We start from the raw sequence: 252262 nt of genomic DNA, 5'->3' as shown, positions 1-252262 counted from the left end.
CAGCCCCCTTACCTCTTCTTTCAATTACATCATTTATTATTGTTTACCATTTATGACTTAGTCTGAGCACAAAACCAATTAGCTTTGAATACGGACTTCAGACTTAAAAATGTCTTGACAAGAATACACCAAAGTTCACCTAGGAAAGAGAAAACAGGGAATCTTCTAGACTTTTCTTTGCTTCAAAGATTGCAGTGGTGGACTTCCCTGGTGGCGCAGTAGTTGAGAATCCACCTGCCAATGCAGGGGACATGGATTCGAGCCCTGGTCCGGGAAGATCCCACATGCTGCGGAGCAACTAAGCCCGTGCATCACAACTACTGAGCCTGAGCTCTAGAGCCCCTGAGCCACAACTACTGAGCCTGCGAGCCACAACTACTGAGCTCGCATGCCACGCGTGCCACAACTATTGAAGCCCGCACACCTAGACCCCGTGCTCTGCAACAAGAGAAGCTACTGCAATGAGAATCCCGTGCACCGCAACGAAGAGTAACCCCCGCTCGCCACAACTAGAGAGAGCCCGCGTGCAACAACGAAGACCCAACACAGCCAAAAAAAAAAAACTTGTTGCAGTGGTAAAGAGAGGCTTTGGTACATCAGAAAACAGTTCTTCACCCTTAACATGTGTGGAGAGATCGTTTATTAGATAGTAGACATGGTATTAGATTTCAAAGCACTTTATTTCTCTTACCCACCCCGTCTTGCAACATGTCTCTGACATCAGAGCCCTCACCTTTTCTGTCTCCTGGAAATAGTACAGTAATTAGAACACGGACTCCCATATTAGCCTGTGTCTAATCCTGGCTCCACTTATGAGCTTGGAAGTTACTTCAGGTCTGTCTGCCTCAATTTTCTCATCTGTAAACGGAAATAATAATAGATTCAATCACAAAGTTTTAGTACCTGCCGCCTGGTACATTCTTGGTCAGTTTCTTCACGTTTAAGAATTTTGTCACTTAGGCATTCACGTTGTTCCAGTTGAGGTTAAATTAGTCCTAATGATTTGCTGAATTAATCTTCAACAGTTATTGACTGCCAACTATGTGCCAAAGACCATGCGAAGAACTATGAAGACAACACTGAAGCAAAGAGATAAAAATCCCAGTCGTCATTTGGGTAGGGACCAGAGGAAGACACACCAGACATAAACAAGTAAAACACCTGCTAAAAGATAAGATGTGGTACATACATACGATGGGATATTACTCAGCCATAAAAAGGAACGAAATTGGGTCATTTGCAGAGACGTGGATGGACCTAGAGATTGTCGTACAGAGTGAAGTAAGTCAGAAAGAGAAAAACAAATATTGTATATTAACACATATATGTGGAATCTAGAAAAATGGTACAGATGAACTGGTTTGCAAGGCAGAAATAGAGACACAGATGTAGAGAGCAAATGTATGGACACCAAGGGGGGAAAGAGGGGGCGGGGTGGTGGTGGTGGGATGAATTGGGAGATTGGGATTGACATAGATACACTAATATGTATAAAATAGATAACTAATAAGAACCTGCTGAATAAAAAAATAAAATAAAATTCAAAAAAATAAACACGTGATAAGTTATATGCTAATAAATTCTAAAGAGGAGAAAGGACAGATTTGCAGGGATAGAGCGCTAAGTTTGCAGGTTGCTATATTAGATATTATAGCATTGAGTAAACTATATAATTTTGTTTATTATTTAAAGATATATAAAATTGTGGTTTTAATTGGAACAGTGAACTAGTCGTTGCTAATATAACAAGGTTACCTGCTCACAAATTAAAAACATTTGCACAAACATTGTTTTCTTTAGCTATTTGTATTTAGTAAAAAGATTTCTCAATCTCTTTCACATACTTTCAACAAGAGCACTTGGGCCACCTACAAGTAAAGATCACGGCTGAGAGCAAAGTGCTTTCTTTCAATAGCTCTTATTGCTATTGTGATGATAGACACACTGTTTAAACTCAGAGAGGATGAAGAACTAGGAAACCATGACTTCAGCCTTAGCAAGTTTCTCTATTTCTTTATCAGATCACCTGATCTGCATTTGCAAATATTGCAACATATACATCAGACAAAGGTTCCTATTGAATCCTTCGCTAGAAAGAAATTTTATGACACAAAATTGTTACAAAGCCCCTCTAAGATGGGGGTTTATAATAATATAATTTTGTATTTTAAATAATTGACATTTATTTAAATATTATTAATATATTTATACCTTTAAATATTTTAAGGATATTTTAAATTTTAATTAAATATTTTAAATATAAGTAATATAATGTATTATTGATTATAATATAATTAAATATTATTAAATAATGTAATTTAGTATCACTAAAAATATATTTAACAATGTAATTTAAAATAATATATTCTCTTTTTTATTTCAAAGACTGGGCTTGGAGAAGGAGGCTGGTTCAAACCACAGGCATCCAGACATTAATAGCCAACACCCTAGAGAGTGGAGATCAGTGTCAAGCTGCCATATCATCAGGAAAGTGTGAGTGCCCATTATCTCTCTGTCATGAGTGAGGTAAATTGCTTTGGGGGTCTCAATCAGGGTTCCCATTTAAAAGGTAATCATTAAGGGCTTCCCTGGTGGCGCAGTGGTTGAGAGTCCGCCTGCCGATCAGGGGACGCGGGTTCGTGCCCCGGTCCGGGAAGATCCCACATGCAGCGGAGCGGCTGGGCCCGTGAGCCATGGCCGCTGAGCCTGCGCGTCTGGAGCCTGTGCTCCGCAACGGGAGAGGCCACAACAGTGAGAGGTCTGCGTACCGCAAAAAAAAAAAAAAAAAAGTAATCATTAAGAAAAAAGGATTGGAGTTTTGAAGGTATGTTATTTGAATGTTTATATTTATGTGTCCAAGTTTAATTTCCCTGTTTTGAAATACACACATGATTCAGAATGGTTCTGGTGGTTTTCTTCTACCATGAGTTTTGTATCAACATACAAATATAGCTGTTGTGATTAACTCACACTGAATGAGCAATGTCTGTGTACTGCACACTGAGAAATGGTTTATGTGTATTATCTCCTTCCAGTCTAAGACTCAATAAAATAATTATTAGCATATCCACTTTACAGTTGAGAAAACTGAGGCCTGAGAAGATTAACAAAGTTTCTTAGGTTCACACAGATAGGAAGTAGCAGAATTGGGACTGAAATCCATATTTATCTGACCTTAAACTCCATAACCTTAATTTTAATCTTAAAATCAACCTTGACATTAAACTGCATTTAGCCAGGTAATGTTTTCAGTGGGTCATCAGCATTCTTTTCATCTCTCTGAACTGGAATATCTAATTAGAATGGTCCTGCTCCTTTTAAAGAGGAAATGTATTTTATTCAGCACTATCGATTTAAAGTTTCGAGTAGTAACCACTCCCCACTCCTGTCCCAAAATTTAAAATAATAATAATAATAATAACAGGAGAGAACTATAAGATATTGCATTCTGACTGTTGCAATAACTAATCATTTCTCAGTTTTTAGATTTGAATAAAGTTCTTGGCGGGAACGGCAACAGTTTAAGTGTATTATTATCTTTTGTAATAGTAACATTCCTTATATAATACTTACATTATACTAGATATCTCTCAGAATATATGAAATATACTACCTAATTTTCAAAGGAGTTACCAAGGCAAAGAACTAAGACTGAATAGGGTTTGGACAGTAGACGAAGCTTTGGTTTATTGGGAACTAAAAATGTCCTCATGAACTTAACATGTCATTAGGTCAATCAGTTTGACTAATCAGACTGTTCCCTGGTCTCTAGAATTGTGAAAAGTTAATCCAACTAAATCCCTTTGACATGTGTAAAATAGCTGGACTTCACTGGTCTGTTCTAATCATGAACACCACTATGTTCACAAGATCACAGTGCCCTGTGCTTTTGAATCTTCTCCGTGGGAGAACCCTGACAGCAAAGGAGAATTAATGAGTTAAGTGGGGATGATGTCCATCTCTGGAATTGGGTATGAGTTTTGAGCTTTGAGCTGCTCATGAGCTCAAATTTTCTTTGTATCTCTAGTTTCGGTTTTAAAATTCATACAAATTTAGCATTTTACTCCATAACATGTTTTAATATAAAAATCAATGAAAAACTGAATTAACACTGGGCCCACCTACTTCCAGACTTCTTTAAATGAGATCATGTTTGTGTTGTTTAAGACATTTTCAACTTGATACTCTGATTCTTACTCAAGAGCTTCTAAAGTGATACATAACAATAAAAACAAAAAGAATATAAAATGATAACAGATAACGATGAAGCCCAGCACCTTGCAGGTGGTACAAAAATGTTTATGGGTGATGAATATCGGTATCAAATAAGAAAAGACTTAACATCAAAAATTCAAAATAAGAACTTCAGTTTTTTTTCCGGTAGCTTATCCCAATCACATGGGAAGGATGGGTCCTAATTAAGCTTCAGGAGCACAGGGCTGTTATCTACTCGTAAGGTTTGTTCCAGATATTAAACAGTCTTACCGTACATTGTGCACTACCTACAGCCAACAGGGCTGTGTGTTCCAATATTGTAAGCAGATCAGCTACTGTAGTCATTATTGTACTTTTTCAGTTGCTTTTTTACCTACCTTGAATTTTCACTGAAATAGTCACTTCAAAACCCTGCTCCATTATTTTGAAGGGACTCCCCAGCAGCGGATCCACCCCAAGCCATTTATTTCAAGTGTAAAAGAGAACTATGATGTCTTTCTATGTCACCTCCTTTCTGAATCTTTACTTCCATCTGTTCCTCTGGAAACTGAATAGTCACAGTTTCCCAGAGGAACAAGAAAGCCTGTAAATGAATCTCAAGCGACCCAGCTGTGAGAGCTGTGGTGAGATAGCTCCCTCGCTGCTCCCCAGGACAAGCACTGCCCTCATCACAAGTGGACACTGTCTAGAGGGACAGGTGCACAGATTTGGCACTCCTAAGACTTGGGTTGCTGGACACCAATTCAGACTTTGGATGCTCCATTCTGTTCAGATTTGGAAATGTCAACTAGACAGTCTCTGAGACTAATTCTATACCAACACAAGGTGTAAAAATCAGCTGCTCCCCTGCCTAAAACACTTTGTCGCCTTCCCACTTCCCTTTGGACTGTTAAACTAATTAAACAAGGAACGCATTAGACTGAGTTGGCTCTAATGCTGTGGGGGTCTAGGTAAGCAAACCAAAACTTAAGCCTGTAAATGCCTCGAGGTTGAGAAATCGAAACCTGAGGACAATCCATCACGAACAGCCAGCTAGGCTTTTCCCAAATGAGGCAACTGCTTAATCAAATAATTTCCTTGCTTTGCTCCTCTCTCGCCTTCTCTGTGTAAGTCTTTCTCCTAGCTCCTGTTGACAGAGCACTCCTAAACACTTCACTCCAAATGGATTCTGATTTGGCACTGCCCAATTAGAGCCTATATTTGCTCAAATAAACTTTAAATTGTTAATGTGCCTCGGTTTACCCTTTAACAGTTCAACATCTAAAATCCCTAAAACAGATGTGGTTTACAAGGCTCTCCTCAGCCTACCTGCTCAGCTTCTCTCCCTCTGATCTCCTCCTACATCACCTCCAACTGGCCAGAACTCCTTCTGGTTCTTTCCTTCACCAATGGGCCTTCCCTCATCAGTCTCCACTGCCTGGAAGGCCCACCCCTTTCTCCATCTGACTCATCCTACCTATCCCTCACACCACTTTCCCAGTGACCCACCCCCTCCAAGACTAGCTTTGGTTCCCTCATTGCAGCGTCCCCTGGGTCCCTCTTTCTGCTCATAGTTGGCACACTTGTAATTATTTGCTGATTAATTACTCTTTAGTTATTCGTATAAAGGCTGTATTCCACACTAGATTATCAATCCCTTGCGAGTAGGAGAGTTTTCACTGATGAAATCTTGAACAACTACTTTAGCCAGTAGGTTCAAGCATGTGAAATGGCTGATATCTGAACATCAATTTCACATGCTTCAACCTAACACCTGTTCAACAAATACTTATTAAGCAAATACATTAAAAAGCCTTTCACTATGGTTTTAGGATCTCTCCCTCTCTCTCTGTGTGTGTGTGTGTGTGTGTGAGGGATCATCTATTAGTGTTAATTGTTATTAAAAGAATCTCTTAAGTTATGCTAATTTTGAAATTTTTAATTGGGTTTCATGGAAATTTTTTTCAAAATTAAATACAATAATAAATTCTAAAAAATGGTTCCTGTTTGAAATACAACATTAGTAGTTTCCCTCTGCTGCTTTAATCTTAGGTCAGTTCTCTATTCACCCAAGTTTTCTTCATTCTTCTCTGAGATTTAGCTCAAAAGGTCACCCCTTGAGGCCTTGCAGGTGAGTTCTGCATGATTTCTTGCCGACCGACAGAAGGAGGAACCAGGACGGGATCTAGATTTGGCACTGTCACCCTCCCACTCCACCCGAAGCATCAGACACCTTTCTTCACTTTCCTTCCCTGAGTTGGATTTAACTGTTTATAACCAAGACCAGTTCTCTCAGCCAGGAGCTGCTCTCCAGGAATGCCTCACCCAAACTCCCCTAATGTTTATAACTCCATAGAACTCCTCTGATTCAAGCACAGCCAAAACTTATAGTGATGCCAAGTCTATGGCACCTGAGTTAAGGCCATTCAATTTTATTCCTCTCATAGATTCTCCACCTAAGAGACTTTGGATGAGTGGAATATTGAGGGAAGAAACCATTCGGGAGAGTGGGGAAAGGGAGTATACAGGGATATGACAAATACTGCATAGAATTCTCTCCCTCAGCCCCACTCATTGTTATAAATTAACTGGTTTGCTCACCTCACATAAGCATTCAGCAGGCACGTCCTGTGTACCAGCCCCCTGAGCTCCGGTGCCTGACAGGCACTGGCCCCCTACCTTGTGAAGCCCAAGTCTAGCAAAGCCAGGAAAAGAAGAGGTGATTTAATCATACTGAGAAAAATAGTCAACTGAAACACCTTGTTAGTAAAACTTAAAATCTTTTATAATTGCCCAAGCTTTGGAGCACTAGAGAAACTATTGTATTTTATATACAAGGCAAAAGATAGTAGTATGAATCATAAAACAAAATAATGCCTAGTGACTGGCCAGGAGGAAAGCAAGATGAAGGAAGAACAAGTGGTCTAAGAAGATAGGAACAGGTCCTTCGGGAAGCAGATTCTTGAGACTATCACACCCTGTCCATCATCCAGCCTCCAGAGCTGCTTGAGGTCCAACGCACCCTGGAGCCCTGACTCTCTCATAGAGCTTGGAATGAAAAGCTCTCCCAGTCACGATCTGCTGACTTGACTTTCTGATGAATGGCAGCTCTGAGGAGCTCATCAACATACTCAGATCACAGCCACCTCCCAAAGGACAAAAGCCCTACGTGGCCTAAGAGGGGAGGCATTCCCTCCTTCACCCAGAATGGCAATTCACCCAACCCAGCACTTAGTCAGTACCTGGGGTGACAACAACAGGAAAAGTAGGATGTGCATGAACAGCCACGACAATCCTGCCTCAGAAGGCCAACCAGATCACTCAAGACCTGCACGCCTTCAGTCCTTACAGCAACTCAACTAACTCAGTGAAGATGGTATCAAACCCATTTTACAGGTGGGGAAACTGAGGCTTGAGCAGTTAGGTGCTTGAGCCAGGAGTCAAACCCAGATAGATGTATTTGACACTAAATCTCCAAATCTCTATATAGGCAAAGTTGCATCTGAAATTGATGGCTTCTTTACTCTCTCAAGTCATTTAGAAGTTAATTGATTCCATAGCTTATAGACCTGAAAGGGGTTAATCATGGAAACTTTTACACATACATTAATTTTTCCTATGTTCCTATATGATTCATCATCCTGTTTGCTGACAGTCTGCTATAGTGGAAGCATGACGCCAAGGGGCTATTTTCTTTTGTAAAGAGCTTTATTGAAATATGATTCACATGCCACACAATTCACCCATTTAAAGTGTGCTATTCAATGGCTTTTAGTATATTTACAGAGTTGTGCAATCATTACCACTATCTAATCTAGGAACATTTCATCATCCAGAGAAGAAACCCATTGCCCACTAACAATCTTCATTCCACCTCCCTCCAGCCCCTGGCAACCACTAATCTACTTTCTGTCTCTATGGATTTGCCTATTCTGGACATTTCATGTAAAAGGAATCATACATGTGGCCTTTTGTGCCTGGCTTCTTTTACTTAGCATAGTGTCTTCAAGGGTTATCCATGTTGCACCCTGTATCAATACTTCATTCCTTTTTATTGCTGAATAATATCCATTGTATGAATACAGCACATTTCATTTATCTGCTCAACAGATGACAAACTGGGATTGCTTCCACTTTGGGGCTATTATGAATTATGCTACTCATGACATTGGCTCCATTTACTTTTAGTTCATCATACTCTCCTTTTACTCTATAGAGATTACAGTGAGCTCCCCTAGGTCTGTGACAAATTACTAGAAACAAGGCTAAAATCCCTGGGCAAGACAGTAATATGTGAGTCATACTTAGGGGGAATCAATTCTTCCTGGTTTGCCTAGAACTTTCCCAGTTTTAGCATGGAAATTCCTGTATCCTAAGAAAATTTTAGTTCCAGGCAAACCAGGACAGTTGGCCAGCCTCGACTGGAACTTGGCTCAGAAGAGAAGCCCACTTTCCTGGGATGAGTTTTGTGGTTTCTGGTGATGGTATAGTTATATTTTTAAAAACTGGCTTATGTAGCAACTATCCTTTTACATAGTTTCATTTGAGCAGAAAACAATTATTCTTTTAATTCCTGCATGGTGAACAATGCCCCAAAATTTCACAGCTTCACATATACTAATTTTAAAGTTATTACATATCTATCTATTAGGTAGACAGATTGATAAATAGATGCTATTTGCCCTGCATTTTTTTTTAAAGATTTTTTTGATGTGGACCACTTTTAAAGTCTTTATTGAATTTGTTAACAACATTGCATCTGCTTTATGTTTTGGTTTTTTGGCCACGAGGCATGAGGGATCTTAGCTCCCTGACATGGGATCAAACCCACGCCGCCTGCATTGGAAAGCGAAGTCTTAACCACTGGACCGCCAGGAAAGTCCCTGCCCTGCGTTTTTTTTTTTTTCTCATGTGATTTTTTTTTTTTTTAAGACTTTTTTTTTGGAGCAGTTTTAGGATCATAGTAAAATTAAGAGGAAGGTACAGAGATTTCCCATATATCCCCGGTCCTCACACACGCATAGCCTCCTCCATAATCAAAATCTCCCGCCAGCGTGGTATGTTTGTTACAGTTGATAGCCCTGCATATTTTTAGGCAGAGTACTGGTTAGTAATTAAAAGACCTCTCTAAAAGCTGAAAAGCCTCATGTCCACAGGGTGGCAGTGTGTCACCCCATAAACCCAAATAGAATTTAAGTAAAAGCTATGTTAATAAAACCTAATCTCTGTCTTTATGGGGAAATGCTAATGCCCATCAACTCCTTGTGAGATCAATGGCTTTGTTTTACACTGGTAAACAGACACGGATGGTTAACGATTGATGTTTCCAAACCTCCCTGGAGCCCTGACAAGAAATACAAATTTTTTTTTTTACATCTTTATTGGAGTATAATTGCTTTACAATGGTGTGTTAGTTTCTGCTTTACAACAAAGTGAATCAGTTATACATACACATATGTGCCCATATCTCTTCCCTCTTGCGTCTCCCTCCCTCCCACCCTCCCTATCCCACCCCTCTAGGTGGTCACAAACCACCTAGCTGATCTACCTGTGCTATGCGGCTGCTTCCCACTAGCTATCTACCTTACGTTTAGTAGTGTATATATGTCCATGCCACTCACTCACTTTGTCACAGCTTACCCATCCCCCTCCCCATATCCTCAAGTCCATTCTGTAATAGGTCTGTGTCTTTATTCCTGTCTTACCCCTAGGTTCTTCATGACATTTTTTTCCCCTTAAATTCCATATATATGTGTTAACATACGGTATTTGTCTTTCTCCTTCTGACTTACTTCACTCTGTATGACAGACTCTAGGTCCATCCACCTCATTACAAATAGCTCAATTTCGTTTCTTTTTATGGCTGAGTAATATTCCATTGTATATATGTGCCACATCTTCTTTATCCATTCATCCGATGATGGACACTTAGGCTGTTTCCATCTCCTGGCTATTGTAAATAGAGCTGCAATGAACATTTTGGTACATGACTCTTTTTGAATTCTGGTTTTCTCAGGATAGATGCCTGGTACTGGGATTGCTGGGTCATATGGTAGTTCTATTTGTAGTTTTTTAAGGAACCTCCATACTGTTCTCCATAGTGGCTGAACCAATTCACATTCCCACCAGCAGTGCAAGAGTGTTCTCTTTTCTCCACACCCTCCCCAGCATTTATTGTTTCTAGATTTTTTGATGATGGCCATTCTGACTGGTGGGAGATGATATCTCATTGTAGTTTTGATTTGCATTTCTCTAATGATTAATGATGTTGAGCATTCTTTCATGTATTTGTTGGCAGTCTGTATATCTTCTTTGGAGAAATGTCTATTTAGGTCTTCTGCCCATTTTTGGATTGGGTTGTTTGTTTTTTTGTTATTGAGCTGCATGAGCTGCTTGTAAATTTTGGAGATTAATCCTTTGTCAGTTGTTTCATTTGCAAATATTTTCTCCCATTCTGAAGGTTGTCTTTTGGTCTTGTTTTTGGTTTCCTTTGCTGTGCAAAAGCTTTGAAGTTTCATTAGGTCCCATTTTTTAATTTTTATTTCCATTTCTCTAGGAGGTGGGTCAAAAAGAATCTTGCTGTGATTTATGTCATAGAGTGTTCTGCCTATGTTTTCCTCTAAGAGTTTGATAGTTTCTGGCCTTACATTTAGGTCTTTAATCCATTTTGAGCTTATTTTTGTGTATGGTGTTAGGGAGTGATCTAATCTCATACTTTTACATGTAGCTGTCCAGTTTTCCCAACACCACTTATTGAAGGGGCTGTCCTTTCTACACTGTACATTCCTGCCTCCTTTATCAAAGATAAGGTTACCATATGTGTGTGGGTTTATCTCTGGGCTTTCTATCCTGTTCCATTGATCTATATTTCTGTTTTTGTGCCAGTACCATACTGTCTTGATTACTGTAGCTTTGTAGTATAGTCTGAAGTCCAGGAGCCTGATTCCTCCAGCTCCGTTTTTCATTCTCAAGATTGCTTTGGCTATTCGGGGTCTTTTGTGAAGAAATACAAATTTAATCAAACAGTTCAAAGGCTATCAATGCATGCCTTTTTTAAGGCTTTTTTTTTTCTTTTTGCAAAATCGTAGAATATTAGGGGACTTAGAAACCACAAAATTCAATGTTTTCCACCAAAAAACACAAAACACATATTCAGACACTATAAATGCCCATGACATTTCATGGATTGTAACTTCACTCCTTTTCCTCAACTTAAGAAAGAATTTTGAAATTCAGGTGCGTGACAGGGATATTATAAGGATAATCTTGGATCTTCTCTATTTTTTAAGTTAATCATTCACTAGCTTCAATACTTGAGTCTTAGAAATAAATTACTTTTACATGCTTAACACCAAATCTGGACACATGAGTGTGTTAAAATTCTTAAACTGAGAAAACGTAATTCTAGTCTGGCCTTTCACTGAATGCCGAACCCCCTTCTTGAACATTCTTAACAATTATCTATCTGGGAAATGGGCACCAAAACAATGACCTTCAATTTGCCTTGGCTCCATTAGCATAAATCCAATGTTGCAGACAAGATATTTACAAATTATTTATATTTCCTTATTTTCATTAAAGAAGGAATCTAGAAGAAAATGTATACTTTTTATTACAAACAACAACAGACCTGGAATTTGGAAACTGTTCACATCATTAAAGTGGGGTAAAGGGAAGTATGGGCTACTTTCTTTTGCATGACAAAAAGACAACACTGAAATTACTGAGAAATTACTGAGCAGTTCCCTGTTATAGTTTCTAAGTGATGCACCACGCCAATGTTCACCTCCTGTTAATTAAGCAGTGCTATAGACTCAACAGCTGAGTAAAAGTAATTAGCAAAGGAGGGGAAAAAAACAGACTAAATATGAATCTAGTGACATATATTCTCTCTCTCTCTCTCTCTCTTTTTTTAATGTCAGGTCACAATGTCCATGGAATAAAAAGCAATCTGATCTCTGAGGGCTCTTCATGCTGGACTTTCTTTTCTTCTAGGAGTCTTCGGTCCTAATCTTCCTTGTTTGTCTTTTGTTTGCCCATGTTGACTCAGATATTTATCATGGCATTGCTGAAATTTGAATAGGTAAACAGTGACTTTTCTCTCTATCTATTTGAAATTTGAATAGGTAAACAGTGACAATTCTCTCTAATTCTATCTAAGTCTCTAAGAGAGAAGGTATCATATGTTTCAATTCTTATCCTGCTCTGTCTGTGAACTTCCGTTTTGAGATTCTTAATGCCCACTTCTACAATTCTTGTAAAAATAACCACTAAATAACTATAATTAGATTGATTAAACAGAGTCATTTTTGTTTTTAATGTTGTTTTTAATATTAACAAGAGACGTAGAGAATTAATATTAACGTAGACATAGAGAACAGACATGTGGACACAGTGGGAGCAAGGAAGGGTGGGACTAATTGGGAGATTAGGTTTGACATAAATACACTACCATGTGTAAAACAGATAGCTAGTGGGAACCTGCTGTATAGCACAGGGAGTTCAGTTCAGTGCTCTGTGACGACCTACATTGGGGGTGGGGGGTGGGGTAGGAGGGAGGTCCAAGAGGGAGGGGATATATGTATACATATAGCTGATTCACTTCACTGTACAGCAGAAACTAACACAACATTGTAAAGCAATTTTACTCCAATAAAAAAAAGAAGAAAAAATAGTAATATTAATGAGAGCCCTCCAGGACTGCAATCCACTTGTGGCAGAGGATCCTTGAGGCGTAAAATATATATCTAGGGCTATGAAAGCTGCTTTCCTTAAAAACTGGATATATTGTCTGGGTTAAATAATACATTCTCTAAATCGTATTGCCTAATACGTGGGGGGGATCGGTCACTAATTAGTTAATGCCATTTACTGTCATCCACAGAAGGCCAGGCACGTCCCACTTACAGTTTCTCAATAGATCCTGAAGTTTACATAATAACTTCGTGTTTGATAGACTAGGCAGTACAAGCACTCTTCTGATATGAATGATGATTTTGAAAGCTGTGTCTCTGACATTTCTTTTAGGGATGGTTGCTTACCTTTATTATAACAGATTTCAAAGGTCCATTCAGATAACTTTCCTGTTGTTGGTTGCTCTGGCATTGCATTCCAGAATTACATTGCTCTGGAACACAATGCCACCCTTCTGAGCTCATTAAGGTTTGTACCCAGGAGCTTGCCCCGGCATTGCCGGTTCGGAGTACTGAGAATCTGGGTTGCTGACACAGAGGCCCTGAAAATCAAACTAGAAAGGCCTGAAGGTGGCAGTCAAAAAGAAACGAAATTGAGCTATTTGTAATGAGGTGGATAGACCTAGAGTCTGTCATACAGAGTGAAGTAAGTCAGAAAGAGAAAGACGAATACCGTATGCTAACACATATATATGGAATTTAAGGAAAAAAAAATGTCATGAAGAACCTAGGGGTAAGACAGGAATAAAGACACAGACCTACTAGAGAATGGACTTGAGGATATGGGGAGGGGGAAGGGTGAGCTGTGACAGGGCGAGAGAGAGGCATGGACATATATATACTAACAAACGTAAGGTAGATAGCTAGTGGGAAGCAGCTGCATGGCACAGGGATATCGGCTCGGTGCTTTGTGACCACCTGGAGGGGTGGGATAGGGAGGGTGGGAGGGAGGGAGACGCAAGAGGGAAGAGATATGGGAACATGTGTGTATGTATAACTGATTCACTTTGTTATAAAGCAGAAACTAACACACCATTGTAAAGCAATTATACCCCAATAAAGATGTTAAAGAAAAAAAAAGCTACAATGCTTTGCTAGCAAGGCTCAACGGTTAATCCTCACTACAGAGCAAAATAGATTTTTATGCACAGGTGTAGACTAGGAAATCGAGGCTGGGAGATTCAGTGACCTACCCAGTGCAGAGAGTAGTCTGAGCTCGGGGCTGATTCCCCTGCAGCACTCTGCTGTCCTGGGGCTCCTCACAGGGATGACGGGGCTTGTCTGGGAAACATCTGTATCCCTAGCCCAAGAGAAATCGTGGCAGAGTGACACAGATCTGATCTCACAAGTTAGAAAGCTGGAGAACTGTAGTCCCAGCCCCAGAGCTACTAAGACAGAACAGTTGACCCCGATCGAAATATAATCACTGGGGTTTGTTTGTTTTAAGACATCTGGGTTCTATTTTTTTATTGTGGTGTAAAAAAAAAAAAAGCACATAACATAAAATTTACCATCTTAACCGTTTTTACGTGCTAACTATGTGCACACTGTTGTGCAACAGATCTGTAGAAAATTTTCGTCTTGCAAAACTCGAACTCCATAAAACGACGACTCTCCTTTTCCCCTTCCCCACTAACCGCTGGCAACAAGCATTCTACTCTCTGCTTCTCAGAGTTTGACTACTTTAGATACCTCATTTAAGTGAAATCATGCAGTATTTGTCCTTTTGCGACCGTCTTACGTCACTAAGCATAATGTCCTCAAGTTTCATACATTCTGTGGCATATGACAGAATTTCCTTCTTTTTAAGAACTAAACATTATTTTATTATATGTACAATATATACCACGTTTTCCCTTTTGTTTTTTTTTGCGGTACTCACTGTTGTGGCCTCTTCCGTTGCGGAGCACAGGCTCCGGACGCGCAGGCTCAGCGGCCATGGCTCACGGGCCCAGCCGCTCCGCGGCATGTGGGATCTTCTCGGGCCGGGGCACGAACCCGTGTCCCCTGCATCGGCAGGCGGACTCTCAACCACTGCGCCACCAGGGAAGCCCTTCCCTTTTTTAATGGAGATATAATTGACATATAACATTGTGGTGAGTTTAAGGTATACAATGTGTTGATTTTATTGATACATTTATATCTTACACTATGATTTCCACTGTAGCATTACCACCTCTATCATGTCACGTTTTATTTACTTACCTGTAGATGGACACTTCTGTTGCTTCCATCTCTTGGCTATTGTGAATAATGCTATAATGAACATGGATGTGCAAATATTCTTCAAGATCCTATTTTCAATTCTTTTGGATACATACCCAGAAGTGGGATTGCTGGAACATATGGTAATTCTAGTTTTGTTTTGTTTTTTAAGAAACTCCATACTTCTTTTCATAGCAGCTGCACCATTTTGCATTCTTAATAACAGTGCAAAAGAGTTCCAATTTCTCCACATCCTCACCAAAACTTGTTTTCTGTTGTTTTTTTTTATAGTGGCCACATTATTTTTTATTACAGATATCCCTGACTCTTATCCTTCCCTAACCATGCCCCATTTCAAGGCTCTTTCTGCTTTATTTCTATTTGTCTGGATTTTTTTATACATCTATTATTTTTATAATCATTAAGGCAGTGAAGATACATTTTTTAAAAATCTGTTCTCTGCAAAAAGTTTGGCCAAAACCAACATTATAGAGGCATTTGATAGCTTTGAGTATAACATATGTGTTACTGAGTACTGAAAGAAATGATAAAAATTGAATTGTGGATTTTTCTGGACAGTGTGGAATGGAGACTAGGGTATCACACTATGGTCCAAATATGCCTCCCATCGTCACCTGTCTTCTCTATACCCACTCAAGTAAGGTTAGCATTGTTAGAAAACCTATAGTCAACTAAGCCATGCACTAGAATGTCAAGTGAAAATTAGTTTCCTTTGTTAAGCAGATAAATATATTCATTAATTTAAAGTAAATAAAAATAAATCAAGTAAGAACAAATAGAAGTTCAATAATTTATGTTTTAGAATTCTAAAATGACCCCATATCAAATCAGCTCATGTCAAATTATCACGTGTCCCTGCCACTAACTAGCTGTGTGACTTTGACCAAGTCACTTAACCTCTCTAGATGGATAGATAGATGGATGGATGGCTGGATATACTAACCAAACAACAAATGAGTGAATAAATTAATGAATGGACTTAGAACCATTTGGCTATTCAATTATGAGAAAATATTACCACATCTTTGTTAAAGCCAAGTATTCATCCATTAATTTAAAAGCAATTTATCAATTTATTTAATAAGTATTTTGTCTCTTTCATTAAGCATTAATAATTGGAAACATAAAATTGAGAATTACTCTCCTACTTATATTCACCCATTTGATATGCCAAGAATTTTGGTTGCAAATCAACAGAGATCAATTATCTACCTCTTTAATATACCGTACAGTGTAAAATTACAGATTGTTAAGCTTTTGTATCTATCCAGGATGCAAAGACCTTGGTATTAACTGTCCCAAAAGCCTTTCTTTTTTTTTTTTTTTTTTTTTAAACATCTTTATTGGGGTATAATTGCTTTACAATGGTGTGTTAGTTTCTGCTTTATAACAAAGTGAATCAGCTATACATATACATATGTTCCCATATGTCTTCCCTCTTGTGTCTCCCTCCCTCCCACTCTCCCCATCCCACCCTTCCAGGCTGTCACAAAGCACCGAGCTAATATCCCTGTGCCTTGCGGCTGCTTCCCCCCAGCTATCTACCTTACTACGCCAAAAGCCTTTCTTGCTTTGACAGAGGCAGCTATTGCTTTCAGCAGAGTTTAAGCTACTAGTGCCTATACCAGCTGACTTTTATCCTACAAAGAAAATAAGCAAAAATGTAATTTATCCAAGAACTATTAAAAGTAAAATATACTAATAGTGTGAAAGCAAGTTTTTACTGGGTATATAACAATTTGAGATAAAGTTGGATTGGGCCAGGAAAAGATTGTGGGAGCCAAGAGAAACAGGCCTAACCAGCTCTTCCTGTTCTAAAGAATGGAATCTAAAATGAATCACACCTAACACTGTGAAGTGATTCCTCAAAGTTCCTATAATAAGTTTACATATAGTAAACCAAATTTTATCTGCATTGAAAAATTTTATTCACGTGATGTCAATATAGTCACAAAATAATAATTGTACTTAAACAGTGATGTTCTTGTGGCAAAATCAAAGCTCAATTTTGGAAATTCTTGAGGAACTCACACAAAAACATAACAGTAGTTTTCTGGTGTGGGTGAGGAAAAGGAATTAGGAAGACAAAAAACCTTAATTCCTTTACTTCTGGAATGTTTTACGTTTTTACAATAATCATATACTGTATTTTAAGCAGAAAAAATAATTTAAAGTTTTATGTTTAGCTTCTGGAGTTTATGTGATAGATAAATAATTCCCAGCAAATTTCTACTCTGCTTTATAAAGATGTCTTCTCATATTCATATTGATTCCTTCTAATTCAGTGCACATGAAGATTTAAGCATCTGAGTGAATATGAGGACAGACATCAGAGATCAGAGTACAGACACTGGAAAATGTGTGTTTCTACCCTTGTTGGAAACGTTATTGCCAGCCCAAGTTGTCAAACATAGTCACAGTTTCCTCAAAACGGAACTGAAGAAATCAAGAGTCATTATTATCATTCTAAGTTGGACAGAGAATCTGCAAACCCAGCTACATATGTAATATAAATTTATTACAGGTTACTATTTAACTGTGCAGTTTTTGTGTGTGTGTGTGTGGACCATTTCTAAAGTCTTTATTGAATTTGTTACAATATTGCTTCTGTTTTATGTTTTGGTTTTTTGGCCATGAGGCATGTGGGATATTAGCTCCCCGACCAGGGATCGAACCTGCACACCCTGCACTGGAAGGCCAAGTCTTAACCACTGGACTGCCAGGGAAGTCTCTAACTTGTGTGTTTCTGATCAAAGTCTACTATTACGTAACACAAAATATACACTTGCAAATTCACAACATTCTGTAAAGCAATAGAGCACTCAAAATAATGGTTTAAATTACAGATACTTCTTTTGTTTAAAATTCTTACATGTTTCATTGGCTTTAGAAAAGGACTTGGGGGGGAGACCTTCAAGATGGTGGAAGAGTAAGACATGGAGATCACCTCCCTCCCCACAAATACATCAGAAATACATCTACATCTGGAACAACTCCTACAGAACACCTACTGAACACTGGCAGAAGACCTCAGACCTCCCCAAAGGCAAGAAACTCCCCACGTACCTGGGTAGGGCAAAAGAAAAAGGAAACAACAGAGACAAAAGAATAGGGACTGGGCCTGCACCTCTGGGAGGGAGCTTTGAAGGAGGAAAGGTTTCCACACACTAGGAAGCCCCTTCGCGGGTGGAGACTGTGGGTGGCGGAGGGGGGAGCTTCAATGCCACAGAGGAGAGCGCAGCCACAGGGGTGCGGAGGGAAAAGCGGAGAGATTCCCGCACAGAGGATCGGTGCCAACCAGCACTCACCAGCCCGAGAGGCTTGTCTGCTCACCGGCCGGGGCGGGCGGGGCTGGGAACTGAGGCTCGGGCTTCGGTCGGATTGCAGGGAGAGGACTGTGGTTGGCTGCGTGAACACAGCCTGAAGGGGGCTAGTGCGCCACGGCTAGCCGGGAGCAAGTGCAGGAAAATTTCTGGAGCTGCCGAAGAGACAAGAGACCATTGTTTCGGGGTGTGTGAGGAGAGGGGATTCAGAGCACCACCTAAATGAGCTCCAGAGATGGGCATGAGCCGCGACTATCAGCGCGGACCTCAGAGATGGGCATGAGACGCTAAGGCTGCTGCTGCAGCCACCAAGAAGCCTGTGAGCAAGCACAGGTCACTATCCACACCCCGCTTCTGGGGAGCCTGTGCAGCCCGCCACTGCCAGGGTCCCGGGATCCAGGGACAGCTCCCCCGGGAGAACACACGGCACGCCTCAAGCTGGTGCAACGTCATGCCAGTCTCTGCCGCCGCAGGCTCGCCCAGCGTTCCATACCCCTCCCTCCCCGTGGCCTGATTGAGCCAGAGCCCCCGAATCAGCAGATACTTTAACCTCGTCCTGTCTGAGCAAAGAACAGACTCCCTCAGGTGACCTACACGCAGAGGAGGGTCCAAATCCAGAGCTGAATCCCAGGAGCTGTGCGAACAAAGAGAAAGGGAAATCTCTCCCAGCAGCCTCAGGAGCAGCAGATTAAATCTCCACAATCAACTTGATGTACCCTGCATCTGTGGAATGCCTGAATAGAAAACGAAACATCCCAAAATTGAGATGGTGGACTTTGGGAGCAGCAATATATATGTATTTTTCCTTTTTCTCTTTTTGTGAGTGTGTATGTGTATGCTTCTGTGTGTGATTTTCTCTGTATAGCTTTGTTTCACCATTTGTCCTAGAGTTCTGTCTGCCCGTTTTTGTTGTTGTTGTTGTTTCTTTCTTTTTTTGTATAGTTTTTAGCGCTTATTATCATTGGTCGATTTGTATTTTGGTTTGGTTGCTCTCTTCTTTCTTTTTTTTTTCCTTTTTTATTACCTTTTAATTTTTTAATTTTTAATAATTCTTTTTTATTTTAATAACTTTATTTTATTTATTTTCTTTCCTTTCTTTCTTTCTTTTTCTCTCCCTTTTCCTCTGAGCTGTGTGGCTGACAGGGTCTTGGTGCTCTGGCCAGGTGTCAGGCCTGTGCTGCTGAGGTGGGAGACCAGAGTTCAGGACATTGGTCCACAAGAGACCTCCCAGCTCCACATAATATCAAATGGCAAAAGCTCTCCCAGAGATCTCCATCTCAATGCCAAGATGCAGCTCCACGCAATGACCAGCAAGCTACAGTGCTGGACACCCTATGCCCAACAACTAGCAAGACAGGAACACAACACCACCCATTAGCAGAGAGACTGCCTAAAATCATAATAAGGTCACAGACACCCCAAAACACACCACCAGACACGGTCCTGCCCACTAGAAAGACAAAATACAGCCTCATCCACCAGAACACAGGCACCAGTCTCCTTCATCAGGAGGCCTACACAACCCACTGAACCAACCTTACCCACTGGGGGCAGACACCAAAAATAACGGGAACTGCGAACCGCAGCCTATGAAAAGGAGACTCCAAACACAGTAAAATAAGCAAAATGAGAAGACAAAGAAATACACAGCAGATGAAAGAGCAAGGTAAAGACCCACCAGACCTAACAAATGAAGAGGTAATAGGCAGTCTACCTGAAAAAGAATTCAGAGTAATGATAGTAAAGATGATCCAAAATCTTGGAAATAGAATGGAGAAAATTCAAGAACCATATAACAAGGACCTAGAAGAACTAAAGAGCAAACAATCAATGATGAACAACACAATAAATTAAATTAAAAATTCTCTAGAACGAATCAATAGCAGAATAACAGGCAGAAGAACGGATAAGTGACCTGGAAGATAAAATAATGGAAATAACTACTGCAGAGCAGAATAAAGAAAAAAGAATGAAAAGAATTGAGGACAGTCTCAGAGACCTCGGGGACAACATTAAACGAACCAATATTCGAAATATAGGGGTTCCATAAGAAGAAGAGAAAAAAGGGGACTGAGAAAATATTTGAAGAAATTATAGTTGAAACTTCCCTAATATGGGAAAGGAAATAATCAAGTCCAGGAACACAGTCCCATACAGGATAAATCCAAAGAAAAACACGCCAAGACATATATTAATCAAACTAGCAAAAATTAAAGAAAAACTATCAAAAGCAGCAAGGGAAAAACAACAAATAACATACAAGGGAATCCCCATAAGGTTAACAGCTGATCTTTCAGCAGAAACTTTGCAAGCCAGAAGGGAGTGGCAGGACATAATTAAAGTGATGAAAGGGAAAAACCTACAACCAAGATTACTCTACCCAGCAAGGATCTCATTCAGATTCGACAGGGAAATTAAAACCTTTACAGACAAGCAAAAGCTAAGAGAATTCAGCACCACCAAACCAGCTCACAACAAATGCTGAAGGAGCTTCTCTAGACTGGAAACACAAGAGAAGGAAAAGACCTACAATAACAAACCCAAAACAATTAAGAAAATAATAATAGGAACATACATATCAATGACTACCTTAAATGGAAATGGATTAAATCCTCCAACCAAAAGACATAGACTGGCTGAATGGATAAAAAAACAAGACCCATATATATGCTGTCTGCAAGAGACCTACTTCAGACCCAGGGACACATACAAACTGAAAGTGATGGGATGGAAAAAGATATTCCATGCAAATGGAAATCAAAAGAAACCTGGAGTAACAATTCTCATATCAGACAAAATAGACTTTAAAATAAAGATTATTACAAGAGACAAAAAAGGACACTACATAATGATCAAGGGATGAATCCAAGAAGAAGATATAACAATTGTAAATATTTATGCACCCAACATAGGAGCACCTCAATACATAAGGCAAATGCTAACAGCCATAAAAGGGGGAACTGACAGGAGCACAATCATAGTAGGGGACTTTAAAACCCCACTTTCACCAATAGACAGATAATCCAAAATGAAAATTAATAAGGAAAGACAAGCTTTAAATGATACATTAAACAAGATGAACTTAATTGATATTTATAAGACATTCCGTCCAAAAACAATAGAATACAGTTTCTTCTCAGGTGTTCATGGAATATTCTCCAGGATAGATCATATCTTGGGTCACAAATCAAGCCTTAGTAAATTTAAGAAAATTGAAATCGTATCAAGTACCTTTTCCAACAACAAAGCTATGAGACTAGATATCAATTACAGGAAAAAAACTGTAAAAAATACAAATAAATGGAGGTTAAACAGTACACTACTAAATAACTAAGAGATCACTGAAGAAATCAAAGGGGAAATCAAAAAATACCTAGAAACAAATGACAATGAAAATATGATGGCCCAAAACCTATGGGATGTAGCAAAAGCAGTTCTAAGAGGGAAGTTTATAGCAATACAATCTTACCTCAAGAAACAAGGAACATCTCAAATAAACAACCGAACCTTACACCTAAAGCAATTAGAGAAAGAACAAAAAAAAAAAAACCCAACGTTAGCAGAATGAAAGATATCATAAAGAACACATCAGAAATAAGTGAAAAAGAAATGAAGGAAACAATAGCAAAACCAATAAAACTAAAAGCTGGTTCTTTGAAAAGATAAACAAAATTGATGAACCATTAGCCAGACTCATCAAGAAAAAAAGGGAGAAGACTCAAATCAATAGAATTAGAAATGTAAAAGGAGTAGTAATAACTGACACTGCAGAAATACAAAAGATCATGAGAGATTACTACAAGCAACTATATGCCAATAAAATGGACAACCTGGAAGAAACAGACAAATTCTTAGAAAAGCACAACCTTCTGAGACTGATCCAGGAAGAAACAGAAAATATAAACAGACCAATCACAAGCACTGATATTGAGACTGTGATTAAAAATCTTCCAACAAACAAAAGCCCAGGACCAGATGGCTTCACAGGCGAATTCTATCAAACATTTAGAGAAGAGCTAACACCTATCCTTCTCAAACTCTTCCAAAATGTAGCAGAGGGAGGAACACTCCCATACCCATTCTATGAGGCCACCATCACCCTGATACCAAAACTAGACAAAGTTGTCACAAAGAAAGAAAACTACAGGCCAATATCACTGATGAACATAGATGCAAAAATCCTCAACAAAATACTAGGAAACAGAATCCAGCAGCACATTAAAAGGATCATACACCATGATCAAGTGGGGTTTATCCCAGGAATGCAAGGATTCTTCACTATATGCAAATCAATCAATGTGATACACCATATAAACAAATTGAAGGAGAAAAACCATATATTTATCTCAATAGACGCAGAAAAAGCTTTTGACAAAATTCAACACCCATTTATGATAAAACCCGTGCAGAAAGTAGGCATAGAGGGAACTTACCTCAACATAATAAAGGCCATATATGACAAACCAACAGCCAACATCATTCTCAATGGTGAAAAACTGAAACCATTTCCACTAAGATCAGGAACAAGACAAGGTTGCCCACTCTGACCACTATTATTCAACATAATTTTGGAAGGTTTAGCCATAGCAATCAGAGAAGAAAAATAAATAAAAGGAATTCAAATCAGAAAAGAAGAAGTAAATCTGTCACTTTTTACAGCTGACATGATACTATACATACAGTATCCTAAAGACTCTACCAGAAAAATACTAGAGCTAATCAATGAATTTGATAAAGTAGCAGGATACAAAATTAATGCACAGAAATCTCTTGCACTCCTATACACTAATGATGAAAAATATGAAAGAGAAATTAAGGAAACACTCCCATTTACCATTGCAACAAAAAGAATAAAATACCTAGGTATAAACCTACCTAAAACCTGTATGCAGAAAACTATAAGACAGTGATGAAAGAAATTAAAGATGATACAAACATATGGAGAGATATACCATGTTCTTGGATTGGAAGTATCAACATTGTGAAAATGACTATACTACCCAAAGCAATCTACACATTCAACGCAATCCCTATCAAACTACCACTGGCATTTTTCACAGAACTAGAACAAAATATTTCACAATTTGTATGGAAACATAAAAGAGCCTGAATAGCCAAAGCAATCTTGAGAATGAAAAACGGAGCTGGAGGAATCAGGCTCCCGGACTTCAGACTATACTACAAAGCTACAGTAATCAAGACAGTATGGTACTGGCACAAAAACAGAAATATAGATCAATGGCACAGGAGAGAAAGCCCAGAGATAAACCCACGTACATATGATCACCTTATTCTTGATAAAGGGGGGGGCAAGAATATACAATGGAGAAAAGACAGCCCCTTCAATAAGTGGTGCTGGGAAAATTGGACAGCGACATGTAAAAGAATGAAATTAGAACACTCCCTAACAGCATACACAAAAATAAACTCAAAATGGATTAAAGACCTAAATGTAGGACCAGACACTATAAAACTCTTAGAGGAAAACACAGGCAGAACACTCTATGACATAAATCACAGCAAGATCCTTTTTGACCCTCTTCCTAGAGAAATGGAAATAAAAACAAAATTAAACAAATGAACCTAATGAAACTTAAAAGCTTTCGCACAGCAAAGGAAACCATGAAGAAGACAAAAAGACAACCTTCAGAATGGGAGAAAATATTTGCAAATGAAGCAACTGACAGAGTATTAACCTCCAAAATTTACCAGCAGCTCATGCAGCTCAATATCAGAAAAACAAACAACCAAATCCAAAAATGAGCAGAATGCCTAAATAGACATTTCTCCAAAGAAGATACAGATTGCCAACAAACACAGGAAAGAATGCTCAACCTCACTAATCATTAGAGAAATGCAAATCAAAACTACAATGAGGTATCACCTTATACCAGTCAGAATGGCCATCATCAAAAAATCTAGAAACAATAAATGCTGGAGAGGGTGTGGAGAAAATGGAACCCTCTTGCACTATTGGTGGGAATGTAAATTAATACAACCACTATAGAGAACAGTATGGAGGTTCCTTAAAAAACTAAAGATAGAACCACCATACGACCCAGCAATCCCAGTACCAGGCATATATCCTGAGAAAACCATAATTCAAAAAGAGTCATGTACCAGAATGTTCATTGCAGCTCTATTTACAATAACCAGGACATGGAAGCAACCTAAGTGTCCATTGACAGATGAATGGATAAAGATGTGGCACATATATACCATGGAATATTACTCAGCCATAAAAAGGAATGAAATTGAGTTATTTGTAGTGAGGTGGTTGGACCTAGAGTCTGTCATACGGAGTGAAGTAAGTCATAAAGAGAGAAAAACAAATACCATATGCTACAACATATATATGGAATCTTAAAAAAAAAATGGTTATGAAGAACCTAGGGGCAGGCCAGGAATAAAGGTGCAGATGTAGAGAATGGACTTGAGGACTCTGGGAGGTGGAAAGGTAAGCTGGGATGAAGTGAGAGAGTGGCACTGACATATATATATATATATATATACTACCGAATGTAAAATAGACAGCTAGTGGGAAGTGGCCGCATAGCACAGGGAGATCAGCTCAGTGCTTTGTGACCACCAGAGGGGTGGGATAGGGAGGGTGGGAGGGAGATGCAAGAGGGAGGAGATACGGGGGTATATGTATATGTATAGCTGATTCACTTTGTTAAAAAGCAGAAACTAACACACCATTGTAAAGCAATTATACTCCAATAAAGATGTTTAAAAAAAAGTAAATAAACATCACAAAAATAAAAGGAAAGGACTTGGAACTCATAATAGTGAACTTGGGTTTATTACTTAGATAAGTGCAGAGAGGATAAGATATACCTTTTTAGAAAAGTACCAAAAGTAGACTCAGTAAATATAACAATTATTTTAAAATAGTAATATCAAGTCATAATTCATTTATCAAACAAGATTGGAGAATTAGGTGTGGTACATGAGCAATTTTTAAGAAAGCCAAAGTTAACCATTTTTAAATGTCTTTTTATTTTTAACAGCAATCTATTAAAGTTTTATCAGATATTTTCTTGTGTAATTGAACACAATATATTGAGGAAAACATCACCTTTGTCCTAAGGTTCAGGGACATCAGGGATTGTGCTGCACAACGCACTCCATGATGACTAAGGTTTTTATATGCTGCTCGGCTCCCTTGCTACCTCCTTTGCTGCCTGTTGTTCCCAGCATGCCACAGCCCCCTTTTCATTTTTCCTTTCTAGTACACCACACCCTAGGGACACAGTAATAATTGAAAGTAGCCAGCAAAAGCCTGATAAGCAAGCTTGGTTAAATTTACAGGCAGATGTGAGTCAACAAGCTCTGATCTTGAGGTAGGAGATATATAGGCCCTAGTCTGATCAGCTGCAGCTGGTCTCCTGCTGATGCTTCCAGATGGGATACCAGCCTTGGCCCCTGATTGGGTGCATTCTTGTGGATTTCCTGACCCAACACATGCACAGAAAAGACCCTCAGTCTAGGGGAAGGACAAAAGGAGGGAGAAGATACCAGCTGGAATCCATCTTGGCTGAGAGATGTGTGCCCACACCAGGACCAAATATGGAGATGATTGGCCAGAGACAACCCAAAAAACTGCCCCTATATAAGCAACCTAAGCTGCCCCTATTGCAGGCAATTCACTCTGAGCTCACCTGTGTGCCCTCCACACGGGTACTTTGCTTCTAGTAAATGATTTTATCTTTTTCACCAACTTGGTCTCTCTGCTGAATTCTTTCTTCAAAGAAGACAAGAACTAAGGTCCTTCTTCCAGCTTTTCACTGCCGGAATCAATGTCAAGCTCTGTTAATGGCTTCACTCTTCTCCAGTAAGTGGTGAGACCATGACCTTTACTACTTAACTCAGTAAGATGCTTTTTGCCAAGTCCATGCTGTATGTTGATATGGGTGGGTAAGATGGTAGAAAAATTAGTTGCCAAATAATAAAAGCAACACAACCCAGGTTATTCAAGTGCCTGTGACAGCTGCAGTCTCTGGTGAGCTCCCAATAATTAGTACCCCTCTCCCCCATCCCATTATAAACAATTTAAGTAATAAAGTAAAAATGGAAGCCATTACCACTGATCCTTGGTTGAAAGTGTGAGACCCCACTAGGCCTACTGACTAAGCTACAAAATTATGAAAACTTGCCCACCCAGTCCTAGATAGCCCTGGACCTAAGCAGGCCTATGCAATGGAGGCCACCTCCCAAGAAAAAAGGAAAGAACTGAGCTGTGCATGCCTAATGTGTCTTTCCCAATTTATCAACTCCACTTAGCTGATGTAACATGAAATCATCTCAGCTTTCAGTTTCCTATACAACCAGTCTTCCATTACTCCTTCATCTTTTCTTCCTTAATTACCTCAGATTCAGAGAATTTAGCTAATCATACTCATTCCAAGTCACAGCATCATCAATGTCACGAGTCCATATAAAGCCCCTTTTGCTTAGTTATATATACACTACCCTTGTTTTCTTCCCCACTACAGGCAACAAAAGTAATGTAGTTTATGTGTTGTCTTGAGTTTAGATGAAAGTTTGTAAAAAGCATTGTTGTTTGTGTGTTTTAAACCTTTATATAAATTTGCACACACAAGGTCCCATCTGAGTCTTTGTGACTCCATACCATGTTTTTAACATCTATCTATACTGTTATATGCACATGAAGTTCATTTCTTCTAAATGTTGCATGGTGCTCCAAGGTGTGCAAACCATATTTCACTTGCTCATTTCCCCAAGTGATGGACATCCTGACTCCTCTACATCCTCATGCATGTCCCATTATGGTCCTGGCTGGATCATAGAGCTGTGGGTACCTAATTTGATTGAGCACTGCCAAATCACTGTCCAGAATGGTGCCACCTGTCTACATTCTCTCCAGCAGTGTAGGAGGGTCCCTATTATCCAACATCCCCACCAAATTTTATATTATCTAACTTTCTATTTTTGCCATTCTCACAGAGTGTAAACTGACATTTCATTGCATTGAAAATTCAATAGTAAGTTATGGCCATCATCAAAAAATCTACAAACAATAAATGCTGGAGAGGGTGTGGAGAAAATGGAACCCTCTTGCACTGTTGGTGGGAATATAAATTGATACAGCCACTATGGAGGACAGTGTGGATTTTTCTTAAAAAACTAAAAATAGAACTACCATAGGACCAGCAATCCCACTACTGGGCATATACCCTGAGACAACCATAATTCAAAGAGTCATGTGCCACTGTGTTCACTGCAGCTCTATTTACAATAGCCAGGACATGGAAGCAACCTAAGTGTCCATTGACAGGTGAATGGATAAAGAAGATGTGGCACATATATACAGTGGAATATTAACCATGAAAAGAAACGAAATTGAGTTATTTGTAGTGAGGTGGATGGACCTAGAGTCTGTCATACAGAGTGAAGTACGTCAGAAAGAGAAAAAAAAATACCGTATGCTAACACATATATATGGAATCTAAAAAAAACAAAAAAAACAGTCGTTCTGAAGAACCTAGGAGCAGGACAGGAATAAAGACGCAGATGTAGAGAATGGACTTGAGGACACAGGGAGGGGGAAGGGTAAGCTGTGACAAAGTGAGAGAGTGGCATGGACATATATACACTACCAAATGTAAAATAGCTACTGGGAAGCAGCCGCATAGCACAGGGAAATCAGCTCGGTGCTTTGTGACCACCTAGAGGGGTGGGATAGGGAGGGTGGGAGGGAGATGCAAGAGGTAGGAAATATGGGGAAATATGTATATGTATAGCGGATTCACTTTGTTATAAGCAGCAACTAACACAACATTGTAAAGCAATTATACTCCAATAAAGATGTTTAAAAAATAATAATAAAATCACTAGTAAGTTTGGACAAGCTGTCTATACATGTGTTAGGCATTTAGGTTTCTGTAAATGGTATGTCATATACTTTGCCTATTTTCTGAAACATGGCCTGGATTTTTCTGGATGATTTAAACATATGAATGTATTCCAAATGTTGGCTCCATGTCTGTTTAGGAGTCGCAAATGTCTTTCCCCAGTCTTTCATCTACCTATAAATTTTGTTCAGTATGTCCTTTGTGAAATAGAAATCCTTATTTTTTTTCAAACTCCTAAATTATTTTTGCTTTATGGTTGTACTTTTGTTCTTTCTGAAACCTAAATGAGCCCATATTTCTTCTTATGACAGTTTAGGCTAGGCTACTCACATGTGTTGTTCCCCGCACAATCAAGGTGAAAAGATTCATACGACTTATTTTAGCTACATAAAAATAGTAGCTTTTTGCTTTCAATAGAAAAGTTGTTTTGTTTTAGTCTGGGCAGACAGACTTGTTAACTACAGAATATGAGTTGAATGAAAATAACTCCCAAATCCTACAGTGAATACAAACCAAATTACTCCGGGCAGTAGATTAATAAATGGGAAGAGAGAAAGCAGGCTGTCTGGACCTGCCCAGAAACTCACAAATCAAGCCACTCCTTGCTAAACTCACCTATGTGTTCTAGGAAAGTCTTGGTAGATTCCTTGGGGTTTTCTACATGGACAATCATGTCTTCAGCAAACAAAGGTAGTTGTTTTTTTTTTTAACAATTTTTTTTTTATAAGCAGATATTTATTTTTAATTATTTATTTATTTATTTTTGGCTGTGTTGGGTCTTCGTTTCTGTGCGAGGGCTTTCTCCAGTTGCGTCAAGCGGGGGCCACTCTTCATCGCGGTGCGCGGGCCTCTCACTATCATGGCCTCTGTTGTTGCGGAGCACAGGCTCCAGACGCGCAGGCTCAGTAGTTGTGGCTCACAGGCCTAGTTGCTCTGCAGCATGTGGGATCTTCCCAGATCAGGGCTCGAAACCATGTCCCCCGCATCGGCAGGCAGACTCTCAATCACTGTGCCACGAGGGAAGCCCCTAAAGGTAGTTTTATTTCTTTTTTTCTGATCTGTATGTCCTTTATTTCCTTTTTTCTTTCGGTATTATTGAACTGACTAGAGTTTCTAGCTCTACGTTGAATAAGAGTGGTGAGGACAGACATTCTTACCTTGTTCCCAATCTTAGTGGGAAAGCATCAGGCTTTCACATTAAATGTGATGTTAGCTGGAGGGTTTTGGGTAGATGTTCTTTGTGAAGTTGAGGGATTTTTTTCTTTTTTTTTTTTTTGTGTGTGTGAGTGAATGCTGAATTTTATCAAATATTTTCCCTGCATCAATTGATATGAGCATGTAAATTTTCTTGTTTAGCCTCCTAATATGGTGGATTACAGTTATTTTCAAATATTGAACCAGCCTTGCAAATCTGGCATAAGCCCCACTTGGTTATGGAATATAATTCTTTTTATATATTACTAATTTTATATGTATGGATTTTAGAATATGTAGTGTTGAGGAATATTGGTCTGTATGTTTCTGAGGTGTTTTTTTATTTGTTTGCTGTCTGTTTTGGTGTCAGGGTAAAATTAGCTTTATAAAATGAATTAGAAAGTGTTCCCTCCTTTTCTATTTTCTGGAAAGTTTGTATATAATTGATATTAATTTTTCAAATGTTTGGTAGATTTCTCTGGTGAAAGCATCTGGGCCTACAGATTTCTTTTTGGAGGATTTTTACTTATGAAATCAATTTCCTTAATAGTTACAGGGCTCTTCAAATTACTTATTTCATATTGGGTAAATTGTAGTATTTCATGTCTTTCAAAAAAAGTGGTCTATTTCATCTAAGTTGTCAAATTATGTATGTAGAGTTGTTTGTAGTATAAATGTTCCCTTGGTGATCCTTTTCATGTCTGTAGAGCCTGTGGTGTTATCTCTATTTTCATTCCTAATATTGGTAGTTTGTATCTTCTCTCTGTATTATCAGTTTTGCTAGAGGTATGTCAAATTTTGTTAGTTTTTTCAAAAATCCAACTCTCTATTTTATTGATTTTCTCTACTGTTTTTTGATTTTTAATTTCATTGATTTCTGTTCTCATCTTTATTATTTCCTTCTTTCTTCTTGCTGTGGGTTTAGCTTGTATTTATTTTTCTAAGTCCTTGAGGTATTTCCATTATTTATTTCTAGTTTGATTCAACTGTGGTCAAGGAACACATTGTGTATTATTTCAATTATTTTAAATTTGTATGATTAGTTTTATAGCCAAGGATATGGTCTAACTTTTGTGGGCACTTGAAAAGAATGTGTGTTCTGCTGTTGTTGGGTGGAGTGTTATTTAAATGTCACATAGATCCTGTTGAGTGATGGTGGGGTTGACTTCTATGTAATTGCTGATGTTCTGCATAGTTGTTCTATCAACTGTTGAAAAAGGGGTGTTGAAGTCTCTAATTATAGTTATGAATTTGTCTATTTCTTCTTTCACTTCTATTAGTTTTTGCTTAAAACATTTTACATATGTGGTTGGTTTTTGCACAATTAGAATTGTGTGTCATCTTGATGGATTGACCTTTTTATCATTATAGAATGCTCCTCTCTGTCTCTGTCTCTGTCTTCTTAGCTCTCAAGTCACTTTTTTAACCACATCAGACGGTGTTAAAAATTTTGCCTCAGCCAACAAACATAATTTAGAACACTCAAGATGAAAAGAAAAGTCTGTTGTATTTACCCATATTTTTGGTTACTGTTTTCTTTCTTCCCTCCTGATGTTCCAAGGTTTCTTCCTTTAATGTTTCCTTTTTGTTTAAAGAACTTCTTTAGCCATCCTTCAGGTGCATCTGCTGGTGATAAGCTCTAATTTTTCCTTCTTCTAAGAACGTGTTGACTTCCTTTTCATTCTTAAAAGACATTTTCTCTGGGTGTAGGATTCTGGTTGACCTCTTTCAGTACTTGAAAATATTGTGCAACTTCCTTCTGGTCTCCATGATTTCTTATGAGAAATCTCCCATCATTCTGTTTCTTCCCCCCACCGTAGTAAGTTGTTATTTTCTCTGGCTATTTTCTCAAGATTTTTTTTCTTTGTATTTAGTTTTTAGAAGTTTAATTATGATGTGCCTTTCCGTGATTTCTCTGGGTTTATACTCTTCGAGATTCATTCACCTTCTTGAATCTTACGGCTTATGTCTCTTGCCAAATTTGGAAGTTTTTAGTTATTATTTCTTCAGGTACTTTTTTCAGGGCTGGCCTCTCTCTCTTCTCCTGCTGGGATTCCAATGACAATATTATTCGATTCTTTGCTATTACCTCAAAGGTTCCCTGAGGCTCTGTTCCTGGTTTTCTGTCTATTTTCTCTCTATTGTTCAGATAAGGTAGTTCTATTGTTCTATCTTTCCAGTTCCTGATTCTTTCCTCTTTTCCCTCCGCTACTCTGTTTCAGCCCATCCTGAGCTTTTAATTTCTGTTATTGTATTTCAGTTCCACAATTTCTATTTTGATTCTGCCTTATGTCTTTTATTGCTGAGGCTTTCTATTTTGTGGTGGTTCTTTGAAGCATATTCACAATTGCTCCTCGAAGCAACTTTATTATGACTGCTTTAAAATATTTGTCTGGTAATTCTAAAAAAACCCTGTCACCTCGGCATTGGCATCTACTTTGTTTTTTCAGTTTGAGATCCTCTTTGTTCTGATATGGTGAGTGAGTTTTGATTGAAAGTTGATATGTTTTCACATTATGTTACGAGACTCTGGATCTCCTTTAAACCTGTTAGCTGGGTTTCTTTGACACACCTCCAGCAGGGGAAGAGTGGTGTGCTGCCTGATCGCTTCCCAATGGAGGGAGAAGTCCAGGTTCCCCACTTGGCCTCCAGTGACACCCAAGGTGTGTGTGTGTGCGGGGGCGGGGGGGGGAGTTCCCGTTACTCCTGGGTGGAGATGGGAATTTTGACTCGCCATGTGGTCTCCACTGACATTATAGGTGCAGCAGGTGGACCTCCTTAGTGACCAATGGAGAGGAAAGTCCCAGATCCCTACTTGGTCTTCTAACACCACCCCAGAGTGGGTGTTGGCAGCCATCATTACAGTTTCATGAGGACAGAAGTCTAGGCTCCCCCCTCTACCTTTGCTGGTGTGGGTATGGATGAGGCTATAGTTTTATCTGTGATGTTTGGCTAGAGTAGAGAAGTGATTGTCTAAAAGTTTTCTGTCTTCCTATGCTGCCCCTTCTCAGGTCCTCTGGCTAGAGAGAACAGGCTTTGGTTGTTTTGTGTGTGTGTGTGTGTGTGTGTGTGTGTGTGTGTGTGTGTGTGTGTGTGTTCTTTGGTCTGTACCCATTGGTGTTTCCTGGTTGCAGCCTTCTGAAGTTCCAAGTCTGTGATGGGTAACACAAAAAGAAACTCACCACCAAGTTGTTCCTTGGGTCCCAATGTTTCTAGGCGTCTCCTTACTCCATAGTCTTCTTATATTTGTATTATATGCAATTTCCAGGTTTTTAGCTGTACTTAGCAAGAAGAATAAGAAAAAGTATGTCCAATCCATCTTCCCAGAAGCAGAAGTCCAATTGCTTCTTTTTATTTTTTTAAAGTATTTATTTATTTATTTAGCTATGTTGGGTCTTAGATGCAGCATGCAGGATCTTTTCTTTTTTTTTTTTTTAAGTTGTGGCATGTGGGATCTCTAGTTGCAGCATGCATATGGGATTTAGTTCCCTGACCAGGGATCGAACTGGGCCCCCTGCATTTGGAACATGGAGTCTTAGCCACTGGACCACAAGGGAAGTATCCAATTGCTTCTTTTTAAATAACACATTTGGATAACACAGCACATAGTACATTCTAGAGCAGATTTTCTGCAGAGTGAATTAAGAGGCTTATGGAATTTCTGTGATATTTGAACATGCAGAAGAACAAGGGATAAATAAACCTTACTGTCATGAAAGCCAAACCGGTGGAAGGGAAACAGTTTTCTTCAGGGTAATAATCCGGTCAATGGTGTACACTAACTGAAGTGAGCCACTGACCTAAAATACTGTGCAGAGTACACGGCTGAGACCCCAACAAAAACTTCAGTTCCTCAGCCTGTCATATCCACTTTGTACTTTTATTCTTTGGGCATTGAAGCCTGTTTTTCACACCTCAGTCAGACAGGCATGAAGAGCATGATGGAACCTTGCCATGCCCTCATAAGTAGACCTTGTCCTCAAACCAGGCTGTTTTGTTGGCTTGGCTCTGAGACCCTCATCCTGACAGTACTTCTGACTTGTACTCTTGACCTTTTGCTTGGTCTCAGTGATCCCAACATCGTTCTCTTTTTGTCTTTGATAGTACCTTGTCATGTCTCTAGCAGGAAATCAGGTATACTTGCCTCCTTCCAATGAAAAGTAGGACCAACTTGGCTTCCCAGGGAAAGTTTGATGACTCCAGGCTGGTGCTTTGAATCCCAGTTACATTCAACAGAAGAGAAAACTTAAGAATGTGGGTGTAAAGATGTGATTAGTCACCAGCCCCCAAATTTGATAAGTGGAACATAATATCAAGTTCCATTGTTGAGTGTGTTTCAGTCCTCAAGAGATGCCTTAGGGATAAAGCCAACTGGGTTCACCTTCAAGTAGGGACAGAAAACATTGGCCCAGGAAGCTGAATTTGATATTGTTGTTTTTCAATAGCTCCTCTGCTACGGACTGAATGTTTGTGTCCCCCCACCCCCCCCCCCCCCTCCCCCCCCCCCCCCCCCCCCCCCCCCCCCCCCCCCCCCCCCCCCCCCCCCCCCCCCCCCCCCCCCCCCCCCCCCCCCCCCCGCCAAATTCATTTGTTGAAACCCCAATCACCAATGTGATGGTATTAGGAGGTGGGACCTTTAGGAGGTAATTAGGTCATGAGGGTGGAGCCTTAATGAATGAGATTAGTATCTTTATAAGAAGAGACATGAGAGAGATAATCTCTTTCTCTCTCTCTCCACCATGTGAGGATATAACAAGAAGCCATCCATCTACAAACCAGGAATAGGGTTCTCACCAGGAACCGAATCTGTCAGCACCTTGATCTTGAACTTCCTAGGCTGCAGAACTAAGAGAAATAAATTTCTATTGTTTAAACCACCCAGTCTAGGGTACCTGCTACAGCAGCCTGAGCTGTTTAAGCTATCCTCTTAAAAAATACAGATCTTCCTTAACTTATGATGGGGTTATGTCCTGATAAACCTATTGTAAGTTGAAAATATCATACGTTGAAATGTATTTACTACATCTAACTGAACATCATAGCTTAGCCTAGTCTACCTTAAACGTGCTCAGGACACTTACATTAGCCTACAGTTGGGCAAAATCATCTAACACAAAGCCTATATTATAATAAAGTGTTGAATATCTCATGTTATTTATTGAATACTGTACTGAAAGTGAAAAAGAGAATGGTCCTATGGGTACAGAATGGTTGTAAGTATATCAGTTGTTTACCCTCCTGATCGTGTGGTTGACGGGGAGCTCTGACTAGCTGCCACTTCCCAGCAACACAAGAGAGCATGGTACCGCATATTGCTAGCCCGGGAAAAGAACAAAATTCAAAATTTGAAGTACAGTTCCTACAGAATGTGTATCGCTTTCTGATCATAAAGTCAAAAGATCATAAGTAGGACCATCATAAGTTGGGGACCATCTGTAACTGTTAAAACGTGATCAGTTAACATCCCCAAAGACACCTCTGGGCTACAGGAAGAGAGTAAAGTTTTGCAAAAATGATTCATAGAAGTATGGAAGACCCTTGAAAGCTGCAAAGGGGGAAAGGATAGAAGGAGTGAAAGAGAAACTGTTTAGCTCATTTTTTTTTCTTTTTTAAACAGCTTTATTGAGATACAATTAACATACTATACAATTCACTAATTTGAAGTGTACAATTCAATGGTTCTTTAGTATAGTCACAACCAGATAGGTCCAACCATCACCGGTCAATTTTTTAGAACATTTTCTTTTTTTTTTTTCTGATTTGAATTTTATTTTACTTATTTATTTTTTATACAGCAGGTTCTTATCTATTTTATACATATCAGTGTATATATGTCAATCCCAATCTTAGCTCATATGTTAACCATGGACTGCCAACCCTGTATCCTTAAAGATCTCATTTGGTGAGTTTAAGAAGCTGGCACAGAGTAGCCAAGTGCTGGGAGGGGGCGAGGAGAGACTGGTGTCAGACTGTCTGGCTTCCCATAGTGGCTCTGTTCACAGACTATCAAGCCTTCTGAAGTCCTTATAACCTGCCTCTCAATCTCCTAATTCTGTGTTTCTATTCAAACAAGAATTCCATTAACCAAGAGAATTGTTGTCTAAATGAAGATTTCAGAATCAAACCCATAAAGTGCTCTCTGTTTATTTAGGAACCTCTACGCTAATTACTCAAACTTCTTGATTTTAAGATTTTTATCTCTCCGTTTTCTGACCTATGATCATCTCCATGTGGTATGGAGACACGACTTTTTTAAAGTCATATGGCACAAACATTAAGATTTTTAGAGAAAATGGAAAACATCCTCTTTGAAAAGGCAAAGCTGTTTGACAAACAAGCTGAAATTCAATCCTTCACATATTTACTAAATGAGGATCTTTCCTGAGATAAAGCATGTGAAGGTAGGAGATATAAGGCTTTAGAAAAAAAAGGTGGACAATAGTTTTTAATAGGAATAGTCCAATTTCTTACCCATCACTAGGACTTTTTATTTTAAACCTCATTGAGTTTCTGCATTCAAGACGTTTATCAGGATAAGAATTGGTAATTTGCATGGAAATTACAAACTGCTGTGTGGGGACAGGGCAGAAGGGATCTTCAGAAAGACCAGACACCGCTGCTGAGGTCTTCCTGCTGGAACGTTCATCCTTTTGCTTAAAAGAAATGCATCTCCGGGCTTCCCTGGTGGACACAGCGGTTGAGAGTCCGTCTGCCGATGCAGGGGACACGGCTTCGTGCCCCGGTCCGGGAAGATCCCACATGCCGCGGAGTGGCTGGGCCCGTGAGCCATGGCCGCTGAGCCTGCGCGTCCGGAGCCTGTGCTCCGCAATCGGAGAGACCACAACAGTGAGAGGCCCGTGTACGGCAAAAAAAAAAAAAAAAGAGAGAAATGCATCTCCTGTTTAAATGGACTGGTGGCTACTAATGGTCTTTGTAGGGAGAAGGAAAAAAAGAAATCAGAACCCAATCTCTTAGCAGAAGTTGATAGAAATGGCCCAGGCTTTTGAACGGAGAGCCCTCATTTGTCCCCAGCTTCATGATTTCTCTCGCTGTAGGCACTGCGAGGTGATCAGGCATGTTTTCATAGATGTTCTGCTCTCACCCCCTCCACACCAGATACCTGTTCTTTGAAACCCTCAGTCCTCAGGTCTGAATATCTGAGAGTCACAGGGGGGAGGCCAGAGGATGGGAACCACCTCTCCTTGAAAGTTTTCATTTGCTGTTCAATGTTTTAAGCTTCCAACTATGCCTTCCAGAGATCACAAAGGATCACCTTCACTTCCCCAGTGGCTCACATTAGCATCAGGACAGCATCCCGGATGTCCAAGTAGGAAGTATCACAGATTCTCCAGTCAATCCAGCCTTCTCCTTGTAGACATGAGACCCCAAGATGGGGAGAGACTTGCACAGGTCACAGAGTTCGTGGAGCCAGGACTAGACCCAGTTCTCCCTGACTCCTTGTCTAGAGCCTTTCCCTTGCCCCCTGTATCACAAGAGCATAAGAGCAGCGGGCAGGGGTGGGGCTGTGCTAGGGGTTGCTCTGTCCCCCTAGCCCTTCCTCTTACTTCCCCAGCTCTGAGCACGTTGGATTTAATCTCAGAGGTCACAGTCTAAAGGTCTAAAAGTCAGTTTCAGCTTCAGAATTCGGATACCCTAGAGTCCCACACCCAGGGCTCCCCAGTTTGGTACCCTCTGCTTCCTGCTGTCGTCTCCCTGTTAAGCCCTTGCTTCCCAAGCTTCCTCTCCAGTTCTTCCTCCCTGGGTTCTAGGCTCAGATGGAGGGGCCAGAGGAGAAAGGGGAAGCACTGGCGCCTGTTAGCTGAGCCGGACACTCAGCTCCCAGGCCCAATCCCAACACTCATATCAACAGTTTGTGGCTGTTACGAGTGAAGTGGAGGGCTCTCCTTTACCTTGGGGGTTCTGAATGACAGCTGTTAAAGACATGTGTAATTCCAGGAGTATGAGGACCCTGGCTCCGCCTGCTTGCAGAGCCTCAAAGTTCCTCCTCCCTCCTCTCATCACCCAGGCAAACGGCCCAGGTCTCTGGACTGAAGGTGGCAACTGTGAAGACAGCAGAGCCTAGAACTCTCCTCCAGCAATCCACACTGGTCTGTCCCCTCCATCTCAATCTCCCATGAGAGAGTGGGAATGAGCCACTGGTTAGTGATGGGCTCTTTTAAGCCTGGGGATGAAGCTGCCCACTGTGCCTCTTCTGGATGTGTTTGGCAAAAGACAAAACAAAATAGAAACTGTGCAGTTACCCTAAATCCCACCCAACACACCACAGAAAACAAAAACGAAATTTCAGATCCATTTGGGAAACAATAGTTTCAATAAATAAGTTTCTTGGCTTCACAGCTTTTCCAGCCTCAGTGGGCTCTGGGAGCATCCTGCAATTAGATAACAACCACCCCAGAGCTAAGAACCCATTCAGATCAAGTATATGAATGTTCTTCAAAAACTATATTTTAAAATTACACAACTGTAAATAAGTACTAGGGATGTAATGTACAACATGATGGCTGTAGTTAACACTGCTGTGTGATATATAGAAAAGTTGTTAAGAGGGTAAATCTTAAGGGTTCTCATCACAAGGAGAAAAATTCTTTAGTTTTTTTTTCCTTTCTTTGCTTTATATTGTATCTGTATGAAATGATGGATGTTAGCTGGACCTATTGTGATAATCATTCTACATTAGTATATGTAAGTCAAATCATCACGCTGTATGCCTCAAACTTATACAATGATGTAGGCAATTCTTTCTCAATAAAACTGGAAAACCAAATTAAAAATAAATAAAATTACACAAATGTATTGCAGGCAACTAGAACTTGAAAACAGGGTTATTCCTTGAAAGTGAACACCATAAATCAATAGATAGTGCACTGGAAACGGAATGAGGGAACATGGGAGAAAGTCTAGGCAGGAGAAAGCCTGACCCACGTTAATATCTAAAGAAGAAACGGAAATTAGAGAAAGGTCAGTTCTCTGTTAAGCTCTGCAGTGGGAGAGGGTTTGACCTGCTTATTCTAGCTGTTTAGTGCCGGTGGCAGAAATCCACACACATGTGTAACGAAGACTCTCCTTGACCAAAATAAAGTCAAGCTCCTCCGAGCCCCCTTTGTGATTAGGCCTCATCTTTGGGCCCTCTCTGGCCTGCATAGTTAGGTTTTAGTAAGATTCCTGTTAAGTCAGTTTAGAGAGACTATCCCACCCTTGATATCTGATTACCATTGATAGCTGATCAAGTTCCTCATTCCCCACTGTTGATATATAAATCCTTGACCTGCCTTCAGCAGGGATCCTGCTGAAGTGGGTTAAGTGGGTTTAACAAGAATCCTCCTACCCTTCATGTCTCCTCTTACTCGTGTCCCATCCACTCCCCTGTCACTCTGCTCCCTGGCTGGAAATCCCCAGCTGTCTTTGCCATATTCAGAGGTAAACCTGATCTCTCCCTTTATTGGCATAGTCTTAACCCCTACTGGGATAGCCCTGAACAAAGTATTCCTTAATTTTAATAAGTGTCAGAATAAGTTTTAATAAGTGTCAGAATAAGTTTTTACTTTAATAGAGGTGAGAGGTGCGAAGGATAAGTATTCTTATGGTGTTGCCTTCAAACCTTAGAACCCCTCAAATAATCAGCCTTGCTTTTCTTTTATGTTCACCTAACAACCTCTGATGGAGTCTAGCTTCCAAAGTTGTTTTCAGGCTGAAGAAAATGTCCCTCACCATTTTATAGTTCTCACCGTTAATTAATAAATTGGCACTGATGCTGGTTTGTATACTTCTGTGACTAAGTTAATCATGGAGCAGTATCCCCAAGGTCAAGCACACTGACAGAAATCAAGTTTCTGGGCCCACAAAAGAGAGGACCAGAAGGTGAGACTTGGCCACCGTGAGCTACAGCATTTAAGAATTCTTGCTGGATCTTAGATGACACAGCTACCTAGTGAACATCGGCAACAAAAGTTTTTGAAAAGTCAATAGGGAGGGACTTCCCTCATGGCACAGTGGTTAAGAATCCGCCTGCTAATGCAGGGAACACGGGTTCGAGCCCTGGTCTGGGAAGATCCCACATGCCACAGAGCAACTAAGCCCGTGAGCCACAACTACTGAGCCTGTGCTCTAGAGCCCACGAGCCACAAATACCAAGCCCGCGTGCCACAGCTACTGAAGTCCATGCATCTAGAGCCCGTGCTCCGCAACAAGAGAAGCCACTGCCATGAGAAGCCTGCGCACCGCAACAGAGTAGCCTCCGCTCACCACAACTAGAGAAAGCCTGTGCCCAGCAACGAAGACCTAATGCAGCCAAAATAAATAAAATAAATAAATTAAACAATAAAAAAATCAATAGGGAGTTACAGATGAGGAAAAAATGTGGGTGATACAAATTATTTTGGCCACTGCATTCAAAATTTAATCTTTCTTCTTTCTCACTGTTTACATTCTAAGACTCAATATGTGTCTTGTGTCTTTATCCTTTATTGCTCAGATTTGCCCATGGCTTTATCCTGACCTGGGGATATTATTAAAATGCAGATTCTGGTTCAGAGTTCCTGGTGGGAGTGGGGACAGGAGTCTGCCTTTCTAGAAAGCTCCCAAGTGTTGCAGGTGCTGGTGGTCTGGGGGACACCCCCTTTGAGCACAGGAGGTGAGGTGTCGTCATCTCTAGTCTGGAGTATTGCCACAAACTCCTAATAGGTCTCCCTGCCTCCCTTTCCAATCCATTCCCCACCCTGCAGCTAGTATGGTCTTTCAAAAATGCAAATCTGAACAAGTTCTGCCAGTTGCCCTGCTTCCCATTGCCCTTAGAGCCCTCAGATCCTGCCTCCTACCCCACCTTCAGGCTCTCCCTCCTGTCTCAATCCCACTGTTCCAGCCCCAATGAATTAGGCTTGATTCCTATAAGCAACTCTCATCTCTACTCTGCTTTCTCACAAGTTCTTCTCATCTGACAAACATTTTTCTTCTATTTCCCATCTTCACCCCTCCCACGCCCTCCCAGCCTTTTGAAATCCATTTATGTACCTCTCCTCTGTGATTCTATAACACCCTGAGCCTCTTGCATTTATTGTACTTGTCAACCTATATCATTACTTTTCTTAAATTCCTATCATTAGATCATGAATGAGGGAGAGAGGTACCTGTATTTGTTTTCATTGTATCTCCATCACATTGTCTCACATATAGAAAATGTTTAAAATATGTTTATTGAGTTGAACCAGAAAAGGGAGAGTGTTGAGGAAGCAGAAGCCTGTAAGGGTTTCTCTCTTCATAGAGTCACTATCGGGGTAACCAAATGTTAAGGACAAAATTGATTAGGTTGTCAGATTGAACTACAATCTGAAGCTTTGTAACTACTTTAGAATAATACTAGGCTTGCAGTTCTGTTTAACTTCTGTCTTGCCTAAGCAATACAGAATACATATTTTATATATAAAACAAGGCAGCCCTGACCAGCTGTTCTCTATTTTTACAGAACCGCTACAGATGTAAGCATAAATTGTAGTTAGATATGCAAAATACAGAAAGACTAAATGGTAAGTAGGGGTTGGGGTTAGATAGCCTTGTGAGAGCCCCTTCCGAGAGATGTTTCATATGATAAGCAGTTTTTAAATCTTAGTTTGTGAGATGTTGCAGATGGATTCTAACAATTATAATTTTTAATGGAATCTTGGAACTTTACATTAACTTCTGAGATTCCCTTGGAACTTTACATTAACTTCTGAGATTCCACAGTGCATTATTTTGAAAAAAGATCAAAATGGTATCAACTCAAGAATAAAACAGGTACACATGCCTAACACCAAAGTCTGTGTGGTTGAAGTATATCAATTCAATGAGGCTTATTTATTGTATTATATACAAAAGTATAATTGATAATCTGTTGTATTTTCACATTTTTCTTTCACTATGCTTTTCTTGACTAGAGATTTATTTTGCAAGGAAGGAATGGCATATGAAGCACTAGGATCCACCTGGCCTTTTGGTTTTCCCATTGTTACCAGATCCTAAATCTCTCTCCTGATCTGGCTCAGGATTCTGGTGTAGAATAAACTACTGGATTCCCATCAAGGTACTACCTGAGTTGGAAAAGGTCGCCCCGGGAGCTCACCTGCCCCACCCTACGAATTCCTCACCGTGAACAATGCTCCCATTGTCTTTCTTCGTTCATTGCTCACAGAGCCACACCTGTTAGAGGCCCGCAGCTGCCAATACTCACCTTCTTAGAAAGAATGAAAAGAAGAAATAGGGCAAGCTGGAGTTAGGAAATGATTCAGTGTGTCAAAGTATCTTTTTATGTTTTGTGTCAGAATATTTAATATTTTCATGGGTGTGACCTTTGCTTTCAATACAAATATGCTAAACCTGTTATTTATTGATTACCTCTTACATGCTATAACTTCTTATACATATTTTATTTTGTCTCTGTGACAGCCAGGAAAGTTAGGTATTATACTCCCCAACGAAGAGAGTCCCAGAGAGAATCAGTCCCAGTGAGTGGTTGACCCTAGATTCAGAGTTGGATCAGCCTCATTTCTAAAGCCCAAGTTCTTTCCTCTAACTTCTGCCGCCTTCGAGAAAGCAAAGCCCCAAAGATATCTCATTGGAAGTTTCAACAGCGTTTGTATTTAGTTAAAAAAATACAGAGGAAAAAAGGAATGTATGTGTGAACAGAGTCTATCGCGGTATCTAAAGAGCACGTGACGGGCCAATATTGGCCCTTGGAGTGGCTGTTATTTCCTCCCGCCTCTAACACTTCCCCTTCTCGGCGTCTGCAGGTGTTAACTGTCGCTGCGTGTTACCCAGGAAAACTGCAGGGCGCCAAACGGTAGCGCGAAGGTTATGGCAGTGAGCGGAGGACTAGCGATCTGGAGACGTCAGAGTCTTTAAAATATGTATCTAATCTGTCCTCATTTATTTCCACTGCCACTTCCCCATCCAGCTACTCGCTAATAGCCTTGTAATTCTCCCCTCCCCCAAGCCCTTCTCCACCCCACCCCCCAGATAATCGGATCGTGTCATTCCTCCGTTTGAACAACTTCTTGGCTGCTCCTAGCTCCGAGGATAAAGTTTAAAAACATCCTTTACGCGACCTTCCAGGCCCTCCACGTTCCGGACCCTGCTCAGCGCTCCGGCTTCCACCTCCGGCCATGAACCCACCTGTTCGCCTAACTCCCCACACCCTGGCCCTTTCCTCCCTCAGCTCTTTTGCACACCTTGTCCGTTCTCTTGTCCCCCGCCTTCCGCTTTCCCAAGTCCCATTCACTCTCCGAGTCTCAGCTTAGATGCCACTATTTAAGTGCGGCCTTTCCTGTCTGATTCCTACCTGCAGTCTCGTCACCCGCCATCTAATTAGATCTTCCTGAATGGGCTCCGCTAGCACTATTCGTCGCCGACTGCGATTTGCGTTTGCATACTTGCCTTATTATTTTTAATGTCTGCAAGTGTCACAAGGGTTTAGCACTGTGGCCGGGAGGCACACTTTTGGAACCTAGTAACTTTTGAATGAATGAAAAAGAACTTGAACTGGATGTTGTCACCACCATCATCCTACCGTGACAATATTTCGAGTCCCCCAGTGCTACTGTCAATGGTATGCCCACCCCTGTAGGGTTGGCAAAGCCCTGGAGGAGAGTAGGCTTTCTGGCGCTCCCACCACTCTCTCAGGTACTCCGGGGACGACCCGGGCACAGCGCGGCTGGGGGTAGGTCTCAAGGCCAGGAGTCCTCCGGGCTCCCAGGTTCACGTGCACTGGGAGAGGAGGGGCAGAGGAAAAGGAGAGCGTGAGCGGGGAGCGCAGGGTATCTAGAGGGGAGCGCGGGCCACGCCCGGTACGCCTACACCCCCGCGGCCAGCCACCGCCCGGGAGAGACTTCCTCCTCGGGGGCCGGCGCGCAGGGCGGGGCGGGGCGGGGCGGGGCGGGAGACGCCCCCGCCGGGCTGGGCCCCGGGCCGCCCCAATGAGATTCGGTGCCGGGCCGCTGCTTTTCCCAGTCCCTTCGCCGCGCTCGGCCGTGGAGGAGGCGGCCGGCCGGGGCGGCGGCGGCGGCGCTGCGCGGGCCAAGGGGGAGCCGAGCCTGCCAAGCTGGCGCCCGGCGGGGCCATGGTGGCCGGCGCCCGCGGCGGCTGCGCGCAGGCGGGGGCTGCTCGGCGCGGCCTCCTGGCCCTGCTGCTCGCTGTCTCCGCGCCGCTCTGGCTGCAGGCGGAGGAGCTGGGTGAGTGGAGCGCGTCCGGCGGGCGGTGCACTGGGCCTGGAGGGGACCGCGCGCGGGAGGAGGTCGGGGTTGCAGCCTGCGCCCGGCGGAGTCCGGCTCTCTCTGGCCGATGGCGGCTCGAGTGTAAAATAAGTTAACTGCGTTCCGTTCGCTCCCCACCAGACTCCTTCCTTCGCCCCCAAACAAGAGGACCAGCTTGGCGCCTCCCCACTTTCTCCGCAGCCCGGCTCACTTAGTTTCCAGACTTCCTTCCTGAAGTGACATGGTCCAAGGGTCGCGAGCTGACAACCCCAGCCTTAGGGGAGAGATCTATGCGGGGAGGCCCCTCTCAAGCCTCATTTTGACAGAGCTGCCCGGCATTTGGCCGGCCGGGCCCTCCCGGTCGCCTCGCTTCCCTGCGCGGCTGGAATCGTAGCGTGTGAGTTTGTGGCTTGCACGGATGGTCGGGAAGGGTTTCCCTGAGGTCCCCCTGGGAAACCGGCAGTCCCACCGCGCCTCCCGTCACGAGTGAGCTGCTTGCGCCCCGACTTGGAACCCTGTGGCTCGGCTTCTTCTTGGGTGTTGGAGCGAGTCGACTCCCGACCAGGCGGATCTTTCTCTGCACCTGGTCCTTGGCTTCAAGTTGGACCTAATTAGCCCACAACCGAATTTACTGCGGCATAGCCACCAGATGAGAGCAGTAAGCCGTTTTACCAGCTGTAGGCAAATCGTTGTAATTTAGTTCTTTATGGATCGCAAGGGGCAGCTTTCTGCGGATTTTTTCAGTTCTTGTTTCCCTCCTCCCTTACTTTTGCCCCTCTACGACTGAGGTTACTTAATGGCAGTGCATCTAGCCAGAATATTTTGACTGCCCCCGTGCCCCCGCCCCGTGTTTTCTAATGAGACAAGAATCAAAACTAAGCCAAATGCTGGCATTTTTTTTTTCACTGAACCATGTATTCCCAGTCTGAAACATTGATATTCAAGATGTGTTGGTAGTGGTTCCTAAGTTTGCATACATACCGATTTGTTAGGAAGGAAAAAAAAGCTAAAGTTTAGACGGACTGTATCTTGGCACTGTAGCAGAATGCTAGGAATATCGTAAAATATAAATATGTATGCTTTTATTTAAAACGTACGATTTTGATCACGGGTGTTTTAAGCACTTAAATGTTTCTCAGGTCACTGTTTGAAGAGGCACCTTCAATACTGTACATCTATGAATAGATCCAACAATGTGTCCCTGTACTAATCTGGCTAAAGCTGTCACCCATGTTTCCAAATGAAGTTTTAGATGTTATATGGCATCCAGGCTGTTAACTTTATAGAGCAGTTCTCTGGGAAGACGTGTGATTGCTTAGATTCTTAGAGCTTCAAATTTGAGACTTTACTGCACATGATTGATGGAAGAAGATGTCATGTTTCGGTGAAGCATCCTATATATTTAGGATGTTAAAAGAACCAATCGCAAAAGAAGTAAAACTTAGATTTGGCACATTTACTGAAAAAAATCTACGAACTCGAGTTCTGATACCTCATGAGTGAAGAGGCATAATCAGTGTTTTTTGAGTATTTCTCACGTCTGTCATTTTCCTAATTAGCCCTTGGTCACTTATTTTTCAAGTTTTCATAAATTTAAACATGCAAACCCATTTTAGGTTTTGAAATATGCTACTGGATATACAGTTGGATGGTGGTCATCAGTGATATTAGTGCTCTCAATGTTTAGAAGGTAAGAGGGTAGCCTTAGCATAACAGTCTTGTTTTGGTGAGAAGACAGCATTTACTACATTTTACCTCCATTGTCCTTGTCAACTTAGTCAGCTGCTTCGTGGCTCCCCAGCCTACCTGCTCACCAGTCTCTCCAGGAGCTTTATAAAGCCCCAGACCCATACTGTGAATCACACCATCCAATGGGTGGGGCCTGGGAACATGCGATTTTAAAAAGTTCCCACAGGTAATTCTGATTCAAATCAGCTTTGAGATGGTGGAAACATCTGATAATGTTAGGGTTATGGTAAAGTGCTACTGCTGTCTGTGTCATAGACAATTTAATATTAGAGTTTTATTCATTGTGTTATGTTTCAGGAAGCAAATATGATACATTAATCTGAATATTTGTAAGCCTAGTCAATGAAATTAATCAAAATTTTAAAGTCAGAGTCTGATGACCACTGAAGCTATACTAGTTCCTTTTTAAGGCTGCTACTTGCCTATGTGGTGTTTTTTTTGTGTTTTTTTTTTTTTTTTTTTGCGGTATGCGGGCCTCTCACTGTTGTGGCCTCTCCCGTTGCGGAGCACAGGCTCCGGACGCGCAGGCTCAGCGGCCATGGCTCACAGGCCCAGCCGCTCCGCGGCATGCAGGATCTTCCCGGACCAGGGCACGAACCCGCGTCCCCTGCATCGGCAGGCGGACTCTCAACCACTGCGCCACCAGGGACGCCCGCCTATGTGGTATTTTTGCTCAATTTATTATTTTTTTTTAAAAGTCCATTCTTCCTGTATTCATAGGCGGCCAGGCCCCAGGCATTAGGGCATGATGAGCAGAATATGGGCTGATTTTAGCTCCTTCTTGCGCCTCTGGATCCACTTAACTAAAGTTAGATATTTACACAGATTGTTTCACATGATTTTGACTTTACATAATGTCACATGTAAATTGATCATTAGCATTGATTCGATTTGTATAAATCCATAGGCTTGGGCTTACGTCTTATTCCCTTGATTATAAGTTTTGTGGAATAAAATACCCTTAATTCATGTGAGGAATTTGTGCTGACTAAAAATACCTGATTCTCTCTTCACCAAAATATTTGGAAATGGATATTAAAAATTTCCTCCTTCTGATTTAAGTATTAGAAGAATAAAAATAAGCAGTTAATCTCTGAGGAAACTTCTAAGCGTAGAATTAGATACAGAAAAATGGATTAAAAAATTCTGCCCACCTCTAACTTTTTACTTTCGGAAGTTCTGTTTTTAAGCCATCACTCCTTTATATTTGGTTCAGCAGGGGACAGCTGATGTCTGGTGTTTGGCGTGAGTGGCTTTTTAAAAAGTAGTCACAAGTTTGTTCTCGCACCTTCTGCATCAGTGCTTGCCCTCACCCCAGATTTTCCTTCATCTTGAAGGCCTGTGATTCGGTCAGCCTGGGAGACTGTAAGTTCTGAGGGCAGCCACTGGATTGTCTTTATCTTCATAGCACCTGACCAATAAATGTTTCTTGAGTTGAACTGAACAATCTTTTCCTATTAGGAGATATTTTCAAATTATGTCCTAATTAGTGGAAACTAAGACTGAAGTTCTTTATAAAGGTACATCTGGTACTTCCACTAATTAACTTTGTTTAGCAAGCCCAGCTGTCTTGGCATGCTTATTTCTATATGTCAGGATGCCTTTTAAAGGCAAGTGCAGCAGAAAGAAGGGAACATGGCCAGCAGAACAATATGTACCATGTCTTTTGGCTTTATTAGATGTAATTTGTAACTAACACTCTGAAACATGAAGTTATACCATATACAGTATTACAGGGGAAAAAAAAAGTTGTGCTAAAGGATTCATTAAACACATCAAAGGATGTTATTAAAGCAGGATTTGAATAGTGTCTCAAATTGTACTTACTAACTTTTCATAAGTTGAACCCTTTCACCTTCAGGTACTGGAACAGACTTGAAAATCATATAAAAAACCACAACTTGGGAATAAGCAAGACATTTGACATTTATAAGAAACTATGTTTTTATTTTTAAGATGCACGGGGGAGATTAATTGCAGAGTTTAGCGAAGGTTTTAGTCATGTTAAGGCAGGGGTAGGGTGAGGGCTTGTTAAGGGAAATACTTCCTATAGAGAGTTTTGCACTTACTGCCATGCGCGTCCTAAAGCATAAAGGCAACTCTGTGCCTATTAGAGCGACCAGTTGCTTTGAATTTGTAAGGAGATAATACACGGTGCCTATTTGGAATTGCATTTAGCACAAAGAACTCAATAAATTCCAGCTCTCTTCCTAATTATTACTGCTATTACTCTTAATTTGACAAATACGGGGACCCCTTTGTTCTGCCTCCCCGACTGCCTCTCAGACCTTGTTCTCTACCACACTTCCCCGCATCCCCAGGCATACTGACTTTCTTGCTGTTTCTCGGTGGTATCAGGAACCCTTCTACCTCAGAGCCTTCGCAGGTGCTGTTCCCTCTGCCTGGAACAGGCTTGCCCCAGATGTCCACGTGACTCCCTTCTCCTTTGATCTTTGTTCAAATATTGCCTTCACAGGGAGAATGGCCCTAACCGCCTGGAACCCTCTCGCCTTCCCCAGAACTCCACATTCCCCCTCCCTGCTTGCAGTTTTCTCTAGGGCATTTACCACCTTCCAACAGAGTCTATAATTTATACTTTTCTTTCTTGTCTGTCTCCCCACTGTGAGAAGTTAAGATCCATGAGAAGCTATGTGCCTTGAACAGTGGCCAGCACATGATGGGTGCTCAGTAGGGAATGGGTGCTCAGTGAGGATGGGGGGAGAAGACAGTGAAAACACAGCTCCTGCCCTGTTGTTAAAGACTCAGCGCTGACTCTAGTTGAGAATCACAACTGGAACAAGACAAAGTAATGAAGTTGTATGTCTAGTCCAAGTGTTGTTTGTAAACAAAAAGTCTGAAAATATGGATTTAAAATAGAGGAACTCATTCTGGTATATTCAAAGTCTGGCATTGAAGATGAAAGGAAAAATATCGCCAGACTTTCAGATTCTGTTTCGTTAGACTATGGAGTAATTTTGCCTTTTTGCAACTGAAGAGTCGTGTTGATGTCATCTTCCAGATGTTCATTCTCTGCTTTGTATATAAAATTTTAAAAATCGTTGTTTGTCCTGGGGGTGCAGGAATGGGAGAGACTTAACTGATGAGGAAAAGAAAACACATGGTGATTTTTAACCCAATGTGGAAATGAATTCTAACTATGACCCCTAGTATGCTGGATCCGGAACCAACTGCCAAACTTGCCTTTCAGTGGGAGTTGAAGAGGATAGGGGTTTTTTTTGCCGGGGGGGGTGTGGGGAACGGGAGGCAAATAGAAGGAAAGGCTAAGCTTTGTGAGAGCAAAATGAAACAGAGCTTTTTTATTCACCACCAGCACCGGTTATAGTACCTGGCTGATAACAAGCTCCAGATAACTATTTCCTGAGTCGGTGCATGAATGCTTACGGCTGAGGTTTGAGCGAATGAGGTGAAGGGTAGTAGTCACTAAAGTGTTTTAAACAGAAATTGCATACATGACTATTGTGATGTCTTTAGACACACCGTACATGTATTCGAGAAAATAGCTAAATTCAACTCTGAAAAGAGTTGGGAATCTCAGAGACTCCTTTCCAGGTAATACCAGCAAAGCTGCCATAAGTTAGGTGCAGGCCATCTTGAAAATAGAGGAGCAGGTGGTCTTTGGTCCCCTAAGATCTGTAGGTGCTTATACATTGAGGGCATCAGGGCCCTGCTTTACCTTGAAGATCACTTGAGGACAGTGTTTAGGCATTTGTGACATTAGCACTGTGTTAAGCCATATAGTCCTGTATGCCTTGACTGTTTAATGCCATTTCTGTTTAATCTGTTAATCTAGTTTTCATAAACTATCTCCTTGGGTGTTCTAATACCCCATATTTGCAGAAATGTCTTTGTCTTATATTGATATATGCTTACATATGGTCATTTTCATTTTATATGGCTCCATTTCATGACTGAGAGTGTTTAGTGGATGTTCCTAGAGGTTATGTGTAAATGATTTTTATGGAGCACTCTATTCTTTTTTTTTTTAATTTTTTTATTTTTGGCTGCGTTGGGTCTTTGTTGCGCACGGGCTTTCTCTAGTTGCAGCGAGCGGGGGCTACTCTCCGTTGCGGTGCGCGGACTTCTCATTGCGGTGGCTTGTCTTGTTGAGGAGCACTGGGCTCTAGGCGCGTGGGCTTCAGTAGTTGTGGCACATGGGCTCAGTAGTTGTGGCTCGTGGGCTCTAGAGCGGAGGCTCAGTAGTTGTGGCACACGGGCTTTGTTGCTCCGCGGCATGTGGGATCTTCCCGGACGAGGGCTCGAACCCATGTCTCCCGCATTGGCAGGCAGATTCTTAACCACTGCGCCACCAGGGAAGCCCAGCACCCTATTCTTGAAAAAAGAAAAAGGGAAAAAAAAAAACTTTATTTCACTATTATTTCTGACAGAGATCAGAAGTCCAGTTAAATTCAAAGTGCCAGTGCATAAACTTTCCTACAGGGAAGGTGGCAAACATCTTCGTGGGTCTCACTTAAATTTTTAACAGGCTGAGTGGATTTAATTCAGCTTTTTTTTTTTTTTTGCGGTACGTGGGCCTCTCACTGTTGTGGCCTCTCCCGTTGCGGAGCACAGGCTCCGGACGCGCAGGCTCAGCGGCCATGGCTCACGGGCCCAGCCGCTCCACGGCATGCGGGATCCTCCCGGACCGGGGCACGAACCCGTGTCCCCTACATCGAGCAGGCGGACTCTCAGCCACTGCGCCACCAGGGAAGCCCCAGCTTTTTTTTATTGCTTTACAAAAGCAGATTGAAATGTGGTTGATTTCAGTCCAAAGGAGGAAACTTTTGAGACTTAATAGCCCATGGGCCCGCTGGGACTTGAGAGCTGTTTATTGAATTGCTCCCACTCCGAGGAGTTTAGAATGGAGGCTGCTGATTGTGAGAATTACGTGGACCAAGATTTGCCTTTTTTTCCCCCTAGAAAGCCCCTGCTTTGCCAAGAGTCTAAAATAGAAGATAGCCAACTCTACAGATAGGGAAATGGTGCCGTACCTGCTGTTAGTGCTAGCTCAAAAGGGTCTAAAAATCTTTGAGACCCTCTTGCCTTTTGGGTAGGAAATTCTTTTTCCACCCATCTTTCTTCTTCCTTTTCCTTTTTTTATCCTCTTTGCTACAGTTGCTGTGCTATATTATTAAGATCTTAACAAACACACTGCTTTTCCCCTGAGGTATTTAAAGTATATTGAAGACTTCATGGCATTTCTCCCCTAATATCTAACACTCAAGTCATATTTCCCCGTTAACCTAAACATGTCTTTTGGCTACTGGTTTGTTCAAACAAAGTCCACACATGGCAGTTATTACGTCTCTTTAAGTCGCTTTTGATCTACCACTGATCCCCACCCACATACATTTTATTTTCCTGCAAGGAAGTCAAATTCAATTGTCTGGTGACACAGCTCACATCCTAAATTGACTTACTGCTTCTGAGTGGTGTGTCTTTCTTTTACGTGCACCATCCCCTAAAGTATAAACCTGAATTAGACCTACAGGTTTGATTAGATTCAGGCTAAGGCTTTTGGGTAAAAGTACCTCGAGGTGCCATGTACTGCTAATTGTATCACAGCAAGATGCATATGTTATTATTGTGATGATTATTGCCCCCCATTTCAGTGATGTTGAGAGTGATCAGTGACTTCAGGAAGTGACAACTCAATCCATCCTTTATAAAGTTGCCCTTTCCTATATGACCTGGAAGTGGTCTGTGGGATAATAGTCTCTCGCTCACTCAGACTACTCTTTTCCATCGACATTTCACTCAATGGTTTAAGCATCTGTTGATCATTGTTGTTTGCCCAATCAGATACTTTTTATGTGAATAACATTTTAAAACCTTACCTTCAAATATATATTTTTTATCAGGTGGTTTTTTGGCTTTTTTTTTTTTTTCTGCATCTAATTGAATTGCATTGAATCCCAACAATTCTGAGAGCTATTGAAGGAACTGAGATTCAGAGAGATTGAATCATTTACCCCAGGCGCATTCACTTTATGTGCCTAAAGAGGGGGTCAGGTGCATGTCCTACAATTCTAAATGCCTTATGGTGGTCTTCTGCCCCTCATCTTCAAGGGACGTTCATCCAGGTGAGATCAAGTTCAAGAAAAGAAGCCTTGGAGGAACACAATTTCAGGGGGTTATTTATGCAATAAAGTTTTAAATTAATAGCCTTTGGCTTCTCTTAGAGATGATTACACTTGCTACAGAAATATTAAGACTTTGAAAACTCCCAATTAGTAGCTATTGTGCTTTAATCCACTGTGATACATTTAGCAGTGCAGAATACAGAATGTGCAAAGGCTATATTTTCAGGACCATGCAACGTGATATGAATTTCATGATTTATTTATTTTTCTCTCAATTCTTATGTTTCGTACCTCATTCGATGAATGATAAAATGCCATCTCTTTCCCAACTGAGATTTGCTATTTTCTGGTTAGTCAACATTGATTGCTTTTTCCTTACATGTGGTATGTACATGTATGTTCCCGCAAACCTCATCCTATTTCTTTGTGTATTTTTCATTCTGTGCTCAGATAATTCCTAAATTGACGCTCTTGTCCAGGTGTTAGAAACGTCACTCTGGCTTAAATATAGATCCTGAAATTTATTACTTTCTGTCCTGGATGTATAAATGAAATCGAGAGTAAAAATGTGTCAGAGAATTGAAAATACAGATGTGTTCCAATTTTAGGAACAGATATTAAAGGAAAACCATACAAAACTGGTATCTCAAGGATTTTTCATTTTTAAGAAAATTCACTTCAAGATCCCTCCTAATAATGAGGGCCCTTTAGTCTCCTGCTACTCAGGGTATATCTTAAAAAGACTAGCAGAAGAGTCATTACCAAGAGACTTTTGGACATGCAGAAATCTCAGACCCTGCACATTAGCAAGATCCCCGGGTGGTTGCTGTACCCACTGAAGTTTGAGAAGCAGCACTTGAGTCTACTGACCCTTCATTTACAGAGCAGCTTTTAGGAGCTCCATTGGTGCGAAGCAGAGAACAGCCTTTGTGGGAAGTAAACTAGCCGCCTCTCAGACTATTCCTTTAACAGGCTAGTAAAAAGCACTTACTTAAATGATTCAAAACAGAGAGTGGTGGAATTCCTCATACGTTTTACAAGAAACCCTGAATTAAATATGGCTCTCTTCCTCATGTTAATTTCAAGACCAAAAGAGTAGGGCTATAAATAAATAATCGTAATGTGGGTTTTAATGCCGGTTGTGCTGGCATTAAAACCCTGGTAGTGTGATCTTGGGCAGTTCCTGAAATCTCTCTGCTCAGTGTTCTCACTTCTGAAATGGGTGACTTCAGCAATTGCCACCTCAGTGCTTGAGGTTCATGGGGTCTGGAGTCAGGTGAGGTTCAGATGCCCGCTCCGCCACCAGGGCTGATTACTAAGCTTCTCAGAGCCTCAACTTCACACATAGAGCAAGGACAATAGGAAGGACATGTGGTAAAGAAAGGGTGCTGTGGGCTTCTTGGGCTGTATTGGAAATGTCCTGTCTTTAAGCTATGGGGTATGTTCTTGGATGTTTGAGACAGTACTCTTTATACACAGCTATCTGTGTGTCCGCATGTGTGTATGAAATGTTTCATAATTTTTAAAAAGGAAACTAATAATATCCATCAAATATGATTGTCCTGAAGGTTAAATAAGATAATATAAAGTCCCTTAGAACACTCAGTATCTGTCACCTTTTACAATAAATGGTTGGTTAGTAAGAGCACTTTCACAATTAATTTTATGATTTTTTTCCTGTTCCAATAACTTTTTGGTTCTTATTAATTAAAAAAAAATCTGTCAAAGTGAAAATATCTGTATATATGAGGGAGCAAGAGAGAAACATTTAAAGTTTTACTTTTTAAAAAAAATTATTGAAGTATAGTTGATTTACAATGTTGTGTTAATTGCTGTACAGCAAAGTGATTCGGTTATACATATATATACATTCCTTTTCATATTCTTTTCCATTATGGTTTATCACAAGATATTGAATATAGTTCCCTGTGCTTTACAGTAGGACCTTGTTGTTTATCCACAGTTTTGACTTCTAAAGCTCAGATGAACTTTGTCTGTACTTGGTAATGTTGGAATTTTTGGACACCAAGAGAAAAGTCAACATCCAGTTACACATATGTGAATATTGGTGATATGCATATTTAACATGGAACCAAGGTTAGAAAATACAGCACTTTGTAGAGACAGGAAGGATTGCTCGCATTTGTCCTCAGCTTCAGCAGTTGCAACGTAGACATGACATCAACATCCTGACATTATTAATAAAGGTCAGCAGCCACTCTTCTCCAACTTCCGTATCCTGAACATCTATTCAACAGGGATAACACAGTCATCTAAGACTTGTTTTGCTTTACAAACAAGGGGTTTGTTTTGTTTGGTTTGGTTTTACATTTTTATCTGTGAAATTAGGACACTTCTCTCAAACAACGTGTCCAGTTTGTTACCAATTCCCCTTGTAACTTAAGCACTTGTAAGTTAATAACAACAGTGGCAAGTCTTGCTTTGGAATATCAGTGACAGGTTACAATTTCAGTGTCCATTTTTTAGAGCTCTAAAGACCAAAATCCACCTCTCCACATCTGATCTTTGATCCCGGAAGCCCTGTTTTGGGATCTCTCTGTGCACCCCCCTTTTGTGAGCCCAGCCCAGGAGTTGGCCAGTGTGTCCCACAGAACACTGCTCCCAGGAGATGCCCATTGAGCATGCGTCCTCCTTTAAAGTTTCACATGCACTGCAAGGGCTTTGAGATGTCCTGTGGTGAAGAAAAAGGCGGGTTTCTGGAAGCTTATTTGCCATTTTTTGGCAACCAGGGTGTGATCTCTTTGTAAGCCTTCTAAGGACTGAGGGATCCAGTGCCTATTTTGAGAGATGCTGAGCTAGCAGCTAGTGGCCCTAGATAAATCTTGGGGAATGAATTCTGGTTAGACTTCCCAGCAGTTTTGAGCACTTAACACACACAGCCTCATTCATCTTTACCACACCCAGTTTTGGGTGGTCATTTTGGAGATGGGGAAGATTGATACAAAATAGGTAACTTCTTAGAATCGTAGAGCCAATGAGTGGTGGAATTTGGAAGAAGTCAGCTAATTCAAAGCAATATTCTTGATGCTTTAATATGTGTAGTATTTTTAAAATAGAAATATAGTAGTTAAAATGTATTGAATCTCACTGTATGCTAGCCTCTATGCTCAGTGCTTTACTAGCATTGTATTATTTAATGCTCCTGTGAGTTGGGCACTATCATTATCTCAATATTACAGATGATGAATTGACGATTAGAGAGGTAAAGGGACTCACCCAAGCCCACACAGCTCCCAGGGACACAGGAACCCAGTGTCATAACCATTGTGCTCTGTCACCGCCCAAGTATATGGAAATAGTTTATGAAGTTAGAAGCCGACATGTGTGCAACCCTCTTCCCCCACATCCACAGCCCTTTCAGTGATCGTTTTTCCTTTTCATAGACTGGAGAGTGACCAAGAACTATAGAGTTTTCACTGATCTTACTTATAGCACATTAAAGAATAGCATTAAACAAGATTTTGAGATTTTTATATCCATTGGGCATAAATGATGCTTTTTAATATGTTAATATTAAAATTATTGATGTCTTTGCACACTGATGGAAATAGTCTCCCATTATGTAGGGACTCTTGGATAGGACCTCTTGAAATGACTTGTTTAATTTTCATGCATTCAAATTGATTTGTTTTAAGTGACTTTTTTAGCTGATAGGAAACACTGTGTTGTAGCATCTATTTTATACACAGTGAGAATAAGGTTTAAAGAGATTCTCAGTTTTGCAGAACAGTTTTGCAGAACTTGGTCATGTGCTTCTAGTCTATAGCTGTGACTATTATCCATTTTCCTTTCAGGAAAACTAAAGATTTTGAATAATTGAAGTTTTACCATCATAACTTCTGTTTTACTCGTTTTATTCTCACATAGAATAAAAAGGCTCTCCTGCCCCTGTGCTTCCATTCCTTTACAGGCAGTGAAAAAGTTAAGCACAACTGGAGAAGAACAACATTTATAAGAGAGGATGGCTGACAGTGAAATTAGTAATAGCTTGGGAAAGCTGTTCGCCTTACCATCAGACAAAGAGCTCTGTAGTAACTGCAAGCTCCCTTTTGTGGTTGAAAAGATTGTAGTCATCAAGAGCTCACTTGATCTCAGAAATGGGAAGAAATTTTCTCACACCCACACATGGGTAATGGTGTATGTGTTGAGACCTGTTGCAACTTGAATATTAGGAAGAGCAAGGATACAACTGTAATGAAATCATGTTTCTAGAAGTGGTTTCACTCGTGATACTTTAGAGCACTATTTTCCGAATTGCAGCTTGTGACCCATTTGTAGGCAGTCAGTTCATCTGGCACAGCCAGCACGCTTTTAACTTAAAAATGAAATGGGATAGAACAGAAAATATCACAGTGCATTACATATAATAAAAAGTATTGGGCTTCCCTGGTGGCGCAGTTGTTGAGAGTCTCCCTGCCGATGCAGGGGACAGGGGTTCGTGCCCCGGTCCGGGAAGATCCCACATGCCGCGGAGCGGCTGGGCCCGTGAGCCATGGCCGCTGAGCCTGCGCGTCCGGAGCCTGTGCTCCGCAACGGGAGAGGCCACAACAGTGAGAGGCCCGCGTACTGCAAAAAAAAAAAAAAAAAAAAAAAAAAGTATGCATGTGTGCTTGCTTAGGTTGTGATGAGAAGTCTATATTCTAACCATGGATCTTCAACAAGTTTGAAGGTTGCTGTCTTGTTCTGTGGACTAGTCAATAATTAATCTTAAATATATTTTTTGTACTAGTTGTTTTACTTCAAGTAATTTTCCAGGTACAATTAAGTTTAAAAATTTTTTCAAAGCCTAAATCATTCTTTGTAGTATTGCAGAACTTAGTCCATATCAAATATATCTTAATTTCACTTTGCTGTTAGTGGAATGTGACTACTTATCAAAGGGAAGTAGTCTTTTAAGGAAGTTATTGTTTTCCTTTCTTAGTGGCTGGAATTTGAGTAGACTAAATAAATGGTTGACTCGTGTAGACAAGCATCTGGGGATTTGTTTTAAGCTTATTTAGAAAATACCTTGTATATCCATACTTCCTAAATAGCTGATGTAAAAGTCTGAAAGATAAATGCATATCCATTCATTTCAGGCATTTGGGGGAACAGATAATGAGTCCATTGGACCTGTCACTTTACCCTCAGGAATTACTTGTTAACTTACATCTCTCTCCCCTTGACTGTGATCTCCTTCAAATGGGAACTGCATTATCCTAAATTCCGAGCTGTTTATTGAGTAAGTTTTTAATGCCAGTTTGGGTATGTTGGTTTAGAGACTCCTTCCCATCTGCATACCTTAAGACCAATGCTGAAAGTAGCCTTTAATGTTACAAAGCACATTAGGTGGATTTGGTAGTTTTAATTATATTATTTTTCTGGTTTATGTATAATGTATTCATACTGTAGAACATTTAGAAAACTAATATAAATAAAATGGAAATCAATTCTAATCCCACACCGTAAAAATGTACAGTTTAAACCTTTTTTCCTTCATATCTATGTATGTGGTCTATATTCTGTTTTAAAATTAAATGGTTTTCTAAAACATGGCCTTAACTTTTCCTTAATATCAATCTGCTCGGAGGTGTCATAGTCTGACTCTTTTCTAATTTAGATTGTTTCCAAATGCTCAGAATTAAAATGCTTAAATTTGGGGTAGAGATCACCTGGGGAGTTATAAAACATTAATGAGTACTTGCAGCTTTTTCCAAAATCTAAACTTCCTCCATCCAGTTTAATTTCTGTAAGTTGTTTTGAGGAGGTGGTGCGTCAGTCTCACAAACCAGCTATGGCTCTGAGCAAACCCCAGGGTTTAGGCCCATTGTGGACCCTTCAACTGTTCTACAGGGGGAGAAGCTTCCAGTCTGAGGAGAGGAGGAAATGATACACAGTTTAGTCATCATGTGCTTTGGCAATTAAATTACAGTTCAAAGGAAGAAGATGGTAAATGCTGCATGGTAGCCACTTGTGAAGAGTAGACAAGTTCCCTGTGGCCAAACTTCCTCCATCCCCCTTCTTGCCATGTTCCCCCCTTGATGGTAGGTGGTGACAGTTCAGTGTCCCTGTCGCCTCCCACTACTGCATCACCGCGGCTCACTGCCTTTGAGTCCTCCCAACACCATGTGGAGCTTAACCGTAAAACCAAGATTGTATTTTTTGCCTTCAAGAATGACCTTTTATTTCTTTTCATTTTAATTAAAAACAAAAAACAAAAAAACCCTGTGAACCCTCATCATCCAGCTATAGTAACCATCAACATTTCCCCGTCTTTTTTACTTATTTTCCTCTCTCCCTTTTTTGCTGAAGTATTTTATGGCAAATCCCAGACCACATGTCGTCATGTCATTTCAGCCCTACATATGTCAGTAGGCATCCCTAAAAGTAAAGACATCTTCTCACATAACCTCAATACCATTATCACACCTAAAAAAGTGAATAATACTCCCCTGATATTATTTAATACCCCAATTATCTTTTTTAAAATCAGCATTGGTATTTATTAGCGTAACTATATTGCATTTGAAAATCCAACTTTTTTTAAATTGAGGTATAGTTGATTTACAATGTTTCAGGTATACAGCAAAGAGATTGTTTTATATTCTCTTTCAAATTCTTTTCCATTATAGGTTATTACAAGATATTGAATATAATTCCCTGTGCCATACAGTACGACCTTGTTGTTTATCTGTTTTATATATAGTAGTGTGTATCTGATAATCCCAAACGCCTAATTTATCCCTCCCCCACCACTTTCCCCTTTGGTAACCATAAGTTTTTTTTCTATGTTTGTGAGTTTATTTCTGTTTTGTAAATAAGTTCATAGGTATCATTTTTTTAGATTCCCCATGTAAGTGATACCATATAGTATTTGTCTTTGACTTACTTAGTATGATAATCTCTAGGTCCATCCATGGTGCTGCAAATGGCATTATTTAATTATTTTTTATGACTAGTGATATTCCATTATATATATGTTTATATACACACACCACATCTTCTTTATCCATTCATGTGTTGATGGACATTTAGGTTGCTTCCGTGTCTTGGTTATTATAAACAGTGCTGCTATGAACATTGGGGTGCATGTGTCTTTTTGAACTAGCATTCTCGTCTTTTCAGGATGTATGCCCAGGACTGGGATTAGTGGATCATGTGGTAACTCTATTTTTAGTTCTTTCAGGAACCTCCGTACTCTTCTCCATAGTGGCTGTACCAATTTACATTCCCACCAACAATGTAGGAGGGTTCCCTTTTCTCCACACTCTCTCCAGCATTTATTATTTGTAGACTTTATAATGATGGCCATTCTGACAGGTGTTAGGTGGTACCTCATTGTAGTTTTGATTTGTATTTCTCTAACAATTAGCTAAGTTGAGCATATTTGCATGTGCCTGTTGTCCATCTATATGTCTTCTTTGGAGAAATGTCTATTTAGGTCTTCTGCCCATTTTTTGACTGGGCTGCTTTTTGTTTGTTTGTTTGTTTTCATATTGAGCTGTATAAGCTGTTTGTATATTTTGAAAATTAAACCCTTGTGGGTCACATCATTTGCAAATATTTTCTCCCATTCCATAGGTTGTCTTTTCATTTTGTTGATGGTCTCCTTTGCTGTGCAAAAGCTTTTTAGTTTAAGTAGGTACCATCTGTTTATTTTTGCCTTTGTTTCCATTACTCTAAGAGATGGATCAAAAAAAATATTGCTGCGATTTATGTCAAAGAATGTTCTACCTATGTTTTCCTCTAGGAGTGGTCTACATTTAGGTCTTTAATCCATTTTGAGTTTATTTTTGTATACGGTGTTAGAGAATGTTCTAATTTCATTCTTTTACATGTAGCTGTCCAGTTTTCCCAGTACCACTTATTGAAGAGACTGTCTTTTCTCCATCGTATATTCCTGCCTCCTTTGTCATAGATTAATTGACCATAAGTGTGTGGGTTTATTTCTGGGCTTTCTATCCTGTTCCATTAAACTTTGTGTCTGTTTTTGTGCCAGTACCATACTGTTTTGATTACTGTAGCATTGTAGTATAGTCTGGAGTCAGGGAGTGTGATTCCTCCAGCTCCATACTTCTTTCTTAGGATTGTTTTGGCTATTCAGGGTCTTCGGTGTTTTAAAATTTTAAACATACAAATTAAAAATTTTTTTGTTCCGGTTCTGTGAAAAATGTTACTGGTAATTTGATAGGGATTGCACTGAATCTGTAGATTGCCCCCAGTTATCTTTTTAAAATGGTTTTGTAAGATTGGTTTTTCAAGTCATGGTCCAAATAAGATTCATGTGATTGTTGTGGTGTTTAAGTTTCCTTTAATCTAAAATAAACACTTTTTTTTTTACACACACACACTGTATTTTATTTTTACAAGAGATAAATAAACTGACACCAAGCATTGTAAATGGATGACCACAACAAAAGCAACAATAATTGCAATTACCAAACACGAAACACACTCATACTATGTCATAATATTGACATTCAGTCCAGTAATCCTCCACTGTAACAGCTCCTTTACTTTGCAGTGAAAATTGATTTGTATATGTTTTGCCTCTGAGTCCTTGTGGGATTTTTTTTTTATTCAAACAAAAAGTCACAATAATTATAATCATCCTCATCAGTTCACTCAGTCCCATGTAATTAACTTTTTTTTCATCTTGATCTTTTGTTAGCACTTTTATGAATTCATCAGTTTTCCATTAGTGTTCTGAAAATGCTTATTCATTCAGTTCAGCAGTATAGTCAGTTACCAGAAACCTGTACTTGTCAGAGTCTTTTCCATGAATTCCTTGAAGATGAAACCCTTTCATAGGAACATTTTTGCAAAAGCATCAGAGTATACCCAGAACTGTCTGTAAATGACAAGAGACTTAAAAATGACCACAAAGATTTGATGAAAGTTCATAATAATGCAATTGACAAGGAAATTTAATTATTTCTGAGATATACATTTTAAAGTAATAACTAGAATTATGACTTATAACATTATACCAGATCATATGAGTTTTAGAAATTTCATGTAATGTCTGAAACATTTATATTAACATATTTCCATACAAATAACCCAAAGAAAGTTTAGTATTAGTTGTTCTTTTGTTTGTTTGTTTTTTTATACTGCAGGTTCTTATTAGTCATCAGTTTTATACACATCAGTGTATACGTGTCAATCCCAATCACCCAATTCAGCACACCACCATCCCCACCCCACCACGGTTTTCCCCCCTTGGTGTCCATAAGTTTGTTCTCTACATCTGTTTCTCAACTTCTGCCCTGCAAACCGGTTCATCTGTACCATTTTTCTAGGTTCCACATACATGCGTTAATATACGATATTTGTTTTTCTCTTTCTGACTTACTTCATTCTATGACAGTCTCTAGATCCATCCACGTGTCAACAAATGACTCAATTTCGTTTCTTTTTATGGCTGAGTAATATTCCATTGTATATATGTACCACGACTTCTTTATCCATTCGTCTGTTGATGGGCATTTAGGTTGCTTCCATGACCTGCCTGTTGTAAATAGTGCTGCAATGAACATTGGGGTACATGTATCTTTTTGAATTATGGTTTTCTCTGGGTATATGCCCAGTAGTGGGATTGCTGGATCATATGGTAATTCTATTTTTAGTTAAAATAAACACTTTTTAAAACATTTCTTTATACAATTCGTTGTTGAAGAAACTGGGTCAGTTGCACCTAGAATATCACTTGGATTCAGCTAATGACTTCCTTGTGATGTCAGTACACTTGTGTTTCTACCCCTTGTGTTTCCTGTAAACTGAAGTTAGACGTAAAGGCTTGATGAGATTCAGAGTCAATTATCAATTCAAATGTTTTGCTTTTTGGCAAGAGTGCTTCATATGTGTTGGTATGCAGAGCACATTTTATCCTAGCAGGAGACTTGTAATACCTGATTTTCTCACTTGTTGTCATGCTGAGATCCATTAATAAGTTTAGGTGGTGACCTGCCTGATCCTTTCATTTTAAAGTTTTTCCTGTTGTAAAGCAGCTATACTCCAGTAAAAATTAATTAAAAAAAATAAAGTTCTTCCTCAACCTTCTACCCAAAGGTTTTCCATCTATTTGTGACCATTGCCAGATAAGCTACATCTTCTGTTCATTTTAATAGACAGATGTTGTGAAAGTATCTAAAAAGAGGTCTGGTAGGGCATCAGTGCAGGTGGTTTTCCAAAATTAAACACAAATACACTTGTGTTACAAAATCTAAAAAGAGGTCTGGTAGGGCATCAGTGCAGGTGGTTTTCCAAAATTAAACACAAATACACTTGTGTTACAAAATCAAATAGAGGTGACAAAAGTGTTTTTAAAATCCTAGAACTAGATCATCTTGGAACTGTCATCTGGTATGTACCTCTGGTTGAGTAGCCTTAAGGAAAGTCATATACATCTTGTCTTCTCATCTGTAAACTGGGGCATATATTATGAACCTCCCCAGACACGACACCCTATGCTTTTTAGACAAATGTGAGAACTTGGTTAATGGATTTAGTACACAGAGATTTTAGAATAAAAGTGGCCTCCTTTATTTGTTGTCATTCCATGGTGATCTTTTTAATGCAAGCTTGTATAAATTCTTTAATTAAAAATAATTTAAGGGGCTTCCCTGGTGGCGCAGTGGTTGAGAGTCCGCCTGCCGATGCAGGGGACGCGGGTTCGTGCCCCGGTCTGGGAGGATCCCACGTGCCGCGGAGCGGCTGGGCCCGTGGGCCGTGGCCGCTGAGCCTGCGCGTCCGGAGCCTGTCCTCCGCAGCAGGAGAGGCCACAGCAGTGAGAGGCCCGCGTAACGCATAAAAAAAAAAATAAAAAATAAAAAAAAATAATTTAAGTAGAAGATCACAAAACCCAAATAGTATAAAAAGTATAAATTAGAAAAAGCCCCTTCATTTTCACCCCCTGCCAGGAAAACTTAACCAGACTGACAGATTTTTTCAAATTTTTTTAATTAAATTTTTTATTCTGAGATAATCATAGATCACATGCAGTTGTAAGAAATAATACAGAGTGATGTTGTGTACCCTCACCTGGTTTCCCCTGTGATAGCATCTTGCAAAGCTATAGTATAATATTACAACCATGATATTGATGTTGATACATTACATATGGGACATGGACTGGTAGATTTTTAAATAACTCTTGTCGTCTTTCTTGTCAGTGTTTCTTAATTAGAGTTGGGCTCTGAGTTAAGCTACAAAAGTGTTAGGATGAGGTCGTGGAAATAGTGCTTCTCTGTTGCTTTCAATTGCATGCATATGCCTTATTGAGTATATGATATCATAGGCATTTTCTCTCCCTAGGCATTTTCCATTTGCTCTTTGGCATATTTCTAAGTTCTTTTTTTCCCTCAGCTTTATTGAGATATAATTGACATATGATGTTGTGTAAGTTTAAGTCTACAATGCATTGGTTTTATACATTTATGTATTTCAAAGTTATTTAACACTGTAGCATTTGCTAACACTGCAATCACCTCACATAATCACTTGTTTCCTTTTTGTGGTGAGAACATCTAAGATCTACTCTCCTAACAACTTCCAATTATATACTATAATATTGTTAACTATATCTAGTCCTTTGAAGTCATCAAAACTGTGGAAAGACAGTAGGTTGAAAATTCCTGATGTCATTAGTACCCAGGGAATAAGTTTATTATATTAGTGCTTGCCACAGCAGACTCCATAAGTAGTCTTCCATAGGCTGGAGTGAAATTGCAACTTCTGATGACAGTTTGCTTTGTAATAAATTAGGACTCAGCCATTCCTTTCAGGTTTTTTGACAGAAGAAAGACCTACTTTCATTCTGATAGTTAATGGAAAAGGGAAGCTTCTCCACATCTGAGCCACAATCCCCCACGCAAAGTAAGGATGGGAGTGTTGAAGACTTAAACCTGCTCACATTCTGCCAGTGTCGCTGGGTGAGATGAGTTTCCTCTTGGGCGTTAGAGTAGAAGGCATTGAAAAGAAGCATAATTACAGGCTTGAATAAAAGTGACACCCTGGAATTTTCCTTTGTCATGACATGTCGCTTAAAACTTCGAATACAGTAATCATGTGTGGGCCGATTCACCTGTAACTGAGCTCATTTTATGTCTAGGGATGTTTTCTAGGAAAAGATTTCACTTTCTTTTCTCTTATAAAAGCAGAATTTCATAGTACTAAGAAACGAGACATTTAAAGGTTTCACAGGTGATACCTTGGTGGCTTAGAGGGGGTTAGTTATGTGTATAATTATATGCATAGTTGTACACTAGTTACCCTAGTGTTGTTTCATCAGGGTGCTCCAAGTCACTGCCTCCTAAGGTGGGCAAGTCTTAGAAACGAGTTACAGGACCTTGTGGGGAGCTAGGGCGTTTGTCTCCTTTAAAGGGGCAGCCACCGCCTTCAGCCCTGTGAGAACACCTGCTGGTATGATTGCCCTGTCTTCCAGTTTCCAAGAGAAATTGTCAATTGGATTTCTTTTTTTTAACAAAAGCCTTTAAGAGCAGGTAAATAATTCTAAATTTAAATCAAAACCCCTACGTGCTTCTGCACCGTATGCTTTACTCTAGTATAATTTTCATTTAATTCTCAACAATTTGGTACTTACTGCCAGAGAGCCCAAGGAATATAGCTATCACCTCAAACTTAAGAACCAAACTTACAACCTTTGTCCCCAAACCTGCTTGCCCTCTGGGCTTCCCTTTCTGTCATATTAGCCTCAGTGTTCCCATCATTTCTGGACTCAACGTCTCAACTTTTTTAAACTTTTTTCTCCTCTCGTCTTTCTCACTATAATTAAGCGAAACGCGGGCCTGTTGATTTTTTTCTTGTGAACTCCCCCTGTTTCTCTTTCCCTTTCCATTCCAGCCACCCCATTCCTAGCCCTCCTACTGCCCTTCTGAGGCAGATTCTCCTGCATCCTAGTTCCTGTATCGACACTTTTTCTAATACCTCTTTCATTATCTCCCTTCTCAAAAACCTCTGTGGACCCCTATTGCCTACTGTATAAATTCCACAACTTCTGCCTGGACCTCCAGGTTTCAGAGTAGTTTTATCTTAGCCGTCTATCTCCATTTCCCTCTGGTACTAGCTCATTGCTCCTATAGGTCAACTCCCCCAGTGCAACCTCCCTGCTTGGAATCTTGTGAGAGTTTCTGCATAATGAGTGGGTCCTTGCCTGGAGCTTGACGGCTGATTTGGGATAGATTCTGCAGTTTTCCCCAACCCCTTATTTTAACTAGGCCCCCATGTCATTTGGGCTGCAAGCCTCAGGGCAAGAAGGAGGTAGAATAAAGGAAGACCCCAGATGAATCCTCTAGCAGGGACTAGCCTGGAGAAGGAAGAAGGCTGCCTTGGGCTTCAGATTCCCAGGATGCCCAAGTTGGGGCTTGTCCATAGGAGGCTTTGGGATGCCTTCTCTTACCACCTCAGAGAGTTCCTTCTCCAACAGACTTCTGCTTTCTCTCCCTCCGGTGAAGGGCAAAAATTCTGGCTTTCTTTCTTTGAAGCCGTAGTAACCATAGGCATTTTGTACTTCAGACTTTGCATGCAATGTTTGCAGCCCACCCAGTTGTGCATGCTGTTAGATGTTTGGGTGATTAACCTGGTCACTTTAATATACTGGAACAACTTGTTGGTCAATTGATTAACTACCCTGTTCAGAAAGTCTTAAGAGAATTCCTTGTTTTAGTGAAGTAGTGAGAGTTCACTGAAATAGATTCTCTCTTGCCCTCTTTGGCCCTTTGTTTAAGCTCCTGCTATGCCAGGGGCACCTAGTGTTACAGTTACCTGAACATGGAACTCTCCCATTTCACTCTGAGTCCTGAGCAGCCATTGCTGCTTTTATGTGTCTCCAACAATGCCGTGTCTGGCAGGTGGCAAGCACTCAATACAGTAGATTCTTGACACTCATGATACATCTTGAGTCTGTCAGGAACTTCCAAATCTGTGACTGTTACTAACTGAGATGTGCATGTCAGATGCTTGTTAGTCCCCAGTTGAATGACAGGCTCTTAAACAAAGTCCTCTCAGCATAAGCCTCAGAATCTACCAGGAGCATTTTGCATACATGATCCCATTTAATCAGGACAGTAACCCCTGAAATGAGTAGTAGGATTTTCTCGGTTGCAAATTATTTCATGGCACTGGCTTGCTGGTAGACAAAACCACAAATGGCATATCTGCGAATGCCAAGGGCCCACTGTGCAAGTGTGGATGGGTAGATATCTGGATAGATGATTAGAAAAAGTAATTAGACTAAATGATGTGTTTGCAAAGGGCTTACCATGCTAATACATGAAACATTTTGATCAACAGTGTTCAGAATATTAAACTGAGAAACAAGAGATGAAATAACCTGGAATAATAAATACGTTTTAATAATTCAATCCTTTTTTTTCTTTTTTTTTAGCTTTTCCCTCTCTCTCCATAGAAGGAGTAGAATACCTAAGATGAAGATTATACTGGACGTTTTCAGTCCTCAGTAAAAATTCATTTCGCTTACTTTTTTAATTTTTTAATTTATTTTTAGAAGATGTTGGGGGTAGGAGTTTATTAATTAATTAATTTTTTTTTTGCTGTGTTGGGTGTTCGTTTCTGTGCGAGGGCTTTCTCTAGTTGCGGCAAGCGGGGGCCACTCTTCATCGCGGTGCACGGGCCTCTCACTATCGCGGCCTCTCTTGTTGCGGAGCACAGGCTCCAGACGCGCAGGCTCAGTAGTTGTGGCCCACGGGCCCAGTCGCTCCGCGGCATGTGGGATCCTCCCAGACCAGGGCTCGAACCCACGTCCCCTGCATTAGCAGGCAGACTCCCAACCACTGCGTCACCAGGGAAGCCCTCACTTACTTTTTGTATTCTTTTTTTCTTTAACAGGTGATGGCTGTGGGCACATAGTGACCTACAAGGACAGTGGCACCATGACATCTAAGAATTATCCAGGGACTTACCCCAATCACACTATTTGTGAAAAGACGATCACAGTACCGAAGGGGAAGAGATTGATTCTGAGGTTGGGAGATTTGGATATTGAATCCCAGACCTGTGCTTCTGACTACCTTCTGTTCACTAGCTCTTCAGATCAATATGGTAAGAAAAGATATCTAGGTTTCACTGAGCATGGGAAAATTTGAGATGCAGGGAGGAGGCACGTGGCACGCTCATCAGTGTTACAGCCTGGGAAGATCAGAAGAGGAACTTGCCCCTTGTAGACTCTCAGGGTAGCTCACATGGATACACTTGTTTCATAAGCTGCACAAAAGACATCTGAGGAGATGGTAGCCTTGCGTGGGTCTCAGGAGCTTAGTTAGTTTATATCTTGTCGGGAAGACAATTGGAGATATATAGCATTTGGCTGAAACACCTACAGTTCATTCATTCGTGTGACAGATGTTTATTGAACAGTGGTCATGCGTTCAAGTGCTCTGTGGAGTACTGGGTGGGATACAGCAGTGAAAAAACAAAAGTTCCTCCTTTCATTGTGCTTACCCTGGTAGAGGGGCGGGTGGAAAACAAACAAACAAATACATCTATAATATGAGAGGCAGTGAAAAAGAAAAATAAGGAATAAGAAAAAGGAGTCATCCTAAGGTGATACCAAGTCTGATTCTGAGTGTGTTTGTGTTCAAATGGGATGGTCAGGAAGGCTTCTCCAATAAGAAGACATTTGAGCAGAGACCCAAATGGAGTGAGTGAAGGGACTGTACACATATGTCTGGGGTCAATTTTCTGGGTAGGGGAAGGACAAGTGCAAAGGACAGTTTTCAGAGTAACCTTCTGAAATTAAGCTTTTTGTGGTTTGGGGTGTGCTGTTAGCACACTGGTGTCTGAAATCACCATTAGCACTGACCCTACAGTCCTTAGCCCAAGGAAACAACTTGGGTTTCGTGGATTAGAAAACAAAGACAGAACTTACGTACAGATTCTTCTGAGATTAGAGATTTTTTGAAATTCTCTGTGTGTTACAACTCCAAAAATGATACAGGTTTTAAGCAAAACCCTGTCCTCCTGCTAGTTCTATAGGTAATTTCTCTCAAACACACAGCTTTCAAGGCTGTCTTTACCTTTGCATCCAGAGCTTCCTCACTCCTCCCAGGGTGGAAGCCCAGACCAGTCCCAAGACTGTTCAGAGGTCTAAACCTATCTAGCCCCCATGGAGGAGAAAGCTTAAGATTTATTTTTTTTATCCCTGGGAATATTACCTGTATTTTAATGTTGGTTGAATTACTCTGACAGAGTAAAGATGGTTGATTTCATATAATTAGTTGCAACTTTTTAACTCCAGTTTGACTCAAATGGGAAAAATGAGAATTCCGGGGATGCTTACGGCCCTTGGGAACACTTACTGTTCTTTTAGCTCTGGTAATCGAATGTGTGGTAATTTATGGAGCCACTCTTCAGGGAATCCTTCATTGACCAGGAAATTTCCTTCAGATTCAGAGGGCATTGAGTGTCAGAGCTCCTGTGTAAAACGCCAGGGAAAGTGCTGCAGGGCCATAAACGGCTTTTCCACACTAGTCTCTGTGGGGAAGCATCTCCTTTTCCAGAAGATGAGCAGTTAATTCCATCTGCTGACAGAGCAGCAGCTAATCACCTCTGTTGCTCTGGGTCTCTCTCAGCTTGGGGGCTGAGGTGAGAACTAGAAAGGGGAGCAAATCGTCCTGAAACAGGATAGGAGAATTGGCTTTCCCACACCAAGGCGTCTACTCCATTGTCTTTGTTGTATATTCGCAAATACACAAAAAGGAGGAAAAGCCTGGGATTAACTACATTTTAGGAGCTGGGTTACAAGGTGATCTTGGTTGGCCTCAGGGCACTCTAGTCCACATTTCCAGCTTCTTGAATTTTCAAGATTTAGACTCTTCACTAGGAAGTGAGTAATGAATTGCAATTCATTTCAATAAAGCCCAGTAAATTCGTTTTTCTCTTTAAATTTTTTCCTACATAGTTATGTTTGTCTTTCAAAAACAGAATATATACTCATTATAGAAATAAGCATACTCATTGTATGTCAGGCACATGCTTGGCCTCACGTAGATTTTCTGGAATCCTTACATCCACCCTGCAAGGTAAATATTATTAACTCCTTTTTACAAACAGGGAAACTGAGGTACGGCGAGTATTTTATTTTAGTCTATTTTAGGAACATGCTGAAGATCACAAAGCTAGTTAAGGGCTGAAAGGAAAATTTATATCTATGTCTTTGTGGCTCTAAAACATCTGTCTCCAGATATCTGTTCCTCTCCCAGTACCAACACCCAAAGAAAAACTCAGTGCGTTATCACCCTTCCCAGGTGGACCAGCCCAGTATTACATCATACAGCAATTTTGCCTAAAACACAGGTGTAGTTAATACTTTGGGTTGGGGATGTTCTTAAGATAAAATATTTAACGATGCTCAGAAGTTCTTTCTTTTGAGGCTACGTAAAAGATTCCCTGATCAGTCATGTTAAGGCAAATCCAGCAGACAAGAATAACAGAAATTAGCGATAAAAGGAATGCATGGAAAGGAAATTAGAATACTTCAATCCTATAAGCATATTTAAAAAGAAGTACATTCTAAATTTTCTTGTAGTCAGAACTACAGATTTTCTTTGTTAGGAAAATCTTTATTACATATAGGCTGAAAAAGTTCTATCTCAACCTGAGTAAAATTAATGTGCCCTTAAAAAAAAAATTAAGTGGCTTAGGGCCAGGTATAGCAGGTGTACACATGCATATGTGTGTATGCTGCATATATATATTTGTGTCTTTTGTAGTTTTGAAGAGCATTCTGGGAGGAGCCACTTATTCATATATGTATACTTAGAATATTTAATCCAGTGACTTGAATGTAGTAGATACTCCGTGAATAAATGGTTTTAAAAGTGAATTGGCAAATTCAATGGCGAGGAACCAGTTCAGTAAAACATGTAATACCTGCAGTGTTAAGCAGCTACTTGGTGAAAAGACTGTTAACATAGAAAGCTGATTAGGATATAGTGTTAGGTAAAATATGAATACACAGTAATGTCCTAATAATAGAAAAAAGCCTCTGAATAAAGTAAGACAGAACATAATTGTAGCAAAATGTTAGAAGGAGGACTTTAAAAGGTTCAACTCTGGGTATGGTTATATTTTCTCTCTACTCTCTATTTTTTTCTCTAATAAACATACGTTTCTTAAAAAAGTAGATTTTCTTTGCGCAAGAACACTAACTTTAGACCTGTATTTTAATTTAGTTAAAATAGTCCCCTGGTCAGTTTGAACCTCCTGGAGGAGTGTATCATCTGCAGAGGAGAGAGAGAAGGAAGAGGGGGAGGAGTGCTTTGTTGGCCTGTGCAAGCTCAGGGAGTGTCCCTTCCTTTGGGGCTGTTGCCCAGCTCCCTGGAGTGGGGAAGGCCCCTCTGCAGCCAGTGTGGCAACAGGACTGTGGCGGGAGGGTCTCAGGGATCCAAAGCGCTGTTGCCTGGGCCGGCAGTCGAGGGAAGTGCCCACTGCAGTTCCCCCCGCGGGGAACATATGTTCTAGAATACCTCCTGCAATTCCAGTATACAGGGCTCTAAAGGTTACATGTATGGCTGAAAGAGCTGAATAGTTTTGGTTTATCCAGCTCAGTTTTTTTCAATTAATGGCTAAAACCCGTTGCCAAGAGATTTTAAGACTCAACACTATCAGACTTTTGAATGTGGAGTTAATGTTTGGAAAAAGAATAATGTTTTCTGGCATCCCTGTTTATAAGCTCTGCCAAGAGTGGACATAGTTGCAGTGTGATTGCATTAACCATTGTGGATATGCTGAAGTTATATAGTTTTAATCCTTATGCAGTTCATTTGTAATGGTTCACCCCCCCCATGCCGATTTTGTTTTAAATGTTTGGTTCATATACTTCGGGTGCTTTCATTCGTGGTAGCAAAACGTTTAATACTATAAACAAGTGTGACCCACACCAGCTTTCACAGTGATCAAGCAAAATTTGCACCTGATCTCACTGATCGTTAAGAGACCTGATACAAATAAGATGGGGTTATTATTCTTCTGTTTGTCATATATTATAATGAGGGCTGATATTTCAGATTCAAACATCAGTTAAAAGAATGTACTTACATATCTATGGCTGAGTTAAGACACTGATTCTCCCTTTTAAAATACTCTTGAAACAGCCAGGATGCAGCAAAGTTGATAAACTAGATCAACCTCACTTTAGAATATATGTTGTTTAAGAACAAAATAAGATTGTAAAGTTACTTTTAAACATAAACTTTTAAATGTATAAAAATTTGGGGCTGTAAACATATACTGACTTTTAAGATCATGTGTACTAATATCCTGGCCAAAGAAAATGTTTAAGAAGTATCATACTTTGATTAGTAGAGATTGTTTTCACTATAACTAAGGGTATTCTGCATTTTTGTTTAAGAGACCAAAGTAACAGAGCCTCCCTTCAAAAGAAACACTAATGTCCCTTTTCTGGTCTAGAATCCAATCGGGATCGTGAAGCACTTAGCTGTTGTACAGAACAGTTCAGATTGCTGCTTTGGTACTGATTCTCAATCTCCTCCCTTTTATATTTGTGATGTAAAATAATAAGAGGTTAGTTATATAAAATATTAAAATATCTTGAACTTGGGGGAAGAGTAGGTGCTGATTCAGGCAATGAGTCATACCAGTATACCTACATTTAAAATATGAAATGTCTCACATTGTTTTATTTATGACACTGAAGAGGGAAGGCTATGAGTTCATACTGAAGATCATTATTCTCAACTTTAAAACTTGTTAGGGACCCTCTAACCTTTACTGGTTAAGTTCCATTTCCAGTCTTACTGACCGCAAAGAATTCACCCAGAGGTTTGTTTCTGTCACGACTGCTTGTGGGGATCCCAGAGAAACTGTCATTTCTGTTTCCTGATATTTCAAGAAGATTGACTAGGTCCCAGTTTTCCATGAAAGTTGATCTTCCCCCAGTAGGCAGAGTTTAGGGCTATTCCTAACCTGCTGGAGGAATCTTGGTGGGAGCCAGATACTGGTTCCTCGGGATCTCAGAGGACCTTGTTCTCACGTAGTTTCAGAGACTTCCCCGCCTAGGTCACTGTGGATCAATAACACCAGGCTGGCCTTCAGCATGGATTGAGATGAGCACTTCTGTTTCTATGCAGAGTTTTCAATTGGGCTTAAGAGTGCAGACTCTGGAATTAAACTGCCTGGCTCCAAATTCCTGCCTTACTACTCATTTTTTAATTACATGACCTTGAGCAAATTACTTAACTTTCTGTATCTCCGTATCCCCATCTTTAAAATGGGCAAAATGATAGTATCCGCCACATATGGGTGATTGAGGCACATGTATATGTAACTTACAAGAATGATGTCTGGCACATAACAAGCATTCAGTAAATGTTAGCCACCATCATCACTCCCTCCCTACTCCCCTTCCTCCTCTTGCCCTTTCCCCCTTTCCACCCCCTCTTCCTCTCCAATGGCCTTGCACACAGTTTATTCTTTGTCTAAGATGTCTGAGAGCAGAGAACACATCGGTCCCTCCCAATACCCCGAGCACGCTCCTTCCACCCAGCAGAGGCTGCGCTGCGGCAGCACACCCCACCCTACCCATCCTGGTGCGTTCCTGGTGACCTAAAGTTACCCAAATCAGTCCAAGCCTGTGGCAGGGGTTCCCTGAGCCAGAAAGAGCTTCGTGGACAGATTTTCTCCATCCAGCTTCATGAGATGAGCCGAGAACCCATGTTCCCTAAGCCCATGGTGCATTCAGTTTGGCTTTTTATTTTCACTGCCACCACCAGTCCACATCTTTGTATCTATTTCTTATAGAAAGAGCTTCCTGATTTTCCCCTCTCTCCTTTCACCAGTCTCCATTCCCTCCGGACCATCTAAGATTATCTTGTTAAATATTGTTGTAATAATTTCTTTCTTTCCTTATTTCAAAAATTGTTAATTGTGTCCCACTGTCCATAGACACTTGTTAGCATGGTTCAAGGCTCGGTCGCGCACTCTTCCCACCCACATTTCCAGCCACATCTTTTTAAAAAATTAATTAATTAATTTTTGGCTGCGTTGAGTCTTCGTTGGTGCGCGTGGGCTTTCTCTCGTGCGGCGACCCGGGGTACTCTTTGTTGTAGTGCATGGACTTCTTGTTGCGGTGGCTTCTCTTGTTGCAGGGCACAGGCTCTAGGCTTGCGGGCTAAGTAGTGGTGGCTTGCGGGCTCTAGAGCACAGACTCAGTAGTTGTGGTGCGCGGACTTAGTTGCTCTGTGGCATGTGGGGTCTTCCTGGACCAGGGCTCGAACCCATGTCCCCTGCATTGGCAGGCGGATTCTTAACCACTGCACCACCAGGGAAGTCCTCCAGCCACATCTCTGAGTCTCCGCATCTCCTATGCCTTTTCCTAAACACATCACACAGTTTCATGTTCGGTACATTTGATGATATTTCTTTCATGTGTTATTTCTTCCTCTATTTCTTCCCCTGCTTTTCTGCCCTTTCTAACACACACACACACACACACACACACACACACACACACACACAGCAAATCCAATGCCCCTTACCCTAGAACCTCCTCTGATGTCCAGCAGCTCCAGTCGGTCCCTCGCCTGGACTCACGTTGCTTTTCTAAGCCGTCAGTGCAGCACCAGTCTCGGGTTGGGATCATTATTTTAGCTTCTCGACCAGATAGGGGGTTTCCTGAGGAAGGAATTGCGTTTTATTCATCCTTTGCTTATCCTCTGTTGCTTAGCGTAGTCTTACACTGGCAGATGCTCAGTCAGCGTTTAACGAGTCTGACTGCATGTAGCTTGATCTTGGCAAACTTTATATATTTAAAAATCTATAAGCTTATAAATTTGAGTGTCTTTTTTCACACTGTAGGAAGATTTACAGTAAGATCCCTCTATCGGGCTTCCCTGGTGGCGCAGTGGTTGAGAGTCCGCCTGCCGATGCAGGGGACACGGGTTCGTGCCCCGGTCCGGGAAGATCCCACATGCCGCGGAGCGGCTGGGCCCGTGAGCCATGGCCACTGAGCCTGCGCGTCCGGAGCCTGTGCTCCGCAACGGGAGAGGCCACAACAGTGAGAGGCCCGAGTACCGCAAAAAAAAAAAAAAAAAGATTCCTCTATCAATAAATATCCCCTCCTCATTTAAAGAAAGACTTGATTTACCTAAAATTTCCAGACTCTACTTATCATATAGAAAAGACCATGAAACAGTAAAGCAGGTGTCTGCAGTGGAGCGTTCATCTGTGCCGTACACTGTCCTTTGGTGCTCCAGAGTTACTCACTTAACCCTCGTAATAGCCCTGTAAGAGGGGGCCTATTATTAGCCTCCACACATAAGGAAACTGAAGCTCAAAGAGGTCAAGTAACTTGCTTACAATCACTTAACTAGATCTGGGATTCAAATCTGGGCATTTGACTCCAGGGATCCCACTTTTAAGCACCGTGCCATTCCCATTCAGGGTGACAAAAGCCATGTGATCCTGTGGCTTGTGCAGAAGAAGTGAGCTGTAGTTCTTGTTCGTTATTTGCTGAATGATGAACAAGAAATGAAGACCTCTGCAGGCCTTCCCCTAGGGGTCTGAGAACCAAATGGAGTTCTGAGAAGTCACTCACGCACAGAGTGCTAGTATGAATTCAAGGTTTAAAAAAATGCATTAGTCAAAAAATTAAGGGAGACATCATGGTCAGTGAACCTAATTGTAGTCAGTTAAATTAGCTGTGTTGTGCTAAATGATTTGCACTATAGAAAAGCCAGGAAGTTCCAGAATTGTTCTCTTACACTTCCTGTACTTCCACCTCCACCCCCAGTATTTTTTTAACCATTGTCAGTGACTTAGAAGTACAACGATATGAAGTCAACCGTTAATATTTATATTACACCAGAAACAAGAGAAATGGGAGAAGTAGGAAATAATACTAAGTGTTTTGACTCATAATTGCAACAAGATTTCTGTGATAATAGTTTAGAATGATACTTATTGCAATATGCAATACCTGGCATATTGCAGTAAGATCTAATCATTATGCCTTGCCTGTTGATTGTTTTTAAAAATTCCAAATAGAGAAAAATGCAAGATTGGCAGCCTCTATTTTATACATGGTTTATGTCTCACAGCCACATTATGGAGATTGCAAAATTCTTAGGACTTTTAATGATAAAGCAAAAGCCTTTGAAGAAGCTTATGGAAAGTTGTTTTGGGCCTCAACCACCTCAGAGGTGCGTTCTCCTCTATGACTGAGGCTACTTTGGTGGAAAATGCTTGAGAAGGACTGATTTTTGTTTGTTTTGCTTTGTTTTGCCTTTTATGCCAAGGTAGAATACAGAAAGAATTGTAAACTTATAAAAAAGGTTATATCAGCCAGAAAGTTCCATGCTAGATGTCTCATTAACATAACCATAATCGTCAAGGAGAGGAAGTATTGGCCTCCACCTCCTCCTCTTCCTCAAACACTTTCCCAGAGATGCACTGTGATTCATTTCAGCCAATTGCCATCTTTTGTTGGGAGAGAAGTAACGGCCTAGGTGGGTTCTGCTGTGAAAGTGCTTCTTGACCTGAGTCCCTAGCCCCAAGTAAAGCCGCACCTTTGTCTAGGAATCCGCCTGGTTCATTTATCATCTGTCACTGATTTTTGTCTGGGAACCAGAGACCAAAACTCTCCAGGGATACCACTTACATTCTTACGTGACTATGGTTTTAATGACACAGTCCAGGAATATCCCTTTTTTTATGCTAATTTCCCTCCTTTTCAAAGAAAATGGCCCTGAAAATTCTGTAATTTTGTACAGTGACCTATTGCAATTAGCAAGCAAGGACAAACCCTGCCATCTGACTGCATAGAAAAAAAAATAACAAAAGGAAAATGGACACAAGTCCAGTGGCGTTTGCAGCTTCGACATTCCTGGAGACTGTTTTATCAGCACGCCTCTGCGCCCAGATCTGGGCCGTGCCAGGTACCACTTCCCTGGCAGCTGGCTGATGGCGTTTCGAGTGGTTGGCTCTGCCAGTGGCTCTCCCAGGGAGCATCACTTCATCTCATTGGCATGTTCTTATCTGTCTTGAGAAATTAAATGTGTGCTTAAGATGGTGCTCGTAAGGCTAATGAAGGTTTTTAGGAGTTTTTTGTTGTTGTTCAATTTGATTTATGACAGATCTGTCAAGACTTAAGTTTTCTATTTGCTCTCTGTTTTTCACCCCTGGTTATGGAGAGGGATGGGTCTCTTTGATTTCCTTTAACAGCATGCATACCATTTTTTAAACACATCTTTTTCACAGATGAAACAATAACTTACTGTTGTCAGTTTCGAGATCAAAAGCATAGACCCATCTGTAATGACTTGGAACAGTTACTAAACAAAATTTTACCTTGTAATGTTTGGAGACTTAGGCAGACGGGCCATGGAGAATGCAGCAGGAGGATAAATTGCTGCACAGATTGTCAGATTGCCAGAGAATCCAGAGGACTGGCTCCAGGCAGCCAGTTCATTCTTCCTTGTAGGACAGTTTGCTTTTATTCACACGTGGGAAGATAAAGGGTTTCCCTTCTCAGCTGCTCATGGAACAGGGGATGTGTTGAGAGGAACTGGCCTACTGTGCTCAAAGCAGGCAGCTCCTAGGGTTCCTGGCCCTTTATTCCTTTTGTCCAAGGAATCAGTCCATTGTCTGCTGGCTCTTGGTCTCATGTCTGGTGCCAAATGCCACATGCTATTCCATTTGGTGTCATTGATGGCTTTTCCCACAATCCAGGGTGACTCACTGCATTCCACAAAAGGTAGAGGATTTATTTTTTTTTGATTTTTCTGCCTACTTGATGAACTGCCTTTCTGCCGTCTCCCAATCTGGTGGGAATTTGAGACTACAAAGGTGGAACCTGCTTCCCAGACAAGGATAGAGGTGAGGAGGAAGGTCATTGTTAGACAGCAAGTCCAAGTTCTGTGAAACACAGCACTGCCAGTTGTGAAGCAAACCTCTATTCTATGCAGACTGTGAGTCTTACTTTTAGGTCTGCTAGAGGTCTTCAGAACTACTCAAGAAGGTTTGGGGTTCAGTCTGACTGTGAATTGAAACAGGTTTACCAATCTAGGAACACTGCACAGGATGGCAAATATAACCATGGTCAAAGCTAGAAGTCACCTCTGAGCCCTTATTTGGGTTTCCAATGGCATTGTGCATGTTCAAATACAGGTGTAGATCCTTTTGAAAAATTGGGACAGAGAGTACTAACCGTAAATATATCTTTGGGGCAGGTGTGGGTGGTGAAAGGCTTTCATAAGAAAAGATATCCTCCTCCAGGGAGTCTGCTGAAAACTGAGAGCATTGCTTAGGACAGACTCCTTTCATGGTTTCCCATTAATTATTTTTCCCTCTCACTGCCACTCACATTTTTCTATTTTCATCTCTTTTTCCCTTTTAATTCTAGGAATGCAGTTATTAACTTCTAATCTGTGAAAAGGAATCTTTATCTGTCAGACCTTCAGACAGGCAATAATTTGGGTGTTTTGCCAAAGGTGATACCGCAGCCAACCCTCAGCTTCAGTTCCCCACCCTGGGCTACAGCTGCCTCCTGCTGTTGTGACGGCTGTGCCCTGATGAACCTGTCAAATAACTTTTAATGATGGCATTTGTATACACAGGGCATACCCTGTCCTTGCTAGGGTTTAGTTACGTTTTTGCAGCACATCAATGAAAATGTGAGAGGGATGGTGCCTGTGGGGTAACGGTGATTAAAGTGTGTGCGTGTTCCCATTTTCTTTCTTTGAACTTCTTCCAGAAATGTTTACCTACCATGCCTACCATGACTTTGGGAGGATGCAACCAAGTTAGAGTTTTACTATTTTTATGTGGTTTTGATTTAGGAAATTGTATGTATTGTACAACAACTTAGTGTAATGGCATACATTCTTATCTACTTGTGTAAAATATTTATACTTTTGCAACCTTTCCTTTCAACTGTTCCATAAAAATCTTTAAAAAAAATTCCAGTTATTCAACCACGAGAAAGAAGAGCATCCTGTCATTTGCAGCAACATGGGTGGACCTTGAGCACATTATGCTGAGTGAGATAAGCTAGGCAGAGAAAGACAAGTACTGTATGATCTCCACTTTTTTAGATATGGAATCTAAAAAAGACAAGTTGGTAAAAACAAAGAATGAAATGGTGGTCATGAGGGGATGGAGGGTGGGAGAATAGGACACATGTTGTTTAAGGGTACAAACTTGCAACGAGTAACAAATAAGCCCTAGAGGTTTAATGTACAGTATAGTGAATATAGACAACAATATTATAATCATCAAACAAGAGACTAGAAATTATTCCAACCCCTAAGAAGAAATGATAATTATGTAATGTGATAGAGGTGCTAATTATCCCTACAATGACAATCATATTAAAATATATAAATGTATCAAATTAACATGTTGTATACCTTACATTATAGTGTTATATGTCAAATATATGTCAACTAAAAAAATTTCAAACAAGTTCTCACTGATTATCAATTTACACTTTTCCTCACTGTTTTTGTTAGAACTCATTGGAATGCAAATAGAAGTTTTAAGGGGAGATTGGTATGGTATCGTCATCATGATTTGGAGAAGAGTATATATGTTGTTATTTCTTCTTGGAAGAAGTAAATATGATTAGAAAAATATTCTGATTTATTAATAGCAACAAGTTACTAGTTATTTCATCTTTGTGCTAAGTTTGCAAAGTAAGTATCTCACTTACCTGTGCAAAGAACAAATGAATTTGAAACTTATTTAAAACAAACTGAGAATCGGTTGCGTAAGTCAAGCACAGTGATCTGACTCACTTTAATTTTGCAAAAGTGCTTATCATTCTACTTTATTATACAAAAATGGATTTAGTATTAATTGCCTATCTCCCATGCTTGTGAGCACTCTTAAAGATCAAAAAATCCATATATCTACCACGCTAATGATGTTCTTTTCCTTTCTTGCTTTTCCACACTTTTCTTGCTTCTTCATGCTATTTTGTAATGACAGGATTAAATATTTTATGTATCTTTATAATCATGTTTGGTTTTTAAAAACCAGCTGTTGCAAATAGAAGAACATTTAACTTCATTTTGATTCAAACAATATTTGGAAAGCTGTCCCACGTACAAGGTGTTTGAGATAGTGACGGATATAGAAAAGTCCCTAACCCCATGGAACATTGTCTAAAAGGAAAACAGGCATTATTTGTTTGTTTTAATGTATTCATTTATTTAACAAGTACTTAACACTTTATATCCTAGGTACCATTCTAAATAATTTGCAGGTATTAACTCATGTAAGTAATTGTATATGATGAGTGTTTCTAAAGAGAGAAATGATCCTTTTTATTTGGATTTCATTATAATTAAATAATAGGCAACAAGTGAGATCTGGGGCATGTAAACACACAGCATTTCTCTCATTTTATCACATCTTCAGAACGTGACACCTGGACAGGACAGAAGAGAAATTTGATCCCTTATATCAGGAAAGGAAGGCTGAGTTGGGTTCACAATCTTCTGCATCTTTTAGCAGTTTGGTCCCTATGTTGGCTTTGGCTGGTGTGACTAGTTGTACTCACATTGACTTGGAGTGATCTTTTTCTTCCCTTAACCTCATGTTGTCATTGTTGTTCCATTGACTCTTTCTATACTGTTCTATTTTGGGAGAAGTTGATGAAGAATACCGCTCTTCAAAATTGACTTGCTAACCCCTATTTTTAGAGAAATTATCCTGTCTTGCATACTTGACTTTCAAGATGACAGTTTACAAACTAAACTTCAACTTGAGTACTCTTAGGAAGGTCTTTTTAAAAAAAATTTATTTATCATTTATTTTTGGCTGTGTTGGGTGTTCGTTTCTGTGCGAGGGCTTTCTCTAGTTGCGGCGAGCGGGGGCCACTCTTCATCGCGATGCGCGGGCCTCTCACTATCGCGGCCTCTCTTGTCGCAGAGCACAGGCTCCAGATGCGCAGGCTCAGTAGTTGTGGCTCACGGGCCTAGTTGCTCCGTGGCATGTGGGATCTTTCCAGACCAGGGCTCGAACCCGTGTCCCCTAGCACTGGCAGGCAGATTCTCAACCACTGTGCCACCAGGGAGGCCCTAATTTTGTCTTTTGAAAGTTCATAGAGCTTCCTATTGCTTTTCAAGCAACGTATTTTAGAAACAATATGTTATACTCTTTTTTTTTTTTAACATCTTTATTGGGGTATAATTGCTTTACAGTGGTGTGTTAGTTTCTGCTTTATAACAAAGTGAATCAGTTATACATATACATATGTTCCCATATCTCTTCCCTCTTGCGTCTCCCTATGTTATACTCTTAATTGTATAATTTATACTGTGGTATTTCAAAAGCCTTTAGACGTTATTCTGCTTTCTTATAAACTTCATTTTACAAATCAAAATAAATTATATGAGTTAACCAGAAGTTGCTGTTAAGAGTGGTAAAGAAGAGAAAGAGAAGTGTGCAAATTGCATGAGAATAAGATTTTTACCCTGTATTGGACAGTCTTTTAATTCTAGAACTTTCTTTTTCTTTACACTTTTTTAAAAAATTGAAGTATAGTTGATTTACAATGTTGTGTTAGTTTCAGGTGTACAGCAAAGTGGTTTAGTTATACACATATATATATTTTTCAGATTCTTTTCCCTTATAGGTTATTACAAAATATTGAGTATAGTTCCCTGTGCTATACAGTAGTGGAACTTTCTTGGCAAAAGTGAACTTGTGAGTTTCTTTGAGCAAATTTAGGAGAATATCATTTTTGTGATAACATTTTCTTTACTATCTGTCTTAGTCTCTCCAGTCTGCTGTAACAAAATATCACAGACCGGGTAACCTATGAACAGCAGACATTTATTTCTTACAGTCTGGAGGCTGGGAAGTTCAAGATCATGGTGCCGGCAGATACGGTGTAGTGGATGGTGAGAGCCCCCTTCCTGGTTCATAGCCATCTCCCTGTGTCTGCACATGCTGGAAGGGGCAAGCAAGCTCACTGGGGCCTCCTTTATAAAGGCACTAATCCCATTCACGAGGGCTCTGCCCTTGTGAAACTAAGTACCTCCCAAAGGCCCCACCTCCTAATACTTTTACATTGGGCATTAGGATTTTAACATATGAATTTGGTTGGGACACAAGCATTTAGACCATACTTTAAGAAAATTTAGGAGGTCCCTAGAATATCACTTTTCTTAACTAAATATATTTGATTTTTGTTTGTTAGTCGCCTTCTTATAAACATCGAAACCTATCTCTTGTGTTGTTCACAATTAACTAGTTCCAAGCTATTTCTTGTCTAGAATTGGCCACTTCCCCCATCTTGTTTCTCTGTATAATCAGTTTACAATCAGTCACTAATTCTTAGTCTCAGTATGAAGCAAAATTTCAGTTGGGTAAAGATTATAATCTTATGTGTATGTGTTGTCTGGTAAATTTGACATTTAAGGGAAAAAGATGTATATACCAATTCTTTGTACTGGTCTAAATTTTGAAATGAGCTACAAGTGTGCTTTGTTTTTAGGTCCGTATTGTGGAAGCATGGCTGTGCCCAAAGAACTTTTGCTGAACACCAGTGAAGTAACTGTTCGCTTTGAGAGTGGATCCCACATTTCTGGGCGGGGTTTTTTGCTAACCTATGCCAGCAGCGACCATCCAGGTATAGCAGAAGGACCAGCATAAATCTGTAAACCTTTATGTGTCTTAGAATTCCTCTTGCTAGTCACCATCTCCGGACAGAGCCGTGACCTCAGATCCAGAATTAAGATGTGAGGGAAGAGAGGAATTCAGTGTCTTTGTAAGTAGTTAGGTCTGAACTGAACACTTTCATAGCCCATGTTAGACTGATCTGCTGACTTATGTGGGAGAGGGTTGATCTCATTTTCCTAGAAATCATGGATTGTGTATCTTTGGGGCTACCCTCCTGACCCTCCTAAGGTCTGGCTGTTCTCTGGAGCTCTCCACCAACCCCTTTGTTAGCTTAGGGGACAAGCCTTTTAACCAGCGACACCCCCCCACTCCATACACACCAGTGCACCAGCATGGGAGCATGCGAGTATGAGGAGGAGAAAGTCGCTGTCACCAAGTGCCCTACCCATCCAGCTAGCGCGTGAGCGGGAGAGAAGGGGAGCATGAATATTGATGGGAAAGGAGAGCGTGGCCTCCCATCCAGGCCTCGAACTCCAGAGTAATTTCCATGCAGCCCAGGGTCTGCCAGGGCCACAGAGGTGCCCAGAGTTTCTGCTGTCAGGCCCCTCCTGCAGAAATACTCTGGGAAGGGGGTACCCCATTCATTTCTCACTCAGCCAATCAGATCTGAGCAATATCCTAGCAGGCCCCTGCATGGCCGGTGTTCAGCATACGTTTCTCCCTAAGAACTACTGAAATGATTAAGGAAAGAAAGAACTTCTGCAGCAAGTGTGGAATATTTTGGAAACTATACTAGGTCCATCTAAAAGCACCAAAATCCACAGTATCTTAGAGTTTCCATTGCTGAGTATTAGTTCAGTTCTATAAATTGCTCCAGAGAGCACGCTGCTTTTAAGTCCTTGGTCCTCATTGATCAAAGCTGATAGGCTCTTTGCTTTCTCACTAAACTCCTGGCCCTGTGGTCGCTCGATTGCCACTAGCTAGATTGTTAAATTAAGATGTTCCTGAACCTTCTCTGAACCACACTGGGCTCTTGAAATGGTTTTCCTCCTGCCAGGGGAGCTTATACACATGGCCTTTTGTAGGTATGTAGTGAATAGTAACTAACCAGTGTTGGTTAGTTGGAAATAGATTCTGTTGTCATTCACTGGATAAATACTGAAGAACCATCACTGATGGTAGAAAAGAAAAATGAAGGGAACTGATGAAATCCTGGGGATAGTGGGTCCGTTTTTATTTATTTTTAAACAGAAGAGTTCAGATAACTAGATAACGTTTTCAAACACTGTTTCATTTTAAAAGAAATCTTTAGAGCTGATTGCAATTATCTTTATTTATGACAGATTTAATAACGTGTTTGGAACGAGCTAACCATTATTTGAAGACAGAATACAGGTAAATACAGTGTCCTAGCTGTGCTGCAGTCATTTGTTGCTGAATATTTTGTTTTCCTTGACATTAAACCAGATAAAGTACCTTATTTGTACTTAATTTAATTTAAAAAAATCATCTATGTTGTAACTAATTAGGAATATTTGAAATGGTTTCTTATACAGCAGAGATCAGCAAACTTTCTGTCAAAGTCCAGATAATTAATACTTTAGGTTTTGCAGGCCGTGCAGTCTCTTTTGCATCTGTTCATACAGTTTCTATTGCCTTTGTAGTGCAGAAGCAGCCATAGACAGTATATATGTGAACGAATGAGCATGGCTGTGTTCCAAAAAAACTTTCTTTATTTCAAAAAAAAAAAAGGCGCTGGCTGGATTTGGCCCATGGGTCACAGTTTGCTGACCCTTGAGTTCTACTCTAGTACCAATGAGCCAAAATGGAGTCTAGAGTGCATTTTTTTTACCGGGCCAGCATTTGGGAGTGACTTTTGTAATTCTGGAAGGGTTCATTTTATCTTTCCCACAAAAAAGAGACATACTGAGAATAGGAGATGAAAATTTTCATCCCAGCTTTACTTTAACTGGAAAAATGACTTAATCTCTTAGATGTACATTTTCTCATGTGTAAAGTAAGTCTAGAGGGGGATTTCTCAGCCTTGGCACTATTGATATTTTGGATTGGATGATTTGCTGTTGTGTGCATTGTGGGTGTTTAGCAGCATCCCTGGCCTATGTGAGCCAGTCATGATAAATTTCTCCAGACGTTTCCAAAGGTCTGCTGGTGGGCAGAAATCACTCCTAGTTGAGAACCACTGGTCTATAGGTCATTATCAACAAAAACACTAACAACAACTCTAACTCATTAGAGTGTTTTCTTAGTACCAGGTACAGCTCTCTGGAGTTAGCATCTAGATAGCTCATGTGAATGTTCCAGTACGCCGACCAGGCAGGTTCTGTTTTACCCCGGAAACAGAGGCACAAAGCAATTAAGTAACCTGCTTAGGGCTACACAATAAATAAGAATGCCCCAAAAGTCAAGCTTAAGAGTCCATGGTCCTATCCATCTGATACTCTAATAAATGAGATTCTTTTATATGCAGAATCAACTCTAGTGTTTACTAATATGAAGGTCAGTTGAGAAAAGACAAAAATGAAAATGACCAGTAATTAAATGTTGCCCTTAAAGTTGCTGTTCATCCAATGCAGACATTCAGCAGCATTTTCTTTCCAGCCATACGTGTACAGTCCCAGGGGTGACAGGGCCTCTGGGCATCAATAGTCATTTCCTATCCTCTTAGAGAAAGGAATATATTCAGCCCTACAGTGTGATGTTATGGTGTCATATCATCTAAGCTGTAGCCCAGCCTATTTGTGGAGTTTAGTTAAAGATGAGGTATGATGACTAGTACAGGGCCATAATCCTTCATCCATAATTGTGAAATGCAGAAAGCTTTAAAAGTCAAAAGATTTTTGTAACTCATTTGGTGGCAGTACCTGATTAATGTGACCTTAAATTCATCTGACAGCAAAATTGGACTAAATTAAACATAAGGCTATTTTGTCTTTATGTATTTGACCTAATATGACTATCCATATATTTGATACAGAGATATTAATGTTTTGATTAATATTTGCAGACCTCAGTGGCGTCATACATCATATACATTATTGGCACTGTTTTACTTTTCTAAAATCCCCAAAATTCTGAATTCTGAAATACATCTGGCTCTAAGGGCTAGGATAAGGAACTGTAAACCTGTAATAGGATTTCCATTCTTTCTGTTTCTTAATTCCTTGATTATTGCTGTAGTGCTGGATTCCACTAGGTCAATGGGGAAGAATTATGAACCGTTTATTTGGGTAGTTTTGATAATTAGATTCTGTTACACATCTAATTTGCTAAGTCAGCAGGAGGAAGCTGAGAGGAAATGAAATAAAAGCAACTGCTGTTTTGCAATCTGCTTGGGCTGGTACATTCTTCTTGAACAAACCAAGCAGACATTATTGTAATATGGTATATATAGAAACAAGGGCCTATGGCATTCATCTTTAAAGGTGTCAATGTTCACATAATATTTTGAGTTTCCTTTTGCACGTCGTTTTAGATGTATGGTTGTCTCTCATGGCCTATTGATATGTTGATGCTTGAAGGAGCTACAGAAGAGGAAACTGAATTTAAGGGGGATTTATATGCAATATTCGGGGTCACATAGCTAGTTAGGTAGTAACAGAGCCTGGGTCAACACACCCTAAGCCACAGCCATCCATACCATATGCCATGACATGTTTCTGAAAAGTTTCTTGAAAAATGACTCTTAAGTAAATGAAATCCTAATTTTAAATGTACCTCTTCTAGTCAAACTCATAGAAACAGAAAGTAGTTACTGGGGGCTGGAGGTTAGGGGAAATAGGGAAAGGTTGATAAAAGGGTATAAACTTTCAGCTATAAAGATGAATAAGGTCTGAGGATCTAATGTATAACATGGTGACTGTAGCTGATAACACCATATTGTGTAATTGAAATTTGTTAAGAGAGTAGAACTTAAATATTCACACCAAAAAAAATATACATATATATACGTGTGTGTGTGTGTGTGTGTGTGTGTGTGTGTGTGTGAGGTGATGGCTGTGTTTAACTAACTAGATGGGAGGAATTCTTTCAGTGTATACGTATATCAAATCGTCACGATGCACACTTTAAATATTTTACAATTTTGTTTGTCAACTCTACCCCAGTAAAGCTGAAAAAAATATACACCTTTTTTCTGACTGCAAAAGTAATTTATAACTAATGTAGACCATCACTCTCCAGGCATTTAAACTTGACTAATTCAAATCGAGGTGTGCTGTAAGTATAAAATATACTGCAGATTTTGCAGACTTATTTAAAAAAAAAAGACTGGAAATATCTTGATAATTTTTCTGTTCATTACATGTGGAAATGATACATTTTGAATATATTAGGTTAAACAAAATATATGAGTAATATTAATATTAATTTTGCCTGTTTCTTTTGATTTTTTAATGTGGCTACTAGAATATTTAAATTAACATGTATGGCTTCCATTATGTTCCAATTGGGTAATGCTAGTAGAGTGAATCCAAATTTACAGAGTTAGTAACACAGAAAGTGATAGTTTCTCAAACTCCTACACTCAGAGCGAATCCAGAGATATTCTTCCTTGTTTTCTTTTTATCCATAGAAAACATAAATTGTTATTTAAACATTTCTTTTCATAAAAACAGGATTATGCTATATATACTGTATTTAGAAACTTTACCTTTTTACTTAACATTTCTTGGACCCCTTAAAATCAATTAAGATGCTTTAGGGAAGCTCATTGTTTAATAGAGTTTATAATGAATTTTGATATAAAACAAATAATTGTGTAAAACTTGCCTTCAGGTGAACATTTTAGATAAGTCTGTGTTTTCACAAATCAGGTTTCTGATTTGTCATTAAAGAAAGATATTCCTGCATGTTGTATAGAGGAGAGAAAATACTTTTAAGTATAATTTCACACTAAGTACGACCTAATAAAATATAAACTCTTTATTTTTTTTCCAGCAAGTTCTGCCCAGCTGGTTGTAGAGACATAGCAGGAGATATTTCTGGGAATGTGGTACATGGATATAGAGATGTAAGTAATTGAGGGTAATTTTATGGCAGGGAGGAAATTAAAAAGAGTTAGTGCTTGTTGCTCTGCCTAAATTCTTTATAAAGTAAAGTCAAATAAGATATAAAACTTTGTAGATAGATGCACAGTTCTCTTCTGAGAATAAATGAAATAAGTATAAAAACCAAGGTTATTCATGGCATTCATTCCTACAGTTAAGCATACTATAAATGAAATGGTAAACAAAACCCTTTATATTATTTATATTTATATTAATTATACCTAAGGGTATAATTCCATCCAATTTTTATAAGAGATCATCCTTTTGTTATAATTTATTTCTTTATTTTAATGCTCCAATTGATTCATGTAATACAGCCAAGGACATGAACATTTTACATCACAGAATAGTGACATTATATCTAGGACCAGTGAAGCCATATGCCCTGCTCATATATATTATTCCCCTCCCTACTTGCACTCCAATTTTTAATGCCTATTGAAACTGTCTGGGTGATATAAATTGTTCCCAGAAAAAAATAAATTCACAAGAAATCATTTTTCTAAAGTATATATCTTATATCCAGATACACAATCCTTTATTTCTTACTATTTACAGATTTCTATCCTGGAAATCTGATACCTGATTTTTTAAAATTTGCTATTCAAAATAGTTGGGTTTATAGCTTACGGGAAGGGGCTTGAGTTATTAGAAATGTGAAAATCTATATAGTGATGGAACTTTTCTAAGAGTTCTTTATGCACGGAGAAAACATACATGTTCTAGGAGATTGATCACATATCTCCAGCAGGAGGAAAAAAACTTGGCTTTAATTTTGCTTTCAGTACATCCTGATTCTGGAAGCAGCAGGTTTTGTGATTTTGCTTTGTTTCCTTTTTCTTGTGTTGTCTTAATTTACAAGATTGACACAGGATATTTACTTGGACTAGAAACTGAATCTTAAAATGATTTACACTACCTCAATTTGAAAATATACTCGGCACAGGCTGAAGTCCTAGATGACTTCAGGCAATTAACCAAAAGAACTAAAAAGTTGAGGTATAGTTTTCTCCCCCTAGCAATATAAAGTTTTAATGTATTATCTTCCTGTCCTGTATAAGAAACTTAAGAATTATATGCAGAAAGAGATATAGCATTGTTTCTTTCTTGCTTTATTTGTTGATCTCACCTCCTCTTGACAGAGCCCTTTTTCAGAGTAACAGGTTAATGGTTTCCTGGGTGGTAGGCCTCAGTACATGATCTGGAAGTGCTAACAAACAGGTTTCCTATTTGACGCACTAACTGGTTTTATACCATTTGCTTCCAGTATGATTTCCTCTGGGGGGAAATTTTGTATTTTGAAAACTAATCTCTTCAAAGAAGTCTGATTAGTGTCTTTTTTTGGTATATGTTGATACTGTGTGTATGTTAGATATCTATTGCTACATGACTGTTACCAAAAACTTAGAAGCTTGAAACAACACATGTATTCTCTCTCATGTTCTGTGGGTCAGGAGTTTGAGCGTGGCCTGCTGAGTTTGAGTGAGGGACACTCACAAGGGGGTATCCAAGGTGACACAAGGGTGTCAGTGGGGCTGCAGTTTCATCTGAGGCTTGACTAGGAAAATACTTGTTTCTAAGCTCACATGGTGCTGGCAGCATTCAGTTACTGATGGGTTGTTGGATTGAGGACCTCAGTTTCTTCCTGGATTTTGGTTGGAGGCTGTCCTCAGCTCCTTACCATGTGGACCTCCCCAGCATGGCTACTTGCTTTCTTTTTTTTTCTTTCTCCCTCTGATTATTTTCTCTCCGCCGTCTGTGTACCATCTTTATTTTTTTTAATTTTATTGATGTATGGTTACTGTATAATATTATATGTTACAGGTGTGCAGTGCAATATAGTGACTCACAGTTTTTTTTAACATCTTTATTGGAGGATAATTGCTTTACAATGGTGTGTTAGATTCTGCTTTATAACAAAGTGAATCAGTTATACATAAACATATGTCCCCATATCTCCTCCCTCTTCTGTCTCCCTCCCTCCCACCCTCTCTATCCCACCCCGCTAGGTGGTCACAAAGCACGGAGCTGATCTCCCTGTGCTATGCGGCTGCTTCCCACTAGCTATCTATTTTACATTTGGTAGTGTATATATGTCCATGCCACTCTCTTTGTCCCAGCTTACCCTTCCCCCTCCCCATATCCTCAAGTCCATTCTCTAGTAGGTCTGTGTCTTTATTCCTGTTTTGCCCCTAGGTTCTTCATGACCATTTTTTTTTCTTAGATTCCATATATATGTGTTAGCATACGGTATTTGTTTTTCTCTTTCTGACTTACTTCACTCTGTATGAGAGACACCAAGTACCTCCACCTCACTACAAATAACTCAATTTCGTTTCTTTTTATGGCTGAGTAATATTCCATTGTATATATATGCCACATCTTCTTTATGGCTTAAGTAGCTTCCATGTCCTGGCTGTTGTAAATAGTGCTGCAGTGAACATTGTGGTACATGACTCTTTTGGAGTTATGGTTTTCTCAGGGTATATGCCCAGTAGTGGGATTACTGGGTGGTATGGTAGTTCTATTTTTAGTTTTTGAAGGAACCACCATACTGTTCTCCATAGTGGCTGTATCAATTTACAGTCCCACCAACAGTGCAAGAGGGTTCCTTTTTCTCCACACCCTCTCTAGCATTTATTGTTTGTAGATTTTTTGATGATGCCCATTATGACTGGGGTGAGGTGATACCTCATTGTAGTTTTGATTTTCATTTCTCTAATGATTAGTGATGTTGAGCAGCTTTTCATATGCTTCTTGGCCATCTGTATATCTTCTTTGGAGAAATGTCTGTTTAGGTCTTCTGCCCATTTTTGGATTGGGTTGTTTGTTTTTTTGATATTGAGCTGCATGAGCTGTTTATATATTTTAGAGATTAATCCTTTGTCAGTTGCTTTGTTTGCAAATATTTTCTCCCATTCTGAGGGTTGTCTTTTCATCTTGTTTACGGTTTCCTTTGTTGTGCAAAAGCTTTTAAGTTTCATTACGTCCCATTTGTTGATTTTTGTTTTTATTTCCCTTTCTCTAGGAGGTGGGTCCAAAGGACCTTTCTGTGATTTATGTCATAGAGTGTTCTGCCTGTTTTCCTCTAAGAGTTTTATAGTGTCTGGCCTTACAATAGGTCTGTAATCCATTTTGAGTTTATTTTTGTGTATGCTGTTAGGGAGTGTTCTAATTTCATTCTTTTACATGTAGCTGTCCAGTTTTCCCAGCACCACTTACTGAAGAGGCTGTCTTTTCCCCTTTGTGTATTCTTGCCTCTTTTATCAAAGATAAGGTGACCATGGGTGCGCGGGTTTATCTCTGGGCTTTCTATCCTGTTCCACTGATCTATATTTCTGTTTTTTGGGCCAGTACCATACTGTCTTGATTACTGTAGCTTTGTAGTATAGTTTGAAGTCAGGAAGCCTGATTCCTCCAGCTCCATTTTTCTTTCTCAAGATTGCTTTGGCTCTCGGGGTCCTTTGTGTTTCCATACAAATTGTGAAATTTTTTCTTCTAGTTCTGTGAAAAATGCCAGTGGTAGTTTGATAGGGATTGCATTGAACCTGTAGATTGCTTTGGGTAGTATAGTCATTTTCATAGTGTTGATACTTCCAATCCAGGAACATGGTATATCTCTCCATCTGTTGGTATCATCTTTAATTTCTTTCATCAGTGTCTTATAGTTTTCTGCATACAGGTCTTTTTTCTCCTTAGGTAGGTTTATTCCTAGGTATTTTAATTTTTTTCTTGCATTGGTAAAAGGGAGTGTTTCCTTAATTTCTCTTTCAGATTTTTCATCATTAGTGTATATGAATTCAAGAAGTTTCTGTGCATTAATTTTGTATCCTGCTACTTTACCAAATTCATTGATTAGCTCTAGTATTTTTCTGGTAGAGTCTTTAGGATTCTCTATGTATAGTATAATGTCATCTGCAAAGAGTGACAGCTTTATTTCTTCTTTTCCAATTGGATTCACTTTATTTCTTCTCTGATTACTGTGGCTAAAACTTCCAAAACTATGTTGAATAATAGTGGTGAGAGTGGGCAACCTTGTCCCTGATCTTAGTGGAAATGGTTTCAGTTTTTCACCATTGAGAACAGTGTTGGCTGTGGGTTTGTCATATATGGCCTTTATTATGTTGAGGTAAGTTCCCTCTATGCCTACTTTCTGCACGGTTTTTATCATAAATGGGTGTTGAATTTTGTTGAAAGCTTTTTCTGCATCTATTGAGATGATCATATGGTTTTTATCCTTCAGTTTGTTAGTATCGTGTATCACATTGACTGATTTGCATATATTGAAGAATCCTTGCAATCCAGGGATAAACCCCACTTAATCATGGTATACGATCCTTTTAATGGGCTGCTGGATTCTGTTTGCTAGTATTTTGTTGAGGATTTTTACATCTGTGTTCATCAGTGATATTGGCCTGTAGTTTTCTTTGTGACATCTCTGTCTGGTTTTGTTATCAGGGTGATGGTGGCTTTGTAGAATGAGTTTGGGAGTGTTCCTCCCTCTGCTATATTTTGGAAGAGTTTGAGATGGATAGGTGTTAGCTCTTCTCTAAATGTTTGATAGAATTCGTGTGTGAAGCCATCTGGTCCTGGGGTTTTGTTTGTTGGAAGACTTTTAATCACAGTTACAATTTCATTGCTTGTGATTGGTCTGTTTATATTTTCTGTTTCTTCTTGGTTCAGCCCTGGAAGGTTGTGCTTTTCTAAGAATTTGTCCATTTCTTCCAGGTTGTCCATTTTATTGGCATATAGTTGCTTGTAGTAATCTCTCATGATCCCTTGTATTTCTGTAGTGTCAGTTGTTACTTCTTTTTGATTTCTAATTTTATTGATTTGAGTCTTCTCCCTTTTTTTCTTGATGAGTCTGGCTAATGGGTGATCAATTTTGTTTATCTTTTCAAAGAACTAGCTTTTAGTTTTATTGATCTTTGCTATTGTTTCCTTCATTTCTTTTTCATTTATTATTGATCTGATCTTTATGATTTCTTTCCTTCTGATAACTTTGGGGGTTTTTGTTCTTCTTTCGCTAATTGCTTTAGGTGTAAGGTTAGGTTGTTTATTTGAGATGTTCCTTGTTTCTTGAGGTAGGATTGTATTGCTATAAACTCCCCCCTTAGAACTGTTTTTGCTGCATCCCATAGGTTGTGGGCCGTCATGTTTTCATTGTCATTTGTTTCTAGGTATTTTTTGATTTCCTCTTTGATGTCTTCAGTGATCTCTTGGTTATTTACTAGTGTATTGTTTAGCCTCCATGTGTTTGTATTTTTTACAGATTTTTTTTTCCTGTAATTGATATCTAGTCTCATAGCGCTGTGGTCAGAAAAGATACTTGATACGATTTCAATTTTCTTAAATTTACAAAGGCTTGATTTGTGACCCAAGATATGATCTATCCTGGAGAATGTTCCATGAGCACTTGAGAAGAAAGTGTATTCTGTTGTTTTTGGATGGAATGTCCTATAAATATCAATTAAGTCCATCTTGTTTAATGTATCATTTAAAGCTCGTGTTTCCTTATTTTTTTCATTTGATCTGTCCATTGGTGAAAGTGGGGTGTTAAAGTCCCTACTATGATTGTGTTAATGTCGATTTCCCATTTTATGGCTATTAGCATTTGCCTTATGTATTGAGGTGCTCCTATGTTGGGTGCATAAATGTTTACAATTGTTATATCTTCTTCTTGGATCGATCCCTTGATCATTATGTAGTGTCCTTCTTTGTCTCTTGTAATAGTCTTTATTTTAAAGTCTATTTTGTCTGATATGAGAATTGTTACTCCAGGTTTCTTTTGATTTCCATTTGCATGGAATATCTTTTTCCATCCCCTCACTTTCGGTCTGTATGTGGCCCTAGGTCTGAAGTGGGTCTCTTGTAGACAGCATATATATGGGTCTTGTTTTTGTATCCATTCAGCCAGTCTGTGTCTTTTGGTTGGAGCATTTAATCTATTTCCTTTTAAGGTAATTATTGATATGTATGTTCCTATTACCATTTTCTTAATTGTTTTGGGTTTGTTATTGTAGGTCTTTTCCTTCTCTTGTGTTTCCTGTCTAGAGAAGTTCCTTTAGCATTTGTTGTAAAACTGGCTTGGTGGTGCTGAATTCTTTTAACTTTTGCTTGTCTGTGAAGGTTTTAATTTCTTCATCGAATCTGAATGAGATCCTTGCTGGGTAGAGTAATCTTGGTTGTAGGTTTTTCCCTTTCATCACTTTAAATATGTCCAGCCACTCCCTTCTGGCTTGCAGAGTTTCTGCTGAAAGATCAGCTGTTATCCTTATGGGGATTCCCTTGTATGTTATTTGTTGCTTTTCCCTTGCTGCTTTTAATATTTTTTCTTTGAATTGAATTTTTGATAGTTTGATTAATATGTGTCTTGTGTTTCTCCTTGGATTTATCCTGTATGGGACTCTCTGCACTTCCTGCACTTGATTGTCTATTTCCTTTCCCATATTAGGGAAGTTTTCAACTATAATCTCTTCAAATATTTCTCAGTCCCTTTCTTTTCTCTTCTTCTTCTGGGACCCCTATAATTCAAATATTGGTGCGTTTAATGTTGTCCCAGAGGTATCTGAGACAGTCTTCAATTCTTTTCATTCTTTTTTATTTATTCTGCTCTACAGTAGTTATTTCCACTATTTTATCTTCCAGGTCACTTATCTGTTCTTCTGCCTCACTTATTCTGCTATTGATTCCTTCTAGAGAATTCTTAATTTCATTTCTTGTGTTGTTCATCATTGTTTGTTTTGCTCTTTAGTTCTTCTAGGTCCTTGTTAAACATTTCTTGTATTTTCACCATTCTATTTCCAAGATTTTCTTTACTATCATTATTCTGAATTCTTTTTCAGGTAGACTGCCTGTTTCCTCTTCATTTGTTAGGTCTGGTGGGTTTTTGCCTTGCTCCTTCATCTGCTGGGTATTTCTCTGTCTTCTCATTTTACTTACCTTACTGTGTTTGTGGTCTCCTTTTCCCAGGCTGCAGGCTCATAGTTCCCGTTGTTTTTGGTGTCTGCCCCCAGTGGGTAAGGTTGGTTCAGTGGGTTGTGTAGGTTTCCTGTTGGAGGGGACTAGTGCGTGTGTTTTGGTGGATGAGGCTGGATCTTGTCTTTCTGGTGGGCAGGTCCACGTCTGGTGGTGTGTTTTGGGGTGTCTGTGGACTTATTTTAGGCAGCCTCTGCTAATGGGTGGGGTTGTGTTCCTGTCTTGCTAGTTGTTGGGCACAGGGTGTCCAGCACTGTTGCTTGCTGGTCCCTGAGTGGAGCTGGGTCTTAGCGTTGAGATGGAGCTCTCTGTGACAGCTTTTGCTGTTTGATATTACAAGGGGCAGGGAGGTCTCTTGTGGACCAGTGTACTCAACTCGGCTCTCCCACGTCAGAGGCTCAGGCTTGACACGCGGCCGGAGCATCAGGACCCTGCCAGCCACACGGTAATCATTCTTTCACGTGGTGGACCAACAGTGGGGCAGGGAGAGTGGTTTGTCCAGGCTAAAATCCAGCTGGAGGAGGTCATGGAGAGGACATACTGGTTGGACGGAGACGTGGACCCAGGCAATTCAGCAGCTCAACTATCAGGTTAGCGGAGGCACCTTCCACCTAAAATGTTTATATTACATTTTAATACTTTGTCAATACTTTTTCGTACAAGTTGATTTTTCCTAAAGGAAGACTTAAGAAAATACTCCAGTTCTGGGATGATTCGATAACTGCTTTGAGAGTTAAGTCTTCTCATGCTGATCTGCTTGGCCATCTTTGTGGCTCAGTGAACTTCAGGGATGCTTAGTTGCATCAACCTTCAAGTTCATGAGTCTTGCATGTGTTCTCCTCAAGTGTCCATTGCATTCCCTTCCCTGAAGAGTTACATTTAAATTATTTTGTTTAAGGTAATCACTAATTAACATAGACTTTCCTATATTTACATTTTGGCGAGGTTTAGACCTCAAAATAGCTAGAGAATAAAATATAAATCTCCTGTTCAAAAGGAAATTTTTAAAAAGCAGGTTCAGTGAGTGTGAATTTTAAAAATTGATACCAAAAAATCCCCAACTTTAGAAAACATCAATTTTATTTAAGTTAGTGGGTGAGCAAGTGATTTCTTTTAAGGAAATAACTCAGGAAAGGGCTGATAATTTTATTATAATAATATGATAGCCAGATCTGGTGGTTATTCTCTTGGGGATGTATCCTATGGCCTGCATTTAATATTATGAAAAAATATTAAATAAATACATGTAACTTAACAAGCAATAATGCAATGAAATAAACTCCATAAAAGGGGCACATACCACTGGGTTCCCTCAGTGCTGGGGACTGTGGGAAATGAGAAGATCTGTTGGGCAATGAAGCTGATAGGTCGTGTTGCTTGTTGGCCTGTGAATCTGTCCTCGTTACCAAGGAGGCCCCTTGTACATGCCAAGTCCAGTGACAGCTCTACACACATGGCAGGGATGCTGGGATGAAGACCATCCCATCCCCAGACTGAATTCCAAGGAAGCCAGGTGATCCTAGGGACAAGGGAATAGCTGCCCAGCCGACCACTTTGTTTTTCATTTGGGGCTGAGAGAGGGAGGCCGGCCTGCACAGACCCTATAAGAGGTACACAGGGTGCCCTTTAGAGTCACAAGGTGATTCTAGACATCACCCAGTCCAGCCTTTTCTTTCATTGTGAAGATGAATTGGGAAGCCGGGTCCAGAGCAGGGAGGTGACGTAAGCACACCTGGTAGAGTTAGAGGCAGAGTCAGCATGATACGCTGAATTGCTGAATTTAAATCCAGGGCTTTTACAGCTAGCTCCTCTATTTTGTACCCTAAGAGTCTAAAACAGTAATAAGAAAGCTTTTTAAGAAAATTCAGAAAAAATGAAAATGGAAGCTGTCTCTTTAAAGAGTACTATCTTTCTCTTCTAATTCTTCTTTTTTTCCCCAAAAGTCAAGAAGGGTAGTATCTGCCTCAGTTTCAGCATTCTCACATTTCTTCTCTGTCATGAAATCCTCCCCCTTTTTTCACTATGATAGCAGTCATTGCAAAGTGACTCCCTTTGCCAAATCGAATCTAGGTTGGGAAGTATGAGCTCTCTACATTAAAGATCACAAAAGCTCTCAATTTCATCGCAACCACATCAGTTGCAAAATACAGTTGGTCTCGCTGGTCCTCCTAATACTGTAACCTAAATCTAAGGAAAACTTTCCACTGTAGTAAGGTAAACAGTGTTGTCGTTAACACAAAGAGACACTCCGAAGTTCAGTTATTGAAACACAATTTCACGAGCTGCTTTTCTCTTTTCGGCATTAGCCATTGCAGAGAAGCAGGGCATTGCTAAAATTTATTTAGGAAAAGATCCTCTCGGCCCCTCAGTCCTGGGCTAAATACCTCATCACCCTCCCCCATGGGTCTGTGCTCGAGGGGGACGTACGGGCCTGGGCACCCCATGGAACAGTTCCACTTCTTCCTGCAGTCCCACTTTCAACCACAGGATCCCTGGCTAATCAGAGCCTGCCGGGTACCCCTGCTGGGTTTGTCACACCAGCCAGCAGCCTTGGAGGGCTGAGCAGGTGCCAGCTGTTTGACCCTCTCAGAGGAGATTCAGAAATTGAGATGGAGGCCTTGGGCCCTGGGTTGCTCGTCATCACTCTGAGAACTTCATGAAGTTTTCTGTTTTATTCAGTGTTCTGTGGCTGACACTACCCTTTTGGTTTTGATGCCTTGTTAAATCTCATTTTAAAATGAAGCTATGGTATGGAAGGTTCACCTTTTCAAATGATCCTCAGTCTGTATATTTAGTAAAGCGAATGCAAGAAACTGATGTTACCTGTTCTTGCTGAACAAGTCAGCCCAAAACCTAGTGGCTTAGAACGACAGCCATGTTCTTTGCTGATGAGTCCGCGGGTCGGCAGTGTGGGCTGGTTGGTTCTTAAGCTTCCTTTACCTAGAATTGCGCCTGCAGCTGCAGTCGTGTGGCAGGTCATCTGGGGTGGGGTGGGAGTCTCAGGTGGCCCCATTGACAAGTGTGGCAGTTTGCCGGGCCACGTTACCTGCAGCAGATCAAAGCAAGCGCCAGGGCCCAGTTCAGAGTCGCTGTGGGAGATGGCCACACCCCCAGGAGGCGTTACTCACTGGGGAGCCACGAACACTGTGAATTATCTCCCTTCCTTCCTCCCTAGTGGAAGGGTTCCCAGGTTCACCAGCATAAATAGAATGACTCTGATGTCACTCTGAGATAGTTAGCCAATAATTTTTTCCACCCCCTTCTACTTTTTATTTAAATGAATTATAATTTAGCCATGTCAGGGGTCAAATAGGGATCCTGAGCACAAGTTGTAACAAAATGTAAACGCTCCCGCTATATTTTAGATGTATTGTTGAGCCATTTGTAAGTGAGATGTTGCTGTGTTTCAGACCTCTTTACTATGCAAAGCCGCCATCCATGCAGGAGTAATTGCAGATGAAGTGGGCGGTCAGATTGGCGTGCTTCTGCGCAGAGGCATGAGTCGATACGAAGGGATCCTGGCCAACGGTGTGCTCTCAAGGCAGTAAGTACTTTGCCTTTTGTTCTGAGTGGAAGGTAACCCCGCAGGCACAAGTCATCAGCTCACGGTCTGGAAAGGGCTGCAGGCATGTGATACCAAGGGCATGTCAACTGGGAAAAATGTGTGTGACTGCTTAGAGCAGCATTTATGCTGTCAGTGTGGAAGACAGATGCAGCAATAAAAAAGCTCACCGACAAGTAAGTTAGAATGGCACACATCTGAAGCCCCAGGACGGAGGAGCATTCTACTCTCAGGTGCTCCAGGGGGAGGGGATAAAGCTTATTCCTCTCTAGTTTTTCCTGATTCTGTAAATTACTGATCATCACCAATATCACCAAAGATACTGAAGGAGATAAGGGACTGACATAAACCCAGCAGAACCACTGAACTCCCTAGAGGATCCCTAGAGACAGTCTCTTAAGGATGAATAATAGTTGGGAAGTGAATAAAAGATGGCTTTTTTTTTTTTTTTAACATTGTTAACTTCTCTGTTCCGTGTTATCCTCTGATCTTTTAGCTTCATAAGAAAAAAGTATGTCAATTGCTTTAAACACTTCAACCTCAGCTTTTAATGCTTTCAGGTTTCCTCAGCTTCTAGAGTGGAAAACTAGAGCTGTTTGAACTAAAATAGGCCAGCCTTGTGATCCAGCTGTCCACCAGTATAAACAGGCAGCTCGGAATCGTCCAGAGGGACACTCGCTTTGGAATGGCTGGCTGCCTAGTGAGGGAACAGTGCTCCTTGAGCCACTGTACAGTGTCCTTGGGGATTGGTTCCAGGACCCCCATGGATACCAAAATCCACTGATGCTCAAGTCCCTTATGTAAAATGGCATAATCTTTACATATAACTATGCACATCCTCCCACGTACTTTAAATCATCTCTAGATTATTTATACCTAATACAATGTAAATGCTATGTAAATAGTTGTAAATACAATGTAAATGTTGTGTAAATAGGTGCCAGCATGTGGCAAATTCCAATTTTACTTCTTGGAATTTTCTGGAATTTTTTTTTTTTTCTGAATATTTTCACTCTGTGGTTGGTAGAATCTGGGGATGCAGAATCTGCAGATACGGCTGACATATATGCACATGTATGTGTACACACATATGTACTATTTACATAAATAAAAATTTAAAATATATACACATGTATTATATATACTTACATATATGCACACACATATGTATATACATTTTTAAAATTTTAATTTTATTTATTTATTTTTGGTTGCATTGCGTCTTTGTTGCTGCGTGCCGGCTTTCTCTAGTTACAGCGAGCGGGGGCTACTCTTCGTTGCGGTGCACGGGCTTCTCACTGCAGTGGCTTCTCTTGCTGCAGAGCACGGGCTCTAGGCGCGCGGGCTTCAGTAGTTGTGGCACACGGGCTCAGTAGCTGTGGCTCGCAGGCTCTAGAGCACAGGCTTAGGAGTTGTGGCGCACGGGCTTAGTTGCTCCACGGCATGTGGGATCTTCCTGGACCAGGGCTCGAACCTGTGTATTCTTAACCACTGCGTACCAGGGAAGCCCTACATTTTTTTCACTTATGTACTTGCCTCAAACTCTTTGGGACATTAAAATTTATATCCTTATTTATATATTTATATCCTGATTTATAGTAAGAATGGTTGCTTATGCACAGTAAGCTTTAAATGTCTGCTTGACTTTGACATTTGAGGATGTTTCCTTTTTTTTTTTTAATTTTATTGGCGTATAGTTGATTTACAATGTTGTGTTCGTTTCAGGTCTACAGCAAAGTGATTCAGTTATACATATACATATAGTCATTCTTTTTTAGATACTTTTCTCATATAGGTTATCACAGAATAGAGTTCCCTGTGTTATACAGTAGGTCCTTGTTGGTTATCTATCTTATGTGTAGTAGTGTGTGTATGTTCATCCCAAGCTTCTGAATTACCCCTACCCCCCAAGTTTCGCCTTTGTAACCATACGTTTGTTTCAGACATCTGTAAGTTTTTTTCTGTTTTGTAAATAAGTTCATTTGTATCATTTTTTAAAATCAGATCCCACATTTGTATCATTTTTTAAAATCAGATCTCACATGAGTGATATCATATATTTGTCTTTTTCTGACTTACTTCACTTAGTATGATAATCTCTAGGTCCATCCATATTGCTGCAAATAGCATTATCTCATTCTTTTTTATGGCTGAGTAATATTCCACTGTATATGTACCACATCTTTATCCATTCCTCTGTCAATGGGCATTTAGGTTGCTTCCATGTCTTGGCTGTTGTAAATAGTGCTGCAATGAACATTGGGAGGATCTATTTCTTTTTATGTCTTTTATTGTTTGCTCTATGGATAATAAGGTGCTGTTTCAGGAAGGTATCAAGCTGTGGCCTAGATTTGTTAGGTGCCGCTGTTTCCAAATAGGAACGAAGAACTGGCCTTTGGCTTTAAATCTGTTTTTGGACTCTCTTGCCTATGTCTGAATACATTTGAATGCTTCTTTTGTAGAAAAATAGGGTAGTAAAAAGTTTAACTTGTACTACTTGGATTTTATTTTACTTTTGAAAAAAAGTTATTTAAACTATTAAGTAAAAGTATAGACATAATGTTCTTGATTCTGCTACATCAACTGGACTTAATACACATGAAATACAAATTATATAATTTGATATTCAACTTTGATGCAAAAGTAAGAGTCCAGAAATCTAAACCATTAATGAATTAGGAAAAGTTTTGCTCCACATTCCATATAGTTATTTGAACCAACTGTCAGATTTTTGTTTTGGTGGAAGTAGACAGAAAGTCTAGAATTATATCAAGGCCCCTTCTCCCTTCTGGCTCTGTGGTTTGGCACCATCTTTGTGTACTGAACAGAAAAGAGTAAACTGTGTGCTCATACAGTCTCTTCCACTCGTTTCCATTCCCAGACCTTCAGGGAGCAGTTGTTTTGATCTGTGCTGTTTCGCTGTTGGGGAAGCACTGTTCATGCGGTCATTGAACTTCTGTTCCCACACACGATTGTTTGGCGCTCAGGAAGAAACACAGAAGGAAGCATTGCAGCTGAGGAAGAAGTGGTCCCTAAAGTAAATATCTAGGGTTCTTCTGGGATTCATCCCGGGTCAGGTCACTTCCTTGATCTGAGGAGACCAGAATGGAATCAGGAAGAGCGACTGACCTCACACAGAGGATGATGGCTCAAACCATCTGCTGGGAAGGCTTTTCTTTGTTTACCTCAGGCTCTTCCTGATTGCTTCTACAGCCCTCTGGGAAGGAAGGCTGGCAGTTCCTGGAATCTGATCGAATCCATTCACCCTAATGTGTGAATGCCTTAGAACCCCATTTTCCCTAGGGGGTTTTCAAAGAGGAAGCTTATTTACCTATAGAATTCTCTAGTGGTTGTATTTAATTAGCTTAATTGGGTGAAATGAAAAAACATATTCCAGCTGATAATAGAGGAAAGCCAGGCAGAGAGATCTTAGCAGCAGAACCTTACCCAGCATTTTCTTCTCAGGATGAACTCCAAAGCTAACCTTCTTTCCTTAACTTCTCTTTTTCAACAACAACAAAGTAAATATTTTAATGTTTCATGGCAGTGGGAGTGCGTTTAGGTGATCAGGGTTGCAGCAGTATTATTTGGGCTTATCTGGGCCAAACTTCAAGTGTAATACTTCGTGCAGGAACATTAGAGAAAATGCAAAAATCAGTCAAAGAGAGGCTCTAAAATCTTAACAAATCTAAATACAAATTGCAACAGTGTGCACCTTTCTTTAAAGGTTAGGAAAGCTGGGTCCTCACCCCTGCTTGGCCACTAACTGAACTGAAGAAGGTCCCATGACCCAAGTGGGTCTGCATTTTCTCCTGTACGAAATGATGGGTGCCTGCATTATATTCAGCACAGATTATAATAGAATCTTTAGGTGGAAAACCAGGGCTTACAGAGTCTCTGCCTGAGAGTGGACAAAGAATATGAAAGAAAAACCTGTTACTTAAAAACAAAATGTTGCTGTGAAGGTGCTTCTGTCCAGACTAGTTTTGGGTTCTCTGTGGATTTCACATTTCAGTACCCTCTCTGTCCATTATTGTCACAATAATTCAGAGTTAAACATTTAAAATAGGAGTACTCTCAGATCGTAAAATAACTGAACATGACAGCGACACCTACCTTTTTTTGTTTACCTGTAATATCTAATGTAGTAAGTACGATGCCTATAAGATTCATCTTGAGAATTCCAAGTTTTCTATTCATTCTACATATTGTTACAGCATTGAGTTGGTGAGGGATTTACAAAAAGATACATGTGATCTCAGGCCTTAGGAACCTCTTTTCCGCAGAAGGAGACAACTGCCGAGCAGGGCCGATTTGATAAGTTCACCAGGAGAGTAATACAAGGTACAGAACTGGGGGGTCCAGAGGCCCAGGGATCAATGCCAGATGTGCAGGCCTGTCTTGCAGCAGTTCAGGACCCGTCAGTGAGGTGCTCTGAATTTTCTCCAGCTGTACCTTGTCATCCAGAAGCAGGAGCTGGTTCATGGTTTGGTGTCCTTGCTGCAGTCGGTAGGAGTGTGAGGGGAGAGAGAGAGACCCGGGCGGAGGCTCTCTGCGGAGCGACGCTGCTGGGGCAGGACCCCTCAGGGAAGGAGTGGAGAAGTCTGTAGGGGAGGCAGCTAGACTGACATGCTCGTTCTTGTACAAGTGATCAGGCATCTTCATGTCTCAGGGGTCCTTGATTGTTGAAGCGAGTGGGGCGCTGTAGGGGTGCCTTCTGAAGCAAAGGGAGTGTTCAGGGCAGTCATCCTTTCTGTCTCCATCACTACGTATTCTTTAATTGGGATTTAGGTGTGTCCTGGAGACTGTATATGTGCCTGTTCCTTCCCAATACAATGTGGCGTGATGGAAACAGCACAGGCTTGTGGTTCAACAGCAGCATCTCAGGAGTCCTGGCTGCTTGTCACCTCTATGAATTTAGGAAAGTTGCTTACCTTCGAAGGGCCTGAGTTTCTTGGTCTACGAAATACCAATGACAGAGATAATAACAGTAGCCTTGCCGGGTGCTCTGAGGACCACATGGGGTGTGGGAAGGCTCTGAGCCCCATTCTATAGCGCTGTACCAGTCATTAAGATCCAGTGAAGCAACTAACCTCCTCATCTTTGTGTTTATTATTTCAGTGGTTCCCTGTCAGACAAGCGATTTCTGTTTACCTCCAATGGTAAGGATCATGCTTTCCTTAAGAATTTGATATTTTAAAATCTTCAGGGGTAGTTTATTCTTCCATACCCCTCAGATGATATCGTTTAAAAGATTAATTTTTTCTTTTCTCCTCAGGTCATGTAGCACCAAGTATGCTGTGACTTAAAAAATACATCAGACAATAAACCCAGTTAACATTAGGAAAAGAAATATTTTTCTTTATAATCTAAAACTTTTGCCAGAAAAAATGAAAATTTGAAATGACAGTTAAGATAAATTCCTTTATGTTAGATTTTAACAGAAAAACCTTTTGAGCAGTGCAATCTGATTTGTGTGTATCTGGAATGAAGTTATTGAAAATGAATAGCATAAAGGCTTTTTAGCCCCTCTGTCATGGAATATGTTCTGGGGAAATGTTCTCCCTCACATAAAATAACATATTTCAAGGAGAACAATACAAACATGTCTTCTCGGCCCAGGAGGAGGACTGGCCTTTATCTGCAACCTCCACATTGTCTTGGACATGGTATAGTTAAGCTCCCAGGGTCGATGTTGGGTACAATTAACTGATCTTCAGGGCACCTGACGTACCTGCTCTTCAAGGGTAGAGATCGTGGAGTCCTCCCTCTGATCAAGTGAGAAGAACCTCAGCATTTTCAGCTTTTAGGACACCTTGTACTTCGTTGAAATCATGGTGGATTTAGATTAGAAAGGAAAATCTACAGTGGGGACAAAGAGATGTCACTTATAGGGGATATAAGGTCCATTAAGAAGAAAAGCAGCAATAGTATCAAGATACCACAGCACCAGCGAGTCAAATGCAAGTCTGAATCATTAAAAAAACTAGTAATTAAACAGTTGATTCAATATCAGAATGGAAGTAAATCAACCGAATAATTCTAGGTGAAACAGGGTGCTTTGTTTTTTTGGTTTTCATTTTGTGTCTATATCTGAAATATTTCCCTGCCCTTTTTTTCTAGGTTGCAGCAGATCCTTGAGTTTGGAACCTGACCGGCAAATCAGAGCTTCTTCTTCTTGGGAGTGGATCAATGAGACTGGAGATCAGGTCCGCTGGTCTCCTGGCCAAGCCCGACTTCAGGACCAAGGCCCGTCATGGGCTTCGGGGGACAGGAGCAAGAACCACAAACGGGAGTGGCTGAGGATAGATTTGGGAGAGAAAAAGAAAATAACAGGTACTGAAACGAGTGCAGTTTCACAAAACAAGATGACTTGCAGTTGAAATTATGTTTTGAATTTGCACAGGTGCCCCCACCTCAGAGTACTCCATGTCTTTTTTTTTTAACATCTTTATTGGAGTATAATTGCTTTACAGTGTTGTGTTAGTTTCTGCTGTACAACAAAGTGAATCAGCTATATGCATACATATATCCCCATATCCCCTCCCTCTTGCGTCTCCCTCCCACCCTCCCTATCCCACCCCTCTAGGTGGTCACAGAGCACCGAGCTGATCTCCCTGTGCTATGCGGCTGCTTCCCACTAGCTACCTATTTTACATTTGGTGGTGTATATATGTCCATGCCACTCTCTCACTTCGTCCCAGCTTCCCCTTCCCACCCTGTGTCAAGTCCGTTCTCTACATCTGCGTCTTTATTCCTGCCCTGCCACTAAGTTCATCAGCACCGTTTTCTTAGATTCCATATATATGTGTTAGCATACGGTATTTGTTTTTCTCTTTCTGACTTACTTCACTCTGTATGACAGACTCTAGGTCCATCCACCTCACTACAAATAAGTCAGTTTCGTTCCTTTTTATGGCTAAGTAATATTCTATTGTATATATGTAGCACATCTTCTTTATTCATCTGTTGATGGACATTTAGGTTGCTTCCATGTCCTGGCTATTGTAAATAGTGCTGCACTGAACATTGGGGTGTATATATCTTTTCGAATTATGGTTTTCTCAGGGTATATGCCCAGTAGTGGGATTGCTGGGTCGTATGATAGTTCAATTTTTAGTTTTTTAAGGAACCTCCATACTGTTCTCCATAGTGGCTGTATCAATTTACATTCCCACCAACAGGGCAGGAGGGTTCCCCTTTTCTCCACACCCTCTCCAGCATTTATTGTTTGTAGACTCTGATGATGGCCATTCTGACGGGTGTGAGATGATATCTCATTGTAGTTTTGATTTGCATTTCTCTAATGATTAATGATGTTGAACGTTCTTTCACGTGTTTGTTGGCAATCTGTATATCTTCTTTGGAGAAATGTCTATTTAGGTCTTTTGCCCATTTTTGAATTGGGTTGTTTGTTTTTTTGATATTGAGCTGCATGAGCTGCTTGTATATTTTGGAGATTAATCCTTTGTCAGTTGCTATGTCTTTTTCAAAAGTAACAAACCTTCACATTGTCTCTGTGGGAAGAACCTGTATGCAGGGGGTAAGGATGGATGTGTGGGTGAGAGAGCTGATATCTCCGTGCTGAAACCTTTTTATGGCATATTGTCAGTGTGAAAACTCATCTGTCATCATGTTTCTAACTGCAGATAAGAAAAGCAGGCCTGTAAAATGATTTGCAATTTCAAATGAGAGGGAAAAAAAGAAAAGAAACCTGAAGTTATAATACATGTTGTATAACATATTTTTTAAACTAACCCATAAATAATATTTTCTTACAAGGAATTAGGACCACTGGATCCACACAGTCAAATTTCAACTTTTATGTAAAGAGTTTTGTAATGAACTTCAGAAACAACAACTCCAAGTGGGAGACCTATAAAGGAATTGTGAATAATGAAGAAAAGGTAAGAGACACTCTGGAGGAGGGAACTGAGTGGGAGAGTGGGCCTCCAGATATCTTCATCAGTCCATCAGTGTGTTTCCAAAAACAGATGCACAGCACCAGATTACTCAGCCTTTGAGTGCAAAGCCTTGGATCTTCAATATCAAGCATGTCTATAAAAGCAACATAGAATCCTCACTTTGATTTCATATAACCAGGTGTAAGTAGATTGATAAAGACCTAGAAACGAATAGAATCTTCAGGTAAAGGTTACCTGTTCCTACAGGTGTTTCAGGGCAACTCTAATTTTCGGGACCCTGTGCGGAACAATTTCATCCCTCCCATCGTGGCCAGATACGTGCGTGTTATCCCCCAGACGTGGCACCAGAGGATAGCCTTGAAAGTGGAGCTTCTTGGCTGCCAGATTGCACCAAGTAGGACTCAGGGTGAGTCAGTGAGTTACTGGATTCTGGTCACCTCCTTTCACAAATTGTTGTTATTAATGTGGTTTCTCTAACATCTCTTCTCACTCAGGTAATGACTCATTGGTGTGGAGCAAAACAAGTCTAAATACTGTTGGTTCAACTAACAGAGAAGATGAGACAATCTTAAAACCCATCCCCTCTGAAGAAATGCCCAAAGGTAGGGCAGTTACCGTTTTGCGGTTTCTTAAGGAATATAACTTGTACTCCAGCCAATAATACGGTAGCTTCAACAACATTCTTTTTTTCTGTGTCATGTAAGTGTCTGGGGGCAGATGGTCCAGAGATATCTGCACATGTGTAAATTAATATATGTCCACACTTTTCATTACACTATTGTAAGTAGAAAAGGACTGGAAACAAACATATGTGCCCTTCAAACACTATGTAAATCCTTTATAGAAAAATAAAACAATAGCACATCCATACCATGGAATACTCTACAGCCATAAAAAAGGAATGTGTTAGTAATACAGAAGGTTCTCTGAGACACACTGACAACTTAAAAAAATAAGCATGGGGGCTTCCCTGGTGGCGCAGGGGTTGAGAGCCCGCCTGCCGATGCAGGGGACACGTGTTCGTGCCCCGGTCCGGGAGGATCCCACATGCCGCGGAGCGGCTGGGCCCGTGATCCATGGCCGCTGGGCCTGCACGTCTGGAGCCTGTGCTCCGCAGCGGGAGGGGCCACAACAGTGAGAGGCCCGCGTACCGCAAAAAATAAAAAAATAAAAAAATAAGCATGGTACAGAACAGTTTACATAGCACTCGACCATGTGTGTAAAAGTGGGGGTGATACAGCATCTATCTATCTATCTATATATATATATTCATCCCAGTATATCTGGAAAAATGTCAAGAAACATAATTTCACATAGAGGAAGAACAGAGGTGGAAGGGAGACATTCCATTCCATACCTTTCTATACTTTTTTTTCCTTTGCGGTACGCGGGCCTCTCACTGTTGTGGCCTCTCCCGTTGCGGAGCACAGGCTCCGGACACGTAGGCTCAGCGGCCATGGCTCACAGGCCCAGCCGCTCTGCGGCATGTCGGATCTTCCTGGGCCGGGGCACAAACCCGTGTCCCCTGCATTGGCAGGCGGACTCTCAACCACTGCAACACCAGGGGAGCCCTGAATCCTCTTTTTGCTTTCCAGTATCAGTAAATGCCTAGCATGTATTCTTGTCCCCCACATGTTAAACCACTGAGGACCTTTCAAATCAGTATTCAGTTTTAGATCGCGAAATTTGGTTGCTGTTCATTTCTGCTGTAATATGATGTCTTTTCCCCTTCTTAGGGTTAAACGTCATAACTATTGTTACTCCACTGGTGCTCCTCGTCCTGCTGGTTGCTGGAGTGGGGATCTTTGTAGTCCTTAGAAAGTATGTGACTTCACATTAAAAAATTTTTTTTCTCTAATTATGTAAACAGTCACAAAAGTTACTCTTCGTATGTTCATGTGTAGAAAGCAGCATTACTTCTCCCAAGATAAAATGTGAACTTCTATTTTAAAAACAAGTTGGATAGAGGTAGAAAATATCATGTATTATTTTATGAACAGTACATATCATTTAGAAATCTTTTCAGTGGGATTTTTTGTCTTGATAGGAGGAAGAAGAAAGGAAATCCTTACGGATCAGCTAAGGCTCAGAAAACAGGTTGGTTGAAAAAACTATCTACAGTTTTATTCTATCCTTGAGGAAGGGACAGAATCTGCTGATTAAAAGCATGATTAGGTGCTTTTAATCAGCAGATCCTGATTAAAACCCACACTTATATGGTTTAAGAAATAAGATCTAATAGCTTTAAGTTAACAAATCTACCAGGAAGGAATATACTGTATCCTGTCTCTTAATCCAGAATCTTCATAGCCAGTTTATTTTTACTTTTGTTCAACATCATCCCATCATTTATCAAAATTAATTAATTATTTCTTTTTGGCAACTGGAATTTACATCACCACGCTGCCTGTCACCAAGGAGAAGTTATAAAATCCCCATCTGTGAACTGGACATTGCCCGGCACTCCCAGCATCTTCAGGCCTTCATTGTGTTTTTCACTCTGGGGAAGGACTAGGCAGGGCGGGTTTCAGAAAATCCTTAGGACACAGGATGCCAAGCAATGAGTCAGCTGCAGTCGAAAGAGAGGGCAGCAGGGCAGGACCCCCCTGAGAATCTCAAGGACCACCTGGGACTCCACCTCCCTAGGCTCTAAACAGCCAGCTGCATTGACCCCTCACGGTCACAAACACCATGTCAGTGCAGATTAGGGGAAACCATGCCCAGGTGGTCTAACCTAGGGATAATCTGGGCCCTGATGGGTACACAAATACATTTTACCCGCAGAGTAGAAAGCATGGTTGGGATGGTGTGTGCTCTTGTTGTGACCTCATCATGCTGTGTCCACCACACACACCTGGAGAGCTGTGGCTGTGCACCTGTCACAGTCAGCTGGCAAAGGGCAGCCTGACCTCTGACTTAACCTGGAACCTGTGGTGGAGTAAATGCGATACACTTCTGAGAAGTTAGTTTGTTTCATGTTATCTTTATTCCAGACTGTTGGAAGCAGATCAAATATCCCTTTGCCAGGCATCAGTCAGCTGAGTTTACCATCAGCTACGATAATGGAAAGGAGATGACACAAAAGTTGGATCTCATCACAAGTGATATGGCAGGTCGGTACCAAGTCTCCGTGACCATGCTGTTAGCCAGGAGGTGCTGCTTATGGGAGAGGGGAGACCAGGAAGAGAAATAAGACCAAAATCTTTTGTTTAGATGGGGTCTAGTAAATCAGTAATGTGTGACGTTTTCTCTCTGCTCTGCACAGAGTTACAAAGTGACAGTGAAATATTTCCCAAAAGCCTCATTCAGCCAAGGCTCTTACACCTGCAGGGCCTCTAATGACACCCAGAGCAATGGTCCTGAAGTACCAATGAAATCTGGAAGCCCTTAACTAATCTGTTTTTGTTACTAAGGTTTTGATTAAGGCACTAGGAAAAAGGAACTAGAAAGATGAATTGAGCATAGCTCCTGCCCTTGACAAATTGGAGGTAGGAGATGAAGGAATCTGTTAGAATGGCCTCAAGGTCCCTGACAAGCCATTGTTGAGAGTCAATCTTCTCAAACGATTTGTGAGGAAGGATCCAGTTTTTGCCTTTTATTTCTTTAATCCATCAAGGACTAAAATTTTTGTAAAATACAGTATAAATTAGTAAATGAAATGTTTAAAAAGACATAAAATACAAAGCTCTAATTTTCTAATTAGATTCAAGGGACATAAAATGACTCTCAAATTGCTGCAAGATCTGAACACTTTCTATCCATTTGTGCACTTGTCTCTTTACAGATCTGTCACAAACAGTTCTCAGACAGGTAGGCATCCACAGACCACTGTGAGTAGCACTGCTCTAGCTTTTTGCTACTCAGAGTGTGTTCTGAGGACCGGCAGCACCATCTGGGAGCTTGCTAGAAATGTGGGCTTTTAGGCCATGCCCCAGGGCTACTGTTATATATGAAAGTCAAAAAGGTACCAATGGAAAGGCTGCTTGACCTGCTTCAGGGGCAAAGGGAGTAATTCTCCAATCAGAATCCGTCTTCTTGTTCCTTTCCTCAGACAGTTCAAGCTCTGCCTTGGGGGTGAGGCGAGGAGAGTGGAGAGCCCCTCTCCTTTCATTCTCCTTCAGCTTCTGGTCCAGCCTCTTCTCCTTCCTCGCTGTGTGGTCCTTCTGGGCACCTGAAACATGCAAGGCCCCACTCTTCCCTCCACTCATCTGCAGTCTCACCCACTACACTCCAGAGCTCCCGGCAGAGCCATTCCTTTCCCTTTTATCTGCTCTGCAGCTCACATCCAGACTTCCCTCCCGGTCCCCAGTAAGTCAGTAATTCTTGCCTGCTGGACATCATCTCCTGCAAGTGTCACCACGTCCTCAGGGGATCCAAAATTGAACCCATCGTTCCTAACCCTTAACCTATGTGCTCTGTGCATTCCTTTTCTAAGTGGCTTCTGAATGGGCATCCCAGTTTTCAGGGCTTAATATCTGGGAGGTGTCCTCTTTGGTCATAACCTCCCTACATCATTGGTGACAAATTCCTCTGATACCTGTCCCCAAAGTGTGGCCTTTCCAGAGCTGCTGCCAGTCCCCTAATTTATGACATATGTCTCATTTCTCTGCTTTTTGCTTTTTGGTTTTTTTAATCTTTCCCTCTTCAGTCTCCCTCCACGGTTACCTCTTCTGCCAGTCTCTAAATTTAGAATCTTTGTAGGCTTCTACAGCGTTAAACCAAACTTCCTAGCAAGGCACTCAGTGCCCTCCATGATATAGCACATGGATAACAGCTCGCACTTGGGACACGTGTTCAAATTCTTGCCCCACTGGCTGCTACCTGTGTACTCTTGGAAAAATTAATCTCTCTCTGCTTCAGTTTTCCATTTGTAAAAGGGAATAATGGTCCCTACCTCATAGTACTTTTTTCCGGAGGATTTAACTAATTGACATCTTAATGTCATAGAATAGTGCCTGGCACCAAGTAAGGACTCAATAAAGCTTTGAGCTTTATCCTTATCATTAGCCCCAAACCTATTACTTTGGTCTTCATATTCTATTAAATTCCTCCATGTCCCTCATGCTCTGGCCACATCACACTCTATGTTCATGGTTGTTTAACAGGTTGTCCAATCACTTTTCCCTTTCCTGACAGTGTTACCTCCACCTCCAAAATGTGGCCTTTCAGGAGTCAGCCTAAGAGCTCCCCGTGAAGTTGTTCCCTCCTACCCCTAGGTGTGGTTAGAGGTTAGCTCCGCCTCGCTAGGTTCCTCGGAGGCTTGAGGCTTCCTAAAGCACCTGTGTAGTTATGTAAACCCCTAAGTGTGGCGTCTGTGCTTTACATCTTAATCTTTCTCTTCCTCTTCCTGCCCGGTACAGGGCAGGCCCTCAGCAGAGCACTCCCTCTAGACAGCCGGTTCGTGGGTGTATGGTGGGGGGGGGGGGGCTGTGCACAAACGTCTGCCCTTTGGGTTTCAGATTACCAGCAGCCTCTCATGATTGGCACCGGAACGGTCACCAGGAAGGGCTCTACCTTCCGGCCGATGGACACCGAGGCCGATGAGGCGGGGCCGGACGCCGAGGCTAGCGGCCACTACGACTGCCCCCTCCCGGCCGGCCGCCACGAGTACGCCCTGCCCCTGACCAACCCCGAGCCCGAGTACGCCACGCCCATCGTGGAGCGGCACCTGGCCCGGGCTCACACCTTCTCGGCCCGGAGCGGCTACCGCGTGCCGGGGCCTGGGCCGGCGCACAAACACTCCCTCTCTTCCGGTGCCTTCTCCCCGGCCGCCGGCTACCAGCTGCCGCCGAGCCCCGCGCCCGCGGACCCGGGCTACGACAAGCCCAAGGGCGGCGGCGGCTCAGCCGCGGCGCGCGCCGATCCCGCCTATCAAAAGCCGCAGATCAACCCCGCGACCAACGCTGCCTACTTGGCCCCCAGAGACTGCCTCAGACCCCTCAACCAGACGGCCATGACTGCCCTGCTGTGAACACACTGTGAATGAAAGCTGCTGTGGTACTGAGCGCCGGGGCTGTGCGCGCGCGTGTATGGTTTAACAGGATCCTGCGGTGGAGTCGTAGAGGCACCCCCCCCCCCCCGCCCCCGCCACTGTTTACAGAATTGTGCAGCTGGTTTTGCCCTGACCCTTAGGGCGAGCGTCTGTTGGGTTTTGTGGGGCTAGAAAAATGAAAGTTTTCAGATGGCATTTTTCATTTCTCTAACTGTGATACCGAGCTGCTTCGGTGTAAAATGTGCAATCTGTACAGAATTGTATTTAACAAGAATTAAAGTAACTTAAGTTTGTTGCGCAGATTTTGGTTCTACATGGAGGTTATGTAGGAGAATGCAGCTGTTGCAAAAACGTATATAATAGTATGTTCACTTTTTAAAGATATTTTATCTGATAGTGTGTTAGCAGCAGGTCTGTTTAAACTTAATCTTGTTATTATGGCTCATTTCCTTTCCTTTGATATCGAGAACTAAAAGCATTGTTAACATTCTTCTCTTGGAAGGAATGAAATTACTTGAAGCAAGAAAAGCACACCAGGGTGGTTGTTTGTTTGCAATTATGACTGTAAATTAAAAAGAACAAACAAACAAAATACACCACCTCAGCAGCTGCCAGTTCCTTAGACTCCACTTCAGGTGGGGATGCTCAGCGCCTGTGAAGGTGTGCAAGGTGCAGGTCTCTGGAGCCTGCAGAGGCCTCGCTGCCCGCAGCCTGTGCTAGCAGGCTCCTGAGCAGCTGGCCTTCACACTGCTTCTCGCTCACCTCAGGTCTGGCAGATACTTGCTTTCACATGCAAGTCTGCCTTTTCAAACTGTCTGCAAAGCCAAATGCTGAGACTTAACGGCAACCAAAACTGCTCTCTCAACAAACTGAATGAAGGTGGCACAGCAATTACGCTGTAAATTACTGTGTCAGATGCTTTTGTACCTCAGATTAAAAATATTGCTGAGGTCAGACACCCACACTTTTCATGACTTGCTTCAGAAATAGCACATTGTACTCTGAAACACAGAAAAGTTACTTGACGTGTTCTTACAAAAGTGACTGAGGCCAAATCTACATAGAGCTTTTCTACTGAGATGGTTGGAAACTGAACTAATTTTGTAAGAAAAAATTTCCCCTCGAGTATGTGTCTGTAATTCCAGATTAGCCCAGACTTCAGCTGTACCTCATGTTCAGTGGTTTTTACCTGAGTTTGCTTTGTGAGTTCACGGTGGGGGGATTTAACCTCTTTTGCCAAAGAGGGAAGTGTATGTTTGTTTGTTTTAATAGAAAATGTGGACCAAAAAGATCCTTTCCCTAAAAATGTATTATAATCCTATTTGCATGACTGACTTTCTGTGAAACATAGAATACTGAGGTGCTGGAAGGTCACAGCAGACTATCTGTGGTTACTGTGGAGGTTAAACCATTAACCTTGTGAGTTTACATGGTTTTCTACGAATACTAATTGCAATAAACTATGCCAAACCAACGTACATACCCCAATCTCTCACTGGTGTCCTGCTTGCTGGGCTACTGAAGGCACTTGAGGCTCAGCCTCCACAAAAGTGCAAGTGGTGCAGTGGAAGGAGCACATCTGGCTTCCTCTGGTTGGTCCTAAGTTGGAACTGGGGACAGAAATTATGGAAGCTGTCAGTTATTAATAAAATCTTAGCGATTTGGGGTCGATTGTTTCATGCATTTTAGTTTGGCTTCCTGGATTGTTACAAAAAGTAACAATCCAGTCTACAACTTGTAGACTTCCTACAAGTCTGACTTACAGCAGGCCACCGGGTTCTGGGCTGGTGACTATGGATGATGAGTTGGTTTCCCACGCTTACTGCTGTACACTGCCAGCCAGAGTTCCGTTTTTACTTATGGTATGGCCATGATCCATTTGTGTATTCAGTTGGTCATTACATAACCCTAAGCCTCAGTTTCCTCATGTGTAACAAGGATGTGAATGTGCCTTCCTCCAAGGCTTACAGATAAGAATTAATTGTGACAACATTTGGGCTGTATATATTTTTAACATTAAAATATTAGTCCATAAAAACAGACTTCTTTATAGTGGGGCTGTGTCCATCTATCACATGTCTTCCCTGTATACATGATCTAATCATGACAGAAAGTGGGAGAACAGGACTTTGTTTTGGAACACCGCTTCCTCAGAATGGCCTACTGTGTAGCCTAGCATGGGCAGTGGAAAAGTCTGTCTGATACACCCAACACAGTCAAGCCTAAACTAGAGGATAAGAGCAGGAAAATACTGTTTTTCTTTTCCACTGTTTTGCAACATTAGCACATAAGATAAGGCAATTGTCTGGTTTTTTTCTGTTATCAAATCCTATTGGGAGGCAAAGATTGCATTCTGTCACTTTTTACAATTGTGGTGGAAATACATCTGCTCTGACAGACAAGACTATGCTGTCCACAGAGGCTGCTGAAACTGTGCTCTGGGTTCTCCTACTATGATTTACACTTGCACCAATATTTATAATCAGCCTAGAAAACCTCTGGAAAGGATGCTAGAGATTTTTCTGTGTTTATCTTACACTGCTTTAGATTCTTAGCAGAAACTAAAATCAAATTTATATTATATGCACAACTATAGACACCATGAATAGCCTTTCATAAAAACATCACCACAAGGCCTTTCATAAATACATACATCAGTTCAGCAATCCAAGTATAGCCACCAGCTTGGCCTCACTATTCTCAAAATGCTTCTCTTCCATTCATTCATGCACCAAATATTTATTAAGGTTCTGAGAGCAGTGCTCATCCTGTACTTACTTGAGTTAAGAGAGAGCACATGCCTAGGCTCTTGCCAGGAATGGGGAGGAGCTGAGTCCCACTAATGAGAAGCTAGGGTTGAATACAGTCCAGCTAGCAGTCCCTCCCCAAAACACAGCCCATCCAGTCACCCAGTGCCCCTCTCAAAGCCACACTGCTGTGTTCACGGCCCGCTACACATCTCTCATCTCCCACTATGGGTCTCTCGCCCAGCCTCTCCCTATTCTGGGAATAAATTCCCCTAGAGGCTTTAAAGATTTCTCACTCTGCTTTTTGGTATTCTGCAATTTTACCACTTTGTGTTGGGCTATAAATTCATTTGTATTCACTTGGGACTTGTGCTTCTAGAATCTTAGGATTCATCTTTATCAACTGAAAAGTCTCAGCCCCTTTTTTCCAATACTACTTGCCTCTTTGCTGTTTTCTTTATTCAGTCCTGGAATTCCTGTTGGATGCTCATTGGACCTTCTAATTCTATCCCCCATGTCTCTCATCCCTCTTACTTTCCATCTCATTATCGTTCTGTGCTGCGTTCTAGGTGAATTCCTGAAAGACAACATGGCACAGTTGTTGAGTGCATGGTGGACAAGGCACCAGAACTTCTCTGCACCTGTTTCCTTGCTTGTTACCTGGGGGGAAAAAAATACTCTCCCCCTACCTATGGCTGTTATGAAGATTAAATGAAGCTTTCAGAGCACCATCTGGCCCACATGAAGCACTGTGTAAGATTACATATTACACTCCAGTTTACTAATTCTCAGTTCTGCTATCTAATCGGCTGTTTAATCATTGAGGTTGTAATGTCAATTATAAAAAAATTTCTGGACGGTCTGCTGATTCTTTTTCAAGTCTTCCCTTTTCTACACTGTCTTGGTATTTTCTTTGGCTTTGATTCCTTCTTTTAATCATTTGAAACCTACTAATTTTACATTCTCTTTGATTTTTCTGTTATCTTCATCTCATTTAGAGTAAAAGCTAAAGTCTGTGCAGTGATAAGGCTCTGTCAACACTGTCCAGTAAAACTTTTGCAAGAATGGAAATACTCCCTGACCTGCTCAGTAGGGTAGCCACCAGCCACCTGTGTCTATGGAGCACTTGAAATGTGGCTGGAGTGACTGAGGAATACATTTTTAATTGTTGAATTTTCATTTATTTAAATGTAGATGGCCACGTGTGGCTACTGTGTTGGACAGGACAAATCTGTGATCTGCACCCCTCATCGTGCTGTCACCTCTCTGACCTCATCTCCCACTTCTCCCACCTTGTTTACCCCATGCCAGCCACATGGGCCCTCTGGCTGTCACCTACACGTGCACTTGCTGTTCTCTTCCTGGGAAGCTCTTCCCCTGGATGGCTTCACGGCTTGTTCTTTTACCTCTGTCAAGTCTGTACTCCACTGAAACCTCCACAGCCTCTTCCTTCCTCTCCCTGGCAGGAAACTGCACATTTCTCCTCTAACACACTTTCTATCTCCTTTCCTACTTTACTTTTCTCCTTAATGTGTGTCGCTAATCTGGCACAGTTTTGTTTTCTTGCTTATTATCTGACTCTCCCACTAGACCGTATCCCATGAGGGGAATGACTTTTGTCTGTTTTGTTCCCTGCATACTCCCAGCACTTAGGACGGTGTTCAAGAAGTATTTGCTCAGTGAATGAACAAGCAGAAGTTCTTGAGGCTCTGTCCTGTTTGTTGTTTCTACTGACTCTTGTTTGTGATGGTTTGTGTCTTTGTGTGGTCTCAGACTTTTGATTGTGAGCCATCCCTCAGCAGGGCTTTTTCCTCCTTGTGAAAACTTCATGACAATGTCCTTTCTGAGGGGTTTCGAATTTATATCTGTCAGGTACACCAGGCAGGTCTGCCAGATAAAATACAGGATACCCAGTTAAGTTTGAATTTCAGATAAAAAACAAATAATTCTTTAGTTCAAGTATGTTCTGTGCAATGGAACAGATTTATACTAAAAAAGTATTCATGTCCTTTAACTTTTATTTGCCAAATCTGGCAACCCTAATACCAGGAGTATCACCCATCCTGCACCGGTTTGTATTTTAACTTTTGGATTGGTGGTTCCTAGACTATACTGAAAGTTTAGACCCAAGCCTGTGTGCAGCACAGCCCCCTGGTTTTAATTCCTCAGGGGAGACTGCCCTTGTCACCCAGGGTCATTCATTCATCCTTTGTTCTCTTATTGGGCAGGTTTTTTTAGGTTCACTCTTTCACTGTTCCTGCCACGCCTAACCCCAAATCTTGTTTCCTATCCCTTCCTGGAGGTTAAATACCCAGCATCTAAGGAAATGAAACCCTCCCCAACCCCAGGATGCCCAGAGCCTCAGCTCCAGTCAGTGCTTGTCACTCTACTTGTCAGTTTCTTCTTTGATTCTGATACCTGGGTATTTCCCTTTATTTCTTAAGATTAGCTGGGCCTTTTAAAGAATTCTGATTTTATTTTACCCAGGAATTCATAGACAGTTTTTCTTATCTAGTCTGCCATCTTGGAATGATACCTCCCCAACAGACAGAAGATATCATATTTATTGCAAATATCACAGGCTTTAGAACCATATAGAACTCAGGTTTAACCTGGGATTTAATCTTTTTAAATACATGACTTCAGGCACATTATACTGGTGTTAAATTAGTTAAACAAGGAGGACATGAGACTGATGTGGCTCTAATGCCATGGCAGCCTAGGTAAGCAAACCAAAATCTAAGCCTGTAAATAACTCAAGGTTACGAAATGGAAAGCTAAGGACAACCAATCACAAATAGCGAACTAGTCTTTATGCTCTAGTCAATCAAATAATTTCCTTTCTTTGCTTCCATACTTTCCATACTTTCTCTAATAAGTCTTTCTTCTGGCTCCTTTGGTAAAGTGCTCCTAACTACTTCCAGCTTGTCTTTACCCAATTAGAATCCATAAATGCTCAAATAAACTCTTAAAAATTTTAATATGCCTCAGTGTATCTTTTTTTTTTTTTTTTTAAGAAGATGTTGGGGTTAGGAGTTTTAGTAATTTATTTATTTATTTTTGCTGTGTTGGGTCTTCGTTTCTGTGCGAGAGCTTTCTCTAGTTGTGGCAAGCGGGGGCCACTCACCATCGCGGCCTCTGGTTGCAGAGCACAGGCTCCGGACGCATAGGCTCAGCAGCTGTGGCTCACGGGCTCAGTTGCTCCACGGCATGTGGGATCCTCCCAGACCAGGGCTCGAACCCGTGTTCCCTGCATTAGCTGGCAGACTCTCAACCACTGCGCCACCAGGGAAGCCCAACCTCAGTGTATCTTTTAACACTGGTGACTTCTAAACCCACTTCTTAATCCCTAAAGTGGAAAGGATTATAAAAGGGCTGTTGTGGGGGCTTCCCTGGTGGCACAGTGGTTGAGAGTCCGCCTGCAGATGCAGGGGACACAGGTTCATGCCCCGGTCCCGGAGGATCCCACATGCCACGGAGCGGCTGGCCCCGTGAGCCACGGCCGCTGAGCCTGCGTGTCCGGAGCCTGTGCTCCACAACGGGAGAGGCCACAGCAGTGAGAGGCCATGTACCGCAAAAAAAAAAAAAAAAAAAAAAGGGGGGGGGGCTGTTGTGAAGACTAATTATATCAGTGTTTTGCATAAACAGGTGATCAATAAATACTGCCTCCTTTTCTTTCTGCCCAATCTGAAGTCTAAATTGTCTTCCAACACCATTTCTTTTAGCCCTTTTCAAGTGGAGGCTGCCTTTTCTCTTCAACTATCCCACAATGCACACCTTCCTCCTGATTCCCACTTCCCCATCCGCTCTCTCTTTCAGGCCCATGCAAAACTCTCTGCCTTTATGATACTTGTGCCGGCTAGCTCTACCACCTTTTCTTCTCCGTGTGTCCCCTAATATCTTCCAAGCCATTTTCCCCATTGACTGAGGACTGTCACCTAGCTCAATTCTTCTCCATTTTTCCTCTGTTAATCATATTGAACAGTTCAGTGTCCAACATGGTCACCTGTGTGATTTTTTGACATTTACTCTAGAAACCTGCAGTTCACTTAAACCACCTCCACACACGTCCACACTTGTTATCAGCAAGAACTCCAGCTCTGAAATCTTAATAATTCTGTCTCTGCTCCAAACCTCCAATTCTTCTGATTCCTCACCTTTTATACTACTTATTCATTGATCTCATTAAGAGATTTAATTTAATTTCTTTAATGCCTAGATCCCGTCATTTTCCTCTGGCTGCTAAGCTTTTTCAGTTGCCTCTTCTTCCCCATCCATCACTTGAACTGTTTTGTCTGAGCATTTTCACTCTATAGTCTCTCCTGGACTGCCAAACCTGAGGCCCCGACAATGTAAGTGCCCTTCAGGAAACCATCTTCACATCTGCATCACTGCAGCAGAAAAACACTGTGTAACTATTCACACAGGGGCTCTTACCAACTCCCAGTTTCCAATTTACCTGGGGGCTCGTTACTCCTCAACCCTTTCACTTACCTTGGATCCACTTCTTTTTCCATCTCTCTCAGCAGCTATTCCAAAGCAATGCCACTCTGCACAGTTTCCCTTTACTCTGAGATCTTGCCACCTCCTTCACCTAGGAAAGTCATTAAAATCAGATCCTACAACTACCTGTCCATCCCTCTTCCCACAAAAAGCTGTATCTACTCCAATCCTTCCCTCCTGTGTCGATGGAAAAGGTGTTTGAAAACTTCACCCACTGCCTCTCCTCACCTCTGATTTCCCTCCAATTATTTCCATTTCCCTTATTTTCAACTTCTCCCTCTGAACTGGTATCTTCCTCTCGACCTATAAACTTGTTCAAATCTCACAAACGTAAAGAACTCTCCCTTAATATCCCAAGTCCTTCTAATTACCTGTCCTCTTTCTTCCAAGAGCGATCTAAGCCTAGAATTTTCATATACTTTATCTCCCATTCTTTTTTCTAATGGAATTTTTATTTTCTATAATAACCCTTTCCATTTGTTCAAGCCTTCTTTTGCATCCTTTCAGGGCATTTTAAATGGTCTTCATATTACTAATACACATTTTTGGTTTAATTTATGCTTAGGTGTTCTTTGTTGTCATTGTAAATGATCCCACACCCCTCCTTTTATATATCAAGAACCACTATGGCCCTAGTGGAAAAAAGCATGAATTCTGGGACTAGCCTGCCTGGGTTCAAAATCTGCTCTAGTTGTGTGACCAAGAAAATGTTATTTTACCTCTCTATGACTCCATTTCCTTATTTCTAAATGAAGATCATAATATTATATACCTCATGGGGTTATGGTGAACACTGCAGGAGTTAATACATGTAAAACCTTTAGAACAGTGCCTGACCCATGATACGCACTATGTTGGTATTAGCAGTTACAGACATATATATTTGAATATGTAATTAATTTTTTGTCCTGATTGATTTGTTTACACACTGCTCCTTTACTAAATCCCTTATTTCTTGTAGTTTTTAGTTGATTTAGTCTTTTGGGAATGTGATCATGATGTCTGCAAACAGTGCTGATGCAACCTCCTTTAAAATACTTACATGTACATTTAATTCCTCCAGTGCCATGTTAAATGCTTCTAGTATCTCCCTACTAAACATGATGCTGGCTTTGGGGCATAGATTATGTTGGGGTATATGTTATTAGATTATGTCCCTTTTCTCCCCTCACCAAGAATGGGTATTGAATTTGACCAATGCCTTTTCAGCATCTATGGAATTAGAAGCAAATAATTTTCTTCCCTAGGATCCCTCTCTAGACCCAGACAAATGATTAATTATACCAATAGATGCCCTAACGTTAAACATTTGGTTATGGTGTAAGAGTCTATTAAAGTGCTGCTGAATTCACAGTGATAACATTTTATTTAGAATTTTTCCATTAATATTCTTTTTCAAGATACCCTTTCAATTTTTATTTGTGCCAATCCTCATCAGGTTTTTGCTTGACAAAAACAATTTAGAAGTTTTCTCCTCTTCCTATGTTCTTCGCTTGCTAGGCATTAGAATTATCTGCCCTTTAAAGGTTTAGTTGTATTGCCCTGTGAAACTATATATTGGAGTAATTTGTCAGGGTTGGCAACAATCTGACAATTTTTTTCCTAGAGAAATCTGTTTAGATTTTAAAACTTCAGTTTGGGTAAATTGTATTCTCTTAGAAAAGTTTTCAAATTTATTCATATGGAATTGAACAAAACAGTCTTTCGTTATCCTTTTAGTTCCCTCTGCTTTTATGGCTATTTCTCCCGTATTTCCTATTTTGTGCATTTGCCTTTAGTACTCTCCTTTTTATGACTGGTATAGCCAACAGTTTGTCTTTTTCCCCTGGAAAATCAGTTTTTAATTTTTTTTTTAATTCTACTATTTTCCCACTTTCAGAAGCTGATAATCCACCTGTTATAGCCATAGGCAGAGGTAAAAATGCCCTTAATAATGGTGAGGATGACAATAGGAAGGCACCTAGTGACAATGACACTTCGCTGAATGTCACAAACATTGCTTACTAAAGAACTGGGGACCGTAGGCAGGCGCGCGCGTGCACATGCGTGCACACACACACACACACATTTGTGTGTGGGGGGAAGGGGAATGTTATAGTCTCAAGGATGGAGGACTCTACTTGTAACTTGAGAAGTTCTTGCATTCTAACAGTCACTCAACTACAAAGAAACTATTTCTACTGAAATCCAGATCCAGCTCAACCATGATTTTTAAAAATCAAAACAGTTGGACTTCCCTGGTGGCGAAGTGGTTAAGAATCCACCTGCCAATGCAGTGGACACGGGTTCCAGCCCTGGTCCAGGAAGATCCCACATACTGCGGAGCAACTAAGCCCGTGTGCCACAACTACTGAGCCTGCGCTCTAGAGCCGAAAGCCACAACTACTGAGCCCACGTGCCACAACTACTGAAGCCTGCGCACCTAGAGCCCATGCTCCACAACAAGAGAAGCCACCACAATGAAAAGCCCGTGCACCACAACAAAGAGTAGCCCCTGCTGGCCACAACTAGAGAAAGCCCACGTGCAGCAATGAAGACCCAACGCAGCCAAAAAATAAATAAATTCATTAATTAAAAAAAAAAATCAAAACAGAATCAATCCTAGGCTTCATCAAACCTTGCATTATTTAAGAAAACTAAAAATAATTATTGGGAGAGCAAGACTGAAAAACCAACAATTTCATCTGTATTTCCTTTTTCCCTCTTTGAATATGGCCTATTAAAGATGAACCAAGAGATGGATTTGAGTTCTGCCTCTGACACTTACTAGGTGTGTGACCCTGGAAAGTAATATCTTTCCTAGTCCTCAGTTTGTTCATCCTCATAATAAACAGTATTTTTTTGATAATCTTTATAAAGCCTTCCAGCTCTTAACAATAGGTGGCAGTAAAATATCACATTTGGAATCTTCTGCCCCCTGCTGGCATTTTAGCAAATTGCAAATTTTACCTTTCCAAAGCATAGCGTCTAAGTTTTAGTTGTCTGTTTTATGTTTTGTGTATCTAATTTTCCTTCTTATAGTCCATTCATCTATCATCCCTAGCCTATCAAAGGCTAGAGCTTTCATTTATAACCAAATACCCTCTCTAACTTGAACTTTAAAACAATCTTGTTACTTTTGCTGTTTAAATCTTCCTTCTCTCCTAGTTTCTTTGAAAGTTTTCTTGCAATCTCTACTATTGTGAGGGACTTTTATAATTTTTTTATGGTTCTATTTTTACTTTATAACTTTTGAGGCTAGTTAAAATTGGCATATACAAGATTAGCATTATTTTCACATTGGAATGTGAAGGTAGCAGGATACAAAATTAATATACAGAAATGTTGTATTTCTTTACACTAACAATGAAATATCAGAAAGAGGAAGTAAAATAAAAAAATCCCATTTAAAATCACATCAAAAAACCCCAAAAACCCAAAACCTAGGAATAAATTTAACCAAGCAGGTGAAAGACCTATAAGCAGAAAACTATAAAACATTGATAAAGGAAATTGAAGATGATTCAAAGAAATGGGAAGATATCCCATGCCCTTGATTGGAATAATTAATATTGCTAAGATGGCTATACTATCCAAAGCAATCTACAGATTTATTTTTTTATACAGCAGGTTCTTATTAGTCATCAATTTTATACACATCAGTGTATACATGTCAATCCCAATTGCCCAATTCATCACACCATCATCCCCACCCGCCCACTGCTCTCCCCCCTTGATGTCCATATGTTTGTTCTCTACATCTGTGTCTCTATTTCTGCCCTGCAAACCAGTTCATCTGTACCATTTTTCTAGATTCCACATATATGCGTTAACATACGATATTTCTTTATCTCTTTCTGACTGACTTCACTCTGTATGACAGGCTCTATCTAGGTCCATCCATGTCTCTACAAATGACCCAATATCATTTCTTTTTATGGCTGAGTAATATTCCATTGTATATATGTACCACATCTTCTCTATCCATTTGTCTGTCGATGGGCATTTAGGATGCTTCCAGGACCTGGCTACAGTGCTGCAATGAACAATGGGGTGCATGTGTCTTCTTGAATTATGGTTTTCTCTGTGTATATGCCCAGTAGTGGGATTGCTGGATCATATGGTAATTCTATTTTTAGTTTCTTAAGGAACCTCCATACTCTTCTCCATAGTGGCTGTATCAATTTACATTCCCACCAACAGTGCAAGAGGGCTCCCTTTTCTCCACACCCTCTGCAGCATTTGTTGCTTGTAGATTTTCTGATGATGACTATTCTAACCGGTGTAAAGTGATACCTCATTGAAGTTTTGATTTGCATTTCTCTAATAATTAGTGATGTTGAGCAGCTTTTCATGTGCACCTTGGCCATTTGTATGTCTTCTATGGAGAAATGTCTATTTAGGTCTTCTGCCCAGTTTTTGATTGGGTTCTTTGTTTTTTTTAATATTGAGCTGCATGAGCTGTTTTAATATTTTGGAGATTACTCCTTTACTGATTCGCTTGCAAATATTTTCTCCCATTCTGAGGGTTGTCTTTTTGTCTTGTTTATAGTTTCCTTTGCTGGGCAAAAGCTTTTAAGTTTCATTAGGTCCCATTTGTTTATTTTTGTTTTTATTTCCATTACGCTAGGAGGTTGGTTAAAAAAGATCTTGCTGTGATTTATGTCAAAGAGTGTTCCTCCTATGTTTTCCACTAAGAGTTTTATAGTGTCTGGTCTTACATTTAGGTCTTTAATCCATTTTGAGTTTATTTTTCTGTATGATGTTAGGGAGTGTTCTAATTTCATTCTTTTACATGTAGCTGTTCAGTTTTCCCAGCACCACTTATTGAAGAGACTGTCTTTGCTCCATTGTATATCCTTCCTTTGTCATTAGTTGACCATAGATGTGTGGCTTTACCTCTGGGCTTTCTATCCTGTTCCACTAATCTATAGTTCTGTTTTTGTGCCAGTACCATACAGTTTTGATTACTGTAGCTTTGTAGTATTAGTCTGAAGTCAGGGAGCCTGATTCCTCTAGCTCCGATTTTTTCCCTCAAGATTGCTTTGGCTATTCGGGGTCTTTTGTGTTTCCATACAAATTTTAAGGTTTTTTGTTCTGGTTCTGTGAAAAATGCCATTGGTAATTTGATAGGGATTGCACTGATCTCTGGACTGCATTGGGTAGTATATTCATTTTCACAATACTGATTCTTCCAATCCAAGAACATGGTATATCTCTCCATCTGTTTGTGTCATCTTTGATCTCTTTCATCAGTGTTGTATAGTTTTCTGAGTACATGTCTTTTACCTCCTTAGGTAGGTTTATTCCTAGGTATTTCATTCTTTTTGTTGCAATGGTAAATGGGATTGTTTCCTTAATTTCTCTTTCTGATCTTTTGTTGTTAGTGTATAGGAATGCAAGAGATTTCTGTGCATTAATTTTGTATCCTGCAACTTTACCAAATTCACTGATCTACTAGTTTTCTGGTGGCATCTTTAGGATTCTCTATGTATAGTATCATGTCATCTGCAAACAGTGACAGGTTTACTTCTTCTTTTCCAATTTGTATTCCTTTTATTTCTTTTTCTTCTCTGATTGTTGTCGCTAGGACTTCCAAAACTACGTTGAATAACAGTGGCAAGAGTGGACATCCTTGTCTTGTTCCTGATCTTAGTGGAAATGTTTTCAGTTTTTCACCATTGAGAATGATGTTTGCTGTGGGTTTGTCATATACAGCCTTTATAAGGCTGAGGCAGGTTCCCTCTATGCCCACTTTCTGGAGAGTTTTTATCATAAATGGGTGTTGAATTTTGTCAAAAGCTTTTTCTGCATCTATTGAGATTATATGGGTTTTATTCTTCAATTTGTTAATATGGTGTATCACACTGATTGATTTGTGTATATTGAAGAATCCTCGCATCCCTGGGATAAATCTCACTTGATCATGGTGTATGATCCTTTTAATGTGTTGTTGGATTCTGTTTGCTAGTATTTTGTTCAGGACTTTTGCATCTATATTCATCAGTGATATTGGTCTGTAATTTTCTTTTTTAGTAGTATCTTTGTCTGGTTTTGGTATCAGGGTGATGGTGGCCTCATAGAATGAGTTTGGGAGTGTTCCTTCCCTTGCCATTTTTGGGAAGAGTTTGAGAAGGATGGGTGTTAGCTCTTCTCTAAATGTTTGATAGAATTTACCTGTGAAGCCATCTGGTCCTAGACTTTTGTTTGTTGGAAGATTTTTAATCACAGTTTCAATTTCATTACTTGTGATGATGGGTCTGTTCATATTTTCTATTTCTTTGTGGTTCAGTCTTGGAAGGTTATACCTTTCTAAAATTTGTCCCTTTCTTCCAGGTTGTCCATTTTATTGGCATACAGTTGCTTGTAGTCTTGTGATGCTCTGTATTTCTGTGGTGTCCACTGTAACTTCTCCTTTTTCATCTTTAATTTTATTGATTTGAGTCCTCTCCCTCTTTTTCTTGACGAGTCTGGCTAAAGGTTTATCAATTTTGTTTATCTTCTCAAAGAACCAACTTTTAGTCTTATTGATCTTTGCTATCGTTTTATTTGTTTCTATTTCGTTTATTTCTGCTCTTTTATTTCTTTCCTTCTACTAACTTTCAGTTTTGTTTGTTCTTCTTTATCTAGTTCCTTTAGGTGTAAGGTTAGATTGTTTATTTGAGATTTTTCTTGTTTCTTGAGGTAGCATTGTATTGCTATAAACTTCTCTCTTAGAACTGCTATTGCTGCACCCCATAGGTTTTGGATTGTCGTGTTTTCGTTGTCATTTGTCTCTAGGTATTTTGTGATTTCCTCTTTGATTTCTTCAGTGATCTCTTGGTTATTTAGTAATGTATTGTTTAGCCTGCATGTGTTTGTGTTTTTTCCCCATAATTTATTTCTAATCTTATAGTGTTTGGTTGGAAAACACACTTAATATGATTTCAATTTCCTTAAATTTACCAAGGCTTGATTTGTGACCCAAGATGTGATCTATCCTGGAGAATGTTCCAGTGCACTTGAGAGAAAGTGTAATCTGCTATTTTCAGATAGAATGTCCTATAAATATCAATTAAATCGATCTGGTCTATTGTGTCATTTAAAGCTTGTGTTTCCTTATTAATTTTCTGTCTGGATGATCTGTCCATTGATGTAAGTGAGGTGTTAAAGTCCCCCACTATTATTGTGTTACGGCCAATTTCCTCTTTTATAGCTGTTAGCATTTGCCTTAGGTGCTCCTATGTTGGGTGCATATATAATTGTTATATCTCCTTCTTGGATTGGTCCCTTGATCATCATGTAGTGTCTTTCCTTGTTTCTTGTAACATTCTTTACTTTAAAGTCTATTTTATCTGATATGAGTAGTGCTACTCAGCTTTCTTTTGATTTCCATTTGCATGGAATATCTTTTTCCATCCCCTCACTTACAGTCTGTATGTGTCCCTAGGTCTGAAGTGGGTCTCTTGTAGACAGCATATATATGGGTCTTGTTTTTGTATCCATTCAGTGAGCCTGTGTCTTTTGGTTGGAGCATTTAGTCCATTCACATTTAAGGTAATTATCAATATGTATGTTCCTATTACTATTTTCTGAATTGTTTTGGGTTTGTTTTCGTAGGTCCTTTTCTTCTCTTGTGTTTCCCACTTAGAGAAGTTCCTTTAGCATTTGTTGTAGAGCTGGTTTGGTGGTGCTGAATTCTCTTAGCTTTTGCTTGTCAGTAAAGCTTTTGATTTCTCCACTGAGTCTGAATGAGATCCTTGCCGGGTAGAGTAATCTTGGTTGTAGTTTCTTTCCTTTTATCACTTTAAATATATCATGCCACTCACTTCTGGCTTGTAGAGTTTCTGCTGAGAAATCAGCTGTTAACGTTATGGGAGTTCCCTTGTATGTTATTTGTCGTTTTTCCCTCGCTGCTTTCAATAATTTGTCTTTGTCTTTAATTTTTGTCAATTTGATTACTATGTGTCTTGGTGTGTTTCTCTTTGGGTTTATCGTGCCTTGGACTCTCTGTGCTTCCTGGACTTGGGTGGCTACTTCCTCTCCCATGTTAGGGAAGATTTCGACTATAATCTCTTCCAATATTTTCTCAGGTCTTTCTCTCTCTCTTCTCCTTCTGGGACCCCTATAATGCGAACCTTGGTATGTTTAATGTTGTCCCAGAGGTCTCTTATGCTGTCTTCATTTCTTTTCATTCTTTTTTCTTTATTTCGTCCCGTGGCAGTGAATTTCACCAATCTGTCTTCCAGGTCACTTATCCGTTCTTCTGCCTCAGTTATTCTGCTATTGATTCCTTCTAGTACAGTTTTCATTTCAGTTATTGTACTGTTCATCTCTGTTTGTTTGTTCTTTAATTCTTCTAGGTCTTTGTTAAACATTTCTTGCATCTTCTCGATCTTTGCCTCCTTTCTTTTTCTTTGGTCTTGGATCATCTTCACTATCATTATTCTGAATTATTTTTCTGGGAGGTTGCCTATCTCCATTTAGTTTTTTTTCTGAGGTTTTAATCTTGTTCCTTCATCTGGTACGTAGTCCTCTGCCTTTTCATTTTGTCTGTCTTTCTGTGAATGTGGTTTTCGTTCCACAGGCTGCAGGACTGTAGTTCTTCTTGCTTCTGCTGTCTGCCCTCTGGTGGATGAGGCTATCTAAGAGGCTTGTGCCAGCTTCCTGATGGGAGGGACTCATGGTGGGTAGACCTGGGTGTTGCTCTGCTGGGCAGATCTCAGTAAAACTTTAATATGCTTGTCTGCTGATGGGTGGGGCTGCGTTCCCTCCCTGTTCGTTGTTTGGCCGACTCCGGGAGGGCTCACGCCAAGGAGTACTTCCCAGAACTTCTGCTGCCAGTGTCCTTGTCCTTGCAGTGAGCCAGAGCTGCCCCCAGCCTCTGCAAGAGACCCTCCAACACCAACAGGCAGGCCTGGCTCAGTCTCCTATGGGGTCAGTGCTCCTTCCCCCTCGGTCCCGATGTGCACACTACCCTGTGTGTGCCCTTCAAGAGTGGAGTCTCTGTTTCTCCCAGTCGTGTCAAAGTCCTGCAATCAAATTCCGTGTGCCTTCAAAGTCTGATTCTCTGGAAATTCCTCCTCCCATTGTCAGACACCCAGGTTGGGAAGCCTGACATGGGGCTCAGAACCTTACTCCAGTGGGTGGACCTCTGTGGTATAATTGTTCTCCAGTTTGTGAGTCATGGGATTTGATTTTATTGTGATTGCGCCCCTCCTACTGTCTCATTGTGGCCTTTCCTTTGTCTTTGGATGTGGGGTATCCTTGCTGAGTTCCAGTGTCTTCCTGACAATGATTGTTCAGCAGTTAGTTGTGATTCTGGTGCTCTTGCAAGAGGGAGTCAATCTACAGATTTAATGCAATCTCTATCAAAATACCCATGACATTTCTCAAAGAACTGGAATAAATAATACTAAAATTTATACGGAACCACAAAAGACCCAGAAATGTCAAAACAACTGTGGGGAAAAAGAACAAAGCTGGAGGCATAATCATTCCAGACTTCAGACAATACTACAAAGGTACAGTAATCAAAACAGCGTGGTGTTGGTACAAAAACAGACATATAGATCAACGGCAAAGAACGCAGAGCCCAGAAATAAACCCACACACCTATGGTCAATTGATCTACGACAAAGGAGGCAAGAATATACAATGAAGAAAAGACAGTCTCTTCAACAAGTGGTGCTAGGAAAGCTGGATAGCTACATGTAAATCAGTGAAATTAGAACCTCTCATCACACCACATGCAAAACTAAACTCAAAATGGTGTATCATGACACCATAAAACTCCTAGAAGAGAATACAGACAAAACATTCTCGGACATAAATCATAGCTGTATTTTCTTAGATCAGTTTCCCAAGGCAAAAGAAATAAAAGCAAAAATAAACAAATTGGACCTAATCAAACTTAAAAGCTTTTGCACAGTAACAAAAGAAACCACTAACAAAAGAAAAAGACAACATATGGAATGGGAGATAATATTTGCAAACAATATGACTGACATTAGTATCCAAAATATATACAAACAGCTCATACAACTCAGTATCAAAAAAACGAACAACCCAATCAAAAAATGCACAGAAGTAAGTAGACATTGCTCCAAAGAAGATACAGACAGTTCCCCAAAGAAGACATTCAGATGGCCAACAGGCACAGGAAAAGATGCTCAACTTTGCTAATTATTAGAGAAATGCAAATTAAAACCACAATGAGGTATCACTTCACACCAGTCGGAATGGATGTCATCAAAAAGTGTACAAATGATAAATGCTGGAGGGCGTGGAGAAAAGGAAACCCTCCTACACTCTTGGTAGAAATGTAAATTGGTGCAGCCACTATGGAAAACTGTATGGAGGTTCCTTAAAAAACTAAAAGTAGAGCTACCATATGATCCAGCAATCCCACTCCTGGGCATGTATCCAAAAAAGATGAAAACTCTAATCTGAAAAGATACATGCACCCCAATGTTCATAGCGGCATTATTTACAATAGCCAAGACATGGAAACAACCCAAGGCCCATCAACAGACGACTGGTTTAAGAAGATGTGGTATATGTCTACAATGGAATACTACCCAGCCATAAAAAAGAATGAAATATTGCTATTTGCAACAACATGAAACAACCTAGGGAATATTATATTAAGGGAAGTCAGACATAGAAAGATAAATATTATATGATATCACTTAAATATGAAGTCTAAAAAATAATACAAATGAATCTATCTACAAAACAGAAACAGACTCAAAGACATAGAAAACAAACTTATGGTAATCAAAGGGGAAAGGAGGGGGGAGGGATAAATTAGAAGTATGGAATTAACAGATACAAGTTACTATACATAAAACAGATAAACAACAAGGATTTATTGTATAGCAGAGGGAACTATATTCAATATCTTGTAACAACCTGTAATAGGAAATAATCTGAAGAAAAAATATAACTGAATCACTTGTTGTACATCTGAAACTAAAACAATATTGTAAACCTACTATACTTTAATTTAAAAAAAAAAAAATATATATATATATATATATAAGTAGCTTTCTCCATGCCTGATAATGCTTTTCTTTCCCTTGAAGTCTATTCTCTCTGATATGAATATTAACTATCTCAGCTTGCCTTTGGAGAATATATGCCTAGTATATCTTCATCTTTTCACTTTCAAACTTTCTGTATCCTTAGGTATGTTCCTCATAAAGAACTTTTTGCTGGCTTTTTTTCCAATTTGAATCCTTTCTTTCAACTGGAGAGTTTAGCTCTTTATCAAGCACTGTCAAAAATCTAATTCCAGTAGCACTTCCTTGGCTTCTGCCAGGATACGCTAGCCAAATCTTACCTTTTTTGATGTGTGGTCTTTCTTCTCCCTTACCAGGCCCAGCACATCTGCAGCCAGGATTTGCTAGGATTTAACCCTAGTTATACACCTAGGAGCAAAGAAAGAGGAGAGGGGCGGTTACTGTCTTGGGCTGCGGGGGAGAGGGGGAAAAGGGTGGGAGGAGGAGGGGTGGATATCAGCCTCTGCAGCATCTTCCAGCATAAGCAGAGGTGACTTATTAGGGAAGGCTGGGCTGCTTCTGCAAGACTATAGGATGCAGTAGGGACTGCAGAGTCAACATCTTCAGGGGCATCCATCCAGGTGTCCCCATGGCATGTTTCAAGGTTCTAGGTTTTCCCTACCAAAACCTTGAATTTCACAAAATATAATGTGGCTGAACATTTAAGTCAAGTCTCTGAAGCTTTGTGACTGTAACAATTAGATGCTCAGCCTGAATCTTGGCTGTTTCAATCCTTCCATTGCAGGAGAAAAGGCCTCCTTATGAGCTCCTCAGAGGTCCTTTAGCTCTCACATTTCAGTATTAACAGCTTGATAACATCCCTCAGTCTCTCATTATCCTTCTATAGGTCATCAATACAACCAAGCAGTAACCAGCCAATTCTGTTTCTGTAGACACTGTCCTTTCTGTATTTATCAAACGCCTGCCTCATTGAACTTCTAGAGAATTCCTCTCCATGGGGATATTTGCCTAAGTTACCACCTGTTTCTGGGGTCTCTAAGACCACCCCCAGGTTGAGCGACTTGCTAGAAGGGCCCACAGGACTAACCATAGACCTGTACTCAAAACTGTGATTTACTACAGAGAAAGAACAACAAGCAAGATCAGCAAAGGGAAAAGGCACATGAACAAAGTCCCGATGAAATGAGCACGAGCTCCAAGAGTCTTTTCCCAATGGAGTCACATAGGATGAGCTTAATTCCTCCAGCAATGATGTATAATAATATGTATAAAGTACTGTTCACCAGGAAGCTGGCCTGAGCCTGGGCATAGGAGTCCAGGGTTTTTATTGTGCCCAGTTAAGTAGGCACTCTTTGCCTAGCATGTACCAAATTCATGATTCCCAGAGGAAAGCAGGTGTTCAACATAAACCCTATTGTCTGTACAAACATTTCAGGCACAGTAAACCACTCTTATCAATTAGGGAATGGGGGGGACACCCGTGAAATCCAAACTGCTGGACAGTAGCCACAGGTGAACCTCAGAAGCAGGCCTTTCTAAGGATAACAGGTTCAGGCCTGCTTTGGTAACTCTTTTCTGCACACCATCTGTGAAATATCTAGTAACTGAGCCATAACCTTGTGCCAAGGCCTATATGTACACCACTCACCGGCCAGGATGTCATCCTCTTCATCCTTTGGGAGGGAGATGAACCAGCTCCTAATCTCCTATTAACCTGTTTTCTCAGATCTCACTCCTGGTCCACTTGTGTTAGTCTGGGTCCTCCAAGAAGCAGACTCCAAGACCAAGAAGGGATCAGCTATAGAACAGACTTACTAGGGGCAGTGCTGGTGAGGAAAAGCAGGGTGGGAGCTGGGGTTGGTGGGAGGCTGGGAGGCAACCAGCCCCTGATGCAGGCATGACCCCAGGTAAATGAAAGAAGGAAGGTTGGGTGAAAGTGACTTAGAGACTATAACGCAATCCTAAAGGAGTCTGGCAAGACCGTCAGGTAGTCTTCAAGCCAAAGTGAAGGAGTCAACTCTCTGCCATGCTCAGTCCCTGGTTGGCAGCAGCATGAGGCAGAGCCTGTGCATTAATGTGGGGATGACCAGAGTGCAGAGGCTGGAGGGCCTTCAGTCCCTTATGTTCCTTCCTGCTGGAGAGCTGAGGAGTGCATTCTCCTGGCTGCCACGACCATGACTGTAGCTCTCAAAATACACCTGAAAAAGATTTGTGATCAAAACAGATATTTAGCACCAACAGCACATGGTAATTTGCAATAATACCTTTCAGCTAAAATTTTTTTAAAAGGTTAATTATAAAACCCCTTTAATAAAATAATCTTTTTAATTTAATAAAAAGAACAATATCCTATGTGGGTGAATTCTGGGGAAAAGACTTTTCCAAATTGCTTGGTGAATTGGAAGCTGACACACAGCGTATTGTATTAGGACTAAATCAGTTACTCAATGACAAAAAAATAAATACTTCTAAATGTTCATAACTCAAGTAATTTTCTGAAAGATGGTTTACATTAATTAATACTTAGAGTAAAATACCATTTGTGAGTTTTTCCTCCTGATTGACCTCAGATACCCTTGATAAAGAAAAAGCATTCCTACACATTCTACACCTAGTTCTTAGGTTGACTATAAATGACCACATGTACAACTTCTGAGGCAAACAAACTGAACAATGTTTATAGATATTTCTAAAATTATTTTGTATACAATTTGGGAACTTCTAAATCATATATGCTTAGATGATAAAATGGATAAATACCTTCTTACATAGTATCTAATAGGATTTGTTTTCTAATTTTTATCAATGCTCTCCTCAAAGGCAACATTCGCCATCAATATTTGTAACATAAAACTCACCCAGCGAGACTAGAGTTTTTGCATCCGCTACGATTCAACAGAAAACTGGTCCCACAGCTGCTCTGGCAGCTCCTTCCAACCAATATGCTTTTAACTAATTCAGATTAAATAGTTCCTAAAATCAAACAGTTAATTCCTACTAAAAAAAACTGTTCCACCATAGTAACTAGGTTCAGCCTTTGCATGGACTTTATGACTTGCTGGTACAAATAACAAAAGCTACTAGAAATAAATAATAAATAAAATATATAACATGAAAGAATTGCAAAATGTTTATTTTTTTTAATGCGATTAATACCATTTTAATGTAGGAGAGGCCATCTTTATTTACAGGCTAATAAAAAAATACTAAATTCAACACAACTAGATATAATACATTTGTCAAAAATCCTATAGATTTGAGGCTGACCCTATGTGGAAGACTGGATAGGTGGGATAGTGATTACGTAATAAGGATGTCAGAAATGTGCAACTTACACATGAATCAATATACTGTTTCTAAACATGAAAACAAAATAAGTCCACGGTGGGGGGAACAGAACCAGCACCAATGACAAGCTGGGCTAACTTTTGACAACTGTTCAGCTAAAACCATTCAGTTATATTACCAAGGATCAAAAAACTGTCATCTCTTTTCAATCTATTTTAACAAGTCTCATAACCCAAATGATGTCTGCCATCATATTCACAACAGACACTTAGAATTTTAGAAGTTAAATGTAAATATATACACACATACATACAACCCTCACATTCTTGAAAATTTTTTCTCAGCTATTCTGTTTGTGTGTGCATATGTATATTTTTCTTTTTCCTTTTTAATTGTAATGGCTTTGCAACAGTTCTCTCCTTATCTGTTTGGTTTTGTCCTTGAAACTCGTTATGAGTTTCTTTCCTGTAAACGTGAAAACATAAAAACTGTTTCTCATTCAGTCCTTTGGGAAAAGTCTGTAATTCTTAGTTCATCCCCCAAAGACTATATATTCTAAAATGAACTTTTAACTGAGTACTTTCTAAACACCTGATGGGAATCTCATAGTAGCATCTGAGCTCTCACATAGGCCTGCAAAAGCAAGGTGAGGCAGGAATGAAATGGGAACTGACCTTTGCAATTTTAAACTACCTGGGAAATTTTTCATTCTGCTTATCACCCCAAGAAAGTTTGTATCACAACCATCTCATACAATTCTTCATATTACACGGCGTCCTCATAGAAATGCCAATTCAAGGCTCTAAAGAAAAAACGCTTTATAGACATATTAGTTCTTGAAAATCAAAAGGTGTTAGCTAACATTTCCTAAGGAATCAGTCTTAGTAGATAAAGGATACTCTCTGAAAAACTGCCATGGCCATCCCATCCCAGGCTGTGTTTTAAAAAGGTAAGATAACATGGTTTCAAGTCAAAACAAAAAGTTTCCAGATACGTGACAATGGAAATTTTTTTGACTAAATGAATACACTGGCTAAAATCCAGTTTGCAGATCTCATGTCATGCATGGGGGCATGTGTTGGAGCAGGGGATGCATAAGGAGAAGACTTTTTTTCTTTTAAGAGGCCTAGCCTGCCAGGAGCAAACAATAACATGTAGCTTGGTTATTCAGCTATACAATTAAATACTAGCTTCTGCTTAGAGGCAACGCTATGCTACACGGTATTTTAATACCAGTAACCATATATACTATGAAGTGCATTTCTATTACAAATTAACATGGTGATATACAGATGAACAAAACCACCCAAAACAAACCATAAATGAGCAACAGTTAAAACATAAAATTTATAAATAGCAAAACTACCAAATAAAGTATATACATTTTATAGATTTACCTATGAACAAATATACAGTGCATCTAGGAAAGATAAAAGAACATGTTTTATATCACATAACATTTGAATATTAGAAAGAGATACTGATAATACTATAAAAGCCTTCTCCCAATCAATATTGCCTTCAACGTATGTCCTTTAAAACAATGATACTGGCAAAACTATCATCTCTTTAAATGCAATATTTTCACTTTCCCCTGCCCAGTACAGTGGCCTGCGGAACAGTAAATAAGAGAGCAGGCACTCCATGCTTATTCCTGGGATAAGCGAAGTAGCAATCTAGTTTGCATATGAAAAGCACTTTACTCAAACAAACACAAACAAGAAAAGCCAACCAAAACAATTACCATATCAAAACATGTTCACCTTATCTTACTCTCCAGTGCCTCAGCTTTTTGGATGACTGGCAAATCAGTTAGGTACTTTCAGAGAAAACTGCTTTTGAATGTATCTCATTGACATGGTAATAAATTTGAGCTTTTACTGACAGAAAAGATGTATCTTTAAGTGCCAGGACTATCACAAGACAAACATTATGAACAACTCAAAATGTATAAAACTGTCTTTCGTGGATTCCAGAAAAAAAGCATTTGTGACTAAACATTAATAACGTAATACTCCAATACCATGCACACAAGATCAACATAATTGAGAACAGGTATTTTACACTCATCTGCATTTCTTCTAAAAACCTAAAATGTACAATAACTTTTCTGAAACTAACTCTAGTGCAGCATTGATTGATAAAGGATTGCTTAAAGAAAACTATTTTGTACTGAATGAATAACACTGAAAAGCAAACTCATAATAAATGATCATTAAGAACTGAGTTAGATATCAGGAAGCACATTAAGTTAAAAAAAAAGAAAACACTAAAACCATTCTTTCAGTTAAAAAAAAATTAAGTCAAGCCTACATTTCTGCAATTCAAGTTCTGTCCTTTGAAACACCACACTTAACATTCTGGAATATACAGTATGAATTCATTTATTCTCTTATATTTAAAGGTTATTTCTTAAAAACATTCCAGTTAGCACTGTCCTTCTACTAAATGGAAAAGGAATCAAATAAAACAGTAGTGCTTCATTTAGTACTTAAGAGCCTAGTACTATCCTTTTGGGAAACACATGCTTTGGTGCTTTACAATTTTAAGAAAATCAAAATTACTTTCCATGCAATAGCCAATTATGGTATACCACAGAAAATAGGGAGTTTTATGCATTTAGAATTGTTCACGTGAAGCCCTGAGGTACCCGCCTTTCATTTAGGCAACAGCCTCCCTTGATCTTGTACAGTCTTTGTCACCGTCTTCCCTAGTGCCCCAAATTCAGAATAGTCTGATTAACAATCTTGTCTGGAGATAGTCAGTTTAATAAGATTTTTTATGGTACAGACTGTGCAGATCATCTAATTTAGAAGCACCATCTTCGAGTGGAGTTTCACTTGAAGTTCCTAGGTCTCCATTTTCATGTCCGTCAGTTACTGCTTTCTTATTAAATCCTGAAAGAAAGAGAAAAAATCCAGATACTTTCTAGTTAAAAAAAAAAAGTCATACTTTTATTGAGCTATAACAAAGGAATGCCCACTGTAATTAATAATAATATGGAGCAAATAATGGGACCCTAGATTAATCAAGTCAGCAATCTCTGACAAAGGAATTCTTCCTTCTTATAGCAGATATCAAACACTGTACAGATTTTTTAATATTATCTATTGGACCTATCTAAAAATTATATAAAAATTCCTACCAAATTTTCTATGAAACTTAGAACTGACACACACAATCCCAAAATTCAGTAAGTTCTACTCACACAAATACCTGTTGAACTGTAAACTGTATTTTTCTTTTACATTTTGCTTTCACATTATTTAACTTCAGTTCACTGAGGCACATACTAGTTTACCACTACATCTAATCTGTCCAATGTCCAGATAAAATTTAAAACTAATTTTGGTTAATCTACAAATAGTACACATATTTGAGTCACATTTTAAGTGGTTTGCAATTTACACAGGTGATAGAGGACCTTTTAGCCTCAGCTGCAAAAAGCAAGGGACAAGACCTCTAATCCTGACAAAAAATAGAAGAAAGGGTGAAAGACAACAAAAGCAAAGGAAAAGTAGCTCAACAGCGCAAGGTTTTGACATAGTGCCACAATCGTTTTGTTCAAGATGCACGGGGAGAACAATTGTTACTGCTGTCTTTGTATAGATAATTCACAACATATAGATTTACCAAAAGGGCGACAGTTCATCAGTTCACTATAAAACTCTATGCCAGCAGTTCTCAAACTTTTTGGTCTCAGGATGCCTTTACACTCTTAATAAGTACTGAGAATTGCAAAGAGCTTTTGTTCATGTGGGTTATTAATGTTATGTGAGGTACTGATGTTTACCATATTAGTGATTAAAACTGAGAAATCTAAAAAAATTTATTACTTTATTAAAAATGATAATAAACTCCATAAATGTTAACATAAATAACATATTTGTTTAGTGAAAATAATTCTACTTTCCAAAAAATTTAGTCAGAAGAATATCATTATTTTACAGTTTTGCAAATATCCTTAATGTCTGGCTTTACAGAAGATAGCTGGATTCTCATATTTGCTTCTACTCAATGAGTTGCAAGTATATGAAGAAAGTTCACCCTCACACAGATATATAGATAGAAGAGGGAAGAGTAAGTCAGCTTTTTCAGATAACTGTCAATATTCTTCTTTGATCGTTATACCAAAATTTTACAGTATAGACTCTAAAACCATATCAATGAACTTTCACACTCTGCTACATTAAAATCATTTGTCTATCTTGCACTTTGAATGGCTCTCTTAGCCATGCAGGATTTAGTAACATCATGCACTGGTCATTTGAAAAATATTAGATCACTGAGTTACGTAGCAATTGCAAAAGCTGACACATTTCATTTTACTTTATCAAAAAAATCACATTCGTTAATATCATCACTAATCTTATTAGAAAAGTTCTTTAAGTGTCAGGAAGCTGTTGAGCTCATGGTGGTTGATGCGTGTTTTACAAAATTCTATTTTCACTTGAAAGCTCACGTTTTATCACTGGCAATAAATAGTCAGTTGTTCTCTTTGAAGTGATGGATTCACTTTGTTCATTTTAAAGAAAATGGCTGCCAAATAGTCTGAACAACCATAACTTGTCGGTCATTCTTTCAAGTAAAAATTGTCATGCTGTCATCCATGAAAAAAATGACTAGTTCAGCTAGCAAATTAATCACTTAAGTACTTTTCCTCAAGACCAGCATCTCTGTTCAGCATACACTCAGTAATACAATGCATACTTCCCATTTCATCACACAGAATATTAAAAAGTCATATACTCAAGATTTAATAAAATTAGCAGTTTTTACTATTTCATCAAGGATATTCTTCAGAGAAACTGGCATTTTCTTCTTCTTCTTTTTCATTCTGAGTGGATGGCAAGGAAGAACACAGTGATCACTAGTAAAGTGGTACTACTGCTTTGACTCGCACTAAAGTATCAATAGTTTTACCCCCATTGCTTTTGTACCATCAGTGCAAATATCAACACAGCAAAAAAAGACAAACAATGCCTTAGTATTATTACGAAAAGTTTTGACCTCAAGAACCCCCTGAAAGGTCACAGGGTCCCACAAAGATCCATGTATCACAATTTAAGAACCACTGCTCCATGTAAAAGAAAGTGCTAGAATTTTTCTTTAAAATATGTATAAATGATAGCAAAGGAACTAAACCAAAAATCCTCAAGATCACATATCCTGATTCTATTAATAACAATCATAACAGTCTAATCACTTATTCATATTTAGCCTGTAAAATCATTGCATTATGAGAGAAGAATGCGCATTACAACAGCACGATGACATTAAGATGTATCTACTCTAAAAGGCATGTTGGTCTTTGTTTCAGAGTCTAGAAAACTTGAATTTTATTTATTTTTCAAGGATCAGTTATAGTTTAGTAATTGGTCACGTACTTGTCCAAGATGACTCTAGAAGAACTTACAAGTAAATAAAATTTTGGTGTAGTTACTGGTGTACAATAAAACTATAATTTAGCAAGGGAAAGCTATCCATTTTTTTAATGATGGTTTCCCCATCACTAAAACAGTGTTACTAAAGAACAGCTAAGGCTTTTATATTTTTAAAGTTTATTAATAATAAATACATTAATTATAACTTTTAGAGTAATTTTTACCTTGTAACACTTTGATTTCCCCACTTGTGTCTTTGCAACTAGCACCAGGATTACTACTTCCCTCTAACTCATCAAGGTACAAACGGTAACGATGTCCACTCTCATCTTCATATTCCACATTTTCATCATCAGAATCCACTTCAGGAGCCACATAAACTACTTCAAATTCAATCTCTCCTCTCTAAAATGGGGAAAGAAAATGAGGAAACCAAGTTACTGTAATTATAATTTTAAAAGATTTCCAAATTCTTTGTGGTGAGAAGTAGTAGTTGGACTTCAGATGTATCTCCTTTCAAGACAACAAATAATGAAATTTTAGAATCTCAAGAGGTAAAAGTAATTTCCTTTTAATATTACAGATTTTTCTACTGATCAAAATATTTTTGTTAACAGACCTAAAATAAAAAAGGATGTTTATTCAATTTACAGAATTTTGGAACAAATGTTCAGTTTAAAAGTCATTTTGCCATTTTATACTTTCCATAATAGCAATTCAGCAAACCCATCTAAATAGTCAGATATTAAAGTTGCACCTAAGGGTACCACACAAACTTTTCTCTAATTCAAGAAACCTCTACACAATGATTTCTTGTTTCTTACTGAATAGGTCTTGAGCCTTTCCTTAACTTTCACCGAGTGCCAAAGTGTTAAGGTATTCTGTTCAGTAGTAATAGTAATTACTGTATTTATTGTACAAAATTACTATCTTTCAATCCTCAGAATAACATTATTATAGTCCCTTGTACATGAATGAGAAACCTGAGCTAGTCCTGGAGAGAGCAGGTAACTCTCTCAATAAGATGAACAAGTAAAACAGAAAAAGAGAAATTTGACTCCAAAGTCCTTGCTCTTTCTACTATACTAGACTAAATGTGTAGTATTTATATTGTAATTCTTTAATAACAACTTTATGTTCAGGTAAAAAGTTACAGATTATTTCACGTTAAAAAAATTACAAGCTACAACTGTCATTTAATAAGAGACTACAATCACTATTCCCAAGTCTGGTATTTATAATTCTCTGAAAATTATAACCTGCCTTTGCTCAAAAGAAAGCATGCCATTTTTTTTTTTTTATTGCTACTCACTAAGTTAGTCTCTGCTGCTCCTCTTTCCCAGCAGTTAAGGTTATACTTCAGAATTTTAACATGCGCTTAGTGTTTCCATACAACTTTATATCTCATGAACTGCATCTCATGAACTGCCTGTTTACATCTCCTTTACCACAGCTGCTGTTCATCTCACTCTTACGCTACTGGATGACAGCCAAGTTGGGCTGAGAAAACACCAACTTAAAGAGACTAGCACTGCATTCTTAGGCAATGCTTTAAAAATACCATTTGGGGGGAGATGGTAAATGCAGTGGTCTTAAGTTCTCTAGATGACAGAATCAGGTCTGTGGGTAGCTGTCATGAAGAAACAGATTTTGTGCTTAATATGAGGAAGAGCTTTCTAAAAATCAGCAACGTACAACAATGAAATGGACTGTTTTGTCACCAACAAGTCCTCCCTTTAATACAATTATTTAATTAGTGATATTGTAGATATTTATGCATCACGTAAAGTTAAACTAAATGAGCTATAAATTCACTTTCAAGTCTGAGATTCAATTCTACCCTGGCATACTATGCTGATGATCCAACAAATATCTCAATGTACTAACCAACACCTGTCTAATTCCCTCAACCTTATTCTTGAAGGAAAAAAACAAAACAAAACAAAAAAACATTGTAAGTGCTCTGGATAACAAATATGACTCCTGGATATAACTCTCAACTCTTTATATGTTCTGCAACCTTAAGCAAATCATTTAATTTCTAAGAAGCTTAGTTCACTCATTTTAAATAAGAGGGTTGGGCTAAATGATTTCTAAGGACCCTTGAGTGCCAACATTTATGACTGTAAAATCAATCCACTTCTAACATTGTTTTTTCTATAGCACTTCATATTTGTATAGCGTTTTAGTCATTAATAATGTTTTGCCTTCTAAGAGCCAAGTCCTGTTCTGAACACTTTATATGTATTAACATACTTAATCCTTACAGCTCTCAGATGGGGACACTGCAGCATAAAGGACTTTAAGTAACTTGCTCAAAACTATACAGCTGTGAAGAAGAGCAAATCTTTTTCAGTAAATCTGGCTGAATGTCTTCTATAATAGGGAACTAGTATCTCTATATATACACTTTACTACTTGAGAAACCTCCTAAGGGAAGTATAAAATATTCAACAGATTCAAAAAGGAATAATCAACAGATCCAAGTTTAGTTACATAAAGGGTACTTACCTGCTGGGAAAGAATGGTTACAGCTTCTTTATGCTTTGTGTCCCTTAGGTTAACTCCATTAACAGCCAGAATAGCATCTCCGACATGTAGCCCTCCACATCTATCAGCAGGTTGCCCTGGGTGAATCTCAGAAATGAGGATTGGAACACCATGTTCCTTTCCACCCTAACCGAAAAAAGCAGTAAATTAGTTTACCTTTGCATAGTCACAGACTATTCTACTGATATTTTCCTAAGAACATTTCAGTAAGCACCTATACTATCTCTTATTATAAATACTGAGTGAAATTCTATTTGCTATTATATTTAGGTAATGGTAAATCAAATTATTATGAATATCAAAGTTACTTCTAAATAAAACGATTAATAATATACATGTGCTTTTTAAAACGCATTCCAGAGCCAAAAAAAAAGAACCCTAAAAAACCAAAAAAACAATTAGCTACTCTCGTAAATAAATAAATATATTTTATGTATTAGTAGTCCACAGCACTTAGATTTTATCAAATCTGAGTCACTATGAACGGTAAGACAAACCATTATTTTATGTTCCACAAAAATAATTATAAGATGAATCTCAATTTCACAGATGTTGAAATGTGAAAAAATATGCAACACAAAGTTGATGAAATGCAATGTTTGGTACATTCCACCTTTCTAGCTTTTAATCATAATTGTGTGTGTATTGTTACCCAAGGGGATAAATTTAGTTATTTAGAAAATATATTCAGAATACTTTTTTTCCCAATGATGTCCAACAAAGGAGCATGATAATACTAGACAACTGTAGAAAAGAAGACTGGAAGCACTACTTCTTACTGTAATTGAAATGCCAAGGCCTTCATGATCTTCCTTAAGGAGGAGAACTTTTCTAATTGGACCAACACCTTGGCTTTTCTTTAAAGAGTCTTGATCCTTATTGAAGGAAAAAAAGAAGAAAAATTAGTACTACTTAAATAATATACCATATAGAATAAACCCATACTATTATAACTTGCTTTTAGGAATGGATACACAGTATAGTGTTAAGAAAGTAACTAATAAATAGATAAAATGGGAAAGCAAAAATAGTTCCTCTGTTAACACGGTGAAATACAGATGATTTTCTCACGCTCTTATTAACTTCTTTAATACATCTGGTACATCTCTTTTTAAATTGTAGGACATTACAAAAGAAATCACTGCCAGGAACTGATAAACAAATATCTTCAAGAAATGAAAGGAGGTAACTTTATCTTAACTGGAAAAATACCTTAAAGATCTATATCCATTTTAACTGATTTGTAGAACTGAAAAACATAATGCCAACTGGATCATTAATTACTTTTTCATTTCTTTGCGTTCTGGAGTCTACCTCTTAACTAAAGGACCTTGTTCCATTAATAATTCTTTCTCTGGTACCTTTACTCTTTCCCTCTCTCTACAAGCTCCTTCTCTAATTCAGCACATGAAAAAACTCCAGGTCCAGCTAAAGCTCCAGCTTTAAAATACTGACCATGTACAAACACAAAACAACACAGATAAAAACCCTTCAATCACCCACTGTCTTCTTTACCTACTATCCTCCCTCCATCTTTCCTTAACCGGCACACACAGTTAATCCTAACTGTAGTTACTTCCTTGCCTCCTACATTCAGTACTCCAACCACTGTAATTAGGGTTTTGCCCCCACTTGCTCCAATGAAACTGTCTTCTCTACAGTCACTGGTAACGAATGTGGCTACTTCCAATGAATACGTTTGTTAGTCACTGCCCTTCTGAACCTTGCAGAAAGTTGATACTGTTCACTATCCCCTCCTTGAAACCTTCTCTTTTCTTTGGTGTCTATTATACTAGTGCTTTCCTAGATGGCCTATATCTGATAGCTCCACCTTAGGCTCCTTCCTTTGGTGATCCATTTCCGTCCCTCACTCCATAAAAGTCTCCTTCCATCTTTTTACTTTCTATATATTTTCCCTGGGTGACTTACTCAATTCCATGGTTCAAAGGATGACTTACCTAATAATCTTCAACTCAGAATTCTCTCTAGAATTCCAGAGCCATATATCTAATTGGATATAACTTGGCCGTCCCACTGGCACCTCAAATACTACATGTCTAAAACTGATCTCATCATCCTTCTGCCAAAATCTTCCTTTCCCTCTATTTGCTTTATCAATGCATGCCATCTCACTCAGCTGCCCAAACCAAAAACCCACATTTCCTTCTCACTCACCTAATTAACCAAAAGCAGTTAGTCACCAGATCCTCTTGATTGTACTTCTCTCAAACCTGTCCCTCCTCTAACCACTTTCTCCTTATTTTATTATCTTTCTAAATGTAACTCTCCGACTTCAATTAGGCCCTGTTCCAATATATCCTCTTCACTATACCAAAGTAATTGTTAAACAAATATTAAATTTTATTAGTCCACTATTTTATTGAAAAACCTCATGATTATCAGGTTAAGGTTCAAATTCCTTTATTTAGCATAAAATAACATTTATGATCTGGCCACTGCCTAGAAGTTAATGGGGACCAACAGTGTCCCAAAGTAGACAATGGCATAAGTGCTTATTGCAATCGCCACCCCTCTCCCACCAACTAGACATACATATCAATTTTTCTTGCAATAATCTTTTCAGAGGCAACAAATAATTTTACTATTCAAGGTCAGGCTTTATGTGATACTAAGATATGTGATCCACTGGGTAGGAGTTAGATATGATTTTATTATATTAAGGTTTCTATCATTAGGCTGCTGTTGTAGTGAAATTTAATAAATTTTTATCCAAGTAGAAAGAAAACCTCCTGTACAGTGGTGGCTACAGAAAGCAGACAATTGGAACACAGACCTCAAATTCCATCTTAATGCAGAGACCAAACGGTTATAAATGTTAGTTCAGAAACTACAAATAAATCTAGTTACTAAAAGTCCCCTGTAAAGAACTATCCAAAAATATTTGCCAATTTATCAATAGGATCACACGCTCTCTGCTTAGCTTAGAATATTTGTAAACATGCCTAATCAAGATTCAGGAAAATTCTGAAATATGAGCCAAAGCAACATGCATTTGCTAGCAATAGTTCACTGTCTTCAGAAATATCATTTTCGGGCATTAGTAAATCTGTAAAGAGCTATATGGGTTGCTGAAACTTTAAATATGTACCCATTTTAAATAAGTTTAATTCACTTTTAATAAAGGTTTTAAATACTAGTAGAATTTTTTTAAATGCAAAGGACTTGTGATTAAAGAAAGGGCAAAGGCTGAGTGAGAAACAGCAGAAAAGCAAACATACATGGCCTGGTGGTGCATGCATTGGTCGCTTCAGGTCATTACGCCCTCTACAGGCTCTGATAACCGTTTTGTGACGATGCAAATGTATTTCAGCTTCCAACTGGTTCCAAAGCTTATCATGAGCAGGTCCCTTCATATCTCGTCCTAGTAATTGTATCTGTTGGACCCTTCATATTGGAAAAAGAATTCAGTTAGTTTTTCATTATACATACTATAGAAAGAATTCAGAGAATTACTGAACACAAGTAGTTTTTGCATAAATCTAATTCAGTAATAAAACTAATACTCAGGAACCTCCTGATGTGTCTCAGATTTAGAGACATGAAATTCTGAGAGACAGGTGTCTTCAAGGGAAAATCAAGTTTAAAAAAAAAAAGAATGATTGAGACCTTTAGTCACATACTTAATTCATATACATCTTAGAAACAATTTATGAGACTAATGTCAATTAACATGTCTTGCATGCAATCACACTAGTCTTTAGGTGAGGCTAACTGTACAAAACATTTTTTCCAATGAGAATATCTTTTTACAAAATGATTATTTCTTTAAATGTGGTAAAATTATTAGAAAATGTGCACTTCAAGATGATATAAATTATTTTTATTTGTTCCACATCAGTCCTTAATACATTAGAACAATAAGCTGAAAATTATTTAGTAATAATAATGAATCACCAAAGTTTGTGAATAATTTACCATAAAAAATTAATGCAAGCAGAACTCTGTATTATTATGATAAAACCACTGTCATTCCAACATGTTTTTGAGGGGCAAGAAAGACTGGGTTTCAATGATCACGGAAAGAATTCCTACGGAAGTCCTGCCGTACATGGGAACATCATCTGTTACGGTGTCAAGGCAGGAAATGGTAAAAAGTGCAGCTCTAAGAGTTGTTAGCATTTCACAGTAATTTACTAGCAGTGTGTGTATGTAAACCGGAAATACTTATTTAGTATGGCTAAATAAATTTGCAATATGTAATGCTATCAATATAAGTTAACAGTAAGCTACAGTCAATGATAAAATCACTCTTAGGACAAAGATTAATATTTCATTTACCAGAAGAGATAAGAGTCAACCTCTTTAACTATGCAGTGGGTCACCTAAGAGCACAGGGGTACTCATTTTCCACGCACCTCCCTGCCAGTTCCTTATCCAAGTACTTGGCAGCTAGTCTTGCCCCATAAACTTCAGCCTGGAGAACAGCTATATGTCTACGAAGGGCTTCATTCTCTTTTCTCAGCAACTTCACTTCAGCTTCAAGTTGAGCTTCTTTCATTTTCTCTGTTTTGTTTGCTTCAAGCTCTCTTTCCTATTGCCATTTTTTAATAAAAAATAATGCAATGAATACACTTTTAAGACTCTTTAGCAATAGACCATGTTCCTTAAAATACACAAAAGCACACAATCTATGATACCAACAATGAAAGCATATGATAAAAATTACCACTTCGTTCCTATAAATGGAACACAAAGATTTGGATCCAGTTTTTTTAAACTAGTACCAGAAGGGTGTTGGAACCACTTCTAGGTAAGATAATAACATGGCTTGGGGCACCTTGATCCTGAGGATACGAAGACTAGTAGCCTTCTCTAAGCTCATGTTATCACACACTAATAGTAATGGCTTCAATGGATAATTAAATCTACTCCCTACTTCCTAAAAATGACTCTAAAACTAGACCAAAGTAATCACTCTGGTGGTTGTGCCCAAACATTTAATGAACTTTAATGCAGCAATTCTATAAACAGGTCAAAGCCATTCAGTGACGCAGAGATACATTCTATGACCAATTTATCTTACAGCATTATAAGAAACTGACAGTGCTTAAATTAGAACAGATATTCCAATTCTTTTAAAACATTTTATGGTCATGGAAAATGCTGGTAACAACTGCATTAAAATATTTACACATTAAAAAATGTCTATACAGAGAACAGACTTGTGGTTGCCAAGTGGGAGGGAGGGAGAGGGATGGAATGGGAGTTTGGGGTTAGTAGATGCAAACTATCATGTACAGGATGGATAAACAACAAGGTCCCTACTGTAGAGCACAGGGAACTATATCCATCTCCTGGAATAAACCATAATGGAAAAGAATATTAAAAAAGAAGATATATGTGTGTATAACTGAGTCACTTTGCTGTACAGCAGAAATTAGCACATTGTAAATTAACTATACTTCAATTAAAAAAATATGGCTTATGGTAAAAAATATCTATAGCATAGATATCTATAGTATTAGTATCTATGTATATATATCTATGGTATGTCTATGGTATAGATTATCACTGAACTTTGGGATCTGGATCATCTATTTGTCCATATGTTAAAGTGACTGAAGAACTGTTTTCTGAGGAAAAATACTTGGCCTCACTTGCCTACTATGAGGTTGGATGGGATATTCATTTTACTCTCAAAAAAGGATGCCATCCTATGCTCCACTTGGTAGATAATCCATATATATGAATTTATAGCTGTTAGCCAGAGAATATAACTTTAAGATCTTTGCCATCAAATTTTTATCACCAGCTCAAATGTGAGAGAAATAATTTTCAATATACCTTCAAAGTATAAAGTACAGTGTACCTATACATCAAGGGTTACAAATGTAAATACCTTTGGAATTCAAGCACAGAACACATAGGCAGGTACAAGACAAAGTGGAGGGGAAAACAGAAGGTACAAAATCCTGCCTAAAGGGAGTCAAATTCAAATTCAAACACACACACACACACACACACACACACACACACACACAGACTGTGTGGCAAAATAAAACCCTTCTGAGAGTTGGACAAAAGATCTTTTAAGTGTTATTTTTGGATCAAGAGACCCATCCCAAATTTGAGTGGAAGTGTTTTTACTGACTTAGAGAACTGCTTTTACTGACTCACTATGTACAGAATCTATAAATCCTGTGAAAATACAGTTATATTTATTGATGAGATGTGGATGACACTGTTCACTACACCATGTCCCCTTCAGGAGATTTAAATAAAGATCTACATCTCAGCACAAGAAGAATGTTTCTCTTGAGTGAATGGCAAATGATATTGTTTCTAATGTATGAGTAGTGACTATTATAATTATTTCCCTTTTTATCGTGAATATTAAGCTGAGAAACAAATGTAAGCAAACTTTTAACAATGGAATGTATTTGGTAGTAATTTCAATGTTTGCTTTGATCTACTGTTTTGACAAAAGCATATCAATATATGACATATTTAAACATCAATATATGATATACTCAAATACAAGGCAGTGAGTACCACAATCGTAAAAACAATAACAAAAAAAATACAAACTAAAATGTATGACAACTACCAAATGTTGAATATATTTATCACTTCCTTCATTAAAATATCTGTCATTATACATGTGATAAACAAAAGGAAGATTAATTAGCATGCTTTTTCAACTTCTGTAAAAAAACAAATATAACCATTAGAACACAATTTGTAGATTTAAAAAAAATTATTTTATTTTATTTTACTTTTTTTGGCTGCACCCCACAGCCTGTGGGATCTCAGTGCCCCGATCAGATATCGGACCCATGCCCCCTGCACTGGAAGCACGGAGTCTTAACCACTGGGCCGCCAGGGAAGTCCCTAGATTTTTTTTTTTTTAATCTGAAGAACTAATAATCTAGAATCCTCTTTTTACAACAACTTTGGAATTCTTACATCTCAATTTACTTCAGAATCTCTTTCCTAAAAGGACAGGTATCAGTTACAAAAACCTCAGTTTGGACAACATGAACAAAAATCTTTTTTTATGACATTTACTGAGGTTAATGCTGTTGTTTCATAAAATGAGTTCCTAGAAGACCAAGAATTTTTTATTTACGGGCTAAATAAATTTTATGTTAAGGATTATCTACTTACACTTTAATGAGCTATTTATATAATATTTATGAAATCTGAGAAACATATTAAGACACTACTTTGCTTTAATGATTTAAAACCCCTAATGATCTGACAAACTTGCAGACCTGAAATTAACAGATGCAAGCAAGAAAAGGACTAAGAACACTGAAGTTAATCACTTTTAGATTTTTTTTTTTTTTTCCCCCGGTACGCGGGCCTCTCACTGTTGTGGCCTCTCCCGTTGCGGAGCACAGGCTCCGGACGCGCAGGCTCAGCGGCCATGGCTCACGGGCCCAGCCGCTCCGCGACATGTGGGATCTTCCCGGACTGGGGCACGAACCCCTGTCCCCTGCATCGGCAGGCGGACTCTCAACCACTGCGCCACCAGGGAAGCCCTCACTTTTAGATTTAAAGGAAAAAAAAACCTTTTGTTTTAGTTACCTGTTCATCATTAGGTAACCAACAAAGAAGTTAATTTTGTATTCCGATATCCAAACAGTATATTTTCAAAAGAAGAAAAGTCATATGACAATTTAGAACCTGATTAGGTTGTAGTGGGAAAAATATTAAGAATTTATATATTGTTATTTTCCAAAATAAATTCTAATAAAGGGTTTCAAAATTCAGTTGTTTCAAAGGCCACACAATTATTCTCAAGACCTGAGGAAAAGTTATAACACATGCAGTGGATAAATAAGAAACCAACATGCACATTCTTTCTCTGGGAATAAATTCAAACAGAAAAGGAGGAAAGAGCTAGGCCTGCATAAGGAAAACCAATTGTTCTTTTGAAGTAGCGTATGAGCAAGTTACAAAGCTCAGAAGTTGTCAAACGCTGATGGGTTTCTGCAAATAATGGCAACAAATCACAAACAAAAGAAAATCTTTTAACAACACAAGGTGAGAAAAGAGCAATGGGCTACTCGCTGAACTTTTCACACGTATTGGCACATTAAAAAATTACCATCATTAATATCACTTTCAAATACTACAAAGTGACAACATGTACTATGCAAATAAAGCACTAAAGAACATTCAGCGTAACATATTAAAGCAAAACAGAAATGGCATACTTACCAGCTCCTCCACAGAGCGGACAGACTTAAGATATAAGAAAAAAGTTTTATAATTAGAAAAATATCAAACAATGAATGTATTTAGTGGTACAATCATTACAAGGAAAATTCCCATATGTTGAATATCACTTGGGTAAAGTTCATTAGAACAAATATATTTGCAAATCCATAAGCAATAGTAACTGCACAGGATTAGAAATAAAAATGTTTGTTTTATCGAATTAGTTTAACACACCTGGTTCAGTGCCTTTCCACTACAGCACCATGTTTCAAATCTAATGTTAAAATGTCAGGTGAATCCTTTTCTAGTGAAATTGTACATTGTTTCCCAATGTTAGTATCAAACATTCCAAAGAAGCAGTTATGAATCTGACTCATTTCAGTAAAATAAAACAACACTAATAATTTATATTTATAGAATTTCAGAATTTAAAAGGACTTTAGGAGAATGTAAATATTCATTTCAATAAATTCTAACATATCCTTATTAGAAACTAACCAATTAAACAGAATTAACTGAAAACGAGTAAAACTTTGAACTGTATTACTCTCATCATCAATATCATTTCATCTTCTGCCTCTCCCAAGCTTTATCTGTCTTATTTACTGCTGTATCCCCTATAGTTAACAAAGTGCCTGGTACATAGTACACAATACATATGAGGTTAAACAGAAATGAGACTTTAAAAAAATTCTATTTCAACAACCTACATTGATTAAGAGGGCAATAGTTAATTATGGAACATTTACACAATGAACATTATGCAAACATGACAAAGCACTCAGTGGCAGGGAAGATACTTATATTAAGAGCAAAAGAAAAAAATGTGCCACTGGTTGGCACCCCATTCCATTTTCCTCTTCTTCCTTATTAACAGAACTCCAATTTACTGGAGGTGGTCATGTGACCACTAAGGGATGACATGCAGCGAGGGATAGCCAGTGAGACAGCTAAATGATTGGCAAAAAGCTGACGAGGAGTCCATGAAAAGGTCTTAAAGAAACTAATGCAGCTGGGAAGCATCATTTTGCTATCTTCCTGCTTCCTACCTGGAATGCAGATATGAAGAAATCCTGAAGACAGAAACCATGAGCTAAAGATGGCAGAGCAGAACAACAAAAGGAAACTGGATCCCTGATATCTGTGGAGCTGCCATATCAGCTCTGAATGCCTGTCTCAGGGCTTCTTTAACTAGGAGAAAATAATTTGTACTATTTAAGAATAATTCCAATGTTACTTGGGATTTGTTACATGTAACTGAACTTAATCTTAACTGATACAGTAGGGCAAAAAAAAGTTTATATGTTATAATCACAAATATCTTTTAAGTGTATTTATATAGATCTTTTTAAATAGGAAGAAGATCCTATTCTAAGTACCAACTGGTTATTGATGTTATCACGGATCATCTCCAGGTGATAAGATTGTGGATGATTATGATGACCTTCACATTTCCTGTATTTTCTAAATTTCCCAGGAGCACATATTAACTTTTATAATTAAAAAGACTCATTAAAGATTGTCCTTTTCACCCTCTAAAACACATATAAATATATGTTACCCTCTAAACTACTTACCAATTTTGCCTTAATGGTACCAGAGTCAACACTTTGACCAGTTTTAGCATGAAGCTGAAGCTGAATAGAGTGCAATTGTAAAAGCTGATCATGTACTTCTTTCTCCAATACAACTTTCTCTGCTTGGGTCTCTGTCAGTTCAGATTTCAGATCCACCAACTGTGCCTTATAAAAACAGCAACAATAGCAGAAATTAACACAGCGTTGTAAATCAACTATACCTCAATAAAAAAATTTTTTTAATAAAACAGCTACAATAAAAACATTAAGTATGCTTAATTTTCTTTATTTTGACTCTAATAATTATTATTCAAGAATGACATAGGCTATCTTTGAAATGAATAGATGAACACTAGAAGTCCATTATTAACTGTAAGCTACAGCTAACTGTTACACTGTAGCAGAACAACTCATCAGAGCCACTCAGCCATTCAATCTGAAGCTTTTCATTTTTCACAATCGATACATTGTTTTACAATTGCAAACAGGACATATCCCTTGTGTGTGTTTGATCTTCCCAACTAACAAGTGGGTTAAAGACCAAGGCAAGGCCTTAGTTTTCTACTCAACATAATTTTACTAATAAGCATCTACGGAGCCAACAAGTATGCTGGTTCAATGAGGGGAAAAAAATTGTGGAGAATACTTTCTAAATTATAGGTGATAATTATTTATGCCCTTGAGAAGCTTCCTTATCAACTGAGGTAATAAATATGCATTCGAACCAACTAAAGAAAAATGTGTGGCAAGTTACAGATATATTTAGAATCGGTCAGGTCCCAAGAAATTCAAAGTAAAGGAAGGTTTAAAGAAGGTTAGTGAGGAAAAGAGAGTTTAGAAGGGCTTTGAAGTTAAATGACAACAAGGACAAACAGAAGCAATAAAGCAGTCAAGAGATGAGAAGACTAGCAAGGGGAGACAGACTAGAAGCAACGTAGGTAAATTCTCTGAGTAGAGAGACCAGAGAATTAGAATCTACCTAAATATCCCAACTGCACCAACTAGTGCCTACTACATAAAAGATGCTCAATAAGTATCTTGAAGTTGAAACAAATTCTAATACTAGCCCTGTGATTCCAGATAAATCACTGTGTCCATTCAAGTTTCCCTGATTTTAAAATAGGATAGTATCTACTAGGCATAAAATAAATAAGATACAAGGATGTAATATACAGCAACAAGGAATATAGATAATATTTTATAACTTTATATGGAGTATAATCTATAAAAATATCAAATCACTCTGTTGTTCATCTGAAATTAATATAATATTGTAAGTCAACTATACTTCAAATAAGATTTTTTTAATAAATAAAATAAAATAGGGATAATACCCATGGCTTTGACTATTTTCATATTATTAATCTTATATATGAAAGCACTTACTAGAATATGAAGGTGTTATTAGCAAGGAGATTAGACTACTGAGAGGGGCTGTACATTGACAGACTGCACAAAACTGGATAGGAAAGTGAGGCTAGATACAACAAATGGCTTTGGATGATAAACCAAAACTGAGATTAAATCTGGTAGGAAATCACTACATGCTCTCAATGACATTTTTGTTTTTGTTTTTAATAACAGCTTTATTGAGATATAATTCACATACCATTAAAACTCACTCTTTTAAAGTGTACCGTTCACTGACTTTTAGTATAATCATAGAATTGTGCAACCATCAACACCATATAACCATGGAACATTTTCTCTCAATGACATTTTAGCCACATGATATGTGCAGGTAAGGAGGTGAAGACAGGTACACTAGCAACACCCTACATAGCTTTCTATGGAATACAATTCTGGTGAGTATATATCTAGGAAGGAAACTTCTGGTTTACAGAGTATGAATATGTTAAGCCTCAGCAGAAAAGGCCAGTTTTCCAAATGGTTGTAGCAACTGACATGCCCACCATATATGAGAACTCTGATCGTTTCACAACCTTGCCTTCATTTGGTATTGTGAGTCTTTTTAATTTTAGCCATTCTGGTAGGAATGTAGTGGCATTTCATTGTGGTTTTAGTGAAAACTTCTTGATTACTAATAAGGTTGTCCTTTACTGGGTATGAGCTACAATTGCTTTCTTCCATTCTGTGGCTTGTCTTTTAACTTTCTGAAAGGTGTCTTTTGATGAACAGAGTGCTTAACTTCAATGTAGCTCAATATGTCAGTAGTTTCCTCCCCCACATTAAATGCTTTTTGACCTGAATTCTACCTTATCTGTTATCAAGTTTGCAACTCCTACTTTCATTTTATTTGCATTTACCTGGTATAATTTTGTCTATTTTAACCTTTCATCATATTTTTCATTTTATAGCTGTAAATTGCACATACACATGTAAGGTCTTAACTGCTCATTGATAGATTTTAAAATATATATATATTTTTAGTATTCTGGAAACTGTGTAACTTTGTTTTAGTAATTACTTTTAGATAATATCCTTAATTTCCTCTTTAGATTATATCTAAGATAACATCCTTGCTATGAACAGTCACGAAACTATTAGCATTTTCTTCCCCCTTTTCTTACTCTTCTCCAGCATCTTAATAAAGCGTTATCTTGCTATTTCAGCTAATAACTATGAGCAATCATCAAGCTTATACTACTTTCAAGATACTCTTTTCTCCCATTTTCGGTAGTTGCACTATATTTATAATGCAGAGCATAAAATATGTAATGTTTATTTTCTCATCCTTAACACTGATAGTCTTAGTTCCACTATTAAATAAATTCTATACTGACCACTTGACCTTCTACCAGAGCTGCTCCTATGAATTCAATTCATTCTCTAGCCTTGTAGATTTCTCAGAAAGCTCTCATAACAGTATTGTCTGATTTCTGGCATGTTCATAACTATTTATTTGTGGTCTTTATATCTGAAGTCAGTTTGGCTGCATATAAAATCTTTGGCTCATATTTTCTTTCCTTGAGTATTTTAAATATGTTGCTCCTTTGGCTTCTGGTATGAAACGCTTCTATTCAAATGTCCAAAATCCTAATCTTTTCTTTCTCTTATAAGTGACTTGATCTTGTGTCTGCTTTATTTTTAGTCCCATATTTTACTAAAATGTAGCATGGTGTTAATCATTCTAGGTCCATGTGTACTCTTCTCAACATGCAGATTCAATGCTCTGTTATAAAGAGTGAATTGGTTGGTAATTTGTTTTTTATTGAGGCAAAATTCATATCACATTAAATTAACCATTTCAAGTGAACAATTCAATGGCATTTATTATAATCACAATGTTGTGCAGTCACCATCTGTATCTAGTTCCCAAACATTTTCATCACGCCCAAAGAAAGCCTCGTACCTGTTAAACAGTCACTCCCCACTCTCTCTGTCCCCAGCTTCTGGAAACCACCAATCCACATTTTGTCTCTATGGATTTAACTGTTCCAGATATTTCATATAAATGGAAGCATTCAATATGTGACCTTTTGTGTCTGCCTTCTTTCACTCGGCATGTTTTCAAGGTTTATCCATATTATAGCATGTATCAGTACTTCTTCACTCCTTTTTAGAGCTGAATAATATATTTAACTATAAAAATTCAGATATAATATATTCAGCTATATAGTCCACTGTATGTACATACCACAACTTGTTTATCCATTCGTCAGTTGATGAACATTGGGCTATTTCCATCTTTTGCCAGTTATGTTCAGTGCTGCTATGAACATGTGTGTACGTATATTTGTTTGTGTACGTGTGTTCAATTTTTTGGGTATATACCTAGGAGTAGAATTGCTGAGTCATATGATAATTCTATGTTTAACTTTTTTTTTTTTTTTTTTTTTTTTTTTTGCGCTTTGCGGGCCTCTCACTGTTGTGGCCTCTCCTGTTGCGGAGCACAGGCTCCCGACGCACAGGTTCAGCGGCCATGGCTCACGGGCCCAGCCGCTCTGCGGCATGTGGGATCTTCCCGGACCGGGGCACGAACCCGTGTCCCCTGCATCGGCAGGCGGACTCTCAACCACTGCGCCACCAGGGAAGCCCTATGTTTAACTTTTTAAGGAACCATCAAACTGTCTTCCACAGTGGCTGAACCATTTTACATTCCTACCAGCAATAAATGAGAGTTTGTTGATAGAAGTTTTAAATATTGGTTTTGTTTCATGCTTCTTCAGGGACTCCAATTATACTAATATTAATTATTCTTTCCCTATCTTTTATATTTGCAATTTCCTCTCAAATCCTTTCTGTTTTCCCCTTGTATATCCTCTTCCTCTTGCTGTACTTACTGCACTGCCTATTTTTTACACTTCTTCCAAATTAGGATCCATTCTGAAATGATTTTTTTTCCTATTTTTTCCCAAAGTTCTGTAAGTATTCTTTTTATTTTTATTTATTACTTTATTTCTGAGTTTTCCTATCTCTGAATTATTCTGTTTTATTCATAGGTGAATAACATTGTTAATTTCCTTTATTTTATAATACAGTTTACAGTTTCCAACTGCTTTGCAGCCTTATTTTTCTGATATGCCTTCGTTGTCTATTGTCACATTATTCTATTAATTTTTACCTTTTCTGATTACAGTACATTTATATGGGGTTTAAATAAAATCCTTTTCTGTTACTCATGTTTAAATGAAATGGGTTTTCATGTCGTACATGTTAGGTAGGAGGAGACTTCCATGGAGGGGTTTGAGGTGAGCAGAGGGAGCTTTCCTAGCTTCAGGCTAGCGGGCTCCCACCCCTGGCCTTAAACTGAACTATTTAAAACAATGGCCTGTCTGTAGCCAGAACTACTGTTTTGCAATCAACCTTCTATGTATGTATTCCTCCCCTATCTTGAATACAAACTCTCCTCACTTCAAACTTCATGTTTCTGCCCTGCTGAATTTGGATTCTATTTCTAGCAGTGTTTCTTCAGAATTGGACTGTCTTTCTCAAAAACAGTTCTGTTAGAAATTTCTGAGATTCTGAAAGTCCACCCCAAGTACTTTCTAGTCTTCCTGCTGCTGCTTAGCGTGTCCCCAGGGTTGTTTTGCATTCCCCTGCAACCTGGTGGCAGTTTTGCCAGTTGTTCTTAGATCGTTTGCTTAAGTTTCCCATCCAAAGTGATGTCTTCTCCTTTGGGGCTCTGTTAGTGATTTCTGTGCCTGGGTCCCCTTGCTATTATTTATTTCTTTTGCCCCACAGGTGCTCATCCACATGCACTCTGTGTTGGTCCTGCTACCCTGACCAACCCATATTCTGGGGTTTGTGAGGATATGCCCTCCTCATTTAGTTTTGCTGAAGAGGCTATCACTGGGTTTTGTGGGGTGTTTTTGTTATGCTAGTTTTTCTGTTTTTACAAAAGATTTTTTAAAATTTAAAACTATCAGTCCACTGTGATCCTTCTCAGACCAGAAATCCTCAGCTCATGTTTTCATTGCAATAGAAAAGCTGTGATATTCTAGTATAGCGCTGCCTAAAAGAAATTCAATATGAACCACATATGTAACTAAAAATTTTCTAGTAGTCACATTTTATTTATTTATTATTTTATTTTGCTTTATTTTTCTGGCTGTGCCACGCAGCATGCAGGATCTTAGTTTCCCCACCAGGGACTGAACCCATGCCCCCTGCAATGGAAGCATGGAGACTTAACCACTGGACCTCCAGGGAAGTCCCCTAGCAGCCACATTTTAAAAAGTAAAATTAGGGACCTCCCTGGTGGTCCAGTGGTTAAGACTCCACGCTCCCAATGCAGGGGACCTGGGTTCGATCCCTGGTCAGGGAACTAGGTCCTGCATGCCACAACTGAAGATCCCGCGTGCTGCAACTAAGACTTGGCACAGCCAAATAAATAAATAATTATTTTAAAGTGAAATTAAACAGGTAAAATCAAGTTTTATAATATATTCTACTTAACCCAACACATCTAAAATATCATATAATATTATATTCAAGCATATAATAATATAAAACAATGATTAAAATATTACATTCTTTTTTTGATACTCAGTCTTCAAACCCATTATGTATATTACACATACAGCACATCTCAATTTGGACCAGCCATATTTCAAACACACAATAGCCACATCAGGCTAGTAGCTGATGTATTGGGCTGGCCCTTTTATAATGAATCTGAAACAGTAACAAATTTCATTAAGATTTAAATGCTAAAATAAATAATAATACTAGTACTTGACTCTGTTTTTTAAATATAGTAAACACATGCAAGAGATTAAATAAAGTAGAACTTCACTTCTACTGCCTTCCAGAAAAGAATGTTAGTTTAACAGTTTTTACACCTTTCACAAATACTCCTAACCAAAAACCTTAGAAAAGAAAAACAAAAAAACAAAAAACTTACGTGTATGATAAAAATGTATTATAGACATGCATCAATTTAACAAATTGCCCACCAAAAAATATATATATAAAAATTTAAAATCACCTATTACTAGAATGTTCAGTATTCCCTGAAGACTGTACCTTTAAAGTACAAATGAGCCTGGTCTAGACAGTCCTTCTTAGTCAAAAAAACACCTATTGAGTTTTATAATCTTTGAAATAAAATAATCACAAAAGGAAAATACATATTTGAATAGTATGCACTTTTTGAGCAATATGAAGCTTATGCTAAAGTAAACCTACCCAGAAATAGTTTAAAATAAGCCATTTAATCTATAACAACCCTTATCTTTTTTTTCATTACTTTGACTTTCATCCTGTATGTCTTACTGTTTCTTTGCAGTGTTGTCTAATATATTCCTCTATTCCTTATATTTCCTATAAACTACAAGTAGATCTAAAGGTTTAATTAGATTTACAGTCAGCCCTCCATATCTATGCAATCCACATCCACAGATTCAACCAACTGTGGATCAAAAATATTCAGAAGAGAAAACTCCAGAAAGTTCCAAAAGGCAAAACTTAATTTGCCTCAGGCTGGCAACTATTTACATAGCGTTTACATTGTATTAGGTATTATAAGTTATCTAGAGATGATGTAAAATATATGGGAAGATGTGTGCTGCTTATATGCAAACACTACACCATTTTATAAAGGGGACTTTAGCTTCCATGGATTTTGGCATCTGCAGGGGTATGGGCGGGGAGGCCTAGAGCCAATCCCCTGCAAATACTGAGGAACTATGGTACTTAAATGTTTGTGGCAAGAAGTACACTGTGTGTTTCAAGAGGTATATATTGTCTGGTTGTCCCACTATGATTTATGTTTCAAACCAAAAATCTCATGATTTATTAATAACTGAGTAAAACTGGCATTAAGAAAGATGCTAAAGAGGCACAAGTGGTATTCATTAATTAATGTGGCAGACTAATATTCAAATCAGAAGTGACTGTATTCTAAAAAGGCAAGTTAAAACAGGGTAGTATGGAGGTTTTTTGAAAGTGGCCTACTAGAAACATGGACTCTTCATTAAGTGAAATAATTTCTCAAGAGGTCGCTCAAATTTTTAAAAATTAAGTAAAAATTCTTTACAAAGCAAGGATGCAGGTATCAAAATTCAAAGCCCAATTTAATTATTCTGGAACAAAACAAGTGTTTCAAGTTTACTCTATACTTCATAATATTTAAATAACTCTTTTCTTGTCTATGATATAAGCATTTTAGCTGCTAAGAAAAGTTAATTAATGGTAAATTTTATGTGAAGATTAGAAATTTCCATATTTTATTCAATGGCTAACCTCCTAATATCACAGAACTTTATAATCAAAGAGATCTTAGAGAACATAAAAACTATGATTATGACGATTACTATTTAGATAATAAAACCAAGGCCCATCAAAGCTGCTTTTATTTCTAGGGCTACCCAAATGGTCAGTAGCAAAACAGCACTTTGAACCCAATTCTTACTCTCAGGGCAAGGTAGTAAAAGTATTATCAAGCAGTTAGCCATAAGGAAAAATGTTTCTACAGCTACAATACCTATGTTTGACTTACTAACAATATTCACAGCTACCATAAAGCAAGCATTTACCTACCAATATGGCAAGCAATCACGTACCATGCGCCATCTGTTAATTCTTATCATCATACTCTCTTTTTTTTAATAGCTAAGGAAACTGGAAATCAGAGTTTAAGCAATTTGCCCAAGATCACACAGCTAGTAAATAACAGACTAAAAACTAGCTTGACCATAAAAAAAGGCTGACCATCTTTCATCTCACTGTCTTACCTTGGCAACACTATAACTAGCAAAGAGTGAAAATTAATAAACAGCTGATTTCAACCTTCAACTCGTAAATTTTCAAGTGATGTCCAAAAAATCTTTTAAAAAGCAAAATCAAAACCAGTTAATCAACCAGTTAACCCAATCTCTTCACTTGCCTATATTTGATCTTGGATTCATTTACAGAAAAAATAAAATAAAATAAAACAAAGCTGACCATCAGGATATTCTTTCCCTAGAACTCATCAAGGACAAAATGACCTCACTCTAGGAGGATCTCTGAGCCTTAAGACCATGGCCTTCATTTAAAGGCCATTAAACAACCAATGGTGAGATTTTCTAAGGTAGTGATTCTCAAAATGTGGTCCCTGGGGACCTCCCTGGTGGTCCAGTGGGTAAGACTCTGTGCTCCTAATGCAGGGGGTCCCAGTTCGATCCCTGGTCAGGGAACTAGATCCCGCGTGCATGCTGCAACTAAGAGTCCGTATGCCACAACTAAGAGTCCACATGCTGCAACTAAGAAGTCTACATGCCACAACTAAGAAGTCTGTATGCCGCAACTAAGAGTCTGCATGCCTCAACTAAGACCCGGCACAGCCTAAGTAAATAAATATTTTTTTTAAAACTTAGTTAAAAAAAAAATGTGGTCCCTGGATCTCCAATATCAGCTGGAATGGAGTGGGGAGATATATGAAACTTCAGGGCACATTCTGCAACATAGGAATGAAGTATTCCCAGGAATGAAAAAGACAGAAAGGCAGTGTATTTAAACAAATTTTGAGGATTATCATTACCATTTATTTGTAAATGCAGTCATTACTATTCTATTTCTTCTCTCAAACTCTTTTCCATCAGGATAATTCCTTTCTAATATAATTCTTAATTTCTGGATTCCACTCTGTGGCACCAAAATCTAAGTAATTTTTTATTCAGAGTTTCCTATTATTCTACTCTGTCTAGACCTTAATCCTCCATCCATATAATCTTGTAAAAATACACAACAGGACTTCCCTGGTGGTGCAGTGTTTAAGGGTCCACCTGCCAATGCAGGGGACACAGGTTCGAACCCTGGTTTGGGAAGATCGCACATGCCACAGAGCAGCTAAGCCCATGTGCCACAATTACTGAGCCCGCGTGCCACAACTACTGAAGCCCACATGCCTAGAGCCCATGCTCCGAAACAAGAGAGGCCACGGCAATGAGAAGCATGCGTGCCACAACGAAGAGTAGCCCCCTCTCGCTGCAACTAGAGAAAGCCCGCGCATAGCAACAAAGACCCAACACAGCCAAAAATAAATAAACAAAATATAAATAAATTTATTTTTAAAAAACTACACAACAGCTGCACTTTTTCTTTATAAACGAAGGCTAGTTTTTATTTAACTGTCTTATAGATAAAAATGCCAACTACTTTACCTTAAGCACCCCTCAAAAACCTCTTGTTCTGGGGAGGATTAAACTAAGACAAGACATTAGCAAACATCAGACAGCAGGGAACTTTGATCTAGCTCACTCATTGGTTTTGGCATTTCATATAGCTCTTTTGATAACATTTTAGAAGATGTAAGAACCTAAATTAAAAATCTGGTAAAACATCTTTATTTTGCACATGAAGAATTGAGGCCCAAAGAGATTAGGTGAGTTGTCCTAAATTACAAATTGCATGGGATTAAAACTCAGACCTCCTGACATCCTTTATAATTCTGGCAGTAATAGGAAAAATGGAAAGGAAGGTGTCCATGAGTTCCGAATGAGATCACATTCCCAAATCTCAGAACTAGACAGGGCTCTAAGCAAGAGACTACTCTGAACATCACCCACCTAGCCAGCCCCACCCTTCACACACTGCATGCACACACACACACACACACACACACACACACACACACTGGAACTCATGTGCACACACAGACACACGTGTAGGCATGCACAGGCATGCACACAAAAGCACACATACTCCAAGTTGTAAGAATTACAACTGTAAGAATTACAAAGAAAATAGTTGACTTCAAATAGCAGTTTAACTGTTATGAACCATAGCATTGAAAGCTGCTGATAAAGATGTAAATATTATCTCACGTTTACCTACAAATTGCTTCCACACCTTTTGTTTTAAAATAGTGTACAGGGCTTCCCTGGTGGCGCAGTGGTTGAGAATCTGCCTGCTAATGCAGGGGACATGGGTTCGAGCCCTGGTCTGGGAGGATCACACACACCGCAGAGCAACTAGGCCCGTGAGCCACAACTACTGAGCCTGTGTGTCTGGAGACTGTGCTCCGCAACAAGAGAGCCCACGATAGTGAGAGGCCCGCACACCGCGATGAAGAGTGGCCCCCACTTGCCACAACTAGAGAAAGCCCTCGCACAGAAATGAAGACGCAACATAGCAAAAATAAATAAATAAACTCCTATCCCCAACATCTCCTAAAAATAAATTAAATAAAATAGTGTACAAAAGGTAACCACATCATTAAAAAGAAACAATTATGCTTTTAAATGTCTGTATGTTTTTAATATTTGCAAATGCAGTTTAGGATGAAAAGTACAGACTGGAATTTAATCGCTAGCAATTATACCATTTAATGCCAATATCTAAAATTTATCATCTACACCCACCTACTTACCAAAAGGCTTTAAAGCTCGTAAGAGCAGGGCTTCCCTGGTGGCGCAGTGGTTGACAGTCCGCCTGCCAATGCACGGGACGCAGGTTTGTGCCCCGGTCCGGGAAGATCCCACATGCCGCGGAGCGGCTGGGCCCATGAGCCATGGCCACTGAGCCTGTGTGTCCGGAGCCTGTGCTCCACAACGGGAGAGGCCACAACAGTGAGAGGCCCGTGTATTGCAAAAAAAAAAAAGAATCCAGCTACTTCTACCCGTCATGAATGTATGCAAATAAAAAAAAAAAAAAAGCTCGTAAGAGCAATAAAACAAATGTAAAAAATAAAAATCATACAGAGATGGCAAGATATGACTGTAAAAAAAAAAGACATCTTATTACTGTTGAGTATTAAATACTGAGTCTCCTATTAATAGGAGAACCTTTACAGATTATAGAATTCTCCTTGCCTCATTTAAAGAAGCAACGCCATTTTATCTGGTGAGACTTTTTTTTCTTCGATCGAAACTTTTAAAAGAATCTATTATAGAGATTCTTATATAAAAGATCCTAAGCTATTTATTTATACCTGACAGACAGCAGAACCATTCTTCAAGGTGATACTGTAACTAATGAAAGCATTTTGATCCATTCTCTTTCTTTTCTTCTACTTCTTCAAAATAGCTGAACAAAGTCTTAGAGCTCATTTAATTTAACCAACTCCTTTATAAAGAATCTTCCTCAGGCTTCCCTGGTGGCAGTGGTTGAGGGTCCGCCTGCCGATGCAGGGGACACAGGTTCGTGCCCTGGTCCGGGAAGATCCCACATGCCGCGGAGCAGCTGGGCCCGTGAGCCATGGCCGCTGAGCCTGCGCGCCCGGAGCCTGTGCTCCGCAACCGGAGAGGCCACAACAGTGAGAGGCCCACGTACCGCAAAAAAAAAAAAAGAATCTTCCTCTATTTTATCTTTTCTTCCTGTGCCCAGGATGGTTAGTGCTGCCCTACTATTGAAGATCACAAAAAGCCAATGAGCCTGTTCTAAAGCAAAGACTGTGACCAAACAGAAAATATATTCAAAGATCAAAGATAAAAATCTCTGTCATCCCTCAAGATAAGAAATAATATTCTTTTTTATTACATTTCAGCTCTTGAAACAGTCTGTTCATTTGGCTTATGAAAGTTCTGTGAGAAAACTCCACCTATTTGCTCCAATTTCCAATCCGAGCATAAAGACCGCAAACTTCATCTGTCATTATTTCTCCCCGAAGTGTTCTACAGTTCAAGACAAGCAAACATATTTTTAGTTTTAGTCTCCCACAACATCACACATTCATTCAACATGTATTTATTAAGCACCAATATATGCCAAGCAGTGGGCTGGGTTCTAGGGATACTCTGGTAGACAAAACAAATGTGGATCCTGCCCTGCAGAGCTTCAGTGGCCTTGTGCAGGAGGCAGCTCATAAAAAAAATGAATGGCATATATAATAATAGTATTAACCATGTGCCAGGCACTGTTTTGAACATATTCATGTTTTAATTGTCCTAATCCTCAAAGATACTTTTTGTACTGAGAAGGAAAGTGAAGCACAGAGGTTAGGTAACTTGCCCGAGGTCATAGCAAAGCCAGTAGTAATATACATAACTACAAACCATAATAAGCTATAGGAAAGAAGGAAAGAGAATCAGAATTAGTGGGGTGGGAGTGTATGGCTATCCTTCTGGGAAGTGTTTCGGTTATTATCAGAGCAGCAGTTCTCACAGGTCTATGGGACCATTTCAGGGCATCCACAAGGTCAAAACTATTTTCATAATAAAAAAATATTAATTGCCTTTTTCATTGTGTTGACATTGTACTGAAGGTACAAAAGCAGTTATGAATAGAATGCTTACAACACAAGTCAAGGCAGTGGCACCAAACTACCAGTAGTCACTGTACTCTTCACTCTCATACACTCGCAGTCAAAACAAAGACAAAAAACAAGGACTTCCCTGGTGGCACTGTGGTTAAGAATCTGCCTGCCAATGCAGGAGTCATGTGTTTGAGCCCTGGTCCGGGAAGATCCCACATGCCGTGGAGCAACTAAGCCCTTGCACCACAGCTACTGAGCCTGCACTCTAGAGCCCATGCGCCACAACTACTGAGCCCACGTGCTGCAACGACTGAAGCACGCACCTAGGGCCCGTGCTCCACAGGAAAGAGAAGCCACCTCAATGAGAAGCCTGCCCACCGCAACGAAGAGTAGCCCCCGCTCACCACAACTAGAGAAAACCCAAGCGCAGCACTGAAGACCCAACACAGCCAAAAATAAATAAATTTATAAAAAACAAAAACAAAACCCAAAAATTCACTTAAGAATGTCCTTGATAAAGCAGTAAAATTATTAATTTCTAAAAATCTCAACCTTGAGTAAGTCTTTTTAATATTCTGTGTGATGAAATGGGAAGCATACATAAAGCATACCTGCTGCATATCAAACTATGATGTCTCAAGGAAAAGCACTTATGCAACTGCTTGAGATGCAAAACTGAACTTTTTTTTTCTTGGAACACCATATTTATTTGAAAGAAGAACAAACTGTGGTTATTAAGATTAATATATTTGGCAGACATGTTCTTGAGAATAAAGTGAATCTGTTATTTCAAGGAAAACAACTGACAGCATTTGTTGGCAATGATAAGAACTTATACTTTCAAAGTGAAAATTAGAATTTTGGAAAATTGGAATCCATCACCATAAGCTTGACAGCTTCTTAATACTTACAGATTTTTCTCATGAGACTGCAGATATTAACAAATGTGATTTTTTGATATTGTATAATGAGATGTGCCCACATTTGGAAGATCTGGATAACTCAGCAAACCAATATTTTCAAAATGACCAATGCACAATGTTAAAATCATGCCTTGGTAAAAGATCCATTCAAAGGCTACAAAGATAGACCAATGTATTTTAATGTAACGGTGTATAAAAAGTTTATTGATAGGGTTTCAGACTCCACATTGTAACTAACCTTTAAGAAACTACCTTTTACTATCAAAGAAGAATATCCACAATTATCTGAAATGGCTACTAAAATACTCCTCCCTGATCGAGCTACTTCTCTGTGAGGTCAAATTTTCTTCCTATAACCAAAACCACAAACCATAACTGTTTGAAAGCAGATGTGAGAGGCCAGCTATCTTCTATTAAACCAGATATATATTTTTAAATTTTAATATAAAATAATACTACTCATAATTTTTTGGAAAATGTAGTTATTTTTTCATTAATAATGATATTAACATGTAATGGGTTTATTTATGGGTTTTTTGTTGCTATTTTTTTTTTTTTTGCAGTACGCGGGCCTCTCACTGTTGTGGCCTCTCCCGTTGCAGAGCACAGGCTCTGGACACGCAGGCTCAGCGGCCATGGCTCACGGGCCCAGCCACTCCGCGGCACGTGGGATCTTCCTGGACCGGGGCACGAACCCGTGTCCCCTGCATCGGCAGGCGGATCCTCAACCACTGCGCCACCAGGGAAGCCCTACTGTTGCTATTTTTAACTGATGTAATATTTACAGTTTTCTCAGTTGTAATTTCTAACACAGTAAATACCAGTAGACATAACCCATATTTAGGGAAGAAAAAAAAAAGCTCTTTGGGGACCTTATAATTTGTAGAATGTAAAGGGGTTCTAAGACCAAAAAGTTTAAGAATTATTGTCTTAGAGTTTCTGAAAGGAGACCCATGTGGCCTGGGCCATACAGAATAAGAGGAAAGAATGATAAGATACGTCATTGGAGGGCTATCCAGAGGTCAGATCACACAGAGCTTATCAGTGATAAGGAGCCTGAATTTATTCAAAGTACAACTGAGGAATTTAAAGCAGAATGACATGATTAAATTTATGTTTTAAAAATGGCAGCTGGACTTCCCTGCTGGCGCAGTGGTTAAGAATCCTCCTGCCAATGCAGGGGACACAGGTTCGAGCCCTGGTCCGGGAAGATCCCACATGCTGCAGAGCAACTAAGCCCATGTGCCACAACTACTGAGCCTGCGCTCTAGAGCCCATGAGCCACAACTACTGAGCCCACGTGCTGCAACTACTGAAGCTGTGCTCTGCAACGAGAAGCCACAGCAATGAGAAGCCCGCGTGCCGCAACGAAGAGTAGCCCCCACTCACAGCAGCTAGAGAAAAGCCCATGTACAGCAAGACCCAACACAGCCAAAAAGAAAAGGCAGCTGTGTGTAACATGGGAGACAACGTGACTGAACTAGAGTTGGGGGATTTGAAATGGAGACAAGTAGATAAGTCTATGATGTATTTTTAAAAGTTAAAGTACTTTAAACCTCAAAATGAAGTTCCAAACAAGATAAAATGTTTTCTGTTTTCATTTTAAAGAATTCAGCTGCTCTATAATTAAACTCGAGGTGGGATGAGGAGAATCAACCTACCAAATATACTAGAAATGTCAAAAGTACACTAAATCCATAGTCAATACTCTAATGTAATGATGTTATTTTTAGTCAGTTTCAAATTTTTCTTAAAATGGAATACCATGAAATATTAACAAATCATATCTTTGTGATTGATTCAGTCTTTCACTAATATGGTGGGCCCTATGTTAGACACAATAGATAGTAGAGTCAACAAGACAGACACCATCCCAGCTCTCATGAAACTTGTATTACAGAATGATTATTGATAAACTTTGAAGACTCATGGCAGAATGAGGCAACTAAAGTTGTTTCAAATAATTTATTCATTCAAATAAACATTTATTGAATATACACAGTGTGCCAGGATCTGGAGACAAAATGATGAATAAGACATGGATTCTGCCCCTTGAAGATTTTACTGTCTAGTAGAAACAGATAAAAAATACATTTCCAATTATGATGTAAAGTGTTGTAAACACTAGTGTACAGGCATGTGTGATGTACCAATTCAAAAAGAAACAAAGGGAGTCAGAAAGGAGAAGTTTACCTGAATGCTGAACGGAGAAAAGCTAATACATGGAGTAGGGAAAGGGAAAGGTCTGAGATGTGAAAACCCCTAGCAAGTGAGATAAGAATGTAAGTGGGTCAAAAAGGTTGGTGTTTAATGTGTGAGTTCCAAATTTCCAAAAATTGGCCCCTTTTTAAAAGGGGCCAAACACCAATTCTGTAATCCACATATAAATCAACTTGATATCATGGAGAAAAAAACTACCAACCAATTCTTAGAAACCAAAATGGGTTCACAAATGGATAATGCTACCACCAAGTCAGCTTTCACAAGCATTTGATAGTTCAGATTATTTCAGCTATGACAAAGTCTTGGCCTTCAAAGTCTTAGTTCAGATTATTTCAGCTATGACAAAGTCTTGGCCTTCAAAGAGCTTACCTTCTAGAGGTAGAGAAATGTGGCAACCACAAGTTATAGCACAATGTATAATAACAAATCTTGTAACAGCCCAAGCAAGTTCAAGGTGTTAAGACAGCCTCTGCCTATAGAGAGCAGAGAGGAGTTGGGTGAGGAAAGCCTTCACAGAGATGGTGATGTAAGTGGTGTGTTGAAAGATGAGTGGGTGTTTGACACTGTAGACAAAGGGGACAGAGAAGGTATTATACACAAAAGCCTGTGCCAAAGTAGAGATGCCATGAAAGAGCAGGCCTATTTAGAGAAATGCAAATAAACCAGTTTTATTTGAGGCAAAAGCAGCTAAGAGGGGGTGACAAGAGATGAGGACAGACAGACTGGACACTGATCAACACGCTGCAAAGTTTGAATCTTAGCCAGTAATAGGGAGGTATACAAAGAAGAGTGACGTAGTCAGACTTGCCTTTTGATATGAACCATTAATATGAATCACTTTAGAATGATTTTGGCAATGAGAGGATGATGTGGAGGGGGTAAGAAGCAATTAGGAAACTATGTTAGGAATATGCAAAAAAGGGATATGGACCTTAACCATGCACAACCTCCTAAACTCAACCCATTATCTTTCCTGCCAGACCCACTCCTTCTCCTGGATTCCTTACTTAAGTGAATGGTATAAGTCTCCTAGGGTTGTCATAACAAATTACCACAAACTTGGTGGCTTAAAAGAACAAAAATTTACTCTCTCACAGTTCAGGATGCAGGAGCCCCAAATCAAGGCACTGGCAGGGTTGGTGCCTTCTGGAGACCCTGAAAGAGAACTGTCCCATGCCTGTCTCCTAATACTGTGGTTGCCAGCAATCCTTGGCATTTCTTGGCTTGTAGACAAGTCACTCCAATCTCTTATTCCATCCTCACATAGCCTTCTTCTCTGTGTCCCTGTGTATCCTTGGAGGATAGTCTCACTGGATTTAGGACCCACTGTAATCTGCTATGACCTCATCTCCATCCTTATATTAATTACATTTGTAAAGACCCTATTTCCAAATAAGGTCACATTCTGAGGTTCTGTGTAGACACAAATTTGGGCGGGGGAGCACTATTCAAGCCACTGTAGGTATCAACCAATATATTTCCCAAACAGAAATGTGGCATCATCCTTAACCATTCCTCTGCCTTTGCATCTAGATAATTATCAAATACTATTTCTACTCCTTTAAAGATTATCTCCTTTTCTTCATCCCCAATACCATTTTCATTTCAATAACACTCTTGTCTATATAGCAAACTCCTTGCTACAGCACTGGTTGAACTCAATTATTACTCTCATTACTGTGCCTGTATTGCCAGAGAAAGTCATACGACAGGGCAGACTGGTTTTACCATGAATTTATAACTCCAAATTAGTCCCCAGCATTGTCTGGCAGTCCTTCTATTTCTCTGGCCAACTTGCTCTCCCACTCTTCCATTACTATTTCAAATCTTTTTCACTCTCTTCGAGCTCTTACTTTCACCCACTTTCAGCAGTTGTCCCAGGCTCCTATTCTACAGAGAATAAAGAAGCCGTCACACAAAACACTCCCGCTTCTGTGCTTATCATCTCTCCTTTCCCTTTAAGTATAATAGCTGTCCTTTCAATATAAAGCCATTCTCTCTACATGTATTTTGGATTTCATCTTCACTCAGAAATCTTACTAATTATCCTCTCCTTCTCTAGAATATTCAGATTTTCCCTCAACTAGATGCTTCTCATTGGCTTGTAAACATGTTTAAGTTTATTTTTCCATTAAAAAAAAAAGAAAACAATACCTCCCTTGAACTCCCCCTCCCCCTCCCGGCTATCCAGCCACACTCAACTATTTCTGCTTGCTTTTTTTCTCTCCACCTCCTCCTTCCCCAGCCAGACATAAATGTGTTTTTGAAGAGCTTGGTTTCTCTAGTTCTGTAGTCTTGGGCCCCTTACTTAATCCCTATAAAATGGGAATAACAATACTAAACCTACCCCACAGGACTATTTTGAGAATTGGGTGAATCGATATATATAAAAGACCTAGCACAGAGCCTGGCCCATAGTAACTGATCAACAGTTAGCAATATAGTATTGCTAGCAATATATAATATCCATCCATTTATCCAGCCAACTGACACCTTGGAGTCATCCTGAATTCCCTCATCCCTCTGTTCCAACCCATCCCTAGATTTTATTTTTACTTCTCAAATCTCTCTTGTTCTGAACACTTTCCTCCACCTCTGCTATCCTACTCCCATCATCTCACATGGATCAGAATTAAGAGCCCCCTAAATGGTTTTCTGCATTTATTCTTGTTATTTCCCCAAATTCTCTCCTTATCATAGCCAGAGTAAACTATTCTAATCTCCTATCTGAGGTTACCACCTAATTTAAAACATTTCCCACTGTTATGATAAAGCCCTCAAATCTACTACATGGTCTAGAAAATCATGTAGATATTGTCCCTACCTACCTGTTCAAACTTATTTTGCATATCACTTCTTTTGCCCTATGCTCTTATAACACATACCAACCCTCAGTTCTTCAAATGCATTAGCACTTGCCCATCACAGGTGCCTTCTACATCCTGTTCCCTCTACCAGAATGTTGAACGATACTCCTATTTCTCTTGGCCTAATTAATTCTTACTCATCCTTTATGTCTCAACTCAACAGTCACTTCCTCAAAGAAAACTTTCTTGATGCCCCAGAATAGGAGGTTCTCATTACTCTATGTACCTCAAAGTTGGAATTTCACATTTATATGGTAATTATTTCAACAAATTCCAATAAAATCCAAGTTCCATAACAGTGATGATTATGTCCGTTTTTGCTTTCCATTGTATCCCAAGTGTCCAACACATAATTAGCACTCAATAAATATATATTGGAGCAATATTAAACTTCAAGTTCAATGCTGCAAAACAGCCTCATCGCTTGTTTAAAAACAGAATAGCTTAACTATACTAGTCTAGAATGCTATCCAGTTCATCCAAGTATGGAACATGGCACTAGAAACTAAATATGAATAGCCTTGGTATAAGTAAGTAAGTAGAAGGGCAAAGGGAAATCAATGTAGTAATTATTGAAAAAGAGCAAGGATGGGGAATTCCCCGGCGGTTCAGTGGTCAGGATTAGGAAAGAGCTCTTACTGCCAGGGGCCCAGGTTTGATCGATCCCTAGTCAGGGAACTAATATCCCACAAACCGAGTGGCCAAGAAAAAAAAAAAAAAAAAAAAAGAAGAGCAAGGATGGACAGGTGAGAATGGGGGGAGATTATTGGGGGGGGGAATACTATTTTTGAAACCTACCATTTTATGGCACTGAAACGGTTCAATGAGTGGTTAACAGCCAATGTTAAACAAATTGCAATAAAACTGATACACTAAAAAAAAAAATCAGAATAGCTTTAAAGTAGTAAAAGGGTAATATATCATTAGTTCATTTTCAATGTGGCTCTAGATGGCTGTGAACAGTAAATCACTTTAAAAAAAGATACTTATTCAGCAATTGCTGAGGGAAAGGAGGACATGACAGAAGATATATTGTTTTGCTGTTATTTTAAAGAAGGGGTGAACAGGCAGAAAACCGTACTTCAAGGCAGAGAGGTGAGTTTTTCTAAAGCACTGGTTCTCATCTTTTGTTCTACTCCAACACACCTACTACTGCTACTATTACTATTACTACTGCTACTATCCCAATCAGTACCTGTGACTCCAGCACAGCTGTCACCAAGTGGCTCACCATAGCAGGGATTCTCAAGCAGGTGGGAAGTATAAAAGAGATGTGAGTAATTTGAAATGCACTACCTCAAAATATTCTGAATTCTCTGCCCTCCCCTTCCCCTTATAGATATCCCTCTCCCCAAATATAATTTATGGAAAAAAGCAGTCACATAGATGTCACTTATATTTAATTTTTTAATGTAACCTCTGACTTTTTTTGTAGCGAAATTGTTTTCCTAACTACTATATTAATATTAAATTAACTACCTGAAGACAATGAGCAGAAGAAGGGCAATCTGGAAGGATACTCAAGACCAATTTAAATATATCATAAGTTACTCATACCGGAGGTACCCCTCTTGATTATAAAAATATTTTATTATGGCAATATGGTTTAAGGTATTAATCTCTAAAACCACCGAACTTTGGTGCACATCTGCTATATCAAACTGTAAGTGACCTCAAATATTATGTCTTAATGCCCATATCCTTAAAACAATAGAACTCATTCAATTCACTTACTAAGAAATAAAACAGGGCAAGAAAGTATGGAAATCTTTTCTAAAATTTCAAGATCTCAAAAGATTGCTAACAGTACACGGGGCAACCTCTGAAATTCTGCAGATGATACAATGGCAGATCTACTTTGAAAAGCACTACTGACAATGAACCTCTCTCCTCAGCAATACATAACAGATTCCATGAAAACTGTAGAAACTGCTAAATATAGAAAGAATAACCCCACAGACAGAGAAGTCAACTGTAACTGAAAAAACACACCAACAATCCCCATTTCCTAAGATCTTTAAATCAAAGGCTTCAAGCATATTGAAAAAACATGCTCACATTGTGATAGGCTAGCATTTCTTATTTTGAGAAATAATGCCACCTTCTAAGCCAGGACATGAAATCAGAATATGTAATTATAATTTCTAAAAAAGAACATGCATAATTTATTATAGCTCTGAGTACTCATTTAAAATATTTAAAGATGAAAAAAACTGAGCATCACCTCCTGCTCATAGAACATAATTTTCTCCAAAATCAGGTTTTATATCTGACATCCAAATAGCACTTTAAAGTTTCCTTAAGTCATTTAAAAAATGAATTAGATCTTGTTTCACTTTTTAAAATCTGTTTATCTCAGTAAATACTCTCAGTTGTAGAGTAGCAAAAGCTACTCTTGCTCTGTTATTTAAAGCTGAAGTACTATTTCTAAAGACCAACAAATGCAATTTCACTACATGAATAAATAACCATCTTCTAGAAACTACCACTAAAGCAAGAATTCAAGAGACATTTTCATATACCTAGATTAAGAAGTGATTAGCCTCATATCAACACTTCCAACCTTTTCAGAAAGGATGAAAGAAATTAACAGTCCTTTCAGTGAACAAGAGTCACAAAATCTCCCATATGCAATTCTATGCTAATCAAAGCTAAATTATACCACCTTTTTCACGACTGACAGGAAAGAGAAAGAATGCTAACCACTAAGCAAGGAGAGGATGCATTTCTGATATTCATATTAATTTGGATCCAATGGGCATTCTCAATCACCACAACTGATAGTAACGATGATTTCTCACAAAATCTAATGTTCAAAGAGCTGTGCACATCATTTATTATCCTATTTTTACCTACTTTAAAATGAAAGACCCATTCTCTTATTTAAATTATCTAGTTAGAAAATGATCTTTATGTAATAATGGTAATCTATTATGCTTTCTAAATATTGTAAAAATTTAATTTTCTGCAAAAATGGTAGGTTTGGGGGGTTTTTTTTGGAAGCACCACCACTGCACTCACACCCACAACCAAGATTAGAGACTAAAGCAAATGATCATCCTTCACACACTCTCAAAAATAAACCGAGACTTTGGGAAAGATAGTAAAGTACAGACAAAACCTCAATGTTAGAAGTCAGCTGAATAATTGTAGGGCGCTCTGGAGGGATGTGCCTGTAACTTAAGGACCAACTAACTGTAAACTGAAATAGACACTGATACCGTCTTGCTTATCCCACTAACTTTTCTTAAGAGCTCTGATCAAATTCCCCTCAATAGTTCGTGCAGTCAAGGTACAGTACGTCTGTGTGCAACAACAGAAACTGACCTGAAATAGTTAAAAATAATCAGGACTGTGTCTGTCTGGTGATATACAAACCTAGTTTATCAATGTGAAAGTAGATCTAAAAACTCAAATGTTAAAAGGTGAGCTAAAGTATTCTTATGACAGAATCTCTGAGCTTCAGTTAAGTCTGAGATCTGTTAACGTAACAGGCACAAGTAGGCTGGAGTAATTAGTTCCTGCTTCCTCTTCATAGAGATACAAGGAAGGTGGACGACAGGATCCCGGGAGACCCACACGTCAGTCCACACACCTTTTTCTGCTCTAACCTCACCTCACTCCTTTCCTGCGCGCGCGCGCACTCCCCCGTCACGTAGGAAGCCCAGGTGCCCCGGCTGGCAGTTTTCTAGGGTCGTTTCACGGGTGCGTTAAATGAGGTCTGATGACTGGAGTTGAATGCCACCCCCTCCAGCGCCCACAGCTCACCTCTAGCTTGTGGTTGATTTGGGACACAGTCTGGGCTTTGTGGCAAAGCTGCGCAAAGCAGGAGCTCAGGCTGGTCATCTTCTGTCTCCCCTCATAAGTGATGTCCGCCTGGTCCGGATCGATCTCGCCTAGGAGCAGATCCACATCCACGAAGGCCTTGTCGAACTCCTTCTCCAGCACCTCCAGCCACCGGAACATGGATACCCCGCCGGGGGAGACCCCCACGGCGCATGAGGCTCCTCCTGGGCCCCCGCCGGCTCCTGCCGGGCATGGGCCGCCCGCCGACATGGCGCCGTCTATGGCCTCCCCCGACTGCTGCTGACCTCGCAGTCCACCCGCGAGAGGAACTGATGGGACTGCGGGAACCCCCGCGTACGCACGCTCCGTCGGTCCCCTCTCTTAACCCTCGCGCGGCTAACGCCGGCTATGCAGCCCCGGAGGGGCAGGAGCGGCGAAGCTCAGGTAGCAGCGGTGGCGGCGGCACACGGAAGACGCGGGCCGTCCCACCTCTCGGCACGCCCTCGCCGCGCATGCGTATCGAAGGCCTCGGCGGACGCAGCGGGGAGGGATGAAATGGGCGGGGCTGGGGTGCGACCTTGGCCTATGAAAAGCCTCTGCTTGGGACCGCCTGTCAGCGGCCATATTGACATCTGGCAAACTCCTGCTTGAATCCCCGAGAAACCGAGGCGCGTGGTGTTGGCTTCCAAGTTGGAAAGGCTCGAGGAAGAGAAGGTTGTCCCCGTCGCAGAGAGGAACAGCTTCCACCCGTTTGACTTCAGAGTGGGCGGGAGCCGTTTTAGAGTCGTCCGGGAAAGTTTCCGCGGTGACGTCCCGGAGCAGGGAAGGGAGAGTGAGGAAGGGACGTTTGAGCCTGCGCAGTGGCCACGTTTTACTTTTTCCAGTCCAGTTCGTTTAGGGTGAGGTGCGTGGGGTGTGTGGACACACTCGTTCTTCTTGGTAAACCAGGCCTTAAATTCCGGGTGGAATCTGTCTAGAACTGCAAGTTGAAGGGCAGCGGCTCACCAAGTTTTGCTGAATTAATACGAGGCCTTTACTCTTGTGATTAAAAGTCAGGCAGCCTTGGGTTCAAGTTTTAAACTCTGTCACCTATTAGCTGTGCCATCTTAGTTGTATTCTTTAATGTCGAAGCCTCAGTTTCCAAAATTTACTTCACTCAGTAGTAAGGTAAAATGCTTAGCTCCAGTGCTTGGCACTTGGTATGCCTTATTATTCACACCACAGGTCATACATTTCCAAAGCAACTACCTAAAAAGGTGTACCTATTTTAAAAACTGGCGTAGTGTTCCTACACGTGACAATTAGGTTAAAAATTATGAGGATTCATATATTCATAATTATATTGAATGCAGAACCCTGTTGAGGCATCGGGGGGCACAAAAATGAATGAGGCATGACCCTCACGTTAGCAGAACTCATAGGCTACTGAGTCTAACCCTTATAGCTGCAACTTTAATTTGAATACTCACTCTCAACCCCCTTCCACTTCAAGAGTAGCCCAGTCTTGAAAACAGAAGGAGAAACCAGTCTGATAGAGTAGAAACTGTCCCTCCTAGGAGACTTGCCTAAGGGAATAGTTTACTGGCAGAAGACAGGCTCTTCCAGTTAATCTCCACCAAAGCCTGCACTGTGGGCCCCTCACTAATGCTATGCCAATGAGGAATAAGAAATCATAGCTTTAGTTTGCTCTCTGAGTCAGGGCAGACTGTTTAGCATAAAGTCCTTTGGCTTCAACAAACTTAGCTAAGCAAAACTACTCAGAGGTCTTTGCCTTGAGCTTAAGTAGGCACATTCACACAGGTTTTACCCAGAAATAATATAAAACTAAGATTTGCATCTTGCCCCTGCTCCCTTCCAAATTAACTTATTTTTATCTGCCGTATTTGCAAGAACATCATTACTACAGCTACCAAGTTCCCACTACTTTCTCTATTCATAATATAGTTAGCAATCCCATTTTCAGGAATTTAAAGTCCGAAAATAAAGTTGGGGTTGAGGGGCCCACGTACATATGGAATCACAATAATAGCTTTCAGTTATTGAATACATACTATGTGCTAAACATTGTGCTATCTGCTTTACTTCTTTGACTCTCACAAAATCCTGTCAGTTAGCTGTGGTCAGTTTTTTATAGATGAGTCACAGAGAATTTAAGTATCTTGATAAGCTTGGTATACAGCTAAAGATGCACTGAGGTGAGATTTCAATCTAGGTGTCTTTTTCTCCCAAGTCTTAGCTGTTAATCACTGGGAATAGAAGGATGAGGAAATCCATTTCTTCATGTTTAAGTTACCAGTGTAATAAATTGGCAAATCAGTCTAAAAGTTTTTTTCAAAAAAATAATTTTTTCCCAGTTATAAGCCATATACAAATCTATTAATATTTAAGAACTATTATCCAAAAAATTAACTGTAGTACTCATTTTCTATTACTTAGCACTTTCTTTTGTTTATATGAACTACATTTGAAAACAAATTTCATTTCTTTAAAAAAATATATCATTCAACTTCCTACTATATTGTGTGGGTACAACTGAAATGCATTTTAAGTGTTTATATGTATCCAGTGCTCTGATCCTTGGTGAATACCCCCATTTTTGGGATTGAAGAGCCCGACTCCACTTCTGTGTACAATTTTTACAACTCCCAAGTCACACCCTCTATCTCAGAACACTTTCATCTCATATTGTCCCTTCTCATTACCATGCGATGTAACAACTTCTGCATCCCTGTGTGCTTGCTGCTTGGTGCTATGTGACTATTTCAAATGCTCATGAGGAACCCTCTAGGTACACATTATCTTTTGCCCACCTTGACTGGGGTTCTGCATATTTGTAAGTCACAGCCTAACATTGAAGTGAAAGGCAGGGTTTGATGTTCTAGTGCTGCCATCTGTTGTCAGTGTGCTTTATCTACACTTGTTGCCTTGTTTTGGTCTACTTTGGAATTTGGAATAGTATGTAATCTCAATACTTGTGGGACTTATTTTCCTAGGGATAATAAAATCTTGATACTTCTGTTTGCAATTGCACTGGCAGAAACCTCCAAAAACTGTTTCATGAATCATGTTTGTGTCATTAAAAATTTCTTGTATAACTTAAATGTGACAGTCTTGTTTTAAGAATTTAAGAGTTTTACCATAAGGTATTACTAAGAATACAGTGGGGGACTGAAGAAACTGGGAAAAAAAGGAAGATGCTAAAGATTTCTTTGGTGGGTAGTGGTAATTAGCCGTGAGGTTAGTGTAGAGTTCAAACATTTATTAGCACATCGTTAATTGCAAAGGCACTGTAGTGAATGGGCATAGAAGTCTCCCTCTCCTTGGACTGGAGAGGGAGATTATCACTTATTGAATGCTACTGTGTGCCAGGCCCTGCACTAAGCTTCACATGTTTCATTTACTCTCCGGTAATCCTACAAGGAAAAGGAAAAGATATTAATAAGTATTATACCTTTGGTCGCTAGAAACAATTGTATAATGGATAAAGAGGGCCAGAGAAAACCTGCTATCATTTTATTTGAGCAATGTGGGGAAAGTCTTGGAATATCAGTCATATGTATTCTTTATATTTATTCATATTTGCTAACAGTCTGAAATTCTGTGATACATATGCTGAAGAAGTTTGGGCATTCCAAGGTGATTTATTAGCTTAATTCTCCTGATTATTTCTCTTGCATACACACATGGAACAACTGTTTGCCCTCTTGTTCTTAAAACTTGAGAATTTTGGTGCAGTGATATAGGATTAGCTAAGAAACCTCTTCCAAGAGGCCTTCCTTTATTCTCATTTGGAAATATGGACTCCATCCCTGTTCAGTTTCCTGCAAATACCTGCTATAGTATTTATCATACATTTTTTGGAGCCCCTTGGACTGTGAGCTCCTTGGCAATAATAATGGTATCTTGCTTATCTTTGAATCCCAGGTCCTAACACAAGATCTTGAATATAGTAGGAATGCTATAAAATATTTGTGTGGTCAGTTAAAAAATTAAGACATTACAACAGTCTACCTAGGAAATTCTAAAGAATTAGAATTTGCTGCTAGAGAGCATAGCTAAACATATTTTTTAATATTGGCTCAAGAGTTAGGAATATCTATAAAATATATGTTAAATATCTATAAAATACATATTCCTTTAAAATCCAAGGAATATTTTTCCCAACCTAAAGAGAAAGGTTCATTTAACAGTGATGGTTGATTTGACTAATAAATCCAGTATAATTTAGGCATCAGAAATTATTTTACCTATTCCATAGTTAAAATTTATAAGATACTACATTTGGTATGGTGTACCCAAACGTAAAAACAAAACACAGCAAAAAACAATTTGAAAAAGTCCTATTACTTATTGTTAAAATTGTCATACTACCCAAAGCAATCTACAGATTTAATGCAATCCCTATCAAATTTCCCACGACATTTTTCACAGAACTAGAATAAATAATCCTAAATTTTATATGGAACCATAAAAGACCCGGAATTGCCAAAGCAATCTTGAGGAAAAAGAACACAGCAGGAGGCATAACCCTCCCAGACTTCAGATAATACTATGAAACTACAATAATCAAAACAGCATGGTAGGGCTTCCCTGGTGGCACAGTGGTTGAGAGTCTGCCTGCCGATGCAGGGGACACGGGTTCGTGCCCTGGTCTGGGAAGATCCCACATGCCGCGGAGCGGCTGAGCCTGCGCATCCGGAGCCTGTGCTCCGCAACAGTGAGAGGCCCGCGTACTGCAAAAAAAAAAAAAAAAAAAGCATGGTATTGGCACAAAAACAGACATATGATCAATGGAATAGAACAAAGAGCCCAGAAATAAACCCACATGTCTATAGTCAATTAATTTTCAACAAAGGAGGCAAGAATATACAATGTGGAAAAGACAATCTCTTCAGCAAGTGGTGTTGGGAAGTTGGACAGCTGCATGTAAATCAATGAAGTTAGAACACACCCTCACACCATACACAAAAATAAACTCAAAATGGCTTAAAGACTTAAATATAAGACATGACCCCATAAAACTCCTGGAAGAGAACATAGGCAAAACATTCTCTGAAATAAATTTTGGCAATGTTTTCTTAGGTCAGTCTCCAAAGGCAATAGAAATAAAAGCAAAAGTAAACAAATGGGATCAAATCAAACTTACAAGCTTTTGCACAGCAAAGGAAATCATAAATAAAATGAAAAGACAACCTACAGACTAGGAGAAAATATCTGCAAATTATGTGACTGACAACGGATTAATCTCCAAAATATACAAACAGCTCATACAATTCAATAACAAAAAAACAACCCAATCGAAAAATGGGCAGAAGATCCACATGAAAAGATGCTCATCATCGCTAATTATTAGAGAAATGCAAATCAAAACTACAATGAGGTACCACCTCACACCACAGGATGGCCATCATTAAAAAGTCTACAAATAGGGGCTTCCCTGGTGGCGCAATGGTTGAGAGTCCGCCTGCCGATGCAGGGGACACGGGTTCGTGCCCCGGTCCGGGAAGATCCCACATGCCGCAGAGCGGCTGGGCCCGTGAGCCATGGCCACTGAGCCTGCGCGTCTGGAGCCTGTAAAAAAAAAAAAAAAAAAAAAAAAAGTCTACAAATAATAAATGATGGAGAGGGTGTGGAGAAAATGGAACCCTCTCACACTGTTGGTGGGAATGTAAATTGGTGCAGTCACTATGGAAAACAGTATGGACAGTATGGATCTTCCTCAAAAAACTAAAAATAGAGTTGCCATATGATCCAGCAGTCCCATTCCTGGGCATATATCCAGACAAAACTATAATTTGAAAAGATACTTGCAGCCCTATGTTCATAGCAGCACTATTTACAATAGCCAAGACACAGAAACAACCTAGATGTCCATCGACAGATAAATGGATAAAGATATGGTATATATATATATACAATGGAATACTACTTAGCCATAAAAAAGAATGAAATCATGCCATTTTACAGCAACATGGGTGGACCTAGAGATTATCATACTAAGTCAGACAGAGAAAGACAAATATCATATAATATCACTTATATGTGGAATCTAAAAGAAGTGATCCAAATGAACATATCTACGAAACAGAAACAGACTCACAGATATAGAGAACAGGCCTATGGTTGACAAGGGTGAAGGGGTGTGGGGGAGGGAAGAATTGGGAGTTTGGGATTAGCAGATGCAAACTATTATGTACAGGATGGATAAACAAAAAGGTCCTACTGTATAGCATAGGGAACTATATTCAATATCCTGTGATAAACCATAATGGAAAAGGATATGAAAAATAATATATATAGGTATAACTGAATCACTTTGTTGTACAGCAGAAATTAACACATTGTAAATAAACTATACTTAAATAAAAAATTTTTTAAATCCCTATTACTATATTTTTATTCCCTAACACTCTCAGACTGCCTATAACTGCTTTTCCACTGTTACCTGAGCTACATTCTTCATTTACCCTTTCCCACAGCTCCAGGTTTGGGTCAGCACTATCTAAAACCACCATTTATCAACCACGCTATCAGAGTTTACTGATCATTGATTCTTCCTCTTTCATCCACTGTCAAGTTACTCTTTACTTCTCAGATTATCAGACCTTACAGATCAAACAGACTCCCCCTCATCAGCCTCTGTCATTTATTATATTTCTTCCACATTAGTTCTAAAAGGGGCCCAAAACAATTGCATTCTGAACACCATTTAACATTATCTTTCTTTGCATGTATATTTAAAAGTATAAAAATATTTTAAATATTGCATTAGAATTTTTGTAGTCTTCTAAATGAACAAGTCAGAAAAGTATAGTGAAACAATTACACAAAAAGCCATGTCACAACCATTGTTAGAAATATAATTTGTTTGGTCCTTGGTTGCAACTCGCTCAAATCTCATTTGGCTTTTGTGGTCATGATGAGCAGGAGTGAGGGTGAAAAGATTTCTATAGTGGACATTTGTCACTACAAATAGGGGACTGTCCATATTTGAACCCCTTTCCTTTGTTTAGGGAATCCCCTCTCTTATGTGACTGGAATATCAGAAATAGTGTCCTCCTCCCATAATGAACTGAAAACATAAGACAATCACTTGCCCAGCTCTGTGACAGCTAGAGCACAGGTATATGACCTAGGTTCACCTGACCAAAATCATCCACCTAAAATTTTTAACGTGGAGATAGTGAGGCAGGGATTGAAAGAATTCTTGTTGGTAGGGAGTAGAGAGAGATGGGGTGGGGGTTAGCTGCATCCTTTTTCAGTAGCCAACAGTGCAGACAACCGTATCCAATTTCCAGTTCAATGGTGGAGGCCAGGGCATCCATGTTGTGCGGTGATACTCACTGAAGTGTGCGATTCTGGCTATACAGCCTTCCTTTATTCTGTCCATTTCCAAATCTGGTTCTCCAGGTTTTCCTACAATTCTGTGTGCGACCCAATTTTCTTTCAATAATTCGTTTTCTTCTTAAGCCGGCCAGAAATTTGTTTCTATTGCTTGCAACTAATAACCCAAACCCAAACAGATACAACCATCTTTTTTTTTTTTTTGCCACACCGCACGGCTTCCAGGATCTTAGTGCCCCAACCAGGGATGGAACCCGTGCTCCCTGCAACGGAAGCACAGTCCTAACCACTGGACCACCAGGGAATTCCCTCAACTATCATTTACTGAGACCCTATTTTTGCCTACGGACTTGACATGTCTTAGTACATTTCCTCTCTTTCTTCTGTAAAATTGAAATTATTTCCCCCATTTAATCTTCATTCTACAGAAGAAAACACTGAGGTGTAGAGAGGTTAAGTAGTAGAAAATTTTTTTTCTTTTATTTTAAACTTATGCTGTTTTTGCAAAGAAGAAGAAGCAAACAAGTTTAAAAAAATCATATTCACCATTATTTTATTCTTTAAAATTTATTTTGTCTCAGAAAGATTTTAATAAAGTCTTCCGTTTAGCTCTTGGTTGATCAGTTTTATAATAAGAATCACAAGCTAATCTAAAGTCAGGGAGAATTTGGGTTAGTCAGTTTCTTCTCTGGAATTCAGTTGCCCTTTGCTTTTTCTTTTTTAAACATCTTTATTGGGGTATAATTGCTTTACACTGGTGTGTTAGTTTCTGCTTTATAACAAAGTGAATCAGTTATACATATACATATGTTCCCATATCTCTTCCCTCTTGCGTCTCCCTCCCTCCCACCCTCCCTATCCCACCCCTTCAGGAGGTCACAAAGCACCGAGCTGATATCCCTGTGCCATGCGGCTGCTTCCCACTAGCTATCTACCTTACGTTTAGTAGTGTATATATGTCCATGCCTCTCTCTCGCCCTGTCACAGCTCACCCTTACCCCTCCCCATACCCTCAAGTCTGTTCTCCAGTAGGTCTGTGTCTTTACTCCTGTCTTACCCCTAGGTTCTTCATGACATTTTTTTCCTTAAATTCCATATATATGTGTTAGCATACGGTATTTGTCTTTCTCTTTCTGACTTACTTCACTCTGTATGATAGACTCTAGGTCTATCCACCTCATTACAAATAGCTCAATTTCGTTTCTTTTTATGGCTGAGTAATATTCCATTGTATATATGTGCCACATCTTCTTTATCCATTCATCCGATGATGGGCACTTAGGTTGTTTCCATCTCTGGGCTATTGTAAATAGAGCTGCAATGAACATTTTGGTACACGATTCTTTTTGAATTTTGGTTTTCTCAGGGTATATGCCCAGTACTGGGATTTCTGGGTCATATGGCAGTTCTATTTGTAGTTTTTTTAAGGAACCTCCATACTGTTCTCCATAGTGGCTGAACCAATTCACATTCCCACCAGCAGTGCAAGAGTGTTCCCTTTTCTCCACACCCTCTCCAGCATTTATTGTTTCTAGATTTTTTTATGATGGCCATTCTGACTGGTGTGAGATGATATCTCATTGTAGTTTTGATTTGCATTTCTCTAATGATTAATGATGTTGAGCATTCTTTCATGTGTTTGTTGGCAGTCTGTATATCCTCTTTGGAGAAATGTCTATTTAGGTCTTCTGCCTATTTTTGGATTGGGTTGTTTGTTTTTTTGTTATTGAGCTGCATGAGCTGCTTGTAAATTTTGGAGATTAATCCTTTGTCAGTTGCTTCATTAGCAAATATTTTCTCCCATTCTGAGGGTTGTCTTTTGGTCTTGTTTATGGTTTCCTTTGCTGTGCAAAAGCTTTGAAGTTTCATTAGGTTCCATTTGTTTATTTTTATTTCCATTTCTCTAGGAGGTGGGTCAGAAAGGATCTTGCTTTCTGATTTATGTCATAGAGTGTTCTGCCTATGTATTCCTCTAAGAGTTTGATAGTTTCTGGCCTTACATTTAGGTCTTTAATCCATTTTGAGCTTATTTTTGTGTATGGTGTTAGGGAGTGATCTAATCTCATACTTTTACATGTACCTGTCCAGTTTTCCCAGCACCACTTATTGAAGAGGCTGTCCTTTCTCCACTGTACATTCCTGCCTCCTTTATCAAAGATAAGGTGACCATATGTGCATGGGTTTATCTCTGGGCTTTCTATCCTGTTCCATTGATCTATATTTCTGTATTTGTGTCAGTACCATACTGTCTTGATTACTGTAGCTTTGTAGTATAGTCTGAAGTCAGGGAGCCTGATTCCTCCAGCTCCGTTTTTCGTTCTCCAGATTGCTTTGGCTATTCAGGATCTTTTGTGTTTCCATACAAATTGAGAAATTTTTTGTTCTAGTTCTGTGAAAAATGCCAGTGGTAGTTTGATAGGGATTGCATTGAATCTATAGATTGCTTTGGGTAGTAGAGTCATTTTCACAATGTAGATTCTTCCAATCCAAGAACATGGTATACCTCTCCACCTATTTGTATCATCTTTAATTTCTTTCATCAGTGTCTTATAATTTTCTGCATACAGGTCTTTTGTCTCCTTAGATAGGTTTATTCCTAGATATTTTATTCTTTTTGTTGCAGTGGTAAATGGGAGTGTTTTCTTGATTTCAGTTTCAGATTTTTCATCATTAGCGTATAGGAATGCCAGCGATTTCTGTGCATTAATTTTGTATCCTGCTACTTTACCAAATTCATTGATTAGCTCTAGTAGTTTTCTGGTAGCATCTTTAGGATTCTCTATGTATAGTATCATGTCATCTGCAAACAGTGACAGCTTTACTTCTTCTTTTCCGATTTGGATTCCTTTTATTTCCTTTTCTTCTCTGATTGCTGTGGCTAAAACCTCCAAAACTATGTTGAATAAGAGTGGTGAGAGTGCAGTTGCCCTTTGCTTTTAATACACCAAAGAAGGCCAATATCTATTGCATAGAAGCACACATTTGTGTTTATTGCAGGGTTTCTTAACAATGACACTACTGACATTTTGGACTGCATGATTCTTTCTTGTGCGGGCCGTCCTGTGTGTTGTAGGGTGTTCAGTAGCATCCCGGCCATTAACCTTCTAGATGTCAGTAGCACTGCCTACCAACCCACCCCCATCCTTTTATTGTCATCAAAAATGTTTCCAGGGCTTCCCTGGTGGCACAGTGGCTGAGAGTCCGCCTGCCGATGCAGGGAACACGGGTTTGTGCCCTGGTCCGGGAACATCCCACATGCCGCGGAGTGGCTAGGCTCGTGAGCCATGGCCGCTGAGCCTGTGCGTCCGGAGCCTGTGCTCCGCAACGGGAGAGGCCACAACAGTGAGAGGACCGCATACCGCAAAAAAAAAAAAAATGTTTCCAGACATTGCCAAATTGCCCCTGGTTAAGAACCACTGGGTTATAGGAGGGAAGAAAGTATTATAACTACTGGGTTATAGGAGGGAAAAAACCTGACAAAACTGTTCACATTGTAAAGGAGTAATATATTAGAGATAATGCCAGAATTGCAGGAAAGCTATAGAAATACCATGGAAAAGAAGAAAAATATATTATACAGTATAATTTCAAGGATTAATCAAAGACAAGAGAATCCCATGGCTACCTACAGAGGATAGAAAGTGCAATTCATCGCTATGCTGTATAACAGAAAAATTAGCTGTCATTAATGGTAGATGAGAGGTTAGGATTTTATAGGCATTTCATTTCAAGTAACTAAATATGAACTTACCTTCTTAGCAACACAGAAAGTAAGTGTTCAATGAGTATTTCTCTTTGCCGTTTCAAAGCCTAGGCAGAGATAAAAATTGTCTGATTTGGAGAAAAGGTTTGATTTGGAGACAGGACTGAAGTTTTTTTTTTCCCGTCCTTGCTCCTTTTTCCAAATTTTCTTTTATTGAGCATTACTTTTCTATTTGAAAATTCTAAAAACTAAAAAATAATTCTATTAATGGACAAAAGAAATAAATAATAAAGCTTCTTGAAAATCAGAATATTGACAGAAAAGAAATCTCTTATCACTTCTTGTCTCTGATAGTAAAAGAAAACAAAAGGCAAACAATCAGAAAAGAGGAGTAGACAAGTCTTTTGGGAAAAGCACACAAAAATCCTTCCTCTGGAAATAGAATGAATTGATTATTAAAGTAAAGAAACTTTTGCCTTCAAAATGAAAATTGTAGCAAAGAGAGGTAAGGTTGAAGAGGAGATCTGAGAAGCTTTTCAATATTAGAAAGGGTTTCTTTAGAGCAATCAGCTGAGGCCAACCAGCATGGGGAAATTTAGGTCTTCCATTTGCGGGGAAAGAACTTCTCTATATAATCTTTTGCTTAAAATGCTTTTAAATTCCTTCAGCAGGGATGATCACAGCAAGACAAAAAGCCATAACAAAGGGGCACCCAGGACAAGGGAAACCTTCCCTCGCTGGTAGGAACTCACAGCTAAGTTCCTCTGAAGAAACTAGAATCCTTTTCTTCCATTATTACAAATAAATAAAGATAATAGACCTAGTTTTAAGTTTTATTCTCATTTGAGTCAACAATATTTTTGAATGACAAAATATTTTCTATATATATTTGAGTGATCAAGTGACAGATGAATTGAACAAGTTATCTGTGGCTCTAAATATCTCTCCATTGTACTCCCATTGTTTCACTAGCAATAAAATGTTATTGAAACAACAATAATAAATAGAAAACCTGCCTATTTTCCCATACTAGTTAATGTGAGAAGAAAACACCTGCCCATTGCAGTTCCACAAAAATGGTTTTAATATAGGGTCACAGAAAATTCAAAGGTTTTATAGCCCACTATAAAACAGCCCTTTGTCTTTTCCCACTAATTCCCTAGTGTCACATTTAACAAAACAAGGAAACTACAGATAATAGAGGTGTTTGCAGATTAGCCTTCCAAGCCATAAATAACATAGGGTTTTGCTCACCTACAAATATTAAGGCAGCTTATCAATGTTTAAGCGCCTTCCTCTTTGTAATGGTCGCTAACATTTTAACCCAGGCAAATTGAGAATTTTTTCTTTCCTGTCTTCTTACATTGACAGAGTACACATTCATAAGATTCTATAATCAGATTTCACAGTATAAAGAGTAAGACATTACCTAAACACTCGCCTGCGACCTGAAAGGCCCTGTTTTGGAAGATGTGTCTGCTTTATGCTTTCTTTGTTTTGCTCTCTCTTAGCTATGGTTTCGATCCTAACTGTCCTGGAAGATGCAGCTGTGATTCAGAGCAGTCGGTGCAATGCTACAGGCTAACGGAGGTGCCGTCAGGTATTCCTTCCACCACCAAGAAGCTCTACGTCAGTCATAGCAAAATTCAGCACCTTCAGGTAATTACTCATTCTACACTCAAGTTACTGCAATTTTATTTTGTGAGATAGGGTGAGGGGCAAGTGTGGGTTTGTTAAACTTGATTTAAATAATCAAAACGTAAAGTGATGGTTATGAAGTCGGGTAGTTGCACTAGCTACCTGTTTGCTCTGTATACTGAGATGGGTATATGCCTCTGGATATTTCTCTTTAGGAAAGTAGCCCCCCAAAAATCGGAGTCTATAATTAATTTTTTATTTTTGAAAATTCTAATTATGTTGTTGCAGAGTAAAAGTAAAGAAATGACTCTTTCTTAACAAAAAGAGCTTGAGATCATATGGCCCCTTTTTCTCCCCATATTAAAAAGAAGTCCTTTTAGGGGAAAAGTAGTTTTGTATGTGCCATAGAAGGCAGATGATACTTAGAACATTATAAGACTATCAAGGTGAATGCAGCCTATGAGAATTATTCATACAAACTCTACAAACCAGCCAGGCATCAGTGTCTTTGTGGAAACATATACAGAAGAAATACGTGGTTTTGTTTTGCCACATTACTGCAATTCTCATTCTACGTGCTTTTAATTATGATGTCTATTTTCATGCTTACCTATTCAGAGGGCACTGAAAAGAGTGCTATAGATTTGTCTGACTTGTATAACACAAAGAAGCTTTTAAAAATTTTTTACTTATTTATTTTTGGCTGCGTTGGGTCTTCGTTGCTGCGCGCAGGCTTTCTCTAGTTGCAGCGAGGCGGGGTCGCTCTTTGTTGCGGTGCGTGGGCTTCTCATTGCGGTGGCTTCTTTTGTTGCCGAGCACAGGCTCTAGGCACGCGGGATTCAGTAGTTGTGGCACACGAGCTTAGTTGCTCCATGGCATGTGGGATCCTCCAGGACCAGGGTTCAAACCCGTATCCCCTGCATTGACAGGCGGATTCTTAACCACTGCGCCACCAGGGAAGCCCGAAACTTTTGTTTTTGACCTTTGGTATTTTGAAAGGCATCAAGAGACTAGAGTTCTCATTCTAGTTTTCTCATTAACTAGAGATAGAACTACCTTAGACAAGCAGTTAAAAAAATCTGCAGACCTCATTTGTTACCTTTATGATGTGAGAAGGCTGGATTAGATTGGGGATCCCAGGAACTTTCTAGATGGAAAATTCTATGACTCTGAGTTTGCCTTTACTGGTCACTGCTTCTTCCTCATTGACCCAAATCTTAAGATAAGGAAAGGCCTGTCTGTGATCCAGGTGCCGAGAGTCAGCAGGTGAATGTACTTTTCCTTCAAACAGAGACACTCCCCCCTCCCTTTTTATTTGGTTAAGAAATTTTAATGTAGGTGCACATAAACACAGGGAGTTTAAAATATGTGGCATGGTATTTATTTCGAGGCTCAATAAGCACAATTGCCTGGTCATCATCTGTTTACTTTCCTCTTCTAATCCAGTAGTGCCTAATGCCAGAGAGCAGGTCTGACCCTGTCAGGTCTCAGCATTCAATCAAGACACCTGGTTAAAGGGCAAGATGCTTAAATATTTGTCCTGAGGACTTGAGATACCGAGAGCTGGAGTATCAGCTAAGCCTGGTAATGATCCCACACTGCTGCTTTGCAGTCAATAAGATGAAATTATGCCTCTCGTCAAATTCACTTATTGGATGAGTTCATTTGTCAATGGTTTAAGTTCACTGAACAGCAATACTGCCACTTCCCTGACTTTAACCCAGTTAATTATCTCTAGGAAGCACAGTTCACAGCAGAAAGGTTGGCAAAAGAGAGGATTTTTTTGTGAAGGAAGTAGAAAGCTCTGACCAATAATCCTCTTTTCTCTTTTAAAAATTCTTAGGCTTTAAATGACCATAGTTTACTTGCATTTGGTGAATGCAATGTATATTCTGTTTATTTGTTTGAACTACAGAATTGGGTGCCTATATTTAAAGCAAAAAGTCTTAAAATGGATCTTCAGATTAATAGCAATATAAATTATATATATATACATACATATATGTGCATATATATACGCATACATCACATATATGCATATATGCACAACATATATATATACACACACACACACATATATGTGTATATACACCACAATTTTAAATGTTTCAGTTACTTGTTCATATAATTCAACTGTTTTTGGGTCTGTGAATGCTGTGTTTGAGACTGGGGATAAAAGATGAAAAATTCAGTTCTAGGAGTTCCCTTGCCTAGTGGTTAGGATTCTGGGCTTTCACTGCCATGGCCCAGGTTCAATCCCTGGTCAGGGAATTAAGATCCTGCAAGCCATGCAGCACAGCTGGAAAAAAAAGTAAAAATTCATAGTTCCTGCCCTCAAGAGGGACTTTATTTATCCATTTATCTGTAAAAATCCCTACTTCTTTGAGATGCATGCCATCAGACTGTAACACTCTGTTCCTCTGTGTGTCTTATACTGTGCCCCTGGTCCCTTCCATACTGGCTCCTACTCTTCCTCTCCATCCTAAGTCCTGCATCTTTTGGTGTGCCTTCAGTGTCCAATATCCTAGTCCCATTCCTTGAACTCATAAAAAAGTATCTATCTACATTTCCACTTCACCACAGCCGTCTACTCTCTTGCTTATATCATAATCCTCATTATATCTGAAACTTCTGCACTCAAAAATCTTGAATTCCCATACCCACTCTCTGGTCATCATGCCCTTTCCCTTCAGCTGCCATACTCTGCACTTATCTTTCCACTTCATGGAGACTTCTAATCCTAGATCTACCCACTTTCTCTCAGATAATCAGTTCATTTCTTATCTATCTTCTTTCCCTAACCCTTCCCTCTTTGCATCCCACAATTAATTATCTCAACACTTATTCAGCAAAGCCTCAGTCTTATGTTAGGGTGATCGTTTTCCTTTGTTTCTCCTATATCTGGACAGCTGGGTACTGCTGGAGAGGATTACACCTGGTGTCATATCCAAGATAGCTTTTACCAAACCCAAGGTCATGAAAATGTATGCCTATATTTTCTTCTAAGAGTTTTATAGTTTTAGCTCTAACGTTTAGAGGACAAATAGAAATGTCTTTATGGTAGCAGTCAATTAAAATAATTGCACTTTACATCTTTTGTGGAGAGAAGAAGCTACTTCATATTCCTCTTGGGTAAGAAATATATGGTTTATCAACAAGTGGGGGGGAGAATTATAGATTCTTTTTATATTCTCTCCATACTTTTCAGGTTTTTAAATTGTTTACAGAGAACAAGTGTTGCTTTGATCATCAGAAAAAAAATTCCAACATAGTTTATAAACTCCTTGCTGGCTTGGTTCACACATGTCTGAGGCAGTCACTGTGAGGGTGTGTGAGTTTCCTGTGTGCACTGGACCTATAAGGTAACTAAGAAAGGCAGGTAACCTTCTAATGCTTGAAGTAGGGCCTGCCCAGCATTAAAACGTGAAACAAAGCCTTTTCATGGGGAAACCAGCAGAAGTTGCCCCTCTACTCTATTTCATTTTACTTGGTTTGCTTTTTTTTTTCTTTTTAACTTTTCTTATTATATAGTAACTTTTATCTACATAGGTATTAGGCTCACTAAACTGTACAACTGTGATGGCAGGAATTTTACTTAGCTAAGCTTCCTAAGCCTAATTGTTAACACCAAGCCATACTTGCCTTGCTTTTTAAGCAATGTTGAAAAACTGCCAGCAGCCCCAAGGTTAGCTGCAGGGCAAAAGCATCTCTTTCCACATCTCTTGAGCACAACCCTGCTTAGGCCATGGAAATGGAAAAACAGGTCTGGCAGAATTTTTTTCCCTTTGTCAGCTCTGCAAACTCAACTGATAAGTTGAAAATCATTGGGGGTCTTCCTCACTGTTTGTGGCACCAGAACTCTATACTCTTCAGCTCAATGCATGTTATAAACACTAAGGTTAAAAATATATGTGTTGGGGTAAGGTAAACCTGGGTTGGAAGCCGAACTTTTCCACTTACTAGCAAGACATACTTGGACATTTTGTTTTGCCTTCTTGAGTTTACCTCATTGAAAAGGGAATAATCATGCTTACACATAGATCTTTGTAAAGATAAGCATAGTAAATACTTAGAAAATGGTGGCCATTTTTTTTTTTTTTTTTTTTTGCGGTACACGGGCCTCTCACTGTTGTGGCCTCTCCCATTGTGCAGCACAGGCTGTGGACGCGCAGGCTCAGCGGCCATGGCTCACGGGCCCAGCCGCTCCGCGGCATGTGGGATCTTCCCGGACCGGGGCACGAACCCGTGTTCGTGCAGAGTGCAGAGAGTCCGGCAGGTGGACTCTCAACCACTGCGCCACCAGGGAAGCCCCAATGGTGGCCATTTTAACTAATAATAATCAAAAGTAATCTGCATTGACCTGATAAAGAGCAAAGGTTCTCTATGCTTAATAATAGGAAACAACTATTCACTGGATTCAGTTAAGAAAATGACCTATATTTACTATTAGCTAGTCTATATACTTTACAAATAGAAATGAAGACAAATTGAAGCTCTGACACCACTCTTTGTCTAGTCCCCATAGAAATTGTCCATTCAGATCCATGTCATCTCTGAGACTTGCTACATAGTCAGCAATCTTTTAGGGTCTGTGGTCACTCAGATAGAAGTAGAAGCATTTGCAACACCAAGGTCTTTTTTGTGGGAGATCAACAGTCCCAAAGGTGAAAAGCTATGTGTAGAGTCAAATATGACTTTACATGGAAGAAAGCCTAGAAAAAGGTACTTCAGGATGAAGAACAGATTAAACAACACTGAATCTTGGACAGGTCATTTAATTTTTTTTTTGGCATCATTCCTTGTATGGAAGATTTGGACTAGATAATCTCTAAAATTTCTGCTTTTCTAAAACTCTATGATCTGTGTCCAGATCTTGAGTCTTTTTTGAAAAACATTAATTATAGACCACAGGCAATGGAAAATGTATTAGAAAATGATGAGTTGAGGAAGAAAGGGCTTTGGAGTCCAATTTGGAGACTGTTGAAATTCTCAACTCTTTCAAGTTTGACGATAACAAACTTTCAAGTTTGACGATAACAAACTTTCAGGGTTATTAGGAGAATTAATGATAACACATAAAAAAGTACTTGGAACTTGTAGATGCTCAACAAATGCAAAAAAAAAAGCTATTGATCTTGGGATTAAGACTAATTAATACATCTGATTAATCATTAAGAAAATATCAAATGTTAGTAGCAATATATAAGCCAAGGCAGCTATCAAAACTATTATAATTTAAAATATCTGTTTATGGAGTTTTTAACATGAGATTCTTCAGCTAGAATATCATATTAGGAAATACTTTAAAATATACCATAATTCACATCACGTGTCTTCCCAGAATATAAATACCTGTAACAAATATGTGATGCAAAATTAACCCACTTTTAAGGTATTAATCATGTATTGATGTTACAAAAGAGCTCAACTTCACAATTAAATCCAACATTTAGAAACTGTAGATAGTAAGACATAAAAGTGTGCACTGAAAATTCCAGCTTAATTGAATTCTAAAGCAGGTTGAAAGTTTTGTGAAGATTTATCAAGCTCAGGAAAATCTGGAACAATTCCTCTTTTTGCCTAAACATGATTTTACTCTGAGAACCAAATACCAAATTACATCATCCTAGAAAAGAGGTGGATGTCCACCTAGGAGGAGTTTGGAGGATATGTGGAGAGATAGGGGTGCTTGAACTTGCAAACCATGGAGAAAGTACAGCAGATTTGGTAATTTCTAAAATCTAGGAGAGGAATAGCATTAGGTCTGGGATATATGCATGAATGGACTCCTTGCTCTACAGAGATGGAGACACATGTATCCTGTTTGTTTCTTCATGACCCTTTTTCATCAGTGAAGCATAAATTGGCCGGTAGGAACAACGAGGCTAGTTTTCCAAACAATTATACAGTTGAAAATGTTTTTCTGATAGGCCCATTCTATTGATAGCAGCATCTAGGACATTAAAATTTTTTTTACTTTTAATGCTTAAATTGTTAAAAAGGTAATTTATAATTTAAAAAAATCTAAACATTGCAAAATGTAGATAGATAATGAAAATTCCTTATAATTTTATCTCCTAGAGTTAGAAACTCTAGTTAATAGTTTGGTGAAATATTTCCAGATTGTTTCTTTTTTGGCTATTATAAGATGATGCAACCAAGAACAGCCTATTGCATAAATCATTGTGCAATTTTTAAGTACTTCTACCTAGAAGTAAATTTGCTGGGTCAAAGAATACGCAGCAAAAGTTGGCCAACTTTATGTCTACCAATAGTGTGTGAAAGTGCTTAAAATATTTTAGACATGTTATACTGTTAACAAATGAATAAAAATGGTCAGAACCTGAGTTTCTATCCATTTCCAAGAGATATTTAAATAGATCCTGAAGGGAAATCTGAAGTATCATTAGTATTGAATGATAACGTATATGGCTTTTTTTTTCTTACAATAATTCTAATTACTGCTTTTCTCCCCCATTCCCCATCCCTGAATTTTTTGTAGCTGTCTAACTTCGCCCAAATGTCAGCTCTAGAAGATTTTATTCTGCTGGCCAGTGGAACAGAGTCGGTAGAAAATGACACTTTCAAGACTCTGAGTACTTTGAAGACCTTGGAACTCTGGAAAAATAAGTTAAGACAGGTCCCCAGTGCTCTCCCAGCCAGTCTTGAAGTGTTAAAACTAAATGATAATTCAATATATGTCCTTCACAGATCTGATTTTGAAGGACTGAAGAAATTAAAAATCCTTGAACTGAAAAACAATCTGATCTCTTCTCTCCCTCCCAGCATGCTCTCTTCTCTTGTCAGTTTGCAAAGCTTGGTGTTGGACAGCAACAATATCGAGTCTGTGAATGGACCACTGGCACTTCCCCATCTGGAACATCTGAGCATGGAGAATAATAAGCTACATCTCATACCAGCTAGCTTCTTCACTTCTCTTCAGTCTTTGCAGTTTCTCAGTTTCAGTAGTAACTTTCTGACTAAAATTCCTATTAACCTGCCCAAATCCTTGCTCTCATTAAAAATGGAGAGAAACCGGCTCAAAGTGGTAAGGTTTCAAGATATGAAACATTTGGAGAATCTTTCCCATCTTTACCTGTCAGAAAACTCACTCTCTTCCATAGATGGGGCACAGCTCCTTGCCAATTTAACTACCCTTGAGCTGTCCCAAAACCAGCTTCAAACGTTGCCCCTCAGACTACCAGCAAGGCTACAAAAGCTTGATATCAGCAACAATCTGATTCAGAAAGTTACAGCACAAGACTTCAAGGACCTCCGAGATTTGAAACATTTGTTTCTGGACAACAACATTGTCAGCTTGTTTGAAGCTGGAGCCCTGCAAAGGTGTTTCCAGCTCTCCAACCTGGCCCTGGAGCAGAACCTGCTTTTGTCTATACCTCTACGGTAAGTGAGCGTTATCATTTACAGTAACTACTAAAAAAGTTTTCCAAAAACTGGGACAACTAAGTACATTATACAAGCAAGAAAAGTCATCCAAGCATACGTAAAGTATCTGATCAAGGCTATCCAAGGGTTCAGGGGTAGAATTTAAACAGGGGTTTGGAATCTCCAGCCCTTAAGCTGAACCCTGCACTAACTTAAGTTATCTTGCCTGTAGGACAAGACACCAACGGGAACATCTGTATTTGAAAATATGCAATGTCACTTTGGGGACGTATAGTAACAAACATCATAGGGGGATGTTACTTGTAAAAATGTGTTCTGGTTTCTAAGTATATGGCTTGGATCTAGCAACAGGCTGACTAGGCATGTGCTTAACCACTAGCAAAGCAGGACACCAGGAAAAAATGAGGTGGGGCGGGGTTGGGGGGAATGTAGTAATACATTTATATTTTTAAAAAGCATTGAAGCAGTATTTGTGGGGAAAAAAATCAAATGTTATATTCTAACATTGTATTTATTTTGAATTATGTATTGGGAGCCTCGTGTTCTTCTCAGTGCTGTGATTTTTAAAGGGCTTAAGGGATGCTGCTTATTTCTCCGGGTGTCTGTCTGTGAGTGTGTGAGACAATGTGTCCATCTTACTTTCTGTTTTTGGTTGTTTCTTCTGTTTTCTTTCTCTCTCACACAAACACACACCACCCTCATACTCTGACACTTAATTTCTCTTCCAAATATCCCTCCTTCTATACCCAACCCACTGTACCTGTGCATTAATTGATCCTATTTATTTAAACTTTGTCACATGTTCCACATTTTAAAGTAGAATTAAAAAACAGTAGAATAAATACTATTATTCTCCTAAAAAAGATATGTTGTTTATTAAATGTGTCTATTAGTGGATTCTTTTTCCTTTCAGCACTATAGAAAAAAATGCTTCCTGCCCTATTATTATTATCAAATTTCTCATAATTAATGTACCAGCTTCTGGCTTCTGTAGAATCCTGTGGCACTTGATTTACTTATTATCAGTGTTCATTATGATAATTTTTCTTATCAATGAGAAAGGAAAAAATTATCTGATATGGACAGATGTTCATTTTTTTTGCACTGTACCCAATGCAAAACATTGAAAGGTGATTTTTCGAACGGAAATCAGTAATTTAAATTATATATTGAGGATAATTTGAAAGTAATCAATTTCTCTTAATGCCTAAGCATGTGCATACAATTAATTTAATTCAACAAGTACGTTTTGAGCATTCACCATGTGCCAGGTACTTTACCAGGCACTTGGGATACATCAGTGTAATAAAAGAAGTAAAACTTCTTGTTCTGTACAGCTTAAATTCTAGCAGGGAAAGAGTGACAACATAATATGTAAGTAAAGTATATAATATTGAGATAGTGTTAGGTGTTATAATTAACAACAAAAAGGGGCAGGCAGGATTACCAGGTTCAGGACTACAGTGAACGAGGGTGGATGGTTGCAATTTTCAATAAGGTAAGCATGGTAACCCTCCTGAAAAGGTAAGCTCTGAGCAAAGACTGGGAGGAGGTGAGGGATTTAGTTGTGAAGCTGTCTGGGGGAAAAGTGTTCTAGACAGAACAGCCCTGAAGACAAGAACATGCGGGCAGTATTTCAGGACTCTAATTCTTGTTGTTATTTAAATAATTTCTCTGCTATGTTCAAGCCTTATTTTCTATTACTGCAGGCTCCTCCTCCAAACAAAAAATTGTGTATAAAATAAAAACTCATCAAACAGGTTAGGGAGTGACTGTATCACATAAGGATTCTCAGCAGGCTATGACAGCCATGGGCAAAACTGGGAACTCAGTGGGCTTTTCTATTCGGGTGACCTTTAGAAAGCATTTGGTGAAGTAATCCTGCTAAGTTTAATGAGTGAAAAATAGCTTAATTATTTACTCCTGCCAGGGTATTTGTGTTTTAATAAGTGACTACAGAAAGCACAAAGTTTCTACCCAACAGAGTGTATAATGGAATTGCAAGCCTGAGCTAACCCTAATTTTCAAGTCTGACTTTATGATGGAATTATCTGGAGAACTTTTATAAAGCCTACTCATGCCTAGACCTCATTTCAAACCAATTAAATTAGACGCCCTAGGGTTGTGGTCCAGGCATCGGTATTTTTTAAAAGCTCCCCAGATGAATTTAATGTGTAGCCAGGTTTGAGAAATACTGGGAAAGGACAATGGGGCAAGAAAGAAGATACCAGGGGGCTTTTCCTATGAGGCTTAAATGAAACAACACAACTGTCTGCTTTGTCAAAGAACCTGGCCTGTTATGAGAGCAAAGTTCCTGTAGAAAGTGATTTTTTTTTTTTGCGGTACACGGGCCTCTCACTGTTGTGGCCTCTCCCATTGCAGAGCACAGGCTCCGGACGCGCAGGCTCAGCGGCCATGGCTCACGGGCCTAGCTGTTCCCTGGCATGTGGGATCTTCCCGGACGGGGGCACGAACCCATGTCCCCTAAATCGGCAGGCGGACTCTCAACCACTGTGCCACCAGGGAAGCCCTAGAGAGTGATTTTTAAATTCCCCATCAGGACCACCACTTCCAAAACCACCATTCCCCAACTTTTCTTTAAATTGGAAAGTGGGAAGGACCCCAAAAATTTTTCCCGTGGTTTTCCTCCCGTAAAGAATTAAAACACAATACAATCTATTCCTTATATTTGAATTTTGCGACTTTTATTTATGAGCTTTAAACGTTACACTCTTTTTATTTGAATGCTTCTTATTCATACACAAAACTACACTTTAAAATTCAGTGTTCTATAAATGAACTGTAAACACAGGCAACCTATCTGTGCTAGTTGCTAACCTAACCTAACCTAACCTGTTAGTCGCCCGTTGTGTATCCTATCACAAACTGTTTCCACAAATCCCTTCCTCTGTCTACCATGCTGCAATCTACATTTCATCAGGAAAATAATGGTATATGGTTTTAGGCACACATGAATTAAAATATCTACCCCATTTGCCTAAATATGCTAACTGAGATAGAAACAATACCTAACACTTACTAAGTGCTTACTAAGCTCAGCAGGGAATGAATATACATGTTATTCTGTTACTCCCTTACGACAATCCTGTGAAGGTAGGTACACTGTTTTACCTATTATTTTACAGATTAGAAATTAAGGTTAAGAGGTATCAAGAAACTTGCTGGAAGTCATATGGTCAATAAAGTTTGGAGTCAGGGTTAAATACAGTAGTCTAACTCCAGGGCCTGGGAATTTTAGGCACTGCACCCTCACCCTCTGAGGTTTACTCTGCTATCAACAATACACTCCACTACTTAGAATTTAGTCTACCCAAGACCTGGGGTCTTGCTTCTTGCGGCTTCTCATTTCACCAAGCTGCAGCTCGGGGAGCAAATGTAAATTACATCACCCCTTCTTTATTCACAATCTGGATAATTCAAATCCAGGATAGCTTTCTACAACCTGATGAAGCCAGTCAGCATTTTCTCTTACTCAAGTGCCATCTACAGACATAATGGGGATGCGCCCTTTTTTACTCTGAAAAGCGACACTGCCAAAAGAAGAAACAGCATTTCTAGACATATGTTTGTCTTAAAATCAGGGCTACCTTTTTGTATAAATCAGACTTATAAAGATAAATTATATCAAAGCAATAAATGACTACCCAAAGGTCACAGAAGGAGGAAATTAGTGACTTCTCTTACAGTGCCATTTTGGTTATCCATAGAAACATGAAAGAAAAAAAAAGGTACTCCTAAGACCAGGTACAGTTTTTGGCTGCCCAGCCCAGAACTGAATAAATGTATTTGTTTAAAAGAAAGCTTGGCTTGCTCATTTTCGTTACTAACATTTTTATGTAACTTCTGTGTACTGAGCACTTTCATCTATATAGTGGAAAATCAGAAGCTTTAAAGAGCTAAATAACTTACCTAAAGTCACATGCTGGTGAATAGAATAGCCAAAGTTAGAACTCGAGTCTTAATAAGTAGACTTGACTCTCTGGTTTACTCTGCCGTATCTTTCCTCAGCCGTGCTCCCTGTGCTCCCTGTACTCTCAATAGTTACAGAGTCTCGCTTACTGCCTCACCACCTATTAACAGGCCATTTTTCCTTGAAAAAAAAAAAAAAAGGCTATGCACAAGAGATTTTCTGTATAACTTTTAGAGATGTACCTTGTATAAGCTGGTGTGTGCACAAAATTACATTGTCTTAGGGATTAACTTCAAATTCAATTTAAACTGTGGATACCAATTTGAAAATTGTTAGTGGTATTCACAGTAAACCAACTGAGAGAAATGTCTTTGCAGAAGCTTTTATCAAACTGTTAAAATGTGTGGAGTGATTTTCCCTGGTAAATTAATCTGCTTTGTTAGGTAAATTTAATTCCAATGAAAAAGAAAGCACTTTAAACAAATAAGACTTTAAAATACTCAAAAGCACAAGTACTTATGTATGTATATGTATTATATGGTTTAGGAGAGGAATACAAATATAAAGTACATGAACGTAGGGCTTCCCTGGTGGCGCAGTGGTTGAGAGTCCACCTGCCGATGTAGGGGACACAGGTTCGTGCCCCGGTCCGGGAAGATCCCACATGACGCGGAGCAGCTAGGTCCGTGAGCCATGGCCGCTGAGCCTGTGTGTCCGGAGCCTGTGCTCCGCAACGGGAGAGGCCACAACAGTGAGAGGCCCGCGTACCACAAAAAAAAAAAAAAAAAATTACATGAACGTAAATATATATAAATATAAAATGTAAGTATCAAAGAAAAAAAAAAGGCAAAATTTAGGCTAAGTGCCAATAACCTAAAAGATTAACGTTTCAGAATGAAATTCATATGAGAATAATACTATAACAAACAAAAGGTAATATTGTCATAAAATATGTTTAAATTCATTTGCTTTTTTCTCTTTGACATAGCAATCATATGACGGGGACCACCACAAAAAAATTCACTAAATACTAAAAAGAATCAAATGTACATCTAATATGTTCACACTGTATGAAGATAGCATTCAGATGGTATTTCAAGGGACATTTTTCCTATAAAGCTTTCTCACTTCTTGTACTTCACAAAGAGAATAGCACTTAATATAAAGTTGACTAGCAGAAAGATTTTCAGTTCACAATTGTGATTATTATTTATTTTTTATCAACAGGTGTTAGCATGACATTTTTCAAACTGGTATCCACGGTTAAAATTTTTTTTTCCTGATTATAAAGAAATACCTGTTCAAGTTGAAAATTTAGCGTGCTGAAAAATAAAAAAGTCACCCATAACTGTTCAACCAGAACCTATGCCTAGCGATAATTTGTTTTTATGTATTTGAGATCAGTCAATTTTTTTTCTATTTTTTCCATTTAACATTATAGTGCGGTTTTTCTCTCCATTTTCCCTTTTCTATTTTTTCCAAGTATCACTATGGACCCAGGGATCTTAATTCATTCAGTGTGTTATGATCATTTATAGTTGCTAGTCTCTTTTGGTGCTCAAATTTCCCCAAATTTGGCTAGTGGGAGCCCCTCCAAGCTGGTTCCTATGTTCATGAGACATGATTCCATTACCTCTCTTTTTATAAACTTGTGGTAAAATACACATAACATAAAATTTATGTGTACAATTATTAATTTTTACGTGTACAATTCAATATTGTTAAGTATCTTCACATTGTTGTGCAACCAGTCTCCAGAACTTTTTCATCTTGCAAAACCAAAACTCTGCACCCATTAAACAACTCCTCATTTCCCTCCTCCCCTCACCCCCTGACAACCACCGTTCTACTTCCTGTTTCTATGAATCTGACTACTCTAGATATCTTATGTAAGTGGAATCATACAGTAGTTATCTTTCTGTGACAGGCTTTTTTCACTTAACATAATATCCTTATTCATGTTGTAGCATGCGTCAGAATTTCCTTCCTTTCAAGGCTGAATAATATTCCATTGTATGTACTTGTATTTTGTATTTTGCTTATTCATTCATCCATCAGTGGACACTTGGATTGCTTCCACATTTTAACTACTGTGAATTCAATATGGGAGTATAACATGGGTGTATAAATATCTCTTTGAGACCTTGCTTTCAATTCTTTTGAGTATATACGCAGAAGTGCAATTGCTGGATCATATGCAAGTATAGTTTTAATTTTGGGGGGAACCACCCATACTGTGTTCCATATTGACTGTACCATTTTACACTCCCATCAACAGGGCACAAAGTTTCCAATTTCTCCACATTCTTGTTAACACTTGTTATTTTCTGGATTTTTGATAGCAACCATCATGATAGGTGTTCCACTAATCTTTGAACACTTCATTGCATTCCAGTTCAGACATTCCAGCTTACCTTGCCCCAGACGTGGAATTAGCCATTTTTCCAAGAAGTCTTGCTTCTTTTTTTTTTTTTAATTTTATCAAAGTATAGTTGATTTACAATGTTGTGTTAATTTCTGCTGTCCTGCAAAGTGATTCAGTTATACATATATATATTCCTTTCCATATTTTTTCCATTATAGTTTATCACAGGATATTGATTATTGTTCCCTGTGCTAAACAATAGGACCTTGTTGTTTATTGAAGCCTTGCTTCTTTTAAGTAGCGACTGGAATTCTGAAACTAAGATCTGTGTGTTCAGTGAGCTTATGCTATTGGGATCACATTGCTACTCGTGTATAATATTGCTTTTAGGTCCTTTCAGTATACAGAGGTAGAAGATATATATTTTTTAAAATCATAAATTCACATTGGTATTTCCAATTCATATTACCATTAGAGAGAGTTTTTTCTTCTCTTATTTTATATTTGTATCTTTTTCTCTTACAATGAAAATCTTGGTTCCTAATAAGATTACTATATTTACTTATTTTCCTTATCTTACAGTATTCATTAAAAAGTTTTGAAATTGTATTACTAAGAGTAATATTAACAATAAATATACTGCGAGAAATTTCTTTGCAGATCCTTTTGTCTTTAGAGTCTAAGGCTTAGCTATCTCTACTAATGCTATTCAGAGTACTTTTTCTTTATTTTATATGGTTACATTACCAACATAAACAGTTGATTAGTTAATTAGATTTGTTTGTTTTGGCTTGTGTTCAATTTTAGGGCTTGGTTTTGTTTTTATTTGTTTTACATAAAACGTTAACGTGATTCAAAAGTTAAAACCATATGGAACCAAACACTCCCTATAAGTAACTATTTTAATTCACTTCTGGTTTATCTTTTTTCTTTTTTTTCAAAAACAAGCAAACTGTGTACATGTATTCTTATTTCCCTCTTACACAAAAACTAAGATATTACATACACTATTCCACTTCTTGTTTTTCTTCCCTTTAACAATACTTTCTAGAAATCATTTTATGGGTAATTCATAGAGACCAGCCTCTTTCTTTTTCAAGGCTGCATAGTAGTTCTTTACTCTTGTACTGGGTTGTTTACAGTCTTTTGCTATTATAAATAATACCATAAGAAATACACATGTGCTGTTTTATGTTTGTGGATATAAAATATGGATATGTTTGTGGATATAAAATATCACATCTTCAGAGATTTTACCTAGAAATGAAATTGCCGGGTCAAAGGGTAAATGCACATTATTTTGTTAGGCTTTGCTAAATTCTCCACAGGAGCCATGCCATTTTCAGCTCCCACCAAGCTATGTATGAGATTGTCTGCTTCTTCATGGCTTTGCCCACAGAATGTATTGCTAAGGATTAAGACTTTTTACCAATCTGATTCGTGAGAAATGGAATCTCTGTGTGTTTTTATTCTTCATTTCTCTATTCTGAGTATGGCTGAAGACTTAAAGGCTTTGCTTTTTTTTCTGAGAATATAAGTTCCTTTTATTTTTTATTTTATTTATTTTTTTAACATCTTTATTGGAGTATAATTGCTTTACAATGGTGTGTTATTTTCTGCTTTACAACAAAATGAATCAGTTATATATATACATATGTTCCCATATCTCTTCCCTCTTGCATCTCCCTCCCTCCCACCCTCCCTATCCCACCCCTCCAGGCGATCATAAAGCACGAGCTGATCTCCCTGCGCTATGCGGCTGGTTCCCACTAGCTAGATACCTTATGTTTGGTAGTGTATGTATGTCCATGCCTCTCTCTCGCTTTGTCACAGCTTACCCTTCCACCTCCCCATATCCTCAAGTCCATTCTCTAGTAGGTCTGTGTCTTTATTCCTGTCTTACCCCTAGGTTCTTCATGACATTTTTTTTTCTTAGATTCCATATATATGTGTTAGCATACAGTATTTGTCTTTCTCTTTCTGACTTACTTCACTCTGTATGACAGACTCTAGGTCCATCCACCTCATTACAAATAGCTCAATTTCGTTTATTTTTATGGCTGAGTAATATTCCATTGTATATACATGCCACATCTTCTTTATCCATTCATCCGAAGATGGACACTTAGGTTGTTTCCATCTCCGGGCTATTGTAAATAGAGCTGCAATGAACATTATGGTACATGACTCTTTTTGATTTCTGGTTTTCTCAGGGTATATGCCCAGTAGTGGGATTTCTGGGTCATATGGTAGTTCTATTTGTAGTTTTTTAAGGAACCTCCATACAGTTCTCCACAGTGGCTGTACCAATTCACACTCCCACCAGCAGTGCAAGAGTGTTCCCTTTTCTCCACACCCTCTCCAGCATTTATTGTTTCTAGATTTTTTTGATGATGGCCATTCTGACCGGTGTGAGGTGATACCTCATTGTGGTTTTGATTTGCATTTCTCTAATGATTAGTGATGTTGAGCATCCTTTCATGTGTTTGTTGGCAATCTGTATATCTTCTGTGGAGAAATGTCTATTTAGGTCTTCTGCCCATTTTTAAGGCTTTGCTTTTATGTGGATTTCCATTCATACTTTTTGCCCACTTTCAGACTTATTTTAAAACCTTTTCTTCTCAACTTGTAATAGTCCTTTACATATTAGGGAGATTGGCTCTTTGTCTGGGATATAAAGTGCAGATATTTCCCCCAGTTTGTCTTTTGATTTTGCATATGTCTTTTGCCATATACAATTTCTTTTTCTATGATTTTTAATGTAGTTGATTTATTGATCTTTTATAGCTTCTGGATTTTTTTTTTTTTTTTTTTTTTTTTTTTTTTGCGGTATGCGGGCCTCTCACTGTTGTGGCCTCTCCTGTTGCGGAGCACAGGCTCCGGACGTGCAGGCTCAGCAGCCATGGCTCACGGGCCCAGCCACTCCACGGCATGTGGGATCTTCCTGGACCAGGGCACGAACCCGTGTCCCCTGCATCGGCAGGTGGACTCTCAACCACTGCACCACCAGGGAAGCCCCAGCTTCTGGATTTTTAAGCCATAGTCAGAAAAGCTTTTTTATAGAACTGGTATTTTAAAAATTATTTGAAAATATGATTTTTATGATCACATAATAGTCCATTATCTCTTAATTTCCATATTAGTGGACATTAGCCCTTTATCATTTTTTTGCTGTTATAAATATAATCAAATGTATGACAAACATATTTTTAAATAAATCTCTATTCACTTCTCCTATTATCTCCTACGCTGAAAGGCATGACGTTATTTAAATTCGATACGTGTTACCAAATTGTTTCCAAAACGGTACCAGTTTATACTCCCACTAGCAGAGTTTAAGTTCTTACCTCACTACACCCTCATCAGAAATGAATTTTAAAATTTAAAATGATGCTCTAATTTCTAACACTGCATCTTTTATATTCATGAAGAACAACGCTTTTCATATTTTTATTCAATATTTTTACCTTTCCTATAAATTATTGATTCATGGCATCTGCCAACTAAAAAGTTGGAAACTTACTATTTTCCTTATCAATTTGTTACATGATCCAATTTGAAATGAAAAATTAAAGAGTTTATGGCTAGGAACCAGAAAAACCAGAGGGCTAGAAAATAAGACCTATGAGAAAGTGTTAAAGACCTATAGATAAGACTGAGGTTTGCACTTTTAATTAACTTTACAAAATAAAGCTTGTTTTCTAGCTTCAGAGGAAACAGAATGGTACAGAAAAGGTGGGTGTTGCTCAATCTGAGTTGCCTAGACAGTTATGGAATGATGGTCACAGCCTCCTTTCACATCCTGTTTCCATGCTTTTGCAGGCTCCCGGCAACCTTAGCAAGGCTGGACCTAAAAGGCAATGCCATCCAGGATATTGCTGAGAGGGAGCTCAAGGATCTGAAGCAGCTTCAGGTTCTAAACCTTAGGAACAACAAGATCTCTGCCTTAGACCTCAAAGCCTTGGAGGTGTTGCCTCGCCTCAGGCACCTGTATCTGGATGGAAATCCGTGGAATTGCACCTGCAGTCTCCTGAGAGCCAGGGAGGTCCTGAAGGCCAAGGGCACAGATGTGAGGGGAGGACAATGTGCGGCACCAGCTGAACGACAAGGGGAGAGCTGGATGTCTTCCAAGAAGATAATGAGGCAATGTGAGCATCACTTGCATCTGACCGAGAAAAGCAAAGAGACCAAAAAGAAACCAAAGCCTGAAGAGCACTCCAGCATCAGAATCAATGTGGATGATGATTATTATGATTATGAGGTAGATTAAGGATGAGCTTAGTTTACAGTTTAGAAAAAGGTTTTGTTTCTTTTTTTAAAATAGACTTCATTTTTAGAGCAGTTTTAGGTTCATAGCAGAATTGAGAGGAAGGTACAGAGATTTCCTATATACCTCCTACCCCTACACAAACATAGCCTCCCCCATTACAACATGTCCCACCAGAATGGAACATTTGTTACAGCTGATGGATCTCTATTGACAGGTCATAATCACCTAAAGTCCATAGTTTACATTAGGGTTTACTCTTGGTGTTGTACATACTCTGGGTTTGGACAAATATATAATGACATGTATTTACCACTATAATATCACACAGAGTAGTTTCACTGCCCTAAAAATCCTCTGTGCTCCAGAAAAAATGTTGTGGTTTTTTTTTTGTTTTTTGTTTTTTTGGGGTTTTTTTGTGGTACGTGGGCCTCTCACTGTTATGGCCTCTCCTGTTGCGGAGCACAGGCTCCGGACGCGCAGGCTCAGCGGCCATGGCTCTCGGGCCCAGCCGCTCCGTGGCATGTGGGATCTTCCCGGACCGGCACGAACCCGTGTCCCCTGCATCGGCAGGCGGACTCTCAACCACTGCGCCACCAGGGAAGCCTAGAAAAAAACTTTTTTAATGGTCAATATCTTAAGCAGAAATATATAATAAATTTAGATATACAAGATTCTTTTTATAAGTTTTTCTCTTTCTTTTTAAGAATGAAGTGAGGGTTAAGACAAGTTGAGGTGGGGGGAGGGAAGTAGAAATGAATGGTCAGAAGATGTAAGATTCCTTCCATGTTAAAAGTAGTTTGTTTGTATTTTATACTGAAACCTAGACAAATAGTAATGCCCAATAAAATCTCTATCTAACTAACTTCCTGCAAATAGAGTAGTTCATTTTATCAAATAAAAAGTGATGATTTTGTGTATGAAGCTGGTACCTATAGACCTACACTACAGGCTTTTGTTTATAAGTAATAAAAACTGACTCCAACTTAAGCAAGAAAGAATTTATTGGAAAGGTTGGGAATAGCTCACAGAATCAAAGGAAAATCTGGAGAATCTGGAAAGGACAGGGATCAGATCTGCTCCTGGGCCCCAGGCAGAAGAAGTAATGAAGAGTCCCTAAGCTTCTTCAGGGTTCTCTGCAGAATGAAGTGTTCCCACTATTAGCAGTGTTAGCTTCCCTCTTCTGAAGAGTCACATCCCCAGAGGGAGAGGCTAATCCGGCTTGAGTCACATGTTTGCCTTTGGCTAAGGGACAGTAACCAAGGCTACTCTTTGACAGTCTCACCAAGACCAAAGGGAAACCAGTAGGGGAAATGTATACTGGCACTGTAATTACCACAGATGTCCCTAAAATAGCCTTCCTGAAAAGAGCTGTGCTTTGGTTACATTCAGTTTTCTCCGAGGACCACAATCCCTGCAGTGCCTTTCTTTTCTTTTTTTTTTTTACATCTTTATTGGAGTATAATTGCTTTACAATGGTGTGTTAGTTTCTGCTTTATAACAAAGTGAATCAGTTATACATATACATATATCCCCATATCTCTTCCCTCTTGCGTCTCCCTCCCTCCCACCCTCGCTATCCCACCCCTCCAGGCGGTCACAAAGCACCGAGCTGATCTCCCTGTGCTATGTGGCTGCTTCCCACTAGCTATCTACCTTACGTTTGGTAGTGTATATATGTCCATGCCTCTCTCTCGCTTTGTCACAGCTTACCCTTCCCCTTCCCCATATCCTCAAGTCCATTCTCTAGTAGGTCTGTGTCTTTATTCCTGTCTTACCCCTAGGTTCTTCATGACATTCTTTTTTTTTCTTAAATTCCATATATATGTGTTAGCATACTGCATGCTTTTGAGAATTGCCTGATTGGGGATAGTGGTGTAACTGTAGAATAATTTTTTTTTCCTCTCTATCAATCTACTTGTGAAAATGATCTACTTGCAAATAAATCTAAAACCCCATCCAAATCAGTTGCTGTTCTAATTGGTAAGACTTATCAGCTGTAGTATTTTACAAGGCTTTTCATCAAAATACCCCCAATGGCAGAGAAAGAAACAGTATAGATCTGAGTGGATGAGCAAAGATGCCCATCAGAAGCTAAAACTTTCTCCAGAGTGCCATGTTTTAGCTTAAACTTTTGTGCAAATTTTACATTACTTGCTTTATGTCCACATTTTCTTCTCCCCAAATCTTTATAACATTGATATTCCTTGGAGAAAAGCCTGTTAATATTGCGGTTTCTAGTACTTCTTGGCACATTGACGGGTATCCCAAGTATATATGCACAGATGCGCAGAAATAAGGGAACTCATGATTTTCCTTGCTATCGTGTGGGGCTTCAATTCTTCTAATGTGTTAGACCACAGTTCTCTCTAACAAAGATTAATGATGCCTAATCATTTACACCCACTGACATTGCCTGGATATTTATAATCAGAATTCTCAAGCTGTGAGTGCCTTGAGACAGAATTTAGTCTTTTACAGGTGAGGGAGCTCAGGCTTATAGGGGTGAAGTGACTGTCAGGTTCACACATATAGGAAGTGGCAGAACCAGAACTGATTGCACCTGGGTCAATCAATTTTTTATTTTGGTCCAGTACTCTTTCTACTATAGCATTCAAAGCTATGTAAGATTCCCTTAGCACATTCTACTCACGAACAATGTCTACAATGGTAATAGGTTCAATAAAGTATTTGTATTCACCTGCTTGGGCAGCCATAACAAAATGCCACAGGCTGGATGACTTAAACAACAGAAAATTAGTTCTGGAAGCTAGAAGCCCAAGGTCAAGATGCTGTAAGGGCTGGATTTTGGTGAGGCCTCTCTTCCTGATTTGCAGAGAACTGGCTTCTCACCGTGTCCACACATGGCCTCTCGTCTGTGTGCACACACATGGAAAGAGGAGATATCTCTGGTGTCTCTTCTTCTTATGACACAGTCCTGTTAAATTAGGGCCCCACCTTTTTGACCTCACTTAACATTCATTACCTCCCTAGTGGTCTTATCTCCAAATACAATCACATTGGAGGTTAAGGCTTAACATATGAAGGAATCTTGGTGGTCACAATTCAGTCCATAACAGTTTCTTTCCTTCCTTCCTTCCTTCATTCCTTCCTTCCTTCCTTCCTTCCTCCCTCCCTCCCTCCCTCCATCCCTTCCTTCCTTCCTTCCTTCCTTCCTTTCTCTCTCTCTCTCCCCTCCCTCCCTCCCTCTCTCTCTTTCTTTCCTTTCTTTCTTTCTCTTTCTTCCTTCCTTCCTTGCCTCCCTCCATCTTTCTTTCTTTCCCTTTCTTTCTTTCTCTACCTATTTATCTCAATTTCTGGCTCTTGATTTAAGTTTTTTGATGAATTTACAAAAAAGAAAAAGATAAAAGGTGGAAAGGACAAAGAAAGGGATAAGGAAATTTTAAGGCCCAATTATTATATTTTGACACTTATGAAGAGATTTTTAAAAATCAGATAATTAGCGGGCTTCCCTGGTGGCGCAGTGGTTGAGAGTCCGCCTGCCGATACAGGGGACATGGGTTCGTGCCCCGGTCCAGGAATATCCCACATGCCGCAGAGCAGCTGGGCCCGTGAGCCATGGTCGCTGAGCCTGCGCATCCGGAGCCTGTGCTCTGCAACGGGAGAGGCCACAACAGTGAGAGGCCCGCGTACGGCAAAAAAAAAAAAAAAAAAAAAAAAAAAAAAATCAGATAATTAGCTAATAATCCTGGAAAACAGCTAGAGACCAGATACAGGACAAGTGAAATTTGGAAGGGAGAATAAAGTATGGAATATGAGATACTGATTCACAATCCTGGAAGGTGGGTGTAGGTTGAGTGTCACTGGAGTTGGAGAAGGGGCAGTCACCTGGGCACAAGGGTACACTTAATGCCTGAGAAAAGGGTTACTTGGTAGGTAAAGAAAAGGGTAGATAAACTGTCAGACACCAGTTTTCCTTCTGTTACCTTCCAGTGCCTCTGTTTCTCTTCATCTGTAAAATGGGTATTACATACTACCTCCCAGAGTTCATTCTTTTGAATTAAACCTATATGGAAGAAAGTCATTTTCCTAACTACTCAATAATTTGCAAACCTGCCTCTCTCTCCAAATGGAGACCTTGCTCTATACCCCAGGTGCCAATCATATGGTGGCATCTGTAAATGGCACCTGCTAGGGTTATGCAGTGGCCAGCGTGTGTCCATACTGAAGCCCTTCTCTTCCCTCACTGGGTCCTCCCAACAATTCAAATCATGCCTGTTTTGTCCTGCCAAGCATCAGAACCGAGCCACTCACTGCCTGGTCACACACTTCCTACTGGCTGCTCCCTTGGTAATAAAAATCCTGGTTGAAGACTTTAAATTGCACCTGGTAAGGGCTTGATTGTTCTCAGATAAAAGACCAGTCTTCTGCTCAGCTCTTGGGGAAGGCGGCAAGAACTTAATCACAGTTTGGAACCCCAGAAGGAATAACTGAACTGAGTAAATCTGAAAAGAAGGCACTGGTGCTCCTTTCTGGCACACGTTCACATGGTCACACGCAAATATACTGCGCTTTTTTTCCCCCAATTTTAATGACTTACTTATTTACTTAAAGATTGCTGTATAGCCATGTTCTTTTTTTTTTTTTTCCCCGAATAAATTGCTTTTATCAGAGCTGATATTTTCATTCAGGAGCATTTTTAGTTTCTACTCAGAATTGCTTAGAATTTATAAACTTTAAAGAGTTTTTCCTTACAGACTTTATAAATTTCTTTTATGCCATACATGCAACAGCAGGAAAGTGTAAACTTGTCTTCTTTTGATATGTAGGATTTCTGCTAATGCCTTGGCAACGGGGTTCACAAGCCTTCTCAAAAATCTCTGCTTGGTTGCACCTGTGAATGCCTCCCTCACTTCAGAGGGAGAAGGTTCATGGATATCCTGGTTTTAGATGGGAACTATGTCTTCAAGGCTGATGCTGGGAAAATCCTCCTTCCTCTGAAGGAGTCCTTTTTTTTTTTCCCCTATAGTGTTTGTTTTTTTTTTTTTTACTAGATCCCATCATCAAAAAATGCTCTGGTATTGAGGCTATAGCCCAAAATTCTCCTTTTTCTAAAACAGGCATTCATATATGTGTGTGTGTGTGTGTGTGTGTGTGTGTGTGTGTGTGTGTGTAAGGGGTGAAGGTTGGATGGGGGGGGTCTGTTGACATTAACTGTTTCATGCCTTTTATACATAGGTTATATAGAATTCACCAGCCCTGAGAAACTGAATAATAATAATGATTTTTGTTAAGTTCTAGTTTGCCAGGGGTCATGCTTCAGTTATGTCATTCATCACTTGGTTAATTAGATATTTTGCTCTTAGCTAAATTTGCTTAAACAAATATGTACCCAAATGAAATAATTACTATCTTTACAAGTCAGCCAGAAACTTGATGTTTTCGTATCATCATATAATTGTGCAGTGAATGCTAAAAATTGGATTTTTTGCCAGATTATCAGTCTGAAACCTCAGGGAATGGTGAAAGTGTCCAAAAGCACAGTTTTATGAGAATAAACTTCGTGGAACTGCTGTCATTCCAGTAATAATAATGGCTCATCTTAACATTTTGATTGAGAAACATTACTACCACTAGCTCTGAGCCCTAGGTTTGCCTGTATTCTGGATAGTATCTGGTTTTGACAGGGAATAACTGTTATGATGGATTCCCCTATCTTTTTTTTCTCTAAGGCAAAATATTGTTTCTAATATTCTCTGTAAGCTTTCACGAAACACTGTTTTTAGGAATCCAGTATAAAGGGTTTGATTTAATAGCCATTATTCAACGTTCAAGACAGTAAGTGACAATTGCCTTTAGAGTGATCCCAATCTATCTTAGTTTCCAGAAAGTACTTAATATAGTCCTTCCTTCCCCCACTTCTCTCCCCACAACACAAACCTCACAAGCTCCCCGACCAGCGTTGGATCATTGTTACTCAGGCTCATAGTACTCATTTCTGCTTTAGAACTTATCAACCACTTTTTTCTTTTTAAAGAAATCACAAGTGCCACTGAAAATAATACTGTCTAAATAGACAAAATATAGTCCATGTATCATATGAAAAGTAGCTCATGATAATTATTCATTTGGAAATGGAATGGAATTCCTAAATAAGATCCCTGTGTTACAGACTATGTGTATTTTTTATAATTAAAAAAAAATTTTAAGGTTACTTTCCATTTACAGGTATTAAAAAATATTGGCTATATTCCCCGAGTGGTACAATACATCCTTGAACTTATCTTACTGCTCAGCCATAAAGAAGTTCAAAATTTTGCCATTTGCCGCAACATGGGTGGACTTGGAGGGCATTACAGTGTAATAAGTCAGACAGAGAAAGATAAATACTGTATGATATCACTTATACGTGGAATCTAAAAAATACAACAAACTAGTGACTATAACAAAAAAGAAGCAGACTCAGAAATAGAAAGCAAACTCGTGGTTACCAGTGGGAGTGGGGGCGAGGGCAGAATAGGGGTGGGAGAGTGGGAGGTACAGACTTTTGAGTGTAAGACAGGCTATGTGTATTTTTAATTATAACTGATACCAACAGATTATTTTACAAAGATTACTTCCTTCGAATGTTGTATAAGCTTATCAGCAATGTTTATAGATACTTGTTTCTAAACAAGCAACAGCATTTAGCCTCAGTCTTTACATTTTGCCCATCTGACTGGTGAAAAAACTGTATCTCATCGTTTTGATTTTCACTTTCCTGACTACTAGTGAGGTTGAGCATGTTTTTTATATATTTGTTTGCCTTTACGTTTCCTCTTCTGTTTATGACCTGTTCATATACTTTGCTCATTTTTAAAAATTCAGTTCTTTTTTTTATCTAAAAATCAGTGTGCAGGGTTGCTTTGTATAGCAGGGATATTATCTCTATTTTGTCAGCTATATTACTCATATTTTCTCCCAGACCATCATTCTTCTTTCAGCTTGGTTTATGATGTCTTTTGCCTTACAGAAATTGTTAACCTTTAGTCAAATCAGCCAATCTTTTATGTATAAAGTATAAACATGTATGTATATATACACACACTAAAATATATTTTAGAGTATTTATATATGTGTGTGTTTATGTAAATATTATATATATGCATATATATAGTGTATATATATAAGACATGTATTATCTCTGTGGTATAGATATACCTATCACTATGAAACATAGTGACCTATGTTTCAGTTTTCTATGTTACTTAGAAGTTATCTATGGAACTCCTATAAATTAATCAATTAACCTGATTTAATATTATTTCCAACAGTTAAAGTTAACTCAAGATCTTGGAGATTCTATTTAAAATGACACACTACAGATCATAATTAACACTGACATTAAAAATTCATCAGAATTTATATACGGTTGATCCTTGAACAGAGGGGCTCCCGCTTACATGAGGATTTTCTCAGTAGATAATGCAGTGCTACATGATTGGTAGTTGGTTGAATCCACCGATGTGGAACTGTGGAAACAGAAAGCCAGTGATGGGACTTGAGCATTGTTGGATTTTGGTTTCCTTGGTGGGTCCTGGAACCAATCGCCCTTGGAGAGTGAGGGATGACTATAGTTCTAAATTGTTGAACATGTAATTTTACATTTTTCCTAATTTTAACATTATGTGGGAGTAAACTTATCTGATCGATAACCTAGTATAAGAAGTTTGGGAAGTTCAGATTAACTAGTCTCTTTATGAGAAGACAAATCTAGGAAATAAATTTACAGATTTAAAAAGAAAAAAAATCCAAACTGTCAAACAAGGATAATTCCTCCAAGGATTTTGGATTCTTGTATAAAAATGATTACGACCTAGCAGTTTCTGTGAGAAAGTGACTTTTTTTTTCCTTAAAAAGCTAGTACATAGTTCAGTTTCTTTATTTTCTGGGAATTCTGGCAATATCAGATTTACGTAAGCACTTTTTAGCCTCTATAAACCAATCTGAATAAGGCTCCTTTTACTTAAGGGATTTTGTAATTTAAGTCAGGTGTTGGCCAACTTTTTATGTAAATGACCAGATAGTATATATTTTAGACTTTGTGGGCTTTGTGGTCTCTGTTGCAACCGCTCAACTCTGCCAGAGACAATTCATAAATGAATGGACATGGCTATCTTCCAATAAAACTTAAAAAAAAATGGTGGTAGGGCTTCCCTGGTGGCACAGTGGTTGAGAATCTGCCTGCCAATGCAGGGGACACGGGTTTGAGCCCTGGTCTGGGAAGATCCCACATGCCGCGGAGCAACTAGGCCAGTGAGCCACAACTACTGAGCCTGCACGTCTGGAGCCTGTGCTCCGCAACGGGAGAGGCCGCGACAGTGAGAGGCCCGCGCACCGCGATGAAGAGTGGCCCCCACTCGCCGCAACTGGAGAAAGCCCTTGCACAGAAACGAAGACCCAACACAGCCAAAAAGAAAAAAAAAAAAATGGTGGTAGACTTCCAGTTTATGATCCAGCATGTAAGGAGTTTGGAAGTTGTTAATCTGTTGTAACAACAAGGGAAAGCTAGACAAACTGAAAAATCAACAACTCTTCTTAGATCCGTAAGGGAAGTGAGGTCAGAGGTCAAACTGCTGCTCTCCAAATTGGAGAGACAGACAGGGGAATACAGAGCATTACAACTTATTGGAGCAGAAACCTCTATGGGAGCCAGTGCTGTGGTAGGAAAACCTGAACTATAATTGATGAATTGCTGGAGGCTCAGAGTGGACAGGTCTGAGAATTAAAAACTCTGGGGGCCCCAGATATCAGGAGCCTCCCCCCTTTTGTGAGTTTTACCTCCAGGAACTCAACCAGGTGCTCGACTGAACACTGGAGAAAAAATTCCCTCGTGCTTCTGGCAATAGGAGGGGGAAAGGGACCATTCTGAAATACCCAAGAGCATTCTGTTCTTCTTAACAAGACGGGCTCTCAAGAGAAACTATTTTACCAGAGCCTAAACTGTTGGGGTTTTATCAGAGCCTAACCGACCTCGGGGAAGACAAATACCCAACTCCAGCCCACTCTAGCCTTTCATGTGGGGGAAGGGAAATACAATTGGCCCTCTGCATTTACTGGTTCCACATCCATGGATTCAACCAACTGCGGATAGAAAATATTCGAAAAAAAAAAAATCCAGAAAGTTCAAAAAAGCAAACCTTGACCCTTTGCTGCACTCCAGCAACTATTTACATTGCATTTACATTGTATTTACAACTATTTACATAACATTTACATTGTATTAGGTATTATAATAATCTAGAGATGACAAAGTATATGGGAGAATGTGCTTAGGTTATATATAAATCCTATACCATTTTACATAAGGTATTGAGCATCTGAGGACTTTGGTATCCTCGGGGGTCCTGGAACGAATTGGATACCGAGGGATGACTGTACCCAACTCTAGCCCACTCTAGCACCCCAAAAATGAAATACTTAGGTATAAATCTAACAAAATATATATAAGATCTCTATGAGTAAAACTACAAAACACTGATGAAAGAAATCAAAGAGGAACTAAATAAATGGAGAGATATATTCCATGTTCATGTATAGGAAGACTCAATACTGTTAAGGTGTTTTTCTTCACAACTTGACCCATAGATTCAATGCAATCCCAATCAAAATCCCAGCAAGTCAATTTTTGGATATCAAAAAATACATCCAAATATGTATTTGATAATTCTAAGGTTTATATAGAGAGGCAAAAGACCCAGAATAACCACCTAAATATTAAAGGAGAAGAACAAAATTGAAGGACTGACACTGCCCAACTTTACAGCTTACTATAAAGGCACACTAGTCATGACAGTGTGGTAGTCACGAAAGAATAGACAGATCAATAGAACAAGATAGAGAACCCAGAAATAAATCCATATAGTCGACTGATCTCTGACACAAGAGGAAAGGCAATACAGTGAAGAAAAGATAGTCTTTTTATCAAATGGTGCTGAAACAATAGGACATCCACATGCAAAATTTGAATACAGAAACAGACTTCACACCCTTTGCAAAAATTAACTCAAAGAATATCACAAACCTAAATGTAAAACATAAAGCTATGAATAACACATAGGAGAACACATAGTTGGCCTTGGGTATGGCAATTACTTTTTTTTTTTTGCGGTACGCCAGCCTCTCACTGCCGCAGCCTCCCCTGCTGCAGAGCACTGGCTCCAGATGCTCAGGCCCAGCGGCCATGGCCCATGGACCCAGCTGCTCTGCGGCATGCGGGATCCTCCCGGACCGGGGCACGAACCCGCGTCCCCTGCATCGGCAGGCAGACTCCCAACCACTGCGCCACCAGGGAAGACCGCAATTACTTTTTAGATACAACACGAACATGTGATCCATAAGAGAAATAATTTGTAAGCTGGACTTCACAATATTAAAAACTTCTGCTCTGCAAAAGATAGTGTCAAGAGAATGAGGAGACAAGCCACAGACTGGTGGAAAATGTTTACAAAAGACTCATCGGCTAAAGGACTGTTATTCAAAACATACAAATAACACTTAACACTCAACAACAAGAAAACGAACAGCCTGATTTTAAAATGGGCCAAAGACCTTAACAGACACCTTACTAAGTAAGATATACAGATGGCAAATAAACATATGAAAAGATGCATCATGTAGCATCAGGGAAATGCAAACTAAAGCAATGAGATGCCACTACACACCTATTAGAATGGCCAAAATCTGGAACACTGACAACACCAAATGCTAGAAACAATGTGGAACAACAGGATGTGAAAACAACCTAAATGTCCATTGACAGATGGATAAAGAAGATGTGGTACATATACACAATGGAATACTACTCAGCTATAAAAAAGAATGAAATAATGCCATTTGCAGCAACATGGATGGACTTAGAGTTTATCATACTAAGTGAAGTAAGTCAGTCAGAGAAAGACAAATACCATATGATATCACTTATATGTGGAGCCTAAAATATGATACAAATGAACTTATTTATGAAACAGAAACAGACTCACAGACATAGAAAACAAATTTATGGTTACCAAAGGGGAAAGTGGGTGGGAGAGGGATAAATTAGGAGTTTGGGATTATCAGATACAAACTACTATGTATAAAATAGATAAACAAGTTCCTACCGTATAGCACAGGGAACTCTATTCAGTATCCTGTAATAAACCAAAAGAAAAGAATATGAAAAAGAATATATATACATATACACATATATATGTCAAATTGAATCACATTGCTGTACACCAGAAACTAACACAACATTGTAAATCCACTATACGTTAATGAAAAAAGAAAAAAAGGAATTGGAGCAGCAGGAACGTTCGGTCTTAATGGCGGGAATGCACATGGTACAGCCACTTTGAAAGACAGTTTGGTAGCTTCTTACAAAGCTAAACATACTCTTACCACACGATCCAGTAATTGTGCTCCTTGGTATTTACCCAAAGGAACTGAAAACTATGTCCACACAGAAACTTGCACACAGGCTTTTATGGCAGCTCTATTCATAATTGCCCAAACCTGAAGCAAACAAGATGTCTTTCAGTAGATGAACAGATAAATTGTGGTACATCTAGACAATGAAATGTTAGCACTAAAAAGAAATGAGCTATCAAGCCATGAAAAACATGGAGGAACCTTAAATGCATATTGCTAAGTGAAATAAGCCAATCTGAAAAGGCTGCATACTGTATGATTCTAACTATACAGCAATTCTGGAAAAAACAAAACTATAGAGACAGTAATAAGATCTGCGATTGTGAGGAATTGGGAGTGGGGGGAGGGTGGGAAGGATATACAGGTGAAGCACAGAGGAGCTTTAGGGCAGTGAAAATACTCTGTATGATACCATAATGATGGGTAAAGGTCATTATTCATCTGCCCAAACCCATAGAACATACAATACGAAGAATGAACTGTAATGTAGACTAAAATCCTTGGATGATAACGTACGTTCATCAATTGTAACAAATGTACCAGTCTCGTGGGGTGTTATAACGGAGGAGGCTACGCATGTGGGATGCAGGAGGTAGATGGGAAATCTTTGTACCTTCCTCCCAATTTCGCTGTGAACCTAAAACTGCTCTAAAAATAGCCTAGATATAAAGACAAAATACAATAATGTCCTGTGGGATTTAAAACATATGTGCAAGTAAGTACCTTGCAACAATTGCATAAAAGGCAGTAGGGGGTAAGTGGGTTTGTGTTAGTCCGGGTCCTCTAAAAGCAGATGCACTGACTGGAGTAGCCATGCAGGAGATGCATTAGGTCAAGGCCTGTGAGGGGACATAGCAAGGGAGCTGGAGAAGGACAAGAGAGCTGTCAGGTCAAATTGTACATTCCATGTGCTTCTCACATGCAGGTGACACATTTACCAAGATTGACTACATGTTGGGGCATAAAATATGTCAAATAATGGAAATCGTTCATATCTGTTTTCTGGACACTGCAATTAAGCTAGAAATTGATAACAAAGAAAAATCTCCCAAACGGCTGGACATTAAGCAATGCATTTCTGAAAAACGCATATTCAGAAACATCATATTGGAAATAAAATATTTGTAACTGAAGGATAATGAAATATTATATATCTGGAATGCCAGAAGGAATGGAGTTTGTTGGGGTGTTTTTACCTTTTATGCAGACAATTTCAAACACATTGAAGTGTAATGGGACCCCTTGGTACTCTCTGTTCTATTTTGCTGTGAACCTAAAACTGTTCTAAAAAATAAAGTCTATTTTTAAAAAATACATAAACAGGGAATGGGACAGATTTGGTCTGTGCCCATGGTCTGTTGACCCTTGGTCTAAATTTTTAATATCCTACAAAGGATGGAGGAAGGTACAAAACTACACCAAAATACAGACAGTGGGAAACTCCACAGGACAATCTGGTTTCTTCATATATAACTTGGAAAGGAAAACAAAGAGAAGGAGGTGAGATGAATAGATTGAAAGAGACCTAAGAGGTATATCAATCAGTTGCAAAGTGTGGCTCTCACATGGATCCTGATTCAAACTGCAAAATATAAAAATTTTAAAAACTTTAGGATTATATAAACAACTGAAAATTGGAACACTGATTTGATATTTAATGACATTCAGGAAATATTGCTAACTTTTTAGGTATGATAATGTACTGTGGTTATATATTAAAAAAGAGCTCATCATTTGAGGTATGATGAAATTTTATGATGTGTAGAATTTGTTTAAAAATATTATGAGGGGGCTTCCCTGGTGGCGCAGTGGTTGAGAGTCCACCTGCCGATGCAGGGGACGCGGGTTCGTGCCCCGGTCCGGGAAGATCCCACATGCCGCGGAGCGGTTGGGCCCGTGAGCCATGGCCGCTGAGCCTGCGCGTCCGGAGCCTGTGCTCCGCAATGGGAGAGGCCACAACAGTGAGACGCCCGCGTACCGCAAAAAAAAAAAAAAAAAATATATATATATATATATATATATTATGAGGGATTTAGCTCTGTATTTGGGGGAAGTGAATAGGGATATAGGTTTGTTCATGAATCAGTCACTGTTTAAGCTGAGTGATGACACATGGAAGTTCATCATACTTTAACATATTTGAAATTGTTCACATAAAAGTTAAAGCACACAAACTCTACTACATTTCCCAGCCATATTTGCTTCTTCATCACCTGCAATTTCCTTACATTGTTTTCAGTTTATTATATACTTAAAGTGCACTTTTTTCAAACTAACTACATATATCTAATCTAGTTAGCTGTGGGATTAAATTTAGACAACACAACCCATCTTTTATAAAAATGCATTGCCACATTCTTATATCTGAAGTGTTCTACAGCTTGCAAAATCCACCCTGCCATGCTGGTTTACACTCTCCATAACATGTTTTAGCTGAGTATTCAGCATTGCTTCTAAATGTTCTGCAATTGAACAGGTTTAATTTTTAATTTATCATATAAATCCTATGTACTAGATCCATAACTGCTTGAAGAAAAACTTTCCAGTAGCTGTATAGATCATTTTCTCTTTTGCTCTATAAATGATATGCCACCAAATGTGGTGATATTAGTTTTCTCTTGAATGACCAAGAAACTGTTCTGATAACTGTATGTCTTTTTCTTTTCTTTGTTTAATTTTAAGAACCTTATTGACAAATTCAGCATGCTGTGTTTCCAAGTATTTTTTTGAAGGTTTTAAACTTTCATTTGCAAAGATATCATTACAAATATTTTTTAAAAGTGCAGGGTCTCATTTTTGGAGCTTACATATTTGACAAAAATATATTTTAAGATACTCTTTAAATTCTTAGGATTAGTTCTAGTCTTGCAATGTGGCTTGATGGAAATCAAAGTTTATTTACCCTTTGAGCCAACTTTTTTTTTTTTTTTTTTTTTTTTTTTTTTGGGGTACGCGGGCCTCTCACTGTTGTGGCTTCTCCCGTTGCGGAGCACAGACTCCGGACGCGCAGGCTCAGCGGCCAGGGCTCACGGGCCCAGGCGCTCCGCGGCATGTGGGATCTTCCCGGACCGGGGCACGAACCCGTGTCCCCTGCATCGGCAGGCGGACTCTCAGCCACTGCGCCACCAGGGAGGTCCCTGAGCCAACATTTTTTTTTTAATATTGTCATTCTTTATGCTTCAAGATCCAGCAGTTGAACCTGGACCAGGCCTAGGTATTTTTTACTTAAAGAGGCTTTTACCTTTTAATGAGAAAATGATCCATTTTAGGGGCTATTTGTATTAGCTCAACCACAAGGTTACAGCTGCCAATAATGAAAACTGTAGTAAATGATAATGTCCTTTCTAAAAAAAAAAAATACTGAAATTTTGTCTTATTTTTTTTTCTGCAGTAGATTAAATTACTGAGCTCTTACTACTGAGCAGACATTATGCTAAACACTTCGCATACACTATTGCACTAATTCTTACAACAATCAAATGAGGACTGGAATAGCATCAACTTCATGGTGCCATTGCCACACTACAGATAAGGATACAGGGAAGGGAGTAAGTGGATGAGCCAGCCGAAAGGATCTTCCTTAGAGCTCAGCCTCTTACACATTATCCTGAATTGTCCATCTCTAATAGTTTTCTGTAAAATTGAGATGGTTCTACCTGGCCTAGACAGATCATATGTTTAGTTGTGAGATTAAGTTAAAATATTTTTGTAAACTGAAAAGAAATCAAATACTGTTCCCATAATGCTTGGGATGTAACATCTTTCTGAGGCTGTGCAACTCTTTCTGCATTTTTCTGTACATGGTAGAATTTGAGGAGTTTAGATATGCTTAAGTCCAAAATTTGTATTCTGAACCCTTAAAGTTCCTGAAAGTGCCACAATTACCCCTTTTGGGGGGGGAGAATGACAAATAAGAAATCATTTAGAAAAGGAAGACATTCATAAAATTCTTCGGATTGAATGTACATATATCTCTCTATATAATAGGACATGCAGTGCAGTTTTCCTGTTGTCCCAGAATTGTGGCTGAAAACAAAAGGCAATGAATCTATCTCCTTCTAAGCACAGAGGTGCAGCCTGAAATGGGAGTAACCACAGGGCACCTTCATTCTTAGCCCACTGAAAGGTGTCAAAGGAGAGAAATGGGCCCCCATCTTTTCCCACCTCCTCTTAGGAAGCTGAACATCCCTTAAGCTAGGAGACCTGCTAACCTAACTCTGGCTTTCTAGGAGGAAACAAACAAACAAACAACAGGAGAGATGCCAGGATCTGCATACTGGGGGTGGTGCTAGAGTCTGTCAGATGGAGATGGTTTGCTTAAGTTTTCAATTCAAAGAAGTAGAAAATTTGCAGTCTGCATGTGCCTTCACACCTGAGTTGGCCATGGGGAGATGAGATTGATGCCTCTAATCGTGGCAGAAGAGGCAAACAGTGGGACAAAAAGGTGAGGATAGCAGAGAAATGTGGCAGGGTGTCACCTGGGGGTGTAGGGGTGCCCTGTGGAATATGTAGCCAAATTTCAAAGGGACGCTGGTGCCCGGGGAGCTTCCTTAGCAGGGCATCCTGGAGTCCCATAAGCAACAGCAATGGCCAGTGAGGAAGAAGACTACAGGCTTTCCTGGTCATGGCCTTTCCCCGCCCCCTCTTCTCTGCCCATCACCAGAGGAGCAGGTGCAGAGGAGACCGAGGGAGGTCAAAGAGTGTGAAGCGGGTCCCTGTTGCCCAGCCCTCACTTCCTCGGGCTGAGCTGCCAAAGGGAGGAAATTTTTGAGACGAACATGAGATTCAAGTTTTAAATTAAAGTGAAGTGAGTCTTAGAAATGAAAAGGAGACTAGTTGAAAAAGTGACAATGATTGAAACATTAAGGCATGGAGCCAAGGTGTTAACAGATGTTTCCCAGTGGAGAAGGGGGCCTAAAAAAACAAGGATTAGGTAGGTATCACAAAAAAATGCAACTGCTTGATTTCATATATAGGTTATGCATATATAATAAAATGTATAATATATAACACGTAATAATATTATATATACAGACCCACATATTTAGGAAGGTGAGAAGTACTATAAATAGAGCCATGAAATTTATGAGGAGCCATGGATTTACAAGGAGGGAGTGAGAACTTCAGGTTAGGGAATCAGGGAAGTTATATTGAGGAGGTGAAATTTAGGATGAACCTTGAGAAATGGGTCGGAATTTGGGCAATACCTAGTTGGGAAACAGGAATTCAGGAGAAGGGAAGATCTTGTGCAAAAGGGGCAAAGATGGTACAGAACTACTGCAGGGAAGTACAGAACTGGCCAGGACCACTTTGTAGTCCCGATTGGCTGTGTGAAGGGGATGATACCGCAGTATGGGCAGTTTACATCAAATAGAGGTGGACACTGAGGTCAGTCGTGCTGGTAGTTAATAATCGCTGAATGAGCGAATGAATGAATTGAAGAATGCAGTGACTGGAGCGCCAGGCGATGTGGCCTCTCTTTTACGAACTAAGCAATGAACAGCCCGTAAGGATACCGACTTAGAGAGGAATGACGAATGACGTGGGCAGAAAGCATTGTGTTTCAGGAACATTACTAAATATCCTCATTGCCACTCTTGGAAGAATTAGCCTCGGCTAGAAGATTTGACCGAAGTACAGACCTCTCTACGGGGCACACTTCCGCCTCTGAAGGCACTTCCTTCTGGCGACCCTTGGTTGACCTCCAGCATCAACACATGCTGAGGGCTACTCTCTACCCCTAGGTTCCTTCTGGCATTTGTAATTTCCAGTCCACTTGGGCCATTTTTGCTCTTTGGAAGCCGTTTCTGGGGGGGCTGTGAGAAGAGACAGACCGTTTAAGATGCCCAGGATCCGAGGGACGCGGGTTCCCCGCAATCGCCCATTCTAACCAAGAAGACGCGCGCCTGACTGACGTCCTGCTCCCGGTGTTGCCGGCGTCTGCTCCTCGCCCTCCACGCGACCAGGGGGCGCGCTCGGTCTCCGGCCCAACTAGTTCGCAGACGCACGCCGTCCCTCCCCGCGCCGGGCTAGGCCACATCCTCGGACCCAGAGGCCGCGTCAGAGTTCCACGTCGACCAATTAGAACTGTCCATGTACTAGCGGGGGCGGGGCTGCCGAGGCAAGAGGAAGATGGCGGCGGGGGCGCGGTGAGGTGTTGGCAGTAGAAAGGGGTTCGGGTGCGGGGGGCGGGAGAACGCGGAGAGATGGCCCGCGCCGGCTGCAGGGCCGGATGAGAAGCGGTCGCGCCGCGGGTGTAGGAGAGAGGAGGGCGCCCGGGCGCCACGAGAGTATGACGGGGCTGTACGAGCTGGTGTGGCGGGTGCTGCACGCTCTGCTCTGCCTGCACCGCACGCTCACCTCCTGGCTCCGTGTTCGGTTCGGCACCTGGAACTGGATCTGGCGGCGCTGCTGTCGGGCCGCCTCCGCCGCGGTCCTAGCGCCGCTCGGTTTCACGCTCCCCAAGCTCCTGGCTGTCGGCAGGAACGGCAGGAACCGCCGTCACCACCGGCATCCGCGCGGGGGGCCGACCCCGGTCGCCGCCCACCCGCGGCTACGCTGGCGCGCGGACGGCCGTTCCCTGGAGAAGCTGCCTGTGCACATGGGCCTGGTGATCACCGAGGAGGAGCAGGAGCCCAGCTTCTCGGACATCGCAAGCCTCGTGGTGTGGTGTATGGCCGTGGGCATTTCTTACATTAGCGTCTACGACCACCAAGGTGAGACCGGGAGAGGGTAGGGGGCCCGGGGCGTCTCCGACCGCGGCTACCGCGCTTCGGGCAGGTGGACCCGGGGCGCGTCGCTCGGCACAGCCTTCCCGGCTCCGCGAGTTACCTCGTCCAGAGGTCCTTAAGTGCAAATTATGGTGCTGGCGCTTTCGAGGAAGGGAGATAGGCTTAATTGGACACCTACTAAGTTCCTGAATTCGGTTCAGTCGCCTTCTACATATTTAAAAATAGTTCTTATTCATTATAATGTCCCACTAAGGTGGATGATGTTTCTGTACCCTTGTTTCACAAATGAGGGAGCTGAGATAACAACATTCATTGATTTGTCCAAAGTTAGAGAGGTAGTAATCGGAGGATTGAAATTTTAGCCAGTCTGTGCTTTTCTACAGATTTACCTTTTTGTTACACCGCAGTGGTTCTTCAGAGAGGCTCAAAGCACTGTTCTTAAGTCACAGCAGGCTGTGGAGGATTTATGCATAAGCTAAGTGGTTGGGGACAGGTGGCATTTGAAGTGGGTTTATGAAGAGTACGTGAGAGACTGGATAGACAGAAAGGAAAGTGGTCACCGTCTGTCTTCGGAGGTCTGGAATGTTGTGCGATCCTTGATCCTCAGGGGCCAACACAGTACTTGTCCTCCCATAAGTTTTGATTGAGGAAATTTTCACTGTAGGAAATTTTTGTAGGTACAAGACTTCAACATGGTTCGCGTAGCTACAAACCTAAAGCACAGTGCTAGGCATATTCCTTGGATTTTTACATTGAATTTCATTGATTCTCAGGCTTGTGGGGTGGAGGGTAGACACACTCACCTGAGTGGCATGGGTAGCAACAAATGTTGGGAGTTAGTAACTGCTGTGAGAAGGGGGAAGAGAAATTCTCATTGGAGAAACTTGAGAAGTTCCTCCAGAGGAAATGGCGTTTAAGCCGGATGTTGAAGAATGAATAGGAGATCACGTTGGGGAAGGCTCTAAATGTCATGTTTGGGTTTCAGTCAAATCCTGAAAGCAATGGTATTTCCTTAAAGGTAAGAATGATTTAGGAGTATTGGTATGAAGGAAAGAAAACTAGTGTTTTAGGCTCTGTTCAGTACCTTAAATTACTGGTATGGTCACAGAAGCTACAACTTGATTTTTAATCTTTAAGTCTTTGTTAGGCAGGTTTAAGTGTGACATTTTGTCAGAAAGGTTAGGTTGAGGTCAGACAGCAACCCTCTTGCAGGCTATTAGAGTAATCTTTGGTTGACTGATTGCCTTCCTTGCAGCCAGCAAGGAGTATGGTGACTTATAGCCTGTCATCATCAAATGAAAATTTACCCTGAAAGGTAAAGTTTAATATACTCAGGGGCTGACATGTTACGGAGCTTGCCAGAACAATAGAAATCACAAGACTGTTATAAGGCGATGCACTCTTTGCTTAAGCAATGCAACAGAAACGTTGGGGGAAAAAAGTAAGTGAAGCAGAAATGGAAATTAATTAAAGCTGTTGAACAATGTGGTGAATTCACTTTAAGTAAGTCACTTATATCCAGGGGATTCTTTTAAAGCAAGTACCTTTACCTTCTAGTAGAGAAGGAAAATGAATAACTGAATAGTTTAAATTGGTGGCTGCGTACGAACGCAGATTATAATATTGCCACACTTCCTTGTTCTGGCAATTCCTGTTCTTAAGTTGCTGATGTGATTCAGAAATAGCCTGTGTCATATTCGCTAAAAGAAAAATGATTGGTAGTGAAAAGGAAGAAGTCAAGCTAAGCAAAAGGAGTTTTACAGAGCATTTTCAGTGCATGGACTCAAGAGCATTTTATGTCTACTGTAAAAGCAATTTCAATAAGGGATAAAGGTTAATTTCATTGTTTGAAGTAAGAGGCTTTCAATTTACTCATCCTTGGTTTTGACTGATTGATTCATTCATTTAACAGGTGACAGATTGGGTGTGTGTTAAGTACCAGATACTGTTCTAGGCATGAGAGTGCCCCAGTGAAAAAAACAGACAAAAATTCCTACTCTCATAGAACTTACATTTTAGTGGAAGTCTGACAAATATTATAAATGAGTAAAATGTATTAGATCATAAAAGCAAAGAGGAAAAATAAAGTAGGGGACGTGGAGAGGAATGTTGAAAGTCAGTGGTGGAGTAGGGGGTGCAGTTTTAAATACAGTGGCCAAAGAAAGCCCCCGTGACTTTTGAGTAGACCTGAAAGAGGTGAGCGATCAAGCCATGTGGATATGTGAGAAAAATTATTCCTTTTTCAGGGGAACTGTAAATACTTAAGCTATATTCAGTTTTCCCAAACTTTCACTTAAACTTATTTCTATGTAAATATTTAACTGATTTTAAAAATTCTATTGACATACTCTTAAACGTCTATTTATTGAGTACCTACTGGTATACAAAGAAGTACAAGAAATTGTCTCAAAGAGTTTATACTCAAGTTAGGAATAGTTACTAAAAATTAATGCAAGCTAATATATAAATGCTAGTGAATGGAAGAGACTTTAAGGAGAAAAAAAGAGAAAAATCCCTGAGGAGCAAGGTAACCTCCATATGTCCATAGGAGGTGACATCTGAGATGGGCCTTGCAAAAATAGGTAGAATTTAGATTAACATAATCAGTACAGTGTTCTTTGTGTGTGCCTGTGTGTGACAGAGAGAAGGAGAGAGAATGGGGAATTCCCCATTGGCAGCATTCCCATTAGAGTAGATTGAACAACAGCATCGAGCAGTGTGTTGGGATCAGTAAATATAACAGGTAAGTTTATGTAATGAAAGGTTGAGAAATGAGGTAGGATGAAGGCTTGGCCACCTGTTCTGGTTATCTGTAGCTTTGTAGTCTACTCCAAAGCATAGTGTTTTAAAACAATTTATGAGTTGACTCGGTTCATTCAGGTGGACAGTTCTTCATTGGGGTTGTTCTACTCATAAGGCTACAGTCAGGTAGTAGCTGGGACATTAAGGTTTCTTATCATACATTTAGTGCCTGGTTTGTGATGGCTGGAATAGATGAGGACAGGTTGGTCATCTGTCTTCACATGGCTAGCTTAAGTTTCCTCATTTAATAGTGGCCTTGGGGTAGTCATACTTCTTTTATAGACGTTCCCAAAGAATTAGCCAAAGGCCAAAGCTGCAAGACTTCTTATGACCTAGCTTAGGAGATCATACAGTGTTACTTCTGGTGTATTCTCTTGATCTGAGAAGTCACAGGTCTGCCCCAAATCACGAAAATCGAGAGGTAGACTTTACCTCTCGATGAGAAGATGGCTTGTGCAGCAGGAGTCGGGGCTGGGGCTGGTGGCAGCCATCTTGGAGACGAGCTACTGTACCACCTTCCATTTTCCTCTGTCTTGTACCCCTTAACCTCCCAAATTTGTATTTAAATCAGTGTTCATTCTAATTATAGTTGGATTTAGATTATATTTAATTCTTAGACTAAAAAAAATCCACTGATATTTACCTTGGTTTGACTCTGCCAACAGACTGATCTTTTCATTTTCATCTACCTGCACTCTTTCCTGATTATCATCAAGAATTTCTGCAAGTAATAATTTCATCTGTCAGAAATCGGAGTTGTTTTCTCAGGTATTTCTTGAGCTCAGAATTCTAGAAGGGAGATTTGGCTATTTTGTCTACATTTTTATAATTTAAGACCATAATGGGGCTGGTACAAAAATTGGAGTTTGGGGCTTTTGGTACTGTAGCCTTAGGGGTGTTATGCTTGCTTGGGTTCACTTGAAGTACGCCTAGATCCAAGTTACCTACAGATACATTATTATCTTCAGTGATGGAACCTGTTCATGTTGCTCAGCTGTATTGGTGCCATGCTGAGAACCTTGCTGTAGGGCAGTAGTTTTCAAAACGTGGTCTGTGGACCATCCGTGAATGAGTCATTGGGGGTGTTTATAAAAAATACAGATTCAGCACAGTTATTGATCAGACCAAATTAGGGGAGTGGGACCTGAGCATCTCTATTTTTATTAAGCTACTTATATGATACATTTGCACATTGAAGTTTGACCCTAACACAAATGAAAGGATACCCTACTACTTGTATTACATCAAATTATTCATTCATCCTTCATGTTCCTTTTCATAAGTGAAGATAATCTTGGGTGGGTCTCAATATTAATTATTACTTAATATTACTTTTTTATTTCTATTTATTTTATTTTTTAGTTAATTTTTATTGGAGTATAGTTGATTTATAATGTGTTAGTTTCTTCTCTACAGCAAAGGGAATCTGTTATACATATATCCACTCTTTTTCAGATTCTTTTCTCATATAAGTCATTACAGAGTACTGAGTAGAGTTCCCTGTGCTATACAATATGTCCTTATTATTTATTTTATATGTAGTAGTGTGTATATGTCAATCCCAATCTCCTAATTTATCCCTCCCCCACCCTTCCCCCCACCAGTAACCATAAGTTTGTTTTCTACATCTGTGACTTTATTTCTGTTTTGTAAATAAGTTCATTTGTACCATTTTTGTAGATTCCACATATAAGCAATCATATGATATTTGTTTTTCTCTGACTGACTTCATTCAGTTTGACAATCTCTAGGTCCATCCATGTTGCTGCAAATGGCATTATTTCATTCTTTTTAAATAGCTGAGCAATATTCCATTGTATATATGTACCATATCTTCTTTATCCATTCCTCTATCCATGGACATTTAGGTTGCTTCCATGTCTTGGCTGTTGTAAATAGTGCTGCAGTTAATTATTACTTAATATTACTGTAAATTGGAGTGATCCAGAATAAGGCGTTGCCTTCTATGTGAGAATTCAGCAACAAAACAAATCTTTAGTGTTGCTCTTTTTAGTGTTATTTCCATAGTTGTAAATCTATACTAGGTATCGTAGGAAATGGTTTTTGGATTCAGATTTCTTACACAAGAATTAAAAAGATCTGCCCTGTGTACTCCCAGCCTTCTCAACATATTTCTCACTATTTTATATGCCTTTTGCTGCATCCATAATTAGGTTACTTGATGTTCCCTCCTTCTGGAGTGTCCTCTTCTCCTTTTCTTGGCAAATGGCTATCTAGCTGTCAAAAGGCTATCATTGATCTTTTTAAGTCTATCCAAACTATCACCTCTTAGGTAGTCTCTCTTGGCTATTCCATTCCTAATCTTGCTCTGTCCTTGAATCTCCTTAAATATCGTACATCATTAAAGGTACTTCCATTCTCCATTTTGTGAAGTAGTAGTCGTATGTATATGTGCCTGAACTTTCTTACTAGATTGTAAGCTTTGCAGATGCTAGCTGTGCTTCTCATTGTTGCTTCACCTACAGATTGTAGCTTGGTGTTTGCATGTAATGAGTAGGTCAGTATATATTCCTTGAATTGGAAGAAGGGGCTGCATTTCTTGTAGATAAGAATGGTGAACTGAGTTGTAATTTGTTTCCCAACACCAGTACCCAGAAGCCTTAATTAAAGTAGTGGGGGGAAATGAACATAGTTTGCCCTAGTTTACTTATTTGGCACACTGACACAGATGCTGTTGGGAAATATAATTTTATCAAGTATTGTTCTCCTTATGCTGAAATACAGAGTTGCCAGAAGTGTTGAAAGTCTAAATATAAATGTGATTAGATTTGATATACAGACAATACAAACTAGAGTACTTGTCTTCCCTCATGTGGAAACTCATGTAAGGGAACATTCTATTTCTAATCTTCACCTTTGTATAGTACATTTCAAAAATATACAGAATTTCACATTTATCTTAACATCCTGGGATGTCCTCTTCCCTTTTTCTACCAAAGGGCTAGCTACCTGTCAAAAGCTATCAATAGATCCTTGTACATCATTCTCACTATTACCTGCTAAGTAGCCTCTCTTGACTGTTCCATCCCCAGTTTTGCTTTGTCTTTGAAAAGCTGTGTCCTGCTTTTGAACTGACCTCATTCTCTGAGTACCTTTCTATTTAACCATACTGGATTTATGTATGAAAATAAACCTTTCCTTAATAGTAATAATTACTTTTTGTTGCACTTTTACTATGCACTAGATGCTATGCAAAGAAGTGAATTAAATCCTTAGCACTTTTAGCAGTCAAGACACTGAGACTTAGAAAACCAAGAACCCATATATAGGAAGGGGCAGATCTAGAATTTGAATCAGATTTTATTCCAAAGCTTTGGTACTTAAGCATTATGCTGTACTGACTTCCACTGAGAAGAGAATGTAACCACAGGACAGTCATGTTAGTACTCTTCCTGATTATGTTGTGTCATCTTAAAGTCTTGGTAAAGTGGGTACTTATCTAGAGGTAGTAGAAATTGTTAAAGATATTTAAAGGTAAATATAATTTTCTTCATACTACTAATATAAACATTCATCCTTTGAGTCGTAGGACACACTTGACTTTTTTAATCAACTAAATTTAATTTTATGGAGCTCCTGCTCTGTATTGAACTGTTTCCTTGTCAGGTGAGCAGAGTCTGGGAAGACATTCTCATTTTAAAAATGTGCAGTCAGAGGCTGAGAAAGCCCACTTGGCTAGTTTATTTTATTTTTATTTATTTATTTTTTTTGGCTAGTTTATTTTAAACATCTCTCCTGCTAAAGAACTGGGACTTAAAATTTAGCCAGCGCTCGTTCCCGTATGCTGTGCCACCATCACACATATCTTTCTTGGTACAACATGCTCATTCCAGTATAATTGTTGTTCTATGAAGTATCTCTCTCTCTCTCTCTCTCTTTTTAAATTTATGTATTTTTTAAATTTATTTTTGGCTGCATTGGGTCTTTGTTGTTGCGCGCGGTCTTTCTCTAGTTGCGGTGAGCGGGGGCGGGGCTACTCTTCTGTTGCGGTGCATGGGCTTCTCATTGCGGTGGCTTCTCTTGTTACGGAGCACAGGCTCTAGGCAGGCGGGCTTCAGTAGCTGTGGCTCATGGGCTCTAGAGCGCAGGCTCAGTAGTTGTGGTGCATGGGCTTAGTTGCTCCGTGGCATGTGGGATCTTCCCGGACCAGGGCCCAAACCCATGTCCCTTCCTTTGGCAGGTGGATTCTTAATCACTGCATCACCAGGGAAGCCCTCCTGGGGCTCTCTCTTGAAATAAAATTGTTTAATGGCTTGTAAGATTTATTTTGTTATGACTACTTCAGTCATGTAAAATTTTATTGGTAGATTTTTTTTTAAATTATTGTTCCATAAGTATACGTTTTTTTCTCTGAAGGTTGACTCTAATAGTGTTATAATTGGATTGTTAGAGAATTAAATGAGGGTAACTACCAGATAACTTACTTAGGTGTCTTGTTTAAAAGAAGAAAGGTAGACTATTTCAAAGGATGGGCGTTTATTTGCAAAAAAGTATTACTTTAGTTCCTTAGCTGGTGAGATGCTTTGTAACCAGAGAGATTGCTTCAATGTTTATCTCGCTTTTCTTCCCTTCCTTTCCCTTGTTCTTATAAACACTTGCTAGATATTTCTTTAAAAATCTGATTCTTTAGAAGGGAAGGAATAATCACATAAAAGTTCAAATTTCAGATCTAAAAGAAATACTGAACGTGTATTTTGAAAGTCTCATTTTCTATAATTGATTATTCAGTTCATGTAAATTTTAGAAGCAGCAGTATTTAAGGGATACAGGTAAGATTTGCTGATTGAATACTTGTTTAATTAAACTCTTACTTGGTTCCCTTAATTCAAAAAAACTATTACATCATGGCGTTATTACCCAGTTAATGTGTACATAGTTGATTGTTAGGGTAGACTGAATGTTGAAACTTATAAGTAATTCTAAAATGTAATTTTAACTATTAAAGACTCCAATAAGGTCTTTATATCCCGAACAGTATATAACCTGATTGGTGGATAGCACATACTTAATTCCACTCTCTTTGAAATATTTTCTCTCCTGGCTTCCATGACATCATGTGTGGTTGGATTTCTTCCTGTCTTGCTGACTGTTCCTTCTGAGCCTTATGTCTGGCTTGTTTTCTCCACTTGTAAAAGTTGAGATGTCCTAGAATTTTGTGCTGTATATGTGCCCTTGTCTTTCTGATGTTCACCCTATCTCCTAGATCAGGGGTCAGAAAACTTTTTCTTAAAGGGCCAGCTAGTAAATATTTTAGACTTAGTGGGCTGTATGGTCCCTGTCACAAATACTCAACTTTGCCAATATAGTCAGAAAGTGGCCATAAACGAATGGTGTGACTCTGTTCCAATGCTCACACTCAGGTTTGAATCTCCAGTCCTTATCTCCTATAATTCCAGGCTCCTTTATCTCACCCTACCTAACATCTCCACTTTGATTTCTTTAGGCATCTCAAATGCTTAACATGTCCAAAACAGTACTCTTGAATTTCCCCCCTAAACCTGCCTTGCTCAGCTTTTTTCCAATCTCAGAAAATACTACTACCTTCCAACCAACTGCTCAAGCTAAAAATTTAGATGTGAGTCTTCTACATCATTTTCTACCTCTAATCTTGATCTTCTAGAATATATCCCAAATTTGCCACTTGTTTTGGTTCTTCATTGTAGTCGTCCAAGTTTGAGTTTTCATTATTTTTCACCTGGATTAATGCTGTAGTAACCTCTTAATTTATCTTCAGTTCTGTTCTGACCCCTGTATAATCCATTCTTCACCCACCAGCAAAGTGATCTTTTTTGGTAATACTATTCAAACTCTGAATAAAACCTTCCAACGGCCTCCCATTGTACTTGGAATGTTTTCTGAATTCAGACCTTTATTGTTAAATAATGCAATTGTTAAAACAATCATGAGACTACCACCAAAGAAGGATACATGTTATACAAGTGAAAAAAACAGGATACAAAATTGCATGGTCATATATGCCAAGATTACACATGCATGTGGACAAAGGCTAGGAAATGTTAAAAACCAGAAATAATTGTATTATGATGGTAAGATTAAGGGACATTCAGTTTATTAGGAAGGATGATTAGCGGACATATCCTTATTGTCTAAACTTTGAACATCATACTAGAATTAGAAAAGGATATTTCTTAGGATATAAAAGGAAATCTACATTTGGTATAGTTAGTGTTTATCAGAAACACCAAAAACATTGTTGTCTTTCTTAGGTCCACCTTTCCTAACATAATATTTTATGCTTTCATGGAAATTGTAGGTTTTTCTGGTTGTGTGCATGTGTGTGTTTTTAAAAATTTCGGCTCTTTCATGTAGCTTTTCTATATATGTTTCCAGTTAGCTTACATGTGGGAAATTGAGAGTGCATGAGATATAGTTGTAGAGCAACAAGCATAATGTAAAATTCTTTAAGTCATTATTGCAAAAACTTATTTTATATTCCCAAGGCATTCTTAAAGAATTCAAATATCTGTTACCTTGTGACTTCTTAAAAGCCTTTTTAAAAAGAGCTCTAGTCTTAGTTTTTTTCAAAACATTCTGCTCATTTGTAAAGGGGTCAGCTTTATTTATTTTATGAAGTTTAACTTTTGGGGGAGGGAAATTCAAAATTTAATAGTAAGATGGATTTAGCATTGGTTATCAGCATTAGAAATAGTTACTGAACTGAATAATTAGAAGCCAGGAGACCTGGATTTCAGTCCAAAGTCTTAGACTCTTGACCAAGGACAATTGCTTGACCTTTCTGGGTCTATTTCCTCATCTGTAAAAGGATGGGATAAAATAATTCTTGCAGTTCATTATTATATAACTCTGTAAAATACAGGTTTCTGAAAAATTTGAGTATTTGCTAATGTTTTTCCCTTAGATTAGTTATTTCTAAATGAATACAGTCTCAACTTCCTTTTGCATAAAATGACTTTTGTTATAGTTTCTTTACTTTTATTGATATTACATCATTTTGGCTTTAGTTTAGATTCTGTGAAGGCAAACAAGATGAATTATGATATGAGAAAAAGACTCTTCCACATATCAATTTATTATGATATCGCCAGAGGAGTTGCCTGTCTCAGTCAAAGGCATTCTTATAACTTGTTGCATTTCTTGTGATGTGAAGTGTGTATGTGTAGACTTTGAATCCCGAAGAAAATTATAAGCTGAGAATATTGCTTATGGGAAATAAGATAAGTACCATAGAGTATAATCAGATTTCTGGATGGGGGTCAAGCTGTGAGGTATCAGGAATTATTTTGCTGGCAATCTTTCTTATTTATGCATTTAGCACTTCTCAGAAGCTATACTTTTTAATTTCATGTCTTCATCCAAAGCAGCCAAGACAAAGGTTCAGTTTAAAATAACTTCATGGAGGTCTTCTTTATAGAAGGTACTTTGTGCCTCTAAGATTTTTTCTTTTTAACAGAATTTCTGCCTGTATGCAATAAGGAAGTGTCTCCTTTTATTGTGAGAGTTTCCTGGAAATTTCTTAAAAATTCCATTCAGTGACATGTCCTTTTAGGTTTTGTTGTTGTTAGGTGGCACTCTGTGCACTGATAATTCAGTTTATTAAGTAAACGTTGAACTCCTGCTATGTGGAAGGTGCCTTAGGGGGAAAGAAATGGGTAAGACCCAAGTGCACAAGTAAGACTACAGTACAGTGGGGTGGGGGAAAGTTAAGCTGTAACTCATAAAAAGTAGAATATTGGTTTGTTAAGGAGTTTGAGCAAAATGTGGGTATTTGGAGGGAGTGAGGTAAGTCAGAAGAGAAATTGAGCCTGGCTCAATTGGCTGGGGGACTCAAAGTTTTCTTGAGGGTAAATGACATTTCAGCTGGCCTGTGAAGAATTAGAATTTTATAGGTGTGGGGCTGGGGAGGTAACAAAGGATGAAGGTTGGAGTCACTCCAGGTGTTTGGGGGGGCAGTATAAGGCAATCTAATTGTCTTATACTGGGGGTAGAGTACTGTAGAGAAATTGGAAGCTTCAATTATTTTATAAACATACATTATTTCTACCTACCGAGTATGGAAGCGTAGGATGGAATGTTAATGCTGATCTGAGCAGTTTGTTCTTGATACATTAAGCATTTTGGGAGCCATTGAAGATAATAAAGTTGGAATGTGCGAGGATTACAGATGTAGCCTAGGAAGATCAATCTGGTACTTAGTCTAGTGATCCATGCTAGAAGGGGAAGGAAGGCCCATTGGAAGGTGGTTCTAATATTACAAAGGAGACTATTGCTTGAAACAGTGGGGACAATGGACAAAAGGAAATGGGTACAGGGAAACATTGCTGTAGAAGAGTCAAGGGCTTAGCATCTTAATAGGGCATTGGGGGTGGTGGTGATAATGCTAGAGAGTAAGGAGGATGCCTGGTTGACTGAGCAGGTAGTGATGTCTTTATTATAAATAGAACAACAAGAATAAGGGCTAAGTTTTTTTTTGTTTTTTTTTTTTTGCGGTACGCGGGCCTCTCACTGTTGTGGCCTCTCCCGTTGCGGAGCACAGGCTCCGGACACGCAGGCTCAGCGGCCATGGCTCACGGGCCCAGCCGCTTTGCGGCATATGGGATCTTTCTGGACCTGGGCACGAACCTGTATCCCCTGCATCGGCAGGAGGACTCTCAACCACTGCGCCACCAGGGAAGCCCAAGTTTTTTGTTTTTAAACAAAAATATAAACAGCTTTACAGCAGTTATGATTTTAAATCACCTATTGTCCCATCAGCCTTACATATTTACTGTTCTCATATTGCCTGTTCTCTTTTAGGCCTTATCCCTAAGTGCGTATAAGTTTCACACTTACAGTACTTTTTCTTTTTTCTTTTTTTTTTAACCTGATGTAATATAAGTGTTTGAGAGCTAGCTTTAAAAGATAAGCTGCCAAGTTTTACATTTGTTCATTTTCAGATGCTTACAGAACTTCAAGGTAAGATTAGATGTTTGAATGAACTGAAAATGTTAGGAACAAAATGCTGATCCTGTTTTTACTTAAAATTTTAATATTTTGTTCATCATGGATGTTTTGCATTAATTTTAATTTTTAAAGACAGTTATGTACATAACTTTATACCAAGTTATTATTAATCTTAATTACTGGGTTTTTTGTAAACTACCCTCCACCCCGTCCCCCCAGTTTTGTCTTATTCATATTACCCTGGTCCTGACGCTGAGTGGTATTAAAGTCCCGTGAGTGACTAGAACCAGAGAGGGAGGAGCACATGGACACGAAGAGGGCTGAAGTAGGAACTCTGAGGAGTAATCTCCATTTAGAGGGAAAGAGGAAAAGGATTCAGTGCAGAGTGAGAAGCGGCCATTCAAGGAGCAGATTGGGAGTTGATCCAAGGGAAGATACTCACACGAGCTGGGATGAGGATAGGATTTTGAGAAGGAAACAGGTCTCTGACCTGTCATGGTCTTGCTACCAACATTTATTTGTTGAGTGTCTGTTCTGTGCTTGGCCCTGTGCTAGCCTCAGGGCCCTGTGTTTGTAAGCAAAACCGTAAGAGCCCTACCCACGTGGTGCTTATATGACCTCTTTTGAACACCCTTTCCTCATGTCTCTTAATCACTTTTACAATAACCCCACTTAAATATTCTGTCATCACCTGTCTAAAACTAAACTTGTCTTTTCCTTCAAACCAGTTCTCTTTGTAGAATTTCCCTTCTTTTTAAAAATGTTATCATTTTCTGTTATCCAGGAATAAAGTCACAGAATTTTCTCTGTGCACCTCTAATCAAGTCATATTCTTTATTCTCTCAACTCGTCTTTTGTAGTGAATCCTTTTCCACAGCTTTATCAAATTATGTGTGGAATATTGCAGTAGTCTGCTGCCAGGCTTTCTCTATCCCCAAAAACCAAACTGTCACCAGGTTGGTTTTACTAAAGATAAAGATTTCCACACATTTCCACAGGAAATGAGTGGTTACCCATTGGGTAGGCAAAATGAATAAAAATTAGGCCTATTCCCTTGCCCCTTTTCTCAAATCATTTGTACCAGCAGCATTTGTCTGCCTTTTGAGCATTCAGTGCTTTTTTTCTTAAGCATCTTCCCCATCTAACTATCCTCTCCATTTTCTTCACTTTAACTTTCTGAGGTCAGCTCAGCTGAAGTCTTGCTTCTTTGTTTACAAAGTGTTTCCCTACCGAAGGAGACTGCTTTCATCCTTGAACTGCTATTACACATATTCAACCAAGTTGCCACTATACAGCGTATTCAGCAGATTCTGTGCTATTTTATATATATACTTATTATGTTCTCTCTCACAGTTAATCTTTGAACTGTTTTAAAGACAGGACTGAGAATACAGAGAAGGAACACTTTTAAAGATCAAAAAGGCAATGGCCACTAGAAAGCTGGCCTCTCTGAAAATAGCCAAATTGTTTTTAATTAGAGCTCTCTGTATTAGTTTTACACTAAATATATGTCACATAGTTCCTTCATCTTTCTCAGTGATATGATAGTAATTATAGTTTCAATTTTTCTGTGCATGGTTGGAGGATCAGAAACAATTTTATGTAATATATTTTCATGCTTTGTTTGAATTTACTAAATTTTGCTTTCTGTACTTTTGTCTATTCTCTACTTTTTACATAATTCATATTATTTCTTCTTACCATAAAAACAAATGAATCAAATTGAGGTGATAGTATTGTGTGCACAGAGTAAATCTGTAGGGGAATTACATTAGGCTGGTAGAGAGGAAGATAGAAGCTTTGGATCACTGCTGCAGTTGATAAGTTCTCTGACAAGTCTCTTAATGGTCTTACTGAGACCTGGGCATCAGTTTCTTAATCTGTAAATAAAGGTGTCAAGTAAATGGTCTCTTAAAATTTCTTTCTAGGTCTAAATTTCTCTCATACTCATATTGACACAGAGTTGTTACCCCTGTCCTTTTTTTTGACTTTCGCCCAAAGCCAGACTCTTGTAATAACAGAGTTTTGTTGTCATGTTTTCCTTTTAGATTCTAGTTCAGGATTAGTCATCAGTGATTCACTTGGAAATTGTTCAGTTCTGGATCCAGTGTTGTTTTCACAACAAGCATCCGTTAATCACTGAAGAGGATAAATTAACCTAGTTGAGATTCCCTTTTTTTTCTTTTTAAGGTATTTTCAAAAGAAATAATTCCAGATTGATGGATGAAATTTTAAAACAACAGCAGGAACTCCTGGGCTTAGATTGTTCCAAATACTCACCAGAGTTTGCAAATAGTAATGACAAAGATGATCAAGGTAAGTGTGAGTGTAAAATTGAATATCTAACATATGCAGATATGTTTTGTGTTTCAAGGCAGATTCTGTTACTCATTCATTTACTTATTAATTTTGCCCTGTTAGTCTTTATTATCACCATCTTTAATCATCAGAGTTAGATTTTTCATTCTTCATCTGGTTAAAAGATAATATTCAGAAAAAGATAAAATCATGACTCATGGATATTAAAAAATAAACACATGTTAAAGATTTTATTTAACTCAAACAACCAGGAACCAGGTAGATTTTACAGCCAATTCAAAGAGAATCCAAAGAATGGAGATATTTATAGATCAGAAATATTGAAATAAATATGTGAATAGAGGCAAAACTTGTTTTTCAATGGGATTAGAATGAACATAATTGAACCTCTACCAGGCAAAGAATTGCATAAACAAGAATTGGGCATTGGGACTTCACTGGTGGTGCAGTGGTTAAGAATCTGCCTGCCAACGCAGGGGGACATGGGTTCGAGCCCTGGTCCGGGAAGATCGCATGTGCTGCGGAGCAGCTAAGCCCATGCGCTACAGCTACTGAAGCCCCTGCGGCTAGAGCCCATGCTCCACAACAAGAGAAGCCACCGCAATGAGAAGCCCACCTAGTGCAATGAGGAGTAGCCCCCGCTCGCCGCAACTGGAGAAAGCCCACGCACAGCAACGAAGACCCAACACAGCCAAAAATAAATAAATTAATTAATTAATTTAAAAAAGAAAAAAAGAATTGGGCATTGCTGTCAGTTACCTAGAATCCTATCAATTGTAAAACAGCTCCACAGAATCAGAATTTGATAAGGTGGATGTGTGTGCTACAGACAATTCATATTCTATTGAAGCACATTTTTTTCCTATAGTCTTCATTTTTGTCTTCTGTGTTATTGCTGACTGTACTAGAATTGTAGGTGGCATTTTGAGTAGGAAATTGTAAGTTACCCTATAATTAAAATTTCTGTTTTCTAGAGGGTTTATTCACAGATACAAGGTCATTCTGAGCACTTTGAAAAGAAGGCTGTATGTAAATATATACACAAATGTTATATATTGGTTCTTTCAGAGGAGAGTAGACAGGTATGTTTTAATATTGAAATTGAAGGGCTTAAAAGATTCTTGTTTACTATAAGAACGGTACTTTTATTTTAGTCTGAACTTAATATTTCTTAATATCATAGGTTGTAGACCCATGATAAACGAAAATGTACATAGTCCTTAAGTTATTTTGAAATATATCTGGAAGAGAGTATTTTTTAAAATATCTTGTTTTTTTTTCTCCAGTTTTAAATTGCCAATCGGCAGTGAAGGTGCTGTCCCCAGAAGATGGAAAAGCAGATATTGTGAGAGCTGCTCAAGACTTCTGCCAGTTAGTAGCTCAGCAGCAAAAGAAATGCACAGATTTGGATGTAGATATGTTAGACAGTTTACTTAGTAAGTCATATATGTTTGTTCTTAGTTTTGTCCCACAAGGATACAGTATGAAGGAGACTATCTAAGTTCCATTTTATTGTTGTTGTCATTATACTTGTTATGTTTCTGAAGTTTAGAGACACACATGTGAAAATAGTTTTGAGATAATGAAATTGTATTCCCCTGACTTGCATGAGGAATTATTGGTAAAGGAGAGGATCGATCTAAAAGGATTTGGGGGGAAGTGATGAATATTCTTAAAAATAGGTCTTCTGCTTCTGCCTCCCTCTTTTAAAATTTATTTTGATTTATTTTTTTCCAGTTTTATTGAGATATAATTGACATACAGTGTTCCTCATTCTTTTTAGTTTGAACTCTCTTGAATATTAAGTTTGAACTTAATAGCTATTTAGGAAACAATCCCAAGAATATTATACTGCTATCATCCGTGACTCCTTTTATAGTATTCCTTCTCTTATGTTATACCAACTTTACCACTATATTTGTCACGTTATACCAAGTGTAACATATTTTATCTGTTTTTCTTCAATTGTTTATAAAAGCCTTTAGTTTGCTTATTCTCTCTAAAGTTCCCTAGGAACTTTTTGCCTTAACTTTATGGTCTTTTTTGCTTATTAGCATTATCCTTGATCCTTTTGAAGAAAGGCAATATTTCTAACAAATTCATGTCTGTTGATAGCTTCTATAGCCATACAATTTCAGACATATTTTTTATTCATTCACATAGATTCTCCATTTACCTTACTTATTAATCATCCATTTTCTAATTCTCAGTCATTTATTTAACCCTCAGTTCTTTGTTTCTTCTGCTTTGACATGTCCGTTACAGAGCACAGTCCCTCTCTGGGCTCTTGGTCTCACTAACTCCCTACTTTCATTGACTATTCACTTCTTACCCTGCTTTCCTATTCTCTGCTCTGTCATTGCCTAACTATTGAGGCTGAATGAATAGGCTTCAAGTAAACCATTGTAGGAGTTCTCGAGGCAGAGGTTACTGGGGTGTTGACTGTTTCCTGGATCCTGTAAGTCCCCAACCAGAGAGTAGTTTTGAGGAAGTCCTAAAAGTGATGCAGGGACCAAAGGTAATCCTTCAGATAGCCTTTGGAGACCATGTATTGACTGCAGGGGTTTTAGACCCACGATAAACGAAAATGTACATAATCCTTAAGTTAACTCATTAATCTGACAGAAGCAAACCCTCTGAATATTGTCGCCCCCAAGAGTTCCCTTGTGACTGCAGTTAATCTCCACTCTTATTGCCAATATGAAGTAACTGCTTTGTTTTCTTCTAGAATTTTTATAGCTTTAGCTATTATATTTAAGTCTAATCCATTTTAACTTAATTTTTGTGAATGATGTGAGGTAAGGGATACCAGTTATTTATCCACCACCACTTGTTGAAAAGACTGTGTTTTCCCCCTTTAATTACTGTGGCTCCTTCATTGAAAATCAGTTTTTCATGAATCTGTGAGTTTTTTCCTGGACTTTCTATTCTATTCCATTGGTCTATATGTCTGTCCTTAAAATGCTGCAGTGTCTTGATTACTATAGCCTACCGTAATAAACTTTGAAATTCAAGTAGTGTAAATCTTTCAACTTTGATTTTCTTTTTCAAAGTTTTAGGTATTCAGGGTCCTTTACATCTTCATATACGTTTTAAGATGAGTTTGTCAATTTAAAAAAACAAACTCTGTTTTAATAGGGATTGAGTTGAAACTGTAGCTCAATTTGGGGAGAATTGCCATCTTCACAATCTTCACTATGTTCATCTTCTGATCCATGAACATAGTATATCTCTCCATTTATTTGGGTCCTAATTTTCCTCATAACAATGTTTTATAATTTCAGGGTATAGAGTTCTACTTTTTTCAGTTTATTCCTAAGACTTTTATTCTTTTTGATGCTACTGTTAATGAGATTTTTTCTTAACTTTATTTTCAGATTGTTTGTTGATAATATATGGAAATACAGGTTGGTTTTTTTTAATACTGATTTTGTATCCTGCTTTGCTGAAATTTCACTTAGTAGTTCTAGTAGTTGTTTTTGTAGAGTCTTAGAATTTTCTAAATACAGGATCATATTGTCTATAAATACAGATGACTACTGCTGTCTCTGCTCAGTTTTTCTATTTTTAATTTTATTCTTTAGTCTGGCATTCTGTGTCTGCATAGTTTAATGTGTCAGACAGTGGTTTGCACACTGGTTGTGCTCAAACACCTTAAATTTGTAAGGCTTCCAAGATCTTTGTGTGATGTTGGAGGGTGCATTCAAGTCAGTTCTCAGGTCTCCTTGGCTGTTACCTTTCACTGGACTTTCTTGCCACCCTGTCCTGCTTGCCCTCCTTCTTCCCTTGCATGTGGTATTTTCCTAGTCAGCCTGGATATATGGAGAGCTTAAATGAACCAGTGTTTCCAGCATCTCCCTGTTAAATTTCTATCCATTGTTCTGCTTGTCCTAATGGGGGCTGCAACCTCGGGGTAACAAAGCTGTGGGTTTTCCTTTTGAGTCCATAGGTTTTCACCATTGCTCCCTCCCTCCTGCCCACAACCTCCAAATTGAGTCCATATATTTTGGCTACAAGCAGCAAATCTGCTAGCTTTTGCTGTCAGTCCCCTGCTGGTAAAACTACTGTTTCCTTCAGTTGATGGAGATAGAGACATGGGGGTTGGGGGCATTCCCAGGCAGGAAGACCAAAAGACCTACAGTTCTTACCTGAAGCTCTAGCTGGTGTTTTGTTTTTTTAAAGAATAGTCATCTGCTCTGGTTAATATCCAGTGCTCTTAAGTGACTGGTTTTGTCCAGTTTAATACATGTTATTTTTGGAGAGGATTCGTCACCCTCTTCACACCACTATTAGCCAGAAGTACCTTCTTGCCTTTTCTTTTTGTGTGTGTGTACTAAAGAGGATTTGCTTTTTTAGCAGGAAGAAGAATATGTGTTCTACTTAGTCTATTCACTCTGCCAACATACACTTTTAAAGAGACTTTGTTATGGAAATAATTCTTTATTACTGCTGAAGGGACCTGTCTAATCCAGTCTCCTTATTTAACAAATGAGGAACTAAGCCCTGGAGAGACTGTGTGACCAGAAAGTTAGTGGCTGAACTGAGGTTATTAGAAGCTGTTAAAACCTGGGTCTCTTGGATTAAGGCATCTTTTCTGTTATACCAGTGATTCTTTATTTTAAGATTTATTTTACTTTATTTTTAAGCAGTTGAAATATTTCTATCCCATTTTTCTCTCAAGCCAGATCTCATATGGAAACCAGTCTGTGAAGCAAAAAATGGCCAGAACTTGGTTGATGCAGGTGTACAGTCTCCTTTTCCCCTCCCAGGGAGCTTGGGCTCTGGGGAATACTGAGAACATTTGTACTATATAGCTAGAAGTTGGTCTTTCTGGAGTTGGTCTTGCTCTGTAAAATCAGAGCATGGGGAAGGAAGGAGAGTAGATAACTTTTTAAGTTGCTTTTCATCTCTGAAGTTATTTAGTTCTGTGGCCAGAATAAGTATTAAGTCCTTAAAGCAGTGAGGGTCCCAGGATGCGAAGAGAACACTTAAGTTGAGCCTTGAAAGATAGATGGGATTTGGGGGCTACTTGTAGGGTTTAGGATGGGAGTTGTGTTACCTCTCCTTTTCAGGTAATCGATCCAGTTAAATGGCCTTTAGAGAAAACTTCCACATTTGGAAATAACATAGATATAAAAGTAGATGTTGGGCCATGGAATAGGGGTATGGAAACATACAAATAAAGCTTCTGAAGAGAACAGATACGTAAAGCATAAGAAACCAATTTGATGAACAGATTTTGCCGTTGGTCGTTTTTTGGTAAGCAGTGTGTATTAAGTTCATGTGTCTTTTTATCTTTCCAAGGTTCAAATGGTTTCCCTGATCCTGATTTAGTATTGAAGTTTGGTCCTGTGGACAGCACACTAGGCTTTCTTCCCTGGCACATCAGGTTGACTGAGATTGTGTAAGTAATTAAAAGTGTACTGACTTGGGTTCAATCCAGCAAGAGTTTCTTGAACCCAGCACCGTGCTAGATGTGGTGGGAATTCCCAAAGAATTACAATACTGACTCCTTTCCCTCAGGTATTTGACTGTATCAGTGGGAAATAAAAACCTGTATCAATGACTCAGACACAAGAGAGCATGTGGTTGTGCAAATGTTAGGTATTGAAACTAATCATTGTAGGAGATCAGGAGTGAGAGAAAGCTGTGGGCCAGAGTTGTTGATTCCGCAGAAAAGACGTGACTTGATCCAGGATATATAAAATGGGTAGAATTTTTGTAATTAAAGAAAAGGTGGGACGTGTAGGGGGTGAGCAAGGGAAAAAAAAAAGAAAAGCTGGGGGGGAGGGGCAGGGCGTGAACATCGCCTTTGAAAGAAATAGGGAACGGGCCACACCAGCGCAGAGAGTTAGTGTTAGATAGCAGTATAAGGTGAAATCAAATTGTTTGGGGGTGTTGACATTGGGAATGCTTTAAATATCAGCATAAGGAATGTGTATAATTGTTTAGAGAGGCAGTAGGAAATTGATGAGCCTGTGGGTAATGTGGGAATGGTGATTCTGGAAGATTTGTTGGGCAACTATGTATTAGAGTGGATTGGGTTTGGGCAAGGGTGAGGTAAAAAGACAAGTGATGAGGCCATGCCTATAATTTATGGGAGAATACACTGATGAGAATGTAACTGCTTATTTGGCAAACTTTTTGTATAAAGGGCCAGAGGGTAAATATTTTAGGCCTTGTGGGCTATATAGTCTCTTGGAACTGCTCTTCTCTGTTGCCACTAAACACTTGCTAGTATAGCTAAACAAGCATGGACAGTATGTCAACAAATGTGTGTGACTGTGTTCTAATAAAACCTTGTTTACAAAAAACAGGTGGCAGGCTCCTGGGCTGTAATTGCAGACCCCTGATTTAAAATAAAGGAGAGACTTAGGAGCCTTAGAATATATTTAAATTCTGGGTCTTAGGAGGAATATACTACAAATTTTCTTTCTCATGAGAACTAATTACCAAGTATACTTGCAGGCCTAGCACTTTACTATCAATAATTGCAGTAAAAACTGGAGTAGAAATGAAATGATTCCTAAGTTCTCAAGCCTAAGTGACTGGGTGAATTATGGTATTATTGAGACAAATGGGAAAGTCAAGGGACCATTGATTTTGAAGGGAAGATGTTGAATTCAGGAATAAGAAAATTTTGAGGCCAGAGTCTGTTTAGATGGAAACACTTAAGAGAGCAGATGAAGATGTCGAATTGATGCTTGGATGAGAAGTCAAGGCTAAGGATGGATCTTTGGGAGTTGTCAGTACCTAGGAAGTAGAAGTAGTTGAACCTGTGAGAACAGAGGACTTCGCTAATGTGTTCATAGAAGAGAACAGTACCAAGGGGTCCTGTATGAAATGCTTCAAGCTGGGGGCAGGAGGGAGATGAAAAGAACACGTAGCATGTTAGGGTCAGAAAGGGCTGTAGGTCATCCGGTACTGCCTTCTCATTTCATAGGCCAGGAAAATGGGGAAGAGACATTACTCAAGCTTGTAATAAAGTGGAATTAGAACCCAAATCTCCAAACTCTGGGTTTCTTTATGGTGATATGTGTTTCTCTTATCTCTTCCTCCCCCCACCCCAGGGGGTTTTCCAAGTCATTTCAGGTGCCTTTCAGGTGGGCTTTAAGAAAGGTAGCAGTGATATTTTGTGAGGTTGGGAGTGGTTTGGTAGGAAGAGTATGTCTTAGAACATAGATCTTGGTTTGAATCTTGGCTATGCAGCTTGGTAACATGACTTTGGAAAGCTATTGAAACTTCTCTATATTTGTAAAATGGGCATTTTAATCCAGAGTTGAGGACTTAAATCTGATCATGGGCGTCAGATCCTGACACCTAACAGGCTTTCCCACAGATCTTTGTACATATGTCTCTTATAGCTGTATAATGTTACTTTGAGGTTTGCTCTATATTTGTCTACCGTCCACTAGACTGTAAGCACCGTGATGACAGGAAAAATGTCTTGATCACAATGTAGAGAAGAAGACTGGAGCCCTGATGGGACAGACCAGGAAATAACAAGACTGCTTCTGAGTCACTGAAGGGTAGTGACGCTAAGTGCTTCTTGAGGAGTGATAGGAGATGAGGCTGTTGATAAAGGGCGTAAAATGAAGACAACCTAGGAAAGTGGGTAGTTTGAAGACATTGGAAGCAAGCTTTTAGCAAAAAGAAAGTCATTACATTTGTCCTTGAGAATATCATTTCAGTAGAGTGAATAACGTAAAAGATTGATAGCAGAGATTATTAAGAGATAAGGAAATGGAGGGAAACAGGAGGCTTATTTCAGAATTCTTAGCAGTAAGAGGAAAGATAAAGATTATATGTCAGTTATATCTCAATAAACCTGGCAAGGGAAGAAAAGGAAGGATAATGAAAACATAGCTGAAGGAGAACAACAGGGTCAGGCAGGAGTTCATTATGGTAGGTTTGTTTAGTCCTTTTCTTATGTTCATGTGACTGTAGAATTCTTAATGTGAGTCTTGTAATCTGACTAGATTTTGGCTCTGATACTGTTTGAAATGTCCAAAACATCAAAGTAAAGCTGTATAAATTCGAGATTTTTTTAAATGTTAATTATTGAAAATTATTTTAAGTCTTTAAAATACTTAAGGGGAAACCCTCTGGCTGTATATTCACTTTGTCTTAAAAGTGCTTGTCTTCACATTGTAGTTGCCCCCTTGAGCAATGGAAAATTGTGGAGATAAATGTTGTTCATTTATTGGTTGCTCACCACATGGCTTCAGTAATCGTCATGTGGGGATGCTGTGTTGCTCTGCCAGCATTCAGCCTGACTTCTGTAAACTGTTCAAGTAACACTGGCTTTACTCTGGCGAAGCCGAGTTCTTGAAGTAAATTTGAGTGAGATCTTTTATAAATAGCTCTCCAGTTTTGCATTAATCTGGACTTATGCTTTAATAGGTTCTGAATCTCTCTAGCACTACACTGTGCCTTCATCTTGGAGGATAAAAGAATATTCCAAAGTATAAAAGTGTCAGAATTGAAAATGGGCTAACATTCCAATGAATTCATTGTAAGTTATGTCTCTTAGTAATTTTCACTTTATCCTTAGAATTAGAAATATAATGTAAACCAACAAGGACCTACTGTATATATAGCACAGGGGACTCTACCTGATATTCTGTGATAACCTATATGAGAAAAGTATCTAAAAAAGAATGACTGGGCTTCCCTGGTGGCGCAGTGGTTGAGAGTCCGCCTGCCGATGCAGGGGACACGGGTTCGTGCCCCGGTCCGGGAAGATCCCACATGCCGCAGAGCGGCTGGGCCCGTGAGCCATGGCCGCTGAGCCTGCGCGTCCGGAGCCTGTGCTCCACAATGGGAGAGGCCACAACAGTGAGAGGCCCACATAACACACACACACACACACACACACACACACACACACACACCAAAAAAAGATTATATGTATATGTTTAACTGAATCACGTTGCTATATACCTGAAACTAACACAACACTGTAAATGAACTATACTCCAATAAAATTAAAATACTTTTTAAAAATCCCTTTAAAATCTCAAAAAAAAATAAAAGAAAACATAATGTATAAATTTTTCGTTCAAATGGTCCATAGATCTGTGTGAGCAAAGGGTAAGTCTTATCATCCTAAGTAGATTGCCTTCAGAAAGGCTGAAGTCCAGTGCAGCGTTCATGGTACTTTGCCACTTTCGTTCTTGCTTTAATCTTTTGTAGACTCACCTACCAGTTTTAATAAATTTAAATAAATTTTATCAGCAGAATCTTGCCTTGTGTTCTTTAAAAGTAGTATAGAAATTCATGGTTTAGACACAAGGTTTTTCAAAGGAGGGAGATGAGATCTATCAGATGACATTTATATCTTAGATGCCTGGTGGTGCAAGATTGTTATGGAGCCTCAAAAATAAAAATTAGAAACTTGGAAATAAAAAAACGTTCTGAATCTCCATCTCTCTACAATTTGCTTTTCCTTCTTGTGGAAGGAGGGATTATATTTTATTTGAACTGTTTCACAGTGAGTTTAACAATCATTTAGTAGAAATAGTTTGACGTACTCTAGGCTTATAATTTACTTTCTTCTGTCCTTAATCTTTTTTGTCATTACCCGTCTGGTTCCGCCTCCAAATTACAGCATATCATCTAATTGCTTTTTTTCTCCTTTTATTTTTTTTTCAGCTCTTTGCCTTCCCACCTGAACATCAGTTATGAGGACTTTTTCTCTGCCCTTTGTCAATATGCAGCCTGTGAACAGCGTCTGGGAAAATAGTGATCCCTGGTTGTGTAATTTGATTTCAGGCTTTTGGAGAAAAGGACTCAAGTGACTCTGATGTTTACAAAGCACCTATGAAACCCTGTACACACCTAGTTCATAATCCTCATAATTTATCAACAAACACAAAAAAGTGTCTTACTTGAGAGTAAGAGTACATGTGAGTGAGTGAGTGTGTGTGTGAGTGTGTGTGTGTGTGTGTGTGTGTGCGTGTGTGGAAATAAACTTATAAATGGGGGAAGTATTGGAGGAGGAAATATGTGGACTTGCACCTTTGAGCAAATAGCAGCGATGTTTTAGGAGCTGAAATTTCAGATTTACAGGCTTCAGCCCCAACTACTTCCCTTTTTTGTGGGGAGAGAAAGGGGTGGTTAAAGCTGTTTTGTTGTTGTTTTGGGGGGGGAGGGGAATAACTTTTGTTCATTCTTTCCAAGTGACCAAACTTTAATTTTTAAGAATAGTATATTGACGTATTAAATGGAAGCATTCTGAGTTTGAGGCATCTCCAGAGGAATGGAGTTCTGTGTTGTTCACATGTTAAAAGTTTGCTCACCTTTGGAGCAGAGGGAATACCTATTTTCAGAATCCGTCCATTTTCATCTCTTCGTTATTGTCAGTGTGACTTGAAAATGTCGCTCTGTTGTCTGTGTTCTGGGTTGTGAAGATCACTTGAAAAAAATCTCTTACAACATTGAAATGCAGAATTAAAAAAATTTTAAATATTGTATGAGGCAGTCATAAAAGGTGAAAAGGTTGTAATCTTAAAAGTAAAGGTGAAACTTTCCTGAATAAGGAAAGAAAGTTTTGATCTCGTTTTCTGTTTGGTGGGCAGTGGGCTAGATAGTACCCAAAGCTGGTTTAAAAAATTTCCATTAACTGTGTTTATTTAAATAAGCATTTGAGGGAAATTACCGAGGCAGCTCTTTTCCTCAAAAGTAACCTGTTCCTCTTTGGAATAGCACGTTTAGGACCATGCCAGTACCCAGGATTTTTACTTAATAAATCCTGACGGTGACTTTGCGTAAAAATATGATCTTTAAGTAAGATTGAGGCCTGTGTAGGTAATAAAACATTACCAAAGTCTACAAAAGTAATTTAATTTTGCATGTTCTCTTTCATGGCAGAGAACAGCACTGGTTCTGTTCCTTTTTAAATGAAGAAATGATTTTTTGATAGGTGTTTAGTTTTTCTTCCCTCACTGCTGATACTCGGACAGAAACCATTATTCTTTATATTTGATGGGCTGTTTTCAGAAGAATCTTATTAACAAGTGCACAATAGTTATCCAAAATTGTATGTTTAGAATGGAGTAGTTTAAAAACTAGGTCTCAGAGTCTGAAAAATAGCAAAGAAGACTGGATTTGGAAAGCAAGGTCTGGAATTGCTTGCCAAATTCTGAGGCTATGAAGAATAAATGTTTTGACTTTGGATTCCAAAACCCCATTTATGATTTTAAAAAACACTTGAAATAAAATGATTATAAACTAAATTTTGGTTCAGTGACATTACTTTGCACATTGTAGTTCTTTTGTACATTGTGAGACTTTTTTTTTTAAGTCTTAATTTATTGCTAAAAGCTTTGTGTGATGCTACAGCATATCTCTAAATTTTACCAGAGAATTTTTTATTTCTGTTCCCCTGTACTGTCATGCATGTTCTATTGAGGCTTTTTGGCCTTAGTTGAAGACTGAATTTATGCCTTTTATAAACATGTGTCTTTTTTAAACATTCTGGAATATATATGGTTTTAATGAATTAAATTTAATGGGCCCGATTGAAGTGAAGGGATTTAATAATATTTGTTAAAATGAAGTTAGTCAAATAAATTATCCACTGCGATATAGCCAAAGCCACTAAAGGTTTAATAGTTGAGTCTTTGTATTTTTATTTCTCCTTATATTTCACAGCAGTGTAGTGTTACACATTACAGTAAATCTGTAACCTGTGACCTGAGTCTGTTATAGTCCTAAGTAGGAAGAGACCCTTAAAACAAGTTGCTGAGGATTCTGATTTCAGATATAGGCGTTCCAGATCCTTCCCATGAGTTTAACTGTTAGTACAGTCTCCACAATTTGAATGACATCAGTCATTCTGTAATTCCTGCCCAAATCATCTACTAGTTATGCATTATCAGCGGTCCCTTTGCACTCCCAAGAAGAACTGATAAAAACTTTAAAGAAACGTGTTGTTAGTCTTGATGTGTTTTGAAGAATATTGTCTTTAAATTGTTTCTTCTTGACACTGCCCACAATGGAAAAATTATCAAATTAAACCTACCTTATGGATGGCAGCTTGGAGCTTAGCAAGAGGTTGGAGGGTTTGAATTCCATTCCCAAATTCTGGTTGTGTTTTGTTTCTTAACACTGATTACTGTTAGAAAGTTTGAAAGCTGGTTTTGATGTGAATAGCAAATTCTGGTATATTGTGACTAAGGCTTAATAATGGCTGTCTTAAGAATGTGTTATAATGTTAATGAACAGTGCCAAATACACTGTACACATCTACAATTTAATCTTTGAATGTATGTTACTTGATTAGTTCCCTCTTTCTGTGTGATGGTACCATGCATAGAGTCAAATCCTTGTGATGTTTTGTATGGCTGTAGACTTTGGCAACATGTAAATAATGTGTAAAGCAAGTTTTTATGATTAAGGAATCAAATTTATTGAATTTTACTATTGAAAGTTGAAACGACATGTATGAACAAAAACAATAAAAGAATATACACTTTTCATGGACTATAGTATTATGTGAATGCTACGTTCTAAACATGTAGGGACTGCAAAAATGTAATGAGAAACTCATATGACAAGATAACAATACTATTTTTTTGGATCGTAAGTTCTTGATTGAAGTATATTCTCATTTTTACCAGATTAAACATTTGGAATCATAAAATGTTATTTGCTTTTTGCCAGGTAACAGTGAGGTAAAATTCAGCTTCGCCATTGGTAAAATTGTCAAAATTCCACAGTAATTAAAATCTGAACAGTTTTTTACTGAATATGGAATGCCAAGTTGAAAATGTATATGTGTACTCTTTTAAAAAGGAATTTGACGTTCTCATTAAACCAGGAAATAGAAGGGTAAGAGCTATGGTTTGTCTTATGTTGCATAGAGTATTCACTTTCTAACTCGATCTAATTATAAGATAGCTGGCTTTTTATGCATAATTTCTATCTGAAATTGTTTCTCAAAGGTCACCTTTTAACTTTAGTTAATAGGAAATGCCTTGGGTAACAAAAGTTAGTGTAGGAAAAGTTCAAGACAGTTTGAAATAAAACCCAAGAAACAAGAATACGGGCAGAATCCTAGTCGATAGGAGATAAACTGTGATAAAATTGTTGGAAAAGGGAAGTGCAAAAAATATGCTTGCGACTTGAATAAAAAATGCACATTCATTCTAAAAAAAAAATTAGAGAATTCAGAGAAGCAGATGTAAAGGAAAATAACTTCTAATACCATCGCTCATTGATTACATTTTTGGTGACAATCCTAGATCTTTTTTGTATTTATATTTTAAAACGTGGATCCTACTGTAACAGGTTTAATAAAGAGATTCTTTTTAAACTACAAACCATAAATTGAGTCTTGCATTCTATTTTGTATTTGGTTATTGTGTCTGGATATAAACAATTACATCACATAAAAATGTTTGGAAAAAATTATAGTCCACATTAAGTTGTCCGTAATGAGTATTTAACCTTGGCCCAAATTCTTCAAGTAATTTTATACTCGTCTCTCTTACCTCCATCTTCTAGAGATTCAGGTACTTTAAATTAATTTTAGCATCTGGATTCATATCCAGATGATTGCAAAAAAAATAAAAACTATATGTCCTCCCAGATCAAACTATTTGGATTATCTGCTATTGACCATGTTTACACTTTCCTTCATTAGCATTAATAATTTAACTTGCTTTTATAATGACAAGAAAAAAAAAATCTGTCTCAGGGAAGGAAAGCCTGATCAAAATGATAAAGTCAGAATTAGGTGAGTGCTAACAGCATAGTTTTACTTGCACAAAGTATTTAATATTTCCTTTCTGATGATTGATTTCAACTGCTAAATCTTTTATGCATTTGGTTCTGTGAACTATTCCTTTATTTTGTTAAGTGTATTTTGCCATGTTATTCCACAGTAGTAGATGTACATAACAACTAAGTTTCTTATTTGTACAAAATTTAGTGAAGTAGATGGGTAATGGTAATAGTAACCAACTGTTTTCCCCAGAGAGGAACCTATATTTTAATTAGGTTTCAGATAAATAGAAAATGGAACATAAAAATGTGGAAGTTACTTAACTGGAGATGTTTGGCTGCATTTATCCAATGTAGTTGTACTCAGCTGGAGTGATTATGCCTGACTGTGAACGTTTGCTAATGTCTGGAGACATTTTTATTTGTCACAACTGGGGAAGGAGAGGCCAAGGATGCTGCTAAAAGTGCTGCAGTTCATCCGACAGCCTTCCAAATAATTATCCGGCCTCAACTGTCAGTCAGTGATACTGAAGCTCAGAATCTTTGGTCTAGTGTAGTTTATTTGAAGAGAGATGGTGAGGATGTTGCCTAAAATATGCTATATGGTAATTGTAAAAAAAAAAAAAAAGTTTGTTTAGATTTAACTATAGATCATAGTTTAGAGGTGAAATGTTATATATGCATATTTTAATTATATGAAATAGTATGTTAAGTTTTTTCCACTCATGAGTTCTGTTTATTATTTTTACATTTATCTTTGGCATTTTGAGATACCTACCAATTTTCCAAAGCTTGTCAGCTTGTTGCCTGAATTTATTTGAGAGAAAGTAATGTTTTTTGAAAGACAGTAATGTTTTACACAGGTATGATATTATAAGAAATCTCATGCTTCAAATTACTCATTGTATAAACAAACATCAAGTTAGCAATTTCTTTTATGCACCCTGTAGGTAGTTGATTTCCACATTATATAACCATTTATATTGTTCTTAAAAATTATCTTTAAAATGCTTGTTGTATATATGTCCCGTGCTTATTTTTGAGAACTATCTCCAAGAATAATAACTAAATCATTGTTATATTTCTTTACCTCTTTCTTTTTTAGCCATCTGAAAGTGACATTGATAGAAGTGGCTTCAGTCTAATGTGATTTTCCCAAATATTACCTGCAATTCAAATAAGTAATTGAGAGCGCTTCTTGTAAAGAGATTTTGCTTGGCCTGGACCTCAAAGAGGACTTTTCTGAGGGATAATTATAGAGGTATAAACCTGCTTATGTTCAGGTGTACATGGGATATATGTATATGTGAAAATAGTCCTGGTAAGTCTGTCATTAATTTTGGAGTGTGAGGTACAACAATATAGAGTCTTCAGGAGATTAATAGGAATGCATAAGAAGTATCCGGGCAAATGATTTCATTACATATTAATTTATGAATTACTTGGAAGCTGAAGTTCATCTGTATGTAAATATGCAGAATATCAAGTTTGCAAAATCAAACTTTATCAGTTATACTCTGAGATCCTCAACTTATCAGATGGAATATAAGACCAGCCACGATGCTCAGCATATCAGTTGATTATGCTTTTAATTATTTTAAAAGAAAGAAAAACGTAGCTTCCCTACTGCTTACTCCTCTGCGCCCAGGGAAAGAAAAGCGAAGTTAACACAACCAGCATGTGTACACATTCTATTCGTGCAGTTAGAAGTAGGATTGTGATTGATTGCTGTGTCCAAGGGTAATCATTGCCAAATTCCCCTTTGTAGGTCCTATATCATATTCTATTATACTTCCACTTGCTGTGTATGAGATTGCCTATTTCTTTAGAGTCTGCCGCCATCAACTTTTAGATTTTTGCAAGTTGATGGGTGAGAAATGTTTTTTGTAGTTTTAATTTGCATTTTATGGTAGATTATGTTTGCAAAGATGGTGTAACAGTAGTTCCCATTCCACATGTTTTTTTTTTTTTTCACATGCTTTTTTACTGTGTTACTTTGCCAGTTTTTCATAATGCAATAGAGTCTATTTCCCTGTTCCTTGAATCTGGGCTGGCCCTGTGACTGACTGTGATTAATAGTATGTGTCAGAAGTGACACTCAGCTTGCAAGGCTGCATCTTAAAGATCTTGCTTCTTCCTCCTTGTTCTTGGAGCACTGAGCCATCACATAATGAGGTATGTTTTGCTGGAGAGACCACATGGGGGGGGAGGGGGGAGGAGGAGGAGGAGGGAGAGAGACTTAAGAGGGGCTATAAATGGAAAGAGATTTAGAAGACATCAATCAGTTACCTTGCGTAGACCTTATTTTAATCCAAACTTCTGTTTGTTATTTGTTTCAGGTTAAATTTATATGATAACTTGGAGAGAACTGACATTTTTATGATGTTGAATTGAGCAAGAACAAGGAATATCATGCCATTTGTTCAAGTTTACTCTTGAACTTTTCAGTCTTTCAAGAGGGTTTTAAAATTTTATTCATGTAAGTGTTGCAAATTTCTAAGTTTACACTCAAGTATTTAATCTTGGTTTCTTTTTCTTTTGTATTGATTTTTGTATGTTGATTTTATATTCCAGTACCTCATTGAATTCTCATATTGTTTATATTAGTTTTTTGTTTTTCTTAGGTTTTCTAGGTATTCTATCATCAGCAAATAGAGATAATTTTACCTCTTCCTTTCCAATTCTTATGTATTTAACTGTTTTTTCTTTTCTAATTATGTTTACTAATACCTCCAATGTAATAAGTGGTGGAGATAATGGGTAACCAAGCCTTAAACTTGACTTCAGTGAGAATGCCTGTACTGTTTCCCCTCTTACCAGATGCTGATTTGGAAGCTAAGCATATGTGTATATTTATATTTATACATATAAATTGTGATAAGGAAGTATTCATCATTTCCTATTTAAATACTTGATTAAATATTAAATCAAGAATTGATGCTAAATTTTGTTGAAGACTTTTAGAATATATGGAGATGATTGTATGATTTTACTTCTTAGGTCTTCTAATATGGTAAGTTATGCTAATGGTTTCCTAATACTAAATCTTCATTGTATTCCTGGAATAAACCACACGGAGATGTATTGTTCTTTTTTTAAAACTGAGCTTTTGGATTCTATTTGCTGATATTTTAATTATAATTTTGCATTGATGTTCATAAGTGAGATATGTCTGAAGTTTTCTTTCCTTTGCAGTGTAATTCAGGTTTTGGAATCAATGTTATATTTTACAAGAATACATTGGAAGTTTCTCTTCTTTTAGAACAGTTTAATAGGGTTGGGATTATTTGATCTTTGAAGATTTGATAGAATTCCCCTCTGAAACTACC

At 39.1% G+C, this 252262-nt stretch overlaps 4 protein-coding genes and 2 long non-coding RNA genes across 11 annotated transcripts; 3 read left to right on the top strand and 3 right to left on the bottom strand.

Moving 5' to 3' along the window:
- The first annotated feature begins 43540 nt into the window (after window positions 1-43540).
- On the top strand, window positions 43541-112230 carry DCBLD1 (discoidin, CUB and LCCL domain containing 1). 3 transcript variants are annotated; one of them, XM_032651037.1, is made up of 16 exons: window positions 43541-43727; window positions 66467-66679; window positions 81099-81233; window positions 82567-82618; window positions 86180-86252; window positions 96678-96811; window positions 99711-99866; window positions 101951-101991; window positions 102953-103165; window positions 104612-104736; window positions 105001-105160; window positions 105249-105356; window positions 106491-106575; window positions 106802-106851; window positions 107748-107867; window positions 110214-112230. In XM_032651037.1, the coding sequence occupies exons 1-16, from the start codon at window positions 43616-43618 to the stop codon at window positions 110723-110725; spliced, it is 2289 nt and encodes a 762-aa protein (XP_032506928.1). In that variant the 5' UTR covers window positions 43541-43615; the 3' UTR covers window positions 110726-112230. The 3 variants fall into 3 exon arrangements, with proteins under 3 accessions (XP_032506928.1, XP_032506930.1, XP_032506931.1); XM_032651039.1 differs by lacking the exon at window positions 99711-99866; XM_032651040.1 differs by lacking the exons at window positions 99711-99866; window positions 106491-106575.
- On the bottom strand, window positions 99862-103088 carry LOC116763394. Its single transcript, XR_004352503.1, has 3 exons — window positions 102985-103088; window positions 102564-102691; window positions 99862-102133 (listed from the first exon to the last, which is right to left on the bottom strand). It is a non-coding gene; the product is annotated as an uncharacterized LOC116763394 (long non-coding RNA).
- Window positions 107907-118614, bottom strand: LOC116763393. Its single transcript, XR_004352502.1, has 3 exons — window positions 117988-118614; window positions 112230-112356; window positions 107907-108925 (listed from the first exon to the last, which is right to left on the bottom strand). It is a non-coding gene; the product is annotated as an uncharacterized LOC116763393 (long non-coding RNA).
- Window positions 118615-132085: 13471 nt separating this feature from the next.
- Window positions 132086-172862, bottom strand: GOPC (golgi associated PDZ and coiled-coil motif containing). 2 transcript variants are annotated; one of them, XM_032651041.1, is made up of 9 exons: window positions 172326-172862; window positions 149965-150129; window positions 148388-148411; window positions 144577-144752; window positions 143440-143605; window positions 140980-141075; window positions 140162-140326; window positions 137875-138055; window positions 132086-135163 (listed from the first exon to the last, which is right to left on the bottom strand). In XM_032651041.1, exons 1-9 carry the CDS (start codon window positions 172611-172613, stop codon window positions 135033-135035), a joined length of 1392 nt encoding a protein of 463 aa, XP_032506932.1. In that variant the 5' UTR covers window positions 172614-172862; the 3' UTR covers window positions 132086-135032. The 2 variants fall into 2 exon arrangements, with proteins under 2 accessions (XP_032506932.1, XP_032506933.1); XM_032651042.1 differs by lacking the exon at window positions 148388-148411 and having other exon boundaries at window positions 172326-172861.
- An 11998-nt stretch (window positions 172863-184860) lies between these two features.
- Window positions 184861-203001, top strand: LOC116763208 (nephrocan-like). Its single transcript, XM_032650629.1, has 3 exons — window positions 184861-185049; window positions 191531-192432; window positions 202554-203001. Exons 1-3 carry the CDS (start codon window positions 184861-184863, stop codon window positions 202999-203001), a joined length of 1539 nt encoding a protein of 512 aa, XP_032506520.1.
- A 17510-nt stretch (window positions 203002-220511) lies between these two features.
- On the top strand, window positions 220512-247691 carry NUS1 (NUS1 dehydrodolichyl diphosphate synthase subunit). 3 transcript variants are annotated; one of them, XM_032651559.1, is made up of 5 exons: window positions 220512-221126; window positions 235077-235202; window positions 236492-236641; window positions 240510-240609; window positions 244860-247691. In XM_032651559.1, exons 1-5 carry the CDS (start codon window positions 220643-220645, stop codon window positions 244948-244950), a joined length of 951 nt encoding a protein of 316 aa, XP_032507450.1. In that variant the 5' UTR covers window positions 220512-220642; the 3' UTR covers window positions 244951-247691. The 3 variants fall into 3 exon arrangements, 2 of the variants coding, with proteins under 2 accessions (XP_032507450.1, XP_032507451.1); XR_004352566.1 differs by having other exon boundaries at window positions 220542-221126; window positions 238583-240609; XM_032651560.1 differs by lacking the exon at window positions 240510-240609 and having other exon boundaries at window positions 220514-221126.
- Window positions 247692-252262: the final 4571 nt, after the last annotated feature.

This window comes from Phocoena sinus, chromosome 12, assembly GCF_008692025.1.
Source record: "Phocoena sinus isolate mPhoSin1 chromosome 12, mPhoSin1.pri, whole genome shotgun sequence".
Lineage (NCBI taxonomy): Eukaryota > Metazoa > Chordata > Mammalia > Artiodactyla > Phocoenidae > Phocoena > Phocoena sinus.
The sequence above is the reverse complement of the archived record's forward strand: the minus strand, read 5'-3'. Positions and strand labels throughout refer to the sequence as shown.

Coding starts and splice junctions, on each gene's coding strand:
- GOPC (XM_032651041.1), bottom strand. CDS start 172,613: ATGTCGGCGGGCGGCCCATGCCCGGCAGGAGCCGGCGGGGGCCCAGGA. Junction 148,412..149,964: donor GTACCATTAAGGCAAAATTG/GTAAGTAGTTTA, acceptor TTATATCTTAAG/TCTGTCCGCTCTGTGGAGGA. Junction 144,753..148,387: donor TCCGCTCTGTGGAGGAGCTG/GTAAGTATGCCA, acceptor AAATGGCAATAG/GAAAGAGAGCTTGAAGCAAA.
- LOC116763208 (XM_032650629.1), top strand. CDS start 184,861: ATGTGTCTGCTTTATGCTTTCTTTGTTTTGCTCTCTCTTAGCTATGGT. Junction 185,050..191,530: donor GCAAAATTCAGCACCTTCAG/GTAATTACTCAT, acceptor AATTTTTTGTAG/CTGTCTAACTTCGCCCAAAT. Junction 192,433..202,553: donor CTTTTGTCTATACCTCTACG/GTAAGTGAGCGT, acceptor ATGCTTTTGCAG/GCTCCCGGCAACCTTAGCAA.
- DCBLD1 (XM_032651037.1), top strand. CDS start 43,616: ATGGTGGCCGGCGCCCGCGGCGGCTGCGCGCAGGCGGGGGCTGCTCGG. Junction 82,619..86,179: donor TATTTGAAGACAGAATACAG/GTAAATACAGTG, acceptor TTTTTTTTCCAG/CAAGTTCTGCCCAGCTGGTT. Junction 106,852..107,747: donor AGCTAAGGCTCAGAAAACAG/GTTGGTTGAAAA, acceptor TCTTTATTCCAG/ACTGTTGGAAGCAGATCAAA.
- NUS1 (XM_032651559.1), top strand. CDS start 220,643: ATGAGAAGCGGTCGCGCCGCGGGTGTAGGAGAGAGGAGGGCGCCCGGG. Junction 221,127..235,076: donor TAGCGTCTACGACCACCAAG/GTGAGACCGGGA, acceptor TTTCTTTTTAAG/GTATTTTCAAAAGAAATAAT. Junction 236,642..240,509: donor TATGTTAGACAGTTTACTTA/GTAAGTCATATA, acceptor TATCTTTCCAAG/GTTCAAATGGTTTCCCTGAT.